The following is a 259,215-nucleotide window of genomic DNA, read 5'->3' as shown; positions in this document are numbered from 1 at the left end:
GTGTGTGTTTTCGTAGATTTTCACGGGTACAGGTATGTAGGTCTAGGTGTGTTCGGGTCTTTTCCCGTGTAAGATTAAGAGTATCTTGGCGATGTTTCAGCGAGGTCCCACTCGCCATCCTCAGGCTGGTGCTTTCGGCTTCATGCCAGTGCAAGCAGTGTGTGATTGGAGCTGCCGTCTCTCTATAAATACTGGTGGTGGGGGCTGGTTGGCTGCGCTGCTGCCTCTTGATTGGTTGATGGAGTTGATGTTGGTATAATGGGCTGTGTGATGGCCTTGTGAGTTTTGTTGTGGAGATATGTATAACATCTTGGTATAATGGGCTGTGTGATGGCCTTGTGAGTTTTGCCCAGGATATCTCCACAACAAAACTCACAAGGCCATCACACAGCCCATTATACCAACATCAACTCCATCAACCAATCAAGAGGCAGCAGCGCAGCCAACCAGCCCAGCACACCACCACCACCACCCAGTATTTATAGAGAGATGGCAGCTCTGATCACACACTGCTTGCACTGGCACGAAGCCGAAAGCACCAGCCTGAGGATGGCGAGTGGGACCTTGCCGAAATGTTGCCAAGATAGTCTTAATCTTACACGGGAAAAGACCCGAACACACCTAGACATATACATACATACATACATACATACATACATACATACATACATACATAGTGTGTGTGTGTGTATACGTACACACACACACACACATATATATGTACATGCATATAATTGTTTATATTTTCTTTTGATCTTTTCTAATGTAAAATGTAAAGACTGAAATGTATGCCAAAGAAAATCCACCACGTTCAATATTTTTAATGTTCATTTTCAATAAATTAATTTTTTTTTCCAAAGCATCACATGTGCCACATGAATCACTGCTAAATTTTTCTCTTATTTTAGGCGGTGAATTTCTAGGGAGCCGTAACATTTCACGGAGCTGATTTCTCTTGGAATACAGAATGAAGCCCATAATATTTTATACCCAGCCAGAAACCTATTTTCTTCTGAACTTAGTGTGCCTAATGTATGAGTATATAAGACTGTGCTAGAAATGTTAAATACAAATTGGGGGTTTTTTGGCACCAGAAGTGGGCTCTGCCAGACCGCATACCAACAAATATTTGTAAAAGTGGGTGAGGTTCAGATAAGTTGACTTAAGGAACGAAAATGGGAGCAGGTGGATTGTCAAAGCGGCCACACACTGAGTGAATATAAACCAGTATATTTTCTTCTTCTAAAAATGAGAAGCCTGCCTGATTCAAATGGTTGCAGGAATTGTGTAGGTCTGGTTTAATGAAGAGAAGGACTAGAGGTGACATCATAGCAGCCTGCCAATATTTGAGGGGGAGAAGAAGAGGGAGTCAAGCTATTCTCCAAAGCACCTGAAGGCAGGAAAAGAAGCAATAAGGATGGAAAGTAATCAAGGAGAGAAGCAACCTAGTACTAAGGAGAAATTTCCTAACAGTGAGAACAATTAATTGGTGGAACAATTCATTGCCTCCAGAAGTTGCAGATGCTCCAACACTTGGAGGTATTTAAGAAGAGATTATCTGAAATGGTATAGGGTCTCCTGCTTGAGCAGGGGGTTGGACTAGAAGACCTCCGAGGTCCCTTCCACCTCTAATTATTCTGTCAAATTATCAGAGAAGGAAGGATTCTAAACCTAGAAAATACCATCCATTTCCAAAATAAAATCTGAAACTCCAGTTAAAAGGCATCCATAATGAAGATGTAATTTTCTCAGAAGGGGAGTCAATTTTAAAGACAAATGAATCTACGATGAGGAGTGCGGGGGGGAGAAATACTACAAATCTTGCCATGAGATGAGGATGGTGGAGCAGTTTAATCTGCCTCAAAGCTTTAACAAGGTGTATAAGGAAGGTTAACAATAAGAAATCAATATAGACCACTAATCGAGGGGGGGGGGTGTTGAAAGTCAAGCAAGTGAGTGACAATCTTCACTCAAAAGCAACGGGGTGTCAATCAATTCTGAGATGGCCAGGTCTCCCCCGTTGGGAATTAGTCAGAGCTAACCTCAGAAAGGTTTATACTAACCACCGATTAAGGAGCAAGCCACAAGCAGAGATTGCACTGCCCACACAAGAAACTAAACCAAGTTAAAGGCCGATTTAATTTGGCACAGCCTATTCTGCACTGGAGAGGATAGGACGTGATACCTTGATACCCAAATGTCCTGTCCATTTCCAAAGTTGTCAGGTAGTTTCCTTGTAACCCGAGTCTATCGATGGATAGATACGGTGTTTTCCCAAAAATACGACCTACCCCGAAAGTAAGTCCTAGCTTGATATTTACACATGCACCCAATACAAGCCCTACCCCCCCCCCCCCACCAAAATAAGCCCTGGTTAAGACCTCAACCACTCCGGCATGCATAGGGTAGGATGAGGCACACAGGTAAAAATTAAGCTAGGGTGGGGATGGGGGGTGGTGGAGCTGCCCTACTAACCAGGCCTCACACACCCCAATACATGCCTTGCCGGCCCACTTCTTCTGTGGCCACTTGCTGCTGCTTGCGCACGTCACCTCCGTTTAGCGGTCAGAGACCTTCAGGAAAGGCCTCTGCAGGCGAAATGAGGCCAGGGGGAGCCACGCGCCTCAATCCGAAGCCTGTTTCTTGGCTGCAGAGGCCTTTCCTGAAGGCCTCTGACAGTGAAATGGAGGCCGGGGGGGGGACGGGGGGGACACAACGTGCACAAGTGGCCGCAGGAGTGATCTGGCAGCAGGCTCCTGCTGGGCAGGGCTGTTGGTGCCCCCGCCACAAGGTGAGTCAGTGGAAGGGACACACAGACCGATAATAAGACCTGGTGACTTTTTTGGTGGCAAAAAATATAAGACTGGGTCTTATTTGCAGGGAAACTAGGCAGATATACATACATATAGATTAGATAGATTAGATAGATAGATAGATAGATAGATAGATAGATAGATAGATAGATAGATAGACAGACAGACAGACAGACAGACAGACAGACAGACAGACATATACGGAGATAGAGATATAGAGACATACGTACATATAGAGATAGATATACATACATAAAGATTAGATAGACAGACATACGAGTATAGATATAATTACTATAAGATAGTAGCGGGGGAATAGGTGGGTTTGTGTTGCAAAATATGACAATGAAGTTTACACAGTAAACAGCAGAGCTAAGATGGGGGCAATGTTAGGATTTTGGAGCTTAACACTAGTTGATCTTATAAAAATAAGAGCTTCAGAAAGACCTGTAAGGATCTAAGTCCAGGAGATCGTTTTGATCTAGTCAGCAGTTGGTCGGGGAGCGTGACCAAAGTTTCTCCTGCGCAAAATTCTACCTGGAGAGCCTGATTGATGACTCTGGGCTATGGAGGTGTCCCATTGGAGAATATGAATTACAATATACCCAGAGGGTGGAGGGAAAACCAGGGTCAAGGGTGACAATGAATGAAGTGTCTCAGAGTTGGCTACACCCAGGCAGTGCTGGCATGTTAACTCCCAATAAATCCTTTTTAAGTTTTGCTCGAGACTCATGATTTAAATGGGAGCCCTGACACCTAGAGATTTTTATCCCTAATTCCACTTTTCTAAAGGATGAGTAAAGCACCTAGCACACACTAGCTCTCTAAAAAGCACTAAATAAGTGTAAGAGTTACAGAAGCGAAAAGCAGAGGCTATGCCAACTTATATAGCCTCAATGTTGCAATGCACTCAAGTGTGAACAGTGTGGGATATTGACATTTCATTTTTTTTAAATGCCAAATGCAATCCTGTTCAGCAACTCACCTGCGTCTGTTTCTAATGTGCACCTCTAGTGGAGAAGCCTATCAGCAATTGCCAAATCATCTTTTAAAATGAAAATGAGGAAAGCAACGTCTAGGGATTTTTTTTTTAATTTCCTTCTTCGCCATGTTACGTTTCTCTCCCCAACAGCCCATGCAGGAAATTCACAAAATTTTGAGATTCCAGGATTTAAGGAATGATCTCGGCCGATCTTTAATTTTGTAGTGAAGAACCGTGAAGGGGAATAAATAGGGAAGAAAACGTTTATATTTGGACCTTCTTGCATGCCCTCTTTAATCCTACACCCTCGGTCAGCGCACTCCAAAAGTCGGCCCACAAAAGTGTGTGTTTTTAACTCGAGGTATTGTCGTGGACGTTACACAGCCTCTCTATGACCCAGTTTTGTTAACTTTCTGGGAGGGGGCTTCGTGGTATCCGAAGCAGAACAACTAGATTGTGTAATAGCTTTATACCACATAATATTAACCTAGTTAACTTTCAAGACTCTTTTTTTCCACAGTGTATTCTAAATGGTCTGTGTGATAATACATACATACATTCATACGTTTGTGTGTGTGTGTACATAGTCAGACAGACAGACAATAGACAGACATAGGGATGATAGACAGATGCTAGACATAGGACAGATAAATATACAGATATAGATAGATCGATAGTTAAATGATAGATGATATCTACCTACCTACCTATGATCCTATATATCATCTAAATCTATATGTCTATCAATCATCTCTCTCTCTCTCTCTCTGTCTGTCTGCCTGCCTGCCTGCCTACCTACCTATCCTTTTGAGAGCAGGTATTAGAATTTCATTTTTTAATATATTCTTTCGGAAGCAGACATCAGAATTTCATTTTTTTAATGTGTGTCAGTATGTCCAGAGAAAAAAGTGACAATAAATAAAGGTTATCTTATTACATTTGCCAAGAGCTGTTTGGGGAAATGTGTCATCTTTCCCACTTTCACATCACAACCACAATTAAAAAAAAAAAAGCAGCCTTTAAAAGCATCGCAGAGAAAATTATAAATTTCCATGGTAATAAGCAAGTACATTATGAGCTACAGATTCTGAACAATCTTTTTTTCCTAACAGATCATCATGGTAAGATTTTGGGGTGCTTCTACACAAAAAGTTCACAATGCTACCGGCCAAAACGTATCACACCACTCATCTTCCCTTGCGCGCAGAAGAAGAAACCTCGCACAAACACAACACCTGCCGAATTGCACACCAGTGTTAATTTCCCTGGCAATCATGGGAATGGTCTTACTGCAACGACAAACAGTGGGGGGGTGGGGGAGAAAGGGAGTTGCAATTGACAGATGTAAACCAATGCAAACCGATATAAGGCTGTTTGACTCAAAAGCAACAACATTTCAATCAATTTCGAGCCGCTCAATTAACCCCGGTGGCAGGAAAAATCGCAAAATGGGGCAAAACTCACTTCAGATGTCTCACTTAATGGAGTAAATTTTAGGCTCAATTTTGAGGACTACCTGTACTAACCCAGACGTTACCTAGTTGGGTCAGGTGACGTCTGCAAGCTAACCACGAAGCACAGAGGGCACTAAGGACCCTACAGTCCCTTTCTCGTTTTTCTCTTCCACTCCACAAACCCCACTCTCTCCCAGCACGGATGATGATGTTGCCTAGTTGGATAATGAAGGAAAGAAGTCATCTTAAGAGAGCACCAAGGACCTCTCATTTCAATCCTGAGCTAGAAATATTCTCCTTTATTGCCATTATCCTCTATTTATCTACCTACCTATGTATCATCTATCCATCACCTATCTATCTCTACTATCTACTATCTAGCACTGGTGATGTTGCCTAGTTGAGTCACGAAATGTCTGCAAAGAAAACAAGCCAGCTCAAAGAGCACCAAGAACCTCCATAGTCCCCCTCCTCCCTCTCCCCACCTCCTCCTCCTCTCCACACACCCCACTCCCTCCGACCACTGATGATGTTGCCTAGTTGGGTCACAAAACGTCTGCAAACAAAACAAGCCTGCTCAAAGAGCACCAAGGACCCCTCAATCCTCCCTCCCCTTCTCCTCTACTCTTCAAACCTCCCTCCTTACTAGCACTGATGATGTTACCTAGTTGGGTCAGGATGTTGATGTTACCTAGTTGGGTTTCTTTCTGCAAAGAAAACCAGCCAGCTCACAGCGCACCAAGGAACCCCTTGGCTAAACCATTTTATTAAGGAACAAAGCCTTAGGGAAAGAGGAAATATAAACAAGCCGCAAGCACAAAACCCACTGCCCCCATACACACACACACACACACAAATGTAAATCTACTTAAAAAGGGTGATTTAACTTGACAGGTCCTATAGAAATATATATATCGGCACATAAACATAAACACATGGGTGCAATTGCAAGTGTTTGCAAAGCCCCCTTCCACCCGGGTCTTCCAAGGTGCAAACCCCAAGCCCCCTTTGGCATCCTGCCTTTCCCTGCACCGCATTCCCACGTAGTCCCAGACACGGGTTTTTGTTTTTTTTGTTTTTAAACAAAATGACTTTCAATGACTTCAAAGCCATTTGGCATCTCAATTCGTCGCTCTGTTGCCCTTTGTCGGGTTCCAACTCGGCTGCCAAAATAAAATAAAATCCCCCCTTTCTTTTCCCGTGTACAGCATTCACACGTGCCAAACAGACCAAAAAAAAGAGGGAAAGCTGGCGGGGTCACGTGCGCCAAAGCGGACCCGGGAAACCGGGCGGGGGGACAGACGGGTCAACCCACTCCACAGCAGGGGCGACCGATCCGGAAAAGGCACCCCACACCGGGAAGAAAGGACCGAGGTCGGAGGGCTCACCTTCCCCGCCGCATCTCCGCAGCAGCAGCAGCGGCGGCAAGTAGCGGCGGGAGCTTCAGCTCCGGTCGGCCGTCAAGCCGAAGAGCCTCGGAACCGAAGCGCCTCATCGAATGGAACGCCGCGACATCAGCCAAGCCTGGCCAATGAGGACGCCGCTTCCCGGCGCTTACGCGGAAAGGGCCCCGCCCCTTAGGCTTCGCGGAAAAAGAAGAAAAAAGCAAGACACAGGAAGCTAGGAAATGAAAGCCCTTCTATAGATCTTCCTCTATGGTTTGGAATTGGACTCCGCCTCGCCTCCTCGCGCCCTTTTCCCCGCCCTCGGTGGGTTTTTTTTAACCCCGAGCTCGTTTTTTTTAGAGCCGTTCTGCCAGAGGGGGCGCTGTTGCTGTTGCAGAATTTCCCTCCTCAGGGCGGAATTTTTTTGCAATGTTTAGATAGATAGATAGATAGATAGATAGATAGATAGATAGATAGATAGATAGATAGATAGATAGATAGATAGATAGATAGATAGATAGATAGATAGATAGATAGATAGATATAAAAATGTACAAAATTTATATGAGGGGTCCTTGGTGCTGTCTAAGCTTGATTTTCTTGCAGACATTTCATGACCCAACTAGGTAACATCATCAGTGCTACAAAGGAGTGAATTTGAGCTTGTTTTCTGATTGGTTGTCACACTCCCATGGGGAGGGGAGCAACTCTGTAGGCTGTCCTGAGTCCCAGGCTTGGTTGAGCCTTGTTGGATGATGATGTAATGAAAGGGCTTTGGGCAATTCCTACAGCTCTACCTGGAGATCTTTGTTATGTAAAATAGGTTGGCCCAGGCCAGAGTAATGGTCCATCAGCAAAGGTGGGGAGGGGGAGCTGAGTTTCTGCTTCTGAATTTCTACTTCTCTTTTTAGGGGAAATATTCTGCCTTTTCAGTATATCCCAAAATATTTCATTTTCCTAGGAGAGGGGTGGGTTTTAACTTCCAACAGTTGCTTCTCTCCTTGATTGGCTTTCATCCATTGCTTCTTGTCCTGCCCTCAGGTGCTTTGGAGAATAGCTTGACTCCCTCTTCTTTGGGGCAGCCCCTGAGATATTCAAACACGGTTATCATGTCACCCTTAGTCCTTCTTTTCATTAAACTGATAGACATACCCAGTTCCTGCAATCGTTCTTCATTTGTTTTCGCCTCCAGTCCCCTAGTCCTCTTGGTTGCTCTTCTCTGCACTCTTTCCAGAGTCTCCACATCTTTTCTGATATTCTGGTGACCAAAACTGGACGCAGTATACCAAGTGTGGTCTTACCAAGCCATTATAAAGCAGATAAATCAGTGTTTTTGAAACTTGGCAAATTTTATGATGTGTGGACTAATTCCCAGAATTCCCCAGCCAGCATTTGATCTTGATTATGGATGCCCCTGCCTGTTCTTTCTGTCTGGGTGGAGTTTTCAAACTCCCCGTTGCAACTGAACAATTAATCCGAATAAAGAGATCCTACTGCTTATTTTAGAAAACGTTTTGATCGATGCATACTATTGAGGTTTACATGGGGTTGATGCTCTATAAATGCTCCAGGATATTGAGAAAATCTATATAGGATTGTTTTTATGTCTTTGATCATGCTCCAATTAATACTAAAGGAAAAAAAGATCTATGGATTAAAATAGTCCTAGTACACACACATGGAGTTAAAACTAGGTCTTATTTCAAAGACAGCAAAACATCAAAACAGAAGAAAACATAACTTAATGCCTTCAGTTTGGTATTTACAGAAATATTACTTTACATATTTGTGGGTCAAACTGAATGCCATAATTAGGGGAATGGAGAAAGAGAGTGAGAGAGTGATATCCATCTCTTTCTGTCTGCTATCTATCTATCTTATCTATCTTTATCTATCTATCTATCTATCTATCTATCTATCTATCTATCTATCCATCTATCTATCCGTCCATCCATCTATCAATCTCTCTGTCCTATCAATCCATCCATCTCTATCTCTTTATCCATGCATCCATCTATATCTATCTATCTGCCTGCCTGCCTGCCTACTTATCTATTTCTTTCCATCCATCCATCTGTATCTATCTATTCATTCATCTATCATCTACCTACCTATCTATCCATTATCTGTCTGTCTGTCTGTCTGTCTCTGTCCTCCTCTAGATCCAGCCATCTCTATCACTATCCATGCATCAATCTATATCTATCTATCTATCTGCCTGCCTGCCTGCCTATCTACTTATCTATTTCTTTCCATCCCTCCGTCCATCCGTCCATCCATCTATCCATCTATCTATCCATAAACTTTGTGAAGAAAATTAATTAAAGGTTATTTAATCCAGAGGTCTACGTCCTAAGTATACTTAACCTCTCAGTATTTTGATGGCTAGACACAACTCTTCTGACTTTGCCCATGTTAACATTTATTCTCTCTTACACTCTTCAGCTGTTCTCATATGGCTTTTCTTTCAGATATATACTCCAAATTTAACAAACTGCCTCCCACATCTTGCAGCGATTGGACAATTCAAGAAAATGAAACTATTCAAAGTTTCCATCCATTGCAAGATATTGGGCTTGTTTGTGGATGAACCTTTATCCTTTCCAGCCCACGTAAACTCTAAAAGAAATTATCATTTCATTTACTTTCTTTTTTTTTTTTTTTTGGCTAGGCTACAAACAGCCTTGTCCTGAAAACATTCCACCTTTTCTGGAGTGAGGCTTGCTTGTCCCAGCATACAATGTCAAGGAACGTTGCCCAAACATGGCTAGGTTTTGCAGGCAAGTCTACTCCTGCATAGCAGGTGTGTGAGCTCTGTTTGGGGAGACTTCAAAAGAAACCTTATGTTCCATTTCTCAAAGGTAAATATTTCATTGGCTGAATTAGGAAAACAAATCTAATACGTGTGTTAAGATTAGATATATAATCTTGCTTTCTTATTTTACACACACACACACACACACACACACACACACACACACACACACACGTAGTCCTCGACGAATGACCACAATTGAGCCCAAGCTTTCTGTTGTTAAGCAAGGCATTGATTAAGTGAGTTTTGTCCCATTTTACGACCTCTCGGCCACAGTTTGTTAAGTGAATCACCTGCGTTGTTAAGTTAGGAACACGGTCGTTAAAGCTAAACTAGCCACCCCGTTGACTTTGCTTGTCAAAAGGCTGCAACAGCAGGGGTGGGATACTACCGGATCTGTCCACCTCTGTAGAACCGGTAGTTCTGAAGAGCATCAGACAGAGAGCATACATAGAACTGGTTCTATGTCTGCTGCTGTTGTGGCCCGCCTGCCCGCCCGGGCTCTTACGTGACCTTTATTTCCTGCTTTTTCAACCGCAGCTGCTTTGCGTGGCATAGCTGTGGTTGAAAAAGCAGCAAAAAGGGCTTTTCCAACCACTGAGCACTTGCACGCAGTGCTGCTCAGCTGTCCGGGCAGCTGAGCAGGTTGCAAATTGCACTCGCACGACTCGTACGACTCACGCATGCATGCGTGATGTAGAGCGACAGAACCAGTAGTTATACCGGTCGGATCCCATCCCTGCGCAAGAGTGGAATCGTATTATTCCCCCAGGACACTGCAGCCATCGTAAATATGAGCCAGTTGTCAAGCATCTGAATTTTGATTACGTGGCCATGGGGAATGGTGCAAAAGTCATAAGTAGGAAAAACATCTCTTTTCAATGCTGTTGTAACTTCAGTCACTAAATGAACTGTTGTAAGTCAAAGACTATATCCTTCTCTCTCCCTCTCTCTCTCTTTCCCTCTCTCTCCCTCTCTCCCCCTATCTATCTATCTAACTGTCTGTCTGTCTGTCTATCTATCACCTATCTATTATCTATCTATTATCTATCTGTCTGTCTGTCTGTCTGTCTATCTATCACCTATCTACTATCTATCTGTTATCTATCTATCTATCTGTCTGTCTGTCTATCTATCTATATGTCTGTCTGTCTGTCTATCTATCTATCTATCTATCTATCTATCTATCTATCTATCTATCTATCTTCCTATCTATCTTCTATCTGTCTGTCTGTCTGTCTATCTATCACCTATCTACTATCTATCTATCTATCTATCTATCTATCTATCTATCTATCTATCTATCTATCTTCCTATCCAACTATCTTCTATCTATCTATCCATCTATCTATATATCATCTATCTATCTATCTATCTATCTATCTATCTATCTATCTATCTATCTATCATCTATCTATCTATCTATCTATCTATCTATCTATCATCTATTGATCGATCGATCTATCAATTATCTATCTATCCATCCATCTATCCATTATCTATCTATCTATCATCTATTGATCGATCAATCTACCAATCATCTATCTATCTATCTATCCATCCATCCATCCATCATCTATCTGTCTATCTATCTATCTATCTATCTATCGTTCTTTCTATCCATCCATCCATCCATCCATCATCTATCTATCTTATATCTTTCTATCCATCTATCTGCATATTATATATCTATCTATCTATCTATCTATCTATCTATCTATCTATCTCACATATATCATGTGGCTCCAGAGCCGCTGGTTGCCAACTCCTGGCATAGTGTCTTAATGTGCGTGAACCTCATTCCTTCAAGCTTTCTTTCTTTCTTTTTTCTGTTAACTCATTAACAAGTAGGAACCTGAGTTTTGAAATCACGTGGAGTTCTTGGTTCTTCCAAACTACAATAGTTCACAGTTCAGATGCCAGGGGGAAAGATATTGTTTCTTCTAACAACACGCTGTTCCTTCCCCATTAAATGTAGCAATTCAAGTACTTCTGTTCTTCCTAAAGTTTGATGTAATTGTGCACTTTGGGCATAGCGATGGGCAAACCTTCCACGTTTCTTTGCAACAATGAGGTTGGAAGAGAGTAGAGGAAGGAATTGCTGTCCTAGGTTATAAAAAAAAAATATACAGTTTAAAGCACCTCTTCTTGAAACCCTGAGATTGTGCATTAAAGATGACCGAGATGAGAGCTGACAGCATATACTGCTGGAGTTCCTGTACTTCAGGGAAGGGGTTGGGGAAGACAGGATAGAAATTATACTTCAGGAGGGAAAATGGAAAGGGAAGAGAAGGGAGGGGAGGGGGAAGTGAAGGGGAGGAAGAAAGGAAAGAAGGGAAGAAAGGAGGAAGGGAAGAGAAGGAAAGGAAAGGAAAGGAAAGGAAAGGAAAGGAAAGGAAAGGAAAGGAAAGGAAAGGAAAGGAAAGGAAAGGAAAGGAGGGAGGGTGGGAGGCACTCTAACCACTTTCCCACCAGGAAGGAGAATGAGAAAGGGAATAAGAGAGGAAGGAAGGAAAGAAGGAAGGAAAGAAAGAAGGAGGAAGGGAAGGAAAGGAAAGGAGGGAAGGAGGCACTCTAACCACATTCCTACCAGGAAGGAGAATGAGAAATGGAATAAGAGAGGGAGGAAGGAAGGAAGGAAAGAAGGAAGGAAGGGAAGAAAGGAAGAAAGGAGAAAGGGAAGGGAAAGGAAAGGAAAGGAAAGGAAAGGAAAGGAAAGGAAAGGAAAGGAAAGGAAAGGAAAGGAAAGGAAAGGAGGAGGGAGGGAGGCACACTAACCACTTTCCCACCAGGAAGGAGAATGCAAAAGGGAATAAGAGATGAAAGAAGGAAGGAAGGAAGGAAGGAAGGAAGGAAAGAAAGAAAGAAAGAAAGAAAGAAGGAAGGAAGGAAGGAAGGAAGGAAGGAAGGAAGGAAAGAAAGAAGGAAAGAAGGAAAGAAGGAAAGAAAGGAGGAAGGAAAGGAAAAGAAAAGAAAGAGGGAGAGAGGAAGGGAGGGAGGAAAGAAGGAAGGAAGGAGAGTGGAGGAAAGGAAAGATAAAAGGAGAAAGGAAGGGCATGCATTATAACACACATTAAAATATTTTTATTAAATAAAGACATTTAATGTATTTAATGTTTCCCCTTAATAAACAAATGGATTTGCTCAGTGTTTCTTGCGGAGGGGGGAGTTATAATGGGCCCCAAAATAGCACCCATGCATGTACACATACCCAGAAACACAGAGGCAAGTGTATTAATCCAAAATTAACAATAAAGATGCATCGTGATCTATATATTAATGTGTAAAAGCAAAACATTGAGGTTGTTGGAGTGTGTTTGTCTTGTGCTGTGCTAAGAAGAGTTGGAAGTCAATGCCCCCTTTTCTTTCTTTTTCTCTTTCCTCTTGTATTTCACAACCTCCTTTCCCCACTCTTCTTCCTTCCCTTAATTTCCTATTTTTTCTTCTCTTCTTTGTATTTTACATAATAAAATAAAACCTTGATAAAAGATGCATTGTGATCACTGCAATAAACATAGGGACACAGCTGAAATGTTCCACTTATCTTCCCCTTAATGGCAGTTTGCTTCTTCCACAACCTCAGATCAATACAGTGTAATATATAATGCACCGCTCTCAAGTAAGCAGGAGCTAATGAAACAAACGAAGCAGATTGGAAATACACAGTATTGTAGGCCGTGACGGAACTAAGAAGGCCACCTATTGTGGTAGCTCCTCCAATTTGGTGTCCTCCATCCATCTGTAACTGCAGCACATCCATCGTCATTTCATGACCCCATAATCCCTTGTGGCGTGGAGTCTGGGCAACTGAATGGAGCTAGCAGAGCGTTGGATGGCCGGATGCCCTTCCTATCGCCAATGAGGAGTTTTGTTCAGCAGATATATTCTCATTGTGCCCAGAGAGAGAAATATCAACAGCAGCACACTGACGAAGACTTTATAAGTGGAGTAATTTCCATGGGGTCGCTGTAGTTTTATCACCATATCCTTTGCCATTCATGAAATGGATTGGAGCTATTTGTTTCAGAGCAAAGTACATACATTGATGGATTTTGCCTTTCAAGTTTTTTTGGCAAATGTCAAGGTTTCGTTGCAACTATAAATGCATCAGGCAGCACAGCTTAACAAATCATCTTTTTGGCAGATTTTTAAACTCATTTTCATCTACACCCAAGTGCCTGAAGGGAAAACATTCTCGTTGTTTCCTTCCAACTTGGAGGTACGACTTTTAATTCTCTCTTTTCACTTAGCTGGTCCCTGTTTCAAGAATCGCGTATAATTCGAAGGCCAGGTAAGATGGTTTAGGTGGTTGGGGAATTCTTTGGTGGTAGGAATCAGGGCTGTCCTGGGATCTTTGCATGATGGCTGCATACCTGAGCAATCTTTTTGTGTCTTCTGCTGCACTCCATGTATCAGGAAGCATAGATCTTAATGTAAATCTTAGCTCACAGCGCGGAATAATACATTGTTTTTACAGTTGATTGAGTTTGCTTGCTAAAGTTGTGGACATCTACACGGTGCTGGGCCAAAAAAGAAAAGGGGAAGGGGGAAGGAAGGAAGGAGTGTGGAGGAAAGAAAGGAAAGGGAGAGGGAGGGAGGGAGGAAAAGTGGGAAGGAAGGGAGGGAAGGAGGGAAGGAAGGAGGGAAGGAAGGGAGTGTGGAAGAAAGGAAAGGGGAGGGATGGAATGGAAGGAAGGAAAAGTGCGAAGGAAGGGGGAGGAGGGGGAGGAAAAGTGGGAAGGAAGGGGAGGAAGGAGTGTGGAGGAAAGAAAGGAAAGGAAAGGGAGAGGGAGGGAGGAAAAATGGGGAGGAAGGGAGGAAAGGAAGGAAGGAAGCAGGAAGGGTGGAAGGAAGGGAGTGTGGAAGGAAGGAAAGGGGAGGGATGGATAGTTAGGGAGGAAAAGTGGGAAGGAAGGAAGGAAGGAAGGAAGGAAGGAAGGAAGGAAGGAAGGAAGGAAGGAAGGAAGGAAGGGGAAGGAGAGGGAGGAAAAGTGGGGAAGGAAGGGAAGGGAGGGGTGTAGAGGAAAGAAAGGAAAGAAAGAAAGGAAAGGGAGAGAGAGGGAGGGAGGAAAAGTGGGAAGGTAGGTAGGAAAGAAGGAAGGAAGCAGGAAGGATAGAAGGAAGGGAGTGTGGAGGAAAGGAAAGGGGGAAGGATGGAAAGGTAGGGAGGAAAAGTGGGAAGGAAGGAAGGGGAAGGAGAGGGAGGGAAAGCAGTACTAATATTTCATGTGATTTTGATTCTATGGCTGTTTATATAGCGCAGGATTGTATTTGCTTTTTTGGCTACTGCTGCACACAGCTGGCTCATATTGAAGTGATCATCCCCATATATCTACATGATGTGGTTTCCATTGGTAACTCTTCTGAATTTTGGTAAGTTCAACAACCTTAGAATATGTCCAAACATATTCCATATAGTTTATTTTTGCTACTCTACTCTACTACCAGTTTATACTATGAATACCTGAGCTCAGGGGTGGGATTCTACCAGTTCGCACCTATTAGCTAGAACAGGTTGTTAACATTCTAAGCAGTTTGGAGAACCAGTTGTTAGAAGAAATTATGGGCCTAATCCTGTAAGGAAGGCAGGAAGGAAACATTCTGGTGTTGCTTACAGAAACTGCCTCTCCTTTAACCCTTATTACATTCTTGGCAGGACTAGACTTTCTGTCTCAGGAACTTCTCTGGTGTTTTTTCCCCTCCTTTGCTGGTACTTTGCTTGTGTGGAGTGACCATTCAAAGTTACAATGACACTGAAAAAAGTGACTTATGACCATTTTTCACACTTACGACTGTTGCAGCATCCCCACAGTCATGAGAGGCCAGGCGAAGAGAAGTGTGCCTCAATGTGAGTGATATTGAGTTGTCCACGCCCAGCCAATAACATGACCACCAAGCCACATCCACCCAGTCACATGACCACCAAGCCACGCCCACCAACTAAGCCACAACCACAGAACTGGTTGTTAAAAAAATTGAATCCCACCCCTGTCTACTACCAGTTTATACTATGAATACCTGAGCTAGCAAACCTGGTACAAGCCTAGCTGAGATCTAGCCAGATCTACATCTTTCACTACACACCTTCCCTATGCTATGTTGCTTCTCTAACTCATTGTAAGAGTTGAGTTAATCTATGATGACAGAAAAAAATCAGCAGCGTTCTGGCAGCACAACTTCGGAGCCACAGATTTTATTAAAAGACGTAAATTGCATCACAACTCCAAATGCCTGTTCATATTTGTAGGTCTAGGACAGAGGTTTCCAAACTTGGCAACTTTAAGACTTGTGGACTTCAACTCCCAGAATTCTCCAGCTGGAGAATTCTGGGAGTTGAAGTCCACAAGTCTTAAAGTTGCCAAGTTTGAGGACCCCTGGTCTAGGACTTTGGGAATAGGCCTATGTTTTCCATAAAGCTTGGTTCTTATTATTTGGAGTAATAGTGAAATACTTTTAATCAACTTTTTAATTTCACCCGAACATTTCTTCAGAGTTTCATGCTGAAATCTGACAGCCCAGAATTTTGGTTTGCATATACAGTATATGAACAAGGGTTGTCCCAAAGGTGCTTTTCCAAAAAAGCAACTGGACTTTTCTGGGTTCTTGTTCTCCTTGAAAACGTTTTGCTTCTCATCCAAGAAATTTCTTTGTGAACTCCACAAGAGGCATCAACCAACCTGGCTCAGAGCTTAAGCGAGCGGAACGAGTGGGTGGAAAACACGCACGCAATGCCAAGCTCTTGGATAGACTGGGAAGTAAAACAACAAAATGAAATGAGCAAAGGCGAAAACAAGACAGTCCTGTAACCTTGGGAAGAAAACTGTGTGGGTGCAGTCACACCTGGAGTTTTGGCTGGACTTGTGTTTTGGGTGCCAGGATTGGGTGGGATTTTTTGCTAGATTTTCTATTTGTTTATTGTTTTATTATTATTTTCTCTTCCTCCTCTTCCTGCTCCTCCTCCTTCTTCCTGTTCTTCTTCTTTGTCTCCTCCTCTTCCTCCGCTTCCTCCTCCTCCTTCTTCTTCCTGTTGTTCTTCTTCATCTCCTCCTTCTCATCCTCATCTTCTTCCTGCTCCTCCTCTTCCTCTTCTTCCTGTTCTTCTTTGTTGCCTCCTCCTCCTCCTCCTCCATCTCCTCCTTCTTCCTGTTGTTCTTCTTTGTCTTATCCTTCTCCTCTCTTCCTGCTCCTCCTCTTCCTCTTCTTCCTGTTCTTCTTCTTTGTCTCCTCCTTCTTTGCCTCCTCCTCCACCTTCTTCCTGTTGTTCTTCTTCATCTTCTCCTTCTCATCCTCACCCTCTTCCTGCTCCTCCTCCTGCTCCTCCTCTTCCTCCTCTTCCTGTTCTTCTTTGTCGCCTCCTCCTCCTCCATCTCCTCCTTCTTCCTGTTGTTCTTCTTCATCTCCTCCTTCTCATTTTCATCCTCTTCCTGTTGTTCCTCTTCATCTTCTCCTTCTCCTCCTCTTCCTACTCCTCCTTCTTCTTCCTGTTCTTCTTTGTCTCCTCCTTCTCCTCCTCTTCCTCCTCCTCCTTCGCCTCCTCCTCCAGCTTCTTCCTGTTTTTCTTCTTCATCTCCTCCTTCTCATCTTCCTCCTCTTCCTTCTCCTCCTCCTCCTGGTCCTCCTCCTCTTCTTCCTGTTCTTCTTCATCCTCTCCTTCTGATCCTCATCCTCTTCCTCCTGCTCCTGCTCTTCTTTTTCCTGTTCTTCTCCCCCCCTCCTCCTCTTCTTCTTTTTTTTCAAGGAGGAGGAGGTGGAGAAGGAGGAAGAGAAGAAGATAGGCAACTGTAAAATCTTTTAAAGAAATAAAATATAATGGGATTTGAGGCTAAGATCAGAAAGATTAAAAACCAAGACACAACGAAAAAGGGAAAAATATGCCAAAGACAATCAAGATGAGCTGAACACTTCCCAAAATAGGTCCAGGGTGGGAAGACCAAATTTTAGGAGACTTCTAAAGACAAGCAGGATCACCCACATTGGAATCTTAGGTGACTGGGGAATTCTGGTCCTTGACAGGTGTGGTGACGGAGAAGCACTTTTCCTTCTCTTTCCTTTCCTGGTTTGAAACGTCGTCAAGCAAAAACAAAGGAAGTCCAGTTGTCTTTTGGAAAAGCTCCTTGGGGGTGTCTCCATTGTCATCTCTCCCACCTTGTGTTCCCTGCTTGGCTAGGTTATGTTCTGACCAACACTCCCTGAGACCATAATTAAGCACACACGTAGTCCAAACAACTCTCTTTTTATTTCAACACTGGGAATTATGTGCATTCCCACCCGGTAATGAGTCCCAGTCTCTCGAGATAAGCACTCACCTTTATCTCCTTTGAATTGTTGCCAACAACTAGAGTGCCAAATTAACTGTAAAAAGCCAAATGGAGTACAAAGTCCACACAGAGCTTCAGGGTTTAATCCGAACAAAGCAAACAACGTTGCTTACTGCAAATGTTCCTGTCCCTTTGCACTTCCTCTATATCTTATGGGAGGGGCAATCACCTCCAAGCCTTACTCCCAAGTCGCCCCTTTTGTCTCAGCTGCTCTTGCATTCTGGCAGCTCTGTGCACATACACACTGGGAACAGGCTCCCCTTGTTCCTCTGCCTCACTGCTGCCAGATTCTGGAGGCTCCGGAGTCAGCACACAACTCCCAGATGGTCCTGGCCCCATCTCTGTATCGGATGCAGGACCCGCATCCGAGTCCTCCCCAGACTCCTGGACTGGCCCATGTTCCTCCCCACTGTCCGATTCTGCTGCCATCTCCACAGGCTGCCGGTGGACTACAACAGGTTGAAACTTAACATGCAGTGACATTCTTAAGCCAGGGATGATATAAGTAATAGGGAAAATATATATAATGTTGTGGAAAATGCAAGGTTGGACAACTTAAACTTTCGTCAAGTAGCCAGTCTTCCCTTGTTTAGTATTTTCCAGTATTTTCAATGTTCGATATTCCCAGATGATTTGAGAGTTAGCATCCAGATATCTTGATCTGTTCAGAGAAGCCTGTCATTCAACAAAATGTGTGTCAAAATTGATCCATGGTTTTACTTACACATTGTCTTCACTCGCAGCTTCACAATAACAAGGAGGGAGGTGGATAGAAGGCAAGGGAGAGAGAATGGCGTTCAAGCATCCATCGGTACCTGTGGGACATTGCTGGCATCCGAAGAACACACCGAGTAGATGTTTTGGCATTTTTAGACAGTTCCCCATAACAAAATGAATATGTGTGATTGGTGGATGTTGTGGCCCATGGGTGGCCTGTAGGAAAAAGGAGAGACTAACTATGCTTGCTTTTGTGCGGGAAATCCCAGAGTTGGTTTCGCTTCTCCTGTAACAATGCGGTTTATTCAATTATACTCAGAGGTGGTATTCAGCCGGTTTGGACTGGTTCTGGCGAACCGGTAGTGGAAATTTTAACCAGTTCAGAGAACTGGCAAATATCACAGCTGGCTGGCCCCACCCACCTACCCCCCCAACCTATCCTATATTTCCTTGGTTTTTTACCTCAGCTGATTCGCGTGGCAGAGCGAATTGCTGTACCTCAGCTGAGCTAAAAAAACAGCTCACCTCACCAGTGCTGACAGAGGTTGGTTTCTGAATTGTTCAGAGTATTGCAGCGTAAATTCAGCACCAGAAAAGTAAACACAGGTGGCTGAGGCTTCATTTAACTTCTTTATAAACATATAAAGTACATTTTACAATACCAGTTGTAAATTTCTCCAACATGGAGCAAACTCAAACAGAAGCAGACATGTTGCAGGTTCAGAGCAGAGCTCTAGTTTTCAGCAAGCAAGCAAGACACACAGCAGAGGAGAGAAGCAGTTTCATTTTCAATAGACAGACTCAGAGCTTAACATAGCTTCAGAGCTTAATATAGAGCCACGCCTAGGCTACTTCTTCAGTTTCAGTTTCCAAACAGTCCTCATTGGCTGACTCAGTTGCTATGCCTATTCATTGGCAGACCTTGTTACCATGCTCTATTCCAGTTCATGATTATACTCTGACATGAATGTTGCGCATGCTTCTCTCATAGAACTGGTGGGAAAAAATTTGGAATCCCACCGCTGGTTATACCCTTGGTAGAAAAAATAATGTCCCTGGAGTTTCTTTCTTTCTTTTTTTTTTGGATTTGCCAGCTGGACAGTTGATGCCATGTTTCCTCTTTATTTTGTGTTCAGTATCACTCCCAGACATTCTGAGCAGTCAGAATAGCTGTCAGCTGGGAGCTTGTCACCCATCAGTCGGAGATCTGCTTGTGGGACGCAGCCAACAGTTGACAGCTTCATCTACATGTGGATTGTTTGGCCCTCAGAAGTATTGCATTGTGGGATACCTTGAGGTGAGTTTATCGTAATTTATCGTAATGTTTATCGTAAAGTTTATCGTAATGCCAAGAAGATACACACATTGTAGGCATCCCGAATTTGTCATCCATTTCCTTCTGTCTGAAATTTGATCCCATATTTTCAAGGCTAAGCAGCAGAAGAAAAACATAGAACATAAAATAATAGGGTTAGAAAGGACCTCCTTGGAGATCTTCTAGTCCAATGGTAGCTAACCGTTTTGGGCTCCTGTGCCAAAAATTGTGCTTGTGCTTGCATGCTTGCGGTCGCGTGCCAGCACTCAGAAGGCAATGCATGCCCCCCCAGGCCCCCTACGCATGCACGTGTAATCCCCACCCACCCACCCCCTTACCTGCCCTGTGCCTCACAGCTGATTTTTGGCTGGTTTGAGGCCTTTTTTGGCCCCCCAAAGGCTTGAGGAAGGCTTCTGCAGGCTTTGCAGGCCAAAAACTAGCCCCGTTTCATCACTTCCGGTATTTTCGGAAAAACAGGAAGTGACAAAACGGGGCTAGTTTTCGGCCTGCAAAGCCTGCAGAAGCCTTCCTCATGCCTTTGGGAGGCCAAAAAAGACCTCAAACCGACCGAAAATCAGCTGTGAGGCACACACATACTCGGTGAGATAAGTTTGCCTGCAGCTCGCGTGCTGGTACAAATGGCTCTGGGCATTTGGCCATAGGTTCGCCATCACAGTTCTAGTCCAACTCTCTGCTCAAGCAGGAGACACTATACTATTCTGAACAAATGGTTGTCTAATCTCTTCTTCAAAACCTCCAGTGATGGAGCACCCACAAATTGTTCCATTGGTTGTCCCAAAAGGTGCTTTTTCAAGAGGCAACTGGACTTTCTGGTTTTTCTTTGAAGACATTTCACTTCTCATCCAAGAAGTTTCTTCAGAGAGCTGAAGAAGCTTCTTGGAAGAGAGGAGAAACATCTGGGAGCAAAAAGTCTCTTCTGAGGCCAGGAAGGTCCCAAAACGGGGTGTAGAAGGGTCCAAAATAAAAAAGCCACACCCACCCAGTCACATGGCCATGCCCACCTATCCACGCCCACAGAACTGGTAGTAAAAATTGTTTGAATCCCACCACTGAATAAAATCCTTACCCCATCATAAGGCCTAATTCTAAGGATTAGTCCATCGTAAGAACGCTAATCTCTAAATCGGAGCTTTATTTATAAATCAGAAATTTTTTAAGAAATATTTCACAAGCCTGAACTTCTTAAACAGTTTTCTACTCCTTTGTCCCTAAGGAATCCATTTGCTGAATTGCCAAAACATTACATTCATCATTCAGGGATACTTTGAGTTTGCCATAAAAGAATTTCTGTTCTTTAAACTCTGCCTGACCTGAAGGCAGAGCTGCTTCTTAGTTCTGTCTTGCATTCAGACATTTATCATCACTGTCAACTTTTCATCCTTCCAGAAAGACAGAGAGAGAAAAATAAGAAGAAGAAAAGAGAGAGATCAGAACACTGTGAGCTTCTACAGCAGAGACAAATTCCTAGTCCAGTGATGGCGAACCTTTTTGTTGTGGTGTATCGAAAGTGTACATGCCAGCACCCACAATGCAATGTGCCCCGCCCCCCTGCGCATGCGTGTGCAACACCCCCACTCTGCACTGTGCATGTGCGTGCCTCCCAGCTGATTTTCAGCCTGTTTGAGGCATTTTTCACCCTTTTGGAGGCTCGAGGAAAGCCTCTGCAGCCTCGGGAGGCCAAAAAACGGGCATTCCGGAAATGCTGGAAGTGCCCATTTTCAGCCTCCAGAGGGCCTCTGGAGCCCAGAGGAGGCCATTTTTGCCCTCCTGAAGACTCGAGGGAAACCTCTGCAGCCTCGGGAGGCTGAAAATGGGCCCGTTTCGGCACTTCTGGTATTTCCGGAAGGCCCATTTTTTGGCTTCCTGAGGCTGGAGAGGCTTCCCTCAAGCCTCCAGGAGGGCAGAAATGGCCTCAAACGGGCCAAAAATCAGCTGGGAGGTGCACACATGCGCAATGCAGTTAAGTTTGGCTGGGGCAGGGGGTTGACTAGATGATCTACCAAGTCCCAATTCTGTTAATCTGTAATTCTTAGTTGCTTCAGTTGGCTATTCCCAAATCATGTCGCCTTTATATTATGGAGTTAATTCTGCTTTCTCTCTCCTTGGTGAGATTTCCTGGAAAGAGGATAGACTTTTCAGGAAAGAGAACAGACAGAATCAGACACAGGAGGCTTAGGATTGTGAGGTGAAATTATCTTTCATCTCCATCAAATCCCGAGAATGAGGCCATTGTTCCCTTCTCACTTCTGAGAGCAATGAAGCAGGGAAGTGTGAAAAGCACAGGGCGTGTACAAATAAACTTTTCTGTCAGCTCATCTTCCTTCTTGGTCTCTGGCGCTTGCAGAGTGGTTTATGCAAGGGGGGGGTTGAAAACCGTTAGTCCAGAGGCGGTATTCAGCAGGTTCTGACCAGTTCTGGAGAACCATTCGCGGAAATTTTGAGTAGTTTGGAGCAATGGTCACCAAGCAGTGGGCCGGGGGAACAATGGTGATCCACGAGAAAATTTTGGTGGTCTGCAGGGAAATGTCACCCCCAAAGCAGCCCCCAAAGCAATTAATCCAGGCTGCATGGGAACACAAGGCTGCACCACCCACATGGCCCGTGGGAACACAAGGCTTGCATTGCGAACAACATGAGGTAGTGAGGGAAGGGGGGAAAGGGCGGAGGGGGGAACTTGCCCCACTCGCCCCATGCCCCTCGCCTGGCCACCGGGCTGCTTCTTTCTGCTTCTTTGTTCTGCTGCTTTTGGCTGCACGCAAGGAAAGCAGCAAAAGTCTTTCTTTCTCTCTGCCAAACTCCACCAGAAATGAGTCTTTGGGACCCTGCAAGGCCTCCTGCTCCAAAAGGCTGCGCCGGCGCGACAAGTCTCACAAAGACTCATTTCTGGTGGAGTTTGGGGGAGAGAAAGAAAGACTTCTGCTGCTTCTGCTGCTTTCCTTGCATGAAGCCAAAAGTCTCTCCCTCTGAGAACAGAACTGGAGACAGTATCCTGCAATCCCAAAAAGAGAACGATCTATTGGTAGGAAAATGGGGTGAGGAATTTTCCTGCAGACCTTTTTTTGGGATTTTCCCAGGGTCTCTGGTCCATGGGATTTAAAATTATGAGTTTGGTGGTCCCTGAGGTCCAAAAGGTTGGTGACCCCCTAGTTTGTAGAACCGGCAAATACCACGTTTGACTAGCCCCGCCCCCATCTATTCTCTGCCTCCCGTTGAGTCCCAGCTGATCAGCTAGATCTTCTTTGGTTGCCCTGCACAGGAGAATGGAGCTGGAAAGCAGGTTAGTTGGGTGGGGAGGAAATGGGAATTTTACAGTAACCTTCCCTCAGAAGCGGGGAGGGAATGGAGATTTTACAGTATCTTTCCCTGCCATGCCCACCAAGCCACGCCCACAGAACTGGTAGTAATTTTGTTTGAATCCCACCGCTGCATTGATCTACTAGGAAATCATCACCACTGAACCCCCCAAATAAGATCAAAGAGAAGATTTGTGTCTGCCCTTTCTTAGGATACGAAGAAATGCTTCACCTGCGATTCCAGGCACCCCTACCACCCACTTTTCCAAACCAACAGCCACTCCATTGAAAATGTGGTCACCCGTTTGGAACGCGATCGGAAGAAATGGTGGCAATCTGAAAACGGTGAGTTGGCTTCGGCCGGTTTTATTACTTTTAGCCAATTTGCTTCTGCTGTTTATTTGTCCAACTTCCATCTGACCATTTCACGAGCAAAGTGGCAAATCCCTGTCTCTGGATGGTATTTGGCCAGAAAGGTTAATACTTGTTGGTAGCAAAATCAGGTTCTAAAATTATCCAAAGAAACCAATTGATGGCTCGGTGCCTAACATCAAGCAGAGGGACAGCCATTTCCTGCAACAGCTGTCACATTTGGAACGATAGGAGATTTCAATTATTTGCAGCATCATTGAATATCTTCTATTTAACAGAATAATAGAGTTGGAAGGGGCCTTGGAGTTCTTCCATTCCAACCCCTCTGTTCAAACAGGAGAATCTATACCATTCCAGAGAAGTGGTTGTCCAGTCTTTTCTTAAAAGCCTCCAGTGATGGAACATCCACAACTTCTGAAGGCAAGCTGCTCCACTGATTAATTATTCTCACTGTTAGGAAGTTTCTCCTTAATTCTAGGTTAGTTCTCTCCTTGTTTAGGTTTCTATCCATTGTTTCTTGTCCTTCCTTCAGGTGCTTTGGATAATAGGTTGATCCACCTCTTCTTTCTGTGAGCCCCTCAGATTCTGGAGCAAATCTGTCATGCCCCCCAGTCCTTCTTCTCTCTAGACTGGCCATACCCAATTCCAACAATCGTTCTTTATATGTTTTAGTCTCCAAGCTCTTAATCATCTTGGTTGCTCTTCTCTGCACTCTTTCCAGAGACTCAACATCTTTTTTAATAATGTGGTGACCAAAACTGGATGCAGTATTTCAGATGAGAAATACCTGGATGCTAAAGATTTAAATATTTTAAGATGCTAAAATGACACTAGCCCATTAATTAAGTTAGAGAAATGCAAGAAGGAAAAAAAAACAGGATCAATAAATTATACATTTGAATGTTTGCAATTTTTATACCACTAATACATCCATTCATTATGATCTAAAATGAATGGAATCAGATAGAATAAGAATTTGTGCTTTGTAAGGCTTGCACATTGTGTGTGTATGTGGGGGGGGCATTCCTTGTAAAATAATTGTGATCATTCTGATAATAATCAAGATAATTATCAAAATTGTTTGAGAGTTGGAAACATAAGCCATCAAATTGAGTTAGTTAACCGTGTCCCCAGAAAATGAACCTCAGAGGTACCACAAAATGTCAATCCTCTGGCCATTTTCTTTTGAAAACAAAACATATCCTTGAAGTGGTTTCTATAGGAGAAACCCTAAATGCAATTGATTCATCAGAAAGACAATAAATATTTTCTTATTTTTTGTTCATTTTCCTATGACCTGCATCTGGCTTATTAATTTGCAGGTGTTGACCATGTCAGTATTCAGCTGGACTTGGAAAACATGTTTCAGTTCAGTCATCTTATTCTGATTTTCAAGGTACCAAAAATACACTATTACATTATTTAATCTCCTGGTAATTATTTAGAGTATTTTATTTATTTATTTTTATTTATTTATTTGATTTGTCAATTGCTTACAAGATAATAGGCATAAGTATAAACATAGTTATGAATACATGAAATGGATACATATAAGAAAAATAAAAAGAAACAATAGGACAGGGACGGTAGGCACGTTGGTGCGCTAATGCACAGACCTCTTAGGAAAGGGGTGAGGTCAATAGTAGACAGTCTAAGGTTAAAGTTTTTGGGGTTTGGGGAAGAAACCACAGAGTCAGGTAGAGTATTCCCAACATTGTTCAGGCAATGCCTGCTTTTATCTTGTTTAGAATCAACACTGTGCATCTCAGAATTACTTAGCTGCTGTTGACTAGGATCCACGATCACCTGGAAGGCAATTTACCTTTTGCAAAAGAAAAAAAAAGATATACGCTTTTTTTTATGCTTAGCAAAAAAAAGGGGGGATTTACCCCTTTCAGCATTTTTTTCATATTTAAGACTTCCTAAATTCAGCCTATTTAGGATTTCAACTTTAGCCTGACTTCCCGATGCCAAGATCTGCAACGGATCTGCATAAACTGTTCATGCTTCAGCTAATGTTTATAGCAGCAATTCAATGAGGCGTATCGTCTCCTCAGCTTTTAAATCTGATTTAAATCTGGTTAAGGCTTGTCTGTAGCCACAGGTAAAACAGGAGAGATTTGCAGTATGTGTTTGAGCAGGAATGCACAGATTGCTTGCATTCTACTGATGGCTTAAGTCATGGAGTCCCCAACACCCAGTCCTGTTCTGACCTAGGCATCCCAAAAGCACGAAGCCAACTCCTTGTCCCGATAAAACCCCTTTTATTTAAGTTAGAGGGAATTCCTCTCCAGCAAAGTCCCGGCCAACAGTCTTTCAAGAGATTTCACAACTACAGACCTTTATCAGGCTTGGAGAGTTGCCAAGCCAATATCTTCCAAACGCTATTGTCTGTAGCAGACAATACTTGGCAAGGAATCAGGAACAGATCTTCACCCTAATTAAATGAACTAATTGTCTCCTGCAAGACACCACTCCTCTTTCGCTCCTGTTTATTCCCTATGCCATTCACCATCCATCTGTGGCTTTACTTCCGAGTCAAACCCTGTTCCTTAGCTGTTCCCTTCTTCTGGCAGCTCTGCGCATGTGTACACTGGGAGCAGGCTCCAGCTCTTCTTCTGCCCCACTGAACTCTGACTCCAAAGGCAGCTGATAATTATCGGACAGCCCTGGCTCCATCTCTGCCTCCAACGCAGAACCCTTGTCAGAACATTCCTCAGAATGCAGGATTCATCCCCAACTTCCTCACTGTCCGAATCTGCCGCCAGCTCTGCTGGCCGCTGGCAGGCCACAACAGGTCGCAGCATGCCAGCAAGCAGACCGCGCAAACAAGCAAAGCCACATCCATGGGATGCAGGTAGGGGAGGGCAAAAAAATGGGCCTCCCAAAAGTTCAGGAAGGCTGGAAATGGGCCTGTTTCTGGCTTCCAGAGAGCCTCTGGAATCTGGAGAGGCCATTTTTGCCTTCCCGGAAGCTCAAGGAAAGCCTCCGGAGCCTGGGGAGGGCCAAAACAGCCCCCACCACCATGGTGCAGGAGGCCGACTAGGCCACACCCACCATGGCCATGCCCAGCCAGCAACCAGGCAGAGAACCCATTGCTAAACTTTTTGAAGGCCATCCCTGGTCTCAGATGCTTAAGTGTTCATAGCATAAAGTCATACCAATCTGAAGGTGTGTATTTCTCTTATAGACTTTTCGTCCCGCCGCCATGTTGGTGGAGCGTTCTGCAGATTACGGTCAAACCTGGAAGGCCTATCGATATTTCGCACAAAACTGTACTGCTTCTTTTCCGGACATTCCTTCAAGGCCACCCAAAGAGGTTGGAGACCTCGTGTGTGACTCCAAATATTCAGATATCGAACCATCAACCGAAGGGGAAGTATGTATCTGATTTCACTTGAATGATTTGGATTCTCGGTACAATTACAAATGTCCATGATTGTGATAATAATCACAAAAACAACCAGAGACAGTGAACAAGAGCTTTATTATTAAGCTTTTGCAAAAGGGAATTCTGCTCATGGCAGAAGACATGGTTCCCAGGAGGGCTGGGGTTTATATACAGGTTGAAATATGCAGTCTCTGCCCCTTTCCTGGGTTCACAATCTATCCAAGCTACATATCTTCCTACGCCACTCCCATAGCAAAACACCTGTTTCCTTGTCTTTGGAAACTATCCTCATTCTCATGGCTTCTTCCTGTTATGTCCATCGAAGCACAATGGATCATTAACAGGTTTCTGTTGGGTCAGAATGACTTAAAATCTCTGACATTAATCTTTAAGCCAAGATTACAAACCCTCACCCCAGCCAAGAACATGACATTTTACTTTCAAAACATAACATGTTACAAAACATAATATGTTTGTTAAATACAGTTATATCACTGTCCAATAATCATTTCATAGGCCATATTTCGGATAAACATGGAATCTCTTCTGTACTTCATTTTCTCAGGAGTAACTCACAATATATAATTTCCACATATACAATGATGTACAATAGTGTTCAAATTGCCTTGAAGTCAGAAAGCTGCCAGAGAGTTTTTATGGTTCATTCTGTAGTTAAAGTAGAGGTAGCCCTCGACTTACAATAGTTTTCTTAGTGACTGTTCAAATTTACAACGGCACTGGAAAAAGAGATTTATGACCGTTTTTTCATAATTATGGCCACTGCACTCATGTGATTAAAATTCAGGTGCTTGGCAACTGACTCCTATTTATGACGGTTGATCCCCTTTTGCAACCTTCTGACAAGCAAAGTCAATGGGGAAGCCAGGTTCACTTAACAGCCGGGTTACTAACTTATCAACTGCAGGAGATTCACTTAATGACCGTGGCAAGAAATGTCATAAGATGGGGGCAAAACTCACTTAACAAACGTCTCACTGAACAAGAGAAATTATTGTCGTATTGGCAAGGAGTGAATGTTTTCCTTCCCTGCACTTATCCTTATAAATATTTTTTTGGGATTTTGACAGGTTATTTTCAAAGTTCTGGATCCCAGATTTGAAATAGAAAATTCTTATGGTCCGTACATCCAAGGTAGGAATAGTTGGGATTTGAACGGTCCTTTACCAATTCTTCTTTGCTTTGATTCTTTTGATAACTCAGGGGTAGAACACAACTGTTAATAAAGTGAGGGGCCCTTGGTGCACTCTGAACTTGCTTGTTCTCTTGCTGACGTTTCATGACCAAACTAGGTAACATCATCAGTGCTAGAAGGGGGTGGGCTTTGTGTAGAGGAGGAGGAAGAGGAGCAGGAGAAGGAGCAGGAGGAGGAAGAGCAGGAGGAGGAAGAGGAGCAGCAGGAGGAGCAGCAGCAGCAGGAGGAGGAGCAGGAGGAGGGTGAAGACAACTATGGGGTCTTTGGTGTGATCTGAGTTTGGTGATTTTCTTGCAGAGGTTTCATGACCAATCTAGGTAACATCATCAGTGCTAGTAAGGAGTGCTGTTTGCTGTCAGTTCATATTGTAGTGGCTTGCCTATCTGTGTGGATGGGGGCAGTCTTAGCGATTCTTTGGTTGGGCTGTTTACTGATGGCTCTTTAGCAGTTTCTTCATTGGGGTACAATGCTTACTCGATTGTTGGTCTGGAATTAACCTTGGAGTTAAATGCCAGAGAATTTCTAGAGTCTTTTTCTCTTGGTCTAGACACATACATATTAACAGCATCTATAGAGGGACATGGTGGCTCAGTGGCTTGTTGATCAGAAAGGTCGGCAGTTCAGCGGTTCGAATCCCTAGTGCTGTGTAAGGGATTGAGCTCCTGTTACTTGTCCCAGCTTCTGCCAACCTAGCAATCCGAAAGCAGTAAAAAATGCAAGTAGAAAAAATAGGGACCACTTTGGTGGGAAGAGACCAGCGTTCCATGCACCTTCGAAGGCGTTTAGTCATGCCGGCCACATGACCATGGAGATGTCTTTGGACAGTGCTGGTTTTTTGGCTTTTTAACAGAGATGAGCCCCGGCCCCCTAGAGCCAGAAACGACTAGCACATATGCGCGAGGGGAACCTTCACCTTTACTATAGACTATGCAAAAGACACAATCAACCAGCCCCCAGAAGACTCCAACAACTCTCCAACAGCCCTCAGATCAGCACAGATTAACTCCAAGGTTACAAGATAACTCTGGGTGGTTTACAGGTTATAAAACAAATTATTAAACAACACAAAGTTAAAATATTATTAAGAACTATACAAAAACTGAACTAAAAGAGTTAAGAGCTCGACAGGTCAGGGATGACGTCTTTTTATCTCATCAGCTACTGTTAGAGACATTGTTATAAAAATATGTGGATATAATATGGATTATATCCATTATGGATATTATTTTGAGCTAAACTACTTTACACATTTCCCCAAATTTTCATCGCAGAGCTGGTTGCTTTTACAAATCTGAGAATCAACTTCACAAAGCTTCACATGCTGGGAGATACTTTACTTGGAGAAAAGAAACAGAGTCTTCTGAGAAAATACTACTATGCGCTTTATGAAATGGTTGTTCATGGGAGTTGCATGTGCAACGGCCACACCAGCCACTGTGGCCCTGGGGAAAATCTGCGAGGGGACGTCTTCCATGAGCCTGGGATGGTGAGTCAAAAGAGTTTGAGCACAAACTTCAGTTGTCTTGAAATGTTGCAGTAATACTATTGGAGAGATCACAGGAAGTGGAGTCAAGAGAGGATTTAGCCTAGAATTGTTACTTTGCCACAAACGATCCAAATCCAACCCCTCTTGAATTCTGTTCTTATCTAGCACCAACGTAGTGATTATTCTTGTGTATAGGCATGAACAATAAATCAGCTTATGGTAAAGGTAAAGGTTCCCCTGCACATACGTGCTAGATGTTCCCGACTTTAGGGGGCGGTGCTCATCTCCGTTACAAAGCCAAAGAGCCAGTGCTGTCCAAAGACGTCTCCGTGGTCATGTGGCCGGCATGACTAAACACCTTCGAAGGCGCATGGAACCTTGTTTCCTTCCCACCAAAAGAGTCCCTATTTTTCTACTTGCATTTTTTACATGCTTTCGAACTGCTAGGTTGGCAGAAGCTGGGACAAGTAACGGGAGCTCACTCCATTACGCGGTGCTAGGGATTCGAACTGCCGATCTTTCTGATTGACAAGCTCAGCGTCTTAGCTGCTGAGCCACCACGTCCCTTTAAATCAGCTTAGCTGGAATTTAAGGTGTGATCCTGATTCTTCCCATCCCACCAATATTCCTAAGTGCAATTCAGAAATAGATATTGGAGTACCAATAAGGTTATCACAATACATTTTAACTGTCATTCTTGTGTCCAAATGTTCTGCAAGATGGATGCTCTGAGATGATGCCTCTTAAGATGGCAACACTAGCGATAGCACTTAGACTTATATACCGCTTCACAGTGCTTTACAGCCCTCTCTAAATGGTTTACAGAGTCAGCCTATTGCCCCCAACAATCTGGCTCATTTTACTGACCTCGGAAGGATGGAAGGCTGAGTCAACCTGAGATAAATAGACAGATAGACAGACAGACAGACAGACAAAGACACACACACGGAGAGAGAACAGAATAGCAGTTAGACTTTTATACCACTTCATAGTGCTTCACAGCCTTTTCTAAGCAGTTTACAGAGTCAGCGTATTGTCCCCAACAATCTGGGTCCTCATTTTACTGACCTTAGATGGATGAAAGGCTGAGTCAACCTTGAACTGATGAGAATTGAACTGCTAAATTGCCGCAGTTGGCAGTCAGCAGAATTAGCCTGCAATACTGCGTTCTAACCACTGTGCCACCACAGCAGAGTTTCATAATGATGGGTAATGGCGTACGCACATGAATGTACCCATTTTATTGTGGACATGCTGTTTGTTCACCCCTTGTCCTAAGTTCATTTTCAGCAGGCCACATCAGAAAATGCAAAGCCATGATGCCAACATGCACTTCCATAATTTTCATTGACGTGTTTCAGGTCCACGGGAACTGCCTTTGTGAACACAACACAGACGGTTTGTCCTGTGAACGATGCAAAGATTTCTACAATGACATCCCTTGGAGGCCGGCTGAAGGATCCCAGGAAAATGCTTGCCGAAGTATTCCAGTGATTGGCTTAATTTTTTTCAGATTTATGGATAATATAACCACCCATCACCCTGCTGAATCTCCATTGGTGTGGCGGTGTCAAGTGCTGGGAAAATCAGGAGTTTCAGGCAGTTCAAATCAGTATAAAGATTTATTGCAAGCTTGAGTCCTCTACAAGAATCTGGCCAACTAACAGGCAAAGGAAATGAGCGGGAGATAAGAATCGAAAGGAATTCAGGGTGGGCTGGAGTTAGATCTCTTGTGGGTGCGCAGGGACTCGTGACTGATGATGTGTTTGACTCTTCAGCCTGGTCATCTCCTACAGGCAGACAGAAATTGTTACTACTATTTAGCGAGGTATCTGGTTCTTATTGATGTGCAAGGGCCCCATTATGTTTGCTTTCTCTTTCAGAATGTGAATGCAACAGTCATTCAGAGAGCTGCCATTTTGATATGGCCGTGTACCTTGCTAACAACCGTACCAGTGGCGGAGTTTGCGAAGACTGTCAGCACAACACAACGGGGCAACATTGTGAACGGTGCAAGCCGTTCTTTTATCAGGATCCCCAGAAGGCCATGGTGGATCCTCATGCGTGTATTCGTAAGTGTGAAGTGCTTGTGAGATGATCCAGAGCAGGGGTGTCAAACTCAAGGCCCAGGGTGCTTAGATATGGTCCACAGGGCTGCCCAGGAAATAGCAAAGGACTGGTAGTGGCCAGCCCTCCCGGGCTCCGTTTTGACTGGCAGAGGGCTGCAGGAGGATCCCCTAGCCCTGCCCAGGCGACCACAGGTGCCCCCTGACATGAATGATGTCAAGCTGGCCATGCCCATCCCGCCCATGTCCATCTGCCCCCCCCCCCCCGAGATCAAACACAACTCTGATACTGTCCTCTATGAAATTGAGTTTGACACCCCTGATCCAGAGGGTTGAATTCAGACAATTCCTAGGACTTGCTATATTTGACGCGACTTGTATTAATTTGGGTGATGTTTCGAAGAGTGAGATTCTACTGGTTCAGCCTGGTTCAGCCGAACTGATAGCTCCGAAGATCATCTGGGAGCGAACCGATTCGCTCCGAAGATCAAATCCTGAACCCACCCACCCATCTCGGCTCCATACTGACCTTTATTTCCTGATTTTAATGCTCAGCTGCATTGCTGCATGTCAGCTGTTGAAGAGACAGGGAGAGTGCAGGAGTGCAGGAGAAGGGCAGTCGGAAAGCCTCCGTGCACGCGCAAAGCATGCATTTGCCGTGCGCATGTGCAAAGCACACCCACCAAGCAGACCCACCAAAGTGGTGGTAAACCAATTTGAATCCCACCACTGGATGTTTCCAAATGTTACATTGCTCCCTTATACCTACCCTGTTTCCCTGAGAATAAGACCCAACTGGAAAATAAGCCCTAGAATGATTTTTCAGGATACTCGTAATATAAGTCTTAACCTAAAAATAAGCCCCAGTTAAGATTGACAGGCAGATGGACACATTTAGTACTGTATTTCCCCAAAAATAAGACCTAACTGGAAAATAAGCCCTAATGCATCTTTTGGAACAAAAATTAATATAAGATCCGGTCTTATTTTCGAGGAAACACGGTAGTATATCAGTTTTTGTCTTGTCTGCCCCTAGCTTGTGACTGCGATCCAGAAGGCACTCTGCGAAATGGGCTGTGCCAGGATCATTCGGATCCTGTCCTTGGAAGCATTGCTGGCCAGTGTCATTGCAAAGCCAACGTTGAAGGCGTCCGTTGCGACAAGTGCAAGCCGCACTACTATGGAATCAATGGAAGCGATCCACTTGGCTGTCAGCGTACGCATTTTTCTTTTATTTTCTTGTGGTTCAGTTCTTGTAGACTTAAGTCAGGGTGGAAAAAAAAACAGAAGCATGAGTTGTATTTCAACATATCAGTTGCCCTCCTTGAAATTCTACAATTTCACTGGTATTGCTACATGGTTTTGACTAACCCATCAGGTAGAGGTGGTATTCAGCCAGTTCAGATTGGTTCTGATCAGTAGCAGAAATTTTGATTAGATCTGTTGTGGTTTATTTATTTTATTTTATTTATTTATTTATTTGATTTGCCAATTGTTTACAAGATAATAAGTATAAGTGTATACATAGTTGTGAATACATGAAATGGGTACATATAAGAAAAATAAAAGAAGAATAAGAGAAACAATAGGACAGGGACGGTAGGCACGTTGGGTGCGCTTATGCACGCCCCTACAGACCTCTTAGGAAAGGGGTGAGGTCAATAGTAGACAGTCTAAGGTTAAAGTTTTTGGGGTTTGGGAAGAAACTACAGAGTCGGGTAGAGTATTCCAGACATTGACCACTCTATTGCTGAAGTCGTATTTCCTGCAATCAAGTTTGGTGCGGTTAACTTTGAGTTTGTATCTATTGTGTGCTCTTGTGTTGTTATGGTTGAAGCTGAAGTATTCATTGAAAGGTAGGACATTGCAATGTATGATTTTATATACCATGCTTAAATCAGACCGAAGACGGCGTAATTCAAGGTTTTCTAGTTCTAGAATTTCAAGTCTGGTGGCATAAGGTATTCTACAATGAGTAGAGGAGTGGAGAACTCTTCTTGTGAAATATTTCTGGACTTTCTCAATTGTGCTAATATCAGATACGTAATGTGGGTTCCAGACTGATGAACTGTATTCGAGTATTGGTCTAGCAAATGTTTTGTATGCTCTACTTAGTAGTGTGATATTACCAGAGAAAAAGCTACGTAGGATTAGGTTAACAACTCTTAATGCCTTTTTGGCTATGTAGTTGCAGTGGGCTCTAGCACTTAGATCATTAGAGGTGAGTATTCCAAGGTCCTTTACAGAGCTTGGGTCATCAACAAGATCTTGACTATTCAGCTTGTATTTTATTTTCTGATTTTTTTTGCCAATATGTAAGACAGAGCATTTATTTGTTGAGATTTGAAGTTGCCATTTGTTTGACCACTCTGATACATAGTCAAGATCTTTTTGTAGGGTAGCAGTATTGTCTGTGGTATTGAACAGCTTTACATCATCAGCAAAGAGAACGCTAATTGCTCTTAATATGATCACAGAGGTCATTTATGTAGAGTATGAAGAGAGTTGCTCCTAGAACACTGCCTTGGGGGACACCACTATTGACAGGTACTGAATTTGATAGGACGCTCCCAATTTTGACCATTTGTTGTCTGTTTGACAGGAATGCTTCTATCCAGTTATTCAGTTGTCCAGAGATACCATAGGATTTTATTTTTAGGAGTAGTTTGTCGTGTACCACTGAATCAAAGGCTTTACAGAAGTCTGGTTGTTTCCGGTTTGTCGGCTTCGCGAGCGGCAGGGATTTGCGAAGCTGCGCGATCCCTGCCGCGCTAGCCGTTTTTGGAGCTCCGACCCAGACGGGTCGGAGCTAGCTGCCACCTGCAGGGGCAGCTGAAGGTAGGGGGATCCGGAGAAGGGTTTGGGGTGTTGCAGACCCCCTCCCGGCCGGCAGAACCCCCTTTTCCCAGGACGGTGCAGCGGCGGTCCGTAATGGCCGCCACAAAGAAGCTGGCAGCCGGGTAAGAATGCGCAGGAGGAAGTGGAGAAAGTGCTTGAGAGGAGAAAGTCTTTCTTGGTTCCTAGGACTCTAAGACATATTTAACAAAATTCCTGAAAAGTATGACTTTCTGAATGATACCTTCGAGAAGAGGAAAAAAGCGGCAGTTTAATGATGCTGAAAGGATAGCTTACCCTCTTTTTTACGGAATAAAAAGTGAACATTAAGAAACCTATTTTTTTAGGTGAAAACTGGCTCTAAGCGGTGAGTGGGAAAAGAGAGGACTTAAAAAAAATATTTGTATGCTAAGACCTTGTTGGAGGAGATGCCTTAAGGATTGAAAGACTAAAATATATTGCAATAAGACTTTAAGAAACAGATTTGGACTTTCCTTTTCTTTAATTGATACTACCCCAGGAGGAGAGAATGGGAACTCTGTCTTGGTTTGGACTGACTGAGAACTTTGGGATTGTCTTATTTTTCCTTTGGAATATTCTGGCTGTTGTAAGAGAAAAGAAAAGAAAAGATTTATAATGGCTTCTTCTATCGAGGAACTGAGAAAAGACTATGAGCAAGCAAAACAAAATGGTAAAGCTGGTTTGAAAGAAGCCTTCCTTTTTTTTAGAAATGGCGCTTATTAATTATCAACAAACATTGCAACAGATGAAGACAGCAGAAGAAGAACAAAGAAAGGAAGCCATCTTTAATAAATCTCAGAACTCGACCAAGAGAGGAAGGAAGAGGAAAAAGAAGAGAAATAAAGGACTTAAGATTTAAAAAAACATTTAAGAAAGGGAAAAACAAGGTGCAAAATCAATATAAGGATGGTAAACAAAAGGGAAGAGGAATGCGACAGAGAAGGGAAGCCAGTAAGGCAGAGGCTAGAAGAAGGGGGGCTAGAAAGGTTTGTTGGGGGAAGAAAGAAAGGGAAAAGGTGGAGAAAAGTTATAAAGTTTTGAAATTAAATGAGAAAAAAGAAATTTTTTTTAGGGATAAAGGATAAGTATTTTCTTCAAAGAGATTTTGCAAGGTACATAAGATGATATTGTAGTATTGTATCAGAAATAGAAATTTTAAATGGCTTGAGAGTTGATAAGAGATTAAAATGTTGGAATGTTAATAATGATTGGTTTGAAAATATAATATGAGGGGAGATTTAGAATATTAAACTTTAATTAAAGAGTTTATTAAGATTATGGTATTGATGTTATTATAAAACTTTCATTATAGTATTTTGTTTTTAATATTTAAATCTATTGCTTAACTATGTATTTAATTGTTTTAGATGTATTATTCAGTTAGAATGTACCAAGCAAAATCGGATTGGGTATTTTAAAGATTAATTTGATTAATTTAGTGGGGAGATAGAAAGGCATCATACTCTGATTAGTGATTTCAGGAGAAATTTCTTTCTTTTTAAAAGGAATGAGACAAAGGTATAATAGAGAATGGACAAAAGATATAAATATAATGACTCAAATTAAGATGATTAATTAAGATAGAATCAAGAAGAGTGAAATATGCGGAGAAGTTAATATAGAAGACTTAGAATGGTAAATAAAATAAGTAATGATATGTAAGATGAGCCTGAATATAATTGAAGTCCATGAAAAGAGAGATACCTGGGTCCAAGTTACTTTCCAAAAAGATCTTTTTTATGTTTTGTATGTTGGTTTTTTTGGGGGAAAATTAATAAAACCTTGTAGAAATATAGAATGAGAATAATGGTAACTAAGTCAGAAAGAAGTAGATGAAATAATAATAATAAAATTGAATAAGAGTAAAGAGAAATAAAGGGAAATTGGATAAGAGGTTTTTGGTATGTTTATATGGAAATGGTTTAAAACAGAATTATAGTTTATCTGACTTGTTAAATTTATAATGGAAAAAGGTTTAAACATGTAATGGATAATAATGACTTGTGTGTTTTGAAAACTAATAAAACTTGTTTTTTTTTTTTAAAAAAAAGGCTTTACAGAAGTCTATGTAGATTGCGTCTATTGCTTTTGCCCTGGTCGAGTTGTGTCGTCCATATGTTTTTGCAGTGTAAGAGTTGCAGATTACAGGATAGTTTTTTTCTGAAACCAAATTGTTTATTGGAGAGTAGGTTATTTGTCTCTAAGTGGAGGATGATGGATTGGTTAATAATTGATTCCATGACTTTACAGGTGACGCAGCATAAGGAGATTGGCCTGTAATTTTCAACTAGGCTTGGGTCTCCCTTTTTGAAGATGGGGATGACTGTGGCTTGTGACCATAGGTTAGGCAAGGAGTTGGTCCTGAAAGATTTTTCAAAGATTATGCTTAGAGGTTTGGCTATGGCAGTGGATAGCTTTTTTAAGAAGTAGGCACATATTCCATCCGGTCCAATAGATAGAGATGGTTTTAGATTGCGTAGTGCTTTTTCAACATTGTCTTCTGTGAAATCGATATGTATTAGATCATTGTTGTTATCTGTGGTACGGCTAGGAAATACTGGGCATGATCCATTGCTGTTTACAAATACTGAGCCGAAGAATGTGTTAAAGATGTTGGCTTTAATGGTGTCGTCGTTGCAGTCTTTACCATCAGGTCCTATCCTATGTTTGTCAGCAGCCTGTGCGGACGGAAGCAAAATTGGACAGTGGGGAAGAACAGGGTCCAGTCCGGGAGTCTGGGGAGGACTCAGATGAGGGTCCTGTGTCCAATACAGAGATGGGGCCAGGACCATCTGGGAGTGGGGTGCTGCCTTCCGAGCTTCCAGAGTCTGGCAGCAGCAAAGCAGAGGAACAAGGGGAGCCTGTTCCCAGTGCGCGTGTGCGCAGAGCTGCCAGAAGGCAAGAGCAGCTAAGACAAAAGGGGCGACTCAGGAGTAAGGCTTGGAGGTGATTGCCCCTCCCCTAAGGTATAAAGGAAGTGCAAAGGTAGAAAAACCTTTGCAGGAAGCAAAGTCATTCGCTCTGTTAGGATTAAACCTTGAAGCTCTGTGTGGACTTTGTACTTTGGTTGGGTTTTTTTTCCAGTTAATTTGGCATTTTAGTTTTTGGCAGCAATTCAAAGGAGATAAAGATGGGTGCTTATCTCGAGACACTATTTGAGACTCATTAAGGGCTGGGAATGAACATAATTCCCAATGGTGAAATAAAACAGACGTTGTTTGGACTAAGCGTGTGCTTAATTACGGTCTCAGGAAGCCTTGGTCAGAACAAGTTCGGAGAACTGGTTAGCTCCTCCCACCCACCCCTGCCTTTCCTCTCCTATATTCCCTTGTTTATTACCTCAGCTGATTCGCGCGGCAGAGAATCGTGAATAGAACCGGTAGGAAACAATTTGGAAATCCACCACTGCCATCAGGGCGTTTGTGCTGCCATCCATTTCTCACCCAAATGATGATCTGGAATTCTGTCTTTTCAGCTTGCAGGTGTGACCCAAAGGGAAGTTTGCCTTTCTCTCTTTGCAACCCAGAATCAGGAAAGTGTGTGTGCCAGGAATTTGTCACTGGACAACGTTGTGAACACTGTCTTGTATGTATTGAGAAGTTTTTCAACTAGAGTATCTTGCTTAGGACTTTCCTTGGTGTGATACAAAATAAACACAGTCACAAAAACAGGTGAAGCCCCTTTTATTCCTTCACTTTGCTTCAAAGCTCCAAATATCCTTAACTGGAGACAAAAAACTCCCCCACGAGCAGTTACGAAAAGGAGGAAATGCCGTTTAAACTAAAAATGCCTATAAATTATAAGAGTAAAAACAACACAAACCACAACGAAGCAATTAAGGGAACCAGGCAAGATAAGGGCTTGAAGACATCCACAGATATCGGAACACACACTGGGAAGGACGCCAAGCTCAGAGAGGAACGACAGACTAGAGATATTTCCACGCTTTGTTTCCAGCACTGGCCCATACGCATGTCCATCCTTTTAACCAGTTGTCACAGCTGCAGCCCATGAAGAGGATCAAGGCCCTTTCCTCCCTGTAGACCACGCCATTCCCGTCTCTCCCTTATTCTCTCCTCCCTGTGTGCCCCAGGATGGAGAGGGGATGGGCCTGGGTCTTCCTCTGACTGCCCAGCCGGCCTCTGCCCTTCCCCAGCCTCCTCCACAACCTCCGGAGCCACACCTCCACTCCCTATCAGCTATTCTTCCTCTCCCTTGGAGTTAGTCTCCAACAGATGCATGACACCTGGTGTTGTTCCCTCTGTTTGCTCTTTCTTTTAATCCAAATATCAGGGTCAGGTAGTCCTCAACTTACAGCAGTTTATTTAGTGACTGTTCAAAGTTACAACGGCACTAAAAAAAAGTACTTATGACTGTTTTTCACACTCATAACCATTGCAGCATCCCCGTGTCATGTGATCAAAATTCAGCCGCTTGGCAACTGCCTTATATTTATAACGGTTGAAGTGTCCTGGGGGTTGTGTGATCCCCTTTTAGGAACTTCTGATAAGTAAAGTCCATGGGGAAGCCCGATTCACTTAACAACTAGATTATTAACTTAACATCTGCAGTGATCCACCTAACTGCATTCCCACTCATGCTAGTAATACTGTTACTAAATTTGCAGATGATACAACAGTAGTGGGACTCATCTCCTGGGGAGGGATGAGTCTGCCTACTGAGATGAGGTGGACCGGTTGCTTTCGTGGTGGAGAGACAATAACTTGGTCCTCGACCCCAATAAGACCAAGGAGCTTATAGTGGATTACAGAAGGAACAGATCAGACATCCAGCCCTTGCTTATCAAGGGAGACTGAGCGGAGCAAGTGGCCAGTTTTAAGTTTCTGGATGTTATCCTAAAATAGGACCTGACCTGGGGTGCCCACATTGCAACACTGCTCAAAAAGGCCCCGCAGAGATTATGCTACCTGAGACTTCTCAGAAAACAACAACTGAATGGAAAACTGCTGGTGACCTTCTACCGCTGCACCATAGGGAATATCTTAACTTACTGCACCTCCGTATGGTTTGCCAATTGCACAGGGGCAGATAGGACAGCACTCCAGAGGGTTAACGTCATTGCCCAGGGGATCATTGGTTGCCTTCTCCCCTCTTTGGAAGAGCTTTATAGCTCCCGCTGCCTTAAGAAAGCTCAAAACATTCTCAAAGATCCATCTCATCCTGGGAACCCTTGTTTTTGAACTATTACCATCTGGCAGCCAGTACAGAATAATAAAACAGACAAACAGGCTGAAAAACAGTTTGTATCCCAGGGCAGTAGCTCTATTGAATTCTACTGAATAGTACACTGAAGATGGCATTTAATTTTATTGTAGGATGTGCAATGTCCATAAAGTAAACTAAACTAAACATCTGCGACAAGAAAGGCCGTAAAATGAGACAGAGCTCACTTAACCATTGTGGCAAGAAAGGTCGTAAAACGGGACAAAACTCACTGAACAAATGTCTCACTTAGCAACAGAAATATTGGACTCGATTGTGGTCATAAGTTGAGGACCACCTGTGTATTTTTAATTGAATTCACACACTGGGGTAATGACTCCATTTCATTTATTTTCCATTGTAGGAAGGATACTGGGGTCTTGGAAGTCATGTTTATGGATGCTCTCTGTGCGATTGTGACATTGGTGGTGCCTACAATCATTCGTAAGTTTCTATTTTAGCTCCTTCACAATATTTAGAGAAAAAAAAAAAACCTAACCATCCCCTAGAAAATAAGAGAGGTACTAAAGATTTGTCTTTAAAAGAAAGCAATTCTTTTATTTCTTGTGTATTGGACCCATAGGTAACCATACCTATGGACATGTGCATTAAATTGAAACATCAGACCACCTGAATCAGGAGTGTCAAATTTAAGGCCAGGGGGCGGAACTGGCCCGCAGGGTGTGTCAGTGTTCCAGAAAACCTCAACTCCAACCAATAACTCCGAGGCAGACATTGTGATGACCCGGGGTGTGGCACAAAGGCAACACAGTCACACAAGCAATAAGTGTCCTTTTATTATCTCCAACTTTGTCCCCAATGTCCAGGTTAAACTCTCCCAGGAACAGCCTTTAACTATAGAAAATTCAGTCCAAAACAAGATACATACGAACTGTAATTAAAAATCCAAACAAACCAAACTGAAGTAATTAGCTTGACAGGGCAGGAGAAGGAATTTCAGACTTGAAAGCACGGCAAAACTCACACAGTTAGGAAGACACCAGGAACACAGAAAAGCCATGATAATATAAGATAAATTCACATTTGCTCCCAACAGCTTGCTGCATGCAGCTTCCCTTTTTAAACACTGTGTTCCCAACTGCAGCTAATGAAGGGAATCAGGGCCCTTTCCTCTCCCGTAAGCCATGCAACTCATGTTGGAGGTGTTCTAGTCCAGTCCCCTGCTCAAGTAGGAGAACCTACACTATCTCAGATAAGTGGCTGTTCAGTCTCTTCTTAAAGACCTCCAGTGATGGAGCGTCCACAATTTCTGGAGGAAAGCTGTTCCACTGGTTAATTGTCCTCACTGTTAGGAAATTTCTCCTTAATTCCAAGGTGCTTCTCTCTAGAATAAGTTGACCCCCTCTTCTTTGTGGCAGCCCCCTCAAATATTGAAATATTGCTATCATGTCACCCCTCATTCTTCTTTTCTCTAGACCAGACAAACCCAATTCCTGCAACCATTTTTCATATGTTTTGGTCTCCAGGCCTTTGATCATTTTAGTTGCTCTTCTCTGAACGTTTTCCAAGGTCTCAGCATCTATTTTGTAGTACGGTGACCAAAATTGGTTGCGGTATTTCAGGTGTGGCCTTACTAGGGTTTTATAAAGTGGCATTAATACTTCATGCGATCTTGATTCTATGCCTCTGTTTATGCCACCCAGGATTGTACTCGCTTTTTTTGCTGCTGCCACACACTGCTGGCTCATATTCAAGTGATCATCCACTAAGACTCCAAGGTCCCTCTCACAGTTCCTGTTTTTGAGCCAGGTCTCACCTAATCTATACTTATACCTTTAATTTTTCCTGCCTAAATGTAAAACTTTTCTTTTCTCCACATTGAAATTCATTTTGTTGGGTAGGGCCCTTTGTTCAAGTTTGCCAAAACCTTTTTGGATCTTGAGCTTAACATTGTCGTAAGAAAAGTCATAAAAAGTGGGCAAAACTCACTTAGCAAATGTCTCACTTAACAACATAAATTTGGGTCCCAATTGTGGCCGTAAGTCAAGGACCACCTGCAATTGGTCAGAAAACTATTTTGAAGTCATAGTTTAGTTTTCTTTACCTTCTTTTCACATTTTACTTTCCACTGTTGTTTCCTCCTAGGTGCGCACCTACCGACGGACAGTGTGACTGCCGAACTAATATAGTAGGCCGACAATGTAGTGACCCAGCTGCAGGCTACTTCTTTTTACCTTTGGATTATTATATATATGAAGCTGAAGATTCAGCGCCACTCCTTGGACCTCTGCCCTTGGTATTTTAATGAACTTTGCAACGGGTTACAAATAGTACAGATTAACGTGTAGGATAGTCCTTTCTGGACCGGCAGGAAGCAGAAGACAAAGATGGAAAACTAAAATTACAGGAAAAAGGAACGAGCGTATTTCATTTATTTGTGGCTGGCCAGGAGCAACGTAGTGGTTTAGAGGTGAAGGTGCTTGTCTCCAGTGATGAGATTCAGCCGGTTCGCACTGGTTCAGGAGAACTGGTTGTTAAATTACCCACCCATCCCCGCTATCAAAGTGGATCCTGGGTGCTGCATTGCACTGCAATGGAGAAACGGGCAATGGAGTGACCAGTGCAAGGGAAGGAGATGGCCACCTTCCCTCTTTCTTCTCCCTGCTCCTCCCGCTTCCCCCATGCCAGCCGCTCCATTTCCTGTTTCTCCATTGCAGCACAGTGGCCAGGATCCACTTTGATAGTGCGGGGAGGTGGTATAATTTAACAACCAGTTTGCCCAGGGTCAGGTTGGCCATCGCAGGAGGCTCATCCTATATGGTGGTGGAGGTGGAGGATAGGGATGGGCCTCCCACGACAGCCTATCTGACCCTGGGTGAACCGGTTGTTAAATTATTTGAATTTCACCACTGGTAGTCTCCCATTTGGAAGGTTGTGAGTTTAATCCTAGGCAGCAGCAGATGTTTCTCTCTTAAAGCGCCAAGAGAAAATATCTGCTGTGAACTCCTCATCGGCATCTGGAAGGGCATCTGGCCACTAAATGCTCAGCTCCATCCAATCGCCTCAATTCCATAAAAATATGTGCAGCTGCCATATTTAGAGTAGCTTTCCCCAATCTGGCCTACTGAAAGATGTTTATCTTCTTTCTCTTTGTGATTCCCCCCCCCCCCCTTCTTTTCATAAGTATAATAACTTCTGAAAATGGAGGTTTAACTTCCTTCCATTTAAATTTGTTGTTCAAAATGGCGGAAAGTTCCATTTCTACAGGGAAATGGGGACACAGTTTAAATTCTGCCGTTTCCATGTTTGCCTAATCATTCACAGTATGATTGCACGGAATGTATTTCTACCACTAACTCTCAGATTCTGATACTGTTATTATTTCAATATATTTATAAGGTTCAACCAACAACCATGCCACGCTGTGATGTCTATTTTCAGCAACAAGGCTACGATTTCACAATTGAAAACGGGAAAATTGTCTTGAAGAAGATGAAAAAAAGGAGCAACAGAAAGCTGACAGCTGGACAAGTAAATCTAATGTTTTTCTTAATTTTTTAAAATTAATATTTACTAGCTTGATACCCGTGCTTCGCTACAAAATTATGTGGGTGGGCTTAGTTTTGGGGGAGGAAAATATGGGGGGGAATTCTGCCTCTGCCTACCAGGATCTATCAGTATTCATCTGGCTAGCATCCTGTCAGTGTGTGAGAGAGATGAGGGCTGTTTGGAAACTGAAGCAGTATTTGCTGTGTGAGCAAGAAGGAGACAGCAAGGAGTCTGGGTGTAGCTTAGCTCAACTGTTGTGTACTAAAGCTGCTTACTGCTGTGAAACTGAAATGGAAACTCCTCTCCTCTGCTTGTGTTTTGCATTTGGAAGAGATTTTGTTTCAGTTGGGGAGGGGGAGTAGAACTCCTCAGCATCAGAGCGTGTTAATAATAATAATATAGGAAACACTAATGCTCTGATGGTCATTTCAAAAAATCCTTTCTTAGTGAGCATCTAGAAGCCAAGAGGAAGATACTGGCCAAATTTCAAGTTTGTAGGCTTTACAGTTCTGGAGATTTTGTGATGATGCATGAGTGGTATTTCGCTTTTATAGAGAGAGATAGAAACTTTTTTTTCTGAAGCAACGAGAGACCAAAAAGCACGGTGCTTATTCTGCCAGTTTATTTGGATGCACTTGGCTACTAGAATAAAGGTGTTGTTTTAAAACCCTCTTTTAGAATCCGGTTCCGTTCAGCAGAAACCCGGCTCTGAATATTGTGATTAAAGAGGTTGTGCCTGGAAAACCCATGACGTGGTCAGGACTGGGTTTTGTCCATGTGCAAAGCAAAGCAGGATTACGTTTTTTGATCAACAACATTCCATTTCTGATGGACTTTAATGTCATTGTCCGTTATGAGCCAGAGGTAATTATTATATGCCTAATTATTTCAGTATCTTAATAGAGACCCAGACTAAACTGAAAACTGTCAGATTTATCTTGGTTGTAGTGTTTATATCCATTTTCAACTCTCAGTATGATGGATCCAAGGATTTTCTCATAGACTACAATCAAAGAATGATCCCTGTCGAAACAAAAGGCCTTCGGATGTGAGGCGTATATACAATTGTGTGATTTTCTATCACCATTGATTAGAGCAGGGGTAACCAACCTTTTGGACCTCAGGGACCACCAAGCTCATAATTTTAAATCCCGCAGACCAGAGACCCTAGGAAAACTCTAACAAAAGTCTGCAGGAAAATTCCTCACCCCATTTTCCTACTGATCGATCAATCTTTATTTGGGATCACAGGATACCGTCTCCACCTCCATTCTCAGGGGGGGAGAGAGAGAGAGACTTTTGGCTTCAGGCAAGGAAAGCAGCAGAAGCAGCAGAAGTCTTTCTTTCTCTCCCCCAAATTCTGCCAGAAATGAGTCTGTCATGTGAGATTTGTCATGCCGGTGTAGCCTCTTGGAGCAGGATGCCTTGCAGGGTTGGACTAGATGACCTCCAACAAGGATCCTGCCAACTTTGTTATGCTGTTAAAAATAATAAAGACAGGATAACAAACAAACAAATAAACAAATAAATAAATCTCAGTTCTGAGAGGGAGCAAAGTAGGTAATGCAAAGTCCCATATTAAATTTCAGCATTGACTGAAGGTTTCTTATCTACTGAGCTCAAGGCTCAACAGTTTCTGCTGTGGAAGGTATCATAAAGCAACAAGATGCAGGTGCAAAATTGCCATCTTGCCTTTTAGACAGACAGACAGACAGACACACACACACACACACACAAACTCCCCTGTATGCTAATGCCATTGGAGTTGTTTGTCCTGCCAAAAATGATTTTCTTTTGGGGAAGCATTAACTAACCAGGAGAACAATTATTTGTAAAGAAAAGATATACCTTTCCAACCTCCATTGAGCAGCTGTTTCATTTCCTGGTCCAATAGCTCTTTTTTTACATCTCTCATAAAGTTAGAAATATTTGCACTTTGTTTGATCTTGGTGTGTGTGTGTTTTTCCCCTCACCCAAACATCCAGGCTTCAGATGATTGGAGAGCAACTATTATTGTTAAGTCTTCTGGCTCTGTAGGAAGTGAACACTGCAAGAACCGAGTTGCTCTGGAAGAACCACGGTTCCTTGATTTGCCATCCACAAGGAGGTCTGGTATTCAGTTTTTTAAAAAGATAAAAAATAGAATAGAATAGGAAAAGAAAACATAAGAATAAAATAGAACAGAACAGAACGGAACGAATAGAATAGAATAAGAAAACATAAGAATAAAATAGAACAGAATGGAATGAATAGAATAGAATAGAATAGAATAGAATAGAATAGAATAGAATAGAATAGAATAGAATAGAATAGAATAGAATAGAATAGAATAGAATAGAATAGAATAGAATAGAATAAAACAGAGTTGAATGGAATGGAACAGAATGGAACGGAATGAATAGAGTAAGGTAGGGTAGGGTAGGGTAGGGTAGGGTAGGGTAGGGTAGGGTAGGGTAGAATAGAATAGAATAGAATAGAATAGAATAGAATAGAATAGAACAGAATAGAATAGAACAGAACAGAACAGAACAGAATAAGAAAACATAAGAATAAGAATAAAGTAGAATGGAATGGTATGGAATGGTATGGAATGAATAGAATAGAATAGAGTAGAGTAAAATAGAGTAGGTTGGAGTGGAGTGGAGAGGCATCACATGGAAATGAATAGAAAACAACAGAAAACACAATACGAATAAAATAGAACAGAATGGAATGGAATGAATGAGTAGAGTGGAGTGGAGTGGAGTGGAATGGAATGGAAAGGAACGGAACGGAACGTAACAGAACAGAACAGAACAGAACAGAACAGAACAGAAAAGAACAGAACAGAACAGAACAGAACAGAATAGAATAGAATAGAATAAGAAAACATAAGAATAAGAATAAAGTAGAACAGAATGGAACAGAATGGAATGAATAGAATAGAGTAGAGTAGAGTGGAGTGGAGTGGGGTGGCATGGAATGGAAATGAATAGAAAAGAAAAGATAAAATAAAATAGAATGGAATGGAATGGAACGGAACGGAATGAGTAGAATAGAATAGAATAGAATAGAATAGAATAGAATAGAATAGAATAGAATAGAATAGAATAGAATAGAATAGAATAGAATAGAATAGAATAGAATAGAATAGAAAAGATAAGAATAAGAATAAAGTAGAACGGAATGGAATGATCCAGAATGAATACAGTAGACTAGAGTAGAGTAGAATAAAGTGGAGTGGAGTGGAGTGGAGTGGAATGGAATGGAATGGAATGAAATAGAATAGAAAAGAAAAGAAAAGAAAAGAAAAGAAAAGAAAAGGAAAAGAAAAGAAAGGAAAGGAAAGGAAAGGAAAGGAAAGGAAAGGAAAGGAATGGAATGGAATGGAATGGAATGGAATAGGACAGGACAGAACAGAACAGAACAGAACAGAACAGAATAGACACGATTTGCCGGTTCTCCGAACTGCGCAGAATCATAACAACTGGTTCTATAGAACCAGTCCAAACCAGTAGAATCCCATCCCTGGAATAACTGTGTTTTTAAATCCCTAAATGATGCATTAATTCTTTTCAACAGAATTCAGTTTCTATCTACTCCGATATGCTTACAACCAAAGAGAGAATATTTTATAGATGTCTATTTTTCCAAGACTTCAGATCCAGAACTGGAGTCTCAATCCTCCATACTGGTTGATTCAGTAAGTAGCAATGATACAGTCATAATGTTTGTTTTCTGTTTGACTTAATGGATTTGGGGGATCGATTGCTTTCTATTATCTATCAATTTATCCCAACAGTTACACAGGTAGTCTTTGAGTTACAACCGCAATGGAGCCCAACACTTCCATTGTTATGTCAGACATTTGTTAAATGAGTTTTGCCCCATTTCATGACCTTTCTTGCCACCGTTGTTAAGTGAATCAATACAGTTGATAAATTAGTAATCCAGTCGTTAAGTGAATCCATCTTCCCCATTGATGTTGCTTATCAGAAGGTCGTAAAAGGGGATCACATGACCCCAGGATGCAGTGACCATCAGAAATAGGAGTCAGTTGCCAAGCATCTAAATTTCAATCACGTGACTGTGGGGATGCTACAAAGGTCATAAGTGTGAAAAATGGTTATAAGTCCCTTTTTCTCCAGTGCCGTTGAAACTTTGAATGGTCACTAAATGAACTGTTATGTTGTGGACTACCTATATTGCAATAATGTATTTGCAATAACGATGCATTTATACGAACTGTCAGGCAATAATTTTATTGTTCTGACCCAAACCTTGTTCCAAGGAAACAGACACGAAACAGAGGTAACAGAAAAACCTTTTAATGATTCTTTACAAATCCCGTTCCTTCACGGTTAAAAGGCTGTTTCGAACTAATTGTCTCTGACAAGAACGAGCCTTGCCAAGGTGGTGCAAGGCTGCCAAGAACACTAGATAAAGTTACTAAGAAATATTTCAAACACAAAGAGTCTCCAAACACTAACGAAGATACTCCGAACGTCCACAAGGCTTGAGTGCAAAAACTTCTTTGCTTCCTACAAAGAACTCTGGTTTCTCAGCTGGCTTTTATTTCTTGAGGGAGGGGGCCATTACCTTGCAGCCTTACTCCCGAGTTGCCTGTGCTGCTGCAGCTGCTCTTTCCTTCGAGCAGCCCTGCGTGCATGCACGTTGGGCATGGGCTCCTCAGGGACCTCTTCATCACTGCTGCCAGCCCCCACAATCTCCAAAGGCAGCACTCCACTCCCTGATGGTCCTGGCCTTCATCACATGCAGGCCCCTCATCTGAGTCCTCGCTCTCCGAGACCTCAGCCGTCCCCACCTGCTGCCGGTGAACCACAACACTATTATCATTTCTTTCAACTGTTAAAAATGATACCAGTCGTAAGGCCAAATGACTGCAGGAGCCCTTCAAGCAGTGTAACTTTGAAACAGGGTCCTAGGTAATTTGGGGGCATCTGTCGTAACTTTGGACATTCATTAAGTGATCTGTTGGATCTCGGGGACTAGCTGTATTCTTCGGTGTTTTGTGACTTCTATTAATGTTGTAGATCGGACTCCTCCCTGCCATCGCTTCTGTGGAAAACCTTTGCGATCAAAATGATTTAGAGGAGTTTCGGCAGTATCATTGCGTGGAAACTGCCTCGGAAATCGGACCACACATCTTACCGGAAACCTGCGCAAAACTTATTGCGAGTTTGTCTGCCCGGATTCACAATGGTGCCGTCCGTAAGTCCTTGTCTTCTACCTGTTGAAATATTGTATCTCCTCTATTGTATTATCCACATATTGTCATGCTGTGATGACCTGGGGCGTGGCACAAAGGCAACAGTCAGATAATCAGTAGGAGTTCCTTTATTAGCTCCAACTTTACCCCCAATGTCCTGATTACCTTCTGGGCTGGAGAATTAAGTCCAAAACGTGGTCAACAAAAACTGTAACTATAAGTCCAATCAAGGCAAAATGAGGTAATTAGTTCGGCAGGGCAGGAGCAAGAATTCCAGACGTGAAGGCACGGCAATAACTCCACACAGTTGGGAAGACACCAGGAACACAGATAACCAAAGTCAACACAAGATAAACTCATGTTTGCTCCCAGCAGCTATCGCACGCAGCCTGCATTTCTTTTAAACTCACATTCCCAGGTGTGGCTAATGAAGGGTATCAGAGCCCTTTCCTCCCCCGTAAGCCACGCAACCCATGTTGCTCTCTTTTCCGTTCCTCTCTGCATGCCCTAGGATGAAGAGGGGGTGGGCCTGGGTCTTCCTCTGAACTCCCTCTCCCTTGTTCTACCTCTTCCCTGCTTTGCCCAGCTGGACTTTGCCCTTCCCCAATTTCCTCCACAGCCAACGGAGCCACCCTCCCACTCCCTGTCAGCTGTCCGGTTTCCTCCTCAGATTCAGACTCTGACAGGGGTATGACACATGCCTTCGTCTGAGTATCTCTTATTTTGGGGGAAATACAGTTATAAAAATGTACATTTCTCCCCAAAGCCTGCAGGTGCCATCCACAAGGTTCCCTGAATTCCCACTGCACAAAACTTGGAGGCCAGTGCCAATGCAAACCCAATGTTGTAGGACGCTGTTGCGATAAATGTGCAGCCGGGAGTCACAGCTTCGGGCCTCAAGGTTGCCTTGGTAAGTAACGATCTATGTCCAGTCCAATACACCAATTGTGACCTCTTTTTACTGAATATACACTTACCCTGAGACGTAAATCTATCGAACAAAATGAAATTCAAGGGTGAGAAATATAAAGTACTATATTTAGGCAAGAATAACCAAATGCAACATGGTACCTGGCTCAATAGTAGTAACTGTGAGGGGTGGTCTTACAGTCCTAGTGGACAATCACTTAAATATGAGTCAGCTGTGTGTGGCAGCTACCAAAAAAGCCAACACAGTCCTAGGCTGCATTAACAGAGGGATAGGATCAAGATCACATGAAGCATTATTACCAAGGCTTTATAATGCCTTGGTAAGGCCACACTTGGAATACTCCATCCAGATTGGATGGAGTATTCCAAGAGTCTTGGAGTCTTAGTGGACAACCAGCTAAATAGGAGCCAGCAGTGTGCAGCAGCAGTCAAAAAAGCTAATGCAATCCTAAATTGTATTAACAGAGGGATACAATAGAGATCAAGTGAGGTACTAATACCACTCTATAAAGCCTTAGTAAGACCACACCTAAGAGTACTGCTTCCAGTTTTGGTCACCACATTATAAAAAAGATGTTGAGACTCTAGAAAGAGTACAGAGAAGAGCAACCAGGATGATTAGGGAACTGGAGGCTAAAACATATGATGAATGGTTGCAGGAACTGGGCCTGGCTAGTCTAGTGAAAAGAAGGACCAGGGGAGACATGATAGTAGTCTTCCAATATTTATACATCTGTAGAGGAAGGGGCTCAGAGAGGTTGAGGACTCCATAGTCCTCCTCCTCCTCCTCCTCCTCCTCGCAAACCCCACTCCCTACTAGCACTGATGATGCTACCTAGTTTGGTAATGAAACGTCTGCAAGAAAACAACCAAGCTCAGAGAGCACTAAGGATTCCAGATTAACCAAATAAGAGGCCATCTAAAACTGTTGTCTTTTCTTTTGTCAATGTAGCATGTGACTGTCATCCTCAAGGATCAGTAGACACCCTGTGTGACCAGGTGACTGGACAGTGTTCCTGTCGACCAGAAGTAGCCGGCCAGCAGTGCCATCAATGCCTAGTTGGATATTTTGGCTTTCCCCATTGTCGTCCTTGTGCTTGCAACGGCTTCGCGGAACTTTGCGATCCGCGGACTGGAGCGTGTTTGAACTGCACAAGCTTCACCACCGGATCTAACTGTGAAAGGTAAAGACAGATGGATAAATAACAGATAATCAGAGTTGGAAGGGACTTTGTAGGTCATCTAGTCCAACCCCCTGCCCAAGCAGGAGACCCTACACCATTTCTGACAGATGGGAATCCAATCTCTTCTTGAAAATCTCAAGTGATGACACTCCCACAACTTCCGAGGGCAACTTCTGTTCCATGGGTTGATTGTTCTGTCAGAAAGTTTCTCCTTATTTCCAGATTGAATCTCTCCTTGTTCAGTTTCCATCCTTTATTCCCTGTCTGGCCTTCAGGTGCCTTGGAGAATAGCTTGACCCCCTCCTCTCTGTGGCAGCCCCTCAAATATTGGAAGACTGCTATCATGTCTCCCCTGGTCCTTCTCTTCACCAGACTAGCTGTGCCCAGTTCATGCAACCGTTCATCGTATGTTTTAGTCTCCAGTTCCCTCATCATCCTGGTTGCTCTTCTCTATATTTCTTCTAGACTAGAGTCTCAACATCTTTTTTATAGTGTGGTGACCAAAACTGGATGCAGTACTCTAGGTGTGGTCTTACTAAGGCTTTATAGAGTGGTATTAGTACCTCCCTTGATCTTGATTATATCCCTCTGTTAATACAACTTAGGATTGCGTTGGCTTTTTTGGCTGCTGCTGCACACGGCTGGCTCCTATTTAGCTGGTTGTCCACGAAGACTCCAAGATCCCTCTCACAGTGTCTGCTATTGAGCCTGGTTTCACCCAATCTATATGTGTCCTTTTGATTTTTCTTACCTAAGTGCAGGAGTTTACTTTTCTCTACAATGAATTTCATTTTGTTAGATATGGCCCTGTGTTCTAGTCTGTCAAGATCCACCTGGATCTTGAGCCCATCTTCTTGGGTGTTAGCTATTCCTGCCATTAGTATCATCTACAAATTCGGTAAGTTTCCCACCCCACTTCCCTCTCCAGGTGTGCATGTTTCTAGGTTCTGTTTTTGTAGTGTTTGTTTAAATTACTTCTCTAAGATGATGTTTTTTTAGCTATTTTATGTGGTATAATGTTTTTTAAAATATTACCTATGTTTGGTGCAGGTGCTTGGATGGGTATTATGGAAATCCCGTGGAAAGAGAACCTTGTCATCCTTGTATGTGCCCAGATTCCCCAACCAGCAAGAGATATTTTGCACATTCCTGTTTCCAAGACCCTCAGACCAAACGGTTAATCTGCAAATGCTTTGCGGGCTATTCAGGTAGGAAACTTTTGCCATCTTTAGATCGCTTTTTGTGGCTAAAGGTTCACAAAAACAGTATTTGATGTCTAGTCTAGGAAGTGATGCCTCAAATGGTCTATGGACATTCTCAATCATCCAGGTCATGGTTGTCCCAAAAGTGCTTTTTTTTTTTTTCCTCAAGAGGCAACTGGACTTTCTGGTTTTTCTTCTGAAGACGTTTTGCTTCTCCTCCAAGAAGATTTTTCAGCTCTGACTGGATGGTGAGGAATGGAAGGATTTATACTCCTTGCAGACAGCTGGTCATTTGCATCCTTTTTAGAGGGTCGTTGAGGCCACTTGGAGGTTTAATCTGTGTCCTCAGGGTCACCTGAGTGGTGCAAATGGGCGTGGAGTCTTTTTGGAACTGCTGAAAGGACTGTGTTGTAGAGTGGAGATAGATGATGTCATATCCCTCTCCCTCTGTTGAGAAGGGGCTGTCCAATTTGGACATAGATGGTCTCTTGGACCCCCTCTTTCAAACCACCAATCCTCTCTGTCCAAAATGTGGACTTTGCCATCTTCAAGAGAGGGGCCTGTGTCTATTAAACGAACCAAGGGAGACATGAGAGCAGTCTTCCAATATTTGAGAGGCTGCCCCAGAGAGGAGGAAGGAATCAAGCTATTTTCTAAAGCACCCGAAGGCCAGACAAGGAATAATGGATGGAAACTGAACAAGGAGAGATTCAACCTGGAAATAAGGAGAAACTTTCTGACAATGCGAACAATCAACCAATGGAACAGAAGTTGCCTTCAGAAGTTGTGGGAGCTTCATCCCTGGAGGCTTTCAAGAAGAGATTGGGCTGCCATTCGTCAGAAATGGTGTAGGGTCTCCCACTTGGGCAGGGGGTTGGACTAGATGACCTATAAGGTCCCTTCCAACTCTGATTATCTGTATCTGTATCTGAAGATGGACTGCTGAATCTAGTCCTGGTGGATTTGTTCTCCTATGTTGTGCCCTGCGTTTGTGAAGTGGTTGTTTTGTTTCCCCACCAATTATACTAGTTAGTAGGTTGCTCCGTGTTTATGGAAATTCTCAGTCATCCAAGTCATGACTGTCCCAAAGCTGCTTTTTCAAAAGGCAACGGAATTTTGTTTATGTTTGCTTGAAGATGTTTCGCTTCTCCTCCAAGAAGAACTGAAGAAGCTTTTTGCATGAGAAGCAAAACATCTTCAAGGAAAAACAAAGTCCAGCTGCCTTTCGAAAAGGCACCTTTCGGGATAGCAAGCTGCCCATTTTCCATCAAAAATCCCACCAAATTCAGTATATGTTCATGCTATTAGGTTTAGAAGCAGTTAAGAATCAAATTCTCCCCGAACCAAGGACTGTTTAAAATGAAGAGTGATCTCAGAGGTTCGCTGGAGTGAAAATGGAAAATAGGTTGCTCTGAAAGCTGAGAGGTATCATAAGTGGAACTGGGAACTGAGAAAGAATTGGGATTTCCAGCCCAGAACGAAGGAGAAATTTCCTGACAATGAGAAAAATGAATAAGTGGAACGGCTTTCCTCCAGAAGTTAAAACTCCAACACTGGAGGTTTTCAAGAAGAGGTTGGACAGCTATTTGTCAGGAATGGTATAGGGCGGTGGTCGCCAACTGGTGAGCCGTGGCCCACTGGTGGTCCGTGAGAAAATTTTGGAGTCCACAGAGAAATGTCACCCCCAGAGCACCCCTTAAAGCAATTAATCCAGGCTGAGCAGGAACACAAGGCTGTGTGGCCCACATGGCTTGCGGGAACCCTCCCCGCCCACTCACTCCTTACCCGGCAAACTTGCCTGCTAAGTTGCTATTTTTCCTTTTTCTTTTTCCCGACCATCAGCTGTTCTACTGTGCCAGGAGATTTAGATTAGCTAGAAATCAGGAAATCGTTGGATCTTTGGCTCTGCTTTTAAGACTGAAGCTTCTATTATTCAGTGCAGACTCAGGTAGCCGATGGCAGAAAGATAGATCTCTGAGTGAATCTGTGATTCTGTGAGCAACTCAATCTGCCTGCCTGCTTTGCCTGATTTTGGGTAAAAGTTGCTCTTTTTTTAAATAAAAAAATTCAATATTTACATAAATATTTATAATATTTACATAAAAGCCATGCCCAGCCAGTCACATGACCACCAAGCCACACCCACAAATTAGGCCATGCCCACAGAACCGGTTGTTAAGAAATTTGAATCCCACCCCTGCCTCTGTGTGTTTGTGTATGTGTGTGTGTGTGTGTGAGTGAGAGAGAGAGGGGAGGGAGGGAGAGAGGAGATTAGATCAGATCTCTCTCTCTCTCCCACCAATGTCAGCAAGCCACCGTCAGTCAAAATTGACGGACCACCAAGCCACACCCACAAATTAGGCCATGCCCACAGAACCGGTTGTTAAGAAATTTGAATCCCACCCCTGCCTCTGTGTGTTTGTGTATGTGTGTGTGTGTGTGTGTGAGTGAGAGAGAGAGAGGGAGGGAGGGAGAGAGGGAGATTAGATCAGATCTCTCTCTCTCTCTCCCACCAATGTCAGCAAGCCACCGTCAGTCAAAATTCATATTAGTGGTCCCTGGGATTTAAAATTATGAGTTTGGTGTCCCTGAGGTCCAAAAGGTTGATGACCCCTAGTATAGGGTGTCCTGCTTGATCCAGAGTGTGGACTAGAAGACCTCCAAGGTCCCTTACAACTCTGTTATTCTGTGTTCTAAAGCAAGAGAAAGCAGGAAACGTAAGTTTTTAATGCAATCTAGATTTTACTGGTAATTAACAGATTGGTTTGGGAAAAAAATTAGCCTCGTAATAACCAACCTATATACCAGCACATTTAATTAATTGTAATTGTGTATGACTTCCACATTCATAGGTGACCGCTGTGATAAATGCTCCAGTGGATTCCATGGAAATCCAAGTGCACCAGCAAATCAATGTCTTCCTTGTTTTTGCAATAACAACACGGATGTGGCAGACCCAGAGTCTTGCAACAAGGACACTGGAGAGTGTTCAAAATGCTTACACAACACTCATGGACCAAACTGCCAGTTCTGTAAACCTGGTTATTTTGGATCAGCACTTCTGAGGAACTGTAGAGGTAAGTAAGTGTGATGGAATGTAGTCTGGATTCCCAGGAGGAAGGGAGGGAGGGAGGGGCTGCATACCGGGGAAGCAAGAGACAGAGAAATGTAACGTGTGGGAGAAAGAGGGTGAAGACAGCTGCTCCCTGACAGTTCCCTGAATACATATATATTTTATGATGCAAGTCATCTGCTTTAGTTTGGCAAGTTTTCGGTCTATAGATGAAGAACAATACAGGAAATTGTTTGAAGAACCTCAGTGTGTCTCTCTTCGCACAAGAACCAACTGGAATAGTGCCAGGGATGAATGTCCATTAATTAAACATGGTAGTAGGAAGTGATTTGCTAAATTGATCATCGGGCGTGTCTTTGGTGCTCTCTAAACTTGGTTGTTTTCCTGTAGGCAGTAGTGGGATTCAGCCAGTTTGCACCGGTTTGCCAGAACTGATACCTAATTTTTTTGTGGAGTTAGGCAAACCGTTTATGATAAATAAATACAGTATATAAATGATAAATAACCGCTTTGCCAGGGTGGGACCTGTGCATAAGGCGGCAGCCCAGGCAGGACCAAAGCGCCGACAGAGCACCAGAGGGTCAGAAAGGGTGCTGAAACAAGTGGGGTTGTTGTTGTTTTTTACTCCCAGAAACTTTTGTTTCCCTGCACATGATGGCGAGAAACACGATGGAGAAACGCAATGGTCACTCCATTTCCCATTTCTCCATTATAGCGCAGTGCCCAGGACCCATTTTGACAACCAGTTCTTCACCCTAATGCCCATTTTACTTAAAATGGGCATTAGGGCAGAGAACCAGTTGGTAAATTATGTATTTGAATCCCACCACTGTCTGTAGGTGTCTCATTACCCAACTAGGTAGCATCATCAGTGCTTGTAAGGAGTGGGGTTTGCTCTCAGTTTATATTCTGGTGGCTTCCTTTGTCAGTTTAGGTGGGAATGGTCTTAGACGTTCTTTAGTTAGGCCGGGTGTCTGCAACCTTGACACTCAAGGAGCCATTTGGACTCGTTTCCCACAGAAAAGAAAATACCGGGAGCCAATAATTTAACAACCGATGTGACTGGGTGGGCGTGGCCAACTCGACATCACTCATTCCCGCCCAGTCACCTTCTGTTCTGGAATATGGAGTGAGTCTCCATCCCCCGCCATCACCCTTACCTTCTCAGGCCAGGCGAGGAATGATGGGGAGGGGAAGGGTGGGGCCAGCCAGTAATGGGATCAGCTGACAGGGAGTCGCAGCAGAGGGCTGAAAGAGCTGCATGCGGCTCCAGAGCCAGAGGTTGCAGATCCCTGGATTAGGCTGTTTGCTGTTAACTTGTTTGCCAGTTTCTTCACTGGGGTATTGTTTGCTTCTTGATTGAAGGTCTGATCTTAAGCTTTGGATCATCTTTCTATCATGATGTCTGATATCTTTTCAGAATGTAACTGCAACCTTTTGGGTGTGAATCCAGCAAAATGCCCACCTGGAAGTGACTTTTGCGCATGTGACCAGACCACTGGTGAATGCCCTTGCTCCCCTCATGTGATAGGCGAGAAGTGTGACCAATGTGCTCCTGGCTTCTGGAACATGGCCCAGAGAAGAGGATGCTGTCCCTGTGGCTGCCATCCCAAACGCTCCATAAACAACATTTGTGATCAGGCAAGATTCTTGACCTTAATGTATTTTTAAAATTAAAAGATATAGTGGAACACCAGGGCTCAAAATTTATTAAACTGAATAATCTTATGATAATATGTAATGGTATGTGGGAATGACCTTGGGAAGCAGGAGGAAGAGCTACAGACTGGGCAGGCAGCGTGTAAATGATTTCTCAGTCCTCAGAAGGAGGGAAGGCATGATGAACATCTCAGAAGGGACCCTCCCTAGTAACTTGGACTGTAAAGGTGAGGGACAAGAGATGTACTTGCAAGATTTTGTTAATGTTATCTTGCAACTGCAGATAGTGACTACAGCCATGAAATTAAAAGATGCTTGCTCCCTGGGAGGAAAGCTATGGCAAACCTAGGCAGCCTATTAAAAAGCAGAGTTATCACCTTGCAAACAAAACCCCTTATAGTAAAAGTGTTAGAAATTCTGTATATAGCCCTATAGAACAGACAGTGCACAGTCCACATGTGCTTTTCTGCTTAACTGCCACAAAAAAGCAGGAAATTTCAGAGAAAAGACATAGAGTATACCACAGATGCAACTACAAACATATAAACACTGTCATCTACTGGTTGAAGAATATATATCTCTACTGAATACTGCTGTAGTTGTGCAAAATATATGAACACTGTATTCCAACACAAAGCTATGGTTTTCCCAGTAGTAATGCATGGCTGTGAGATTTGGGACCATAAGGAAGGCTGAGCGCCGAAGAATTGAGGCTTTCGAATTGTAGTGTTGGAGAAGAGAACTCTTGAGAGTTCCTTGGACTGGAAGGAGATCCAATCAGTCGATCCTAAAGGAAATCAATTCTGATTGTCCTTTGGAAGGACAGATTCTGAAGCTCAAATGGCCACCTAATGAAAAGAGAGAGCTCCTTGGAGGAAACCCAGATGTTGGGGAAAGATGGAAGGCAGACAAGGAGATGTTTAGATAGTATCATCAATGCAATGAACATCAATTTGAGGAAATTCCAAGAGATGATGGAGAACAGGGAGGCCTGTCATGCTGTGATAAATAGGGTGGCTGGAACAACAACAACAACAACTGAACAACAACAACAAACAATCTTACAACAGAGTTGGTACTCTTCCAACAGAGTTGTGCTTCTTGTCTGGACTAGCAACAGCAATAACACTAAGACTTGTATACTTCTTCACAGCGCTTTACGTCCCTCTATAAGCGGTTTACAGAGTCAGCCTCTTGCCCCCAACAATCTGGGTCCTCATTTTACCGACCTCAGAAGGACAGAAGACTGAGTTGACCTTCAGCCGGTCAGGATCGAACTCCTGGCAATCGGCAGAGTAAGCCTGCAATCCTGCATTTTAACAACTGCACCACTAGGAAGGAGAATGAGAAAGGGAAGAAGGAAGGAAGGAAGGAAGGAAGGAAGGAAGGAAGGAAGGAAGGAAGGAAGGAAGGAAGGAAGGAAGGAAGGAAGGAAGGAAGGAAGAGCAATAGCACTTATATACCGCTTCACAGTCGTCTCTAAATGATTTACAGAATCAACCTATTGCCCCCAATAATCTGGTCCTCATTTTACTGACCTTGGAAGGACGGAAGGCTGAGTCAACCTTGAGCCAGTCAGGATTGAACTGCCAAACTGTGCCAGCGGATGTAACCTGCAATACTGCATTCTAACCACTGCACCACCACGGTTCCTACTTTGAAGAGCTGATTTGTAAAATGGAAATAAGCCATGATTTTCCACCATCTGGATCTAGCTGAAATACAATGACTTCACTTGTTCCTCCCCACCCCCCCGCCCAAGTTCTAACTACAAACCCTTTTTGTAGTTTACAGGCCAGTGTCCGTGTAACGCCAGTTACGCCGGAAGACGTTGCGACATCTGTGCTGAAAATCATTATGGCATCGATTGTATCGGTAAGTGGACCAACGTTTGTTAGACTTATATGGTCTAACAAGAGCCCTAGAACTTTGGCGTTACAGCTGGTCCCTGACTTACAACAATTCGGTTAGTGACCGTTCAAAGTTACAAGGGCCCTTAAAAAAAGGGACTTGGGACCATTTTTCACACTTACACAGCATCCGTCGCAGCATCCCCAGTTAGGGCATGTCAAAAATGTTTCAGCTTTCACTTTCCAACCATTAGGGGTGCTCAAAGGTGGTGGCATGCTTTGGGGATTGTGATGACCCAGAGTGTGGTACAAAGGTAACACACTTAGATAAACAATAAGAGTCCCTTTATTATCTCCAACTTTTTCCCCAATGTCCAGGTTACCTTCTGGCTGGAGAAAAACTCTCCCAGGAACAGCCTTTGGCTGCAGAAAATTCAGTCCAAAACAAGGTATACACAAATTGTAACTTAAAATCCAAACAAACCAAACTGAGGTAATTAGTTTGGCAGGGCAGGAGCAGGAATTTCAAACTTGAAAGCACGGCAAAACTCACATAGTTGGGAAGACACCAAGAACACAGATCAGCCACGATGATACAAGATAAAGTCATGTTTGCTCCCAACAGTTTGCTGCATGTAGCTTGCCTTTTTTATACACTGTGTTCCCAGCTGCAGCTAATGAAGGGAATCAGGGCCCTTTCCTCCTCCGTGAGCCTCACAACCCACATTGCTCTCTTCTCCATTCCTCCCTGCGTGCCCTAGGATGAAGAGGGGATGGGCCTGGGTCTTCCTCTGAATTCCCTCTCCCTTGTTCTACATCTCCCCTTGCTCTGCCCAGCCAGGACTTAGCCTTTCCCCAGTTTCCTCCACAGTCAATGGAGCCACACTCCCACTCTCTGTCAGCCGTTCGGCTTCCTCCTCCGAGTCAGATTCCGACAGGGGCATGACAGGGATTGTAAAGATATTTTATATCGAAACTTTTAAACATGTTTGCTTGTTTCACACGATAACAGGATCAAAAGTCCGACGCTTGGCAACTGACTCATATTTATGATGGTTGCAGCACCCCGGGATCTTCTTTTGTGACCTTTGCACATGCAAAGTCAAAGGGGAAGCCGGATTCACTTCACAATCCTGGTACCAATTTAACACCTGCAATGGTTCACTTAATAAACATGGCAAGAAATGTCATAAAATGGGGTCAAAACTCATTTAATAACTGCCTCACTCAGCAACAGAAATTTGGGGCTCAAATTTTGTTCGTAACTCAAGGATGAGTTGTAATTAAGGCATAACAGGTAACAGCTTGTTGCTAAAGCCCTCTTGATCTGTGGGGTGGTAACACCCATCATCCCACAGCCAGATAATTATGCCTAGAAAAGATGGGCATTGTAGTCCAAACACAGCAGGAAAGGAGCAAATAAAAGAGGCCCATGTAGTGTGATGACCTGGACTGTAACACAAACGTAACAAAATCCAAAATGTAAATAAATGTTCTTTAATGCCTCCAACTTGGCCCCACTGTTCAATAATTCTCAATTGGAGATAAAACTTATTCAAAAATAGTCTTCAAAAGAAAGCAATACAGTCCGAACTTAACGAGCAGATAGAGGTGAAATAAAAAACTAAAACAAACTACAATGAAGGAATTTCCACAATGGACCAGGATAAGTAATTACCAACTTCAAGGAGATAACAAGGCATAGTCTATTGGAAGGACGCCAACCAAGATAACTTCAGCCCAAAATAACACACACTTTGCTTCTGGCAACACTGTATTGTAACCATCTCTCTTATATACTAGTCTCCCCAGCTGCAACCAATGAGAGGGGTCATGGCCGCATCCTCTCTCATAAGCCAAGTTGTTTCCTTCTCCGTTCCTCCCTGCATGTCTGAGGATGAAGAGGGGATGGGCCTGGTTCTTCCTCTGACTGCCCAGCCGGCCTCTGCCCTTTCCCAGCCTCCTCCACAACCTCTGGAGCCACACCTCCACTCCCTGTTGGCTATTCCTCCTTTTCCTCAGAATCTGACTCTAACAAGGGCATGACACGTGGGGTACACTCATATAACTAACAACCTTAAATTACAGGTTGACTGTTCAACAGTTCACTTAGGATCCATCTGAAGTTAGAACGGCAGTGGAAAAAGGTGATTTAGGACCATTTTTCACACTTAGGACCATTGTAGCATCCCCACGGTAAATGACTTACATTGGTATGCTTGACAAATGGCTCACATTTACGACGGTCACAATGTTCCAGGGTCATGTGATCGCCTTCGGTGACCCTTCTGGAAAGCAACGCCAAGTGAATCCAGATTCACTTAGCAACTGTGCTACTAACTTAACAACCGTAATGTTTCCACTTCATAACAGTAGCAAGAAAGTTGTAAAATGGGACAGCCCTCACTTGACAATTTTCTCACTTTGCAACATCAATTTTGAGCTCAATTGCGGTCGTAGGTTGTTTTTCTTTTTTTTAAGTTTTTGATTTTTGATTTTTAACCTGAACGTATCATCTTCTGTTAAACAGTGTGTTGTCTGGCTACAAATGTCTATGTGCTATTACAATCCAAATGTACAGTATTGTATACAGCATTGATAATAATTCTCTAATCTTATCATAATAATCATCAGCATTAAGACTCTATTCATGTCTCCCTCTTAACATATCTTTTAATGAAAATATAATATTACTAGCTCGATACCCGTGTTTCGGTACGAAACTATGTGGTTGGGCTTAGTTTTTGGGGAGGAAAATAAGGGGGGAAAATTGTGCCTCCACCTACCAGCATCCATCAGTATTCATCTGGCTAGCATCCAGTCAGTGTGTGAGAGAGTTGAGGGCTGTTTGGAAACTGAAGTATTTGCTATGTGAGCAAGAAGAAGACAGCAAGGAGCCTGGGCATGGCTTAGTTCAACTGTTCTGTACCAAAGCTGCTTGCTGCTGTGAAACTGAAACTGAAACTAAAACTCCTCTCCTCTGCTTGTGTTTTGCATTTGGAACATATTTCTTTTCAGATGGGGAGGGGGAGTAGAACTCCTTAGCATCAGAGTATGTTAATAATAATAATAATAATAATAATAATAATAATAATAATAATAATAATAATAATAATAATAATAATAATAATAATAATAATAAAAGAAATACTAAAGCTCAGGTGGTCATTTCAAAAAATCCTTTCTTAGTGAGCACCTAGGAGCCAAGAGGAACATAGGTGCCAAATGTCAAGTTTGTAGGCTTTACGGTTCTGGAGATTTTGTGATGGTGCGTGAGGGGTATTTCGCTTTTATATATATTCAGGGATCTTCAAACTTGACAGCTTTAAGACTTGTGGACTTCAGCTCCCAGAATTCTTCCTCCAGTCATGTTAGCTCAGGAATTCTAGGAGTTGAAGACCACAGGTCTTAAACTTGCCAAGTTTGAAGACCCTTGATATAGATAATAGGTATAATAATCTTAACAATCGTATTAGTCATCATCATATTGTTCATATCTCTATCTTAACGTATTTTCTTTATTTTACTAATCTCCATTCATTTCTCACTTCTGTTTTTATTCTCCAACCCTCCATCAAATAGCTCCCACGTCATATAATACTGTATTTAGTTTGTTCTTTCTCCTTTATAGCAAGCGTTAATCTGTTCATTTTCTGCACATTCTAATATTTTCCTAATCACATTATCATCTCTAGACTCCCTGCATTGCTTTACATTCTTTTGATGATTTTTCATCCTTTTCCTTTGAACACTATTGTTTCTCTTTTCCTCAGAATGTAAGTGTAATAAGGAGGGAACTCTGATTCCCACGTGTGATCAAGACACCGGAGTGTGTCACTGCCGGACTGGCTTCACCGGAAAGCACTGCGATCAGTGTGCACGCAATCACAACCAAGAATTCCCCTCCTGTCCTCGCTGTCACGTTTGTTTCGATCAGTGGGATAATATCATGAATTCGTTGTCGCGGAGGATTCAAAAATTATTGAAATTTGCCGCCACGCTAGCAGAGAAGAGGAAAACTACGCCGGGCTGTGATTTCAACTTTAAAGGCTATGAAAATAAAATTGCAGACTTAGAAAAGGTCTTGAAAAGCTCGTTCCTGTTTTCCGAGACAATCTTGGATATTAAAAAAGTCCAGGACAATATTAGGTAAGTCTTGTTTTCCTACTTTTGCATCAAGACAATTCCTTGTGTGTCCAATCACACTTCGCCAAAAAAGAGTTCTATTCCTATTCCTATTCCTATTCCTATTCCTATTCCTATTCTATTCTATTCTATTCTATTCTATTCTATTCTATTCTATTCTATTCTATTCTATTCTATTCTACTCTCCATTCAATTCCATTATTCTATTCTATTCTATTCTATTCTATTCTATTCTATTCTATTCTATTCTATTCTAGTCTAGTCTAGTCTAGTCTAGTCTAGTCTAGTCTAGTCTCCATTCAATTCCATTATTCTGTTCTATTCTGTTCTATAGGTAGTCCTCAACTTATGACCACAATTGAGACCCCCAATTTCTGTGGCTAAGAGAGACGTTTGTTAAGTGAGTTTTGCCCCATTTTATAACCTTTCTGGCCATTGTTGTTAAGTGAAACACCGCAGTTGTTAAATTAGAAACACGGTTGTTAAGTGAATTGGGCTTCCTCATTGACTTTGCTTGTCAGAAGGTTGCAAAGGGGATCGTATGAGCCTGGGACACTGCAACTGTCATAAATACGAGGCAGTGGCCAGATTTGGATCATGTGATCACGGGGAGACCACAGCGGTCATAAGTGTAAAAAACAGTCATAAGTCAGTAACTTCGAACGGTCACTAAATGAACTGTTGTAAGTCTAGGACTACCTGTGTTCATTATGTTTGATTTTATTTTTCCAGAAGAACTGGAAGAGCCTTGATGGCGCAGTGGTTAGAGTGCAGTACAGCAGGCTACTTCTGCTGACTGCCGGCTGACTGCCATTTGGCAGTTCAAATCCCACCAGGCTCTAGGTCAGTGGTGGCTAACCTTTTTCAGCTCCCATGCCAATAATTGAGCGAGTGCTCGTTTGCGTGCGCTTGCATGCCAGTACCCAGAAGGCAAAGCGTGCTGCCCCCCCCAGGCCCCCTGCGCCTGTGCCCCCCTTGCATGCCACATGTCTCTGTGTATGCAATCCCTCCTTGTGCGCTGCGCATCTCTGCACATGTGCATGAGACAACCCACGTGTGCTGTGCATCTCTTTGCATGTGCACGCATCTCCCATGCACTTCCCCGCCCCCTGCGCATGCGTGCCAGATACCTGACAATCAGCTGTCAGGCAGTGGCGCACATGCATGCACAGTGGGGCTCTTCTGGGCGACCTCTCACATGCCGGGGAAAATGGGTCTGCGTGCCACTTCCGGCATGCATGCCATAGGTTCACCAACATGGCTCTAGGTTGACTCAGCCTTCCATCCATCCAAGGTCAGTAAAATGAGGACCCAGATTGTTGGGGGTCAAAAGGCTGACTTTGTAAACTGCTTAGAGAAGGCTGTGAAGCCCTATGAAGTGGTATACAAGTCTAAGTGCTGTTGCTATTTCTCCCCTTGTTTGATACTACAATAAATAAATATGCATGTATGTATGTATGTATGTATGTATGTATTAAAAGTTTATATCTTTTAATTTCTAAAAGGGTCCAATGTCAGCGTTCCAGAAAAACCCAACTCCGACAGATAACTCTGAACCAGACATCTTCTCAAAGTTCCCTTTTATTAGAGTGGTAAACTGGCACATCTGGGAAATCCTGAATCTGAAAGTCCCGGGTTTCCTTCCAATAAGTAAAATATTACAAATCCACCCCCTGCACCCACCATTCCATCACATGCCCCAATCACCATCCGTCCCAACTTGAGACATCCCAGGGGTGGGATTCTATCGGTTCGGACTGGTTTATAGAACCGGTTGTTATGATTTTGCACAATTCGGAGAACTGGCAAATCCTGCCCATGGCTGGCCCTGCCCCTCTCCATCTGCCCCTCCCCTCCCCTCCCTACCCAGTCAGTCTTTCATCACACATGCCTGACACCGCTGACTGCATTCTCCCCTGCCCAGTCACTCCTTAAGGTATTTCCAGGGGCGATGCACACAAGTGAGGTTAATCAGTGGATGACATCCCCTGAAAATAAGACCTGGTGCCTTTTTTGGTGGCAAACACACACACACACACACACACACACACACACACACACACACATGCAGGTCTTGGCGTGTTCGGGTCTTTTCCCGTGTAAGATTGAGAGTATCTTGGCGGCATTTCGATGAGGTCCCACTCACCTCAGGCTGGTGCTTTCGGCTTCATGCTTGTGCAAGCAAAGCATGATCGGAGCTGCCGTCTCTCTATAAATACTGGTGGGGAGGTTGGCTGTGTTGTTATTTCTAGATTGGTTGATGAAGTTGGTGTTTGCAGATTGGTTGGCTTTTTCGTAAGAAAATCTACGAAAACACACACATATGTGTGTGTGTGTGTGTGTGTGTGTGTGTGTGTGTGTGTGTGTGTGAATGACAGGGTCTTATTTTTGGGGAAACATGGTAATAGTTGACCTATTGTTCTTTTCCAGGCAAACAGTTTCTCACATGTTTCTGCAACCTGGCACACTGGATCAGATTCCTGATTTTGACATCATAATGGAAAACTTGCAGAAAGATGTTGACAATCTCTCTGAAAGCCTGCAGAAGACAATGGAAGTGCATCACAGGATGAATTACTTGCAATTCCAGGGTAAGCAAGAATTAAGAACATAAAGTTTTTACTGATCGAAAGTACGTCAAACTATCTTTCATAAAAAGCTGAAAAATGGAGTTCATTCATAGATCATTTGGGAGGAGAAAGCTTTTTATAAGAAGTTCTCGACTTATGAACATTCATTTAGTGATTGTTTTGAAGTTACAATAGCAGTTGAAAAAGTGATTTATAGCAATAGCACTTATATACCACTTCATAGTGCTTTACCGCCCTCTCTAAGCGGTTTACAGAGTCAGCCTCTTGCCCCCAACAATCTGGGTCCTCATTTTACTGACCTCGGAAGGACAGAAGGCTGAGTCAACTTTGAGCCAGTCAGGATTGAACTCCTGGCAGTGAGCAGTGATTTAGCCTGCAATACTGCATTCTATCCACTGTGCCACCGGGAAGAAGAATGAGAAAGGGAATAAGAGAGGGAGGGAGGGAGGAATAATCTGGGTCCTCATTTTACCAACCTCAGAAGGGTGGAAGGCTGAGTCAACCTCGAGCCAGTCAGGATTGAACTACTGGATGTGAGCAGAGTCAACCTGCAATCCTGCTTTCTAACCACTGTGCCACCAGGAAGGAAAATGAGAAAGGAAATAAGAGAGGAAGGCAGGCAGACAGGCAGGCAGGCTGGAAGGAACCGGTAAATCCCACCACTGTCTGCCCCCCTCACCTTGCCTCTCCCAGGAGTCCCCACATGGCCCGTTTTGGATGCCAGGTAAGCACAGGGCCCATGCGGAGGCTCGGGAAGAGCGAAAAATGGGCCTCTTGGAGGCTCCAGAAGGCTGGAAACAGGCCCATTTCCAGCCTCCAGAGGGCCTCTGGAGCCCGGGGAAGCCATTTTTGCCCTCCTGGAGGCTCGACGAAAGTCTCCGGAGCCTGAGGAGGGTAAAACCCCCCCCCCATGGTGCAAGAGGCAGGCTAGGCCATGCCCACCATGGCCACACCCACCCAGCAACCGGGCAGAGAACTCATTGCTAAGATTTTTGAAGCCCACCCCTGGATTAGATGCTATGTTGAAATGACTCTCATTCGACCTGCAGATTTTTTCGACAAATTAAAGAATTATCATCAAATCATGTTGGCTGCTGAGAAGAGAACCAATGAAACCAGATCCCTCCTAGTTCACGGGGGAGAACTAAGGAGCAACGCGTCTGCCCTGCTGAATGACCTGGGCGTAAAGGAGAACGTTACACTGAGTCACCTGAAGACGTTCACAATGTCAGAAATTGAAAATATCAATGGAAAAGTAAGACAATTAATTTCTTGCTGAGAGAAAGGCTAAATCAGCTAAATCTCTGGGAAGAGGATATATTAGGAATAGAGCTAATGAGAAATCACATACGGGTGGTTCCTTGACCTACAACAATTCATTTAGTAACTGTTCATAGGTACAACAGCACAGAAAAAAGTGACTTGGGACCAGTTTTCACACTTACGCCCGCTGAAGCATCCCCACAGTCCCGTGATCAAAGTTCGGGCACTTAGCAATTGATTCGTACTTATGACAGTTGCAGTGTCCCATGGTTACATGATCCCCTTTTGCGACCTTCTGACCAGCGGCGTCAATGGGGGAGCTGGATTCACGTAACAATGGTTGTTACTAACTTAACAGGTGCAGTGATTCATTTAACAAGTGTGACAAGAAAGATTGTAAAATGGGGCAAAGCTCATGTAACAAATGTCTCACTTAGCAACAAGAATGTTGGGCTCAATTGGGTTGTAAGTCAAGGACTAACTGTATGTTGTTCTTATAGTAAGCTGACCTGAGACATATTATGTCAGTCCATTTAAAAGGTTTTAACCTGAGATGTTAGCTAGCGTACACTATTTTAAACATTTTCAGAGCTGATGATATGTCACAGAACAGAATAACAGTTGGAAAAATAGAATGGAATAGAGTAGAGTAGAGTAGATAGAGTAGGATAAAATGTAGGGTAGGGTAGAGTAGAATAGGTAGAATAGAATAGAATAGAATAGAATGAATAGAGAATAGAATAGAATAGAATAGAATAGAATAGAATAGAATAGAATGAAGAGTAGACTAGAATTGAATGTAGGGTAGGGTAGGGTAGAGTAAAGTAAGTAGAGTAGAATAGAAGGTAGGGTAGGATAGAATAGAAGGTAGGGTAGAGTAGAGTAGAGTAGAATAAAATGTAGGGTAGGGTAGAATATAATAGAACAGTAATAGGAATAGAGAAGGGAATGAGAAGGGAAGGGAGGGAAGGGAAGGGTAGAGGAGAGGAGAGGAAAGGAGAAGAGAAGAGGAATGGAAGGGAAGAGGAAGGGAAGGGAAGAGAGTAAAGTAGAGTAGAATAGAACAAAATAGAATAGCAGAGTTGGAAGGGACCTTGGAGGACTTCTAGTCCAACCCCCTGCTCTGGCAGGAAACCCTATACAATTTCAGACAAATTGTTGTAATTAAATGTGAGTTAATCATGATCATCTCCCCAGTAGATTTGGGTTGCAGAATGAAAACACATTGAGTTATGTTTCTGCTGATCACTTCACTATGAATGCCTGACTTGTGTTTTCATGCAGGTATGTGGGATGCCAGGAAACATCTCATGTGCCATGGCAGAGTGTGGCGGGGCTTTATGTCGTGACAGGCAGGGCAACAAACATTGTGGCGGTCCAAACTGTGATGGAGCATACCCCGTTTCTACCAATGCCTTTAGAAAGGCTGATCTCACAGGCCAGCTGTTAAGTAACCTAACTAATCAGACGCAAGGATCTCAGAATAAGGTACTGTATGTTAACACTTATGTTTGTTGCAAGCTCCTGAGCTCCAAAAGTTTTTCACAGTTCTTGAAATGCGCAAGAGACAGATTGCAATAATCCCTGTTAATAGATGGAGAGATAATTGCAAAAGATTGTTAGAAGGCTGAGGAAGAAACCACAATAACAGAATATGCTCTTTTGTCCTAAGTAGAGTTTCCTGTTTCCTGTCACAGTAAAATAATTGAGCAGTAAAGCACATGGTGACTGTGCTCTTTGTTTGCTCTGTGGCGCTTTATATAAACAGAATTTCCTACACAAATACTTATGTTTCCTGCTTCCTCTTGCTTTAGAACATAGAATAACAGTGTGGGAAGAGACCTTGGAGGGGTCTCTTCAAACACTGCTCAAGCAAGAAACCCTATACGATTTTAGACAAATGGCTGTCCAATTTCTTCTTAAAAAACCTCCAGTGTTGGAACACCCACAACAAAACCAGAGGTGCTGGCTTTTGTTTGTTTGTTTGTTTGGTAGGAGTGCTCTAGACAAAAAGCATCAACAAATTGAACAATGTGTTAGTAGCTTATTTAATAAATGGCAAATCAGTCCAGCTAAGGTACATAAATCATGTGAAGAAGACATCCAGAACTTCCAAATATGGTCTATCTTAATGCTCTCAGATCTCTGCAGGCTTCTATAATACTTTCCAAATTTTTGTACCTTACCGCTAATTCTTGTATTAAAAACTTCTTATGAAGAGCTATGCAATTCTTACTTCCTTGATTGTGTCCTATTGTAAAGGTGTTGACACTAAGGCTGAGAGATAGACATGTGTTAGTAACTAGTAAGTCAATAATTGAAATTGGATTCGATTTTTAACATGTGCCATCTCTCTTAAAATAGCAGAGTACAGAATAACAGAGTTGGAAGGGACCTCAAAGATCTTCTAGTCCAACTTCCTGTTCAAACAGGAAACTCTATATTTCAGATAAATAGTTGTCTAGCCTCTTCTTAAAATCTCCAGTGTTGGAGCACCCACAACTGGAGGCAAGTAGCAAATAAACTTTCAAAGGACTTTGTGATGACCTGGGGCGTGGCACAAAGGCATTGCTGTCAGATAATCAGTAGTAGTCCCTTTATTAGCTCCAACTTTGCCCTCAATGTCCTGGTTACCTTCTGGGCTGGAGAAAAACTCTCCCAGGAACAGCCTTTGGCTGCAGAGAATCAAGTCTAAGATGTGGTCAACAAAAACTGTAACTATAAGTCCAATCAAGGCAAGATGAAGTAACTAGTCCAACAGGGCAGGAGCAAGAATTCCAGAAGGCACAGCAATAACTCAACACGGTTGGGAAGACATCAGGAACACAGTTAAGCAAAGTCAGCACAAGATAAACTCACATTTGTTCCCAGAAAACGCCGCTCTCAGCTGCCTCTCCTTTAAACTCTCTTCCCAGGTGTGCCTAATGAAGGGAATCGGGGCCCTCTCCTCCCCTGTAAGCCATGTACCCCACGTTGCTCTCTTCTCCATTCTTCCCTGTGTGCCCTAGGATGAAGAGAGGGTGGGCCTGGGTCTTCCTCTGAACTCCCTCTCCCTTGTTCTACCTCTTCCCTGCTCTGCCCAGCCGGACTTTGCCCTTCCCCAGTTTCCTCCACAGCCAACAGAGCCACACTCCCACTCCCTGTCAGCTGTTCATCTTCCTCCTCAGATTCAGACTCTGACAGGGCGGCATGACAGACTTTCACAATTTGTGCAATCTTTCACTGCTGACATCGTTGAAGAAGCTCTCTTGCATTATTGAGCATAACACATGGCTCCTGCACGATTGTTCTCAAGAACAATGATCTAGTTAATAAATTATCCAATTTATACAGGGTTTGTGAATGAGTCTCCAACAGTATAGTTGGCCTGCACCAGAAAACCAACTGTTCTGGATTATAGGGTCTACATGAGCTTCTGTCTCTGTCTCTGGAGAAAGCAGATTTTAAATGCTCTCAGTACTGAAATAGGTCCAGTACAAAGAATCTATTTTTTTTAAATTACAGAAATGACATGGAAACTATGCTACACCCACAAATCAGGAATGTAGGGACTGTGTGGGAAGAGAGCTGTGCTGGTTTTGTTTATTCCCATCCCTCTTTCCCTGATTAGCTCCCTTCCTCCAGTGTGGTATTTTTCCCACAGTAAGGAAGCTAACAACCAACCATTCACCGTGGGCTATTTTTAGAATGGTAAAAATAGACACTAGGTCAGAGGTAGTATTCAGCAAGTTCTGACCAGTTCTGGAGAACCGGTAGTGGAAATTTTAGGTAGTTCGGATAACCAGCCAATACCACCTCTGACTGGCCCCGCCAACCCCATCTATTCTCTGCCTCCCAAGTCCCAGCTGATCGGCTGGGTCTACTTTGGTTGCCCTGCACAGGAGGATGGAGCTGGAAAGCAGGTTAGTGGGGTGGGATGGGAATAGAGATTTTGCAGTCTCCTTCCCCTGCCACGCCCACCAAGCCACACTATGCCCACCAAGCCATGCCCACAGAACCGTTAATAAAATTTTTGAATCCCACCACTGTACTTGTAGTATTATGATTCTGATTTTATATATGTCTAACATGTGGGTATCAAAAACTATTTTCCCCCAGGCAAAAATTATCTGGAGGGGGCAGGTTAAAAAAGTCAAACTTGGTGGATTCACCTGTGCAGTCGTATCCACCATTTTGTAGGAGAAGGAGTGCAGAACCTGAGGGTGGAGTGAAAAGAGGTAGCAGCCTAGAATCCTTACATAGTCACAATTGAACTCCCTTGAATTCCATTGACCCTGATCTAACTCTATGCAGGTGCTAATGCTTAGTTGAGAGGATGCATAGGTTGTTTAGCAATGAATCAATTTAATTAGATCTTCCTGTAGGGAGCTGATCTTTCTCACCTGATAAGTTTAACTTTTTGACATCACTTCCTCTCCTAAAATAATTTATACCTCTGGCCTTTGGATGAGTTCAGTCAATCACTTTAAAAAAACAGATCCTAAAACCTACTTTTGCTTTAATCCAGGCTTAGGGTTAGAACTGAAAAACGGATCTAGAAGTTATGGGGGAAATATTATCATCACTTTGTTTTTTCCACCACCAATAAAACTGATAATAAAAGAAAAATCAGATTGTTATCGAAATGTACCCTCACAGATCGAAACTATAAGGAAAATGACTGAAGACACTAAGGAAAAAACATTGGAGATACATGGAAAACTGGAGAAAAGTAAATATCAAATGGAAAACAAAAGAGAAAACATGAAACAGCTGATCAAGAGACTGAAGAATTTTTTGCTAGGTAAATGTGCTATTCTTTCTCTCCCGTTTTCAGTATACGTCGTGCGAAATAAATTCAGCGTTGCAGGCATGTTAACAAAATTAAAATGATATTATTAATATCAGTTGTGGTCCACTTTCGATTAATAATAAGCCAATTTAGCTCACATTTAAGCAACTGTTCTTCATACCAAGAACTGACCATTCAAAGTAATTCAGGTATGTTACAGCATTATAAAAATGTGGACAAAGGGTTTTGTGCATATACACAAACAGAATGCTAATAAATAATACACTAATGTGTATATACACAAATAAGAATATTAATAAATAATTAGCTTCCCAACAGGCTGGGGAATTCTAGCAATTGGATTCCACACATCTTGAGATCTGAGGTTGAAACATTGATCTAAAACAATGCACAAAAAACAACAATTAGATAATAAAACATTATTATTTTTAATGGGTGGCATGGTGGTTAGCATGCAGTATTGCAGGCAAACTCTGCCGACTGCCAGCAGTTCGATCAACCTTGACTGGCTCAAGGTTGACTCAGCTTTCTGTCCTTCCGAGGTCATTAAAAAGAGGACCTACATTGTTGGGGGCAATAGGCTGACTCTATAAACTGTTAAAGAGGGATGTAAAGAGTATGAAGCAATATATAAGTCTAAGTGCTAGTGCTATTGTTATTTAAGCTGTGGTGGTGCAGTGGTTAGAAGGCAGTATTGCAGGCAGACTGTCCATAGCCTGGAGTTCAATCCTGACCGGCTCAAGGTTGACTTAGCCTTCCATCCTTCCGAGGTCGGTAAAATGAGGACCCCGATAGTTGGTGGCAAGATGCTGGCTCTGTAAACTGCTTAGAGAGGGCTGTAAAGCATTGTGAAGAGCTTTATAAGGCTAAGGGCTATTGCTATCTAAGTCATGATGGCGCAGTGGTTAGCATGCAGTGCTGCAGGCTAATTCTGCCAACTGACAGCAGTTTGATCCTGACCTGCTCAAGGTCGACTCAGCCTTCCATCCTTCCAAGGCCGGTAAAATGAGGACCCAGATTGTTGGGGGCAAGAGGCTGACTCTGTAAACTACTTAGAGAGGGCTGTAAAGCACTGTGAAGCGGTGTATAAGTCTAGGATGCAAAGTTTTGACCCTACATACATCCCTCCTCACTTTTCTAAGAGGAAAGTGCCCCGCCGGAGGATATAGAAAAAGTTGCAAATTATGTTCTGGCCATCAAGATGCACGAGGGACCTCAGGAGCTGCCAGACCTTCTCAACAACCTCAAGAGTCTCATAACACATTGTGAGGACAGCATAAAATATACCCAAAACTTAAAGAAACAAAAGGAAGAACCAGAGAAGCTTTTGAAGAAAGCCAAAGAAGCTGAGTAAGTAATGTGTTTTCTTATTTGTACTGATAGGTGAGACTACAGGTAGTCCTCAACTTACAACAACTCACTTAGTGACCGATCCGAGCTACAACAGACTGAAAAATGTGACTTATGATCATTTTCACACGAATGGCCATTGCAACATCCTCATGGTCATGTGATCAAAATTCTGACTCATGTTTATGACGGTTGCAGTGTCCCGGGGTCATGCCATCGTCTGAGAAGCAAAGTCAATGGGGAAGCTTGATTCACTTAACAATTGTGTTACTCACTTAACAAGTGCAGGGATTAACTTAACAAATGTGGCAAGGAAAGTCGTGGACTGCGGCAAAACTCATGTACCAAATTTCTCACTTGCGCTCAGTTGTGGTCGTAAGTTGAGGACTACCTGTATTTCAACTGTGGGGTCCTTGGTGCTCTCTCAGCTTAGCTGTTTTCTTGAAGATGTTTCATTATCCAGTTAGATAACATCATCAGTGGTAAAGGGAGTGGCCAATGAGAACAAATTGCAGTCCCTTCAAGCACTGTGTTGTGGCCCGCCAGCGGCCAGAGAAGCTGGCAGTGGACTCGGACAGTGAGGAGGTTGGGGGGAAACATGGGCCAGTCCTGGAGTCTGGGGAAGGCTCTGATGAGGGCTCTGCATCAGAGGCAGAGATGGGGCACAGGCCGTCCAACAATTATCAGCTGCCTTTGGAGTCGGAGATCAGTGGGGCAGAAGAGCAGCTGGAGCCTGTTCCCAGTATGTGTATGCGCAGAGCTGCCAGGAGAAGGGAACATTTAAGGAACAAGGGCTGACTCTGAAGTAATGGCCACAGGTGGATGGTAAATGGCCCCTCCCATAAGAAATAAAGAGGAGTGAAAGGGGAGTGGGGTTTGCAGGAAACAATTGGTTCAATTCATTAGGGTGAAGATCTGTTCGTGACTCCTTGCCAAGTATTGTCTGCTACAGTGTGGCATTTGGAAGATATTGGCCTGGCAACTCTCCAAGCCTGATAAAGGTTTGTAGTTGTGAAATCTCTTGAAAGACTGTTGGCTGGGACTTTGCTGGAGAGGAATTCCCTTTAACCTAAATAAAAGGGGTTTTATCAGGATGAGGAGTTGGCTTCATGCTTTTGGGAAGACTAGGTCAGAACATACTGATGATGTTCCCTAGTTGGGTCATGAAATGTCTGCAGAAAAAAAAAAGTTCAGAGAGCACCAAGGGCCCCACTGTTCTCCTCCGCTCCACAAACTCCACTCCCTTCTAGCACTGATGGTGTTACCCAGTTGGGTAATGAAACATCTGCAAGAAAACAACCAAGCTTAGAGAGCACCAAGGACCCCAACAATGTCTTATTTGTATTTGTGATCATCCAATGCAAACCCCTGAAAATGGATATTCTGATTTGGCTAAATGTATCCCATAATAACTTTTGAATCATTCAGTAAGAAAAACAATGTCAACTGAGCAATCCAGTTATGATTAAGTCCTTTGTAACTCTAATGTTCTGTTCCATTCTTGTCCTATTTCCTAAATGACATGCAATAAAGATTCATTGGGTTTGCTCATTGGGTTCTCTTTCTTTCTCTAATTATTATATTCTCCTTCCAATTAATACTTCCTGGCATGCAGATTTCTTGCTTCTTTCAAGGTATGTCTTTCTTTCTTTTTAAACTCAGGGATAAAACAAAAGCTCTCACCACGGCTGATGAAATTATAACCCACCTGAAAGAAGTAGAAGTTACTCAGCAACAAACCCAAGATGCCTTGGCAACTTTCAATGAGAAAGTGGAAAAAACGATAGCAAATATTTCAGAGGTATCCTCGGTCCACTCAAAGATCGTAAATTAAAGCATGTGATATTTATCTATGGAGATTCTCAGTCATCCAGATCATTGTTGTCCCAAAAGTGCTTCTTTCAAGAAGCAACTGGACTTTCTGGGTTTTTTTTAAAGATGTTTCGCTTCTCACCCAAGAAGCTTCTTCAGCTCTGACTGGATGGTGGGGAATGAAAGGATTTATATGCCTTGCAGACAGCTGGTCATTTGAATCCTTTTAGAGGGTCGTTGAGGCCACTTGGAGGTTTATCTGTATATCTCCGGATGACTGAGAATCAGTCTAGACAATTCGGGATGAACACCCTTGGAATGGAGTAGGAACGGATTCCCAGAGGAAAAATTGCAGACTAGGAACCAGGACCACTACTCAGGTGACCCTGAGGACACAGATTAAACCTCCAAGTGGCCTCAATGACCCTCTAAAAGGATGCAAATGACCAGCTGTCTGCAAGGAGTATAAATCCTTCCATTCCCCACCATCCAGTCAGAGGTGAAGAAGCTTCTGGGATGAGAAGCGAAACATCTTCCAAGAAAAACCAGAAAAGTCCAGTTGCCTCTTGAAAAAAGCACCTTTGGGACATTTGAGATTTAATTTTTTAACATTCTCTTGTCTTTTTCAATCATTGTCCTCTAACAATGAGGGCAACCCCTTTAATTAGTTATGTTTCTCGGTGCAGGCTGAGAACCAAATGAAGAAGGCTGCCACTGAGTTGCAGGCTTTTCCAGAAAAACAGTCCAAACTGGCCAACGAAATAGGTTCCCTGAAGACCAAAATGGAGAGGAACAGAATCCAAGCCATAGATGCAAGATCAAAGGCAGAGGAAGCCCAAACTCAAGCGACAGCGAGTAATAAGGTAAAATGCCATTTGAGCATCCTTGTTTATCCCCCTGAAAAAAAAAAGGGGGGGGGGAGTTATGACCATTTTTCACACTTCCAACCACTGTAGAATTCCCTATGGTCACGTGATCAAAATTTGGACGCATTTATACAGACTCTGTTCCTTGTTTATTTTTAGGAGCTTGCTAATCTTGAACACGAATACAGCAACTTGCAAGACAAACTCCTGACCCACGGAGTTACATTAGAAACTTTGGAGAAACTCAACTGGTTGAAAAAAGAGGCAGAAGAACTGGCTAATGAGACCGCGGAGAAAGTGAAAAGAATCACTGGTAATTTACATTACTTGTATGCACGTAGATAGAGACCAGTGGTGGGATTCAAAATTTTTTACTACCTGGCTTGGAGGGCGTGGCAGGGGAAGATTACTGCAAAATTCCCATTCCCTCCCCACCCCACTAACCTGCTTTCCAGCTCCCTTCTCCTGTGCAGGGCAACCAAAGGAGACCCAGCCAATCAGCTGGGACTCAGTGGAAGGTAGAGAGTAGATTGGGGCAGGGCCAGTCAGAGGTGCTATTTGCCAGTTCTCTGAACTCACAATTTCTGCTACCGGTTCTCCAGAACTGGTCAGAACCTGCTGAAGACCACCTCTGATACAGACTGGGTGAAACCAGGCTTAATAGCAGTAACTGGGAGACGGATTTTGGAGTCTTAATGGACAACCAGCTAAATATGACTAGCAGTGTGCGGCAGCAGCCAAAAAAGCCAATGCAATCCCAAGTTGCATTAACAGAAGGATACAATTGAGATCAAGGGAGGTACTAATACCACTCTATAAAGCAGGGGTGGGCAAACTACGGCCCGCGGGCCACATCCGGCCCGTTGGTCTTTTTAATCCGGCCCACCGAAGATTGGTACAGAATTAAGGTTTGATGTGAATGATTGAATGATTGCATTCATTTGATTTTGACTTGTAATGACAGGCATTTCGACACCAGGTGGCACATTAGGCGCAGTGACTTGATTTTGCGGAGATTTTGCAGTTTTTTATATGTATCATATCTTGTGCTGACCCGGCCCGTCTGTCAAATTTTAAAAGTCAATGAGGCCCCCGAGCCAAAAAGTTTGCCCACCCCTGCTATAAAGCCTTAGTAAGACCACACCTAGAGTACTGCATCCAGTTTTGGTCACCACACTATAAAAAAGATGTTGAGACTCTAGAAAGAGTGCAGAGAAGAGCAACCAGGATGATGAGGGGACTGGAGGCTAAAACATAATGAAGAACGATTACAGGAACTGAGCCAGGGTAATCTAGTGAAGAGAAGGACCAGGGGAGACAGGAGAGCAGTCTTCCAATATTTGAGGGGTTGCCACAAAGAGGAAGGGTCAAGCTATTTTCCAAAGCACCTGAAGGCCAGACAAGGAACAATGGGTGAAAACTGATCAAGGAGAGATTCAACCTGGAAATAAGGAGAAATGTTCTGACAGTAAGAGCAGTCCACCCACGGAACAAAAGTTGTCTTCGGGAGTTGTGGGAGCTTCATCACTGGAAGAAGAGACTGGACTGCCCTCTGTCAGAAATGGTGTAGGGTCTCCTGCTTGGGCAGAAGGGGGGGTTGGACTATATGAGCTCCAAGGTCCCTTCCAACTCCGTTAATCTGTTTACCTCTGTTTACATGCCTTGCTTTGGTTATTTTTAGATCTGGAAAAGAAGATACAAGATTTGAACCAGATTAAACAGCAAAAGGCGGATCAGCTGAAGCAGCTGGAGGATCAAGTTATAGCCATTAAAAACGAAATCGCTGAGGAATCCGACAGACACGCTACTTGTAAAAGTTAGGCTCGAAGAACGTGGCACCCTGTGGGGAAATTGCTGAATACCTGTCTGTAAATGGTTTGCAATAATGATGAGCATTAGATAAGCTACATAGTTATTATAATGCAAAGGTGGTACTGTATATACCAGTGGTGGCTAACCTTTTTGGGCTCCTGTGCCAAAAATTGTGCACACACTTGCATGCTCGCGCTCACGTGCCAGCACCCAGAAGGCAATGCGCCCCCTCACGCCCCCCACACATGCGTGCGCAATCCCCACCCACGCCCCACTGCCCCCTTACTTGCACTGCACCTCACAGCTGATTTTCGGCTGCTTTGAGGCCTTTTTTGGCCTCCCACAGGCTTGAGGAAGGCTTTGCAGGCTTCTGCAGGCTTTGCAGGCCAAAAACTAGGCCCGTTTCGTCACTTCCGGTATTTTCGGGAAAACAGGAAGTGCTGAAATGGGCCTAGTTTTCGGCCTGCAAAGCCTTCAGAAGCCTTCCTCAAGCCTCTGGGAGGCCGAAAAAGGCCTCAAACCAGCCAAAAATCAGCTGTGAGGCGCACGTATGCACAGTGAGGTAAGTTTGCCTGCAGTCTAACCTTATGGATTTTGCTTGTCAGAAGGCCGCAAAAGGGGATGACGTAACCCCCCGGGACACTGAAACTGTCATAAATGTGAGTCAATTGCCAAGGCTCTGAATTTTGATCACGTGACCTTGGGGATGCTGCAACGGTCATGTGTGGACAAACAATCATTAGTCACTTTTTTCAGTGCCGTTGTAACTTTGAACAGTCACTAAATGAATCGTTGGGAGTCGAGGACTAGCTGTACTGAGTAGATGGTGTTCTGAGGTAAATCTTACTCCCATTTATTCCGAACCACGTCTCTTTAAATTCAGTGCCTCATTCTAAGTGTGTATAATTAGTCCTCGACCTAACCATTCATTTTGTGGCCATTCAACATTACAATGTGAGAAAAATGACTTATTGTTGTGGTTCGCAGGCAGCCAGTGCAGATGGCAGCAGAGTCGGACAGTGGGGAAGAAAGGGGACCAGTCTGGGAGTCTGGAGTGGACTCGGACGAGGGTCCTGTGTCCGATGCAGGGATGGGGCCAGAACCATCTGGGAGTGGGGTACTGCCTTTGGACCTTTGGACTCTGGCAGCAGTGAGGCAGAGGAACAAGGGGAGCCTGGTCCCGGTGCACATGTGCACATGGCTGCTAGGAGGCAAGAGCAGCTGAGACAAAAGTGGACACTCGGGAGTAAGGCTGGGAGGTGATTGCCCCTCTCATAAGGGATAAAAGTTAGACCTCAATGACAAAAAGTTTTGCAGGAAGCAAAGTAGTTCAATAGATTCCGAGTCCTCCTTGAAGCTCTGTGTACTCTGGTTGGTTTTTTTTCTGGTACTTTGGTTGGTTTCTTTTATAATTAATTGGATACTTCTGTTTTTGGTAGCGTTCCACAGCACTGAAAGGTGTGTGCTTATCTTGGAGAACTGTTTAAGATTAGTCCTGGCTGGGAATGAAAGCAATTCTCAGCATTGCAATGAAATAGGTTTTGCTTTTAAATCAAGTTTGTGATTAATTACGTTTGACAAAGCCTGGGTGAGAACACTTTTGACCGTTTCTCATACTTACGACCATTGCAGCATCCCCATGGCACGTGATTGAAATTTGAATGCTTGGCAACTGATTCGTATTTATGACAGTTGCAGTATCCCGGGGTCATGTGATTCCCTTTTTTGTGACCTTCTGACAGTCCAAATTGGTGGGTAAGCCAGATTCACTTAAATAACAACCATGTTACTCACTGAACAACTGCAGGGATGAAAATTCACTTAACAACGGTCTTGCGCAAGCCAATTTTATGAGTCTATATTTCAAGTTACGTTTTGGTTTGGCTAAGTAGGAAATAATAATAATAAGGAACAGTATTAAATTGGTTTGAAAGAGTCACCTTGCAACTTGCCCCTCTTCAAAAAAATCTCTTTTAAGATTCTTAAAGCAGTTGGGTCAAATCGGGTAGCTACTTTCATTGTACAAAAGAGCTACTTCAAACATACTTCAATAGTAGGCAAAGCACTTCTAAACTATTTTGAATTAAGCTCAAACCTGTGCATGTACAGACCTAAAAGTTTTCTTCTCTGTTAAGATTCCAGGTGTGTATACATAAAACATTGTTTAACATTCCCCCCAAACTTGCCAAAACTAAGCTAATCCTTTTTTGCACCTATTAATTTAAAGCTAAATAAGATTAAAATGGCACGATTGTTGCTTTAATATAATCCAACATCTGAAGCAGCTAGACAGAATTTGTTTTGGTCATAAACCATAGTTACATTTTTAATTGGCTTGGAAGTTACAGCAGCACTACGTATTCCACATATTACAATGATAGCAAATTCTCAGTGTGCGAGTGTACAGATGCTAGCATCCACTAATATAAATTCTGTTGTTGTGGTTGTGTTGATTCTGTTGTTCATTGGATCATTTTAGTCTGGGCTGCTTGTCTGATTTAATGTTTTTAGATTTTTTAAAAATGTTTTTCCCCAGTTTTATACACAGCTCAGAGTCTACTGGAGTTGGTTAGCTAATAAATTTAAAATAAAAATGTTTTATAAGCTTATACTCGTCAACATTATTAGTCATTGTTTTAATGTTTTACAAGTTTATATTATAGTCTTACCGGCTTTAAATGTTTGTAAGCTGAGCACAGTCTCTTCTCAGCAAGATGGGTGGCATATGTCAAATAGACAAACTTCACTTCAGACAAGATAGATAGATAGATAGATAGATAGATAGATAGATAGATAGATAGATAGAGATAGATAGATAGATAGATAGATAGACAGACAGATGATAGATGTTGGATAGATGGATAGATAGATAGATAGATAGATAGATAGATAGATGATAGATAGATAGATAGATAGATAGATAGATAGATAGATAGATAGATAGATAGATAGATAGATAGATGATAGATAGATAGACAGACAGATGATAGATAGATAGATAGATAGATAGATAGATAGATAGATAGATAGACAGACAGATGATAGATGATGGATAGATGGATAGATAGACAGACAGACAGACAGACAGATAGACAGATGATGGATGGATAGATAGATAGATAGATAGATAGATAGATAGATAGATAAGGCAGATTGATGATAGACGGATAAATAGATAGACAGACAGACAGACAGATAGATGGGCAGATAGGCAGATAGGCAGATGATAGACAGATAGATAGATATACATTCATACATACATACATAGATAATAGATGGATGATAGGAAGGAAGGAAGGTAGATAGATGATAGATGGATGATGGATGGATGGATGGATGGATGGATGGATGGATGGATGGATGGATGGGTAGGAAGTAAGGGAGGGAGGAAGATGGGTGGATGGGTAGGTAGGGAAAGAAAGAAAGAAAGAAAGAAAGAAAGAAAGAAAGAAAGAAAGAAAGAAAGAAAGAAAGAAAGAAAGAAAGAAAGAAAGAAAGAAAGAAAGAAAGACACAAATAATGAAAGCTTTTCCCATGTATGATGTTCATACATGTTCAATTTTAACAGCAAACAGAACAGGAATGTGGGTCAGCTCAATATCCAGCAGATCACATCTGCATCCATTTTGGAATCTAGCATCAATTAGATTGGATCTAAACACTCTTTTCCAACCAGATCAAAAGGTGATTTACTTCAATAGACATTTAGAATAGTTTGACACCCACTCAAAGTAATGCAATTTACGCAGCACATCATGTTGCTTGCATGACTCCGTGAAATCAATTGCATTATCTTGAAACATAAAGTACCTGATGGAGATAAATAACAGCAGACTCAGTTATTAGGAGTTGAACAAAACTAAGGAGAGAAGCAACCTAGAAGGAAGGACAAGTTTCCTAACATCAACCAATGGAACACCTTGGCCTTCAGAAGTTGTGGCTGCTCCATCATTGGAGGCTTTTAAGAAGAGAGTGGACAGCATTTGTCTGAAATGGTATGGGATCTCCTGCTCAAGCTGGGGATTGGACTAAATGACCTCCAAGGTCCCTTCCAACTCTGCTAATCTATACTAGCTCGATACCCGTGCTTCGCTACAAAACTATGTGGTTGGGCTTAGTTTTTGGGGAGGAAAATAAGAGGAAAAATTCTGCCTCTGCCTACCAGCATCCATCGGTATTCATCTGGCTAGCATCCTGTCAGTGTGAGAGAGTTGAGGACTGTTTGGAAACTGAAACGGTATTTGCTGTGTGAGCAAGAAGGAGACAGCCAGGAGCCTGGGCATGGGTTAGCTCAACTGCTCTGTACTAAAGCTGCTTGGTGCTGTGAAACTGAAACTGAAACTGAAACTCCTCTCCTCTGCTTGTGTTTTGCATTTGGAAGAGATTTCTTTTCAGGTGGGGAGGGGGAGTAGAACTCCTTAGCATCAGAGTGTGTTAATAATAATTATAATGTAGGAAATACTAATAGCTCTGATGGTCATTTCGAAAAATCCTTTCTTAGTGAGCACCTGGAAGCCAAGAGGAACATACGTGCCAAAGTTCAAGTTTGTAGGCTTTACGGTTCTGGAGATTTTGTGATTATGCATGAGTGGTATTTCGCTTTTATATACTGTATATAGATTCTACAATATGTTCAATTTGCTGGTAAAAATGTCGATGGTGGCTATAGCAGTATTTAAAACACTAGGTGGCAGCAATAACTTTATAAATGCTTCCTTCATATTTGTCTCTTTCTTTCCTGTTCCAATTTTTTAATAAATGAATTACATAAAATATTTTGCAACGTGGGGCTGGTTACTCTTGGTATGAATTGAAGGAATCAGTGAACTTAAACCGTGGAGATGGCTACTTAGCAACTATTAAAATTATATGTGCAATTATACAATTGTGTTACAGAAGGCTGAGCAAAATTTGTAAATAATTACATAAAGTAGGTTTCTATTTGCTAGGAAAACATTGCGGGCCTAAATCAATTATGGGAAAAGACTTTTTTTCATTGATTTGCAGCAGCTCAAAGATAGCTCAGTTTATTTATTTTTTTATTATTTGCAACGCTTCAAAGCATAGCAAAAAAAAACACCACATAAACCTCAGTCAGTTACTGTAAGGTAGGAAGTTAATCTATTTGTCCTGATAGCCCATCATAGCCCATTCTGATCAAGAGTCATCTTCCAGTAAAAACCAAACACCATCTGATGATTAAAAAAAAAAAACTACCAGAAACATAAGAATTATTCCCAATAATAAAATTTTTACTCCCCCATTCCTGAAAAACATTTGGCAGCCTGCATTATCTTCAAACCTTCTCTTTTGATACTGAGGGGGAAAAAACAACTCTTAGCTGCTATAAATTCTTGTTGAGAGCCCTCCATCCCTCGAAGAATAATAGAGGGGTAGCTTATTTATCAAATAATGAAGGCGAGATTAAAAAAAATAATCTAAATGAAATTAAACTAAAATTAAATAGGCATCCTTTCCAATTTTGACAGATAAAAATGAAGCAGTTAGCTAGCCCTGCCAGGAATCTAAAACGTCAAATTCCAGAATTTTAATAAAATTATACAAGTCCTGTTTGTTTGTGCCTCGACCCACAATAATTTACGACATTAAGAAGTTGGAATTTCCCTTCAGAAGGGAAATATGTCTTCTGCCCCGACTTGGCTGATAACAACATCATTACTAACTTTGTCAGTAACGACTTTCCCATTGGCAGTAATCCTTGCGAACAAACAGATTTTATTGTTAGATTATCCCCATCACCGGAAGTAGAGGAGGGGGGAAACTGTTGTAAGGGTTTCCTTCCTTCTACAAGTTGTAAAACTGGAAAAGTTGTCTAGAAGAGTATTTCTATATAGCCAAGCAGCCAAGATTTTTATCCAGTGAGAGCAATCCACCCATGGAACAGAAGTTGCCTTCAGAAGTTGTGGGAGCTTCATCCCTGGAAGCTTTCAAGAAGAGACTGGACTGACCTCTGTCAGAAATGGTGTAGGGTCTCCTGCTTGGGCGGGGGGGTTAGACTAGATGACCTACAACGTCCCTTCCAACTCTGTTGCTCTGTAAATCTGCATGTTTTCTGAATTGTACAGCCACTGCTGTTATTTGCGATGGCTTATTCTGTTTGACTAATAAAAAGTATTTTTATAAAGTAATTTTTATGCAAGCAAATATATATATATGTAGGTCTAGGTGTGTTCGGGTCTTTTCCGTGTAAGATTAAGAGTATCTTGGCGACGTTCGCAGGTCCCACTCGCCATCCTCAGGCTGGTGCTTTCGGCTTGTGCAAGCACTGGCACGGCAAAGCACCAGCCTGAGGATGGCGAGTGGGACCTCGCGAACGTCACCAAGATATTCTTAATCTTACACGGAAAGACTCGAACACACCTAGACCTACATACCTGTACCCATGAAAATTTACGAAAACAAATATGTGTGTGTGTGTGTGTGTGTGTGTGTGTTTGTATATGTATATGTATATGTATATTTCTAACAATTAATATTCCGGTCCTAAGAGATACACTATTATTTAATTGCATTTTTCTTTTGATAGAAAAAAAAAGAATGTGGGAAAACACAGAGGGTATTGTTTGGAAAATTCCGTGCCACAAAAGGTTAACTGGAAAATTCCAAGCTGGAGAAGAAGAATTGTACAGCATGTTTCACTTGGAAGCAGCTGTACATAGATCACTATTTTTTTTTTAAACAAACTAGAGTTGAAAATGTCCAGGTGCTTAAGAGGATAACACAGAGAACTGTTTCTCAAGTTTGACCATTTTAAGATGTATGGATTCAACTCCCAGCAGGCCGGAGAATTCTGGGAGCTAAAATCCACACATCTTATTAAAAGTTAAGTTGCCAAGGTTGAGAAACACTGAGGTAGAGTATGCCTTTATGAAAATCTTGGCAGCATTTTATAAAAGTGTGTATAAAGTAATACAGAACAGAACAGAATAACCGAGTTGGAAGGGACCTTAGAGGTCTTCTAGTCCAACCTCCTGCTGAAGCAGGAAACTCTATACCATTTCAGAGAATGGTATAGATTTTCCTGCAATGGAATTTGTTAGAAATTCTATTTATATAGAGCACCACAGTCAGCAAATAAAGAGCACAGTCACCATGTGCTTTACTGCTCAACTGTTTTAACAGTAACAGGAAACAGGAAACTCTATTTAGAATAACAGAGCATAGAGTATACACTATATACCATAGATCCAAACTTGTAAACACTGCCAACTACTACTGTAGTTGTTGCATAGAACTGAAACAGCAGGACTGGAAAACAAGTCACTTTCCTATTTGCTATTAATCACCTCTTTGCAAATGTTGGAACTTCCTTTGTGAATTGTTATTACCTCATGATCTAGGTGCTAAAGATTGGGTCCTTGGCTTACAATAGTTCATTTAGTGACCATTCAAAGTTACAACAGCACTGAAAAAAGTGACTTATGGACATTTTTCACCCTTATGACTGTTTCAGCATCCCCATGGTCATGTGACTAAAATTCAAATGCTCGGCAACCGACTCATATTTATGACAGTTGCAGCGTTTGGGGGATCACGTGAAACCCGATTCAGTTAACAGTCATATCACTAACTCAACCACTGCCCTGATTCACTCAACCACTGCCCTGATTCACTTAACAAACATGGCAAGGAAGGTCGCAAAATGGAGCAAAAACCTGCTTCACAAAATGTCTCGCTTAGCAACAGAAATGTTGGGTTCCAGTGTGGTTGTAAGTCAAGGAGTCCCTGTTATTAGAACGATTTAAGGAGTCAATGAGTTAAGGATCATCCTTAGCTGGTGAAACTGACTAGGATAGAAACAGTGCTTTATGTTATCCTCATTCTATAACCCACTACCACAGTTTCAGCTCCTGCATCAAAAGTCCTGTTGGGGGAAAGAAATTATCCTCTCCTTCAATTTGAGCAATTTCTTTTTAAAAGAACCAAACAACAATATCTCCTTCTCTTAAGCCAGGATGGGGAGTAGATTTACACGCTGTGTGTATATCGCAATTGGCTTTCAGATAAGCCACGATGAGCCTTAAGTCCTTAAGTAAAGGTTATTGAGTCCTTTTTCTGGATAGGACCACTGGTTCCAGTCAACAAAATTTTTTGTGTGTATGGGTGTGTGTGTGTGTGTGTGTGTGTGTGTGTGTTACTTAAAAGAAAAAGAAAAGGAAGAACCTGAATATCACATGGTATGGGACTCATTTTATAAATGGCTAGAAAATAAAATTAATTAAAAGGGATTCTGCGTAATTATAAAGCAATAAGAGAAACTAGTGTAATAGATATACTGAATATTACCTATATTATATATATGGGAATGTGATTATTATTATATGGTTATATCGTTAAGAAGAATATTAGTAGTAATTGTTAAGCACATGAAATATGTACCTAACTGACACGTGATTGAAATGGAATAGATTTATTGTATGTTAAAAATAAAAAAAAATAAAAAAACTTGTGTGTGTGTGCGTGTGATGTTTTTTTTTAAAGGACTGCATTGTTGTTGTTTTAAATAACACACACACACACACACACATTCTCATGACCTTTCAGGTGCCCTAAAGCTTTGGAAACCTCCCCATTAAAGATTTTCTGAACACCTGGTGTTAGTTATCTCCCTCTCCTTTCACTCAAAGGATCCACAACTATTTTTTCTCTCTCTCTAATTAGAAATCTTTCTCTCCCAGCTAATTCCCAGAAAGCACCTATAATCCCAGCGGGAGGCAACTGCTTTCATCTTGCATTTCGGGCCGACTCACCCAACATTTATTTATTTACTGGTGTTGTGTGTGCCGTTTTTTCTCCTGGCCAGATAGTTTCGCCTGGGCTGCCTAATGATTAAACTTGCTGGGCCCTGTTGTAGGAGCCCAGAGGGTTTAATCATTAGGTCAGAAAAGCTAGAGGAACTCTCTGGAAAAGTTGAGAAGTAGCAGCTGGACCGAGACTTCGTGCCTTTCCCCCCTGTCCAGCCCAGGCCTACATTCCCCAACTGATTGATTGAGGAACAGGACAAGGTTTTACCCTGAGGTAATAAATTGACTTTCTTCCACCATTTCTCCCTTCCCCCAAAGTCCAGGGCAAAGGGATGGAGGGAGGGAGAAACTTTCTGGAATAATGTCCCAAAGGTTCAAAGACCTCTCTCTGCAGCCCACAACCACAAATACAGCATAACAGAGTTGGGTGGGACATTGGAGGTCTTCTAGTCCAGCCTCCTGCTCAAGCAGGAGAATCCATACCATTCTGAACAAATTGCTGTCCAGTTTCTTCTTAGAAACCTCCAAGTGATGGAGCGTCCAAACTTCTGGTAGCAAGCAGTTCCACTGGTTAATTGTCCTCACTGTCAGGAAATTTCTCCTTAGTTCTAAAGTTGCTTCTCTCCTTGATTAGTTTCCATCCATTGCTTATTGTCCTGCCTTTGGGTGCTTTGGAAAATAGGTGGACCCCCTCTTCTCTGAGGCAGCCCCTCAAATATTGATGGGAGTGAATCCTTGGGGTTCAATCCAGAGCCACAAACATTCCCTTCTATTTGGTACTTCAAATTTCAGCGAATGTACAGTTTCCTGCAGTGGCATTAATCTGTTTTTTGTTGTTTTTTTTGCCTTTTATAAAAATGAGCATGAAATACTATTTTATACCTGCACAAGTACGAATATGGTTTTCTACCTGCAAAGGAGGGAAGTACCTGTTGGAAGTTACGATTCCCCTCTCTTCTAGGAAAACAGCCCCCACCCTTTGTCAAGTAGGGCTATTAGAATAGCTAGAGCCAGCTTACTTTTCACAACAAAGGAAGGAGAAAATTACAGGAATGAGATACAGAGAAAAAAACGTACAAACTAGCTAAGATCCTTCCCCATAGAAATCAAATAGATGGCAAGCTATAAAAAACTTGTGAAAAGCAAACCAAAAGGCATGGCAGGAAGGAACCATGATAGCAAACAAGCAACTACAAAGGATCAGGACCATAAAACCAAGATCCCAATCTCAAAGACAGGAATTCAACACACACAAATCAAAGACTTCACTTCCAAATCAAAGGACCTGAAAAAGTATAAGAAAGGGGTTTTCTTACCCACTTATTTGATTAATCCTAGGAACGCTGTGAGATTTCTTTTCTGCCTTCCTATTAATAAACTGAATCTGACTTTCAACGCAGCTGACCAAATCATTTTGCATTTCTCCCAGCAGGGAAACTTGAATCCACAAAAGGAAAGAACTTTGCCTATTCCTTAAAGGGCAAGATTTCTTTTTCCTTTCCTCACACGGAGGAACGGAAACCGAGTAAGATCAAGGCCTGGAAAATAAACCTGTTTCTCATTTGCTATTAATCACCTCCTTGCAGATGTTGGAACTTTCTTTGTGAATTGTTACCCTCATGATCTAGATGCTGAAGACTGGGTACAGGTAGTCCTTAGCTTACAACAATTCAGGTGTCGATGGGCATCAGAAAACGTCAATATGGCAGTCACACTCATAGCAATAGCTCTTGGACTTATATATCGCTTCTCAGTGCTTTACAGCCCTCTCTAAGCATTTTACAGAGTCAGCCTATGGCCCCCAATCATCTTGGTCCTCATTTTACTGACTTCAGAAGGACGGAAGGTTGAGTCAACTTTGAGCCGGTCAGGATCGAACTGCTGGCAGTAGGCAGGGTCGGCCTGCAATACTGCATTCTCACCACTGTGCCATGAGGAAGTAGAATGAGAAAGGGAATAAGGGAGGGAGGGAGGGAAGGAAGGAAGGAATAACTTAGTTTTATTTATTTATTTATTTATTTATTTTTATTTGTCAATTGCTTACAAGATAATAGGTATAAGTAAAAACATAGTTATGAATACATGGATACATATAAGAAAAATAAAAAAGAAAAAAGAAACAATAGGACAGGGACGGTAGGCACGTTGGTGCGCTTATGCACGCCTTACTACTACTTATTACTACTTATTACTACTCCCTAATGCTTTACCACACTCTCTGTATGGTTTACAGTGTCAGCAAATTGGCTCCAACTATCTGGGTCCTCATTTTACCATCCTCGGAAGAATGGAAGGCTGAGTCATAAAACGGAACAAAATTCACTAACAACAGCAATGTTGGGCACAATTGTCAAAGACTTTAAAATTAACCCCAGACAGTCCCTAATGTGGAGAACCCCTCAAGGTTAATTTAGCAGCTCGTTTTGCCATTCAGATTAACCCTTTGGAAATGCTGAAGAATTGTGGCCCGCCATATTTTTTTTCCACAGGCTGTTGGACTGTATGTTACACAGCTTTTTAGCCAAAGAAAAACCAAATTTTGTGCCATTTTTACACTGGCCTTTGCCGACCCTTTCCAAGATATTTCAGGTTCAAGGAAAGGTCATCTTAATTTTGATGAAATCCTTAAGAAAGCTATTGATTAGGGGTTTTTTGCTGGGTTTTGCTATCTCTGAGTGGTTTAAGAGCCTTTGGAGTTTTCTCTCATGACTCACCCCTCACAAATGTGGCCAGGATAATGGAAGATCACCCTTCTCCCCCGCCCCTCCAGACTATTCACAACTCCTGGAGTCAGTGTAACCTAACTAGCTGAGTAAGTTTGTAGGAGTCATCTTACAATACTGTTTCTCAGTCGGGTCTGCTTTAAGTTCTTATTTAACACTGTCTTGCCATATATCTCCTCGCAGAGAATATTTATTTATTTATTTTAATTTTTTTATTTGATTTGTCAATTGCTTACAAGATAATAGGTATAAGTATAAACATGAGTAAGAATACAGGAAATAGGTACGAATAAATGGGGACAATAGGACAGGGACGGTAGGCATGATTGTGCATTTATGCACGTCCCTTATAGACCTCTTAGGAATGGGGTGAGGTTGACAGTGGTTAGTTTGAGGTTAAAGGAGGGGGGGTTAGAGGATGTAACAACAGAGTCAGATGCTCAAAATAAGGGTCAATCCAGGGGTATTTGCAGGGGAAAACTCAAAATAAAGGAGAATATTTGTACCTCAGGGTTGAAAGGAGAGGTCCTTGATGCTTTCTGAGCTTGGCTTAGGTCTGTGGAGATTCTCTATCATTCAGGCCATGGTTGTCCCAAAAGTGCTTTTTTTTTTTTTTTGAAGAGGCAACTGGACTTTCTTTTGAAGATGTTTCACTTCTCCTCCAAGAAGCTTCTTCAGCTGTGACCGGATCAGAGGTGGTATTCAGCAGGTTCCAATTCAATGTAGAGAAAAGTAAAGTCTTACACTTAGGCAAGAAAAACCCAAAGTACACATATAGACTGGGTGAAACCAGGCTCAATAGCAGTGACTGTGAGAGGGATCTTGGAGTCTTAGTGGACAACCAACTAAATAGGAGCCAGCAGTGTGCAGCAACAGCCAAAAAAGCTAATACAATCCTAAATTGTATTAACAGAGGAATTCAATCGAGATCAAGTGAGGTACTAATACCACTCTACAAAGCCTTAGTAAGACCACACCTAAAGTACTGCATCCAGGTTTGGTCACCACACTATAAAAAAGATGTTGAGACTCTAGAAAAAGTATAGAGAAGAGCAACCAGGATGATTAGGGGACTGGAGGCTAAAACATATGAAGAACAGTTGCAGGAACTGGCTAATCTAATGAAAAGAAGGACCAGGGGAGACAGGATAGTCTTCCAATATTTGAGGGGTTGACACAGAGAGGAGGAAGGGGTCAAGCTATTTCCCAAAGCACCTGAAGGCAAGACAAGGAATAAAGGATGGAAACTGAACAAGGAGATATTCAACCTGGAAATAAGGAGAAACTTTCTGACAGAACAATCAACCAATGGAACAGCAGTTGCCCTTGAAAGTTGTGGGAGCTTCATCACTTGAGACTTTCAAGAAGAGATTGGACTGCCATTTGTCAGAAATGGTGTAGGGTCTCACGCTTGGGCGGGGCGTTGGACTAGATGACCTACAAGGTCCCTTCCAACTCTGATTATCTGTTATCTGATTATCTATTATCTGTTATCAGTTCTGGAGAACCGGTAGCAGAAATTTTGAGTAGTTTCGAGAACCAGCAAATCTCACCTCTGACTGGCCCCACCAACTCCATCTTTTCTCCACTTCCCATTGAGTCCCAGCTGATTGGCTGGGTCTCCTTTGGTTGCCTTGCACAGGAGAACGGAGCTGGAAAGCAGGTTAGTGGGGTGGAGAGAGAATGGGGATTTTGCAGTGTCCTTCCCCTGCCACACCCACCAAGCCACACCCACAGAACCAGTAGTAAAAAAAAAAATTTTTTTTGAATCCCACCACTGAACTGGATTGGTGGGGGAATGGAAGGATTTATACTCCTTGCAGACAGCTCGTCATTTGCATTCTTTTTAGAGGGGTGTTGAGGCCACTTAGAGGTTTAATCTGTGTCCTCAGGATCACCTGAGTGGGTGCAAATGGGTGTGGAGCCTTCTTGGAATTGCTGAAAGGTCTGTGTTGTAGACTGGAGATAGATAATATGGAGATGAACTGCTTCAGCTCTGGGTGGATGGTGGAGAAGGGAAGGATTTATACTCCTTGCAGAGAAAGCTGGCCATTTGCATCCTTTTAGAGGGTTGTTGAGGCCATTTGGAGGTTTGTCTGTGCAAATGGGGGTGGAGCCTTCTTGGAACGGCTGAAAGGACTGTAGTAGACTGGAGGTGGATGATCTCGTATCCCTCCCTCTCTGTTGAGGTAGGACTGTTCAATTTGGACATAGATGGCCTCTTGGACCCTCTTTCAAACCAGCCATCTTCTCTGTCCAAAATGTGGACTTTGCCCTCTTCAAAACACAACCACATCACAACCACAGGGAACACAACACAGGAGAACAAACCCATCCGGACTAGAGTCAGCAGTCTATCTGAGTTTAAAAGACAAAGGCCGCTCTTTTGAAGAAAGCCAAGACAGAACTGGTCTTTATTTTATTTCGATGTCTATTCTTTTTTTAGACAGTCAGAAGACATGAATGTGCCTTTAGTATGATCCAAGTACAGGTAATGCTCGGTTTACAACTGTTTGTTAAGTGACCAAAGTTGAAATGGCACTGAAAAAAGTAAGTTACAACTGGTCTTTGCAGTTAGGACTGTCTCCATGGTTATATGATCAAAATGTAAATGATTGGCAATTGGGAATAGAATAGAATGGAATGGAATAGAGTAGAGTAGAGTAGAGTAGAGTAGAGTAGAGTAGAGTAGAGTAGAGTAGAATAGAATAGAATAGAATAGAATAGAATAGAATAGAATAGAATAGAATAGAATAGAATAGAATAGAATAGAAAAAGAAAAAATAAGAATAGGAATAGAGTAGAGTAGAGTAGAACAGTAGAATATGGAATGAATAGAGAATAGAATAGAATAGAATAGAATAGAATAGAATAGAATAGAACAGAACAGAATAGAAAAAAGAAAAAATAAGAATAGGAATAGCATAGCACAGCACAGCACAGCACAGAATGGAATAGAACAGAACAGAATAGAAAAAGAAAAAATAAGAATAGGAATAGCATAGCACAGCACAGCATAGCATGGCATAGCATAGCATAGCATAGCATAGCATAGCATAGCATAGCATAGCATAGAATAGAATAGCATGGTTGGAAGGGACCTTGGAGGTCTTCTAGTCCAACTATCAATCATCTATCTATCTATCTATCTATCTATCTATCTATCTATCTATCTATCTATCTATCTATCCATCTATCCATCATCTATTTATCTATCTATCCATCTGTCATCTATCTATTGATTGGTCGATCTACCAATTATCTATCTATCCATACATCTATCTATCTATCTATCTATCTATCTATCTATCTATCTATCTATCTATCTATCTATCTATCTATCTATCTATCTATCATCTATTGATCGATCGATCTATCAATTATCTATCTATCCATCCATCTATCCATTATCTATCTATCTATCATCTATTGATCGATCAATCTACCAATCATCTATCTATCTATCTATCCATCCATCCATCCATCATCTATCTATCCATCCATCATCGTCTGTCTGTCCGTCCATCATCTATCTATCATCTATCTATCTATCTATCTATCTATCTATCTATCTATCTATCTATCTATCTATCCATCCATCCATCCATCATCTATCTATCATGTATCCATCCATCAGCTATTTATCTATCAGCTATCAATCCATCCATCATCTATCTATCTATCTATCTATCTATCTATCTATCTATCTATCATCTATTGATCGATCGATCTACCAATCATCTATCTATCCATCCATCCATCCATCCATCATCTATCTATCATCTATCTATTGTTTGATCAATCGATCTATTAATCATCTATTTATCTATCTATCCATCCATCATCGTCTGTCTGTCTATCTATCTATCTATCTATCTATCTATCTATCTATCATCTATTGATCGATCAATCTATCAATTATCTATCTATCATCCATCTATCCATTATCTATCTATCTATCTATCTATCTATCTATCTATCTATCTATCTATCTTCTATCTATCTATCTATCTATCTATCTATCTATCTATCTATCTATCTATCATCTATTGATCGATCAATCTATCAATTATCTATCTATCCATCCATCTATCCATTATCTATCTATCTATCTATCTATCTATCTATCTATCTATTTATCTATCTATCATCTATTGATCGATCGATCTACCAATCATCTATCTATCTATCTATCCATCCATCCATCCATCATCTATCTATCATCTATCTATTGTTCGATCAATCGATCTATTAATCATCTATTTATCTATCTATCCATCCATCATCGTCTGTCTGTCCATCCATCATCTATCTATCTATCTATCTATCTATCTATCTATCTATCTATCTATCTATCTATCTATCTATCTATCTATCTATCTATCTATCTATCTATCTATCTATCAAACATCTCTCTCTCTCTCTCTCTCTCTCTCCATCCACACCCCCATCCCTGGACACAGGGCTCTTCAATCTTTGCTTGAAAGCCTCCAGCGATGGGTGCTGTCCTTGGGGAGGGGAGAGGAAAATATTCGTGTGTCCCCCGCGTGATAAAGGACCTGAGTCTCCCCCACCCCCACCGGCGGGTCTCCCACTTCCTCCTCTCCGGATGGCAGGGGCCTGGCTGCTCCATTTCCCCCTGCCCAGCCTTAGCGCTTGCGTGATAAGTAGAGCCTCTCCCCCCACCCAGCCCCCTCGCCCCCCGCCCGGCCGCGAGGAGGGCTCCTTCTCTCTCTCTCTCTCTCTCTCTCTCTCTCTCTCACTCTCCAGAGGCGGCCGGGAGAAGAGGAGCGCAGTCGGAGCTGGCGGGTGGCTCAAAAGGCGCTGCGCGTCCCTCCGGCTCGTAGGAGGAAGAAAAGGCACGCAACGACCCCCCGTCTAAAGGAGCCCTCTACCTAAAGCCAGCCGAGCGGAGCTTCCGAGTGGGAGGGGGCTTTCTTTCTTTTATTCCCTCTCTCTCTCGCTCTTCCCTCTGCCTGTCCCAGCGAAGCCCCAAGAGATGGGAGTTTTCCAGGTGTCTCTCGGCTGTTTCTTAGGTAAGGAAGCACGTTTCACACCCCTCCCCCCACCCCAAAAGTTGATTTCTTTGCTTGATTGTTTTATTTTAGGGGCGAGAGGCGGAGGGGGGGCGATGCACGGTTGAAAAAAATATATGACTTGGCTTGGAAAGAATTTGGGGGTCGTGGAATCTTCTCTTTCTGCCCCTCTGTCTCTTACTTTCTCTCTCTCCCCCCACCCACTCTCTCCTCCCTCCCTTTCTCTCCTTCCCTCCCTCCCTCTTTCTTTCTTTCTTTTCTCTCTCTTCCCTTCCCTCTCTTTCTCTCTCTCCCCACCCTCTCTCTCCTCCCTCCCTTTCTCTCTCCTTCCTTCCCTCCCTCTCTCTTTCTTTCTCTTTTTCTGTCTCTTCCCTTCCTTCTCTTTCTCCCTCTCCCCACCCTCTCTCTCCTCTCTCCCTTTCTCTCCTTCCTTCCCTCCCTCTCCCCCTCTCTCTCTTTCTTTCTGTCTCTCTCTCTCTCCCCTTCCCCTCTTTCTCTCTGTCCCCACTCTCCTCCCTCCCTTTCTCACACTCTCTCTTTCTCTCTCTTTTCCTCTCTCCCCTTCCCTCTTTCTCCCCCACCCTCTCTTTTTCTCTTTTCTCTCTCTCCCTACCCTCTCTTTCTCTCCTCCCTTCCCCTCTCTCTCTCTCTCTTTTCTCCTCTCTCCCCTCCCACTCATTCTCCCCCCCCCCCTCTCATTCTCTCCCCTCCCTTCCCCTCCCTCTTTCTCCTTTTCTTTCTCTCTCTTTTCTCTCCGCCCCCCCTTCCCCCCTTCCTCTCTCTCTCGGTCGCTCAAAACTTTTGGGGAGTCGGAGAAAGGATGGGTGTTTTTAGGATGGGTGGGCGGGAAGCAGGAGCTGCAAAGCGAGAGCGGGGATTTGGGGGGACGGGGGCTTCGAGCCAACGATGCTGCATTGGGTTGAGGCAGAGGTTTCGGCCCTTGTATGGAGATTTGCGCGCTCTTTGGGGGGCGCAGACCCTTCTCGTCCCTTCGCCTCTTCCCAGCCGGGGTCTTTTCTTGAAAACCGCCCATGCTTTTGGGATCGAAGAGGTGCGTTTGCCTGGGATCCATTCCTAGCTTTTCTAGACCCCTCCAGTTGCATTCAGGTTGCGAGGTTTTGGGGGTTTGGGTTGCAAAACCGGATGGTTTTTCCGCCTCTCAACAGACGCCGGATCCGCAAAAATCCCCGTTTCTAAGTTGGATTCATCAAACCCATCCGGCCTAATCCAAGGGGCTTCCTCAAAGGGGTAGTTGTGAAAACTTTGCCAACGTTTCGCAACGCATCGCTCGGCCCTGAATCAGAGCGACCCTGTGTTAAGGACAAAGGTCGTTGGGAGGCAGGGAAAGATCCCGAGGGATCCGGCACCCGACGGGCAGACTTCTTGGGATCTGTTGGGGGAGGTCTCAGATACGAGTTATACACATCTAAACTAAACTGTGTTGTTTCACCGTGTCACATAATACATATAGAATTCTTTATTGGCCAAGTGTGTTTGGACGCACAAGGAATTTGTCTTGGTGCAAATGCTCTCAGTGTACATAAAAGAAGAGATACATTCGTCAAGAGTCGAGAATCATCAGGTACAACACTTAGGGTACAATAGGGTACATAGGGTATAATAGAATATAATAGAAGGATATAGGAATAGAATTTAAATAGAATAGGATGGGACAGGATACAGAATAGAATAGAATAGAATAGAATAGAATAGAATAGAATAGAATAGAATAGAATAGAATTCTTTATTAGCCAAGTGTGGTTGGATACACAAAAAAATTGCCTTGGTGTAAATACTCTCAGTGTACATAAAGGAAAAGATACATTCGTCAAGAGTCAAGAATCATCAGGTACAACACTTAATGATAGTCATAGGGTACAATAAGCAATCAAATCATACTAGGAAACAGTCAATATAAATTGTAAGGATAAAGCGACAAAGTTACAGTCATACAGTCAAGTGGGAGAGGATGGGTGACAAGGAGTGATGAGAAGGTTAATAGTAATAGTAATACAGACTTTGTAAATAGTTAGACACTGTTGAGGGAATTATTTGTTTAGCAGAGGGATGGCGTTTGGGGAAAAAACTATCCTCGTGTCTAGTTCTCGTGTGCAATAATAATATATAACATATAATATATGTGGGTATATGCATAGTTTTGTATTTTATTTGTTTGCTTGTTTGTTTATTCATTCACTCATTCATTCGTTCGTTTATTCATTCATTTATTTTGTCATGTTTTATGTAGTGTATATGGGAGGGGGCGACCCTTTGAGAACTGTAGGCAATGCAATTTCATTTTTAATGGATGCCGATTAGTGTACATTTCAAAGGGACAATAAAGTTATTCTAAGTGTAAGATCCAGCCTCCTCTAGGTCCCTTCCAACTCTTGTTATTCTTTAATGCTGTTATCCTTCCTTCCTTCCTTCCTTCCTTCCTTCCTTCCTTCCTTCCTTCCTTCCTTCCTTATCACTGGAGGTTTTTAAGAAAAGACTGGACAACCATTTGTCTGAAATGGTATAAGGCTTCCTGCTTAAGCAGGGGGCTGGACTAGAAGACCTCCAAGGTCCCTTCCAACTCTTGTTGTTCATTATGAAACGTTGGGCCTGATAGGATTGTCGCCCGAATCGGTGCTCCGAGCCTTCCTTTCTGCGCTTCGTCGAGGCGGGTTGAGAAGGCGCCCGATTCGGAGTTGGGGGTGTGTGTGGGTCTCCCAAGCGCCCCGCTTCGCTTGCCGCCGCCAACGCGTTCAAAAGACCCCCGTCCGCTTTCCCGAAGCGCATTTAAACCTCCTGGTGCTTTCTTTTTTTTCTTCCCTTGCGCGGCTTCTTCTTCCCACGCGGGGCAGGCAATGCGCGTGGGGGTGGGGTGGGGGGCTGCGCGGAATCCCAGGAAGGCGCTGGAGGAAGGCGCGCGGTTTTCCACGGGCTGCCTTGGCCGCCTCTCTCGTGGGGTGGGAACCGGGGTTGGTCTGCCGCCTCCGTCGCCTGCCTGCCTGCGCTGGGCTGGGTCGCCTTCCTCTCTGGCGGTGGGGGAGGGTGGGGGGCGCTTGGAGATCCACCTGGAGACCATCCTGGGGACGGGGGACCCTGAAATTATTGGGGTGACTCCCTCTTAGCAAGGCGCCTCTCTCTCCCAAGCCACTTTTCTCCCTTACCTTCCTCCTTTCTCCTCCGCGTCCCTTCCCTCTCCTCTCCTCTTCCCTCCCTTCCCTTTTGCTCCCCTTCCCTCCCTTTCGCTTCCCTTCCCTTCTTTCTCCTCTCCCCCCTCCTCCCCTCCTCTCTGCTTCCCTTCTCTCTCTTCTCCTCTCCTCCCCTCCCTTCCCTCCTCTCTCCTTTGCTTCCCTTCCTCTCCTCTTCCCTCCCCTCCCCACCCCACCACTTTCCTTTCCTTTCCTCTCCTCTCCTCTTCCCTTCTTTCTCCCCTCTCCTCCTCTTCCCTTCCCTTCCCTCTGCTCCCCTCCTCTCCACTTCCCTTCTCTCTCTTCTCCTCTTCCCTTCCCTCCTTTCTCCTTCCCTTCCCTTCCTCTCCTCTTCCCTCCCTTCCCTTTTGCTTCCCTCCTCTCTCCTCTCCCTCCTCTTTATTTCTCTTCCCTTCCCTCCCTTCCCCTCCTCTCCACTTCCCATCTCTCTCTTCCCTTCTCCTCTTCCCTTCCTTTCTCTCTCCTCTTCCCTTCCCTCCCCTTCTCTCTCCTCTCCTCTCCTCTGCCTTCCCTTCCCTTTTCTCTTTTCTTTTATTATTTTACTATTATTTTTATTTTATTATTTATATCTTCCCTTTATTATTTTTACAAATAACTCAGTGGTGAATTTATCCAACACACAAATTCCCCCTATTTTCTCCACAATAACGACCTTGTGACATGGCTTGAGCTGAGAGAGAGTGACTGATAACAGTTGTCTAGTTGACTTTCATGCCTAAGGTAGAAACTAAAACGCACAGACTTCCCCTGGTGTTCGGCCCAAAGTCACCCAGCCAACCTTCATGCCTAAGGCAGACTAGAACTCACCCACTCATGTCGAATGGCCCAAAGTCACCCAGCTGGCTTTTATGCCTAAAGTGGGACTAGAACTCACAGGTCTCCTGGTGACTGATCCAAAATCACCCAGCTGGCTTTCATAGATAGGGCAGAACTAGAACTCACAGTCTCCAATAAGCCTGGTGCCTTAATTCCTAGACCCAACAGATAGCTCCATAGACTATAGAACAGAGGTCCCCAAACTTGGCAACTTTAGAAGTCCACAAGTCTTGGGGACCCCTGCTATAGAATTTAGAGTAATTTGATTTTAATCCTAGGACACCATCTATACGGAAAATGTTTCCCTGAACAGAAGAACAATACCCTGCTCTCTTTTCTTAGTTTTTCCAAAGCGATGTTTTGGGGCAGTGATGGCGAAATGTTTTGTTGCGGTGTGCCAAAAGCGCATGTGTGTGCCCGAACCCACAATGCCATGCGCCTTTTTGTTGTGGTGTGCCGAAAGCCCATGCACGCATGTGCTGGCACCCGCAATGCAATGTGCCCCCCACGCATGTGCACGCAACACCCCTGCCCCCTTACCTGCACTGTGCATGTGTGCACCTCCCCGCTGATTTTTGGCCCATTTGAGACCGTTTTTTCCCTCCCGGAGGCTTGAGGGAAGTCTCTGCAGCCTCGGGAGGCCGAAAAACAGGCCCGTTTCAGCACCTCTGGTATTTCCGGAAGGCCCGTTTTTCGGCCTCCCGAGGCTGCAGAGGCTTCCCTCAAGCCTCCAGGAGGATGAAAATGGCCTCAAACAGACCAAAAATCAGCTGGGAGGTGCGCACATGCGCAGTGCAGGTAAGTTTGGCTGGGGCTCGCGTGCCTGCACAAATGGCTCTGCCATGTGTGCCATAGGTTCACCATCATGGTTTCGGGGTGTTGAGCAGTATTTAATTCCCCGTAATGAAATAAATGCTTTCTTCATTTGACATTCTTTGTTTTAGGTCTCTGGGCCTTCGTAGCCGGTCAAGGACCAGAATACAGCTATGGGTGTGCGGAAGGCAGTTGCTATCCGGCTACAGGGGATTTGCTGATTGGCCGAGCCAACAAGCTCACCGTCACCTCCACCTGTGGTCTTCACAAACCTCACCCATTCTGCATTGTCAGCCACCTCCAGGTAAGCCAGAATGGAAAGGGGCTGTTGTAGAAGAACGTTTACTGGGAAATGCAGCAGTGGTGGGATTAAAAAAAAAATATCTGCCAGTTCTGTGGGTGTGGCTTGGTGGGCATGGCTTGGTGGGTGTGGTGGGGAAGGATATTGCAAAATTTCCATTCCCTCCCCACCCCACTAACCTGCTTTCCAGCTCCGTTCTCCTGTGCAGGGCAACCAAAGAAGACCCAGCCAATCAGCTGGGATTCAATGGGAGGCAGAGAATAGATGGGGGCGGGGCCAGTCAGAGGTGGGATTTGCTGCTTCTCTGAACTACTCAAAATTTCCGCTACCGGTTCTCCAGAACTGGTCAGAACCTGCCTGAATACCACCTCTGAAACGCAGCTAATCCTCGACTTACAACAATTTGTTTAGGGTCTGTTCGAAGTTACACCGGCCCTGAAAAAAGGGATTTACGACGGTTGCTCACAATGAATGACCATTGTAGCATTTGTTCTGACCCAGGTTGAATAGAATCACGAAGCAAACTCCTGGTCCCCGAAAAACAATGACCTCTTTTTATTTGGTTAATGTGAATTCCTGGCATTCAGACCCAGAAAAGTCCCGGAAATAATCCTTCCCAGGTTTAATGGCAAGAACAGACCCCATCAGTCCTTGGATAGTTGCCAGACCGAGAGCTTCCAGTCGCACTGCTGTAAAAGGAAATACTTGGCAAGGAGTCTCTGTGAGGCACGAACTCAGACAAGCAAATCTTCACACTAATTAAACGAACTAATTATCTCCTACAAACACCCCTCCCCTTTTGCTCCTATTTATTCCCTATAGGAGGGGCCATTGAAGCGTCCACTTGTGCCTTTACTCCCAAGTCAACCCCTGTTCCTTAGTTGTTCCCTTCTCCTGACAGCTCTGTGCATACGCACATCTGGAACAATCTCCAGCTGTTCTTCCCCACTTATCTCTGACTCTGAAGGCATCTGATAAATGTCAGAGGGCCCTGGCCCCATCTCTGCATCATGGTGGGGGGTGGCATTTTTGCCCTCCCCGCGTTCCGGAAGCTTTTCTCAAGCCTCCGGGAGGGCGAAAACGTCCTCCCCAGGGCTCCAGAGGCTCTCTGGAAGCTGGAAACAGGCCCGTTTCCGGCCTTCCCAAACTTCCAGGAGACCCGTTTTTTGCCCTCCCTGAGTGTCCATGCACACACTGATCTGACCTGCAACCATAACGGGCCATGTGGGGACTCCTTGGAGGGGCAGGGTGGGGCTGGGTGGGTGGGAACAGCCAGGAGTGGGATTTGGGGGTTCTCTGAACTCCGCAGAATCTTAGCTAGGGGCCCTCCAAAACCCATGAGAACCCCCAGTGGCCCAGCCCTAAGGTAGCTCCTTCAAACGTACTTCAATAGTAGACGAAGCACTTCTAAACTCAGCTAGCGACAGAAATGTTGGGCCGTAAGCTGAAGTCTGCTTGTATTTTGCTTTTTCCTCCTTTTTCTTTGTTCCTTTTAAGCTGACTAAGTGACACCATCTCCTCTCCAGATAAGCAGAAACATCTGCTGGTGTCTAGAATTTGAGAGGAAACAGACTTCATTCTTCAGACCCAGATATCTTTGTACAGTTTTCTGTGTCTCGCTGTTTCCTATCCTTATTTATTTTGTTTTCTTTTTTTTAAACTTCCTGAATGCGATGAACATAAAATCTCCAAGGATTTCTTCTTCTTCTTCTAATCCTGGCTGTGATACAAGCAAGAGCTCTTCTTCTTTTTAAATGAATTTTTTATTTTTAACATGATCGTTCCATCTTCAGTTGAACAATGTGTTGTCTGGATACAGATATCTTTGTTAAACAACAATCAAAATAACAATACCCTTCGACACACTAATATTGATTCTGCAATATTTAACCTAGTAAGGTTCCGCATATTAATTCTACAATGTTAACACAATAATATTCAACATACCAGTCATAATATTGACTTATCTCTTTTAATGTATCTTCTTTATTTTGTTTCTCTGTTTCTCACTTCCATTTTTATTAGTTAACCCCATGATGGTGAGCCTATGGCACACGTGTCGCATGTGGCACGTGGAGCCATTTGTGCCAGCATGTGAGCTGCAGGCAAACATACCTCACTGCACATACGCAGGCCTCACAGCTGAGTTTTGGCCAGTTTGAGACCTTTTATGGCCTCTCAGAGGCTTGAGGAAGGCTTTTGCAGGCTTTGCAGGCTGAAAACTAGACCCGTTTCATCACTTTCTGTTTTTCTGAAAATACCGGAAGTGATGAAACGGGCCTAGTTTTTGGCCTGCAAAGCCTGCAGAAGCCTTCCTCAAGCATCTGAGAGGCCGAAAAAGGCCTCAAACCATCCGAAAATCAGCTGTGTGGCGCAGTGCAGGTAAGGGGGCAGCGTGGGTGGGTGGGGATTGCGCATGCATGCGTAGGGGGCGTGAGGGGGGCACATTGCCTTCTGGGTACTGGCACGCGAGCATGAGCATGCAAGCACATGTACAATTTTTGGCACAGGAGCCCAAAAAGGTTAGCCACCACTGATTTAACCATTGATAAAATAGATCCCATACCATATAGTATTCAGTTTGCACTTTCCACACATTCTAATATCTTCCTGATCACATTCTCATCTGTAGGTATCTCTTCACTCTCCCAAATTTTGTGCAAATACAATTCTGGCAGCAGTTAGTATATGAATCTATATGTATAAAAGCAAAATACCACTCACACATCATCACAAAATCTCCAGAACCGTAAAGCCTACAAACTTGAAAATTGGTGTGTAGGTTCCTCTTGGCTTCTAGGGGCTCACTAAGAAAGGATTTTTTGAAATGGCCACCATAGCATTAGTATTTCCTATATTATTATTATTAACACGCTCTGATGCTAAGGAGTTCTACTTCCGCTCCCCACCTGAAAAGAAATCTGTTCCAAATGCAAAACACAAGCAGAGGAGAGGAGTTTCAGTTTCAGTTTCACAGCAGCAAGCAACTTTAGTACAGAACAGTTGAGCTAACCCATGCCCAGGCTCTGGCTGTCTCCTTGCTCACATAGCAAATACTGTTTCAGTTTCCAAACAGCCCTCAACTCTCTCACACACTTGACAGGACTAACCAGATGAATACTGATGGATACTAGTAGGCAGAGGCAGATTTTTTTCTCCCTTATTTTCCTCCCCCAAAACTATGCCCAACCACATAGTTTTGTGGCGAAGCACCGGTATCCAGCTATGCATTTTCCTTACTATATTTTTTGGGTAGAATCTCAATCTTGATCTCTGCCTCCTGTGAGTTCTGTCTAATCCCAGATCATCCCTGGGAAAGGAACAGATTTGATTTCAGAGGTTGTTCCTTGCGGGGGGGAGGGAAATAGGAACCCCCTCTCTTCATGCTTCGTTTAAGTTCATTGTTATCATCGCATACACAACAAGGTGAAATCACAGCTTCCAGTTCTTTAGTTGGTGTTCAGTTGCATTCAGGATTCTTCCCCCAAACCTACAATGTTGTATAAGGCGTCTGTGTCATATACAAGACTACCTTGACTTGCAACAATTCATTTAGTGACCGTGACTTTGGACCATTTTTCACACTTATGACCATTGCAGCATTCCCATAGCCAGGGGATCAAAATTCAGACTTGGCAACTGACTCGTGTTTATGACGGTTACAGTGTCCTGGGGTCATGTGATCTCCTTTTGTGACCTTCTGACAAGTCAACAGGGAAGCCAGATTCACTTAACGGCCGGGTTTCTATCTTAGCAACTGCCGCGATCCCCTTCATAAATGCGAAAGGTCGTAAAACGGTGCAAAACTCACATAAGAAATATCTCACTTAGGAAGAGAAATGTTACGGTCATAAGTCGAGGACCACCTGTCTGTGAGGATCCAGGCAGACCTGTCCCAAGGGTGCTTATTCAAGACAAAGGCAACTGGGCTTTCTTGGTTTTTCCTTGAGGAGGTTTCGCTTCTCATCCAAAGAAGCTTCTTCAGTTCTAACTGAACAGTGGGGAACGGCTTGTGGGAATTTGCATTCAGCTAGAACTGAAGAAGCTTCTTTAGATGAGAAGCAAAACCTCCTCAAGGAAAAACAAAGGAAGTTGAGTTTCCTCTTGAAAAAAATCACCTTTGGGACAACCCTGGCCTAGAACAGAGTTCCCCAATGTTTCTGTTCTTGAAGACTGGCAGGGTGAGTGGGTGAGAGGACATACTTCTGCCCGAGCGTCCACCAAGTCTTGCTCAAACAGGAGATCCTATACAGTGGTGGGATTCAAATATTGTTGCCACTGGTTCGGTGGGCGTGGCTTGGTGGGCGCACTTTGCGTGCATGCACACACTTTGTGCCTGCGCAAACGCCTCTGTGCCTGTTGAAAGTGCGCATTTAGCATTTTGCACAGGCACAGAGGCGTTTGTGCAGGCACAGAGGCATTCTAACTCGCCTCCTGCAAGCCTGTACGATTCTGGTTGCTTCAGCAGCTGCCGCGCACAGCGCTATTCTCTGCTGTGCAAAGCAGCTGTGCTTCAAATTTAGTGGATCAAGGCAGGGGTAGGATTCTACCAGTTCGCACCTATTCGCTAGAACTGGTTGTTAACATTCTAAGCAGTTCGGAGAACCGGTTGTTAGAAGAAATTACTGGCCTAATCCTGTAAGGAAGGCAGGAAGGAAACATTCTGGTGTTGCTTACAGAAACTGCCTCTCCGTTAACCCTTATTACATTCTTGGCAGGACTAGACTTCCTGTCTCAGGAACATCTCTGGAGTTTCTCCCCCCTCTTTTACTGGTACTTTGCTTGTGTGGAGTGACCATTCAAAGTTACAATGGCACTGAAAAAAGTGACTCATGACCCTTTTTCACACTTACGACTGTTGCAACATCCCCACAGTCACGAGAGGCCAGGCGAGGAGATGCGTGCTTCAATGTGAGTGATATTGAGTTGGCCACGCCCAGCCAATAATATGACCACCAAGCCACGCCCACATAACCGGTTGTTAAAAAAATTGAATCCCACCCCTGGATAAAGGTGAGTATGGGAGCACAGGCGGGCAGGTGGGCCCAACAGCAGAGTGGCAGAGAGGTCGGTTCCATCTCCTCTGCTCATCGGCGCTACCGGCTCTCCAGAACTGGGCAGAACCGGTCAAATACCAGCACTGATCCTATACCCGTAATGGTGAATCTATGGCACGTGTGCTGGAAGAGCCCATTGCTCTTCCGAGTTCTGGCATGTGCAAGCAGCTGCTATTCACACGTGTGGGAGCGCCAGAAACCAGAAAAGCAGCTCCCCAGCACGCAATGCATGCACGGGAAAGCTGAACTTCCAGTTTCCGACATGCCAGCTGGTCTTCACGCTTGCATGTGTGCCGGAACCCAGAAGCCCAGCTTCCTGGTGTGCACATGCATACCGGGGGACTGGTCTTCCGGTTTCGGGTGCTCCCCCACAGGCACGCATATGCTTCTGTTTCAGCACTCAGTGTCAAAAAGTTTTGCCAACACTGCCCTATACCACTTCAGACAAATGGCTGTCCAATCTCTTCTTAAAATCCTCCAGTGATGGAGCACCACAACTTCTGGTGGCAAGCAGTTCCACGAGTTAATTGTCCTCACTGTTAGGAAATTACTCCTTAATTCCAGGTTGCTTCTCTCCGTGTTTTGTGCAAGTTGGTCTGAATTATGATCCTCTCTGCTCCATTTCAGAAGTAATCCAGTGTTTATCCATTTTAATAGTTCTGGCACAAGTGGCATGTGAGGTTATATAACATCCTGAACTGTAGCTGTTCTCCAATTTTTCAAGGGAGGAGGGGTCCCGTGTCACCCTTTGTTTCACTTCAAAGGTAGAAGTGTTTATCTTAAAAAGGGAGAGAGATTCATAAATGTTTCAGGAGAACCGAAGTCAGCACGGAAAGTCAGAAAGTTTTTAGGTGTTCAGAAGGTTAGAAAAGTAGCAGCCAATCTGACGACATGGCATTAAAGAAGTCTTAATTTCCAAAAATGGAAGTCTTCTCTTGTTGGAAAGCAGTCAGAGAGAATAGTGTCAAAGTCTTGGTGCCAGTAAAGATAATAATACTGGCCTCTCGTTGGCACGGAGCTGTTTTGCAGCATTAGAAGAGGCGATATAGCATGATGGCGAACCTTTTTGTTGTGTGCCGAAAGCGTGCGTGTGCCGGCACCTACAATGCAATGCGCCCCGTCCCCCTGCACATACCGGAAATGATGAAAAATGCCTGTTTTTCGGCCTCCCAAGGCTGCAGAGGTTTCCCTCAATCCCCCAGGAGGGCAAAAACAGCCTCCCCTGGGTTCCAGAGGCCCTACGGAAGCTGAAAATGGGCACTTCCGGTATTTGCAGAAGGCCTATTTTTTGGCCTCCTGAGGCCTTGAGCACCCAGGAGGGCGAAAATGGCCTCCTCTGGGCTCCAGAGGCCCTATGGAACCTGAAAACGGGCACTTCTGGTATTTCCGGTAGGCCCATTTTTCAGCCTCCCGAGGCTGCAAAGTCTTCCCTCAAGCCTTGGGGGCAAAACGGCCTCAAATGGGCCAAAAATCAGCTGGGAGGCATGCACGTGTGCAATGCAGGTAACTTTGGCTGGGGCTCGCGTACCCACACAAATGGCTCTGCATGCCACCTGTGGCAAGCGGGCCATAGGTTTGCCATCACGGCTATATAGTTTTTTTTCCCCCTAGATGTGCTTTTTTTCAAGAGGCAACTAGACTTTCTGGTTTTTCTTTGAAGACTTTTCACTTCTTCTCCAAGAAGCTTCTTCAGCTCTGACTGGAGGGCGGGGAATGGAAGGATTTATATTCCTTGCAGACAGCTGGTCATTTGCATCCTTTTAGAGAGTCCTTGAGCCCACTTGGAGGTTTGTCTGCATCCTCAGGGTCTCCTGAGCAGTGCAAATGTGTGTAGAGCCTTCTTGGAACCGCTGAGATGGAGACAACACAGGCTTGTCCCCAACAGCATGCGCCTATGTTCAACCAATAAAGGGACACAGGGCACAAACATCCTGCAGAAAGCACAGCTCCAGAGGTGGTATTCTGCAGGTTCTGACCAGTTCTGGAGAACCGGTAGCGGAAATAACTCTAACCCTCACCCCACCTCCCGCAAGGTCAAAACACAACCCTGATGTGGCCCTCAATGAAACTGAATTTGACACCCCTGGTCTAGATTCTAAGAAGCAAGTTAGATTGGCTGCCCATCGTTGGGACCCCAGTTATGTTGGGACATGAACCTGGATTTGGAAGGTTCAAGCGAAGTGGGAATTTAACGAAGTTGAATGAATGCCAGCCTTTGGAAACCATCGCATGTTGCAAAATGGGATTTTTTTTTGTCTCGCTTATTTCAGGAGGACAAGAAATGTTTCACGTGCGACTCGCGATATCCGTTCCATGACACCCTGAATCCTGACAGCCACCGGATCGAAAACGTGGTGACTGCATTCTCTCCGAATCGCCTGAAGCTGTGGTGGCAGTCAGAAAATGGTAGGCTGCCCCCAGGGATGGGATTCAAAAATTTTAACAACCAGTTCTGTGGGCGTGGCTTAGGTGGTGGGCATGGCTTGGTGGTCATTTGGCTGGGTGGACATGGCTTGGTGGTCATGTTATTGGCTGGGTGCGGCCAACTCAATATCACTCACATCGAGGCACGCATCTCCTCACCTGGCCTCTCATGACTGTGGGGATGTTGCAACAGTCGTAAGTGTGAAAAAGGGTCACAAGTCACTTTTTTTCAGTGCCATTGTAACTTTGAATGGTCACTCCACACAAGCAAAGTACCAGCAAAGGAAGGGGAAAAACTCCAGAGAAGTTCCTGAGACAGGAAGTCTAGTCCTGCCAAGAATGAAATAAGGGTTAACGGAGAGGCAGTTTCTGTAAGCAACACCAGAATGTTTCCTTCCTGCCTTCCTTACAGGATTAGACCAGTAATTTCTTCTAACAACCGGTTCTCCGAACTGCTTAGAATGTTAACAACTGGTTCTAGCGAATAGGTGCGAACTGGTAGAATCCCACCCTGGCTGCCCCCCAGGCTGGGATTCAAGGTCCTGAAAGGGGCTGGGAAAGCTGCGTATATGGAATTGCAGCTGGTATAGAACGTGTTGTGAAATTGCATTAAGAGCAGCATGCATTTTCACTTTTAAAATGTAGTGTGATCTAATCAGGAGTCGGACAACATCACTGAATTGTGAATATTTTCCTAATAATCTATGTTGGGCATTTTTATAGCAAATTGGTTTTTTCCCCCTAGTAATGATTTTCATCCGTTTGATTTTTGTTCATGAGGTGGGAAACATGGGAGCAGGGATGAGATGAGAGAGGGGAGGGGAGAAAGGCAGAAGTAAAGGAAGGAAAGAAGGAAGAAAGCAGATGAGAGTGAGGAAAGGAGGTAGGGAGAAGGAAGGAAGGAAGGAAGGAAGGAAGGAAGGAAGGAAGGAGATGAGAGTGAGGGAAGGTGGCAGGGAGAAGGAAGAAAGGAGATGAAAGTGGTAGGGAGAAGAAAGGAATGAAGGAACAAAGGAAGAAAGGAAATGAGAATGAGGGAAGGTGGTAGGGAAAAGGAAGGAAAGAAAGAGAAGAAAGAAAGAAAGAAAGAAAGAAAGAAAGAAAGAAAGAAGAAAGAAAGAAAGAAAGAAAGAAAGAAAGAAAGAAAGAAAGAAAGAAAGAAAGAAAGAAAGAAAGAAAGAAAGAGTGGGTTTAGTTTGAAGCCCCCGTTTCCCTCTGGGAAATTCAAGAGATGGAATTCAACTTTTAACAAATGTTCTTGTTTACAGTGAAACTTCCTCTTTTTCCCCCCTTTCGGTCCTGTAGGAGTAGAAAATGTGACTATCCAACTGGACTTAGAGGCGGAATTTCATTTCACTCATCTCATTATGACCTTCAAGGTAAAAAATCCATAAACATTTTCCCCTCCACTTGCAGAGAGACCCAGATCCTGGCCCTTAAATACCAGTTAGAGGTTTAAATAAGCATTTTCACCTCTAAGATAAATGGTATTAAAGGATTCTTTAAAACGATTAATCTTGGAATGCAAGAGGGAAGGCAGACAACAAATTCCAGAGTTTTATGGTGCAATTTAATTGGCTTGTTCTGCGTTTTTAGATAAGAACTCCTTTGAATGTGTCCCCAAACACTCATAAAATCTGAGAAGGATTTAGTGTTTCTTCTTCGTATCTATATTCCTGCAGCTGGTTGTTTTTTTTTGATGGGGAGTCAGTTCTGATCAAGAGGTGAGAATTATGTAAGCACCACATTTGCTTTGAATTATATTCCGAATACCAAACTTCCACAATGCAGTTATTTAAGACCACAAGATAAATGGAATTTTAAAATTCCTTCCTTTTGGCAGTGGAAATAATTTTGAGGAGGCGGAGAAGAAAACATCTGTATACAAAATGTTGTTGTTTTGTTTTTCAACAGATGTCCTGGCAGGATAGATGTACCATAAAGTACTTTATTTTATTTTTTTTGAAAGATTTGGAAAAATTCCATCCTCTTGGGATTTTCACTCAGAAAATACTATACATAATATTAATTGCAGTGGTTGAAGCACAGCTTACAGGAACATTCAGAAATATAACATATATTTTTTTACAGTTCACAATAGGATGTTTTCTAGTCCCACCTTAGGCATGAAAGCCAGGTGGGCCGATTTGGTCCAATCACCAGGTGTCTGTGAGTTCTAGTCCCACCTTAGGCATGAAAGCCGAGTGGGTGAATTTGGTCCAATCACCCAGTTCTAGTCCTACCTTAGGCATGAAAGCCCGGTGGACCACTTTGAGCCAATCATCAGGAGTCTGTGAGTTCTAGTCCCACCTTAGGCTTGGAAGCCAGCTGGGTGACTTGGACCAGTCCATCTCCTCGGGATAAAAATAAAGAATGAAATAAAATAAAAATATGCATGAGGACATGTATTTTTTAAAAAAAATCAGAAAAGAGAGAAAGAAAAGGACATTTAACTTTCCAATATCAAAAAAAAAAAAAAAAAAAGGGAAACAATTCTGTAGCTCCAATTGACCTAAACTCCTTTTGTTGCTGTTTTTTAGACCTTCCGTCCTTCTGCGATGTTGATTGAAAGATCCTCAGACTTTGGCAAAACCTGGCAAGTCTACCGATACTTCGCCTACGACTGTGAGAATTCGTTCCCTGGCGTCTCCACCGGGCCAATGAAGAAAGTCGATGACATTATCTGTGATTCCCGCTATTCAGACATTGAACCTTCCACCGAGGGAGAGGTTGGTCCTTTATATATAACAATGGAAGAACCTTATACACAGTCCTCCACTTATGACCGTAATGGAGCCCAAGACTTCTGTTGTTAAGTGAGACATTTGTTCAGTGAGTTTTTCCCCGTTGTACAACAGGCGTCCCCAACCCCTAGCCCGCGGCACGTTTGGAACTGGGCGGTGAAAGTGGCAGACTTGCACACTTGGGTGTGCAGCTCTTGCCCACGCAGCAGACTCTCATGCGTGTGTGAAACTCCATTCGTGCAAGGGGCACCCTAACCCTAACCTGCCGCTCACACAAATGGAATTTTGCACATGCAGGTGAGGGCCCTCCACTCACGCAAATGGAGCTGTTTGCACAAACGCATGTAGCTGTTGCTCACACAGAACCATTGTTCTGACCAAGGCTTCCTGAGACTGTAATTAAGCACAGGCTTAGTTAAAACAACTTATGTTTTATTTCAGTGCATTCCCAGCCTGTAATTAGTCCCAAACAGTTTCTAGAGATAAGCACCCACCTTTCTCTCCTTTGAATGGCTGCCAACAACTAAAGTGCCAAATTAACTGTAAAAAACCAATCAAAGTACAAAGTCCACACAGAGCTTCAAGGTTTAATCCGAACAGAGCGAACAACTTTGCTTCCTGCAAAGGTTTTGTCACCTTTGCCTGTCCTTTATACCTTAGGGGAGGAGTAATCACCTCCAAGCCTTACTCCCAAGTTGCCCTTTTGTCTTAGGTGCTCTTTCCTTCTGGCAGCTCTGCCCATACGTGCACTGGGAACAGGCTCCCTTGTTCCTCTGCCTCGCTGCTGCCAGGCTCCGGAGGCTTCAGAGTCAGCACATAGCTCCCAGATGGACCTGGCTCCATCTCTTCACCGGATGCAGGACCCCCGTCTGAGTCCTCTCCAGACTCCTGGACTTCTCCCCATTCTTCCCCACTGTCTGATTCCGCTGCCATCTGCACAGGCTGCCGGCGAACCACAACAACCATTTCCACTCTCCACTTACACATACCCTAATCCGCAAAGCCAGGAAGGTTGGGGACCACTGTTTTATGACCTTTCTCGCTAAGTTAATCACTGCAGTGGAGAAGTTAGTAACCTGGTTGTTTAAGTGAATCTGGCTTCCTGTTGACTTTGCTTGTCCAAAAGTCGCAAAAGGGGATCACGTGACCCCAGGACCATCATAAATAGGAACCGGCAGCCAAGGGTCTGAATTTCAATGGATGTTGCAAAGGCCATAACTGTGAAAAACTGTCTCTAAGTCACATTTTTCTGTGCCGTTGTACCTCTGAATGGTCACTTAAACAAACTGTTGTAAGTTGAGGACTATCTGCATTTACAGAATAGAAATCTCTCTCCTATTGATGTGTTCCCATGTCGCTTTCAGGTCATTTTTCGTGTTTTGGATCCGGCTTTTCGAATAGAAGACCCCTACAGTCCTAGGATTCAAAGTATGTTCACCGTTCTTTATCCTCTTCTTTGTTGTACGTCCAATGCATGCTAACTTTGCCCAGTAGGTCAAAATTACTCAACATTCAGAGATGGCCAGCATTAGTCTCTCCAGTTTAAAGGTAAAGGTTCCCCTTGTACATACGTGCTAGTCGTTCCTGACTCTAGGGGGCGGTGCTCATCTCTGTTACAAAGCCGAAGAGCCAGCGCTGTCCAAAGACGTCTCCGTGGTCATTTGGCCGGCATGACTAAACACCTTCGAAGGCGCACGGAATGCTGTTCCCTTCCCACCAAAGGTGGTCCCTATTTTTCTACTTGCATTTTTTACGAGCTTTCGAACTGCTAGGTTGGCAGAAGCTGGGACAAGTGACAGGAGCTCACTCCGTTATGCGGCGCTAGGGATTCGAACTGCTGAACTGCCGGCCTTTCCCATTGACAAGCTCAGCATCTTAGTCCACTGAGCCACCGCATCCCCTCTCTAGTTTAGTTCTCTGAAAATTGCACAATTTGCTTTCTGAAGAGAAGAACATCTGGCTGTAATTAAAAAAAAAACATCTGAAGACATCTGTGGGGCGAACAATATATTCCTTTCATCGATGGTGCCCAGAGCTCAGTAGGCCTGAATTGAACTTCATGTCAACCCTATAGTGGTATCTTCTTGCCAAAAATTTTTCATTAACACCAACCTGCATTCCCGCAGAGATCAAAGAAGCAGAGAAACAAGGGTGCTTAATAAGTTCATGAAAAAGAGCTAAAATCTTTTGGGGTACCCATCATCCAGAAAGATTAATGGGAGCATAATTAAGTTTTCAAAGCCTTGGTAATGGGCAACCCTTCAAAAACCCTGTTTCATCGCAGCCTTTAGCATTCGTGACTATTAGTGATATTTAAAAGCACGTAGGGTGAATTATCTCACTTCTTTCAATTAAATTTATTCATGTAAGTGTTTGGAGATTATTATCCCTCCATCTCAGATCCCTAGGATTAGTGAAATGAGAGAAGAACTGAGACATAGTTCCCGACGTATTATGGAAAAGCTTTGATGAAGCAAGTTTCAGTACGATTGGAGGGGAGTTTGAGTGAGACATGTGTTTATGTCTGTATGAAATCTAGGATGAAAGAAAAACAAACTGTAAATAAAATAAAAGCATTGAATGTAGTAAAACGAATGCAAAGTATGATCCCGGGGCTTAGTTATAAGCTACTTCATTTGTATGTTCGGATTAGTATTTTGCTGATGTTGAAAAACAACAGAACACGTTTCATTTGTATGCACTCTAGATATAAGAACAGGCTTATCTGATTTAAAAAAATGTAACAGTATCTGGTGTTATTTTTAATATACGAAAGCTTTTTTTTAGCTCAGTACTCTCTGTTTATGATCCTGTAATCCCTTAATTGGGGGTAGAGTCAGGGAGACTGGATGGAACTGAGCATTTACTGGCCGGATGCCCTTCCTAACACCTACACGGAGTTCACAGCAGATATTTTTTCTTTGCGCCCTAAGAGAGAAACATCTGCCACTAACTAGGATTGAACTCTCCACCTTCCGAGTGGAAGGCAAACGTCTTCACCACTCAATAAGGGAATCAAAGGGGTTGGATACGTGATATAATGTGAGAGCTTAGTTTGGCTGGAAATCATTCGATTTGAATTATTGTTGTTATTCAGTCACTAAGTTGCATTTGACTCTTTGTGACCCCATGGACCAAAGTGTGCCAGACCTCCCCTGTCCTCTACAGTCTTCCAGAGTTTGCCTAAATTCATGTTCATTGCATCAATGACCCCATCTACCCATCATCCTCTGACATTCTCCTTCTCCTTTGGCCTTCCAACATCTGGGTCTTCTCCAAGGAGTCCTCTCTCTTCTCATTTGGTGGCCAAAGTCTTTGAGCTTCAACTCCGGTATCTGTCCTTCCAAAGAACAGTAAAAGTTGATTTCCTTTAGGGTTGACCGATTGGCTCTCCTTGCAGTGATTCCAATAGTACAGGGATGTGAAAGTCAAGGCCCGCAGGCCAGATCCGGCCCGTGGGGTGCTTAGATCTGGCTCGCAGGGCCACCCTGGAAACTGCAAAGGACTGGTCTGCCAGTGGAAATGGAGGTTGGGAGGACCGCATCTGGCCCTCCCAGGCTCCGTTTTCTGCCACGTTGGCCTCCTGTCACGCTTGGCCAGTGAAAATGGAGCTCGGCAGGAGAGGGCGACAGGAGGCTATGGCAGCTGAAAACCAAGCTCTGTTTTTGTTGCCAGAAGGCAGCAGGAGGGCATCATGGCTGAAAACAGAGCGGGAGCCCGTTTTCGCTGGCAGAAGGTGGTAAGAGGGCATCATGGCTGAAAATGGAGCTTGGGAGCCCATTTTCTCTGGCAGAAGGAGGCAGGAGGGCATATGTCTGAAAATGGAGCTTGGGAGCCCATTTTTGCTGGCAGAAGGTAGCAGGAGGGCATCATGACTGAAAACGGAGCTTGGGAGCCCATTTTCGCTGGCAGAAGGAGGCAGGAGGGCATCATGGCTGAAAACAGAGCTTGGGAGCCTGTTTTCGCTGGCAGAAGGTGGCAGGAGGGCATTGTGGCTGAAAATGGAGCTCGGGAGCCCGTTTTCGCTGGCAGAAGGTGGCAGGAGGGCATTGTGGCTGAAAATGGAGCTCGGGAGCCCGATTTTGCTGGCAGAAGGTGGCAGGAGGGCATTGTGACTGAAAACGGAGCTCGGGAGCCTGTTTTTGCTGGCAGAGCGCACGGGCCACCACCGATGCCCCCGACACAAGTGATGTCAAGCTGGCCATGCCCACCCTGGCCACGCCCACCCTGGGCCCCTAGGCCAAACACAACCCTGATGCGGCCCTCAAGGAAATCAAGTTTGACCCTGCAATAGCAGGATTAATTTAAAAAAAAGGAAGAGAGGAGAGTTTTTATACTCTCCATCCACAAATGTCTGGAACTAATGCAACATTAGAAAGGATTTGGCAATCTTTTGGCAAAGGAATTTACTCTGCGAGCGGGTGGTTGAGGACTTCGGACAACATAATAAAGCTAATAATAGATCTCTCTTGTGTTTTGAAGTGGCTTTGTACTTGTTCTCCATTGTCTGGTAGATTACAGTAGCTGGTGCCCTTCGAGTCAGATTATAATGCTTCAACGAACAGGCAGTCCTCAACATACAACCACAATGGAGCCCTCCAATTTCTGTTGCTTATTTTTATGACCTTTCTTGCCACTGTTGTTAAGTGAATCACTGCAGTTGTTAAGTGTGTAACACCGTTGTTAAGAGAATCTGGCTTCCCCATTGACTTCGTTTGTCAGAAGGTCACAAAAGGGGATCTTGAGACCCTGCAACCATCATAAAGACATGTCAGTTCCCAAGGGTCTGAATTTCGATCCCGTGGCCATAGGGACGCTGCACTGTAATTTCGAACAGTCACTAAATGAACTGTTGTAAGTCAAGGAGTACCTGTACTTTTTCCACTGAGAAAGAGTAGAGGGTATTTATGATCATAGGTAGCCACTCAGATTTTTTTTAAGCTTTTAGTAGCAACAGAGCTTGTGAGATCAGATAAGCCAACAGCTTACAACCTCCTTATGTACAAATAAGAACCTCAGTTCTCTTAAAGAGCTTGACTAGTATTAGCATAACTGTCAATATTTTATAACTCTAAGCTATAAATATTCTCTTTTATCGGTATCAATAGCAATAGCACTTAGACTTATATACTGCTTCACAGTGCTTTACAACCCACTCTAAGCAGTTTACAGAGTCAGCACATTGCCCCCAACAACCTGGGTCCTCATTTTACTGACCTTGGAAGGATGGAAGGATGAGTCAACCTTGAGCTGGTCAGGATCGAACTGCTGGCTGTGGGCAGAATTAGCCTGCAATACTGCATGCTAACCACTGCGCCACCATGAAGGAGAATAAGAAAGGGAATAAGAGAGGAGGAAGGAAGGAAGGAAGGAAGGAAGGAAGGAAGGAAGGAAGGAAGGAAGGAGGGAGGGAGAAGGAAGAGGGAGGGGAGAGGGAGGAAGAAAGGAAGGAACGAACGAACGAAGGGCAATAGCAATAGCACTTATATACTGCTTCACAGGGTTTTACAGCCCTCTCTAAAAAGTTTACAGAGTCAGCCTATTGCCCCCAACAATCTGGGTCCTCATTTTACTGGCCTTGGAAGGAGTCAACATTGAGCTGGTTAGGATCGAACTCATGGCAGTGGGCAGAGTTAGCCTGCAATACGGCATTCTAACCACTACGGCACCACGGTTTTTCTGGAGAGAAAATTCGTAAAAAATATAGCAAGGAAAGTCACAAAATGGGGCACTTAACATAAATTTAGGAGTCAATTGTGGTCATACATTGAGGACTAATATAATGTCATGTTATTACCTGAATTGTTCTTAGAAAGATGAATGTACACAGGTATCCTTTTCTTCTTTTCTTTTTCTTTTTTAGATATGTTAAAGATTACAAATTTAAGGATCAACTTTGCCAAGCTGCACACGCTGGGAGATAACCTTCTGGATTCAAGAATGGAGATCAAAGAAAAGTATTATTATGCCATTTATGACATGGTGGTGCGTGGAAACTGCTTCTGTTATGGACACGCCAGTGAATGCGCACCAGTGCATGGCTATGACAAAGAGGTGGAAGGAATGGTAAACGTCTACATTGCTTTCCTAATGTTATTTCGTTATAATTCTGCCCCTGACGACAGAAAACAACTTTCATCTAAAATGAAATCGGAAGTGTCCTTGGTGCTCTCTGAGCTTGGCTGTCTCATTTTCTGACAGGTCCATGGCCACTGCATGTGTCGGCACAACACCAAAGGTTTAAACTGCGAGCAATGCTTGGATTTTTACCACGACCTGCCTTGGCGTCCCGCAGAAGGACGGAACAGCAACGCCTGCAAAAGTAAGTTGCAACTACATTAATCACTGCTTGTAAAGTCTACGGCGTTGACGTTTGATCTTGGCTGAGAATCTGTCCTTTTATGAATAGTCCAAGGTCTACAAATGAATTCAGCTAAGCACTCTGCTTTTGGAGAGCAGAAAATACAAAGTAGAATTGCCAAACCTTTGGGAAGAATTAGAAATAAAATTTTACTGGAAGGCTGGATTTTTCCCATAATATTTAAGAACAGGATCCTACCATATTTTTTCCACCTGCCCCGGAGCACCCCTACAAGGTGCTTTTAAAAGCAAGCATCTTATCCATAAAGAGATTAGGGACTCGTTTGTAGCTTCATGTGGCAATAAATGAGCATACATTTAATTTTGCCGCTATTAAGATTGTTGGACAAGCAGGCACAAAAACAGCCAGGGAAATAATTGAAGCCTGGGAAACAGGCCCCTCATGTCAGTCAACAGGTGTTCTGATTTACTATCAACTTACAAAGAACTTAGGAGGCAAGGGCTAGGTAGCACAAAGAAACAACAGCCAACAACATGAACAGCTGGCCATCAACACCCCCTATTAAAAGCTACACACAACCATCTAAATACCACACACAGAACAACCCAAATCACATAGAGAGAAGTTCCCTGAGAATGGGCTCCAGCACGAGTCCGAAACCTCGCAAGACGAAATATCTGGTCCTGTTGAGAGGCCCAGAATGGATCCTGCAACGTTATCCTGGAACATGTATATTCGCCTTCATTCATGAGATTAGGGACTGTCAATCAACTGTCGTGCTAGGCTATTGCTTTTTACTTGTTTATTTATGCTATACATATAAAAGCGAAATACCCCTCACGCATTATCACAAAATCTCCAGAACCATAAAGCCTACAAACTTGAAATTTGGCACGTATGTTCCTCTTGGCTTCTAGGTGCTCACTAAGAAAGGATTTTTCAAAATGACCATCAGACTTTAGTATTTCCTATATTATTATTATTATTATTATTATTATTATTATTATTAACACACTCTGATGTTAAGGAGTTCTACTCCCCATCTGAAAAGAAATCTCTTCCAAATGCAAAACACAAGCAGAGGAAAGGAGTTTCAGTTTCAGTTTCACAGCACCAAGCAGCTTTAGTACAGAACAGTTGAGCTAAGCCACACTCAGGTTCCTTGCTGTCTCCTTCTTGCTCACACAGCAAATACTGTTTCAGTTTTCATGTTTCAGTTTCCAAACAGCCCTCAACTCTCTCACACATTGACAGAACGCTAGCCAGATGAATACTGATGGATGCTGGTAGGCAGAGGCACAATTTTCCCCCCTTATTTTCCTCTCCAAAAACTAAGCCTGACCACATAGTTTCGTAGCAAAGCACGAGTATCGAGTTAGTTTAAAATAGTTTAAAATTGAATAGAATAGAATAGAATAGAATAGAATAGAATAGAATAGAATAGAATAGAATAACAGAGTTGGAGGGGACCTTGGAGGTCTTCTAGTCCACCCCCCTGCTTAGGCAGGAAACCCTACACCACTTCAGACAAAGGGTTATCCAATTTTTTTATGTATTTCCTGCCCATCTTGGGACTCGCTTATAATTTTTTTTTCTCCTTGTTCTCTTAAGAGTGCAATTGCAACGAGCATTCCGAGCAGTGCCATTTTGATATGGCCGTTTACGTAGCCACGGGAAACACCAGCGGCGGGGTGTGTGACGATTGCCAACACAACACGGTGGGACACAATTGTGAGCAGTGCAAGGCCTTTTACTTTCAACATCCGGAGAGGGATATCCGCGATCCCCATATTTGTGAACGTAAGTCCTTCGTCTTTTTTTCCCCTCAGGAAATATAGGTACTCCCGGACGGACAACCGATTTGTTTACTGACCATTCAAAATTACAACAGAACTAAAAAAAACCTTGTTTTTCACACAACGGTTGCAGCATTCCCAAGGTCACATGATCGAAATTCGGGCACTTAACAATTGACTCACATATATGATGGTGGCTGCATTCTCCGTATGCACTGTTCCCCACCCAAATTCTGTCAGAGATTACAATCAGCAATGCATCCAGCGATTGATTTGGTTTTGCAGGTACGGTAATCCTTGACTTACAACCATTCATTTAGTGACGGTTCCAACAGCACTGAACAAAGAGACTTATGGCCGATTTTCACGCTTACAACCGTGGCACTGTCCCCGTGGTCACATGATCAATTTTAAAAAACATTTTAAAAACATTTTATTAAACAAAACAATTAAAAACATTGGACATGGTGGTCTGACGTGATTTTGGGTTAATATTGCGCATATATATATATATATATATATATATATATATATATATATATATTTTCTTAAGTTTTCGCATGGTACTTACATGTATGGCATTCGGCTTTGTTTGGGTATTTTCCCACGTCATTGTAATTGTTCTTTTAGTTCTTTTAAAGTTGTAGCACGTTTCAGCAGAATCTCATCTGCCATCATCAGGCTTCTGTATAGTGTTCATCTGATGAACACTATACAGAAGCCTGATGATGGCAGATGAGATTCTGCTGAAACGTTGCTACAACTTTAAAAGAACTTTAAAAGAACAATTACAATGACGTGGGAAAATACCCAAACAAAGCCGAATGCCATACATATATACATACATACATACATACATACATACATACATACATATTCCTATAAACAATTATTCAACTCTCTACATATATACATTTATTCATTCATATAATACATTTCTAACATCATTTGTCTTCTTTTCATCTCATCCAATCATTTATTCTTTCAACAACTCCTTTCCCAACTTAAGACCTTCCTCTCTGCTCCCACCAATGGTAGAATTTATCCCAAATTGCATAATATGCCGGTTCATCTTTGTTTTTCATTTCTAGAGTTAACTTGTCCATTTCAGCACATAGCAAGATTTTGTTTATTACTTCTTCTTCACTTGGTATAACTCTCTCTTTCCAGTTCTGGGCAAATGCTATCCTTGCTGCTGTAATAATGTGCATAATCAAACAGAGCTTATCTTTCTTATATTTTTTTGACATAATTCCTAATAGAAAGCATCGTGGTAGGTGATCTATTTTAAAGTCCAACATTTCCTCCAGCCACTTCCCTGTCCTAAGCCAATACTCCTGTGCTTTTTTGCAGCACCACCACATGTGGTAATATGTTCCCTGTTCTGTTGAACATTTCCAGCAATTTGAGGACTGACTTTTGTACATTTTGGCCAGTCTAGCTGGTAGAAGATGCCATCGATAGAACATTTTGAGCAGATTTTTTTTTTCATGCAGTGGCCATGGTGGATCTTTTTATTTCTATCCCATATTTTGCCATTGATCTAAATTAATGCTGTAATATGTCAAAAAAATATAAGAAAGACGTGATCAAAATTTGCAAGGCTCAGCCATGGGCTTGTATTTATGATGGTTGCATTAGTCCCCTGGTCATGGGGTCGCCTGTCGTGACCTTCCCAGATGGATTTCCGCCAGCTAAGTTGATAGGGGACGCCAGATTCGCTTAACAATGCTGTGGTTCACTTAACGGCAACACAACTCACTTAACAACTGCAGTGATTCACTTAACAGCTGTGGCAAAAATAGGTCGTAAAATGGGGCAAAACTCATTTTAATGGCTGCTTGGCTAAATGGAATGGAAATGTTGAGCTCAGTGGTGGCCATACATTGATAAAATATGGAAATCTTATCAATCGTTCTGAGATAATGGGATTTATGCATCCAAAGAACTGGAGAAAACTTAATTATAATACAGGGTGGATAACCTTTTTGGGCTCCTGTGCCAAAAAGTGTGTATGCGCATGTATGCATGCGTGCCAGCACCCAGAAGGCAATGCATGCACCACCCCATGCCCCCTGCACATAAAGGCATGATCCCCCCCCCGCTGCCCCCTTACCTGCACTGCACCTTCCAGCTGATTTTTGTCAAACTTCCATTGTAGGCTGAAAACCAGGCCCAAAGTTTAGTCACTTCCGGTATTTCCGGAAATACAGGAAGTGACTAAACGGGCCTGGTTTTCGGCCTACAAAGGCTGCAGAGGCTTCCCTCAAGCCTCTGGGAGGCCGAAAATCATTCTGGGAGGCATGCGCATGCGCAGTGAGGTAAGTTTGCCTGGGGCTCGCATGCCAGCACAAATGGCTCTGCGTGCCACCTGTGGCACGCCTTCCATAGGTTCGCCATCACGGTTATAATAGATGATTGCAATACCCATTTCCTGCTTTTTTTTCCTGCTAATGTCCATTCCTTAATACTGGACTCCGTTGTGGTCGTAAGTCGAGGACTACCACCTGTATGGGTTCATATACAGCGGCATGAGTGCATTACAAAATGTGTTTCTTCATTTAGCCTGCAACTGTGACCCGGTTGGCTCCGAGAATGGCGGAATCTGCGATCAATACACCGACTACTCAGCTGGCCTCATCGCGGGACAATGTCGCTGCAAATTTTTTGTTGAAGGGGAACGTTGTGACACCTGCAAAGAAGGCTATTATGGATTAAGCATAGAGCAGCCTCTTGGCTGTCAGTGTAAGTGTAACTTGGCTGGGTTGAGGTTGAGCAAACGTTTGAAAAATGAAATTTGGTAGAGCACTACAAAGTAATATATACAATAACTCTAAGTGCTATTGCTATTCCCCCTCTCCTCCCTTCCTTCCTCTCTTATTCCCTTTTTCATTCTCCTTCCTGGTGGCACAGTGGTTAAACTGCAGTACTGCAGGCAGACTCTGCCGACTGCCAGCAGATCGATCCTGACCGGCTCCAGGTTGACTCAGCCTTCCATCCTTCCGACGTCACTCAAATGAGGACTCAAATTGTTGAGGGGGGCAGATGATCACTCTGTAAACCGCTTAAAGAGGGCTGTAAAGCATTATGAAGTACTATATATTAAGTACTATATATTATTATATATATATATATATAATAAGTCTAAGTGCTATTGCTATTCTCCCTCTCCTTCCTTCCTTCCTTCCTTCCTTCCTTCCTTCCTTCCTTCCTTCCTTCCTTCCTCCTCCACACCCACCCTCCTTCCTTCCTTCCTTCCTTCCTTCCTTCCTTCCTTCCTTCCTTCCTTCCTTCCTTCCTTCTTTCCTTCCTTCCTTCCTCTCTTATTCCCTTTCTCATTCTCCTTCCTGGTGGCACAGTGGTTAAAGTGCAGTACTGCAGGCAGACTCTGCCGACTGCCAGCAGTTCGATCCTGACCGGCTCCAGGTTGACTCAGCCTTCCATCCTTCCGAGGTGGGTAAAATGAGGACCCAGATTGTTGGGGGGCAATAGGCTGACTCTGTAAACCATTTAAAGGGGGCTATAAAGCAACGTGAAGTAGCATATAAGTCTAAGGGCTATTGCTACTGTCTTATTCTACTGCACCAAAGGAAATAGTTAATGCCTTTTTTGTTCATTTCCCCCCCTTCTTTTCTACACTTTTCCCCTCCCCTCCCCTATTTTTCCTACTATTTGCTCTTGTAATTTTCTATTTTATGTCATAAACTTTTAAAAAAACAACACAAATAAGCCAAAGTGAGAAACCGAAACCGCGGAAGGGAAGAGTGAAAAGTCATTTGTCATTATGCTTCCAGGAGAAAAAGAAAAAAAAGAGTGATGGTGTTGAGATAAATATTCATTGCAAGTCTTGTAACACGCCATAGTAATCAAAAGACGCTAACCCTGGTTTATTTACTTGCTCTTCCTAATATAGCTTGTGCTTGCAATCCATTGGGCACCCATCCGGGAGGGAATCCGTGCGACTCCGAGACAGGAAACTGTTACTGTAAACGTCTGGTTACAGGAAAGCATTGCGATCATTGTCTGGTACGTTCTCCCGTTTATAATTAATATATGGATCCCTCCCCCCCAAAAGAAAGACAGACAGAGAGACAGGATTTTTTTTAGGTTAACTTGGTTTCAAAGGTTCAAGTACATGTTGTTCTCGACTTACAACCATTCACTGAGTTGACCGTTGGAAATTACAATGGGGCACCGAAAACAAGGGAGTTATCGTTGGTCTTTTGTCCTGGTTGTGATGCCTGTTTGTGACTGAGTGGATGATCTTCTGACTAGCACGGATGATGTTACGTAGTTGAGTAATGAAATGTTTGTATGAAAACAAGCAAGCTCAGAGAGCCCCGAGAACCCCTTGTTACAACCCTTGAGCTACCAATATTCCCCTTTATTGCCTCTATCTAACTATCTATCTATCTATCTATCTATCTATCTATCTATCTATCTATCCATCTATCTATCTATCTATCTATCTATCTATCTTCCTATCTATCTATCTATCTATCATCTATCTGCCTACCTATCTGCCTACCTATCTATCTCTATCTATCTGTCTATCTCTACCTACCTACCTACCTACCTATCCATCCATATATCATCTATCCATCACCTATCTATACTATCTGCTACAATCTACTATCTAGCACTGATGATGTTACCTAGTTGGGTAATGAAAAGTTAGCACCCATATCAATCCTGAGCTATAAATATTATCCATCCATCCATCCATCCATCCATCCATCCATCCATCCATCCATCCATCTCTATCTATCTATCTATCTATCTATCTGTCTGTCTGTCTATCTATCTATCCATCCATCCATCCATCCATCCATCCATCTGTCTTTGTCTGACGGTCTATCTATCTATCTATCTATCTATCTATCTATCTATCTATCTATCTATCTATCTATCTATCTATCTATCTATCTATCTATCTATCTATCTATCTATCTATCTATCTATCATTTATCCATCTCCTTTCTATATCTACTATCTACTACTATCTACTATCTAGCACTACTGATGTTACCTAATTGGGTAATGAAACGTCTGCAAGAAAACAAGCAAGCTTAGAGAGCACCAAGGATCCCTGAGCTACCAATATTCCCCTTTATTGGAGGTTTTTCTACCTGTAATGTCCAAAATCTTTCCTTGCAGCCTGAAAACTGGGGGCTGAGCAACGATATGGATGGGTGTCGGCCCTGTGATTGTGACCAAGGAGGCTCACTCAATAATAAGTAAGTTCGGTTCCTATTGCCATAATTATAAACTTTCTTAGTGCATTTTTTATGGGGCTATGTTTCAGGAGCAAATCACCTTCCAGAGTTTTCTAGAATAGTCTATTCCTGGTGTGCTAAATATTGGAAACTTATAAAGACCGGAGGGGGGTATCTTAAATTAATCCACACATTCCTGTATTTCTCCTAAACTTTGTTAATTATCTCTGCTTTGCTAAGTTCTTTCCTTGAGTTATTCCTTGCCTTTTATTATTTAAATTTATTATTAATAGCTCAATACCCATGCTTCGCTACAAAACTATGTGATCAGGCTGTTTTTGTGGGAGGAAAATAAGGTGGGGGGGCATTCTGCCTCTGCCTACCAGCATCCATTGGTATTTGTCTGGCTAGCGTCCTGTCAGTGTGTGAGAGAGTTGAGGGCTGTTTGGAAACTGAAACAGTATTTGCTGTGTGAGCAAGGAGACAGCAAGGAGCCTGGGCGTGGCTTAGCTCAACTGTTCTGTACTAAAGCTGCTTGCTGCTATGAAACTGACACTCCTCTCCTCTGCTTGTGTTTTGCATTTGGTACAGATTTCTTTTCAGGTGGGGGAGTAGAACTCCTTAGCATCAGAGCATGTTAATATTAATAATATAGGAAATACTAATGCTCTGATGGTCATTTCGAAAAACCCTTTCTTAGTGAGACCCTAGAAGCCAAGAGGAACATACGTGCCAAATGTTAAGTTTGTAGGCTTTATGGTTCTGGAGTTTTGTGATGATGCATGAGGGGTATTTCGCTTTTACATATATAGATTTAGAATCATAAATCAGTGAAGCAGCTTGCCTCTGGAAATTGTGAATGCTCCAACACTGGAAGTTTTAAAGAAGAGATTGGACTGCCCTTTGTCTGAAATGGGTATAGGGTTTCCTGCATGAGCAGGGAGGGCTGGACTAGAAGACCTCCAAGGTCCCTTCCAACTCTGTTATTCCATTTTGTTCTAAATTTATCAGGTTTCCTTTCTTGTGGATCTCAACTCCATCCAACCTTGACTTTCCTGGCCTTTCCTCATGATCCAGTTGCTCTTCCTTCCTAAATACATTTGAATTTCAATTTCTGTCTCCTTTGCCAGGTCACCGTTATTAGCTTTTTGCTTGAGTAGACTAGAAATTTATCTCGCTGGATTTTGCTTCAAAGGATTGCCAACTGGGGGAAACCAGAAAGTAGCAGCAATCTTCCCTTTTTACTATTTAGGTACATCCTGTTCTAGTTCTTTTCTTGACAGGCTCAGCTCCTTGTTTGTAGTTAGTAAAGGGCAGGGGTGGGATTCAAAATTTTTAACAACTGGTTCTGTGGGTGTGGCTTATGTGGCGGGCGTGTCTTGGTGGTCATGTGACTGGGTGGACATGGCTTGGTGGTCATGTTATTGGTTGGGTGTGGCCAACCCAATACCACTCACATCGAGGCACGCATCTCCTCGCCTGGCCTCTCATGACTGTGGGGATGCTGCAACAGTCGTAAGTGTGAAAAAAGGTCATGAGTCACTTTTTTCAGTGCCATTGTAACTTTGAATGGTCACTCCACACAAGCAAAGTACCAGCAAAGGAGGGGAAAAAAACTCCAGAGACTTCCAGAGACAGGAATTCTAGTCCTGCCAAGAATGTAATAAGGGTTAACGGAGAGGCAGTTTCTGTAAGCAACACCAGAATGTTTCCTTCCTGCCTTCCTTACAGGATTAGGCCAATATTTTTTTCTAACAACCGGTTCTCCGAACTGCTTAGAATGTTAACAACTGGTTCTAGCGAATAGGTGCAAAATGGTAGAATCCCACCCCTGGTAAAGGGGGTTCTGGGCTTATGACCCCAATTGAGCTGAAAATTTCTGTTGCTGAGCGAGACGCTTGTTAAGTGAATTTTACCCCCATTTTTTTTACCCCCCGTTGTTAAGTGAATCACTGCAGTTATTAAAATAGCAACACAGTTGTTCAATGAATCTGGTTTGCCCATTGACTTGCTTGTCAGAAGGTGGCAAAAGGGGATCGTGTGGTCCCCATCGGCATTGACAAACTCACCATGAGTCAATTGCAAAATGCTCCAACAATGGAGGTGGTCTTCAGCAGGTTCTGACCAGTTCTGGAGAACTGGTAGTGGAAATTTTGAGTAGTTCAGAGAACCGGCCAATCCCACCTCTGACTGGCCCTGCCCCCCTCTATTCTCTGCCTCCTGAGTCCCAGCTGATTGGCTGGGTCTCCTTTGGTTGCCCTGCACAGGAGAACGGAGCTGGAAAGCAGGTTAGTGGGGTGGGGAGGGAATGGGAATTTTGCAGTATCTTTCCCCTGCCACACCTACCAAGACACGCCCATAGAACCAGTAGTTAAATATTTTGAATCCCAACACTGGTATACGGTTTTCTGTCTGAGCAGGGGGTTGGACTAGAAGACCTCCAAGGTCCCTTCCAATTCTGTTCTCCTCTCCTCTCCTCTTCTCTTCTATTCATCCCATTCTACTCTATTCTACTCTATATTCCATTCTGCTCTGTTCTATTCTAATTCTAATTCTATTCTCCATTCAATTCCATTATTCTATTCTATTCTATTCTATTCTATTCTATTCTATTCTATTCTATTCTATTCTATTCTATTCTATTCTAATTCTAATTCTAATTCTAATTCTAATTCTAATTCTAATTCTATTCTCCATTCAATTCCTTTCCATTATTCTATTCTATTCCATTCTGTTCTGTTCTGCTCTGCTCTGCTCTACTCTATTCTATAAAAGTTATACGCTGCCCAATTCCTAGCAATTCTGGGCAGTCAGTATAACTATTCAGCAATCCAATTTGCTTCCGCTAAAATTCATCGCTTCCTTTTTAGACTTTACTGTCCCAGCTCTCTGAGGAAATTAAGACGGGGCCCACTTGGCCCAACTCTTATTTTTATTCTGATCCATTTTTGTTTCTCACACAGGCAGTAGCTATTCCCAACAGTCCTATTAAAATGACTTGCAGTGGGGCCACAAAGCTGCCTAACCTTTGGACATCCTGATGTCTTGATTGCAAAACCATCTGTAAATGGGTGTCGTTCGTTAAAAGAACTTGACCTAACGAGCATCCCATTTCCTCTCCCAAGAAAATGACCTCATTCGTCTGGACGTTTTTAGATCAAAACCTTCTGCAGTCCAGATCCCTGTTTTTACAGCCATAGTTTCTGGTGAGGCAACCATATTGTCTGAAGGGATGAATGTCCTCAGCAAAAAATTCCTTCCCAGATAAACCGTAGGGCCATCCCACAGCATCTTGAGCACACAGCTGCACCAAAAATCTAAGTTGTGGTTAGGAAGGAAGAAAAACAACCAGGGAACCATAACCAAAGATGGAGTTGTGGTGCCAAGTAAAGGAAGCATCTGAAGCTTGACAAAATCTATCTGGGGTTGCAATAATTCCACCAGATAGGAGAGTGTTTCTCCCTGCTTCTGTGTGTGTGTGTGTGTGTGTGTGTGTGTGTGTGTGTGTGTGTGTGTGTATGTACAGTATGTATGTATATATGTATGGTGTTCAACTTTGTTCGGGTATTTTCCCACATCATTATAGTTGTGCTTTTAAAGTTGTAGTGATGTTTTGGCAGAATCTCATCTGCCATCATCAGGCTTCTGTATTGGGTTCGTCTCTGTGTCAGACTTTCACAGCTGTTTCTGTTTAAAATTTGGGGCTAGCCTCCTGCTTTGTTAGAATGGATTTTTCTTCATCCTGATTGGTTGGGAGTCTTGAATTGTGTTTATTGGTCTTGGAGTTTGCTGTGTTCTGTTTGATTGGTGTTTCTAATATCTTATGTCTGTTTTGTAGAATTTTTTTGTCTTGGTTGGCTGGCAACATTGTGTTTCATGTATTGGGGGCTTTTAGCATGGCTTGGCTTTGGGTGAATGGCCGGCTATTGTTTATTAGAAAGCTAGGTTTCATCTGGGTGGCTGGCTGGGCTGTGTTTGGGCTGGAGGTATCGGTGGAGGGGGGTCTGTTTGTGCCCAGGTGTTTGCTTGGCTTGTGGTGTGGAGATTTTTTTGTTTGTGAGTGCAGGCTTAATAATAATAATAATAATTATTATTATTCCAGAGTTTTGAATTGGATGGTTTGCACATCACTTACTTGATCCGAACCTAAGCATTTGTGTTGGGGTGTCTGTCTATGAAGCAATAACCAAATCCACAATTCATGATGGTTGTGTGGCGATGTTGATTGACAGATCAGTGAAACGTGTTCTAAATTTTCCTTTAATCATGCAGAAATATCTATGTTTGAGTTATAGATAATTGTGGTTGTCTACTCTTAGACATCTTGATTTTTTTTTTTATAGACAATGAAAAGAGGCGTATAAGATGTTTGATAGAAACTCATTTTGGTTGATAGATCAGTGAAACTTGTTGCAAACTTTTCTTTAATTATGCAGAAATATCTCTGAGTTATAGATGCTTGTAGTTGTCTACTCTTAGGTATCTTGAATTTCCTTCCTTCCTTCTTTTCCTTCCTTCCTTCCTTCCTTCTTTTCTTTCTTTCTTGTATACAATGGAAAGAGGCCTATAAAATGTCCTGAAGATTTTGGTTGATTGATAATCAGTGAAACTTCTTGTAAACTTTTTTTTAATTATACAGAAATATCAATGATTGGGTTAAAGGTATTTATGGTGGTCTACTCTTAGACATCTTGATTTTATCTATTATCTATTATCTATCTTTCTATCTCTATCTCTCTATCTATCTCTCTATCTATCCTCATTATCTATCTATCTGTCATCATTATCTATCATCTACCTACCTATCTATCTCTCTATCTCTATCTATCATCACCATCATTATCTATCTGTCATCATTATCTATCAATCTATTTATCTATCAATCTATCTATCTATCGCTCTATCTATCTACCTATCTATCTATCTATCTATCTATCCATTCATCCATCCATCCATCCATCCATCCATCCATCCACCCACCCATCTATCAATCTATCGGTATACAATGGAAAGAAGCATATAAAATGTCCCTAAGACGTCCAATAGAAACTCATTTTATTTTTCAGCTGCTCAAGTGAATCTGGCCAATGCCAGTGCAGGCCACATCTGATTGGACGCCAGTGCCAGGAAGTGGAACCTGGATATTATTTCATATCTTTGGATCATTATGTCTATGAAGCAGAAGACGCCAAATTTGGCCCAGTGAGTACCAACTTTAGCTAGCAATCAAAACACATCAGAATCCTTGCTCTGAATCCTTTTAATCTGCTCCTCAAATCTCATACACACACATTTATGGGTACATTTATATGTGGTCTTCATCATTCGGGGACTATTTGATTTCACTTATTTCTTTATTTCTGATTAGAATGTGGGTTTACAATTTGATATTTTGATCCATTTTATAGCAGTTGGAGGTACAATACTTAATTTCAAATCTGATCGGAAATAGTTTGTCATTTTCTTTCCCCCATTTGTATGACCCATAGTCCCTAATTTGGGGTAGAGTTGGGGTGATTTGGTAGAGCTGAGAATTAACTGGCCGGATGCCCTCCCTGACACCTACACGGAGTTCACAGCAGGCACTTTATTTTCTCTGTTCAGCCTGGGAGAGAAACATCTGCTGCTACCTGGGATTGAACTCTCAACTCTCAATACATAGTTTGTCTAGAGTGTAGGAAAACATACCAAGACCGTTTATCAACTAAGAGAAACAATCAATACATGTATGTGAATGGAATCTATTTCCTAATCATCTTTTGCAAGCATCTATCAGTAAGAAATTGAATGTGACATGTGGAATTAAAAGTACCAACACACTGCTGGAGAAAACTGCTGGAATATTCTCCTTGTAGTATTTTTTTTTTAATCTACATTTTCCGCATAACATATGTGCATTATCTTAAAATAGAAGACTATAATTTGCTTCCATTCTTTTTAACAAAAAATATTAAGTCTCAGCAAAGGATAAAATATAAAAAAAGCAAAAGAAAGGTTAAAGAAAAAGCAAAGTCAGGAATGTAGAAAGAATAAAAAAGAGGGGGGAAAAGAATAAGTTCCAACTTTCTTTGGTATAGATGCTGATATAAAATACATGAACCTCTTATTCTAAAATGAACAATAATACACAATATTTATTTTATATTATATTTTAGTTTATACTTTATGTTATTATTTATTTGTTTGTTTTTATTATTTGTTTTGTTCCATTTTATTATTTTATTTTATTCTAACCTCACCTTTTCTATAACCACAATGGTCCTAACTGTCAAATCCCAAAATTAAATGCTCAATTCCTCCCCCACCACCCCAATTTCTAGCACAATGTCCAACAGTGGTTTCCAAGTAGACACGCATTTAGACAAAATCTCTTCTTTAATCAGAATATTCAGCTTCCCAACGTCAGCCCATTCCATTCGCTTCCTCGTCCATTCTTCCATTGAAGGTGGCATGCCCCTGGTGGAGACTGAGGGAGAGGAGGAACAGCCAACAGGGAGTGGAAGTGTGGCTCCGGAGGTTGTGGAGGAGGCTGGGGAAGGGCAGTGGCCAGCTGGGCAATCAGAGGAGGACCCAGGCCCATCCCCCCTCCATCCTAGGGCATGCAGGGAGGAGAGGATAAAGGAGAGATATGGTCTACTGGGGAGGAGAGGGCCTTGATCCTCTTCATGGGCTGCAGCTGTGACAACTGGATAAGAGGACGGACATGCATACAGGTGAGTGCTAGAAACAAAGCATGGAAATATCTCTAGTTTATGGTTCCTCTCTGAATTTGGCGTCCTTCCCAGTGTGTGTTCTGATATCTGTGGACATCTTCAAGCCCTTATCTTGCCTGGTTTGTGTTGTTTTTTACTCTTTATAATTTAAACGACATTTCCTCCTTCTTGTAACTGCTTGTGTGGGAGTTTTTTGTCTCCAGTCAAGGATATTTGGAGCTTGGAAGCAAAATGAAGGAATAAAAGGGGCTTCACCTGTTTTTTGTGACTGTGTTTATTTTGTATCCCACCCTGGGTCATCGCAGAAGGAATGTTCCATTCCCTCTCTTGGGAGTACCCAAGTCTAGCTACTAATCATTTGCTTCTCTTTTGTAGGGCGTGAGTTTAGTTGAACGGCTCTATTCTCAAGATCGCGTGCCTTCCTGGACAGGAATAGGATTTGTGAGAGTGCCTGAAGGAGCATATTTGGAATTCTACATTGACAATATTCCGTTTTCTATGGAATATGATGTCCTGATTCGATATGAGCCGCAGGTAAAATGGCTGCTTAGGGAATCACACTGTCTCCGAAGGAGGAATGCTGATGTTTTAGAAGATGTTTTAAACCTGCTGCGTTAAACATATATGCACTTGGTGGTCCGAATGTTTATTTATTAACTTGTTTACTTTTTGTTTGTTTGTTTATTATCGTACCTTTGTTATTTTCAAGGTGGGGAACATATCCAACACACCTTCCTCCTCCTATTTTCCCCGCAGTAACAACCCTGTGAGGTTTGTTGAACAGAGAGAGAGAGAGAGAGAGAGAGAGAGAGAGAGAGAGAGAGAGAGACTGGCCCAAGGTCACTCACTGGCTTTCATGGCTAAGGCGGGACTAGAACTCACCGTCTCTGGTGATTGGCTCAAGGTCACCCAGCTGGCTTTCATGGATAAGGCGGGACTAGAACTCACTATCTAGTGATTGGCTCAAGGTCACCCAGCTGGCTTTCATGGCTAAGTCGGGACTAGAACTCCCTGTCTCCTGGTGATTGGCTCAAAGTCACCCAACTGGCTTTCATGGCTAAGGCGGGACTAGAACTCCCTGTCTCCTGATGATTGGCTCAAGGTCACTCAGCTGGTTTTCATGACTAAGGCGGGACCTAGAACTCACCGTCTCCTGGTGATTGGCTCAAGGTCTCCCAACAGGCTTTCTTGTCTGGTGCTTTCACCACAAGACCAAACTGGGTATATGTGGCTTTTGTACCAATGGCAATTTGATGGTGTGTCTGACGATTCTCACAGTGTCCCCCTGCCTTCAATTGAATTCAACGGTTGCATAGAAATTATGTATTGCTCATCAAGTCCTAATTCCTCCATTAGACAACCCTGATGGATATCCACAGGGTGTATTTTGGAGTTTTAAAATTAACGTGGATCATTTTTCCTAGTTGCCAGATCACTGGGAGAAAGCTACCATCAGCGTAAATCGCCCGGGCCAAATTCCTTCTAGTAGTAGATGTGGCAATACTGTTCCTGACGATGACAATCAAGAGGTATCCTTATCTCCTGGTTCCAGGTGAGTCTCAAAAGAGAAACGCAGGTAGCCCTCAACTTAAAGCCACAACTGAGATCAGAATTTATGTTGCGAAGCAAGGCGGTTGTTTAGTGAGTCCAATTTTACCACCTTTTTTTTGGGCCTCGGTGGTTGAGTGAATCACAGCAGTTGTTAAATGAATCGAGAAGTTCTTTGGCGCATCCTGCTCCTCTCCGTTGACTTCGCTTGTTGGAAGACAGCTGGAAAGCTTGCAAAGGATGATTATATATGATTGCGCAATCTTTAGAAAAGCAAATTTTGGTGTTGTGATGGTTGTGTGAGGACCAGTTGTAAGTCTCTTTTTTTTCAATGCCGTTGTAAGTTAGCAATAGCAATAGCGCTTAGACCAGTGATGGCGAACCTTTTGTTGTGGTGTGCCGAAGTGCGCGCGTGCCAGTACCCACAATGCAATGCGCTCTGCCCCCCCTGCACATGCGTGTGCAAAACCCACCCTTACCTGCACTATGCATGCACATGCATCCCAGCTGATTTTCGGCCCATTTGAGGCCTTTTTCACCCTTCCGGAGGCTCTAAGGAAGCCTCGGGAGGCCGGAAAACGGGCCCGTTTAGGCACTTCTGGTATTTCCGGAAGGCCCATTTTTCAGCCTCCCGAGGGTGCAGAGGCTTCCCTTGAGCCTCTGGGAGGCCAAAAATGGCCTCAAGTGGGACGAAAATCAGCTGGGAGGTGCGCACATGCACACTGCAGATAAGTTTGGCTGGGGCTTGCATGCCCACACAAATGGCTTTGCGTGTCATCTGTGGCATGCGTGCCATAGGTTCGCCATCACGGACTTAGATTTATATACTGCCCCACAGCAGTTTTACAGCTCTCTCTAAGCCATTTACAGAGTCAGAATATTGCCCCCAACGATCTGTGTCCTCATTTTACTGACTTCGGAAATTTTGAAAGCTGAGTCAACCTTTTCTTTTTTCTTTTTTCGGTCGAGTTTTTTATTTTATATTGCTTATACATATCACTGTGTGAACAGTGTGATACTTGGGTATCATACATTTTAGTACAAATAAACATAATATTATTACTCATAGTTATGCCATTTCTTTTTCATTGTTTCATATTGTTTAAACCTATCTAATACTACTGCCATTCAATTTCTAAACCTCCCTCTTATTATTACATATATCTTGTTATATTAAAATATGTATATTTTTGTTCCCCTCTTATTTCTATTTCTATTCTAACTTTTATTCATGTCACCGTAGTGTTCAAAGACGTTTCTTTTCACCTCCAAGCCTTACTCCTGAGTCGTCCCTTTTGTCTTAGCTGCTCTTGCCTTCTGGCAGCTCTGCGCACACGCGCACTGGGAACAGGCTCCCCTTGTTCCTCTGCCTCACTGCTGTCAGACTCTGGAGGCTCCGGAGTCAGCACCCCACTCCCAGATGGTCCTGGCCCCATCTCTGCATTGGACACAGGACCCTCGTCTGAGTCCTCCCCAGACTCCTGGACTGGTCCCCGTTCTTCCCCACTGTCCGATTCTGCTGACGTCTGCACAGGCTGCCAGTGAACCAGAACACAGATAGCAATAGCAATAGCACTTAGACTTTTATACCACTTTACACTGCTTTACAGCCCTCTCTAAGCGATTTACAAAGTCAGCCTATGCCCCCCAACAATCCGGGTCCCCATTTTACCAGCCTTGGATGGCCGAGTCAACCTTGAGCCGGATCGAACTGCTGGCAATGAGCAGAGTCAGTCTGCTATAATGCATTCTAACCGCTGCACCACCACAAACTGTCCCTAAATAAATGATTGTAGGTTGAGAACTACCTGTAAAAAACAAAAGAACAATAAAACAGAAAAGGCTAACCAGCAGTCTCAAGAAAACCCAGTGCTTTTTAATGTATGACTTGGAATCTGCCACATTGGTTTTTCTTCATGGATGTCCTTTTGTTAACACAGGTATGCAGCCCTTCCACACCCCGTATGCTTTGAAAAGGGTCTGAATTACACAGTTCGGTTGGAGCTGCCGCACTACTCCTCCAACTCAGAGGTGGAAAATCCATACACCCTCATCGATTCAGTAAGTGGATGCTAATATCAGCCCTTTGGTTGTAACACAGCCACAGGAGAAGGAGGAGGAGGAGGAGGAGGAGGAGGAGGAGGAGGAGGAGGAGGAGGAGGAGGAGGAGGAGGAGGAGGAGGAGGAGGACTGTAGGATCCTTGGTGCTCTTTGAGCTTAATGGTTTTCTTGGAGACATTTCATTATCCAACTAGGTAACATCATCACTGCTACAAAGAAGCGGGGTGCTCAAACGAGAGCAAATTTCACACCCTTCTAGCATCGATGGTGTTACCTAGTTGGATAATGAAATGTCTGCAAGAAAACCATGAAGCTCAAAGAGCACTAAGGACCCCAGAGTCATCTTCCTCCTCCTCCTCTTCATTCTCCTCCTCCTCCTCCTCCTCCTCCTCCTCCTCCTCCTCCACACAAAAACTCAGAAAGCACCAAGGATTCCATAGAATAAGCTGTCTCACATTTTAATTTCAAAGCTGCTGACGGAACACAAGTTTCCCCCCTTTTTTATTATTATTTTTCTTCTGGAATCCCTGGTTGAAATTTCTCGGAAAGTTGCCCGTATCGGGGAGAACCTGGCAATGGCTTCTGGGCCACCTGAGACGAGGTGGAAGAAACAGGCATAGCCCAACCGCCTAGGGAGCATTTCTTGCGGCCCCTCTGGGCTGTATCTTTGGAAGATAACAATATTTGGATTGTCTGTTGTAAAATATAGTCACTGTCAGCGTTCCAACTAACAAACTCCAAACCAATAAACTCCAAGACAGGCATTTTCTCAAAGTTGCTTTTTAATTAGAGTTGTCATATTGGCACATCTGGGAGAACCGTGAATCTGAGAGTCCCAGGTTTCCCCTTCCCAATAGAAATATAAAGATCTATCTCCTGCACCCTTCAGTCCATGACATGGCCCAATCAACCATCGTCCCAACTGTCCAGTGGTGCGTTTCGAATATTTTTAACCACCAGTTTGGTGGGCATGCTTTGTGCACAGGCGCACACTTTGCATGCTCCAAACACACACTTTTCGCAGGCACGGAGGCTTTCTGCCTCACCTCTTGCAAGCCTGCACTTTCCCTGTCACTTCTGCAGCTGCCGTGCGGCAATCTGCTTGCCATGCAAAGCAGCTACACTTCACAAGCAAGACATAAAGGTTAGTATGGGAGCCCAGGCAGGCGGGCCCAACAGCAGAGCATTGGAGAGAACTGGTTCGGTCTCCGCTGCTCATCGGCACTACCGGCTCGGCAGAACCGGGCCAAACCGGTAGAATACCACCACTGCTCCAGGCACGCCTCTCCAGGTGCAGGTCAACTTGTCCTTGACTTTTAAGAAAAAATGTTGTTGAGTCTAATCTTCCACCTCACTATGAAATTCCCCCCTCCCAAATTCCCAGGCACTGAATGTGGCAGCTTCGAAGCTTCCAAGTAAAATATGGCTTCCAAGGCTGACAGTAACATGGCTTGGTTAATGTCATTTCGCAGCTGGTTCTCATGCCGTATTGCAAGTCCCTGGACCTCTTCACGGTCGGAGGGAGAGGTGATGATGTGACAACCAACAGTGCCTGGGAAACCTTTCAGAGATATCGCTGCCTGGAGAACAGCCGGAGCGTGGTCAAAACCCCCATGACGGATGTTTGCAGGAACATAATTTTTAGCATCTCAGCCCTGCTGCACGAAACCGCATTGGGTAAGTAATTGAGAACAGAGGTTTCTCAACTTTATGTTATTTATTTGTTTGTCAAACATGTACAAGATAACAACAATAAGTATGAACATAAACAAGAACAAAAAGAGTAAATACAGATAAATGGGGACAGTAAGACAGGTAGGCAGGTTAGTGCGCTTATCCGCGCCCCCTTTAAGGACCTCTTAGGAATGGGGTGACGTCCACGGTAGACAGTTTGGGGTTGAAGCTGTGAGGTTGATTGGTTGTTGAGGCTGTAACCACGGAGTCTGGTAGGGCGTTCCAGGCGTTGACCACTCTGTGGCTGAAGTCGTATTTTCTGCAATTGAGTTTGGAGCATTTACCTTGAGTTTGTATCGGGTGTTTGTCTCTGTGTTATTGTGGTTGAAGCTGAAGAAGTCATTGACAGACAAGATGTCACAGCAGACAATTTTGTGTACTATGCTTCGATCAGATCTCAGGTGGCACAGTTCCAGATTGTCCAGGCCCAAAATTTCGAGCCTGGAGGCCTAGGGAATTCTATTGTGAGTGGAGGAGTATATAACTTTTCTCGAGAAATACCTGTGAACCTGCTCAATTGTGTTAATGTCTGATATACAGTGCACATTCCAATTTTTGGCCATTTTAAAGCCTTGTGGACTTCAACTCTCAGAATTCCAGTGGTGGGATTCAGTCAATTCGCACCACTTTGGGAGAACCGGTTGTTAACTTTCTGAACAGTTTGGTGAATTGGTTGTTGGAAGAACTCATTAGGGCAGAGAACTGGTTGTTAAATTATTTGAACCCCACCACTGCAGAATTCCCCCATGCTGGCTGGGGAATTCTGGGAGATGAAACCCATAAGTCTTCAAGTTACCAAGTTTGATGATTAGAGGACTGTAGGCTAAAACACACGATGAACGGTTGCAGGAACTGAGCCTGGCTACTCTAGTGAAGAGAAAAACCAGGGGAGATAGGAAAGCAGTTTTCCAATATTTGAGGGGCTTCTACAGAGAGGAGGAAGGGGGGTCAAGCTATTTTCCAAAGGCCAGACAAGGAACAATGGATGGAAACTAATTGAGGAGAGATTCAACCTGGAAATAAGGCGACATTTTCTGACAGTGAGAACAATCAACCAATGGAACAGAAGTCGCCTTTGGAAGTTGTGGGAGCTTCATCCCTGGAAGCTTTTGAGAAGAGACTGGACTGCCATCTTTCAGAAATGGTGTAGGGTCTCCTGCTTGGGCAGGAGGGGGTTTGTGTTGTGGTTCGCCAACAGCCTGTGCAGATGGCAGTGGAATTGAACATTGGGGAAGAAAGGGGATCAGTCCAGGAGTCTGGAGAGGACTTGGACGAGGGTCCTGTGTCTGATGCAGAGATGGGGCCAGAACCATCTGGGAGTGGGGTGCTGTCTCTGGAGCTTTTGGAGTCTGGCACAGAGCTGCTAGAAGGCAAGAGCAGCTGAAACAAAAGGGGAGACTCGGGAGTAAGGCTGGGAGGTGATTGCCCCTCCCATAAGGTATAAAGGACAGGCAAAGATGATGAAACCTTTGCAGGAAGCAAAGTCATTCAATCGGTTCAGATTCATCCTTGAAGCTCTTTGTACTTCGGCTGTTGTTTTCTTCTAGTTCATTTGACACTTCTGTTATTGGCAGCACTTCATAGGAAAGAAAGGTGAGTGCTTATCTCCAGGGACTGTTTGAGATTCATTACCAGCTGGGAATGAAAATAATTCCCAGTGTTGCAATAAAACAAGACTTCTTTTTAAAATAAGCGTGTGCGTAATTACGGTCTCGGAAGCCTTGGTCAGAACAGGCTGGACTAGATGACCTACAAGGTACCTTTCAATTCTGTTAATCCGAGATCTGAAGTATGGAGCTAAAGCCACTTAATGAATCTCTTTGCATCCCTGATACATACATATATCAGTCATTTTAGCAAGCTATTTGCCATTTCCTTGGCTTTTCTGCCTTTTAACGTTTCTGTGTGTGATGTAATTGTTTTGGTTTTGCTTGGAACTTAGAAGGCTTGTACAAACGGAATGTATGAGGGAAGGAAAGAATGAATGAATGACTTGTTCCAAATATCCGTCTTTCTCCTTTTTTTTTCTGTTTAGCTTGCCAGTGTGACCCACAAGGTTCACTGAGCTCGGTATGTGATCCCAACGGAGGCCATTGTCAATGTCGCCCAAATGTTGTTGGTCGAAGATGCGATAAATGTGCCCCTGGCACTTTTGGCTTTGGACCCACTGGATGCAAAGGTAGGTTCTGTCTTCCTTCCGAAGACCCTGTTACTGCTCTGAAATAATACTTGGTAAGAATTTTTTAAAATAATAAATATTCTTTTTGTTCCTCTCTTCTACCTCATCTGTAAAAATCCTCATGAACTGAGCTAAAAAAAAAAAAAGACAATTTGTGGGGTCATTGGTGCTCTCTGAGCTTGGTGGTTTTCTTACAGAGGTTTCATTACCAAACTGGCACTGATGATGTTACTTAGTTGGGTCATGAAACGTCTGCAAGAACACCACCAAGCTCAGAGAGGATCAAGACCCCATATTATTCCTCCTTCCCCTCCTCCTCCTTCTCCCCCTCCTCCTCCTCCTCTTCCTATCTTCCTCCTCCTCTTCCTCTTCCTCTTTCTGTCCACAAACCTCCCTCCTTTGTAGCACTGATCATGTTACCTAGTTAGGTAATGAAATGTCTACGAGAAAACCACCAAGCTCAGAGAGCACCTCCTCCTCTTCCTTCTCCTCTTCTTCTTCCTCCTCCTCTCCACAAACCTAGCACTGATCATGTTACCTAGTTGGGCAATGAAATGTCTACAAGAAAACCAGCAAGCTCAGAGAGCACCAAGGACCCCACAGTCCTCTTCCTCCTCTCTTCTCTCCCTCCCACTTCCTCCTCCACTCCGCAACCCCCCCCTTGTAGCACTGCTGATGTTACCTAGTTGGATAACAAAACACCAACAAGAAAACCATGAAATTCAGAGCATCAGGGACCCCATAATTCAACCCCGAACCCTGAAATATTCTCTTCTATTGATGAGACTCATTTTTCTAACTCTGGTCATTAACTAGCTGGAGATTTAAAAATCCACAACTGCATTGATTTTGGGTGGTGTTCAGGGGTGGGATTCTACCGGTTTGGACCGGTTTGGGCAAACCGGATATTACATTTGCATCTGGTTCGCTGAATCGATATTTGAACTGACCAGCTGGCTCCTCCCACCCCTTCCCGCCCCTCCTAAGATTCTCCACGCAGCCCATTTTTGATGCAAGTAAGTGCAGGGTCTCTGCGGAGGCTCTGGAAGGGGGAAAAATGGGCCTTCCAGAAGTACCGAAAGTTGCAAAACGGGCCTGTTTCCGGCTTCCGGAGGGCCTCCAGAGCCCAGGGGAGGCCATTTTCTCCTTCCCAGAGGCCTGAGGGAAGCCTCTGAACCCTGGGGAAGGCAAAAACATTCCCTTCCGGACGTTTCGGTAGGCCACGCCCACCATGGCCACGCCCACCCGGCAACTGGGCAGCAAACCGGTTGCTGGGATTTTTGAATCCCACCCCTGGTGGCGTTGACTTTCCATTTCATCCATATATCTGTATGTTGTTGTTTTTAAGCTTGCGAGTGTCACGCCCAAGCTTCTGTAAATGCCTTCTGCCATCCGGAGACCGGGCAGTGCCACTGTTTCCATGGAATTTATGGCCGTTCATGTGACCGATGTTTACCTGGCTACTGGGGCTTCCCGAGTTGTCAGCCATGCCAATGCAACGGTCATGCAGATGAGTGCGATCCGTACAGTGGACAGTGCTTGAATTGTCGTGATCACACCTCGGGCCCCAATTGTGAGAGGTATGGCTTCATTTGGGCACAAAGAGAACTTGGGTTTTTCGGAAGTGGTGTGCGTGGAGGTTGTTGTTTTTTTTTTAATTTGTTTTTAATTTTAATTATGAGAATACAATGCATCCAACTTATCCTTGTTATACATATATACATTTAACTTCATCATTTATAATCTCCTTATTTAATATATTAAATACTAATTAATCTAATCATAACTACTAATATTTTAACCTTGTTTTCTACTATGTAACCATTTATAAAATTTATTCCATGTTTTATAATATTTAGACTCTCCTTTGTCTTTTATTTCTAAAGTTGACCTGATTCTGCACAAGCCATAATTTTTCTTATGATTTCTGTTTCTAGAGGTATGATTTCATTTTTCCAATATTGTGCATGTAATATTCTAGCCGCCGTCAATATATGTAGTACTGTTAGATACATTATTTCCTTCTTAATTTTTTCTGATATCATACCAAAAAGAAGAAAATCCGGTTTTCTATAGTGTGTTTTTCTAAGCTCCGTTGGAGAATATGATTTATGACACACCCTGGGAGGAGGAGGGGGAAACAGGGTCATAGGTGAGCAGTAAATTATGTGAGGCAGAGCTGACTGCACTTGGGAACATGCTGACATGTTGCTCCTAATAAATAATTGGATTTCTTTTGAAACTTGGCTCGAGGCTCATAAATTAATTAGGGCGTCCCTCGGAACCCTGACAGGCAATCTTTTAAGACTTATGGACTTCGACTCCCAGAATTCCCCTGGTAGCTTATTTAGGAAGGGATTAAAAACAGAGCTTTTAAAAAAGCTTCCTTCGGGAACACCTCCAGCTCCTCCTTTTATTGGGACGCCCTAACCACCAAGATTTGGGAGATTGTACTGGGGTAAAATTTGAATAAACAAATAAACAACAACAATTTGTTAAAGGCCGAGTGTAAATAGCGTTAGGCTGTCTTCTTTATATCATACAGGTATAGTCCTCAATGTACGACCACAATTGACCCCCAAATTTCTGTTGTTAAGTGAGACATTTGTTAAGTGAATGGCTGCCGTTGATAAGTTAGTAATCTGGTTGTTAAGTGAATCTGGATTCCCGCTTGATTTTGCTTGTCGGAAGGTCGCAAAAGGGGATCATGTGACCTCAGGACCCAGCGACCGTTGTAAATATGAACCAGTGGTCAAGCAACCGAAGGTAAATCACGTGACCATGGGGATGCTGCAACCATCATAAGTGTGAAAAATGGTCATGTCCCTTTTGTTCAGTGCCGTTGTAACTGTGAGTGGTTCCTAAATGAACCGTTGTAAATCGAGGACTACATAGAGAAAAATACTGAAGTGGTTAATAAGCATATTTTTGGTCGATCGATATACTGTGACATATGCCTTGTGAAAAACCTTGTGCTATAACGTTTAGGTGCCTTGCTGGTTTTTATGGAGATCCAGTCTTGGGATCAGGTGATCACTGCCGTCCTTGTCCCTGCCCAGATGGACCGGAAAGTGGGCGTCAGTTTGCCAATGGATGTTATCAAGACCGGATTACGTTACAAGTGGTGTGCGTTTGTGAGAGAGGATACAAAGGTAATTTTTTTTCTTGTTGGTTAATGTGTGCTCACCGAACCAGTTGTTACACTGGTTGAAACCCACCACTGCACCTTAGCCATAAAGGCCAGTTTTGTGACTTTGGTCCAATCACTAGGAGACTGGGATTTCTAGTCCCACCTTAACCATAAAAGCTGGTTTTGGTGACTTTGGTCCAATCACCAGGAGACTGGGAGTTCTAGTTCCACCTTAGCCATAAAAGCCAGTTTGGTGACTTTGGTCCATTCACCAGGAGACTTAGCGAGTCTGGGACTGGGAGTTCTAGTCCCACCTTAGCGATAAAAGCCAGCTAGGCATCTTTGAGCCAGTCACTCTCTCTCAACCCAGCCCACTTCACAGGGTGGTTGTTGTGGTGTGGAAAATAGGAGGAAGAAGGTATACCGTATACGTCTGTCACCTTTTGTAGAAATAAATGAAGGCGGGATATAAATAAAAACTTGCTGAAGATTTTCCTTTTTCTTTGATTGCTGGTTGAACAGGAAGCAGATGTGATGAATGTGCCTCTGGCTTTTTTGGAAACCCTGAAGAGATTGGTGGGAGTTGCCATCCCTGCCAGTGTAACAACAACATTGATTCCTCTGATCCCGAGGCTTGTGACAAAAGGACAGGCTTGTGCCTCAAGTGTTTGTTTCACACCCGAGGCGAACACTGCCAAGAGTGTAAACCCGGCTACTACGGATGGGCCCTTCAACAGGATTGTAGAAGTGAGTAGTCTGCCTTTGATTTTTTTTTCCAATACGTTTTTTATTTTTATTATAAACACACATATTTTATGAACTTTGCATTAACTGGGTCAATTCTTTTTTAGGCAACAATAATAGTACAAGTAGGTCTATGTAGTTCTAATCTTCCAACTTCCACAGCCTTTGCCTCTGCCTTTGATTTTTGTGGGCACCTTTTGGCCTTAGTTATTTGCAAAAGATACCAGTTTTTGAATGGCATGATCTACCCATTATTGTCTACAATCTCCAGACACCCCATTTATTTTATTTTTATTTTTATTTTTTGCACAAAGGCATATCTTACAAATCAAGAAATTCAGAGCAAAAAAAAAAGTTTTGTTTTTCAGCTTCATTCCCTTTAAAAATCCAAATTCTGCCAAATGTTGGAAATGTAATCAAACACAGGGTACATATTATCACATGTGGTGGATGTGTGTGAAAGCAAAGAAATATGGGATAAAAATACATACCTGGTTAGAAAAAATGTTAAAGCTGCATATACATACCAGCTCGATACCCATGCTTCACTATGAAACTATGTGGTTGGGCTTAGGTTTTGGGGAGGAAAATAAGGGGGGGGGAGTCTGCCTCTGCTTACCAGCATCCATTAGTATTCATCTGATCATCATCCTGTCAGTGTGTGAGGGAGTCGAGGGCTGTTTGGAAACTGAAACATGGAAACTGAAGCAGTATTTGCTGTGCGAGCAAGGAGGAGACAGCAGGGAGCCCTGGCGTGGCTTAGCTCAACTGTTTTGTATTAAAGCTGCTTGGTGCTGTGAAACTGAAACTGAAACTCCTCTCCTCTGCTTGTGTTTTGCATTTGGAAGTGATTTCTTTTCAGGTGGGGAGGGGGAGTAGAACTCTTTAGCATCGGAGTGTGTTAATAATATATGAAATCCTAATGGCTCTGATGGTCATTTTGAAAAATCCTTTCTTAGTGAGCACCTAAGAAGCCAAGAGGAACATATGTGCCAAAAGTCAAGTTTGTAGGCTTTATGATTCTGGAGATTTTGTGATGATGTGTGAGGGGTATTTTGCTTTTATATATATAGATAAGCCAGAAATATTTCTGTTAGGTACAATACCAGAAAAAATATAATAAGGGGAATTTGTATTTAATATTGCATGTTTCGACAGCAGCAAGAATTGTATTTGCATAGTATTGAAAAAAGGAGGGAACACTGAGAGAGGAAAATGTAATGAAAAAAATATTAGATTGCGCAGAAACGGAGAGTCTCACATTAAAGACAAAAGAAAGTACTTTCAAATGTGGGATTTGTTTTATAAATGGTTGGATAATAGAGATATAAATTAAGAGCTGGAAAAACATTATTATGTAAGCAATTGACCCAGACACAAAGCACTTATGTATGTTAAATGAAAATGTACAAATAAACTATTAAAAAGAAAAATCCAAATTCTGCTAATGGAATTTGGGAGGGATGAGAGGATAAAGTCATTTCCTCATCTGGAAACCAGAAACCGTTTTTAATCTACTGGGAATCTACCTCCTAGGGTGCAATTTAGTGGAGCAAATACTGGAAATTCCTCAGTGGGGAAGATAAAACTCTTAAAAGGTCAAGAGATGAGACTGCTGTAGCATGAATGGGCTTTTATGGATTGCAAGCTGCTCTCGGATTTTTAACCCCAACATCCAATTAGACTGGGGTTATCTTGAGAACACCAAAACTTTTTGTGCAGCCTGAAAAGAAGCTTGTGGGAAGTGGGAAGTCTTTTTTTTTTTTAAATTAAAATTAATTGTTCTCCTTTTTTTACACATATAAAATTTTGTTGACTTTTTATTAATTACATTGCTTAGTGTTTAATAAACATCGTGTTGTCTGGGTATTTAATTTGCTTAACAATACGGATTATATTCTTAATCGCCACTCCCTTTTTTTCCAACCACTGGTAAAATAGATCCCATGTTTGATAGTATTCTGTCTTCTTTCTGCTTAATTTTCAGTGCCAATCTATCCATTTCTGTACTGTCTAGTTTCTTAATTATCTGATCATCTCATGGTGTTTCTTCATTTTTCCAATGTTGTGCAAAGATAATCCTCGCTGCTGTTACATCATGTAATATTAAATACATATTTTTCTTATCTAATTGTTCTCCTTTTTGAAGGGAAGATATCCAACCTTCAGGCACCAGAGGGGAAATGTGTTATGTAGAAGAAAAATAGATTTTTTCAAAACAAAAATATTCAGTAGGAAGAGGATGTGAGAATATGAAAACCACCAATACCTTTAATGTGGCATCAATTTTCATAATTCTTATAGAAGGATAACCTATCTGAATTTATACAGTGTATATACCAATCACACATTTATAGACTAGCAGTTAAGAATGGATATAAACAAAAAAAAAAAAAGCTAGGCTGGCTGTTGAAATCTGCCTAATTTAGTTTCCTCCAATTCTTTTCAAGTAAAAATCTTATTAACTCAAAACGATTAATAGGATTTCCTCATTTTATCAACTACTAGCTCGGTACCTGTGCTTCGCCACGAAACTATATGATCGGGTTTAGTTTTTGGGGAGGAAAATAAGTAGAAAAAAATTATGCCTCCGTTTACCAGCATCCATCGGTATTCATCTGGCTAGCATCCTGTCAGTGTGTGAGAGAATGGAGGGCTGTTTGGAAACTGAAACAGTATTTGCTGTGTGAGCAAGAAGGAAACAGCAAGGAGCCCTGGCGTGGCTTAGCTCAACTGTTCTATACTAAAGCTGCTTGGTGCTGTGAAACTGAAACTCCTCTACTTGTGTTTTGCATTTGGAAGAGATTTCTTTTCAGGTGGGGAGGGGGAGTAGAACTCCTTAGCATCAGAGCATGTTAATAATAATAATATATGAAATACTAAAGCTCTGATGGTCATTTTGAAAAATCCTTTCTTAGTGAGCCCCCAGAAGCCAAGAGGAACATATGGGCCAAATTTCAAGTTTGTAGGCTTTACGGTTCTGGAGATTTTGTGATGATGCGTGAGGGGTATTTCGCTTTTATATGTATAGATAGGTAGTGCTCAAATTGCCATTGCTAAGGAAGGCAGTCATTCAGGGAGGTTTGCCCCATTTTAGGACCTCTTAGCTACAGTTGTTAAGTGGATTACTGCAGCTCTGAAGTGAATCCCTCAGTCATTAAGCAAATCTGGTTACCTTCACTGACTTTGCCTGTTGGAAGTGCAACTGTCATAAACATATGCCAGTTGCCAAGCGTCCGAAATTTGATCACATGATCATGGGGAAAGTTGCAACGGTCGTAAGTGTGAAAACCGGCCATAATTGACTTTTTTTCACTGCCTTCGAATAGTCACTAAACCAATGGCTGTAAGGCGAGGAGTACCTGTAATTCAAAATGGCCTGTTTGACGAGCTGGGAGGGGGAAAAAAAATCACATTTAAATAATATTTCCTCACTAAAATCCACTTAACAATGCAAAAGTTACAGTTTCCAGTTGGTGACAGTGAAACGGTCTGAAGTTAGTCTTAAGTTGGGCTGTTGGCTTCAGGAATTGTTCTGGAGCTCTTCTCTCCTTTCTTGGTTTAACGTCTTCTTCTTCCAACAAACACACCGTAAGACAGCGGTGTCAAACTCAAGGCCCGGAGGCTGGATCTGACCCATGAGGCCGCTTGGAAATAGCGAACGACCAGCGTGCGGTGCCTCTGCCATCAAAAATGGAGCTCTGGAGGGCCACATTGTGGCCCTCCCAAGCTCTGTTTTCGCTGGCAGAGGGTTGCAGAAGGCCTTCGCAGCTGAAAATGGAGCTCGGGAGCAGAGAGCAGAGAGCTCGGGCCGCCACAGGCGCCCCCAACACGAGTGTCATCCAGCTGGCCACACACCCCCTGAGGTCAATCACAACCCAGATGCGGCCCTCTAATGAAATCGAGTTTAACACCCCTGTTAACTAACATACGTTAGTTTTTTTGCTACTCCTTCCTTCCAGAATGTGTCTGCAATTACCTGGGAACGATGCGTCACCGTTGCAACAGCTCTGAAGACTGCGATTGCGAGAAAGAAACGGGCCAGTGTCAGTGTCTCCCCAATGTGGTTGGACAGAATTGTGACCATTGCGCCCCGAACACATGGAAACTGAGTAGCGGGACCGGATGTGAAACCTGCGCCTGTAATCTGGAACATTCCTTTGGCCCGTCTTGCAATGAGGTGAGGAAGCTTTATCGGAGCTAAGGGTGGCAGATGCACACTAGCTCAGGCTCTTTCAGATTACTTAAGATCTAAACTCACGCTCCAGGAAACGATGGAGGAATTCTTCCCTCCAGAAGAGAGGCCTGTGGGGGATGTGGTTAAGGAATTGGGCTAAAAACCAGGAGACTGAGAATTTTAGTCCTGCCTTAGGCATGAAAGCCAGTTGGGTGACTTTGGGCCAGTCAGCAGGAGACAGTGAGTTCTAGTCCTGCTTTAGGCAAGAAAGTCAGCTGGATAACTTTCAGCAAATCACCAGGAGACTCTGAGTTCTAGTCCTGCCTTAGGCAAGAAAGCCGGCTGGGTGACTTTGGCCCAATCATCAGAAGATGGTGAGTTCTAGTCCCACCTTAGGCATGAAAGCTAGCTCAATCTGGAACTAACTGTAAGTTTTCTGACAGTAAATACTGTTAATAAGTGGAACAGTTGCACATACAGATACAGATTAACAGAGTTGGAAGGGACCTTCTGGGTCATCGAGTCCAACCCCTGTCTCTTGGTTATGTGTGGTTCATCACTGGGGGTTTTAAATAATAGACTAGCCCAGTCCATGGACCGGGCACTCTGTCTGCAGAAACCAGGCCACACAAATAAGGGAACCCCCCTCCACAGGATGCAGGAAGCATGTGAAACCACAATGCCTCTGGGCCGTGGAAAAATCTCCCTCCATGTTATCAGTCCCTGGAGCCAAAATGTTTGAGGGCCTCTGGACTAGACCACCATTTGGCTAGGATGGTATAAGGATTGAGCAGCGGGTTGGACTAGAACAGTGATGGTGAACCTTTTTGTTGCGATGTGCTGAAAGCATGTATGTGTGCGATAGCCACTACCCACAATGCAATCCACCCCACCCCCCTGCGCATGCATGCGCAACCCCCACTTACCTGCACTGCGCATGCGCCTCCCAGCTGATTTTAGACCTGTTTTCGCCCTCCCGGGGGCTCGAGGGAAGCCCATTTCAGCACTTCCGGTATTTCTGGAAGGTCCGTTTTTCGGCCTCCAAAGGCTGCAGAGGCTTCCTTCGAGTCCCCAGGAGGGTGAAAAAGGCCTCAAACGGGCCGAAAAACAGCTGTGAGGTACACACATGTGCAGTGCAGGTAACTTTGGCTGGGGCTCGCGTGCCCGCACAAATGGCTCTGCATGCCACCTGTGGCACGCATGCCATAGGTTCACCATCACAGGACTAGAAGATCTTTGGGCTCCCTTCCAGCCCTATGGTTCAATTTTCTATATACTCCTTGCACAGTGTCTGCCATGATTTAGAAGAAATGCAATTAAGAGGAGAAGACAGGCTGGGTGAATTGCAGATAGATAGATAGATAGATAGATAGATAGATAGATAGATAGATAGATAGATAGATAGATATAGAGATAGAGATAGAGATAGAGATAGAGATAGAGATAGAGATAGAGATAGAGATAGAGATAGAGATAGAGATATATGTTTTGAAAAGGTGAAGTTCCTAATTATGGATCCATATTATGACCAGCCTGATTTTAGTACTGATCCATCAGTGGTCTAAAGTTGTTTCACTCCCCTTCCCCTTTTAAAATAATAGTTTACCGGGCAGTGCCAATGTATGCCAGGATTCGGGGGACGTACCTGTACCGAATGTCAGGAATATTTCTGGGGTGACCCTACCATCGGCTGCCAAGGTGAGTATGTTATTATTCCTGGTTCACCCTTCCTTCCTTTTTGGGGGGGGTATATTCAAATATTCCAATGCAGGTAGTCCTCAACGGACAATCACAATTGATCCCGAACCTTTCTGTCACTAAGCGAGATGGTTGTTCAGTGAGTTTTGCCCATCGTACACCCTGTCTTGCCATAGCTATTAATGAATCGGTTCAGTGGTTACATTAGTGCCATGCAGGGGTGGGATTCAAAAATCCCAGCAACCGGTTCGCTGCCCAGTTGCTGGGTGGATGTGGCTATGGTGGGCGTGGCCTACCAGAACTTTTGAGAGGGCCATTTTTAGCCTTCCCAAGGTTCCGGAGGCTTCCCTTGGGCCTCTGGGAGGGGAAAAATGGCCTCCCCCGGGCTCTGGAGTCCCTCCGGAAGCTGGAAACAGGCCTGTTTCCAGACTTCTGGAAGGCCCACTTTTTTCCCCTCTCAGAGAAAAAATGGGCCACATGGAGACTCCTGGGAGGGGTGGAGCAGGGTGTGGGGGGGCCAGTAGGTTGGCTCAAAAAGCAGTTCGGTGAACCAGATGCAAATTTAACATCCAGTTCGCCCAAACTAGTCTGAACTGATAGAATCCCACCTCTGAACACCACTCAAAATCAATTGTTCAGTGAATCTAGCTCCCCTATTGGCTTTGTTTGTGAAACTTCGACAGGTCATTAAATGAGCTGAGGACAACCAGTAACCAGCATTTGTACGATTCTTATTCTGGGACAATCCGAGATAGCCAAAGATGGTTTGTTTTGTGATGATGCTTGGGGAAGGAACGAAGTATCATTTCGCATTGGTTTCATTTTATTTGGATGCAAGAAATTAGGTGCAAGACTGGAAAAGATAAGAGTACCCTCCTTAATCTCTGAATGTTGCAATATAGTTTATTCATCCAGCACCTGCTAACAAAACTTGGTCTCTTATGTTGCAATTATGTTTCTGCAAAAGATCTCAGGCAGGCTTATCTGGTGTTCTGTTTTAGTGCAGCTAAATTTAACACTGTTGGATTTAAATAGTAGTTTGTGAATAACATAGTTGCATATAAAAAATAAAATGAGATTTTGCAGAAAGGGCAGTCTTGATTTAGATTTGCATGGTTTTTATAATTGTTTGATTAAAACTGAAACAAATGTGAACTTCTGCAGAAGAAGGAAACGGAATGCATTAAAAGTATAGAAATAAGTGAAGATGCCCAAAAGCTACAGACTGTAAAAATTCAATTATACATGTAATCATAAGTAAGAAGGAAGGAAGATAGAGAGAGAAAGGAAGGAAGGAAGGAAGGAAGGAAGGATCAATTAAATCAGTTAGTTATATGTTTTTTTATCAGTAGTTTTATCATACTTAGATATAATTGAATTTTATAGTCTGCACCGTTTGGACATTTTCAATTAATTCTACACTTTTAATACATTCTGCTTCCTTCCTCTTCATGAGGAGTTCACATTTGTTATGGTTTTAATTAAACAATTTAAAAAAACAATGTTTTAGTGACTCTCAGCTCTAATCCAGTCACACCTTCTTGAGAAATGGGTTGATTTGATTTACTTAATTTACTTAAATTTAATTTGATTAATATTTTCCAAGTATTATCCACACTTGCTCTTTTAAGTTCTTGGCTTTGTATATTACACAGTTTTTCAAGGCCTCAAATATTGCTGGAATTCTGTCTTTAAATGCACATCTCAATGTATTGTCCTTCTTTGAACGATTCTCAATGTTTTTCATGACAGGAATGTCTTTTCTTTCTCATTTTTTAAAGCTGTGGCCTATTTTCACACATGAAGTTAACAGTGGTTTAGATCAGGGCTCTCCATACTTGGCAATTTTAAGACTTGGTGGACTTCAACTGCAGAATTCTCCAGCCAGCCATGCAGGATGAGGAATTCTGGGAGTTAAAGTCCATAAACCTTAAAGTTGTCAAATGTGGAGACTCCTGGTTTATACTGATTGCTAAATTCTTCCCTGTTACTTGAGAGGTTTCAGATTTTTTTGTTTAAAAGCAATGACTTTTTCATTATATTTGAACGGAGAGGTGGGTGTGGGATATGGGATCACACAATGTGATGGGCTGGAGGGAATAACCTTGAGGGACAGGAGAAAAAAGCTATCCTCAACACAACCATCAGATAAAGGAAACCATCAGATAAAGGAGTCTGGGACAGAACTGTAATTTGATAACATGCCTCAGAAAAAGCTCTTTCAAGTTCACCCAGAGATAAAGGAAAGAGGAAGAGCAAATTCAGACTTATAAGACTGCATTACTATATTTTTATAATATACTAGCTCAATACTTGTGCTTCGCTACGAAACTATGTGATTGGGCTTAGTTTTTGGGAAGGAAAATAAGGGGAAAAAATTCTGCCTCTGCCTACCAGCATCCATCAGTATTCATCTGGCTAGTGTCCGGTCAGTCTGTATGAGAGGGCTGCTTGGAAACTGAAAGAGTATTTGCTGTGTGAACAAAAAGAAGAGAGCAAGGAGTCTGGGTGTGGCTTAGCTCAACTGTTCTGTACTAAAGCTGCTTGGTGCTGTGAAACTGAAACTGAAAGTGAAACTCCTCTGCTTTTGTTTTGCATTTGGGAGAGATTTCTTTTCAGGTGGGGAGGGGGAGTAGAACTCCTTAGCATCAGAGCGTATTAATAATAATAATAATATAGGAAATACTCTAAATGCTCTGATGGTCATTTCAAAAAAATCCTTTCTTAGTGAGCACCTAGAAGCCAAGAGGAACATACATGTCAAATTCCAAGTTTGTAGGCTTTACGGTTCTGGAGATTTTGTGATGATGCATGAGTGGTATTTCACTTTTATATATATAGATTTATACAGTATTATAATATATAGAATGATAAAAATATAGGGATGACAGAAAAGCAATGTTCCAATATCTAAGGGGCTACTACAGAGGAGAGGGAGTCAACTTATTTTCCAAAGCATCAGAAGGCAAAATAAGAAGCAACAGATGGGAACTAATCAAGGAGAGAAGCAACCTGGAATTAAGGGGAAATTTCTTGACAGTGAGAACAATTAATTTGTGGAACTGCTTGCCTTCAGAGGTTGTGGGTGCTCCATCACTGAAGGTTTTTAAGAAAAGACATTTGTCTGAAATGGTATAATTCTCCTGCTTGAGCAGGGGGCTGGACTAGAAGACCTCCAAGGTCCCTTCCAACTCTGTTATTCTGTATTTTGCCACAAAATGTCAGCATTTCAGTGGAATTTGCTTTAATTGACACCAAACGTCAGTATTTAAGTGAAATGTGTGTGTGTGTGTGTTTGTGTATGTGTTTAAACAAAGGAAATGAGTGGCCTCTAGAAGGCAAACCCTTTCAACATCAACATTTTTTTAAAAAAAAGAAATGTTTTAAAAGTGGGGGTGAAAATTGAGACCTGTACTTGACTATTTACTATTTTAGAATTTATATAAATTGGCCTGTTCTTAAATTCTCCTGAGGGAGGGGAGATAACAGATTAGATTTCCCTTCCTGTGAGAAACTAAATCTTTTGTTTGTTTAGGTGCTACTGTTATCTTCTGTTTGTGGAAGGAAGTGCCATATCTTTCTTTCAAACCTGGGTGAGATAATAGGGTAAATACCAACTTTTGTCTTTATGACCAAATAAGAGGTAATTTATTTATCATTCATTCATTCATTCATTCATTCATTCATTCGTTCAGCTTGCCTTCTTTGACCTCTAACATTCAACATCTACATCAATTTACACATATCTCTTTTCTTTCCACTCACTCTTAATGTATAATGTATGTGTGTGTGTGTGTGTGTTTGTGTGTGTGTGTGCTTGTGTATGTGTGCGGAAAGAGGAAGGGAGGAAGAAAGAGAGATTATAATCTATTTATAGACAAGAACAGAATTCTTTATTGGCCAAGTGCGATTAGACATACAAGGGATTTGTCTCCTGTGCAGAAGCTCTCATAAGTGTGTACCTGCAAACAACAAAGTGATGTCATATAGACCATAAATCCTAAGACACAAACAATAAGTGATAAATCATAAGATACCAATAGGAGAAGGTAATAGGAAAGATGAGAAAAATGAGGAGATAGGAAAGATGACAAGGTCTCAGTGTACATGCAGAAAACAAAATGATAAGTCATAGATCAGAAATCATAAGATAGAATCAGAAATCATAAGATACAAACAAGTGATAAATCATAAGATACCAATAGGAGAAGGTAGTAGGAAACATAGATGAGAAACATGAGAAGATCTATCTATCTACTATCTATCTACCTATTGTTTAACTATCATCTATCTCTCTATCTTTCTATCTATAATATATCATCTGTATTGTCTGTCTGTCTGTCTATCTATCTATCTATCTATCTATCTATCTATCTATCTGTCTGTCTGTCTGTCTGTCTGTCTGTCTGTCATCTATCTATCTAATCTAACTATCTAATACACTGTCTATATTATTTATATCTATCTATATCTATCATCTATATCTGTCATCTATATCTATCTACCTATTGTCTGTCTACAGTATCTATTGTGTATCTATCAGCTATCCAGCTATCTTTCCATCTATCGTCTATCTATCTCTATCTATCATCTATCTACCTATCATCTATCTACCTATAATATATTGTCTATTGTCTATATCTATCTATTTATCTATCTAATCTATCTCTAACTAATCTATCTAATATTTGTCTATATTATTTATATCTATCTACTATCATCTATATCTGTCATCTATATCTATCTACCTATTGTCTATCTACTGTATCTCTTGTATATCTATCAGCTATCCATCTATCTATCGTCTATATATCTATGTCTATCTATCTACCTATCGTCTGTCTATCTATTCATCTATCTTTCTATGTCATCAATCAGAGAACAATCTCTATGGATTTTAAATATAGAATTGTAGAGTTGGAAGGAACTAATTATTAGGCCATTAAATCCAACCCTCTGATCTATGCAGATATCTATTTTGAAGCAATCCCTGGCATAGTCCAGCCTTTACTTGAACCAATTTGATGAAGGAGAGCTACCCTACCTTTGGATAATTAACTTCAAAGTCAACCAACTTGACCTGACTTTGTCCTTACCTTCAAAATCTGCCTTCCTGTAACTTAAAGCTTTTTATTTCCCAGTCCTGCATTCTGGAAAGGTAATTTACAGTGCATCGATCTTGTTCTGCCAGATGTCCTCTTAGGTATTTGAAGAATGTTATCACATCCCCTTTTTGGTCTTCTCAAGGTTAAATGTTCCAGTTTGCTCAATCCTTCTTTATGGGATGTAGTTTTGAATTCTCTGTCCTCTACTTTCTTCTTTGAACATGTTCCAGTTTTTTTCCTGAACCCTCCTTAAATGCCCGGACTTGTCAAACCTCTGTTTTATATATAGGATGATATCTGATGGTTGGTTGCTGGTCCATAGGGGTGTTTATTCACTCATGCTAAGATAAGTTTACATTCTCCCTGTGTGTTTTTGTTCTGTTCTAATATTGGTGGAGGGTTAAATATGTTTGGAATGTGAAAAATATAGACCTGGACAATTTCATCAAAAAGCTACACCTGGTTGTCTATCCTTCAAATGGGCATCATTGGTGGTCCTGGCCAATCATAAAACAGATCTGGATGCTCCCACTTTTTGAATCAAGAAGTCCACAGAGTAGTTTGTTAGAATAAAAGTTGGAAGTGATCTCAAATGTCACCCTAGGTAAGATTGGGTGCACTCCCACAACCCATAACTTGATATGCTAAATATAAAATATGCTAGAAAGGACCAGTTTGGCCCAGGGTCCAAGGTAGAAACTGGGGAGGGGATTCCAGTCCTGCCATAGCCCTGAAAGACAGCAGGGTGACTTTGGGTCAATCTCCAGAAGATGAGATACTCGCCTTAGTCATGAAAGATGGTTGGGTAATTTTGAGTCACTCACCAGGAGATTGTGAATTCTAGTCCCACTTTAACCATAAAAGCTGGCTGGGTGACTTTGGGGCAACCAATCACCAGGAGACAGAGAGTTCTAGTCCCACCCTAGCCATGAAAGCTGGCTGAGTGACTTTGGCCCAATCACCAGAAGATGTGGCGTTCTAGTCCCACCTTAGCCATTAAAGGCAGCTGGGTGACCTTGGACCAGTTGCTCTCACTCTCTCTCTCAACCCAACCTATCTCACAGGGTTGTTGTTGTGGGGAAAATAGGAGAAGGAAAGTATGTTGGATACGTCTTGCCCCCCCTTGAGCTACTTATAAAAACAATAAAAGCGAGATGCAAATAAACAAACAAATAAATAAAACGGCCAGAAGGCCTAACCTGATGGACTTGGGGATCTTCAAGAGATAAATAACAGATAACAGATAATCAGAGTTGGAAGGGACCTTGTAGGTCATCTAGGCCAGGGGTCCCCAACCACCGGTCCGCGGACCGATACCGGTCCGCGGAACAACTCCTACCGGGCCACTGGCTTGTTGGGCGCCATCTTTTTTTCATGAAAAGTGCTTCCGTGAGCTTTTCCGGTAGAAAGCTCACCGGAAGCACGCTTTCAAAAAAGATGGCGGCGCTAGCGCTCCGGTGAGCTTTTCCGGTAGAAAGCTCACCGGAAGCACTTTTTCATCAAAAAGATGGCGGCGCCCAGCTGATGCCGGTACCGGGCCACGGCCAAAAGGTTGGGGATCACTGATCTAGGCCAACCCACTTCAGTTAATGGCCCCAGTGTTTGTTAGACCCAGCTTGGGAATTTGATTGATTGGTGAGTCATTTCTCCAAAACTAACCCTTTTAAGGGTTAAGTGGGATCTCCTCCTCCTCCCCACCTCCTTGTTCACCTCCCACCACCACCCCAAACCAAATGTTCAAAGCAAAATGAATTGCCAGAGGGGAGATACATTCCATAGCCAAGCATTCACAGTGGGGATGCTGGAGGGACTTTTTGAAGAAAATAAAGCACTTATGTGTCAGGCCTTTATTTCTAAGAACAAAAAGGCCACTTTGTTAAAATTGCACCCACAACTGCTTTTTTTCTTCTTCTTCCCCTCTGTTTTGCATTCTTTTCCCCCTCCCCTCACAATTGATCAAATCCTCCACAAGAGAACTGGTTTTGTTGGAGGTAATTTGCTCCTTTAAATGGCCTTTTACAAACCAGGCTAAAGAATGTGAATCTGTTTAAATAAATGGGTTTTTTTTTTCTCTCTCTCTCTCTCTTACCCTGGTCATGTCACTGTTTCTTATGAGAACTTTGACTATTTTGGAGAAAAGAGGCTTCTAACAATCCAGGGCTTCCAAGCCAGAAACTTGAAAATAAAAATTCAGAAGGACTCCATGAAGGGTTTATGAACCCCCTCATATGATAAATTTATAGGGGAGCATTTCTAATTGCTTTAGTTGCCAGATGTCAAAGAACATCTGCATGTTGACCTCTATGCTTAGGAACTCAATTCGGAGAACATCACACAACAGCTGGTATTTCTCACACAGAATTTTGTTTACACAAAGTTTTTAAGTGGTTTCATATTTTTTTTCATGATCTGGCTGTTTGCGGGTAGACTAAACAAAAAAAAATCCTGCTGATTGCAAATTTTCTTACTAGGTCATGCATGATGAATGTGATCTAGAACCATTTTTATGGACAGAAATTTTGTTGTTGATCTGAGTGGATCTGTACTCACAATTGAGACTTAGATTAAAAATTGTGTAAGAAAGAAAAATCTTGAGGAAACCAAGTTAAGCCATGATGGCGCCATGGTTAGAATTCAGGCTAACTCTACCGACTGCCAGCAGTTCGATTGTCATAGGCTCAAGGTTGACTCAGCCTTACCATCCTTCCGAGGTCGGTAAAATGAGAACCCACAGTGCTTCACAAAAGCACTGTGAAGCAGTATATAAGTCTAAGTGCTATTGCTATCTCTGTCATGGTGATACAGTGCTTAGAATTCAGTATTGCAGACCAACTCTGCCCACAGTCTGGAGTTTGATTCTGACTGGCTGAAGTTTGACTCAGCCTTCTGTCCTTCCAAGGTCGATAAAATGAAGACCCAGATTGTTGGGGGCAACATGCTGACTCTCTAAACAGCTTAGAGAGGGCTGTAAAGCACTATGAATAGTATATAAGTCTAAGTGCTATTGCTATTGCTATTAACATTACGATAAGTTCTAATTTTCCATGTACAAAATATTGGGGAGAGAAAAACTCCTTGATATCAATGTTTAAGTCCAACATAAAAGAGGTTTGAAAGTCTTAACTTGAGGATTGAAGACTTGAAAGTCCATCAAATGAGGGCACCACACCTTGTATCTAAAGTATTTTTGTCATATTTTCCAGACGGAGGGGTGGGAATGAAGGTAAACACAGCTGGAAGGGACTTTAGAGGTCTTCTAGTTCAAACCCTGCTTAGAGAGGAGACGGTATCATTTCAGACAAATGGTTGTCCAGTCTCTTCTGGAAAACCTCCAGTAATGGATAAGTAAAAGGTAAAGGTTCCTCTCAGACATACGTGCTAGTCATCTCTAGCTCTAGGGAGCGGTGCTCATCTCCGTTACAAAGCCAAAGAGCCAGTGCTGCCCAAAGACGTCTCCGTGGTCATGTGGCCGGCATGACTAAATGCCGAAGGTGCATGGAACGCTGTTCCTTTCCCATCAAAGTGGTCCCCATTGTTCTACTTGCATTTTTCTTACATGCTTTCGAACTGCTAGGTTGGCAGAAGCTGGGACAAGGAACGGGAGCTCACTCTGTTACGCAGCCCTAGGGATTCGAACCGCCAAATTCCCTACCTTTCTGATTGACAAGCTCAGCGTCTTAGCCACTGAGCCACTGCGTCCCTTTCCAGTAATGCATACCTGAATGTATAAATGGGAATTTCCATCAGTGGGAATAGATGCTGACTTGAGATGCTCTGAGTACATTCCTGATAGCTTCTTTGTCTACTGTGTCTTCACAACCCATTCGTTTAGTGAACGGTCGCTAATAAATGATTGTAAGTTGAAGACGACCTGTACTATTTTGAAGGGATATCCAGGTGACCTAGATATTCAAGTTTAAGAAAATTGCACTTCTTATACCGTGTTTCCACAAAAATAAGACCCTGTCTTATATTTTTTTAGCCTCCAGAAAAGGCACCAGGTCTTATTTTTGGAGGATGTCATCCACTGACTTGCATGTGTCGCCCCCGGCCTCCTTTTCGCTGTCAGAGGCCTTCAGGAACTTCTTCTGTGGACGGCAAGGCTTTCCTGAAGGCTTCTGCAGCCGATAACGGAGCTCTGGATCGATCCAAAGCTTTGTTATCAGCTACAGCGGCCTTCAGGAAAGCCCTGCCAGCCTTGCCAGCTACAGAAGAAATGTGCTGGCAAGGCAGGTGTCAGGGTGTGTGAGGCCTGGCTACAACTGTCCAAAGGTAAGTAATAGGGCAGCTCCACCTCCCCACATCCCCACCCTAGCTTAATTTTTACTCGTGCATTCTGGAGTGGGCGGGATCTTAATTAGGGCTTATTTGGGGGGTTGGGCTTATATTGGGCCCATGTGTAAAAAATCAAGCTAGGACTTACTTTCAGGGTAGGTTGTATTTTCAGGGGGAAATTTTGGGTTGATAACAGTGGTTTCCACACTCCGGGTTTACAGTGCTAAAAAAGTGTATTTCTCTCTCGTTCAGCTTGTGAGTGCGATTCACGAGGCATCCAAACTCTCCAATGTAACCGGTCAACTGGCCAGTGCATCTGTAAGGAAGGCGTTGAAGGTCCTCGTTGCAATAAATGCACCCGAGGCTACTCCGGAAACTTTCCAGACTGTGCTCCTTGCCATCAATGCTTTGCCCTCTGGGACATCATCGTCACTGAGTTGACCAACAAGACCCAGAGGTTCCTGGAAAGAGCCAAACTTCTGAAGATCACGGGGGTGAGTGGTCCCTACCAAGAGACCCTGAACTCGGTGGAGGAGAAGCTGAATGAGATCAAAAACATCATTGCTCAAAATCCTGCAACCGAGCCTCTTAAAAACATTGGGGACCTCTTCGAAGAAGCAGAGTAAGTAGAGCCTACGGCATCCAGAACACGTTGCCTGCTGTTAGCTCGATCACAGAGAAGGAAGCGCCTTGGGGTTGAATGGTTTTAAGGAGAACTTGGGGAGAAAGAAGGAAGAAAAGGTGGAAATGTGGAGGAAAAGAATGTTTATCGTGCATTTGAATTGGAATGATAAGGCTACCTGAGAGATAGCAAAGAGATGTTCTTACTGATTCCGTATAATTCCTTGTGGGTCTAATCACACTTGGCCAAATAAAGTATTCTGTTCTGTTTCTATTCTATTCCATTCCATTCGTTCCATTTTATTCTATTCTCCATTCCATTCCTTCTATTCTATTCTATTCTATTTCTATTTCTATTTCTATTTCTATTTCTATTCTATTTCCATTCCATTCTATTCTACTCTACTCTACCCTACCCTACCCTTCTCTACTCTGGTTCTGTTCTATTCTGTTACTATTCTACTCTACTTACTCTTTTCTAGTTCAGTTCAGTTTTATTCTGTTTCTATTCTATTCTACTCTACACTACTCTACTCTTTTCTGGTTCTGTTCTATTCTATTTCTATTCTATTCTATTAGTTTTTGGTCTGGTCTGGTCTGTTTCTATTCTGTTCTACTCTACTCTACCTACTCTATACTTATTCCTATTCCTGATTCTGTTCTGTTCTATAATTGTATTCTAGTTAATAGAACTAGTTGAAAAGAGGAACAAGGAGAAGAACAAGAACAGAACAAAGAATGGAATAAAATAGAAATTAGAATAGAATAGAAAATGGAATGGAATAGAATTAGAATAGAATAGAATTAGAGTAGAGTAGAATAGAATAGAATAGAATAGAATAGAATAGAATAGAATAAGGAATAATTCTATTCTATTCTATTCTATTCTACTCTACTCTACTCTACTCTAATTCTATTCTATTCTCATTCTATTCTATTCCATTCCATTCCATTTTCTATTCTATTCTAATTTCTATTTTATTCCATTCTTTGTTCTGTTCTTGTTCTTCTCCTTGTTCCTCTTTTCAACTGGGTGAGCAGAATGGCCAGACTGATGAATCTGTCAATGTAGGAGAGGAGCAGGCGAGCTGGGAAGTGGAGTTGGTGTCAAATCTGCTCAACTCCACTTGAAGTAAATTTGCTTCCCAGCCGTTTCTCTAATTTTTCTGTGATTGCGTCTTTTTGCAGACATTCTGGAGACTTTAAAAGACTCTATTGTGCAGCATTTTCCCTCACAGAATATGCTCGTCTTGCAGCCTATGAAAAATATTCTTAACACAGACGGTTTATTATATGGGGCATGAAACAAATTAGGAATGGGCCCATGTGCCAATGTAACATACGTAATTGGCAATATTCAAGAACATTACGGCAGCTGTCTGGAATGCAGATGGTTAAATCTCATACGGTAGAAGTGTGCTATTTTTCCAAGCTTTTTTCCGCTTTGTATTAACAAAAAAATAATAATAACCCTGAAATAAACCCCATCTATGAGGAAAGAGGGACGTGGTGGCTCACTGGCTAAGACGCTGAGCTTGTTGATCCGAAAGGTCGGCAGTTCAGCAGTTCGAATCCCTAGTGCCGCATAACAGAGTGAGTTCCCGTTACTTGTCACAGCTTCCGCCAACCTGTCATGCCCCTGGTGGAGACTGACTCTAAGGGAAAGGAGGAACAGCCGACAGGGAGTGGAAGTGTGGCTCCGGAGGTTGTGGAGGAGACTGGGGAAGAGCAGAAGCCGGCTGAGCAGTCAGAGGAGGGCCCAGGCCATCCCCTATCCATCCTAGGGCATGCAGGGAGGAGAAGATAAGGGAGAGATGTGGTCTCCTCCGGAGGAGAGGGCCTTGATCCTCTTTATGGGCTGCAGGTGTGACAACTGAATAAGAGTATGGATCTGCGTACTGGCAAACGCTGGAAACAAATCGTGTAAATATCTCTAATTTATAGTTCCTCTCTGAATTTGGCATCCTTCTCAGTGTGTGTTATCTGTGGACATCCTCCAGCCTTTATCTTGCCTGGTTTGTGTTGCTTTTTTCCTTCTTCGTGTAACTGTGTGGGAGTTTTTTTGTCTTCCATCAAAGATATTCGGAGATTGGAAGCAAAGTGAAGGAATAAAAGGGGCTTCACCTGTTTTCTGTGACTGTGTTTGTTTTGTATCCCACCCTGGGTCATCACATAACTTAGCAGTTTGAAAGCACATTAAAAATACAAGTAGAAAAATACGGACCACTTTGGTGGGAAGGTAACAGCGTTCCATGCGCCTTCGGCGTTTAGTCATGCCAGCCACATGACCACGGAGACGTCTTTGGACAGCACTGGCTCTTTGGCTTTGCAACCGAGATGAGCACCGTCCCCTAGAGCCAGAAATGACTAGTATGGATGTGCAAGGAAAACCTTTACCTTTATAAACTAGCCATTTCTATAAGAACAGATCTAACTAGTCAGTAAAACCTGAAATCAGAGTTTCATTTTTTTTCCACCTCAAGTTTCATTTTTCCCCCCACCTGAAGCACAAAGTCCAGAAGCGGTTTCCAAGTGGAAAGCAAAGTAATTGTGTGTGTGTATGTGGTTTTTTTCCCCCTTGGATCAGAGCAGACCATTTAGCCATCTCTTCTAACTCCCATCAGCTTTTTGCAATAATGGATGTTTTCTTGGGTTCGCAGGAAGCTGAAAGCAGATGTGGCCCAAAAGATAATTGAAGTAGAGGAAAAGATCTCTACTGTGGCAAACGAAAGCAGCATCGTGGAGGCTGAACTGACAGCTTTGGAGGCGGATGCCAAGAGCTTACACAATGCTGTGAAAGAACTTGCTGAACAGCTGGAGTTCATAAAAATCTCAGATGTTCGAGGTTTGTATGTTAGACCTCAAGGAATTTGGGCGGGGGTAAAATCTGGCTTTTTATAAGGAAGGAAACTGTGGGATGGAACCTCAAGCAGATATATTTCATGAACATTTAATAGAATCGAACCCAAACTAAAAGCTTTAGGGAGGTTATGGCTTGAAATGTGGTGAGCCTATTTTAAATAATGAAAAATCACGTGGATTCAGTGGTGGGATTTAACCAGTTCGCATCACTTTGGCCGAACCGGTTTTTAAATTGCTAGCTGGTCCTGTCCCTCCTTGCCCCGCCCCTTCCAGAAGTCCCCACGCACCCCATTTTGGCTCCCTGGTAAGTGCAGGGAGGCCCACTAGGCCCCAAATGGGGTGCAGGTGGGTGCGGCGTGGCTCCCCCCACAGCCCATTTTTGCTCCTCAGGCCTGCAAGGAGGCCTACTAGGCCCAAAACAGGGCATGGGGGGATGGCGCCCCCCGTGGCCTGTTTTTGCCCCCAGGGGGGTCAGGAAGCTGAGTGCTGCCTGTCACACCACCTGGCCACGCCCGCCATGCCACATCCATCCAGCTGGTCATTAGGACAGAGAACCGGTTGTTAAATTATTTGAATCCCACCACTGTGTGGATTTCAGTGGGGCAAGCTTATTTGGGCCTCATTGGCCATTGGCCTTTGGTCTTTTTTGTAATCACGACATAAGCCCAAGATTGATAACCAGGCTTGTCAGCTGCTCCATCTTTTCTATCCTGCTCTATGGAGTGGAGAGTTGGTCTCTGACAGAAAGCTCCTTGAAGAGACCAGAAGCATTTGAAATATGGATTTACAGGCGGCTGTTACATATAAGCTAAGTTGACAAAATCAGAAATGAGGAGGTGATAAGCCACCTGGGAAAGCCAAGGGAAATCTCTTCTGACCTAGGCTTCCCCAACAGCACGAAGCCGACTCCTCATCCCGATAAAGCCCCTTTTATTTAGTTTAAAGTGAATTCCTCTCCAGCAAAGTCCCGGCAAACATTCTTCAATGAGATTTCACTACAGACCTTTATCAGGCTTGGAGAGTTGCCAGGCCAATAGCTTCCAAATGTAGCAGACAATACTTGGCAAGAAGTCAGGAACAGATCTTCACCCTAATGAATTGAACTAATTGTCTCCTGCAAACACTACTCCCCTTTTGCTCTTCTTCATTCCCTATGGGAGGGGCCATTCACCATCCACCTGTGCCCTTACTCCCGAGTCGACCCTTGTTCCTTAACTGTTCCTTTCTCCTGGAAGCTCTGTGCATGTGCACACTGGGAACAGGCTCCAGCTGTTCTTCCTCACTGATCTCCGACTCTGAAGGCAGTTGATAACTGTCAGACGGCCCTGGCCCCATCTCTGTGTCCGACGCAGAGCCCTCGTCAGAGCCTTCCCCAGACTCCAGGACTGGCCCATGTTCCTCCCCAACCTCCTCCCTGTCCGAATCTGTCACCAGCTCTGCTGGCAAGCCACAACACAAGAAAATAAAAAGCAAAAGTTAGAATATTTCGGACATGTGATGCGACACCCAGAAAAATATGGCCTACTTCACTTAATCCTCCAGGGAAAGATTAAAGGTAAATGAGGTCCAGGCAGAAGAAGAACCTTATGGCTTTAAAATCTAAGGGACTCATTTGGACAAAACTCAGCAGCTCTTTTTAATGCGGCTGTCGATAAAAATAGGGGCGATGGAGAAGCCATTGCTTCCTTAATAACCACATCACTTGCTTAAAATTGCAGCCATTCACTTTACAACATGGGCAAGAAAGGTTGTAAACCAAGGTAAAACTCACTTTAATAACTGACTCACTTAGCAACAGGAATTTGGGGGGTCTGTTGTGGTCATAAGTCGAGGATTACCTGTATTCACCCTGTAAGGCCAGACCCAACGTGGGACGCTGAACCGGTTTCACCTCTGATTGGTTTCAGGCGCCTTGGACAGTATCACCAAATATTTCCAGATGTCGCTGGAGGCGGAAAAGAGAGCCAACACCTCGGTTTTGCTCCCCGGCAGCCTCGTTGAACAGTCAGCCGAAATGCGCCTGGAAGTGGAGAGCTTGATCAACAAGACGGCAGCCACCTTCCAGGCGACGCAGGAAGAGCAGTCCCGTCTCTTGGATGAACTGGCGGGCAAGTTGCAAAGCCTGGATTTGGCTGAAGTGTCAGAGAAGGTAAGGCATCCCCGCAAAGGCCGTAGCTGAGCTTGGATGAGGGCGAAGGATTTGAGACGGGGTGGAAATGAGTAGGGATCATTGCCAGGAACAACAAAAGCAACTGTGATGACCCGTGATGTGACACAAAAATAACAAAGTCACCAAAGTAGAATAAATTCCCTTTAATGCCTCCAACTTGGCCCCCAATGTCCAATTATCCCAAAAGTGCTTTCTTTTTTTTCCCAAGAAGCAACTGGACTTGGGTTTTTTTCTTTGAAGTCGTTTTGCTTCTCCTCCAAGAAGCTTCTTCAGTTCTGACAGGAATGGTGGGGAATGGAAGGATTTATATTCCTTGCAGACAGCTGGTCATTTGCCTTCTATTAGAGCAGTGATGGCAATGCACACGCGACCCCCTCCGCCCCTCTGCGCATGCACGCGTGACTCTCCCCATGCACGCTCCACCCTCTGCGCATACACACCCATCTCCACTACACATGTCTCCCCCCACGCATGCAATCAGCTGGCTGGTGGGGGTGCGCGTGCGCATGTGCAGTGGGTCTGTTCTGGGCGACGGCTCGATGCCGACAGAAATGGCTCTGCGTGACACTTCCTGCACACGTGCCATAGGTTCGCCATCATGGTACTAGAGAGTCGTTGAGGCCACTTGTAGGCTTGTCTCTGAGCAGTGCAAGTGGGTGTGGAGCCTTCTTGGAACTGCTGAAAGGACAGTGTTGTAGACTGGAGATAAATCATATTATATTCCTCCCCCTCTGTTGAGAAGGGGCAGTTCAGTTTGGACATAGATGGCCTCTTGGACCCCTCTTATAAACCAGCCATCCTCTCTGTCCAAAAGGTGGACTTTGCTGTCTTCAAAAGAGGGGCCTGTGTCTATTAAATGCAGATAGACTGCTGAATCTAGTCCTGATGGGTTTGTTTTCAAACTTCACAAATGCATGGCACAACATAGGAAAAGCAAGGTACGGCGGCACTGAAAAAAGTGACTTACAACCATTTTTCACACTGATGACTGTTGCAGCAGCCCCACGATCAAAATTCAGATGCTTGGCAACTGTCTCCTATTTACAACGGTGGCTGTGTTCCCACCGTCACGGGATTGAATTTTGCGACCTTCTGAATAGAATAGAATAGAATAGAATAGAATAGAATAGAATAGAATAGAATAGAATAGAATAGAATAGAATAGAATAGAATAGAATAGAATAGAATAATGGAATGGAATGGAATAGAATAGAATAGAATAGAATAGAATAGAATAGAATAGAATAGAATAGAATAGGCGACATCTCACGAGAAGCTGAACACGCGAGAAGGCGAGAATGAGATCTACCGCCTAGCCAAAAGCAGACACAGGAAGACCCTGGACATTGACCAGTTTCATGGGATCAACGACGAAAGGGGAAATTTGATCATCAACCCCAGAGACGCTGCCGAGAGGTGGCGGCAATACTTAAAAGATCTCCACCGAGGTTCCCACACCCACGAACCGCGAGGTGACCCGTCGAGCCCAGTCTCAGGCATTCACGCCAGCGGGTCACCGGCGCCATCAAGGCCATGAAAAATGGTAAGGCAACAGGACCAGGCGACATCCCTGCCGACTTCTGGAAAAAGGCACTACCGGGCTCGGCATTGTGGCTGTGCGAGCTGTTCAACAACATCGTCTCCCGGGAATAGTGCCACCGCGACTGGTACCGCAGCACCACTGTTCCGATCTGGAAGGAAAAGGGCAGCCCAGCGGACTGCTCCAACTACGAACCGGTCAGGTTACTGTCACACACTATGAAGATCTTGAACGCGTCCTCGATAAAGCGCATTCGGGACATCGTCGACATCAGCGTCAACCAGGCGGATTCATCAAGAACTGCGGCACCACCGATGCCATCTTCGGTGTGCGGATGCTGATGGAGGCTCACAGAGAGAAAGAAAATCGCTCCACACCGCCTTCTTGGACTTGGAAAAGGCCTTGAGGCGAGTCCCGCACGATCTCATCTGAGTACGCACTGCGAGAATCACGGCGTGCCGAGCTACTCGTACAATGGGTCCAACTCCTATACAGATGTCACAAAAGCCGTGTAAAGCGGCAGCTGGGATATCAGAGGAGTTCAATATCACCGTCGGCGTACACCAGGGCTCTGCTCTCTCACCACTGCTGTTCATTCTGGTGATGGACACAATTACACCACGACCTGCACGCCCGCCCATGGAGCGCTGCTCTCGCCCGATGATGTGTTCCTGGCCAACCTGCGCAAGGCTGAACTGAGCACCTAGTCCAACAGTGGCACGACCGCCTCGAGCAGTTCGGGCTCCGGTTGAACCTAAAGAAGTCCGAATACCTGACCACTGACAACGAAGCGACAGGCTCCATCCACGTGAACGGGCAGGAGCTACCGCGTGCCTCCACCTTCAAGTACCTGGGAACTACTCTTGGGAAGAAGGCCTACTACAAACTGAGGTGGCAGCCAGGATCAACGCAGCGTGGGGCAAATGGAAGTCCGTCACGGGCGTCCTCTGTGACAAGAAGATGCCCGATGCGCCTGAAGGCGAAAATCTATAACTCTGTGGTGCGCCCGTGGCCATATACGGCGCAGAGTGCTGGCCGGCGACCAAAGAAGTCGAAAGCAGGCGATGGAGATGCGAATGCTCCGATGGTGGTGAAGCCTCACCCTACTCGATCGCGTCAGGAATGAAGAAGTGCGCAGCGGTTCAGCGTCGTGCCCATCCCCACGGTCATGAGGCAGTCCCGGCTACGATGGTTCGGCCATGTGAGTCGCGCCAAGGAAGAATCCATCATCAAATCTGCGATGAAGGTGATTGTCGGAGGGGCGACGCGTGGTAGACCTAAGCAACGCTGGATGGACACGATCAAGGCCGATCTAGAGATCGCGAAGGCAGACCCGACATCGTGGCAGACAGAGAGGCGTGGAAGCAGTACTCAGGACATTAGCGGACCTCGCCAGAGTGCGGACAACGCTGAAGAAAAAGAAGAAGAAGAATAGAATAGAATAGAATAGAATAGAATAGAATAGAATAGCAAAGCATAGCATAGAATAGCATAGAATAGAATAGAATAGAATAGAATAGAATAGAATAGAATAGAATAGAATAAGAGTAGAGATAATAGAATAGAATAGAATAGAATAGAATAGAATAGAATAGAATAGGACAGGACAGGACAGGACAGGACAGATTAGATTTTTGTTTATTGGCCAAGTGTGATAGGACACACAAGGAATTTGTCTTGGTGCAAATGCTCTTGGTGTACATAAAAAGAAAAGATACATTCATCAAGAGTCAAGAATCATAAGGTACAACACATAATGATAGTCATAGGGTACAATAAGCAATCAAATCATACTAGAAAACACTCAATATAAATCATAAGGATACAAGCAAGAAAGTTACAGTCCTACAGTCACAAGTGGGAAGGGATGGGTGATAAGGAATGATGAGAAGATTAATAATGCAGACTTTGTAAATAGTTGAACAGTGTTGAGGGAATTATTTGTTTAGCAGAGTGATGGCGTTCGGGGGGAAAACTGTCCTTGTGTCTAGTTGTTCTGGTGTGCAGGGCTCTATAAGTGTCTTTTTGAGGGTAGGAATTGAAACAGTTTATGTCCAGGATGTGAGGAGTCTGTAGATATTTTCACAGCCCTCTCTTGGACTCGTGCAGTATACAGGTCCTCCATGGAAGGGAGGTTAGTGGTAATTGTTTTTTTCTGCAGTCCTAATTATCCTCTGAAGTCTGTGTCTGTCCTGTTGGGTTGCAGAACCAAACCAGACAGTTATAGAGGTGCAGATGATAGACTCCATAATTCCTCTGTAGAACTGGATCAGCAGTTCCTTGGGCAGTTTGAGCTTCCTGAGTTGGCGCAGGAAGAACATTCTTTGCCGTGCTTTTTTGATGACATATTTGATGTTAGGTGTCCATTTTAGGTCTTGTGATACAATAGAACCTAGAAATTTGAAGGCCTCTACTGTTGATACTGTGTTGTCTAGTATTGTAAGAGGTGGTAGTATGGGAGGGTTTCTCCTAAAGTCTATCGCCATTTCTATGGTTTTGAGTGTGTTCAGTTCCAGATTGTTCCGGTCACACCACGAGGCAAGTTGTACAAGCTCCCGTCTGTATGCGGATTCGTCATTTTCTCAAATGAGACCAATCACCGTTGTGTCATTGTGAGAAGCAAAGTCAAAGGGGAAACCAGATTCACTTTAGTAATTTCACCTGCCTCACCTGCAGAGATTCGCTTTAACAACCGTGGCAAGAGGAGGTCACCAAAGCAGGGCAAAACTCCCTTAAGGAATGTCTCACTTAGCAACAGAAATCTTGGGCTCGGCTGTGGTCGTACCTGTATCGATCTGAGAGCTTTCAGAATCTCTCCTAATTTTAACAGCAAGAATTATTTTGAAAGATAAAACAGATTTAAAAAAAGCAAAGGCAGGAACTGAACCAGCAAATGTACATAAAATCCTAGGATTATACAGAGAAACCTGATCAGACAACGATTATCTCCTCCTGATGCCAAAATACATTCCAGAGATGCAGCATTTCAGCAGGGAAGACCTTATCCCCAATTACCACCCACCTTGTGGCAGAAAATAGGAAAATTAGTAGAAGGCCCACCCAGGATTCTTTATTTATATCTGCATTTTTTTTCAGTCTTTATCAGTGAGCATCTCCAGGAGGGAGAACTTAGATGGAGCTTCCAACCACCCAAGAGAAAAACAAAGGAAAAAAAGGAGGAGGAGAAGCAGAAAGGGAGCCACAGAGTAACAAAAAAAAATGAGTGTAAATGCAAAAATTGTGAGGTTTTGAAAAATGGGTGGGTTAAAAATGCCACGGAAAATGGAAACAAAGAGGCTTTTAGCTAGCAAGGGAAATAAATTACACTGTAGGTGCCTGTAAAGATTAGAACCTTACTGTAGATTTTTGCCTCTTAAATACTTGCTGAAGATTCATAATTTCTACCCTTAAAGCTTCATCTTGCTTTAATGGAAGGAGAAGATGGTAATTCTCTCTAAAAGCCATTTGACTGACTCCTCTAATTTGGAGAAAGAGAGAGGAATTTTTTGTATTTAACAAAGAGGGGATATTGAGACTAGTAACTTCCTACTAAAAGAAACAGGATGTGATTTGCAACTCCTTGCTTAAGACAATATTTTGTCTAGTTTCAATGGTGTATTTGTGTATTACCTCTGTCCAGACACTGCTTCATGGTGCTCATTGTCTCGCTTAATTTTGTTGAAAAGTCGGGAATCAAAATGGAATGCTTGTTTTCTCTCTATTTTCTCCTCGTTCAGATATAATGTGAAAAGGACTGGGAGTGAAACACAGCTAGTTGCTCGATTTATGACCACAACTGAGGTACCTGCGGCAAGAAAAGTCGTGAATTGGGGCAAACCTCACCGAACAATTGCCTCACTTAAGGACAGAAATGTTGGGCTCGATTGTGGTCATAAGTCAAGGACTACCTGTAGTGTAATCCAGGGCCGGTGGTGGTCTTACATCAACAACTACTAAGGTATTTAGACAGCTAGGCTCCATCCATAGTTCAGAATTGTATTTTTTGCACAAATATTGGAAGAATAAGGATAGTCCTACAGAGGAGAAGATCGTTAAAAAGATATTAGATTGTGCAAAGATTAGGATAGATTGACCCTAAAAATAAGGGACAAGGAAGAATCAGAATAATTCTTAAGATGGGATGTGTTTTATCAGTGACTAGATAACAGAAGTAGAAATTAGACCATAAAAAGATCGCTACTGATACTAGGTACAAGTAAATAATGAAAGATCATGATTATACTGTATATAAGCAAACAATATACTATCATTGCTATTATTCGCAGTAGTATTATTGTTATGAATATTGGACTATATAAGTTAAATAACTCAGACAATGCAATGTTCACTAAGCATTTATGTTGATTGAAATAAAATTAATTAAAGAAGGAAGGAAGGAAAGAAGGAAGGAAAGAAAGAGAGAGAGAAAGAAAGAAAGAAAGAAAGAAAGAAAGAAAGAAGAAAGAAAGAAAGAAAGAAAGAAAGAAAGAAAGAAAGAAAGGAAGGAAGGAAGGAAGGAAGGAAGGAAGGAAGGAAGGAAGGAAGGAAGGAAGGATTTGCCTGATTGCATTTCTGTCTTTTTGAAGTTTTTTTTTAAACAATCTGAAGGACAGAAGGTAGAAGAATTTAACTTTGGTCTGGATATGGTTTGGTTTATTTGCTTTTGCTACCAGTTATTAGTATTGGTGTTCTTAATATTGGACTGTACGTTAAATAACTCAGACAATGCAATGTTCGCTAGACACTTACATTGATTGAAATTAAATTAAATTAAAAAAAATAATTGCCTGATTGCATTTCTGTCCTTTTGAATTTTTTTATAAACAATCAGAAGGATAGAAGGTAGAAGAATTTAATTGTGGTCTGGATCTGGTTTTGTTCATTTGCTTTTGCTGCCCAATATTATTATTATTATTATTATTATTATTATTATTATTATTATTATTATTATTATTATTAGCTTCAGGGGTTAAAAAAGGATGTTCAATTTTGTTTTCTTTCTAAAGCAAACAGTTTTGTGGGGGGAAAGTATTAATTCCATCAAAAGTCAACAAATGACTCACTAGGATTCTTTTTGTTGTTGTTGTTTCAAGAGCTTTTATGGTTTTCTTTCAAAAGTTCACAAACATGGAACAGATGGCCTACGTTGCACAGTCTCATTTTCCAGATCCTGGGGAGGCCAAATTATTTATTTAAACCTTTTTCTCTGAGGCTGTGTTGTGTTTCCACTTCCGGGCTGTCTTGATGGATTGTGAGCTGGTCCAACAGAGTTGTGTGAAGCAGTGGTCGCCAACCAGTGGGCCGGGGACCACTGGTCGTTCGTGAGAAAATTTCGGTGGTCCGCAGAGAAACGTCACCCCCAAAGCAATTAATCCAGGCTGCGCTTTTGGAACACAAGGCTGCGCCGTTCACATGGCCCCCAGGAACACAAGGCTTGTGTCACTTTTATTGCGAAAAACACGAGGTAGTGAGGGGAGGGGGGAAAGAGCAGAGGAGGGAACTTGCCCCACACGCCTGGCCTGGCCACCAGGCTGCTTCTTTCCGCTTCTTCCTTCTTCTGCTTTTGGCTGCACGCAAGGAAAGCAGCAAAAGTCTTTCTTTCTCTCCCCCAAACTCCACCAGAAATGAGTCTTTGGGACCCTGCAAGGCCTCCTGCTCCAAGAGGCTGCGCCAGCAAAGACTCATTTCTGACAGAGTTTGAGGGAGAGAAAGAAAGACTTTTGATGCTTCTGCTGCTTTCCTTGCATGAAGCCAAAAGTCTTTCTCTCTCTCTCTCTCTCTCTCTCTCCCCTTGAGAATGGAGCTGGAGACAGTGTCCTGTGATCCCAAATAAAGAATGATCGATCGGTAGGAAAACAGGGTGGGGAATTTTCCTGCAGACTTTTTTGGGGATTTTTCCAGAGTTTCTGGTTTGTGAGATTTAAAATTATGGGACTGGTGGTCCCTGAGGTCCAAAAGGTTGGAAAGCCCTTGTGCGAAGGACATACAGCTGGCTGACCTACCACAATTATTTGTTCCACTGATCAACTCTAGAGCTGCAGAGATAATAAAGGATGGACATTCTGTGGGGGGGGGGGTTTGGGGGGGGGTAAAGAATTTATCAATTTCCTTCCCTTTATGGGTTAGGGTTAGAGTTAGGGTTGGGGTCAGGCAGGGAAGATATAAAAGTTTCAAAAGTTGCTCCGGCCACTTGCCCTGAGGTGTTGATACAGGGGGATCCACAACTTAACAACCAGAATGGAGCCCAAAATTTCTGTCGCAAAGCGAGATGCTCGTTAAGTGAGTCGGTTCTGTCGCTGAGGGAGACGGTTCGTTCCATTGTACGGCCTTTCCTGCCGCAGTTGTTAAGTGAATCATTGCAGCTGTAAAGCCGTGGCCCGGTTGTTAAGCAAATCCAGCTTTCCCTTTGACCTTGCTTGTTCGAAGGTCGCAAAATTCAAGTTATATCACTTAACTAGCTCGATACCGGTGCTTCGCTATGAAACTATGTGGTCGGGCTTAGTTTTTGGGGAGGAAAATAAGGGGTGGAAAATTCTGCCTCTGCCTACCAGCATCCATTGGTATTCATCTGGCTAGCATACTGTCAGTCTGTGAGAGAGTTGATGGCTGTTTGGAAACTGAAAGAGTATTTGCTGTGTGAGCAAGAAGGGAGACAGCAAGGAGCCTGGGCGTGGCTTAGCTCAACTGTTCTGTACTAAAGGTGCTTGGAGCTCTGAAACTGAAACTGAAACTCCTCTCCTTTGCTTGTATTTTGCATTTGAAACAGATTTCTTTTCAGGTGGGGAGTGAGAGAATTGAGGGCTGTTTGGAAACTGAAACAGTATTTGCTGTGTGAGCAAGGAGACAGCAAGGAGCCTTGGCATAGCTTAGCTGAACTGCAGTTGGAACAGATTTATTTTCAGGTGGGGAGGGGGAGTGGAACTCCTTAGCATCAGACCATGTTAATAATAATAATATACAAAATGCTAATGCTATGATAGTCATTTTGAAAAATCCTTTCTTAGTGAGCACCTAGAAGCCAAGAGGAACATATGGGCCAAATTTCAAGTTTGTAGGCTTTATGGTTGTGGAGATATTGTGATGATGCGTGAGTGGCATTTCGCTTTTATATAGAGAGATAAATTAAAAAATGTGATATAAAGAAGGTCTCAAAATTTGATCCCGACTCTCGGGGACGCTGCAACCATCATAAAGACATGTCAGTTGCATGTTAAATTTTGATCACGTGACCACGGAGGTGCTGCAACCGTCATTGAATGTGGAAAAAAAATGGTCGTCGGTCCATTTTTTTCAGGGCCGTTGCAACTTCAAACAGTCATGAAACGAACTGCTATAAGTTGAGGAGTATTTGTAGTGCTTTAAGGACTCTTCGACGTTTGGAAAGTGATAACCTTTGGTTTTTACTTCCTTTCCACTGCAGATGTGTGGGTCTCCCCCGGGATCTTCTTGTGCAGATTCCCCCTGTGGTGGGTTGAGCTGCCAAACTGAAGATGGGATCAAGAAATGCGGCGGTCCCGGGTGCGAAGGTCTGGTGACAGTGGCCCACACCGCCTGGCAGAAAGCCATCGATTTTGACCGAGACATCTTGAGCGCTCTGGCAGAGGTGGAACAGCTCTCCAAAATGGTAATTATTTAAGATACAAGAGAATAACAGAGTTGGGAGGAACCTTGTAGGTCATCTAGTCCAACCCCCACCCTCCGCCCAAGCAGGAGACCCTACACTGTGTCAGGATTCCGGCATTTAACCCCAATGCAATGCTGAGTCTCGAGCCAAACTTCAAAAATATTTATTGGGAGTTAACATGTTCGGCACTGCCTGGTGTAGCCAACTTTGAGGCACATCATTCATTGTCACCCTTTACCCTGGTTTTCCCCCACCCCCTGGGTGTATCATAATTCATATTCTCCAATGGGACACATCCATAGCCAAGAGTCATTAATCATGCTCTCCAGTTTGAATTTTGCGTGGCAGAAACTTCTGTCACCTAGTTACTATCTTTGAAAACATTTATGGAATGCACTTTCGGTTTGCAAGCTGCTGCACTGCTCCCCTCTCCCTTTCTGTTGGCAACTCTAAAAGACTATAGAAATATTTTATGAGTTGACACACCATTTCTGAAAGAGGGCAGTCCAGTCTCTTCTTGAGAGCCTCCAGTGATGAAGCCCCTACAACTTCCGAAGGCAACATCTGTTCCAGGGGTTGATGGCTCTCACTGTCAGGTTCAATCTCTCCTTGATCAGTTCCCATCCATTATTACTTGTCTGGCCTTTGGGTACCTTGGAAAATAGCTTGACCCCCTCCTCCTCTCTGTGGCAGCTCCTCAAATATTGGAAAGCTGCTCTCCTGTCTCCCCTGGTCCTTCTCTTTGCTAGACTAGCCAGGCCCAGTTCCTGCAACCGTTCATCATAGGTTTTAGTCTCCAATCCCCTAATCCTCCTGATTGCTCTTCTCTGCACTCTTTCTAGAGCAAGGGACTTCAAACTTGGGAAGTTTAAGACTTGTGGACTTCCAACTCCCAGAATTCCTGAGCTAACATGACTGGAGGAGGAATTCTGGGAGTTGAAGTCCATAAGACTTAAAGCAGTCAAGTTTGAAGACTCCTGTTTGAGAGTCTCAACATCATTTGGTGGAGAATTGTCAGAGAATTCTTTAAAAAAAATCTTGCTCTCAGAGCTTTAGAATCCATTAAGTGTCGGTATTTAGTTTCAACGAGAAATGGAATTAACTAGCTGTTGTAAACACAGAGGCCTGCTTCCCTCGTTTAGGTTTCAGAAGCAAAACAAAGAGCCGACGAAGCCAAGCAGAATGCGCAAGACGTTTTGTTGAAGACCAACGCCACCAAGGAGCAGGTAGACAGGAGCAACAAGGACCTCAGAAATCTGATTCATCAGATCAGAGATTTTTTAATGAGTAAGTATTATCTTCAGGTGGCTTAAGGAGACTAGTATGCAGTGGTGGGATTCAAATTTTTTTTATTACCGGTTCTGTGGGCGTGGCTTGGTGAGCGTGGCAGGGGAAGGATACTGTAAAATCCCCATTCTCTCCCCACTCCTGGGGGAAGGTTAGCTGAGCTGAGCACGGAGCTGAAATAAACCATGCCCAGATTCCTTCCAGTCTCAGCCCCCGATTCAGCTCCCATTGGCTGACCTTGTTAACCATGTCTCTGCCAGTTCATGAATGTTCTGACAGTTTCTGTTTCTAGCTCAGGAGGTTCTTTCAGCAATTTGACATTTCAGTAGGACAAGTTAAGGAGGTTCCGTCTTCCGTCGGGTCACTCAGTGGTTTCTCTTCACCGTCCTAACAGAAGACGGGGCTGACCTGGATAGCATCGAAGCCGTAGCTAATGAAGTTCTCAACCTGGAGATGCCCAGCACACCTGAGCAGCTGCAAACCCTGGCAGATAACATCCGTGAGCGTGTCGAAAGTCTGTCAGATGTGGAGAATGTCCTTCAGCAGAGCGCAGGAGATATCGCAAGGGCGAAGGCCTTGTTGGACGAAGCTAAGAAAGCCAGGTATGGGGAAAAAATCCCTTCTTTTTTTGTAGTAGACTTTCAGAAATCTAAGATTGTCCTTCTAAGGGGGTAATTAAACTTGGAAGAGGCAGGTCTCCTTGGAGGAGACAGATGGATCGATTTTGAGACCTTCTCCAAGGAGGAAGACCCATCTATTAACCCAATAAGTCTGACTGAAATTCTTAAAGATACCTAACTATTTGGAGTGCAGGTTGTCCTCGACTTACAACCACAATTGGGCCCAAAATTTCTGTTGCTAAGCGAGACATTTGTTAAGTGAGTTTTGCTCCCATTTTACAACTCTTGTGTCAGAACATTTGGAGAGTACCTTTATGAGACAACCCAGGAGACAAGAGATTTAGACATTAACAGTGGTTTAATATACAACAAGTATATGCAGACAATATACACGTGGTATAGGCAAGGCATTCGATAAAGTAGAACACAACCTACTTCTTAGTAAGCGAGAAAAAAGTGGAATAGATAGCACCACCACTAGATGGATAGGCAACTGGCTGGCAAACCGTACTCAACGAGTAGTCCTTAATGGGTCTAAGTCTACATGGAGGGAAGTAAGCAGTGGGGTGCCACAAGGTTCCGTCTTAGGCCCAGTACTCTTCAATATCTTCATTAACGACTTAGATGAGGGAATAGAAGGAGAACTTTCCAAATTTGCAGATGATACTAAGCTGGCAGGAATAGCTAACACCCAAGAAGATAGGCTCAAGATCCAGATGGATCTTGACAGACTAGAACACTGGGTGATATCTAATAAAATGAAATTCAATATAGAGAAAACTAAAGTCCTACACTTAGGCAAGAAAAACCAAAAGTACACATATAGACTGGGTGAAACCAGGCTCAATAGCAGTAACTGTGAGAGGGATCTTGGAGTCTTAGTGGACAACCAGCTAAATATGAGCCAGCAGTGTGTAGCAGCAGCCAAAAAAGCTAATGCAACCCTAAGTTGTATTAACAGAGGGACACAGTCAAGATCAAGGGAAGTACTAATACCACTCTATAAAGCCTTCGTAAGACCACACCTAGAGTACTGCATCCAATTTTGGTCACCACATTATAAAAAAGATGTTGAGACTCTAGAAAAAGTACAGAGAAGAGCAACCAGGATGATTAGGGGACTGGAGGCTAAAACATACAACGAACGGTTGCAGGAACTGGGCTTGGCTAATCTAGTAAAGAGAAGGACCAGGGGAGACAGGATAGTCTTCCAATATTTGAGGGGCTGCTACAGGGAGGACGGGGTCAAGCTATTTTCTAAAGCTCCTGTAGGCCAGACAAGGAATAATGGATGGAAATTGAACAAGGAGAGATTCAACCTGGAAATAAGGAGAAACTTTCTGACAGTGAGAACAATCAACCGATGGAACAGAAGTTGCCCTCGGAAGTTGTGGGAGCACCATCAGTTGAGACTTTCAAGAAGAGATTGGACTGCCATCTGTCAGAAATGGTGTAGGGTCTCCCACTGGGCGGGGGGTTGGACTAGATGACCTACAAGGTCCCTTCCAACTCTGATTATCAGTATCTGTATCTGGTAGGCAAAATGCCTTTACAAGTAAGCTTTCTTCTTCTTAACACAAGGAGAACTTCTGCACTGAATACTGGTCGCAAGGAAAGAGAACCATGCCCTCTAATGGCTGCCTTTTATATAGGCACCTCTTAAGGGGACCTTTACTCTCCAGCCTTAAAGGGAAATACCATACTCTGCTGAATCACTCTTGTTACATCAGGCAGACTTACATCAGATTTGCAGCATCTAGCAGCTACTCACTGCTGGTCAGTTCTTAAATCTTAATACCTTAACATCTTGCCACAATGGTTAAGTGAATCACTGCAGTTACAAAGTTAGTAACACCGTTGTTGAGTGAAAGTGGCTTCCCCATTGACTTTGCTTGTCAGAAGGTCGCAAAATGGGATCGCATGACCCCTGGGACACTGCAACCGTCATGAATGTGAGTCATAAATCACTTTTTTTCAGTGCCGTTGTAACTTCGAACAGTCACTGAACAAACTGAACTACCTATATGTTTGACCCAAAGGTGCTTTTTTTTTCAGGAGGCAATTGGACTTTCTTGTTTTTTCTTTTCAAGACGTTTTGCTTCTCATCCCTTTAGAGGGTTGTCGAGGCCACTTTGAGGTTTATCTGTGTCCTCAGGGTCATCTGAGTAGTGCTCCTGATTCCTGTAGTCTGAAATTTTATTGCTATCTATAGACTTTTAGCTATAGAATTTGGGATGAACACCCTTGGAATGGGGTGGGAGCAGGAATGGATTTCCAGAGGAAAAATTGCAAGCTGCAAGAACCATTTGCACTAGTCAGATGACCCTGAGGACACAGACAAACCTCCAAGTGACCTCAACGACCCTCTAAAAAGAATGCAAATGACCAGCTGTCTACAAAGAATATAAATCCTCCCATTGCCCACCATCCTGTCAGAGTTGAAGAAGCTTCTTGAATGAGAAGTGAAACGTCTTAAAAAGAAAAAAGCAAGAAAGTCCAGTTGCCTCTTGAAAAAGCACTTTTTGGGACATTAACCAGTTCTAAGCAGGGATTAACCATTAGTTGAGAAGATTTCAGTGTATAGGCTTTTAGTAACAAAACAAAAAGCACCTTTGGGACAACCATGACCTGGATGACGGAGAATCTCTACAGACTATCTGTATGTTTATATTTTTTTTGTCCTTACTGCTGCTGTTAAAGGGTAGTAGGCAAACCCTTGAAAGAGTAACTGGGAATGTGGATTGGGATGGTTTACTCTTTATCTATTCCGGAGCCAATATTCTCCGAGGCTTGAGGATTCCAGGGGAATGTTCTTGCAGCATTGAAGCTGATTGTGAAACTATTGCTAGAAAATAAAAACAAAGGGCAGATTGAAGCAGAGAGACGTGTTCTCTGAAGTAGGAAGCAATCCTGTGTTTTGAAAGACTCTAACGTTGGTGATGTCCCTTGGTCAGTAAAAGCGCAACGGATGTGAAAGTCACGGCGGATATGGTCCGACAGGCTCTAGAAGAAGCTGGAAGAGCCCAGACCACAGCTGAAGATGCCATCAAACTAGCAGAGAAAGATATCGAAGGAACACAAGGCTTGCTTGCCTCTGTAAGTTGAGATTTTTCCTACCGTTTTCCCAAAAATAAGACCCTGTCTTATATTTTTTGCCACCAAAAAAGGCACCAGGTCTTATTTTCGGGGGTGTCATCCACTGACTGACCTCACTTGCACCTGTCGCCCCGGACTCCTTTTGCTGTCAGGAACTGCTTCTTCTGCCACCAGCAAGGCTTTCCTGAAGGCCTCTGCAGCCAATAACAGAGCTCAGGATCGATCCGGAGTTTTGTTATCAGTTACAGAGGCCTTCAGGAAAGCCTTGCCAGCTTTGCCAGTTGCAGAAGAAATGGGCTGGTGAGGCAGGCGTTGAGTTGTGTGAGGCCTGGCTACAACTGTCCAAAGGTAAGTAGTAGGGCAGCTCCACCCCTCCCATTCTCACCCTAGCTTAATTTTTACCTGTGCACTCTGGAGCAGGCGGCATCTTAATTAGGACTTATTTTGCGGGGAAAGGCTTATATTAGGCACATATGTAAAAAAAAACAAGCTAGGACTTACTTTCAGGGTAGGTCCTATTTTTGGGGAAGCAGAGTAAATTATTCGGAAACAGAGAGCTAAGGTCATTGGTATTACCGAGTTGCCAGGGAGGGAAAAATGCAGTTCATGTATTTCCTTTTGCTCACTTCTAACTTGTGCACAAACCCTACATGTGCTATGAGATCTAAATAAGACAGGTGATTTCTGCAGGTAGAACAGTTTTGGGAACTCTCATTATAGCAAAAATAAATGTCACCGTGGATTTCAAATATTGGCGGTTAACATTTCCCCTTTGCAAAATGGTTTGTGGTGCACACTGATCATTATGATGAGCTAATCCCAACATATGCTTCATCAAGGAAAATCCCGGTTCAGATTAAAGTGGGGAAACTGGAGGGCGGGGGGAATCACAAAAGAGGTAGGTGGTTGATGATTCTGACTTTGGATGATAGGAATGAGGAATAACAGAGTTGGAAGGGACCTTGGAGGTCTTCTAGTCCAACCCCCTGCTCTGGCAAGAAACACTATACCATTTCAGACAAATAGCTGTCCAGTCTTTTCTTAAAACCTCCAGTGATGAAGCACCTGGAGGCAAAATAATCCACTGGTTAATTGTCCTCACTGCTAGGAAATTTCTCCTTAATTCTAGTTGCTTCTCTCCTTGGTTAGTTTCAATCCATTGCTTCTTGTCCTGTCTTCAGGTGCTTTGGAGAATAACTTGACTCCCTCTTCTTGGTGGCAGCCCCTCAAATATTGGGAGACAGATATCTCACCCCTTGTCCTTCTTTCCATTAAACTAGACATGCCCTATTCCTGCAGTCGTTTTTGATGTGTTTTAGCCCTTCATTTATTCATTCATTTATTCTAATGTTATTGGATAAAAATACCTTTACCTTGTTCCATGTTTCACAAAATTAATCTTGGTGGCAGCCCCTGAGATATTGGCGCAAATCTAGTCAAAATCTGGAATAGATTAACCCCCAAACTGTGAAGTTGGACTAGAATCAAACTTCCCTTGCTACGATCTTAATGTTTGAGTACCCTTCAGCTCAGTGGTGGTATGGCTACTGGCCGAACCAGTAGTCAAAGAAAGAGCATCCAACGATCAGCTGAGAGGAGGAAAAAAGGATCGGCTGAGAGGGGAAAGAAGAGAAAAGCGCAGGATCGGCCCTCTCCACCTGCCCCTGCGCTTTTCTCTTCTTTATCCTCTCAGCTGATTGGCGCTGCAGGACTCAGCTGGTGTGTGGAAAGCTATACGCGCATGCGCACACAATCACCAAACCGCTAGTGGAACAAGTAGGATCCCACTGCTGCTTCAGCTCCTCAACTTTTAAAATATAGTGTGTGAGCCTTTAGCCCCTGGTGTGTTGACTTGCTGTCTCAGTGGCACATAAGCCAAAGAAGAAAAAGAGTATCGCAATATAGGCAGAAGTTATATTCTGGAAAACCGGCTGCGGTTTTCTTGAAAACATAACATTTTGAGAAGAAATTCATGTTGTTGTTTTTTTTCCCCCTCTCCCTTCATCCCTTCGGGGCTAGATTGCATCGGAGGCCGGCTCGGTGGAAGACCGTTTGGGGAACGCGACCCTGCGCATTGCAGAACTAGAGAAGGACGTGGAAACGCTTAGACAGAAGGCTGCTACCAACACAGAGGATATCAAAGCCGCTGAAGAAAATATCGCCATGGTTGATCAAACGACTGCCGACGTTCAAAAAGTAAGCATTGATATCTCACGGGGGGGGGGGAGGGCATTGACAGGGAACCTGGGGTGCTCTTAATGTCAGCCTTGGAAGCAGGGGTGGGATTCAAAAATCCCAGCAACCGGTTCGCTGTCCAGTTGCTGGGTGGGCGTGGCCATGGTGGGCGTGGCCTACCGGAACTTCCGGGAAGGCCGTTTTTCACTTTCCCAAGGGTCCAGAGGCATCCCTCGAGCCTCTGGGAGGGCAAAAACGGCCTCCCCCGGGCTCTGAAGGCCCTCTGGTAGCTGGAAACAGGCCCATTCCTGGATTTCTCAGGCTTCCTTCTGTGCCACGCCTCGGGTCATCACAAGCCCCTTGGGGTGGGTTTCGCAATAACGAGGGCACAATGCCTCTTCTGTCGTTTTGATGAGGGGAGCACAATCCTACGGACGCCCATGATGGCAAAGTGGACAAGTTCATAAGAAGGAAACTGGCATGCTCTTCTTAAAATCGATAGCTGAAGGTGGCCAGAATTATCCTGTAGTAAGATGGGCGGCTAATACATTAAAATGTCTGTTGTTAACTATTAATAGTCCTTAAACGACCTGTCATACGTCAAAGACTACCTGTATTTAAAGGCAATGATGTTAAGCAAAAAGCTGGAATATCTCAGTCGTTTGGGGTATTATAATCGCTTTCTTACATCTCTCTTTCTCTGTCTCTTTTTCTCTTTCTCTTTTTTCTTTCTCTTTCTCTCACCCTTTTTCTTTTTTCTTTCTCTCTCTTTTTTCCCTCTCTCTCGTTATAGATACTAGATGACAGTGTGAATGAGAAATACAAAACAGTAGAAAACCTAATTGCCAAGAAAACAGGGGAGTCTGCAAATGCCAGGAAGAAAGCAGAAGCGCTGCAAAACGAAGCAAAAATTTTGCTAGAGGAAGCGAACAGAAAACTTCAGCTTCTCAAAGGTATGCATTGGATGGGAAGGTGTTGCCATTTTCTTGTTTTCTTGTTGTTGTTTTTTAAAGAAGACTGTTTTCAATTATAGGAGAGTCCTTTCCCCCCCCCCCCCCGCCCTCTGGCGTTTTAAGTGATGAAAAACATCCATTATCAAAGGGACCTGGGGAGGGGTGTTTCCCTCTCTCCTTAATGAAGCCAAAGCACTGAGAGAAAGATTTGATTTGCTCACTTGAAAGAGCCGTGGTGGCACAGTGGTTAGAAAGCAGTATTGGAGTTCGATCTTGATGGGGCTCAAGGTTGACTCCGCCTTTCATCCTTCCAAGGTCAGTAAAATGAGGACCCAGATTGTTGGGGGCAATAGGCTGACTCTGTAAACCGCTTAGAGAAGGCTATAAAACCCTGTGAAGTGGTATATAACTCTAAGCGCTATTGCTATCTCTGCCGTGATGGCTCAGTGGTTAGAATGCAGCATTGCAGGCTGACTTTGCCCACAGCCTGGAGTTCGATCTTGATGGGGCTCAAGGTTGACTCAGTTTTCAAATTGTTGACAATATGCGGAGTCTGTAAACCGCCTAGAGAGGGCTGTGAAACACTATGAACCAATATGATAAATCGAAGTGCTATTGCTATCTAAGACGTAGTGGTGCAGTGGTTAGAGTGCAGTATTCCAGGCTAATTCTGCCAGGATCCTGACCGGCTCAAGGTTGACTCAGCCTTGTCCTTCCGAGGTCCATCAAACAATTGTTTGATTGTTGGGGACAATATACTAAATCTATAAACCGCTTAGAAAGGGCTGTAAAGTACTATGAAGCGGTATATAAGTCTAAATGCTATTGCTATCTAAGCTGTGGTGGCGCAATGGTTAGACTGCAGTATTGCAGGCTGAATCTCCCCACAGCCAATTCGATCCCGACCGGCTGAAGGTTGACTCAGCCTTCTGTCCTTCCGAGATGGGTCAAACAAGGACTCCGATTGTTGGGAGCAACAGGCTGGCTCTCTAAACTGCGTAGAGAGGGCTGTAAAGCAATATATCAGCCTGCTACTGCTATTGCTATGAATTTCTCAAATTATCCCACGTGTGTCGTGGCTAAAATGCTCCGTGCTCTCTTTCTTCTTGCAGAACTGGAAGACACATACGAAAAAAATCAAAAAATCCTGGAAGACAAAGCTCAGCAAGTCGTCGAACTGGAAGAAACCGTCAGAGGCCTCTTGCAAGCCATTAGTCAAAAAGTTGCAATTTATAGCACCTGCTAGAAGTCGGAAAAAGAAACGAAAGAACACAAAACAAAATATATTTCTTTTGAAAATTGGTCTAACAGAGCCTGTCGTAATCTGACCAGATACCAGCATTTTTTTTCTCGTTTTGTAAAATAAAACTACTACTTTGTAACCAAGGATATGCCTCTTTTAACCCTAGTTAGCCTCACTCCAATGTTACTTTTATTATCCAAAAGCACAATGAACCCTTTTCACATTCTGCTAATAAAATCCGAGCATCAAAACGGGGTTTTTAACCACTTAATTTTGACTCGAGGATGCCCAATCTTTCGATTAAAAAAATAATCCAGCGCATAAAACAAACCGTCTTGTTCCAAAACTTTTTGGAGATGTTTTTAAGTTTGTGGAGTACTTGACTGCGCTTCAAATTTCTTGACTAATTGGGTTAAAGACTGGGAGTTTTTCCAGTAACCGCACAACCTGCCGGGAAAGATTTTTAAAAGCTACAACTGATTAAATTAGCAAGAGGGATTTTGATCTCCAGCCTAGTGCCAGCCAGTGCTAGAAAAACAGTGGCAGTTCAGGATTTGTGACGAAAATGAGTAGGAAGAAGCAGCAAGTTTTGGGAGAGACTATCACCAGGGGAATGTGTCAAGGTAAATTTTAGATCAGTCAAGATAAAACTTTAGATCAGAGGTGTTCAACCTTGATTGATTTTAAACCCTTGATTTTTTTTAAAAAAAGTCATTATTCTTAAATATATTGGTTTCGAACTGTGATGGCGATCCTATAGCACGCGTGCCACAAGTGGCACACAGCCATTTGTGCAGGCACGCGAGCCCCAACCAAACTTACCTGCATTGCGCATGTGTGCGCCTCCCAGCTGATTTTTGGCCTGTTTGAGGCTGTTTTTGCCCTCCCGGAGGCTTGAGGGAAGCTTCTGCAGCCTCGGGAGGCCAAAAAACGGGTCTTCCGGAAATACCAGAAGTGCTGAAACAGGCCCGTTTTTCGGCCTCCCGAGGCTGCAGAGGCTTCCCTCGAGCCCCCGGGAGGGAGAGAAAGGTCTCAAATGGGCCAAAAAACAGCTGGGAGGTGCACACATGCACAGTGCAGGTAAGGGCGCAGGGGTGTTGCGTGCACATGCGTGTGGGGGCAGGGCACATTGCATTGTGGGTGCCAGCACATGCGTGCATGGGCTTTCGGCACACCACAACAAAAAGGTTCGCCATCACTGGTTTAGAACATAGAATAGTAAGAGTTGGAGGAGATCTTGGAGGCCTTCTAGTCCAACCCCCTGCTCGAGCTGGACGAGATAGAAGACCTCCAAAGACTCTTCCAACTCTATGTTCTAAACCAATGTATTTAAGAATAATGACTATACTTTGAGATAATTGGTTGTCCAGTCTCTTTTTAAAAGCCTCCAGTGATGGAGCACCTACAGCTTCTGAGGGCAAGCCATTCCACTGATTAATTGTCCTCACTGTTAGGAAGTTTCTCCTAAATTCCAGGTTGCTTCTCTGCTTGATTAGATTCCATCCAACGTTTCTTGTCTTGCCTTCTGGTGCTTTGGAAAATAGTTTGCGTTCCCTCATCTCTGATATCTTCAAATATTGGAAGACTGCTATCGTATCTGCCCCAGTTGTTCTTTTCATTAGGTTCGTGATGGCAAACCTATGACACATGTGCCACAGGTGGCACGCAGAGCCATTTGTGCTGGCACGCGAGCTGCAGGCAAACTTACCTCACTGCGCATGTGCGTGCCTCACAGTTGATTTTCAGCCGGTTTGAGGCCTTTTTCAGCTTCCCAGAGGCTTGAGGAAGACTTCTGCAGGCTTTGCAGGCCGAAAACTAGCCCTGTTTCGTCACTGTTTTTCTGAAAATATCAGAAGTGATGAAAGAGGGCTAGTTTTTGGCCTACAAAGCCTGCAGAAGCCTTCCTCAAGCCTCTGGGAGGCCGAAAAAGGCCTCAAACCAGCCGAAAATCAGCTGTGAGGCGCAGTGCAGGTGAGGGGGCAGTGGGGGTGGGGATTGCGCGCACATGCATAGGGTGTGGGGGGGCGCACATTGCCATCTGGGTGCTGGCACACGAGCATGAGCGTGCAAGCGCATGCATAATTTTTGGCACAGGAGCCCAAAAAGGTTAGCCACCACTGGACTAGACATAGCCAAGTCCTATAACCATTCTTCATATGTTTTGATCTCCAGTTTAATCTCCAAAGAATGTTTATGCTTTACATTCAAAAAACGTATATTGTCCATAGGGTACTTTTATCTTTATTGTTTTTGAATACTGAAAAGATTCATTTTTTTCCTATGTCCAAGATGAACTCCAAGTTTTGAACAGTTCCTGTTTTATACAAGAAGCAAACAAATATAACTAATTCTTGTCCCTTTCTATTTCAAAGTTAAATCTTCGTTAAAAACAAGGCAGTTATGAGTAACAAAAGATCTCTACCCATCTTACTATATAGTACTTTATCTTCAGGAAGGGGGTGGAAGCTATCAGAGACCACACCATTGCCCAGAGAATAATAAAACACAAAAACCATTTTGTATTACGACGCCAACATAATTTAAGTTTTTCCCTCTGTATTTTAAACTCTCAAGATACAGTTTTACAAATTTGGAAACCAAGAAACTTCACCAAAGAAAAAATAATAATTATCAAGCACAGAGGTGTATCATTTTGCGAATCTTTTTCTCTTTTGCAAAGTGTCACTAAAACAAATGAGTTTTCTGCTCTTAAAAATGCTTGCAAGTGATTACTGATATAGCACAGGTCCATTGCTATTTTAAATGTCCCTTTATATTGTGATCCAGGATAAAATGAATCAAGTTTCAAATATTCTTAAACACATATATGTTATCTATAAAATCCGATTTAAGTCTATTGTTCGCTTTCACTTCACTTGTTAACTGCATTGTGCGAAGGTGGCTATGGCTTATTTTAAATCATCAGGATAAGCCCATTTCCTCAACAATGACAAAGCAACAACATGGAGTTAATATTAGACACTATATTTGAACAAAAATACATGATGGGGCCTTTAAAGATCGCTCCAAACAAATTAGCTGATACGGCTGCTGTTTTTCTTCTGTGAAACTTAAGAATGAACAATCAATAATGCAAATATAGTATTGGTAATATAATATACAGGTGTTGGTTAATTAAATCCAAACCCCTATTTGTTTAAATAATTTTTTTTTTTTTTGGAACAAAAGTTCACTTAATTAAGGCCCGGGAGTATTGCAAAAACCAGATTTTTCCATCAAGTCTTTGGTCGGTTTCACAGGGGGAAAAAATACGATGTTCCTTCACTTTAAAAGTTGATCGCTTTGCCAAAGGAAGCTGCTAGGTTTGCTTCTCTAAAAGCTTCAGATACGGTCTGTGGAGGGGACACAGGAAAAAAAAATGGAGATATGAATGGAAGAGAAGATAAGAAAGGAAAATCAATGCAATGATGTAGACCAGGAGTCTCCAACCTTGGCAACTTTAAGACTTGTGGACTTCAACTCCCAGAATTCCTCAGCCAGCTTTGCTGAGTCTTAAAGTCTTAAAGTTGCCAAGGTTGGAGATCCCCTGATGTAGAGCTTTCATCAATTATAAATGATGAAGAACTTTAATAGAGAGCCACTTGTGGTCTAAGAGCCCTGGTGGCGCAGTGGTCAGAATGCAGTACTGCAGGCTAATTCTGCCGACTGCCAGCAGTTCGATCCTGACCAGTTCAAGGTTTGACTCAGCCTTCCATCCTTCTGAGGTGGGTAAAATGAGGACCCAGATTGTTGGGGGCAACAGGCTGACTCTGTAAACTGCTTAGAGGGTTTTGAAGCACTGGGAAGCGGTATATAAGTCTAAGAGCTAGTGGTTAAGGCACAAGGCTAGAAAACAGGAAACGGTGAGTTCTACTCCTCCCTTAGGCATGAAAGCCATCCAATTGACATTGGGCCAATCACCAGGAGGTAGTGAATTCTAGTCCCATCTTGGGGCATGAAAGCCAATTGAGTGACTTTGGGCCAATCACCAGGAGCTGGTGAGTTCTAGTCCTGCCTTAGGTATGAAAGTCAGCTGGTTGACTGGACCAACCACCAGGAGACAGTGAGTTCTAGTCCCTCCTTAGGCATGAAAACCATCCAGTTGACTTTGGGCCAATCACCAGGAGCTGGTGAGTTCTAATCCTGCCTCGGGCATGAAAGCCAGCTGGCTGACTTTGGGCCAATCACTAACCAACGATGAGTTCTAGTTTCACCTTAGCCATGAAAGCCAACTGGGTTACTTTGAGCCAGTCACTCTCTCTCTCTCTCTCCCCCCACCAGTCCAGTTTACCTCACAGGGCTGTTGTTGTGGGGCAAATAGGAGGAGGGAGATGTGCTAGAGCCATTCACCACCTTGAGTTATTTGTAGTCATAATACAGGCGGGATCAAATAAATAAATTCCCATAATGTTCAACATGGATGACCAAGTCATGAGGACTTACCGGATGGGCATGGCAAACTCTGGCTATGTCCTCGCATGATGCGCCATATTCCATTGCCAGAGCGGCTTCGTTAACCATTTCACCAGCACCCTAGAGAAGGAATAATGACAGTGATGGATGAGAATGGCTCCCCAAAATATAAAGGTTTCCCTGTCCAGTCGTGTCCCACTCTAGGGGGCAGTACTCATCGCTGTTTCTTGGCCAAGGGAGCCAACGTTGTCCAAAGACAATTTCTGTGGTGATACGGCCAGTATGTCTATACACCAATGATGAACCTTTTTGTGGTGGTGTACCGAAAGCGTGCACGCACTGGCACCCACAATGCAATGCGCCCCACCTCCCCTGCGCATACACGCGCAACACCCCACTCCGCCCTTTACCTGCACTGTCCATGTGCACACCTCCCAGCTGATTTTCGTTTGAGGCCGTTTTCACCCATCCGGAGGCTCGAGGGAAGCCTCTGCAGCCTTCGGAGGCCGAAAAATGGGCCCGTTTCAGCACTCCCGGTATTTCCAGAAGGCCCGTTTTTTGGCTTCCCAAGGCTGCAGAAGCTTCCTTCGAGCCTTCGAGAGGGCGAAAACAGCCTCAAACAGACCGAAAATCAGCTGGGAGGCGCGTGCATGAGCAGTGCAGGTAAGTTGGGCTGGGACTCATGTGCCCGCACAAATGGCTCTGCGTGCCACCTGTGGCATGCGTGCCATATGTTCACCATCACGGCTATACACCAAAGGCATGTGGAACGCTCTAATCTTCCCATTGAAGTGGTATCTATCTACTCGTATTCGCATGCTTTTGAATTGCTAGGTGGGCAGGAGCTAGAGCAAGGAATGGGAGCTCACTCCATTGTGTGGCGCTTGGGTCTCGAACCTCAACTGTCAACTTTCCAGCTCCATATCTTTAACCGATGAGCCATCGCTCTCCCTCCCCAGTGGTAACTCTAAAAGAACCCACAACGGTTGTATGTATTCGTGGTTTTTAAAAACAGCAGCATCAAAAAAAAATCACATGCACAACAACTGCACAACTGCTTATATACGGGAAAAAACTTTATAAGAGTAGCCTTAGATGCAGTCAATTACCTTTCTACAAGACATCAGCTATTGCTTATATGTCAGTACCTGTTTCCTAGTCTATAAAGCACTAGCTCGATATCCATGCTTTGCTATGAAACTATGTGGTCGGGCTTAGTTTTGGGGGAGGAAAATAAGGCGGGGGGGTAAATTTCTGCCTATCAGCATCCATCAATATTCATCTGGCTAGAGTCCTGTCAATGTGTGATAGTTGAGGGCTGTTTGGAAACTGAAGCAGTATTTGCAAGGAGACAGCAAGGAGCCTGGGAGTGGCTTAGTTCAGCTGTTGTGTACTAAAGCTGCTTGGTGCTGTGAAACTGAAACTCCTCTCCTCTGCTTGTGTTTTGCATTGGGAAGAGATTTCTTTTCAGGTGTGGGGGGGAGTAGAACTCCTTAGCATCAGAGAGTGTTAATAATAATAATATACAAAATACTAAAGCTCTGATGACCATTTGGAAAAACCCTTTCTTTGTGAGCACCTAGAAGCCAAGAGGAACATATGTGCCAAATTTCAAGTTTGTAGGCTTTACGATTCTGAGATTTCGTGATGATGCGTGCATGGTATTTTGCTTTTATATATATAGATTAGAAGTAAAAGTTACTCAACGTTGTGTAACATTACAACAGGGGCAGATCCTTTGGCATACTCACGGCGCCTAAAATATGTGCTCCCAGCATCCGGTCTGTTGTTTTGTGACTTAAGATCTTCACCAGCCCGTCAGTGTCAGCGTTGGTCTTGGCTCTGCTGTTGGCCGCAAAAGGGAATTTACCGATCTTGTATTCTGTTCCCTGAAAACAAGCCAACGTCATAAATTCACGGAAGTTTTCCTTCGCTCTTAGACAAAAACGGAGACAAAATCTGATTTTACCCTCAAAGAGATGATGAAAACACAACAAAACCTTACACCCTTAGAACCGCCACACAGAACTGGTAGGAAAAAAATTGGGAACCCACCAATTGGCCTGGAGCCAATTTAAATCAGATCACGAGATCGGAACAGTTACCTTATGGCACTAATTTCTAGAAGATAAAAGCCTAGCCAAGTTTACCTCCGTCCAAACTTTTTAATTTCAGAAGACAGCGAAGGCCAAGGTCCCCACTGCTGGTGTAATACGGGACAGTTCAGTTTTCACTTTAAGCTTGAGTTTCATAGAACAGGAGTTCTCAAATTTGGCAACTTTAAGAGGTGTGGACTTCAATTCCCAGAATTCCCCATCCAGCATGGCTGGATGGGGAATTCTGGGAGTTGGAAGTCCACCAGTCTTAAAATTACCCAAATATGGAGAACCCTGGTCTAAACCACTGTTAACTTCATGTGTGAAAATAGGCCACAGCTTTAAAAAATGAGAAAGAAAAGACATTCCTGTCATGAAAAACATTCCTGTCATGAAAAACATCAAAGAAGGACAATACATTGAGATGTGCATTTAAAGACAGAATTCCAGCAATATTTGAGGCCTTGAAAAACTGTGTAATACACAAAGCCAAGAACTTAAAAGACCAAGTGCGGATAATACTTGGAAAATATTAATCAAATTAAATTTAAGTAAATTAAGTACCGTATTTGCCGGCGTATAAGACGACTTTTTGCCCTGAAAACATGCCTCCAAGTGGGGGCGTCTTATACGCCGGGAGGACTCACTCCCACTTCGAGCTTGAATTGCAGCCGGGAGGGAGGCTGGGGGGAGCGGTGTGTGTGTGTGTGTGTGTGGTGGCGGGTGTCACTCGCCACGCGCTGAGCAACCTTTCCCCCTCTTCCTTCCTTAGCGGTGTGGGAGGAGAGGATTCAAGATCCTCACGTGCGGCGTACTTTTCTTTTCTTTTTTTTCTTTTTGTACGCAGGTTTTGCATGCGGGCGGCTGTAGGTTAAGGATGGGGAGCCCCGGGTGGGTTATCAGGTTTTACGGTGCTTCCAACATGTGCGAACGGTGGGAGAGCGGAGAAGAGAGCGAGCGAGCGCCCGCTGTGTGAAATCCCGCCGTCCAAAGCAACACTGGGGGAGGCAGGGTATAAATTTACCAGGTTAATGTAGCAATGGTGATTAATGCCCAGAACATTGTTTGCGGGTATTGGGGTGTGTGTGTGGTGGTGGTGAGGGAGAGGTTGTCCTTTGAATGCGGAAAAGTAGGTGTGACCTTGTGTAGGAAAATAAAGAGATCCTTTTTAGCGTGTTTGGCTTCTTTGCCTCCCTCGTTCGTTTTGACGTGGAGATAATGGCCTTCGGGCGGAGGGGAAGAAAACGGTAGCTGGATCATTTCAAATTTCACATACTCTCCTGCCTCACTTCAATATGTCTGAGCGACCCAGATACTGGAAGACTTTTTGAATGAAAGTGTTACCTCCATTTTTTTTAAAGAGGGCTACTTGGGAAAAAAAGATTCTAAGGAATTCCTTTGTTTCTTGATTAAAGAGAAGGCATTGAATATAATGTTCCTTGGCAGCCTTTTCAGTGTCCGGTTTTTGGTGTGTGTGTGTGTGTGTGTGTGTGTGTGTGAGAGAGAGAGAGAGAGAGAGAGAGAGAGAGATCAGCTGTATTGAGAAGAGAACTTTTCCTGTGTTCTCATTTTATTTACAACATATTTTACGCTTTAATGGTAAGCAATGAAAAATATTTTTAAAACTCATTTCTAAACTCCATAGCTATTTGCATATTCTTGGTTCAAAATTGGATTAGCTCATTTCAAAATTGTCCAAAGCAGAAAAGTGCGTCAAAAAAAAAAAAAAAGTGCAAAAGTGGAAGGTGTGTGGAAGAGGGGGTAGTCTTATACGGCGAGTATATAACAAACTCTATATTTTGAGTGGAAATGTTGGGGGTCGTCTTATACGCCCAGTCGTCTTATACGCCGGCAAATACGGTAAATCAAATCAACCCATATCTCAAGAAGGTTTGTCTGGATTAGAGCTGCGAGTCACAAAAACATTATCTTTTTAAATTGTTTAATTAAAACCGTAACAAATGTGAACTCCTGATGAAGAAGAAGGAAACAGAATGTATTAAAAGTGTAGAATTGAAAATGCCCAAACGGTGCAGACTGTAAAATTCAATTATATCTAAGCATGATAAAACTTATAATTTTTTTTATAAAAAATAGAACTCTGCAAAATCTTATTATTTTTATATGCAACTATGTTACTCATAAATTATTTTTAAAAAATTAAATAAATTATTTAAAAAATTATATAAAATTGTATAAAATAAATCATATAAAAATAAATTATATAAAGTTAAATTATAAAAATTATATAAAATAAATTAAATTAAAATAAATTATATAAACTATAAAAATTATATAAAATTATATAAAAATAAATTATATAAAATAAATTATATAAATTATATAAAATAAATATAAAATAAATCATAAAATAAATTATTTTAAAAATACAACTCTGCAAAATCTCATTTTAATATTTATATGCAACTATATTATTCATAAATTCTGGGAGTTGGAGGTCCACAAGTCTTAAAAAGTTGCCAAGTTTGAGGACCCCATCATAGTATCATAGTGCTAGAAGGGACCTTAGAGATCTTCTAGTCCATCCTCCTGCCCATTATACCAGGGGTCCCCAACCACCGGCCGCGGACCGGTACTGGTCCGTGAGCACTCTGTACCGGCCGCAAAGAAATTTTTTTAAAAAATGGCGGCTTTCTTCGCCTTCGGTGAATGCTGCTGGGATCAGGATCAAGGACACAAATGAAAGAAGGGGGAGGGAGGAAGCAACCAAAGCCTGTCCTGCTCTCTGGCTCAGTGGCTTCGGCTTCCTCCCGCCTCATTCCTCTCTCAGTCGCTCTCTCGCTCCTCCACCAGCCCAGGAAGAAACTGCTTCAAAGAGCCGGGGGTGGGGGTGGCTTAGCCTGTCGCCGCAGCTCCTCGAGCGCCCGTTCACCCCCACCCGCCGCCCGCAGGCTTCAATCCAGTGCTCGCCTGCTGCCTGCCTGCCTTTGTTTCTGGTTGATTCGAGCAGCTTCGGCTGAGAATAATAACTATTCGCCTCTTTTTATCAGCCAAGCTGCTCCCGAAACAACCAGAAACGCAGGCAGGCAGGCAGGCAGGCAGGCAGAACGGAGCACTGGATTGAACCGTGCGCGGGCGGGCGGGTGGGGGTGAACGGGCGCTGAGGAGGAGGTGCGCGACAGGAAAAGCCACACACCCCCGGCTTCTTTTGAAGCAGTTTCTTCCTGGGCTGGATGTTAGAGGTCCATCGTAGCTCTGAATGATCCCTAAACAAGGACTACAGGAGCTTCCTAGGAAAACACACTGACTAAATGCTCCTCATTCAATTCCTGTTTTCACCAAACAGAGATAAGAGAAACATCTGCATGAAATTTTGTAGCTACACAGCTGGGCAAGACCTAGAACTAGAGAGACTGCAGTCAGGTGTCTTTAATGCTAGTTGTAGGGTAAACATAAAGTTTGGGGATGGAAAATAGAATCCCCCCGGTCCTTGAAAAAGTGTTTCTGCTTGAAACTGGTCCCTGGTACAAAAAGGTTGGGGACCACTGCATTATACCACCCCAGGCAAATGGTCGCCCAACCTTTTCTTGGAAATCTCCTCACATCGCCGTTTCTTCTTCTCTTTTTAAATGCCCAACCCAGAAAGAAACATTACGAGACGCACCTCTTCTTTGAGCTGCTCTTCTGACTTGCCAACCCAGGCCACTTCAGGGTGTGTGTAAATGACTGACGGCACACAGTTGTAGTCGATGTGAATGGCGCCTCCAGCTATTCCCTCGACGCACAGAATCCCTTCGTCCTCGGCTTTGTGAGCCAGCATGGGGCCAGCCACCACGTCCCCAATTGCATAAATGCTGCCAAATTTTTAAAAAAAATAGAATGAGAGAGGTTGGTCTAGGGGTTAAGACACAATGTTAGAAAGCAGGAAGTAGTGAGTTCTAGTTCCAGCTTAATCACGAAAGTCGGCTGGGTAACTTTGGACCAATCACAAGAAGACTTTGAGTTCTAGTCTCGCCTTAGCCATGAAAGCTTGCTGGGTGACTTTGGGCCAATCACCAGGAGACTGTGAATTGTAGTCCCGCCTTAGCCGTAAAAGTCAGCTGGGAGACTTTGGGCCAATCCCAAGGAGACGTTGTTACTTCTTCCTTGAGGCCTGCAGAACAGGCACCCCCGAAGCCTTTGTTCATTGCAGGCCATGAACATTATGAAGTTAAGAAAATTTTGGATTCTAGGATTTTCAGGGGGAAGTTACAATATTTAATTTGTTGGAAAGGCTATCCAATTTCACAAGCAACTTGGGTTAATAGGTGGAAAGTAAATGCTGATAGATTGGCGGGGAGATTCCCTGAAAAATATCCACACAAGCCAAAACCGAATTCTGTGGGTGGCAGAGGAGGTTAAAAATGTGCATTGTATGATTGTGTTTAACCTAATTTCAATCTTTGTGTTTTATGTCATTGCAAGGGTTTCTTTTCCAATGAGGGCGGGCAGCCTGTCAAGCCAGAAATTGTCATAAGTGTAGCCATTTTAGTTTGTGTTAGTATATATTATTTTTCTTCTTTTCCCTGTGGTAGTCATGGGGGAGGGGGGAGTTTTGGGCTTGACACATTCTTAAGGTGGGAGGAGTGGAGATAAAGAGAGTGTTATGGCTAGGTGATCTTCTTTCCCGTGGGAAATGAGCTGTCTGGGTTTGGGGCCCTGGAGGTGGAGATTTATGACATTAAGCAATGTTGTAATACTTCTGTTGGAGAATGTGACTTATGGGGGTTGTTTCTAACTTCTAATATTGTGGGGTAATTCTGGGTTGGATCAGATCCGGAATTACCATGGACTTTGCCAATTTGATGCTTTCCTAAATAAAAGAAATCTTTTTGAAGATGGACTTTGTTATTTTTCTTTTAACATGGATTTCATTACTTGGAAACCTGACAGTTCCCCACAATGTTAGAAGTTAGAAACAACCCCCATAAGTCACATTCTCCAATAGAAATATTACAATGTTGCTTGATGTCATAAATCTCCACCTCGAGGGCCCCAAACCTGTACAGCTCATTTCCCACGGGAAAGATCACCTAGCCATAACACTCTCTTTATCGCCACTCCTCCCACCTTAGGAATGTGTCAAGCCTGCAACTTTTTCCCCCCATGACTACCATAGGGAAAATAAGAAAAAGAATATATACTAAGGCAAACTAAAATGGCTACACTTATGACAATTTCAGGCTTTGGGCAAATCATAAGGAGACTGTGAGTTCTAGTCCCGCCTTAGGCATGAAAGCTGGCTGGGAGACTTTGGGCCAATCATAAGGAGACTTTGAGTTCTAGTCCCGCCTTAGCCATAAAAGTCGGCTAGGTGACTTTGGACCAATCCCAAGGAGAGGTTGAGTTCTAGTCCTGCCTTAGTCATGAAAGTCACCTGGGTGACTCTCGGCCAATCACAAGGAGACTTTGAGTTCTAGTCCTGCCTTATTAGGCATGAAAGCCAGCTGGGTGACTTTGGGCCTGTCACTCATTCTCTGTCCAACCCCCACCTCACAGGGTTGTTGTGGGGAAAATAGGAGAAGGAAGGTGGAAGGAAGGAGCAAGGTATTAGCTACCTTGAGTTATTTGTAAAAACAGTAAAGGCAGAATCCAAATAAATAAATAAAATATTAGTATACCTGTAAAGAGCAGGGTTACCTTTTGGCCCCAAATAGAATTCAAATAGAATGAATAAATAACAAAAAAAAAATACCAGTGCTTTTAGACAAAGATTACTTAAATTTGAAGTATATTGTCTTCTCATGTAGAATTTAGACCCCAAATATTTATAATGATGATTTTTGATGATTAAAAGTAGGGGAAACTTATTAAATTACATAGGCAAACTTTGGCTAAGTGGAAATAAAGAAAAAATATGACTACTATATAATTGCAATGTAGATTAGGGGGATATACCATGTGGATCCTAAATATAATAGTTTCATTTTATTTTTTACTCTTATATTGGTTGAGAGAAAGCTAAAGATGATAATGATGTATAATGTAAAATAAAATAGGTGGTAAGCTGAAAATGGAAATAATAGGGGATAAAGAACTGAAAATATATGCGTGGATGAAATGAAATTGGTACTGAACTGATGAATTGAAATATGAAATGGAAATTTATCTAAAGATTAGTGAAATGGATGATTGTTGGAGGTGATGTTTAACAAAATAGATGTAAATGTTGTAATCTGGAAGCACGTTGCTCACGTGTAGAGATGTGTAAAAAAAAAAAAAAACTTTTATTAAAAAAATAGAATTTAGATCCCCATCATTTTTTTTAATCCAAAGGATGTGAAATCAAAACGACTGTTTTATTTAACTATATACGTTCCTGATTTGAACAACACTTATCAGACTGAACTAAATCTGGTAAAAAGGAGAGTTAAATCATGCTTAATAGAGCAACTGTTCTTCATCTGGTTCGATATAAACCACAATTCTAAGCATTTCAACTTACTTCGGAACTTTGGTTTGGAACCTGTTGTTGACTGGGATCCTTCCACGGTTATCTAGCTCAACTCCCACCTGTTCCAGGCCAAGGTTATTGGTGAAGGGACGCCGACCAACACAGACCAGAAGGACATCGCAAGGGATCATCTCGGCTTTGCCACCAGTGGCGGCTTCAATTCTAAGGAAAAGGGTTAAAAAAAAAAGTCAGTACAGGTAGTCCTTGACTTACGATTACAACTGAGCCCCAACATTTCTGTTGCTAAGTGAGGCGTTTGTTTTGCCCCATCTTGGACACTGTTGTTAGGTTTTTAAGAAGAGATTGGACAACCATTTGGCTGAAATGTTTATTTTCTGCCTAAGCAGGGGGTTGGACTAGAAGACCTCCAAGGTCCCTTCCTTCTCTTCTGTTCTATTCATTTCTATTCTATTCTATTCTTTTCTTATTCTATTCTAATATCTATTCTATTCTTCTATTCTTCCTTATTCTTTCTTTCTTTATTCTATTTTATTCATTTCTATTCTTCTATTTATTCTATTCTATTCCTATTCCATTCCATTCTATTCCAATTCCTATTCTATTCTTCTATTCTTTCCTTATTCTATTCTATTCTAATTCCTATTCTATTCTTCTCCTCTTTCCTTTTCTTTCTTTATTCTATTCTAATTCCTATTCTATTATTCTACTCTTTCCTTATTCTTTCTTTATTCTATTCAATTCCAATTCCTATTCTATTCTATCACATGACCCTGGAACACTGCAACTGTCATAAATGTGAATCAGTTGCCTAAGTGACTGAATTTTGATCATATGACCATGCTGCAACATGCTGCAACAACAGTCGTAAGTGTGAAAAATTGTAACTTCCGTTGTAACTTCAAACAGTTACTAAATGAATGGTGATAAGTCAAAGATTCTCTGTAATAGGGTGAGGGTGAGACCATATGTAATGAGGTGGGGGAGGAGAGCACATATAGTGTAATCAGCTAGTAAAATTAAATCTTGATGACTCTCATTCCTTCTGTTGATTTTACAACCAGCCCAAAATGCAGAGAGCCTGGGGGACGTCCAAGAGAGTCAAAAGACAAGAGTAGGAAGAGAGAGAAAAATCTAGGGATTAGTAAAAAAAATTCCTTGACTGTCACCAGAAACCTTCAATTGTGGTTAAAAAATCAAAGTCAAGTGGGAAAAACTTTTGGAAATGACAAGAAGGGAAGGGCTGCCTGAAAAACTGGAGGCAGGGAGCTGCAAGGTGTCAAAGTTGGAATAGAAAATTTATTTTCGGTCGGTCTTTATCATCAAAAAAGCACAACAAAGAGTGTTGTTCCTGCGCCAACTCAGAAAGCTCAAACTGCCCAAAGAGCTGCTGATCCAGTTCTACAGAGGAATTATGGAGTCTATCATCTGCACCTCTATAACTGTCTGGTTTGGTTCTGCAACCCAACAGGACAGACACAGACTTCAGAGAGTAATTAGGACTGCAGAAAAAACAATTAACTACCAACCTGCCTTCAATCGAGGACCTGTATACTGCACCCGAGTTAAAAAGAGGGCTGTGAAAATATTTACAGACCCCTCACATCCCCAACATAAACTGTTTCAACTCCTACCCTCAAAATGACACTAAAGAGCACTGCACACCATAACTAGACACAAGAAGAGTTTTTTCCACAAATGCCATCACTCTGCTAAACAAATAATTCCCTCAACACTGTCCAGCTATTTACTAATATTACTATTAATCTTCTTACCACTCCTTATCACCCATCCCCTCCCACTTGTGACTGTACGACTATAACTTTGTTGCTTGTATCCTTACGATCTATATGGACTGTTTCCTAGTGTGATTTGATTGCTTATTGTACCCTATGACTATCATTAAGTGCTGTACCTGATGATTCTTGACTCTTGACGAATGTATCTTTTCTTTTATGTACACAGAGTATTTGCACCAAAGACAAATTCCTTGTGTGTCCAACCACACTTGGCCAATAAAGAATTCTATTCTTTCTATTCCAAGTAAAAGATCAGATACCATATACAAGAGCAACAGATCAAAGGCTAACCAAACAAGCTGAGCAGGCTGTATGTTGTCATAGACATACTATAAATCAAATTATTAATTTAGCAACTACAGCTTTTCATTTCACAACTGCGGCAAAGGTAGTAAGATCGGGCAAAGTCACTTAACCAAGGTTTCACTTAGCAACAGAAATTTCCAGCAGCCGTATGAGGACCACCTGTCTATCATATCGAACAAATTTATATTTCCCAACTCTGTCAGAAAATATACCATGTTTTCCAGTCTTTAATACTAGAGGGAGGAAGGTTTTACGGGAGAAGACGCCTTAAAATCCAGTTATTTGCCTACTGAATTACTTACGCGACATCAATCTTTCCATCAGGTTTCTTGGTGGCGCCAGTGACTTTTGTGTTGAGTTTAAATTTAAGTCCTTGTTTCTGGAGAATGCGCTGGAAGTTCTTGGATATCTCCATATCGATGCCCAGTCCACCAACATGGCCCAGGAATTCCACAGCTGTCACATCGGCACCCAGACGTTGCCAAACTGAACCCTGGGATCAACAGGTTTCCAAAAACAGTGAACGGACTTCACGCCAATCAAGCTAATATATCCACCATCAAATTAAACATTCTTCCAATTTGAAATCCACACCCTTTTTACGTTGTGTGACACATGAGGGAAGGGGATTAATTCATTAATTTTCTTTTCTTTTTCCCCTTACCTAATGATACAATGCCAAAAATAATTTCCAAAAATGTATGCCAACCAAGACCTCTTGTAGAGCATGCAATGCAAAACAGGAGTTTTGGGCCAATCACCAGGCAACCAAGAGTTCTAGTCCTGCCTTAGGCATGAAAGATGGCTGGGTGACTTTGGACCAATCACCAGGAGATGGTGAATTCTAGTCCCGCCTTAGGCATGAAAGACAGTTGGGTGTCTTTGGGCCAATCACCAGGAGACAGTGAGTTTTAGTCCTGCCTTAGGCATGAAAGACGGTTGGGTGTCTTTGGGCCAATCACCAGGAGATGGTGAGGTGTAATCCCACCTTAGGCATGAAAGCCAGCTGGATGATTCTGACTCAATCACCAGGAGATGGTGAGTTCTAGTCCCGCCTTAGACATGAAAGATGGCTGGATGATTCTGACTCAATCACCAGGAGATGGTGAGTCCTACCCCAACCTTAGGCATGAAAGACAGCCGGGTGACTTTGGGCCAAACACCAGGAGATGGTGAATTCTAGCCTCACCATAGGCATGAAAGAGGGCTGGGTGACTTTGGGCCATTCCCTGTCAGCCCAACCGTTTCACAGAGTGATTGTCATGGGGAAAAGATGCATATGTTTACCTTTTTTGTGTTGTTTATCAAAATAATAAAGGTGAGATATAAATACATAAGCTCCAGAGGCCTCTAGAAGCATGAATTCAAACACTATGTACTCACTCCTTACCATTAACTTCACACCAAACACGACCTATATTTACATTATTGTACTATTACCGCAATGATTCAAGGCTAATTCCCTACTTGATTCCTCCCCTCCCTGCCTGGCTGGGCATTTTCCAAAATGGAGGAAGGAGATCTGCTTGAGTTGTTCAGGACCTGAATTTGGAGCATATTCAAATTTCGCAAGGCAGTGATATATTCTGGTACGGGCTTTGTAGATAATAACTTTGAATTTAGCCCCAAAGTCGGCTGGTAAACCGTGCTCCAATTTTAAAACCGGTGTTATCCTTTGATAGTGGATCCATCCCACCAGCTTATCTAACCATTGCATTCCATTAAAGACACTGAAAAACACATTTTTTCAAGCCTGTTTCTCACCAGTTCTACTCCAATGACTCCTGCACCAATGACTACCATTTTTTCAGGGACCTGTTTCAAAGACAGCGCACCAGTGGATGATACGATGGTGTCTTCATCAATCTAAATAAATTGAGGAGAGAAAAACAATCCTCTTTACATGGACAGAGCTTTACCCAAGAAATTTAAATATAAATTTACAGAAGCATCCAACCTTGGCAACTTTTAAGACTTGTGAACTTCAAATCCCAGAATTCCTGTCAGCCATGCTGGCCGGGGAATTCTGGGAGTTGAAGTCCACAGGGCTTAAAGTTGCCACGGTTGGACAACTCTGAAATGTTACCCATAACTTCCATATAGTAATACCTTATTTCCCTGAAAATAAGACCGGGTCTTACATTAATTTTTGCTCCAAAAGACGCATTAGGTCTTACTTTCCGGTTAGGTCTTATTTTGGGGGGGAAATAGGTACTAACTGGGTCCTTCTGGTTGACCATCTTAACTGGGGCTTATTTTGGGTTATATGGCTTATTTTATGAGCATCCTGAAAAATCCTACTAGGGCTTATTTTCCAGTTAAGTCTTATTTTCAGGGAAACACAGTAGTTTAAAGAAAATATTATCACATCAATAATACTCCGGGTGAATATTACGGTAGCTAAACTTCAAAGCCAAGCCATACCGTAATTCCTTGGAAAGGTGTTACTTCTGAACCTGTAGCTATAAGGATGTTCTTCGTATTGATAACCTGAGTGCTGCCATCATCTTTTGTTACAGTGACCTGGTTTTTGCCAGTTATTTTTCCAAAGCCAGGCACATGTGTTACCTTAAAGGAGGAAAGAAAAATCATTTTTTTAAAAAAACCAAAGAAACAATTATCTTTTGCCAACATATTGTCATTTAAATAATAACAACCAATTGCAAAAGGAAGCTATGCTTGGAACAGTTTAGGTCCTGCAATTATATTATTATTGTTGTTGTTATTGCTGTTATTATTGTTGCTTTTCTTGTTGTTCTTGTTATTAAACATCTGCTCATTTCAGGGAAGGACTCAAGAGGTGGATAAAAAGGCCAATGTCAACTCATAAAACATTTCCTATGCCCGTTTTATAGTTGCCAATAGAAAGGGGGAGAAGGAGTTTGAAATAGCAATGCAGCAGTTCGGAATATTTAAAAAGTACTTTTAATAGATCTGTCTTAATTTTTCTAAGCTGTTCTGTTACTAAATGGAGTTCTAGGGAACTCCTTTTTTCCCCTTTATTATTTATCCTTCCCAGCAGATTAAAGAGGTGTAAAATGCCTTAATAGCTAGGGATAATGCATACAAAAGCCCATGTGTGTTTTTATCAAAAGGGTACCTTATTTTGTTTAAACAAGTGGGCGATTCCTCCTGTTAAAGCTTTCACCGCACCGCTCTTCTGTTCCATCATTTTCTCTAAATTCAACCTGAGACCTGTAACTGTTGAAATACAAATTATAAATGGGAAGGAGTCGGTTAGTCTTGGGCATCCCACAATCTTAAAGGGAGTTCACCCAACAATTGAACATTGCAATACAAACGTAGCTGGGAGGGAGGGAGGGAGGGAGGGAGGACAAGAAAGGAAAGACAAGGAAGGAAGGAAAAAAGGGAAGAGAGGGATGGAAGGGAAGACAAGGGAGGGAGGGAGGACAAGGAAGGAAGGAAGGGAAGAGGAAGGAAGGAAGGAAGAAAAGAGAGAAGGAGGGAGAGAATGAAGGGAGAGAGGGAGGAAAGAAGGACAAGGAAGGAAAAAGAAATGAAGTAAAGAAGGGAGGGAGGGAAGGGGGGAAGAAAAAGAAGGAGGGAGAGAAGGAAAGAAGTGAGATAGGGAAGGAAGATAGAAATAAAAAAAATATAGATATGTAGGTAGGTAGGTAGGTAGGTAGGTAGGTAGGTAGGTAGATAGATAGATAGATAGATAGATAGATAGATAGATAGATAGATAGATAGATAGATAGATAGATAGAGCTAGAAAGAAGGAAAGTCACCTCACAGGGTTGTTGTTGGGGGGGAAGAGGAGGAGGAAGGAGCATTGTGTGCGTTTGTCACCTTGGATTATTTGTAAAAATAATAAAGGTGGGATACAAACAAGTAAATGGAATAAATTTAGCAGGAATTATATAGTTCTCTGGCATACTCACTTTCGATCCCCCTGCTAGCGAAGTCTTTCCCATGAGCCAAATGGTACAAGTGTGAATTGTTTAACAAGGCCTGTAATATAAAGCAGATTTCGATCAAACACACAAACTATCCAGAAAATGCCTCATTAAAAAAACAAGTGCATTTAAAATAACTAGTCCTATACAGCCAGGTAAAGTGCTTAAAACTCTGATTATGTGTGTTGTTCATAGCTTCAAGGCAGCACTTCCATATTTAATACTAGCTCGATACCCATGCTTCGCTACGAAAATATGTGATTGGGCTTAGTTTTGGGGGAGGAAAATAAGGGGGAAAAAATTCTGCCTCTGCCTACCAGCATCCATTGGTATTCATCTGGCTAGCGTCCTGTCAGTGTGTGAGAGTTGAGGGCTGTTTGGAAACTGAAACAGTATTTCATGTGTGAGCAAGGAGACAGCAAGGAGCCTAGGCGTGGCTTAGCTCAACTGTTCTGTACTAAAGCTGGTTGCTGCTCTGAAACTGAAACTGAAACTCCTCTCCTCTGCTTGTGTTTTGCATTTGGAAGAGATTTCTTTTTAGGTGGGGAGGGAGAGTAGAATTCCTTAGCATCAGAGCGTGTTAATAATAATATAGGAAATATTCTAAATGCTCTGAGGGTCATTTGGAAAAATCCTGTCTTAGTGAGCACCTAGAAGCCAAGAGGCACATACATGGCAAATTTCAAGTTTGTAGGCTTTATGGTTCTGGAGATTTCTTGATGATGCGTGAGTGGTATTTCGCTTTTATATATATAATATTTGAGGTGTCTTGTCTTATCTTATGTAGTCATTCAGTCCACTCAATACTGTCTCTGTACTAAGCTTCTTCACACACATACACCCCATATATTTGGGACTGTAACAAACAGCAAGACGGCTAGCAAATACAACCACAGTGCAACTCATAAACTACAGGTAGGCCTGGATTTACAACAGTCCATTTACTGACTGTTTGAAGTTACCATGGCACTGAAAAAAAAGAGACTTAAAAAAAAGTTTTTCACACTTAACAACCATTGCAGCATCCCCGTGATCAAAATTCAGAGGCTTTGGCAACTGGTTCATATTTATGACAGTCGCAGGGACACACGTGATTCTCCTTTTGCAACCTTCTGACAAGCGAAATCAATGGGGAAGCTGGATTCACTTAACAACCAAGTATGGCAAGAAGACCCGTAAAATGGGACAAACCACACTTCAGAAAATTTCTCATTTAACAGCGTAATTTTTGGGGCTCCATTGTGGTCGTTAAGTGAAGGGCTACCTCTGAGCACTTCACAGCTTCTAAAAGTACCATTTTAACCATCGTTCTTCAAGGAGCAAAATTTTTGATAATTTGTCTCCGATAGGATGGGAAAGACCAGGAGTTAGCAACCCACGGCTCTGGAGCCACATGTGGCTCTTTCATCACTTTGTGTCACTCGTTGGTCCCACACTTTTGAGAGGGGCTTCCCGTTAGGGAGAGGAAAAGCACGACATGCCAGGAGGAGACTCTATGGCAAGGGGTGGGTTTTCTGGTCACTGTTGTGGTCTGCCAGCAGCCTGCGGAGACGGCAGCAGTCAGACAGTGGGGAGGAACATGGGCCAGTCTGGGAGTCTGGGGAGGACTCAGACGAGGGATCTGCATCCGACACAGATATGGGGCCAGGACCATCTGGGAGTTATGTGCTGACTCCGGAGCCTCCAGAATCTGACATCAGTGAGGCAGAGGAACAACAGGAGCCTGTTCCCAGTACGCACATGCACAGAGCTGCCAGAAGGCAAGAGCAGGTAAGACAAAAGGGCGACTCGGGAGTAAGGCTTGGAGGTGATTGGCCCCTCCCATAAGACATAAAGGAGGAGCAAAGGGTCATGAGCCTTTGCAGGAAGCAACTATGCTCATTCTGGTCGGTTTGAAATCTGAAGCTCCGTGTTGATTCTGTGCTCCATTTGGCCTTGTATAGCTAATTGGCAATTTAGTCGTTGGCAGCATTTCAAGAAAGATAAAGGTGCGTGCTTATCAGGAAGGACTTTGGCAGACTTCGGGTGGAATTGTTTGAGACTCATTATGGGCTGTGATTGACTATAATTCACAGCCGTCGAAATAAAAAAAAGGGTTTGGAACTAACATGTGTTTGTTAGTGTCTCAATAAGCCTTGGTCAGAACAGTCACCTCCACAATTGATAGGGCTTTTGGTTAGGACAGGTAAGAAAAAGGACACCGTGCTAGGAAAAGACTCTATGGAGGGGGACCGGACTTCCGGTCGGCAGAGAAAAAAGGATGCTCTGCTAGGAGACTCGATGGTGGGGGAACCAGACTTCTGGTCGGCAGAGAAAAAAGGATGCCCTGCTAGAAGGAGACTCTATGGTGGAGGAACCAGACTTCTGGTCGGCTCCAGAATTGAATTGGGGGGGCCTCCAGTTAGGATCTTTGTGGCTCTTTTTGAGTGTTTAAGGTTGCCGACCCTGGGAAAGACAAATCCCAAACCTACCTTAGAAGGTATGCATCCAACATTCAAACAGGTCCCACCCAGGGTTTCGTTTTTCTCCACACAGGCAGTCTAGGGTTTTAAAAGCAAGAGACTGTTTAGTTTTGCTGCCGAAAATACACTCCTGGGACTTCAGGAGGGGTTAGAAGCATTTTTGCACATAGAAAAACATTCCCTTGCAGCACTGATGAGGTTACCAAGTTTGGTAATGAGACGTCTGAGAGGGAAAAAAAAAATCAGATTTAGAGCATCAAGGATTCCTTAGGAAAAAAAACTTAAGTCCTGCAGTTTTTCCAAAGTAACCACAGGGAATTAAAACTGGATAAAATGGCCAAGGGGGGTTATAAAAAGAAAATAATCTGCCCCGCTTCTATCTCTCGTGTTTCTGAACAAGACTGCTTTCAAACATAATAATTTGAACAGAATTTTTCATACAGAAACCCGGCATCTGGATTCATCTTCTGAGGACAATCCTGTTACAATTGGTCCAGAAACCAACCCCGTGGTAAGATGGGCAGCCAATAAATTTGATTAATCAAATAAGTAAAATTTCCTTTCGGGATGCAATACAACAACACAAAAACTGCATCTGAGTGGCAGAGTTAGACAAGCATTACTGAGGAACTAATTTTCAAAGAGAAAGAGTTTAGTCTAGCTAAGCATTATGGCCCACCAGCGGGCAGCAGAGCTGGCAGCAGACTTGGACAGTGAGGAGGTTGGGGAGGAACATGAGCCCGTCCTGGGGTCTGGGGAAGGCTCTGAGGGCTCTGTGTCAGAGGCAGAGATGTGGCCAGAGCCATCTGACAGTTATCAGCTGACTTCGGAGTCGGGCAGCAGTGAGGCAGAAGAACAGCTGGAGCCTGTTCCTAGTGTGCGCATGCACAGAGCTGCCAGGAGAAGGGAACAATTAAGGAACAAGGGTTGACTCGGAAGTAAAGGCACAGTTGGACAGTGAATGCCACCCACCCCCCATAGGGAACAAAGAGGACCAAAAGGGGAGTGGTGTTTGCAGGAGACAATTAGCTCAATTCATTAGGATGAAGATTTGTTCCTGACTCCTTGCCAAGTAATTGCTACTACAGCATGGCATTTGGAAGATATTGACCCGGCAACTCTCCAAGCCTGATAAAGGTCCGTAGTTGTGAAATCTCATGAAAGACTGTTTGCCGGGACTTTGCTGGAGAGGAATTCACTTTAACCTAAATAAAAGAGGTTTTATCTGGATGAGGAGTCTGCTTCATGATCTTGGGAAGCCTAGGTCAGAACACTAAGTTTGATTGTGGTTTGATTTATCTAGGCCATTTTCTTGGGGAGAGAATGGGCTTGCCCTGCATTTTCTTCTGGCCTGCTTTATCCAATTTCTCATTCTAGTCTACAGCCTTCAAATTCCCTGGTGGTCTCCTGTCCTAATGTTCAAAGTAAAGGCAACCCTAGGAAACCATAATCATATTTCATTCTGACACTAGAAGTCAAATCCAACTAAGGGTGAATGAACATTATTCAATTCTCAGAGTTTCTATTTCAAACGTCTTATAATCTGGGTATCACTGAAGGTCCGTCATATTTAACCACCTCCTACCTGCACGCAAGATGACTAAACTTCCAGTCTTTCACGTGTTGGTAAGAACTTTGGCAAACTTTTCCAAACTACCGTGTTCCCCCCAAAATAAGACCCTGTTTTATTTTTTTTATTATTTTTTTGCCACCAGAAAAGGCACCAGGTCTTATTTTCGGGGGATGTCATCCACTGACTAACCTCACTTGCGTGCGTCACCCCCAGCCTCTTTTTCACTGTCAGAGGCCTTCAGGAACTTCTTCTGCGGTCGTCAAGGCTTTCCTGGAGGCCTCTGCAGTCGATAACAGGGCTCTGGATCGATCCAGAGGTTTGTTCTCAGCTCCAGAGGCCTTCAGGAAAGCCTTGCCAGCTGCAGAAGAAATGGGCCGGCCAGGCAGGTGTCAGGGTGTGCAAGGCCTGGCTACAACTGTTCAAGGTAAGTAGTAGGGCAGCTCCCCCCACCCCCCCATCTCCACCCTAGTTTAATTTTTGTCCCTGCACTCTGGAGTGGGCGGGATCTTAATTAGGGTTTATTTTGTGGGTAGGGCTTATATTGGGCACGCGTGTAAAAACCAAGCTAGGGCTTACTTTCAGGGTGGATCGTAGTTTCGGGGAAACAGGGTATTGAGACATTACCTGGGGATCTTACCATGCTTGCTCACCTTAAAGCCAAGTTGGGCAGCTTTGATGGCAGCAACATAGCCTCCTGGACCAGAGCCGATGACCGTCACATCAGCGTCAACTGGCAAAAAGACACACATAATTTTAGAACAACAAAAGCAGAGAATTTTTTTAAATTAAATATTTAAAGATGGCCAGAAAAAAGAACTCTACCTAAAGGAAGATAAACTCCATCCTGGAAGGAACTATGGATTCAATTAACAAAGAATTCCAATTTTTCCATATAATTCAAAGCTATGTAATATTTACCTTGATCAGCATAAGTTCTCACAGGTCCTGCTGAAATGCTTTGTAAGCCATGCTGGATTCGGCTAAAATGGCCCCTCTAATTTGAGGAAAGAAAAGAAGAATAAGTTTATATGTATGTACATACACACACACACACACACACACATATATATACACATACACACTGCTCAAAAAAATAAAGGGAACACTTAAACAACACAATGTAACTCCAAGACAATCACACTTCTGTGAAATCAAACTGTCCACTTAGGTAGCAACACTGATTGACAATCAATTTCACCTGCTGTTGTGCAAATGGAATAGACAACAGGTGGAAAGCATAGGCAGTTAGCAAGACATCCCCAATAAAAGAGTGGTTCTGCAGGTGGTGACCACAGATCACTTCTCAGTTCCTATGCTTTCTGACTGATTGTTTGGTCACTTTTGAATGCTGGCGGTGCTGTCACTCTAGTGGTAGCATGAGACCGAGTCTACAACCCACACAAGTGGCTCAGGTAGTGCAGCTCATCCAGGATGGCACATCAATGCGAGCTGTGGCAAGAAGGTTTGCTGTGTCTGTCAGCGTAGTGTCCAGAGCATGGAGGCGCTACCAGAAGAGAGGCCAGTACATCAGGAGACGTGGAGGAGGCCGTAGGAGGGCAACAACCCAGCATCAGAACCGCTATCTCCACCTTTGTGCAAGGAGGGACAGGGGGAGCACTGCCAGAGCCCTGCACAATGACCTCCAGCGGGCCACAAATGTGCATGTGGCTGCTCAAACAGTCAGAAACAGACTCCATGAGGGTGGTATGAGGGCCCAAAGTCCACAGGTGGGGGTTGTGCTTACAGCCCAACACCGTGCAGGACGTTTGGCATTTGCCAGAGAAAACCAAGATTGGCAAATTCGCCACTGGCACCCTGTGCTCTTTACAGATGAAAGCAGGTTCACACTGAGCACATGTGACAGACGTGACAGGGTCTGGAGACACCGTGGAGAACGTTCTGCTGCCTGCAACATCCTCCAGCATGACCGGTTTGGCAGTGGGTCAGTAATGGTGTGGGGTGGCATTTCTTTAGGGGGCCGCACAGCCCTCCATGTGCTTGCCAGAGGTAGCCTGACTGCCATTAGGTACCGAGATGAGATCCTCAGACCCTTTGTGAGACCATATGCTGGTGCGGTTGGCCCTGGGTTCCTCCTAATGTAAGACAATGCTAGACCTCATGTGGCTGGAGTGTGTCAGCAGTTCCTTCAAGACGAAGGCATTGATGCTATGGACTGGCCCGCCCGTTCCCCAGACCTGAATCCAATTGAGCACATCTGGGACATCATGTCTTGCTCCATCCACCAACGCCACGTTGCACCACAGACTGGCCAGGAGTTGGGGGATGCTTTAGTCCAGGTGTGGGAGATCCCTCAGGAGACCATCCGCCACCTCATCAGGAGCATGCCCAGGCGTTGTAGGGAGGTCATACAGGCACATGGAGGCCACACACACTACTAAGCCTTATTTTGACTTGTTTTAAGGACATTACATCAAAGTTGGATCAGCCTGTAGTGTTTTCTTCCACTTTAATTTTGAGTGTAACTCCAAATCCAGACCTCCAGGGGTTGCTAAATTTGATTTTCATTGATAATTTTTTTGTGATTTTGTTGTCAGCACATTCAACTATGTTATGAACAAAGTATTTAATAAGAATATTTCATTCATTCAGATCTAGGATGTCTTATTTTGGTACTTACATGTATGGTATTCAGCTTTGTTCGGGTATTTTCCCACATCATTATAGTTGTGCTTTTAAAGTTGTAGTGATGTTTTGGCAGAATCTCATCTGCCATCATCAGGCTTCTGTATTGGGTTCGTCTCTGTGTCAGACTTTCACAGCTGTTTCTGTTTAAAATTTGGGGCTAGCCTACTGCTGTGCCAGAATGGTTTTTTCTTCATCCTGATTGGTTGGGAGTCTTGGTCTGTGTTTATTGGTCTTGGAGTTTGCTGTGTTCTGCTTGACTGGTGTTTCTAATATATTCTGTCTGTTTTGTAGCTTTTTTTGTCTTGATTGGCTGGCAACATTGTGTTCCTGTATTGGAGGCTTTTAGTGCAGCTTGGCTCCAAGTAAATGGACGGCTATCATTTATTAGGAAGCTAGGTTTCATCTGGGTGCCTGGTTGGGGTATGTTTGAGCAGGGGGGAGTCTGTTTGTGCCTAGGTGTTTGCCTGGTTTGTGGTGTGGAGATTTTTTTGTTTGAGAGTGCATGCTTCCAAATAATTGACAGTCTGGTAGAATCATCTCTTCTATTCATGCTTTCAGGTCTTTTTTCAATCTCTATGGCTTCTCTGATAATTCTGTGGCTGGGGTTTTCTACAGTGGCTAGGGTTTTGGTGCCACTGAAGTTGATGCTATGGCCTGTGGCTTTCATGTGTTGGACTAGTGAGGAAGTGTGTTCCAGCTTTTTTACTGCATTTTTGTGTTCATCCAGGTGGGTACTTATTCTTCTATTGGTCTGTCCAATGTATGTGGCAGGGCATGATGCACAGGGGACTTCATATATGCCTTGGTTTTCCAGGTCAATTTTATCTTTGGGGTTTCTAAGGATGGCTGCTGTTTTTCTGTCTGTTTTGAAGGCAGTCTTGATGTGATGCCTGTGTAGTATCTTACTGATTTTGTCTGTAGTACCTCTTATGTAGGGCAGGACAGCTGTTCCATAGGTCTGTTCATCTTCTAGGTCTCCATTAGGTCTCAGTGTGTTTTTGTGGATCAAGCCGGTGATTTTGCTTTTGTGGAAGCCGTTGGCTGTCAGTACTTTAGTCAGGGTGCATAGTTCAGTCTTTATGTGTGTCTTGTTTGCCAGGCGTTTGGTTCTGGTGATTAGTGTTTTGGCCATGGAGTTTATCTGTGCTGGGTGGTGGTGGGATTGGGCATTGAGGTAGCAGTTGGTGTGTGTTTTCTTCTGGTATATAGTGTGTCCTAGTGTGCCATCTGTTTTTTTGTAGATTAGTACATCTAGGAATGGTAGTTGTTTGTTTGTTTCCGTTTCCATGGTGAACTTGATTTTGGGGTGTGTGCTGTTTAGGTGTGTTAGGAAATTGTTTAGGTTTTCTTTTCCATGGGGCCAAATCACAAATGTGTCATCGATGTATCTTAACCATAGTTTGGGTTTGTGGGTGGCATTAGCCAGGGCTCTGGATTCAAATTCTTCCATGAACAGGTTTGCAATGACGGGTGACAGTGGTGATCCCATAGGGGCTCCTTCAATTTGCTTGTATCTTTGTCCTTTGTATATGAAATATGTGTTGGTTAAGCAGTGTTCTACTAGTTCCATGAGGTGTTTAGCTGGTTGGAGATATCCTGGATCCACAACAAAACTCACAAGGCCATTATACCAACATCAACTCCATCAACCAATCAAGAGGCAGCAGCGCAGTCAACCAGCCCAGCACACTAGCCCCCCCCCACCAGTATTTATAGAGAGATGGCAACTCCGATCACACACTGCTTGCACTGGCACGAAGCCGAAAGCACCAGCCTGAGGATGGTGAGTGGGACCTCGCTGAAACGTCGCCAAGATACTCTTAATCTTACACGGGAAAAGACCCGAACACACCTAGACCTATGTATGTATGTATGTATGTATGTATGTATGTATGTATATGTTTTCTTAAGTTTTCGCGGGTATTTATATGTAAGGTATTCAGCTTTGTTTGGGTATTTTCCCACGTCATTATAGTTGTGCTTTTAAAGTTGTAGCGAGATTCTGCCGAAACGTTGCTACAACTTTAAAAGCACAACTATAATGACGTGGGAAAATACCCAAACAAAGCTGAATATGTATGTATGTATGTATATATATATATATGTTTGTTTTCTTAAGTTTTCGCGGTACTTACATGTATGGCCTTCAGCTTTGTTCGGGTATTTTCCCACGTCATAGTAGTGGTGCTTTTAAAGTTGTAGCAGCGTTTCAGCAGAATCTCATCTGCCATCATCAGGCTTCTGTATGGTGTCCGTCTGTGGACACAATACAGAAGCCTGATGATGGCAGATGAGATTCTGCTGAAACGTGCTGCTACAACTTTAAAAGCACCACTACTATGACGTGGGAAAATACCCAACAAAGCTGAAGGCCATATATATGTTTATATGTACATATGTGTGTGTAGATAGATAGATAGATAGATAGATAGATAGATAGATAGATAGATAGATAGAATATAGCAAGGCCCAAAAGATTTTCACTTGTTATACTCTACATTTTTTTATCCTTATCTTTCAGCTGTGGTTTATACATCTACCTTTATTCTTTGCAATTCTTAAATAGGGAAAAAATCTTCAATGTTTGTCTCCCTTGGCATCTAAATTCCCTCAGAAAGAATGACATATCCATACGATGAATTGTGCAAAAACTTGATTCCTGTTTTCTGTATCTTAAGTAATATTTCTGTTTATTACACTCTGCTAAGAGAAAAAATTGGAAATAAAAGCTGAAGTGATTAGCCATTCTTAAGCCTGCTTCTGACTGCAAAGTCTATTATTTGCCAATAAATTTATAAGTCAAAACTTCCTTGACGTTCAGTCCTTGCAATACAACTCAAGGCCACATTCAAATCTGTTTATACAGCAGAAAAATATTATCAAAAAGCTATTATTTCCCACTATCTCAAACATCAGAGAGGCAAATAAAAGATTCCTACAGAAGTCCAGCTTAGTTTAATCACATTATGAAACAATATACTGCACTGAAAAACACTGAATAGCCTTCATTTTTTAAAAAAAAAATTGCAGAACAATCCAATTCTCATAGTTGTGGGGCCTTCATCACTGGAGGTTTTTTTTTAGAAGAGATTGGACAGCCACCTGTCTGAAATACAGGGGGTTGAACTAGAAGACCTCCAAAGGTCCCTTCCGACTCTGTTGTTTTGCTTTTGGCGTAGGAAAAGCAGCTTGGATAGTGTGTCAATTGTTTTGCATAAATTATCTGAATATAATTGAGCTCTACCACAGCTCTATGAACTCTTTCAGCTCCCTTCTGATGGATTAACAGCTTGCTTCCAGAAGTTGTGATCGCTCCCTCCCAGGAGGATTTTAAGAAAAGATAGGACAGCCATTTGTTGGGAATGGTATAAGTCAGGGGTCTTCAAACTTGACAGCTTGAAGACTTATGGACTTCAACTCCCAGAATTCCTCCTCCAGTCATGTTAGCTCAGGAATTCTGGGAGTTGAAGTTCACAAGTCTTAACCTTGCCAAGATTGAAGACCCTTCCTGCTAGAGAAGTGGGTTGGCCAACCTTTTGGACCTCAGGGATCACCAAACTCATAATTTTAAATCCCGGGGACCACTAATATGACTTTTGACTGACAGTGGCTTGCTGGTGTTGGTAAGAAAGAGAGAGAGAGAGAGAGAGGAGGGAGGGAGGGAGGGAGGGGGAGAGAAAGAGAGAGGGGGAGAGAAAGAGAGGGAGGGAGGGAGAAAGAGAGGGGGAAAGAGAGGGAGGGAGGGAGAGAGAGGTGGAAAGGGAGAGAGAGGGGGAGAGAAAGGGAGGGAGGGATGGGGGAAGGGAAAGAGAGAAAGGGAGGGAGGGAGGGAGAGAGGGGGGAAGGAAGAGGGGGGGACTTCTAATCTCCCTCTCGTACACACACACAAACCACAGAGGCAGGGGTGGGATTCAAATTTCTTAACAACTGGTTCTGTGGGTGTGGCCTAATTTGTGGGTGTGGCTTGGTGGTCATGTGACTAGCTGGGCATGGCTTGTATGTAAATATTATAAATATTTATGTAAATATTGAATTATTTATTTTAAAAAAGAGCAACTTTTACCCAAAAGAAGGCAAAGAAGGCAGGCAGATTGAGTTGCTCACAGAATCACAGATTCAACTCAGAGATCTATCTTTCTGCCATCGGCTACCTGTCTGTCACATAAAGTTTCCTTGCAAGCAAACTCATAAAATTTGCTAGCATGCAAACTCAACAAAATTAACTCACAACACACCATGTATGTAAATATTGAATTTTTTATAATAAAAAAGAGCAACTTTTACCCAAAATCAGGCAAAGCAGGCAGGCAGATTGAGTTGCTCCCAGAATCACAGATTCATTCAGAGATCTATCTTTCTGCCATCGGCTACCTGAGTCTGCAACTGAATAATACAACCTTCAGTCCTAAGGGAGGTTCGGCTGTGCTTAAAAGCACAGCCGAAGATCTAAAGACTAGCTAGAAAGCAAGAAATCCAACCATTTCCTGCTTTCTAGCTAAATCTCCTGGCACAGAAGAACAGCTGATGGTCAGAAAAAGGAAAAATAGCAACAGTAGGCATGTTTGCCAGGTAAGGAGTGAGTGGGAAGAGTTCCCACGGGCCTTGTGTTCCTGTGCAGCCTGAATTACTTGCTTTGGGGGGTGCTCTGGGGGTGACATTTCTCTGTGGACCACCAAAATTTTGTCCAGTTGGCGACCACTGGACTAGAAGACCTCCAAGGTCCCTTCCAGCTCTATTCTAATTGATTGATTGCAGAAGTTGTGGGTGCTCCATCCCTGGAGGCTTTGAAGAAAAGACCGGAGGGCCACTTATCTGCCACAGGGCCTCCTGCTTGAGGGGCGGGGTGGACTAGAAGACCTCTAAGGTCCCTCCCAGCTGTTTCCTCTGCCATGCTGGTTGGGGAGTTCTGGGAGCTAAAATCCCAGAACTTTTAAGTCTCCAAGACCGGACAGTCCTTGTATCCACCTTGCACCCCCGTGTCGCCCCCCCACTTTCTGCAAAGAGGCGCCCGCGGGCCACCCAGTCCTGCCTCTTATTTGCACACGTGTCAAATCCACGTCTGAACCCTCAACCCGAGCCGCCCCCCACCCCCGGTCTGGATGAGTCCGCTCTGCAGGGCTCCAAGGGAGCCCACCCGCCCGGGTTCAGCGGGCTTTGCAGAGCCAGCCAGCCCCACACGCGTCCCACGGCCCCGAGGGGACGTGGGTGGGGCGGGAGCGCAGGCCGCGAGCCCCGCGGCTTCTCCATCTTCCCCACCACCACCACCCTGGCCGGGCCCCCGTTGGCGCTACCTGGGCGAGGGCGCAGCAGACGCGGCTCCAGCTTTGCATGGCGGTGGCGGTGGCGGTGGCAGCAACACCCCCCACCCGGCAGCGGCGCACCAAGGACGCCCCGGAGGACTCGCGCAGGCGCGGTAGTGGGAGAGGGCGGGGCCAGGGGGGCGGGGGCGGGCTCAGACCGGAAGGAGGAAGTATGAGAGGGTGGGGCTTCCTTTTTCTCCTCCAACCTCCTCCTTCTTCCTCCCTTCTTTCCTTCCTTCCTCCTCCCCCCTTCTTCCCTTTTATCTCTTTTCTTCTCTTTGTCCCCTTCCTCCCTTCTTTCTCCTTGTCCTCCATCCTTCCCCTTCTTCCCTTCTTTTCTTCTTTCCTCCTCCTCCTCCTTCTTTCCTGTTATCTCTTTTCTTCCCTTTGTCCTCCTTCCCCTTCTTCCTTCCCCTTCTTTCCTTCCCTTTCTTTCCTTCCTCCTCCCCCTTCTTCCCTTTTATCTCTTTTCTTATCTTTGTCCTCTTCCTTCCTCCATTCTTTCTCCTTGTCCTCCATCCTTCCCCTTCTCTCCTTCTTTTCTTCTTTTCCTCCTCCCTCCTTCTTTTCTGTTATCTCTTTCTTTTCTTCCCTTTGTCCTCTTTCCCCTTCCCTTCCTTCCTCCTCTCTCCTTTCCTTTTCTCTCTTTATTTTCTTCTCTTTGTCCCCTTTCCTTCCTTTCTTCCTCCCTCCCACCTTGTTCCTTCCTTTCCTTCCTTCTGTCCTTCCTTCCACCTCCTCCTTGCCCTTCTTCCTTCCTTTCCTTCGTTCCTTCTGTCCTTCCTTTCCCCTCCTTCCTTCCACCTTCTCTATCTTCCTTCCTTCTTTCCTTCCTTCCCCTCATCTTCCTTCCTTCCTTTTCTTCCTTCTTCCCTCCTTCTTTCAGTTCCTCCCTCCCTCCCTTCCTCCTTGTCCTCCCTTCCTTTCACCTCTTTTTCCTCTTCCTCCTCCTAGCAAATTTTCTATTTTTTTAACCACCCCAAACAGATTTCTTTTCACAAATGAAGGCAAATATACATGTCCCAAGATAATGTTGCAGGATCCAATCTTGACTGTTTCCTAGTATGATTTGATTGCTTAGTGTACCCTATGACGATCATTAAGTGTTGTACCTGATGATTCTTGACTCTTGACGAATGTATCTTTTCTTTTTATGTACACTGAGAGCATTTGCACCAAGACAAATTCCTTTGTGTCCAATCACACTTGGCCAATAAAGAATTCTATTCTATTACTATTTCCGAATTATAGATCACTTCATCAGATGAGTGGAGTAGCTAAACGGCTGAAAGATTTAAATGGAGATGAGGATGAAAAGAAGGAAGGAAGAATAGTTATGGAGCTGCAAAATAAACATAGAACAGATTACAAATACATTATCAATTAACAATTACAATAAAATCCATTGTGTTTATTAAGACCTTCGGAGATAATATGAAACCTTTTGATGTACATGAGTTTAGCAGTCTTTTGCTTGATTGTTCCAGAATACTTTGAAATCTGTTTCAAAGTGTCAAATGCTCTATGATTTTGTCCTCCTTTTGAATCCTTTGTATCCCTTAATTATTTTGTACAATAAAGCCAGATCTATATTTTTATACCTTAACTACATGTTAACACTTAATAGTGTAAGATGCCATCTTCCACAAGAGGGCACTGCTTGCTTGTTTCCAATCCTATTTTCTTTCTCCTATTTTAAGAACTGGTGAAATTATGATGCCTTTCATTTTTACAGCCAAAATAGCCACATAATGGAGGGTCTCAAGCCACTTAGGGAAATCCTGGATGACCCTTCTGGTAAACAAGCATAGGGTTCTTCTCCATAGCTTAATTTAAGTGTTTTCCTTCAGACTCTCAACAAGTTTAAAACCAGTTCGGCATAGATTTTGCTGTACCTGTTGCCAAATTCCAACGGTGCTTCAGACTTCTGGCCAGATGAAGAGAAGTCCTGATTTTCCCCATAGGGAAAATCCTTCAAGATAGTCCAGACAAGAAACCAGAACCATGATTATTGATGATAAACCATGATTTAGTAAAGGTAAAGGTTCCCCTTGCACATAAGTGCTAGTCGTTTCTGGCTCTAGGGGGTGGTGCTCATCTCCTTTACAAAGTCGAAGAAGAGCCAGCGCTGTCCGAAGACGTCTCCGTGGTCATGTGGCTGGCAGGATTAAATGCAGAAGGCGCACAGAACGCTGTTACCTTCCCACCAAATGGGTCCCTATTTTTCTACATGCATTTTTTATGTGCTTTCGAACTGCTAGGTTGGCAGAAGCTGGACCAAGTAACGGGAGCTCACTCTGTTAACAGAGCACTAGGGATTCGAGCCACCGAACTGCCGATTTTTCTGATCGACAAGCTCAGCGTCTTAAGCCACCGTACCACTGTGTCTTTACTGTAAAGTTACCAGAACAAAATCACACAAGCCCAAAAGCACATTACTTTCCAGAAAACAAAGGAGGCTCCTTCCTTCCTCAAACACTTCCCACACCCCAACCCTAACAACCATGTCCCTAATTTAACAACTGCAATGATTCACTTAATAACCGGGGCAAGAAACATCGTAAAATGGGGTGAAAAGCCACTTCAGAAAAGTCTGACTTAGTGACAGAATTTGGTGTCTCAATTAACTAATTTGAGATGTCAGGTTTCCAAGTGATGAAATCCATTTTAAAAAGAAAAAATACTGCCTGTAATCCACGTTTTCTTTTCAGAAGAAGGAAAACTTCCCAAGTTATATTTAACATATTTTAAAGGAATGTTCAATTTTTAACTCAAGCTGCTTTCCTACCATTCAGACAGAGTCTGAATCATACCCGATCATTTCCATTTTTATGATCCTGTTATGATGGCGGAATCTTGGGCTATACACCATTTTCAACTATTTTTTTATGAGTTGATCCTGGGTGAATCTGTTTTACAGCCTGCCCTGCCAAGGAGGGACAGAGGCTGATCCAATTCCACACTTATCATCCATTCCACCACAGATATGAACCCTTGAGCGATATGGTATCTCAAAGATAAAAAGCAAAAAGTCTGAACTTTGCCTGAGATGCACACGAAGTGCCACCTAAATGCTACAAGAATAAGAATTTGTAGTGCTTTCCCTTATTCTCTGGTATCGGAAAGTACCAGAAGAAGAAATTCTCATTCAGGTAGTCCTTGACTTACAACAGTTCATTTAGTGACCATTCAAAGGGCACTGAAAAAAGTGACTTATGACCGTTTTGCACACAACCGTTGCAGCATTCCCATGGTCATGTGATCAAAATTCAGCTGCTTAGAAATTGACTCATATTTATGACGGTCCCAGGCAGGGGTGGGATTCTACCGGTTTGGATCGGTTCTATAGAAGCGGTTGTTATGATTCTATTCAGTTTGGAGAACCAGCAAATTGTGCCCATGGCTGACCCTGCCCCTTTCTGCCCACCCGGTCAGTATTTATCGTGCATGTGCGACATCGTGCGCATGCGTGACATCACTGACTGCATTCTCCCTTGCCCAGTCACTCCTTAAGGTTTTTTTCTTCTGACGATCAGCTGTTCCAATGATCAGCTGTGCCAGGACCCCCCTCGCTGTCTTACTGCTTCACCTAGGAGGCTTCCCTGAGGCCCAGAAGACAAAAAAAGCGGGGGAGGTGTTTGCTGCAAAAAGAAGAAGAAGCCATACCCACCCAGTCACATGGCCACGCCCACCTAGCCATGCCCACAGAACCAGTAGTTAAAATTTTGGAACCCCACGTCTGGTCCTGGGGTCATGGGAACCTCTCTTGCAACCTTCTTCTGACAAGCAAAGTCAATGGGGAAGCCACATTCACTTAACAGATGTGTGACTCATTGAACAACTGCAATGATTCACTTAACGTCTGTGGCAAGAAACATTATAAAAGGGGGGCAAAAATCACTTTAACAAATGTCTGACTTAGCAACAGAAATTTTGTGCTTGATTCTGGTCATAAGATGAGGACTGGACTAGACTAGACTAGAACAGAGCAGAACAGCACAGCACAGCACAGCACAGAACAGAACAGAATATATGGCCTGGACTGGACTGGCCTGGACTGGCCTGGAATGGAATGGACCGGACCGGACCAAACCGGAATGGACTGGACTGGACTGGATTGGACTGGAATAGAACGGACTGGAATGGAATGGAATGGAATGGAATGGAATGGACCGGAATGGAATGGAATGGAATGGACTGGAACGGAACAGAATGGAACGGAACGGAACAGAACAGAATGGAATAGAATGGAATGGAATGGAATGGAATGGACCGGAACAGAACGGAACGGAACGGAACAGAACAGAACGGAATAGAATGGAATGGAATGGAATGGACTGGAATGGAATGGAATGGAATGGACTAGACTAGACTAGACTAGAATAGGGAATAGGGAATAGGGAATAGGGAATAGGAATGGAATAGGAATGGAATGGAATGGAATGGAATAGAATATAGACTAGACTAGAACAGAACAGAACAGAACAGAACAGAACAGAATAACAGAGTTGGAAGGGACCTTGGAGGTCTTCTAGTCCAACCCCTTGCTTAGGTAGGAAACTCTACACCATTTCACAAACATGGCTTTCCAGTCTGTTCAAAAACTTCCAGTGTTGGAGCATTCACAAATTCTAGAGGCAAGCTGCTCTACTGTTTCACTGTAGTTCTAACTGTCAGGAAATTCCTCCTTAGTTCTAGGTTGCTTCTCTCCTTGATTAATTTCCACAATTCCAAAGGCCTGGTGGCTTTACTAGAGTAGCTTACTATGTAATCATCAGAATATGTAATACTAGCTGGATACCTGTGCTTCGCTACAAAACTATGTGGTGGGGCTTAGTTTTGGGGGAGGAAAATAGGGGGGGGGAATATTCTGCCTCTGCCTACCAGCATCCATCTGAATTCATCTGGCTAGCATCCTGTCAGTATGTGAGAGAGTTGAGGGCTGTTTGGAAACTGAAACAGTATTTGCTGTGTGAGCAAGAAGGAGACAGCAAGGAGCCTGGACGTAGGTTAGCTCAACTGTTCTGTACTAAAGCTGCCTGGTGCTGTGAAACTGAAACTGAAACTCCTCTCCTCTGCTTGTGTTTGGCCTTTGGAACAGATTTCTTTTCAGGTGGGGAGGAGGAGTAGCATCAGAGTGTGTTAATAATAAATGTAATATAGGAAATACTAATGCTCTGATGGTCATTTGGAAAAATCCTTTCTTAATGAGCACCTTGAAGCCAAGAGGAAGATACGTGCCAAATTTCAAGTTTGTAGGCTTTACAGTTCTGGGGATTTTGTGATGATGTGTGAATGGTATTTTGCTTTTATATATAAATATAAATTTTATACTGTATATGTATATATGTGTGTGTGTGTGTGTATGTAATGTATATGTATATGAATATATGTATGTATATAAAATACACACACACATACATACACACATTAATAATAAAGGGCTATTTTGATTTAACCATAAATTTAGCAGGGGAGAGAAGCCTTTAAAAGCCCTTTGCCCTTTGCTATTTTTAGCAGCTATTTTTAGCAAGCATATAAGTAAATGCAACTAAGCTAGCATTGATTGGGTGTTTCATCTTGTTTGACTCTCACTGAAACTACAACTAAATTGGCTTTGTCTTTTCAATTACCTTCTCTCCAGATTTCAGATTGATTTCTTCCTGCTGACATCCACATTCCTTTCTCATTTGACACAATGAAGCCGAAGAGGTCCCAGTGGCACCGAGGCTGGGCGGCACCGAGGCTGGGCAGTGGTAACCAATCCACAAATTTTAGCAGACAATTAGCGTTAATCATTATTTCTCCACTGGCGAGATCAATAAGCCCAGAAGACCAAGCAATGCCTTCACTTCATCCTCCATCCGTCAACTTAGCTCTCAGTTTCTGCCAATGGAGGTTTTTAAGAAGAGACAGAACAGCAATTTGTCCAGAATGGCATAGTCTCCTGCTCAACAGGTGTTCTGACCCAAACCCTTTTCCAATAAAACAAACACGAACCAAATGGAACAGAAACCTTTTAATGAGTCTTATGAATCCCCAGTTAAAAGGTTGCTGCAAACTAATTAACTTTGATAAGCACAAACCTTGCCAAAACTGTATGAGACTGCCAAGAATCACAGATAAGAAATATTTCACAACACAAGAGTCCTCAAATACCAACTTAAAATACTGTAATGTCCCCAAGACTGAGTTTCAAAACATCTTTGCTTCTCGCAAAGAACGTTTGCTTCACAGCTGGCTTTCATCTTCTTGAAGGAGGGGGCCATTACCTTGCAGCCTTACTCCCGAGTCGCCCGTGCTGTTGCAGCTGCTCTTTCCTGAGAGCAATCCTGCGCACATACGCACTTGGCACAGGCTCCTTGGGAACCTCCTCATCACTGCTGCCAGCCCACACAACCTCTGAAGGCAGCAGTCCACTCCCTAATGGTCCTGGCCCCTCATCTGAGTCCTCGCTCTCCTCAGCCCTCCACACACCTGTTGCCAGCTAACCACAACAAGCAGGGGGGTTGGACTAGAAGACCTCCAAGGTCCCTTCCAACTTGGTTATTCTATGTTCCAATTTATGAAATATAAGTTGGTAACCTAACAAAATGAAATTCGATGTAGAAAAATGTAAGGTTTTACCCTTAGGTGAGAAAAACCAAATGTACAGGCACAGACTAGGTCAGAGGTCTCCAAACTTGGCAACTTTAAGACTCCCAGAATTCTCCAGCCAGCATATTCAGGGAGTTGAAGTCCACAAGTCTTAAAGTTGCCAAGTTTGGGGACCCCTGGACTAGCTGAAACTCGGCTCAACAGCAGTAACTGCAAGAGGGATCTTGGAGTCCTAGTGGGCGATAGATATGATAAATATGGACCCCCAAAATGTCAATGCAATCCTAGGCTGGACTAACAGAGGGATAGAATCAAGATCTCGTGAAGTGTTAATACCACTTTAGAAGGCTTTGTTAAGGCCACACGTGGAATACTGCATCCAGTTTTGGTCGCCACGATGTAAAAAAAGATGCTGAGACTCTGGAAAGAGTGCAGAGAAGAGCAACCAAAAGGATAAAGGGACTAGAGGCTAAAACTTATGAAGAACGGCTGCAAGAATTGGTAATGTCTAGTGTAATGAAAAGAAGAACCGGGCTGATATGATAAGCAGAGTCCCAATATTTGAGGGGCTTCGAGCACAAAGCACACAGCCCTTATAAGCAGCATTCCTGAATAACGGGGAAGGAGCATCCTATAACCTTTTCAGCTGAGTTCTGCAAATGGGTAGCCCAAGGCCTGGATTTTTGGCGTAGGAAAAGAAGCTGGGATGCAGCATCATCCTTTTGAAGAAATTATGTCAATATCATTTAACTCTACCCCAGCAGATCGGAATGCAAGATTGCCACATAAAGTCTTGCAAAGCGCACAAGACTTCGCTATTGTCATTTCCAGTTATTTGAAGGTCCCCGTTGCCATTATCAGCTGGAGTTCCCCAAAAATTACGAGATTGGGTTATTTGAGAACGCGGGTTGTTGAAAAAATAAACCTTCCTAAACACGGCGTGGCAGCGGCCTGGCAGAGCTGTGGAAGTAGACGTCACGCCGCTACTAAACGTAGGGAAGATTAGCGTAAGTTGTCCTATGTGTAGAATCTGTCCATTTTACCACTAATCAATTGAGCAAGAAGGAATAGATAATTTCGAGTACAAGTCCCCACCAAGTAACAGCAAACATTAAGGAGTAGAAAAAAATTTCCACTGTACTCTACATTAGCACGCAAAGAAGCATTTAGCATTTTAACTGAAAATAATCTCAGATTTTTCAAGCTATTTCGGTGTCCGGACTCTTTAAAAGAAATCACAAACTCTTTTCTTCTCCTTTTTGGCAATTTTAACACTATTGTAATACTGGTATGTCTTCGACTTACGGCCACAATGGAGTCCAAAATTTCTGTAGCTAAGTGAGATCTTTGTGAAGTGAGCTTTGCTCCTTTTTACGACCTACTTTTTTGGCCTCTGTTGTTAAGTGAATCACTGCAGTTGGTAAATTTATAACCCGGTTGTTAAGTGAATCTGGCTTCCCCATATGAACCAATGGCCAAGCTTCTGAATTTCAATCACGTGATCGTGGGGGTGTTTGCAATGGTCGTAAGTGTGAAAAACGGTCGTAAGTCATTTTTTTCAGCACCGTTATAACTTTGTTTTTTTTAATAATCTTTATTAGTCTTTTATAACTTTATAAAACAAACAAACAAAAAGTACAAATATCTTAACTTCAACAGTTTGTGGCATTCATCTTATACTACTATTTTGTGGATTATTTATAAATATATACAATTTATGTGAATGTAAACCTTGGGTTATATGTTGCTTATCATTAATTTTTTCATCACCCATTTTTCTATCTTTGCTCAATCCAGTCATACCATTTTTCCCAAGTCTTATAATACTCGGTCTCCTCTTTCTCTTGTAACATCAGAGTTAATTTATCCATCTCAGCACAAATCATTAGTTTTTGATTGATCATTTCATCTGGTGGTATACATGTATGTTTCCAGCACTGGACATAAGCAATTCTGGCTGCAGTTAGAATATGTAATACTATATATTTTATATTTCTTCCGTATTTCTTTTTGAATATCCCCAATAAAAATAATTCCGGTTCTAGTTCTGTTGGTTCATTAATAATCTCTTGCAACCATTGTTAATTTTTAAACAATATTTTTGGGTCTCCAGGCAGGACCACCACATGTGGTAGAATGTACCTTTATTCTTTTTGCACTTCCAACATGCCGGATTCATGTTGGGATACATTTTTGCACTCAAGCCTTGTGGACGCTCAGACTCTCTTAGTTTGTGTTTGGAGACTCTTTGTGTTTGAAATATTTCTTGGCAACTTTACCTCATGTTCTTGGCAGCCTTGCACAACCTTGGCAAGGCTCGTTCTTATCAGAGACAATTAGTTTGAAACAGCCTTTTAACCGGGAAGGAACAGGATTTGTAAAGAAACATTAAAAGTTTGTGCTGTTGGAGACTTCCGGTTGCAAGGCTTTGGTGGTGGCAGGAATCTGTGACTCTGCGGGTCCCTGCTGCGCTCGCTGCTGAAGTACCCCCGATCTGATTGGATTTGGGGGTTGTCGTTACCCTGGAGGGGTAACGGAAGATAGAGGAGATCCGGATAGGGGTCTGGGGACATCGCAACCCCTTTCCCCAGCCGGCTAGACTCCTTTTTCCAGAGGCGGTGGAGCGGCGGTCAGTAATGGCCGCCACAAAGAAATCTACAACCGGACAAGATTTGTGCAGGAGGAAGAATTAGAAAGTGAAAGTTTTTCTGGCTGAACTGGGACATTAAGACTCATTTAAATACCCTGGAAATCTGACTTTTTCAACGATATATTGTTTCCAAAGGAGGCTGTCGAGCGGCGAACGAAAGATCTAAAAGGGAAAGTTCACTCTCCTTCCTTACGGGGATAGCAAATGGACACTGAAAAACCTGCTTTTCTACAGAAGGTAAAAACCAAAAGCTCTTTGTTATAAGTGGGAAGGGAGAGGACTAAAAAAAAATTTTTTTTTATTAAGACTTTGTTGGAGGAGACGCCTTGAAGATTATAAGCACAGAAATTCATTGTAACAAGGCTTTAAAATACATTTTGAGACTTGTAATTGACACTGCCCCAGGAGGAGAAAGTGCAAAGGGAAGAAGATGAAATATTTCGTGTCTGTTTGGATTGCTTGATGACTTTGGGACGTTTGGAAATTATTCTAAGATTAAAAACATTTGGGTTGTTTTAAAAAAGAAAGAAAAATGGCATTATCCGTGGATGAATTAAAAATGGAATTTGAAAAATTAAAGGAAGAAGGACAAGAAGGCAAGGGCTCTCTGGAAGCTACCCTCCACTTTTTAGAAATGGCGATTTCTACCTACCAGCAAATACAACAAGATGTTTGGGAGGAAGAGGAAGAAGAAGAAGAAGAAGCCATCTTCTATGGACAAAAAGTTTTAATTAAGAAAGAAAATAAGAGGGGAAGGAAAATGGAGAATTTAAAACTTAAGAAAACAACCAAGAAAGAGAAAAATAAGGTGAAAAATCGATATAATGTCAGAAAGCAACAGAAAAGAGGAATACAACAGAGAGGGGAAGTTAAAAAGGCGAAGGTTAGGAGATGGGAGGGTAAAACGGCTAGATCGGAGAAGAAAGGAAGGGGGAAAGGGGAAAAAAGCCACAAAGGCTTGAAACGAGATGCAAAAAAGCAGATTTTTTTCAGAGACAAAGGGTAAAGTATAATTATTTTTTAAAAAAAAGATTCTGCAAAAGTACACAAGATAGCATTGTAGTATTTGTATTTGAAATAGTAAATTGGAATATTATAAGATTTAAAAATATTTAAACATTAAAATGCTTAATAATGATAGACTTTAACATTTAACAAAATATAAGGGAATGTGTAAAACGTTTAAGTTTTGGCTATAGAGTTTATTTTGCTATTGCCTAAATGTTATTATTAATCTATTACTTTATTTTCCCATTTATAATAATGTATTAAGCAGAATTTGAATGGAAATTATATACTTAATTATATTATAAACTTATTATTTTCTTATATTAAAATGTAACATGTAGAATGTACTACGCAGAATCAGAATGGAAATTATGCATTATTTAAATTGTCAAATTTAGGGGAAAGATAGAAAGGCGCCATACTTCAATTAGTGATTACAGGGGAAATTTTTTGTTAAAGAGAAGAGATAAATAGATAATTGAAAAAGAACGGACAAAAGATACAAGTATAATGATCTAAATTAAGATTAAATAAACAAAATATAATTAAGAGAATGAAAAGAGGGAGAAGTTTATATAGAAAATATAGAATGGTAAATAAGATAAGTAATGGTATATAAGGTGAGCATGAATTTGATTTAGGTCTGTTAAAAAAAGATGTAACCCGGGGATAGGCCACTTTCCAAAAGGATGTTTTATGTTTTGTGTTTTGGGCATTTATGTTTGACTGAGAATGAATAAAGCCTAGGAGGAATATCACTAAAGAGAGAAACAACGAGAAATTTGGAAAAGATATGTATGTGCTTAAATGATAATTGGGAACTATGTTGTATAAAACAATGTTCATTTGTTTTCTCAAAACTTATATGTAGCTTTTAGAAAGGAGGTTTTATGTTTTTATGTTTTATGTTTTGTTGGTCTTTGAAAATTAAATAATGAAATTGTAAATAAGGCAGATGGATACAATGAAAATATATAATTCAAGTTAAAAGAAATATAATTGAATAGAAGGAAAGGGAGGAATAAAGAGAAGTTGGGAAAAGATATGAAGTTGAACAGATAGGATAAATATATATATTAAATTGTGCTTGTATGGAAATATGATAATTTGGAATTATTTGGTTTTTAAATAAGATGCCTTATTTGTTTTTTCCAGAAAATATTTTTTATGTTTCTATATTCTATGTTTTGTTTGTTTGTGTATTGGTTTCAAAAATTAATAAAACTTGACTTAACGATGGCAGTGATCCGCTTAACAATGGTGGCAGGTCATAAAATGGTCGTAAAATGGAGCAAAACTCGCTTGACAAGGGACTCGCTTAGCAACAGAAATACTGGGTTCAACCGTGGTCATACGCTGAGGACTGCCTTCTGGCCCAGAAGTGGTTTAACTCTGATTTACCTCACGGAAGCCGTGCTGTGCTTGACTTATTTTGGAGCGTGTTTTCCTCATGAAGGGTTGCATCACGCTCCCAGAGGAATGGCGAGAATCCCAAAGGACATTGCCTGGTTGTATAAAGTTCAATGCCGAATCTGAAGACGGGGTTTATAATACATGATAATAAAACAACAACCAGTTTTATATATACTCTGGAGTCCACCCAAAAAGTATCACATATATTAATCCGTTTCAACTCAAGTTTTGAATGGGAATTTTCCTAGCCTCATTCCTAGCTTTGTCTTTCGTTTGTAACTCTCATGCGTTTCCCCGTCTCTTCCTCCAACCTTTCGCATTTCAACCTCTGTCCTCTCTCTTTCTTTCTCTCCCTCTCCCTCTCCCTTCCTCCCTCTCTCTCTTTTTCTCTCCCTCTCTCTCTCTCCGCTTTCTCTCCCTCTTTCTCTCCCTCTTTCTCTCCCCTCTCCTTCTCCCCCTCTCTCTATTTCTCTCCCTCTCTCCCCATCTCTCTTTCTCTCCTCTCTTTCTCTCCTCTCTCTCTTTCTCTCCCTCCCTCTCTCTCTCCCTCCCTCTCTCCTCCCTCTCTTTCTCTCCCTCCCTCTCTCCCTCCCTCCTTCTCTCCCCCTCTTTCTCTCCCTCTCTCCCCTCTCTCTTTCTCTCCTCTCTCTCTCTCTTTCTCTCCCTTTCTCTCTCCCTCCCTCTCTCCCCTTCTCTTTCTCTCCCTCTCTCCCCCTCTCTCTTTCTCTCCCCTCTCTCTCTCCCCCTCCCTCTCTCCCTCCCTCCCTCTATCCCCCTCTCTCTTTCTCTCCCTCTCCCCCTCTCCCCTCTCTCTTCTCTCTCCCCCTCTCTCTCTTTCTCTCCCTTTCTCTCCCTCCCTCCCTCTCTCCCCCTCTCTCTTTCTCCCTCTCTTTCAAGAAAAATTAAGGACAATGAGTTAAAACAACTGTACCATGTGTAATGATAGACAGGACCAAGTGCCCTCCAGCTGTAATATCTTATTTGAATAAAGGGTTGTTCAGGACTGCCTTCTGGCCCAGAAGTGGTTTAACTCTGATTTACCTCACGGAAGCCGTGCTGTGCTTGACTTATTTTGGAGCGTGTTTTCCTCATGAGGGGTTGCATAACGCTCCCAGAGGAATGGCGAGAATCCCAAAGGACATTGCCTGGTTGTATAAAGTTCAATGCCGAATCTGAAGACGGGGTTTATAATACATGATAATAAAACAACAACCAGTTTTATATACACTCTGAAGTCCACCCAAAAAGTATCATATATATTAATCTGTTTCAACTCAAGTTTTGAATGGGAATTTTCCTAGCCTCATTCCTAGCTTTGTCTTTCGTTTGTAACTCTCATGCGTTTCCCCGTCTCTTCCTCCAACCTTTCTCATTTCAACCTCTGTCCTCTCTCTTTCTTTCTCTCCCTCTCCCTCTCCCTTCCTCCCTCTCTCTCTTTCTCCCTCCCTCTCTCTATTTTTCTCTTCCCCCCCCCCCCTCTCTCCGCTTTCTCTCCCTCTTTCTCTCCCCCTCTCCTTCTCCCCTCTCTATTTCTCTTCCTCTCTCCCCATCTCTTTCTCCCCATCTCTTTCTCTCCCTCCTGCTCTCTCTTCCTCCCTCTCTCCTCCCTCTCTTTCTCTCCTCTCTCTCTTTCTCTCCCTCCCTCTCTCCCTCCCTCCCTCTCTCCCCTCTCTCTTTCTCTCCCTCTCTCCTCCTCTCTCTTTCTCTCCTCTCTCTCTCTCTTTCTCTCCCTTTCTCTCCCTCCCTCCCTCTCTCTCTCCCCCTCTCTCTTTCTCGCTCTCTTTCAAGAAAAATTAAGGACAAAGAGTTAAAACAACTGTACCATGTGTAATGATGGACAGGACCAAGTGCCCTCCAGCTGTAATATCTTATTTGAATAAAGGGTTGTTCATTTATTCGTTTTACTATTATTATTTCTTAACCCTTTTGAAATAAAGCACCATCTTAAATAGCATTAACTCTCCAGAAAGAAGCAGTTGTGGTATTTGCAGCATCCCCATAATCAGATGCTTGGCAACTGACTCACATTTATGACAGTTGTAGTTCATGTGAAGATTCATTTGATCTCCTTTTGCAATCTTCTGACAAGCAAAGCCAATGGGGAAGCCAGATTCACTTAACGACTGGGTTACTAACTTCTCAACTACGGTGATTCCCTTAAAAACATTGGCAAGAAAACTTGTAAAATGGGGCAAAATTTACTTAACAACTATCTCGCTTAGCAACAGAAATGTTGGGCTAAACTGTGGTCATCACTTGAGGACTACCTGTACTCTAAAAAAAAAAGGCTGGTGTTGCAGCAGTTTGCATGTTATGTGTGCATGCAACTATCCCTATTGTCATGAATTATTGGGCAATCCTCATGTTTGGAAGAACTAAGGAGAAATTTCCTGAAAGTAAGAACAACCAACCAGTGGAACAGCTGGAATGGAATAGAATAGAACAGAACAGAAAAGGAAAAAGATAAGTATAAGAATAGAAATAGAATAGAAATACAAATGCAAATGGAATGGAATAGAATGGAATAGAATAGGAAAAGAAAAATAATAATTATAAGAATAGAAATGGAAATGGAAATGAAAGGAATAGAAAGAGTGGAGTGGAGTGGAGTGGAGTGGAGTGGAGTAGAGTAGAGTAGAGTAGAGTAGAGTAGAGTAGAACAAAAAAAGAAAAAATAAGAATAGAAATAGAAATATGAATGGAATGGAATGGAATAGAATAGGAAAAGAAAAATAATAATTATAAGAGTAGAAATGGAAATGGAAATGAAAGGAATAGAAAGGGTGGAGTAGAGTGGAGTGGAGTAGAACAGAACAAAAAAGAAAGAAAAAATAATAGAAATAGAAATATGAATGGAATGGAATAGAATAGGAAAAGAAAAATAATAATTATAAGAATAGAAATGGAAATGGAAATGAAAGGAATAGAAAGAGTGGAGTGGAGTGGAGTGGAGTGGAGTGGAGTGGAGTGGAGTAGAGTAGAGTAGAGTAGAACAGAACAAAAAAAATTAAAAAATAAGAATAGAAATAGAAATATGAATGGTATGGAATAGAATAGGAAAAGAAAAATAATAATTATAAGAATAGAAATAGAAATGGAAATGGAAATGGAAATGAAAGGAATAGAATAGAGTGGAGTGGAGTGGAGCAGAGTAGAGTAGAACAAAATAGAAAAAAAATAAGAATAAGAATATGAATAGAAAAAATGGAAATGAAAGGAATAGAATAGAACAGAACAGAAAAAGAAAAAATAAGAATAAGAATAGAAATAGAAATACGAATGAATGGAATAGAATGGAATAGAATAGGAAAATAAAAATTATAAGAATAGAAATAGAAATGGAAATGAAAGGAGTAGAGTAGAGTAGAGTAGAACAGAACAGAACGAAAAAGAAAAAGAAAAAGAAAAGAAAAAGAAAAAGAAAAAGAAAAAGAAAAAGAAAAAATAAGAATAGAAGTAGAATATAAATAGGAATAGGAATGGAATAGAATAAGAAAAGAAAAAAATAAGTATAAGAATAGAATAGAACAGAATAGAACAGAATATAACTTTATTGGCACTTTAAATGTATACTAATCTTGTGGGTCCTCCCTCATGGGAGATTTTTAAGAGGAGATTGGACAGCCATTTGTCTGAAATGGCATAGGGTCTCCTCCTTGAGCAGGGGGTTGGGCTAGAAGACCTCCAAGGTCCCTCCCAACTCTGCTATTTTGTTAAATTATATTAAATTGGCTGGTGGGTATCATCGATGACTCTGGTCAATTGCCAGAGACAGCTTCTCATTCTCTCCTGGATTAAGCAGAGATGGGTTCTTTCAAGCGCTATTCTTGTACCATAGGTGTAGTTTCAGCATATGTTTGCCACACCTGTAGACTCAAGGCAATAACCCTTATCCTTTCTACCATGCCTCAAGAACAGAAAGTTGCTCAAGATATGTTGTTAATATTATTACGTTCCAGTAAAAGAATCTTCCCAGTTAATTATTTACCTTGCCATATTGGCTCCTTAAAGGAAGGAAGAAAGAAAAAAAGCCATTGAGATGTAGACTGGAGTCCGAATAAAGGCAGGTTTTTAAAAAATACAATGTGCAAATTTAGGCAAAGGCCACCTTATATAACCTATACAATGAGAACTGTCAAGCTTTTGTGGCTACGATGTGGGCAGCTCTGGTTCCAGTCACAATCTAGGATCGATTTCCTTTTCCACAGCTGTGGACCATTCATATTTTTTGTTATCTTCTCATCTGCAAGGATGCATGCCTGTGCATAAGTCTGCATGGCTGCACACACACAATGATCGTAACCATGACTTTTTTCATGGTTTGTCTCCTTAAGAAGAATACTACATTCAAAGGTGCTTTTTGCAGGAGGCAACTGGACTTTCTTGTTCTTTCTTTTCTTTTGAAGACGTTTCGCTTCTCATCCAAGAAGCTTCTTCAGCTCTGACTGGAGGGTGTAGAACAGAAAGATTTCTATTCCTTGCAGACAGCTGGTCATTTGCATCCTTTTAGAGAGTTGTTGAGGCCTCTAGGAGGTTTATCTGTGTCTTCAGGGTCATCTGAGTAGTGTCAATGGTTCCTGTAGTCTACAATTTTTCCCTCTGGAAATCCATTCCTACTCCCCCACCATTCCAAGGGAGTTCATCCCAAATTGGATAGCTAAAAAGTCTGTAGAGATTCTCAGTCCTCCAGGACCCAAAGGTGCTTAAAAAAAAAAAAAAGGCAACTGGACTTTCTGGTTTTTCTTTTGAAGACGTTTTGCTTCTCCTCCAAGAAGCTTTTTCAGCTCTGACTGGATGGTGAGGAACGGAAGGATTGATACTCCTTGCAGACAGCTGGTCATTTGCATCCTTTCCGAGGGTCATTGAGGCCACTTGGAGGTTTATCTGTGTCCTCAGAGTCACCTGAGTAGTGTACATGGTTCCTGCAGTCTGCAATTTTCCCAGCTGTCTGCAAGGAATATAAACACTTTCAGTAATGAAGCAGTTTAATTGGACCTTCAGATATGCACCTGGTCTTTTGCGCCTTAACTTGCCCTCCTTCCATATGGGCATCCCTCTTCTATGATCCAACAAGGCTACAACCAGAGGAAGATTTTAGCTTTAGTAGCTAAAGAAGAAATCTCTTGCCCCCTCCCCCTGGCAAATACCCTTCTGGGCAGTGGTGGGATTCAAAAATTTTTTTTACCAGTTCTGTGGGTGTGGCTTGATAGGCGTGGCTTGGTGGGCATGGCAGGGGAAAGTTCCTGCAAAATCCCCATTCCCTCCACACCCCACTAACCTGCTTTCCAGCTCCGTTCTCCTATGTAGGGCAACCAAAGAAGACCCAGCCAATCAGTTGGGATACAGGAGGCGGAGAAGAGATGGGGGTGGGGCCAGTCAGAGGTGGTAGTTGCTGGCTCTCCGAACTACTCAAAATTTCCGCTACCAGTTCTCCAGAACTGCTCAGAACCTGCTGAAGATCACCTCTGCCTCTGGGTGTTTGAAAAAGTGACTTTCTCACAATCTTGCAAAGAGACAACTGGAAAGGTCTTAGCAATCACTCTGCGATAACTGTGTTATTAATTTACTAAAAGTGGGTTTTAAAAGACTTCTAATAAGGGAGGCGATAGCAGTTACACGCAGGCATACCCAGCCAACCGAATGCCGGTGTGGGTTTATCTCAAGAAATATTACGCGCCGTATCAAAATCAGTCAATATTTCTGAGTTCATTAGCTTTCGCCGAGATCATAAAAAAGATCAGGCCAATATTCCCGGCTTTGTGCTATGCAATCCCTGATAATGGCTTGTCGTTGGCTGGATTTCAAGGAACCCGGAAATTAATCATGGATAAAGGAAGGAGGTGGGGTGTGCTTTTGTGGTTTTGTGTACAGCCCCTCCAGGAGTGTCACGGAAAGGGCCACAAAATAACCCACCCAAACTTGAGGTAACATAAAGGCTGGACTCCCAAAATTTTAGCAATCAGTTCTCTGCCCGGTTCTTGGGTGGGTGTGGCCATGGTGGGTGTGGCCTAGTCAGCCTCCTGCACCATGGTGGGGGAGGGAGGGCGTTTTCACCTTCCCTGGGCTCCGGAGGCTTTCCTCAAGCTTACGGGAGGGCAAAAATGGCCTCCGCGGGCTCCGGAGAAATGGGTCCATTTCTGTCCTCCAGAGGGCCTCTGGAGCCCGGGGACTCAGGAGGCAGAGAATGGACTCATGGGTGGGATTTGCCAGTTCACTGAACCAGTCATAAAATTAGATACCAGTTTGCCCAAACTGGGGCCAAACCAGTAGCTGCCCACCCCTGGGTAACATCCATAACTATGCCAGTGGTGGGATTCAAATTTTTTTACGACCGGTTCTGTGGATGTGGTTTGTTGGGCATGGCAGGGGAAGGTTACTATAAATTCTCCATTCCCTCCACACCCCACTAACCTGCTTTTCAGCTCCGTTCTCCTGGGCAGAGCAACCAAAGAAGAGCCAGCCGATCAGCTGGGCCTCAGGAGGCGGAGAAGAGATGGGGGCGGGGCCAGTCAGAGGTGGGATTTGCTGGTTCTCCGAACTACTCAAAATTTCTGCTACTGGTTCTCCAGAACCGGTCAGAACTGGCTGAAGACCACCAACTATGCACTGGAAAGTCATGAGATGGCTTTAGCTATGGGGGAAGCTATTCTGATTTTCTTGTTTTTAAATCCAGAGCAAATTATAAATGGCACACAGGGAGTCCTCGTCTTACAACAGTTCCTTTAGTGACCAAGCTTGCAACAGCACCGAAAAAAAGGGACTGAGGACTGTGTTTCACACTTATGACCATTGCAGCCTCCCCACCATCACATGATCCAAACTCAGGCTCTCAGCAAACTGGCTCCTACTTATGACGGCCACAGCGTCCTGGGGGGAAGTTAGGTGATCCCATTTTGTGACCTTCTGACCTGCCCAGCTTCACTTAACAACTGTGGGAGTAACTTAAAAACAACTGCAGTAATTCACTTTAATAACTGCATCAAGGAAGGGGTGCTAAAATGGGGCAAAAGACTTGTCTAGCTTAGCAACTGAAATCTTGGGCCCCCATCGCAGTCGTATGTCGAGGACTACCTGAACTGGGCCGCTTGTAGTACTGGAAATTTCCACTCTCTCGTGGAGGCAGAGAGGGAGTCATTTGTCTCAGGAGCAAAAACCCTTTGGAGTTTCTGCATGCCACCTTTCTCTAAGAAGTTCAGCCAAGTCTACAGGTCACTCCAGGGACAGGATTTGAATAGGTATCCTCTCTGAAGGCGGGCAGGTAGCAATTATTAACAGCTGGCATCCACCTTATTCTCAGCAAGTGACACTCCTTGTGGGGAAGAAAAGGAGGAAGGAAGAAGCCACAGCCTTATACGTTTTTGAAGTTGGGAGAAGATGGGACTTGAAAGATCTCATCAACTTTTTTTCCTCAAAGTACCCCCAACCTTCTTAGCCATTCAGGAAGGATGATCTGGAACAACAGGACAAGAAGCCACGGATGGAAAATCTTCAAGGAGAGAAGCAACCTAGAACTGAGGAGAAATTTCCTGACAATTAGAAAAATTAATCGGTGGAACAATTTGCCTCCAGAAGTTGTGGATGCCCCAACACTGGAGGGTTTTAAGAAGAGATTGGACAGCCATTTGTCTGGAATGGTATAAGTTTCCTCCCTAAGCAGGGGGTTGGACTAGAAGACCTCCAAGGTCCCTTCCAACTCTTATTATTGTATTACTTGCTGTTTACATGTACACTGAGAGCCTATGCACTGGAGACAGATTCCTTGTGTGTCCGATCACACTTGGTCTAAAAAGTTATTCTCTTCTCTTCCCTTCCCTTCCCTTCCCTTCCCTTCTCTTCTCTTCCCTTCCCTTCCTTTCCTTCCCTCTTCTCTTCTCTTCTCTTCCCTTCTCTCTTCTCTTCTCTTCCCTTTTCTCTTCTCTGCCCTTCCCTTCCTTTCCCTTCTCTCTTCTCTTCTCTTCTCTTCTCTTCTCTTCTCTTCTCTTCTCTTCTCTTCTCTTCCCTTCTCTCTTCCCTTCCCTTCCCTTCTCTTCTCTTCCCTTCCCTTCTCTTCCCTTCCCTTCTCTTCTCTTCCCTTCCCTTCCTTTCCCTTCTCTCTTCTCTTCTCTTCTCTTCTCTTCTCTCCTCTCCCCTTCCTTTCCCTCTTTTCTTTTCTTTTCTTTTCTTCTCTTCTCTTCTCTTCTCTTCCCTTCCCTTCTCTTCTCTTCTCTTCTCTTCCCTTCCCTCTTCCCTTCCCTTCCTTTCCCTCTTCTCTTCTCTTCTCTTCTCTTCTCTTCTCTTCTCTTCTCTTCCTCTCTTCCCTTCCCTTCTCTTCTCTTCCCTTCCCTTCCCTTCCCTTTTCTTTCCTTCCCTTCTCTTCTCTTCTCTTCCCTTCCCTTCCTTTCCCTTCTCTCTTCTCTTTTCTTCTCTTCTCTCCTCTCCTCTCCTCTCCTCTCCCCTTCCTTTCCTTCTCTTCTCTTCTCTTCTCTTCTCTTCTCTTCTCTTCTCTTCTCTTCTCTTCTCTCTCTCTTCTCTTCTCTTCTCTCCTCCCTCCCTTCCCTTCCAGTGTTTCTGTTGTATTCTACTCTACTCTACCCTACGCTACTCTATTTTCTATTCCATCCCATTCCATTTTTTCCATTCTGTTATGTTATGTTCCATTCCAAAATATCTAGAATTGAAATTCTACCCACCCAGCATGCTGTTTGTTGTCCAGAGAAATCTATGAGGATCATCCCCAAGTACTTCTGCTTTTGTCTATTCCCTTGGCACAAAATGATGTCCCTTGAGCACATGCAACCGGTCAAATCAAAATGAGAAACAAGCTGTACCTGAGTTTCTTACTAGGAAACCCGATCTTCTTCTCAGCTGTCTGTCACTCTGACTCCAATAAAATCTGATCAATGATCAGGAAGGAGGACATGTTGCTCACCTAACCAAAAGAGTCTGGAAGGTTGGGTTGAAGGGCAACAAGGTTTCCTGCTTAATAATTTCACAAGTTGGCAGAATTAATATTGTTACCGGGAGATTATAACACACTCATTACACCATTGTTGATGGTAATCTAATTTAAAAAAAAAAGACTTAAAGGATGATCTGGCTCAAAGAGCATTAGGAGGAAATTCACACAAAGCTCAGGAAAAACCGAGATTTACTTTGGGATGTTTTTTATTAACTCTGCAGACAATGTAGACTTATCGCCTACTAGATAGAACATACATCAACAAAGCTGACACCAGCCAGAGCATAGAACAATTCAAAGGAGCAGTGCGAGATTGGGAGATATGGAGAGACCTGGCCCAGAGAATGATGAATCTCAAGTGGAGAAGCTCCCACAACTTCTCTTCCACGGGTTGGTTGCTCTCATTGTCAGAAAATTTCTCCTTATTTCCAGGTTAAATCTCTCCTTGTTCAGTTTCCACCACTATGCCGCCGCCGCCCCATGCATGAGCACCAGATAACGGACAATCAGCTGTCGGGCCCACAGCACGCACACATGTGCGATAGACCTTTTCTGGGCGAGTGCTTGCATGCCAGCAGTAATGGCTCTGTGTGCAACTTCTGACACACATGCTATAGGTTTGCCACCACAGGTATAGCGTCTCCTCAGAGGTGGTATTCAGCAGGTTCTGACCAGATCTAGAGAATCGGTAGCGGAAATTTTGAGTAGTTCAGAGAACCGGCAAATAATGCCTCTGACTGGCCCCTCCCCCATCTATTCTCTGCCTCCCATTGAGTCCCAGCTGATTGGCTGGATCTTCTTTGGTTGCCCTGCACAGGAGAACGGAACTGGAAAGCAGGTTAGTGGGGTGGGGAGGGAATGGGGATTTTGCAGGAACCTTCTCCTGCCACGCCCACCAAGCCACGCCCACAGGACCGGTAGTAAAAAATTTGAATCCCACCACTGGGTCTCCTGCTTGAGGTTCAGGAGATGAACTACAAGACTTCCAAGACCCATTCCAACTCTATTATAGCACGTCCTTGACTTACAACAGTTCATTTAATGACCGCTGAAAATTACGATGGCACTGAAACAAGAGACTTAAGGACTGTTTCTCACACCGACGAGCGTTGCAGCCTCCCCGTGGTCACGTCATCGAAAGTCAGCCGCTCGTCAACTGTCTCGCGTTTATGACAGTTGCAGCATCCTACTTTGCTCCCAATGTCCAGTTACCTTCAGCTGCAGAAAAAACTCTCCCAAGAACAGTCTTTAAATGAAAGAAATTCAGTCCAAAAACAAAGTACATATAAACCGTAAATAAAAATCCACACAAACCACGCTGGAGCAATTAACTGGACAGGGCAGGATAAGGAATTGCAGACTTGAAAGACCAGCAAAACACACACAGTTGGGAAGATGCCAGGAAACCAGATATGCCTCGACAAAACAAGATAATACACAATTTGTTTCCAACAAGTTGCTGTGTGCAACCTCCCTTTTTAAACACTGTGTTCCCAGCTGCAGCTAATGAAGGGAATCAGGGCCCTTTCCTCCCCCGTAAGCCACACAACTCACGTTGCTCCCTTCTACATTCCTCCCTGCATTCCCTAGGATGAAGAGGGAGTGGGCCTGGATCTTCCTCTGAATTCCCTCTCCCTTGCTCTACCTCTCCCCTGTTCTGCCCGACCAGCCTGAGCCCTTCTCCAGTTTCTTCAACAGCCAATGGAGCCACACTCCCACTCCCTGTCAGCTGCTCAGCTTCCTCCTTGGAATCAGATTCCGACAGAGGCACAACAGTTCATACTTATACTTGTTATCCTGTACATGTTTGACAAACAAACAAACAAATAAATAAAACAGTCCAGCTCAGAGAGCATCAAGGGGCCCTTTAGATAGCAAATCACCCACTAAAATGTTCACCTGTCACTTCGTTCGTGACTACGTTGTGGGCATAACAGTGATGAAAGGATAGCAAAAGCCGATGAATGCCATTTCTCCTAATCATTCTAACCATTGTTTATTCTCTCCGCGAGACATCTCTACACTCAGCAAAATGGAATCCTATTTGCCAGACATAGACTGGAAAGGATTAAGAACGTTCTCCGTCCTCACTTCTCAGCCACAAAATCTACGTCCTTGTTCAAGGTTACGCGGCATTCTGAACTACATTGAATTAAAATATTTGTCGGATTTGATCTAACACAAGTGGTTCTCAGCCTGTGGCCCATGGACACCCCACCCCCCCGGATTTAACTCCCTGAGTTAATTTGCCCAATCTTGAAAAACGTTGAGCAGGATGAAGGCTGCTTGGAAGCTGGATGAGAGGCCACCAGGTAATCCTGTGGTGCTGGGCTTCATCTTGGGGGGGAAAGGCAGTACAAGAAGGAGGAGAAGGAGAAGGAGAGGAGAAGGAGGAGGAGGAGGAAGATGAGGAGGAGGAGGAGGAGGAATGAGAGAGAGGAGAAGGGGAAGGGGAGAAAGAGGAAGATGAGGAGGAGGGAGGAGGAGGAGGAAAGAGAGGAGGAAGAGAAGGAGAAGAAGAGGCAGAGGAAGAAGAGGAAGATGAAGAGGAGGAAGGAGGAGGAGAAGAAGGAGAAGAGGAAGAGAAGGAAGGAGGAGGAGGGGAAGAGGAAGGAGAAGGAGAGGAGGAGGAGGAGGAAGGAGGAGGAGGAGGAAAGAGAGGAGGAGGAGGAGAGGAAGACGAAGAGGAGGAAGGAGGAGAAGAAGGAGAAGAAGAAGATGATGATGATGATTTCATCCATTCAGTCATGTCCAAGTTTTGGCAGTTCTATGGACCACATCTCTCCACAACTTCCACTGCTTCTCTGAGTTGTTCTATGCTCTGGCTGGGGTCACCTTTGATGGTGTCCACACAGACACGTTATTTCCGAGAAAACTTCAAAAATGTCTCTGTGGCATCTCAGAAATCTTTCCCCTCTCTATCTTGAGCCACCCAACTTCTTTCTCTTGGCCAACTAGGCATTGTTCTTCTTCTCCTCCTCCTCCTCTCTTGATCTCCTTCTCTGGGTTGGTGTGCCCCAACGTATCCACCTCTGCCTTCCTGCTCTTCCTCACCACGGAGTCTTGAGACAAGGAACCTGTGCAAACCCATCTTTGCAATTCGCCTAACGGCATTAAGCAATCCTGAAGGGAACTTCAAGGAACCATCCTTATCGTCCTTATTGATCACAGAGGCTCAATGGTCAAGGCCATCATGAAATCTTCATGCCCTGTAAAAGTTAATGGAAGTTAACTATTAAAGCTGTACATATTGTGTTTCCCCGCAGCTATATAAAGGGAGGTGGTTTAAATGGACAGAGTCATATCTTGCACTGCTTCTGCCTTTCTCCGCTGGGGGACAAAAACTCTAACTAGATGCATCAGGCTTACTGAGAACTCTTCCAGGGTAAGAAAGAGATCTGTTTACAGAGAACTGTATAACTTTTAAGAACCTATAATGAGAGAGAGATATAGGAACTACGCCTGCAACAATACTATTGTTATTACCTCTATTAAGAATTCTCTTTCTACCAGGAACTCAAGGACGTCTACCCAATCTTTTCCCAGCTCATTTTTTTTCCTGCACAACCACAAACTTAGGAGTTATATTCTTCATATTTATTTGTATGTATGTATATGTGTGTGTGTGTGTGTGTGTATAATCTTTTGTAAGTATTATGGAACATCATAGAGTAGAGTAGAGTAGAGTAGAGTAGAGTAGAGTAGAGTAGAGTAGAGTAGAGTAGAATGCAGAATAGAATAGAGCAGAGCAGAGCAGAGCAGAGCAGAGCAGAACAGAACAGAACAGAACAGAACAGAACAGAACAGAACAGAATAGAATAGAATAGAATAGAATAGAATAGAATAGAATAGAATTCTTTATTGGCCAAGTGTGATTGGACAGACAAGGAATTTGTTTTTGGTGCATAGGCTCTCAGTGTACATAAAGGAAAAAAAATAAATACATTCATCAAGAATCATAAGATACAACACTTAGTGATACACACTTTGTTGTAGGTTACTAATAAGCAATCAAATACTAGGAAACAAATAAAACAATAAAAATTGTAAAGATACAAGCAACACGGCTATAGTCATAAGTGGAAAGAGATAGGTACTAGGAAGGATGAGAGGAATAATAGTAATATAGTCTTAGTAAATAAGTTGACAGTGTTGAGGGAATTAGTTGTTTAGCAGAGTGATGGCGTTTGGAGGAAAATCTGTCCTTGTGTGTAGTTGTTCTGAGGTACAGGGCTCTATATAATGTCATTTTGAGGGTAGGAGTTGAAACTGTTTGTGTCCAGGATGTAGATATTTTCACAGCCCTCTTTTTGACTCGTGCAGTATGCAGGTCCTCTATGGAAGGCAGGTTGGTAGCAATTGGTTTTTCTGCAGTTTATGGGACCCATGTTGTTGATTGCTGTAGGTACGTTCTGCGTGGCAGTTAAACTTTTTAAAGAATCAGGAGTCCAAGCAAAATGGATATTCTGAATGATCTAAGAAGGGACGATCTAGAAGGATTTCTGCTCTGTGGAACCCTTGGATTTGGAGCTTCTCGTAGACATTGTCACCTGGTCTTTCAACCTGTGTTAGGCTGAAGCTGAGCTGGAACCAGTGGTGGGATTCAAAAAAATTTACTACCGGTTCTGTGGGCATGGCTTGGTGGGCATGGCTTGGTGCATGTGGCAGGGGAAAGTTACTGCAAAATGCCCATTCCTTCCCCACTCCTGGGGGAAGGTTACTGCAAAATCCTGTTCTCTCTAGCAGGTTCTGACCAGTTCTAGAGAACCAGTAGCGGAAATTTTGAGTAGTTTGAAGAGCCGGCACATACCACCCCTGACTGGCCCTGTCCCATCTATTATCTGCCTATCATTGAGTCCCAGATGATTGGCTGGGTCTTCTTTTGTTGCTCTGAACAGGAGAACAAAGCTGGAAAACAGGTTAGTGAGGTGGGGAGCAGAGGTAGTATTTGGCAGGTTCTGACCAGTTCTGGAGAACCGGTAGCAGAAATTTTGAGTAGTTCGGAGAACCGGCAAATACCACCTCTGACTGGTCCCGCCCCCATCTCTTCTCTGCCTCCCATTGAGTCCCAGCTGATTGGTTGGTTTTTCTTTGGTTGCCCTGCACAGGAGAACGGAGCTGGAAAGCAGATTAGTGGGGTGGGGAGGGAATGGGGATTTTGCAGTATCCTTCCCCTGCCATGCCCACCAAGCCACACTTACCAAGCCACACCACGCCCACCAAGCCACGCTCACAGAACCAGTAGTAAAAAAATTTGAATCCCACCACTGGGTCTCCTGCTTGAGGTTCAGGAGATGAACTACAAGACTTCCAAGACCCATTCCAACTCTATTACAGGACGTCCTTGACTTACAACAGTTCATTTAGTGACTGTTCAAAGTTATGACAGCACTGAAACAAGCGACTTAAGGACAGTTTCTCACACTGACGACCGTCGCAGCCTCCCTGTGGTCGTGTCATCGAAAGTCAGCCGCTTGTCAACTGTCTCGCATTTATGATAGTTGCAGCGTCCCAGGATCCCATGTGACCTCCGGACAAACAAAGCCAGATTCCTTTCATAACGAACTTTAACCACTGCAAGGATTCACTTAAGAACCGGCGGCAGAGAAAAGGCGCAAAAATGGGGCAAAATTCACATAGCCATTGTTTCACTTAGCAACCAGAATGTGGGGCTCAGTTGTAGTCATAAGTCAAGGGCAACGTGTGTTCTGTTACTCTATTCAATGCTGTGCTTAGGATGGCTCTGCGCCTAATGAAATGTCCACCTGGATTGTAGTTGATAAGGGTTGGAAGTCATAAATGTCTCAAGTTTTTATGGAACCACTTCAGAGGTGGGATTCAAATAATTTAACACCCAGTTATCTGCCCTAATGATTTCTTCCAACAACCAGTTCACCAAACTGCTCAGGAAGTTAACAACCGGTTCTCACAAACCGGTACGAACCAGCTGAATCCCACCACTGCACCCCACTAACCTGCTTTCCAGCTCTGTTCTCCTGTTCAGGGCAACAAAAGAAGACCCAGCCAATCAGCTGGGACTCAATGGGAGGCAGAGAAGAAATGGGGGCAGGGCAGTCAGAGGTGGTGTTTGTTGGTTCTCCGAACTACTCAAAATTTCTGCTACCGGTTCTCCAGAACTGTTCAGAACCTGCTGAAGACCACCTCTGGTAGTGGTTGACTTACAACCATTTGTTAGTGAAGTTACAACAGCACTTTAAAATTGGTCTATGACTGTTAGTTTTTTTTCCCCTAACAAAATGGTAGCATCCCATTACTGAAGACACATGGTCCATCTGTGTTGGTTCCTTGAGAAATGTAAAGTCGTAGGACTGGAAGGAATCTTGGAGGTCTTCAAAACCAAGCATTGGGGGACCCTTCCTTTAAAAAGAACATATTTTTACATGACTATCAAAGCAGCTTCGGTTGAGATTTTCAAACTGAGGAACGAGAATAATGCAAGATAGTCCTCGAATTACAACAGTTCATTTAGTGACCGGTCAAAGTTACAACGGCACCGAAAGATGTAACTTATGACTGTTTCTCACACTTATGACCGTTGCAGCATCCCCGTGGTCAGGTGATCAAAATTCAGATACCTAGCAACCGCTTCATATTTATGACCTTTGCTGTGTCTCAAGGTCCCCTTTTGCGACCTTCTGACAAGCAAAGTCAACAGTTTAGTTTAGTTTACTTTATTGTCATTGCGCCTGGTACAACGAAATCAAACACCATCTTCAGTGCACATCATGACCATGAAAATAAAACACAAACACACATCCTTCACCCTCCACATATTGAACCAAAACCCCCTGACACCTCACCCATACTGCACTATACAGCAGAATTCAAGACCTACTGCCCTGGGATAGAAGCTGTTTTTCAGCCTGTTTGTCTTCATTTTTATTATCCTGTACCAGCTGCCAGAGGGTAATAGTTCAAAAAAAGGGGTTCCCAGGATGAGATGGATCTTTGAGACTGTTTTGAACTTTCTTGAGGCCACGGGAGTTATAAAGCTCTTCTAAAGAGGGGAGAAGGCAACCAATGATCCTTTGGGCAATGACGTTAACCCTCTGGAGTGCTTTCCTATCTGCCCCTGTGCAATTGGCAAACCACACACAGGTGCAGTAAGTTAAGATACTCTCTATGGTGCAGCAGTAGAAGGTCACCAGCAGTTTTCCATTCAGTTGTTGTTTTCTGAGAAGCCTCAGGTAGTATAATCTCTGCTGGGCCCTTTTGACCAGGGCTGCAATGTGAGCACCCCACATCAGGTCCTCTTTTATGGTAACTTAACAACCATGTTACTGACTTAACAACTGCAGTGATTCACTTAACAATGGTGGCAAGAAAGGCTGTAAAATGGTGCAAAACTCACTTAACAAACATCTCTCTTAGCCACAGAAATTGGGGGTCTCAATTGTGGTCATAAATTGAGGACTACCTGTATTGGGATGGGGAAAATCTGGATGGCTGTAAATTAGCAGCAGAGTAAACCTATTTTGTTGCTGAAAGTCTATGGAGATTCCCAGTCATCCAGGTGATAATGTCCCAAAGGTGATTTTTCAGGAGGCAACTGGACTTTCTTGTTTTTTCTTTGAAGACATTTCACTCCTCATCCCAGAAGCTTCTTCAGCTCTGACTGGATGGTGTGGAACGGAAGGATTTATATCCCATGCAGACAGCTGGTCATTTGCATCCTTTTAAAGGGTCATTGAGGCCACTTGGAAGTTTAATCTGTGTCCTCAGAGTCACCTGAGTGGCACAAATGATTCCTGTAGTCTTCAAATTTTTCTGGAAATCCATTCATAATCCCACACCATTTGAGGGATGTTCTTCCCTAATTGCATCGCTAAAAAGTCTTTTTTTCTTTGCTGCTAATGTTAAGGCTTCGGCAGTCCAGATACAACAATCCTACTTGAATCAAAAGACCTATTTTGTCCAGCGTAGCAGAACGAGCTGCTTTCTCAGGTTTTGAGATGCGCTGTTCACTAGAGAACATGAAAAGGAAACGAATCCCTGGCAATTGTTACTATAAACTTCCGTATCAATCCCAAACCCACATACCTGGTCTTGGGTTCCACAATTTTCTCAAGTGTAAAGAACAATGAGACCCTTCATAAGTTTGGCTCCGCTCCAATCCTTCGTGGATGAAAGAACGGGCTCAAATTAAGTGGACCTCCCTGGTTTTTTTTTCTCACCATTATAACTGCAGGCACACAAAAAGGGCCTTGATGGTTCTAATCTTGGAAACCATTGATCTGGAGAGAGCCAGAGAGCTGTCTTATATTTTAACTCTTCTGTCAAAACTGTGGTGGTTGTTGGTGATGGGAATTGAGAGATTTTTCCTTGCCAAAAGGTGTGAAAATGGAGGAGGAGGAGGAGGAGGAGGAAGAGGAGGAGGGAGGGAGGGATGGATGTCACCAAACAGGAATAAAACCTTCTAGTTTCAATATTATATTCCTATTCTGTTTGATCTTCAAAGGTGGTAATACTTAATTAGGGCTTCACTCAACTGTGGGCTTCAGGATACTAAGTTATGTTTTAAAGCACACCCTGTTATTTATTTTCAAGGCTTCGAGTTATTAAAAAGATGAAGGACTCAAACAGCTACCAGAAGGATCCGTTTGCCAGAGAAATGGTGGGACCTGTGAGTAATCAGTACGTGGTCACCCGACCAGTTTATTCAGACCTATCATTCGATGAAGAGTACCAGAAGGTCCACAGGTACCATAAAACCTTGATGGATCACCTCAGGTTATGCTTTAGGTAAGAGGCTTGCTTTTGTAACGTCCTGTGATAAACAATTAGAGGTTGATCATTGTCAGCTTTGCAGACCAGGTCAGTGCGATTATACGGTGGAAACATGGGTGAAGATTTTCCTTGGCTTCATTCATCCTTTGCCATAAGCCATGGTTTCCATTTGGGCTTGCTGACCAATATAGAATTGGCTGAATTGGCACAAAAGACACAGAAATAATCTACAGACCAGTGGTGGTGTTCTACCGGTTCAGCCTGGTTCTGGCGAGCCGGTAGCAGTGATGAGCAGTGGAGACCAAACCTCTCCACCGCTCTGCTGTTGGGCCCACCTGCCCACCTGGGCTCCCATACTCACTTTTATCCACTGAATTTGAAGCGCAGCTGCTTTGCGCGGCACAGAAGAGTGCTGCGCGGCAGCTGCTGAAGCGACCGGGATCATGCAGGCTTGCAGGAGGTGAGTTAGAATGCACCTGCGCAAAGTGCGTGTTTGGTGCGCACGGACACGCAAAGTGTGTGCATGCATGTAAAGCGTGCCCACCAAGCCACGCCCACCGAACCGGTGGCAAAAATATTTGAATCCCACCACTGTTACAGACAACAATGTCTAGATTCACACCACACATCACAGTCCAACGAAGCAACCTTCCCGTTTAGAGCGGAGCATGAATCCAAGTGGGTGGCTGCAGTGGTGGGATTCAAATTGTTTTACCACTGGTTCGGCGGGCGTGGCTTAATGGGCGTGCTTTGCCTAATGCTGGTGCGCAGCTTTCCCCACACCAGCTGAGGCCTGCAGTGCCAATCAGTTGAGAGGGTAAAGAAGAGAAAAGCTCAGGGGCGGGTTGGAGGGCCAATCCTGCGCTTTTCTCTTCTTTATCCTCTCAGCTGATTGTTGGAGGCTCAGCTGATCATTTGGAGGGGTTTTTAAAAAACTACTGGTTCAGCTGAACCGGTCCAAAACGGTAGCATACCACCCCTGGGTGGCTGCTGAATACAATATGGCAGCTTAAAATGGGGCTGATTAATTTGTAGCCCATATAGTGTACAAAACCAGGCAGTGTGTGAATAGTTGATGGTTCTGTACCTTGGGTAAAATTCAGGCCAGTGGATTAACTGACTGATCAAGAGATCAGTTAATCGCGGATGATCATTTTACTGCAATAAAACACCAACGAGTTATGTGTAGGTGCTGACAAGAAAGGAAGAATCCCAAAGGCCTTCTTCTGTTCTGTTGATTTTCATCTAAAGGAGCAAAAATATAACTTCTCACCTAGAATCCTGTTATTTTATTTCTCAAGGAAAGAGGATCTTCCCTTAACCTTGACAAAATACAGAATAACAGAGTTGGAAGGGGCCTTGGAAGTCTTCTAGTCCAACCCCCCTGCTTCTTGTGGTTAGCCGGTAGCAGGTGCAGAGGGCTGAGGAGAGCGAGGATTCAGATGAGGGGCCAGGACCATTAGGGAGTGGACTGCTGCCTTCAGAGATTGTGGGGGCTGGCAGCAGCGATGAGGAGCTTCCCGAGGAACCTGTGCCAAGTGCGTGTGTGCGCAGGAATGCTCGCAGGAAAGAGCAGCTGCTGCAGCATGAGCGACTCGGGAGTAAGGCTGCAAGGTAATGGCCCCTCCTTCAAGAGGATAAAAGCCAGCTGTGAAATGAAAGTTCTTTGCAGGAAGCAAAGATATTTTGAAAGTCAGCCTCATGGACATTACAGTATCTTAAGTTGGCATTTGAAGGCTCTTGTGTTGTGAAATATTTCTTATCTGTTATTCTTGGCAGACTAGCAGAGTTTTGGTGAGGCTCGTGCTTATCAAAGTTAATTAGTTTGCAGCAGCCTTTTAACCGGGGATTCATAAGACTCATTAAAAGGTTTATGTTCCCTTTGGTTCATGTTTGTTTTATTGGAAAAGGGTTTGCTCGGGCAGGAAGCGCAATACCATTTCAGACCAATGGTTGTCCAATCTCTTCTTAAAAGCCTCCAGCGATGGAGCGCCCACAACTTCTGGAAGCAAACCGTTCCCCTCACCGTTAGGAAATCTCTCCTTAGTTCCATCTGTTGCTTCTTGTCCTGCCTTCAGGTGCTTTGGAGAATAGATTGACCCCCTCTTCTCTGTGACAGCCCCTCAAATATTGGAAGGTTGCTTTCATGTCACTCGAAATCCTTTCCTTCTCTTCTCTTCTCTTCTCTTCTCTTCTCTTCTCTTCTCTTCTCTTCTCTTCTCTTCCCTTCCCTTCCCTTCCCTTCCCTCTTCTCTTCTCTTCTCTTCTCTTCCCTTCTCTTCCCTTCCCTCTTCCCTTCCCTTCCCTTCTCTTCTCTTCTCTTCTCTTCCCTTCCCTCGTCTCTTCTGTTCCCTTCTCTCTTCTCTTCTCTTCTCTTCTCTTCTCCTCTCCTCTTCTCTTCTCTTTTCTTCCCTTCCCTCGTCTCTTCTGTTCCCTTCCCTCTTCCCTTCTCTTCTCTTCTCTTCTCTTCTCTTCTCTCTTCTGTGCTCTTCTCTTCTCTTTCCTTCCCTTCCCTTCCCTCTTCTCTTCCCTTCTCTTCTCTTCTCTTCCCTTCCCTTCTTTTCTCTTCCCTTCTCTTCCCTTCCCTCTTCTCTTCTCTTCCCTTCTCTTCTCTTCCCTTCCCTTCCCTTCTCTTCTCTTCTCTTCCCTTCTCTTCCCTTCCCTCTTCTCTTCTCTTCTCTTCTCTTCTCTTCTCTTCTCTTCTCTTTCTCTTCTCTTCTCTTCTCTTCCTTCCTTCCCTTCCCTTCCCTTCCCTTCCCTTCCCTTCCCTTCCTTCTTCTCTTCTCTTCTCTTCTCTTCTCTTCCCTTCCCTTCCCTTCCCTTCTCTTCTCTTCTCTTCTCTTCTCTCTCTCTTCTCTCTCTCTTCTCTTCTCTTCTCTCTTCTTCTTTAGACATGCCTACTCCCTGCAACCATTCATCATACAGTTTGGCTTCCAGTTTTCTAATCTAATCACATGCCCCATATTAGTAGTAGAATATCTGAGGGATTGTAGGATTTTCTCTTTGATATACATTGTTTCCATGAAAAATGTCCATGTCAGAGCGTTGGAAGCATGACTACTATTGTGAGACAACCCAGGAGCAAAACACAGCACTCAGAGACTTAGACATTTAACAGTGGTTTATATACAACAGTTATACACAGGCATATACGTGGCAGGCAAAATACCTTATAAGCAATCTTCTTCTTCTTAATTTACACAGAGAACTCTGCAATGAATACTGGACACAAGGGGAGAGAACATGCCCTCTAATGGCTGCCTTTATATAAACACCTCTTAAAGGGGTAGAATCCATCCCCAGACTTAAAGGGAAATACCCATGCTATGATGATTCATTCCTATTGCATCATCCTATATTGCATCAACTTCACTGCTGGTCGGCTCTTAAATCCCAAGACCTTAACAGTCCATATTTGAATGGTTGCCTGATGCCCCGTTGTCTTTTCAGGTGCACTCCACAAAGGGTCAAAAGTGCCGCTCTTCACTTGTTTCCCGTGGCTTCCTGGTTACCTGCATATCAGATCAAGAATTGGCTTCTTAGCGACATCGTTTCGGGAATTAGCACAGGGCTGGTCGCCATCCTACAAGGTAGCTGCTTTGCATTCTGGTTAATCACAGAATTATTTATTTATTTTCTGCCTGAGATGCTGTCCTCACCACTTCAACCTACGGCCGTGATGGACCTCAGCATTTATCTTGCTAAGTAAGAGCTTTTAAGCGAGTTTTATGCCCCATTCTGCAACCTTTCTCGTCATAGTTGTTAAGTGAATCCCTGCAGTTTTGAAGTTAGCAACACGGTTGTTAAGTGAATCTGGCTTCCCTCATTGACTTGGCTTTTATCAGAAGGTTTCCAAAGGGGATCATGTGACCCAAGGATGTTACAACTGTCATAAGTACATGCCACTTGCCAAGCGTCCACATTTTGATTACATGATCCTAGGGATGGCAGCAACGGTCGTGTGAAAAACATCCGTGCCACTTTTTTTTCAGTGCCGTTGTAACTTCGAACGGCCGCTAAGCAAACGATCTTAAGTCAAGGATTCCCTGTACTTTTTCGCTCATATTATTATTATTATTTCTTTTTTCCTGAAGGCTTAGCATTTGCTTTATTGGCAAATGTCCCTCCAAGTTATGGACTCTATGCAGCCTTCTTCCCTGTGGTTGTATATTTCTTCTTTGGCACTTCCAGACATATATCCGTCGGTAAGTTGAACTAAATTCCCATTGAACTTGGGGGCAAAGGTTTTAATTAGCCTCATGGTATAATATGCTCCACCGAACCGATGCTCAAATTACATTGTTTATGATCGAGGGCAGCTGAGAAGGACCATAAAACATGGGCTTAGGGGCCAGCATAAACTTCTGTGTCATAATCACATACAAGGGAGGCAGCATAAATATGTGGCATAGGGTGGTTTTTATGACCATGGAGGATTATCGAATGTGAAAAGGACCTAACGTTCTATTAAATATAGATGTGCCTGCACGGAACAATAAAATGTCTTGACCAAATTGTCCTCTTAGCTTTCATTCAGGGAACGAACTATTCCACATGCACGGAATACAAAACCTATTGCGACGTTCGAGTTGTATTGCAAAGTTGGAGGTTGAGTGATTGGTGCATCCAAGGGGAGGTATATACAGATTACAGGCAGAGTAATCAAGCCATTAAGGTCATTATTTTTCCCCCCTCTGTTTAATTGTGTCCAATTTTTAGAAAGTGCCTGAAAAGTCGCTGCAGTTTTTTGGACAAGTTTTTTCAGAAGTGGTTTGCCATTCCGACCTTCCTGGGGTTGACAGAGAGTGACTGGATGAAGGTCACTCAGTTGGCTTCATTCCTGAGGCCAGACTAGAACTCACAGTCTCACAGTTCCCAGCCCGATGCCTTCATCACTACACCAAACTGCCTCTAGGATCATGATTACTGTATGGATAAATACAGCTAGCCTTAGAAGGATGTGGCAATTCTGAAGCTGTCTTCACACGTACCATTAAGCCATGATTGGTTTCGATCAGGAATAAGCCAGCATGAAGCCACAGTTGCCCTTGCAGTCAAAATATGTGTTATTTAGTCCCGTTTTCCTTTTTAAAGCTGCTCTTGGCTTTCACTTCATGGTTAGTTAGACGCAGGGGTGGGCTTCAAAAATTGTAGCCATGGGTTCTCTGCCTGGTTGCTGGGTGAGCCTGGCCATGGTGGCCGTGGCCTAGTCGGCCTCATGCACCACAGCTGGAGGGGCATGTTTTTGCCATCCTGGGCTCCGGAGGTTTTCCTTGAGCCTCCAGGAGGGAGAAAACGGCCTCCCGGGGCTCCGGAGGCTCTCTGGAAGCAGGAAATAGGCCCGTTTCCGGCCTTCCCGAACTTCTGGGAGGCCCGTTTTTCATCCTCCCCAGGCTCCGGAGGATGAAAATGGCCTCCCTCAGGCTTCAGAGGCCCGTTTTTCTCCCTCCTCAAGCCTCCATGTTCACCCTGCTCTTATCTGCATCCAAAACGGGCTGCGTGGGAAGGGCGGGGCAGGGTGGGTGGGGCCAGCCAGGAGTGGGATTTGGGGGTTTTCCAAACTGGGTAGAATCTTAGCTAGAGGATCTCCCAAACCCCTGCAAACCCCCAGCAGCCCACCCCTGATTACAGGTAGTCCTCCAGTTATGACCAGTTGCTTAGTAACCATTCAAAGTTTTTTTTAATAATGTTTTTATTAAGTTTCTGTTATTACAATATAAAACATCATAGTTTCAACAGCATTCTTGACATCTATACAGGTTCTTATCTTAAATATCTTAACATATTGTATTTACATTTATTTAGTATTCATTAATAATTTTAACTATGATTATTGTTCTTATATTCTTATATATTTTACATATTTACATTTTACTTTCTTAAGGATTCTTACAGATTTTTTTTAGATTTCTTGTCTTATTTCTTAGTTCTGTTTGCTACCCAGTCATACCATTTATTCCAAATTAGTAAATATTCAGATTCTTCTCTTTCTTCTCAATTTCAACGTTAACGTATTCATTTCAGCACTTTCCATTACTTTTTGTAATACTAGTTCTTCATTAGGAATATTTGGAGTTTTCCAAACCATTCAAAGTTTTAGTTGACTAAAAAAAAAGAGGGCGGACCAATGACCTGGATTTGAAGTTCTAACAGTTGAGCTACCTCCATGGTCAAGGGAGCAAATATAGGGTACTTGGACACATTTATGGGTGTTTGCAGTACCCCGTGATCATGTGATCACATTTTATGATGGTTTCGCAGAAACTTGGCACTTAGTTTTGGGTTTTGGCAAAACGGCCCCATAACGAACTATTGCTTCGCTTAACCATGATGGCTTAATGACTGTGGCACAATTGTTAAGAGAACGAAAGGTCGGGAAGATGGAAGGACAGAGGAGAATGTTCAGACTCTAGAAAGAGTGCAGAGAAGAACAACAAAGATGATTAGGTTGCTGGAATTGGGTATGTCTAGTCTGATGAACAGGGTGGGATTCAAATTTTTTAACAACCGGTTCTGTAGGCGTGGCCTAGTTGGTGGGCGGGGCTTGGTGGTCATGTTATTCGCTGGGCGTGGTCAACTCAATATCACTCAAATTGAGGCATGTTTCTCCTTGCCTGGCCTCTCATGACTGTGGGGATGCTGCAACAGTCATAAGTGTGAAAAGGGGTCATAACTCACTTTTTTCAGTGCCATTGTAACTCTGAATGGTCACTCCACACAAGCAAAGTACCAGCAAAGGAGGGGGGGGGAACTCCAGAGAAGTTCCTGAGACAGGAAGTCTAGTCCTGCCAAGAATATAATAAGGGTTAACGGAGAGGCAGTTTCTGTAAGCAACACCAGAATGTTTCCTTCCTGCCTTCCTTACAGGATTAGTCCAGTAATTTCTTCTAACAACCGGTTCTCCGAGCTGCTTAGAATGTTAACAACCGGTTCTAGAAATATAGGTGCAAACTGGTAGAATCCCACCCCTGCTGATGAAAAGAAGGACTAGGGGTGACATGATAGCAGTCTTCCAATATCTGAGGGGCTGCCCCAAAGAAGAGGGAGTCAAGCTATTCTCCAAAGCACCTGAAAGCAGGACAAGAAGCAACAGATGGAAACTAATCAAGGAGAGAAGCAACCTAGAACTAAGGAGAAATTTCCTGACAGTTAGAACAATTAAATCAGTGGAACAACTTGCCTCCAGAGGCTGTGAATGCTCAAACACTGGTAGTTTTTAAGAAGAGATTGGATAACTATGTGTCTGAAATGGGTATAGGGTTTCCTACCTAAGCAGGGGGTTGGACTAGAAGACGTCCAAGGTCCCTTCCAACTCTGCTATTCTATTCTTGTCAGAAGAATAGAACCAGACCAAGATGGTTAGTTGCAGGTGCGATGAATGCCCTGTTGGGAGATCTCCTGAAGGACAGATCACCAGGGAGAAAATCTACGAGCGTCAACAATGACTCTCCATCGTCCATCATCCTATTCAGGATTGCGATGGCTTCATTAGTGATAGAATCCTTCGCTAGGTTGGGTGGTATAAAAGCACTGGTGGGATTCAATTTTTTTTGCTGCTGGTTCTGTGGGCGTGGCTTGGTGGGCGTGGCTGGGGAAGGATACTGCAAAATCCCATTCCCTCCCCACCCCACTAACCTGCTTTCCAGCTCCGTTCTCCTGTGCAGGGCAACCAAAGAAGACCCAGCCCATCAGCTGGGGCTCAATGGGAGGTGGAGAATAGATAGGGGCGGGGCCAGTCAGAGGTGGTATTTGTCGGTTCTCTGAACTACTCAAAATTTCTGCTACCGGTTCTCCAGAACTGGTCAGAACCGGCTGAAGACCACCTCTGTGTAAAAGTCCTAGGAACTGTTTGATAGATGGATCAATCAGTCAATCATGTCACACAGGACCTTTCCCCATCCTGAGTCTGATGGTAGGAGGAGCCGTTATAAACATGGTCCCCAATGAGCCTGGGAACACCGAGGAAGCAATGAACAATTCATCGCTAAACCAAGAAAAAGTCATGGTGGCAGTATCCGTCACTGTTCTGGCTGGCATCTTCCAGGTAAGGATTTCCTGTACGAATGCAGCATTCTCTCTTTTGTTTTTTACAATTCAAAACTATCCCAAAGCTGGTACCAATTTCCAAAGATTGCCCTATCCTTCTACTCTCTAGCTCAGATTAGTGTCTTCTGTTAGGTAGCATCATTGAGATCTTCCTGTCCAGCGGTGGGATTCAAAAATTTTTACTACCAGTTCTGGGGGTGTGGCTTGGTGGGTGTGACTTGGTGGGCATGGCAGGGGAAGGTTATTGCAAAATTCCCATTCCCTCCCCACCCCACTAGCCTGCTTTCCAGCTCCATTCTCCTGTGCAGGGCAACCAAAGAAGACCCAGCCGATCAGCTGGGACTCAATGGGAGGCAGAGAATAGATGGGGGCGGGCCAGTCAGAGGTGGGATTTTGAACTACTCAAAATTTCCACTACCAGTTCTCCGAACTACTCAAAATTTCTACTACCAGTTCTCCAAAATACTCAAAATTTCCACTACCGGTTCTCCGAACTACTCAAAATTTCTACTACCAGTTCTCCAAAATACTCAAAATTTCTACTACCAGTTCTCCAGACTACTCAAAATTTCCACTACCGGTTCTCTGAACTACTCAAAATTTCCGCTACTGGTTCTCCAAACTACTCAAAATTTCTACTACCAGTTCTCCAAAATACTCAAAATTTCTACTACCAGTTCTCCAGACTACTCAAAATTTCCACTACCGGTTCTCCGGACTACTCAAAATTTCCACTACTGGTTCTCCAAACTACTCAAAATTTCCGCTACTGGTTCTGCGAACTCCTCAAAATTTCCACTACAGGTTCTCTGAACTACTCAAAATTTCTGCTACCGGTTCTCCAGAACTGGTCAGAACCTGCTGGATGCCACCTCTGTTCCTGTCTTGTCCTTAATGGAAGTAGTAACTACAATGCAGAGAAAGAGTAGTACACCCCTTAGTTTCTAAGGGCAGGTTCAGAAGCATGACAAAAATCTCCAAATCCTCAGAATTATTTCACGAGAGGCATAGTTGCAAGTCGAGGGTGATCTGTGTCCAAAATTCACAAATTCCTTTCTTCTGTTGGATCAAAAGAAATTGATTTTAAAAGGATATAGAAAAGAAGCTGATTTAAAAAAAACAGGCAGGAGAGAAGATAAAAATATTCGCTATTATTTGCTATTTAAGTATTATTTTCATTACTAAAATAGCAACCCTATATTAAGTCATATCTTACAAATGTAAGAGTTATAGGAGAAGAAATGGCAGAAACTGCAGGTGTAGTCAAAAGAGGTATCAACCTAGAATCCCTACGTAGCCACCAACGGATCAAATCCAGCCTGCCTTGAATTCCATTAACCAGTATTGTCTGTAGAGATTCTCCATCATCCAAGTCAAGGTGCTTTTTCAGGAGGCAACTGGACTTTCTGATTTTTTAAAATACATTTTGCTTCTCATCCAAGAAGCTTCTTCAGCTCTGACAGGATGGTGGGGAATGGAAGGATTTGTATTCCTTGCAGACAGCTGGAAAAATTGCAGACTACAGGAACCATTCACATTATCAGGCGACCCTGAGGACACAGATAAACCTCCAAGTGGCCTCAACGACCCTCTAAAAGGATGCAAATGACCAGCTGTCTGCAAGGAGTATAAATCCTTCCATTCCCCACCATCCAGTCAGAGGTGAAGAAGCTTCTGGGATGAGAAGTGAAACGTCTTAAAAAGAAAAAAGCAAGAAAGTCCAGTTGCCTCTTGAAAAAGCACTTTTTGGGACATGAACCAGTTCTAAGAAGGGATTAACTGTTAGTTGAGAAGATTTCAGTGTATAGACTTTTAGTAATAAATCAGCTTAATTAAATCTTTACGTATGGACTTGTCTTTTGCACTTGATATAAAATGATGATTTCTATTTAATATATATATATCCATTATTTAATTTTATACTTATATCTTTTTATATTTATACTTATACCTATTATCCTGTAAGCAATTGACAAATCAAAATAAATAAATAAAATAAATAAATACATTTCCAGTTTTTTCTGAGCGATCATCAAGATCCCCGTTTCTTTTTCCACCCCTAATGTCCTTATTCTTCCATTCCAGTTAATCTTAGGTGTCTTACGCATTGGCTTCATCGTCATCTATTTATCTCAGCCATTAATCAGCGGATTTACAACAGCAGCTGCGATACACGTTTTTGTGTCTCAGCTAAAGTTCATTTTCCAACTACCGGTTGAGCCATTTAACAAACCCCTGGGACTCATCTGGGTGAGTGTTGCAAAACCCCGAACCCTTATTTCTCAGGAAACATCTCAGACGTGTTATTATGCATTGTTGTCGTTTTGTAAAGGACAGGTACTGGTCAGTGGTGGGATTCGAATTTTTTTACCACCGGTTCTGTGGGCGTGGCTGGGTGAGCATGGCAGGGGAAGGGTACTGTAAAATCTCCAGTCAGAGCTGGTATTTGCTGGTTCTCCAAACTACTCAAAATTTCCGCTACCGGTTCTTCAAAACTGTTCAGAACCTGCTGAATACCACCTCTGGTAGTGGTTGACTTACAACCATTTGTTAGTGAAGTTACAACAGCACTTAAAAATTGATCTATGACTGGTTTTTTTCCCCTCACAACAATGGCAGCATCCCTGTTTGGGCACTTGGCAACTGGTTCATATTTATGACGATCGCAGTGTCACATAATCCCTTTTTGCAACCTTCTGAGAAGCAAAGTCAATGGAAAAGCCAGGTTCACTTAACAACCAGGTTTCTAACTGAACAACTGCAGTGATTCACTTAACAGCTGTGGCAAAAAATGGTTGTCATGTGGGGCTATACTCACTTAACGACTGTCTTGCTTAGCCACGGGCATTTGGGGCTCAATTGTGGTCATAAGTTGAGGACTATCTGCAACTATCAGAAAAGCTCTGGGCTATTCAAGTGCTTTTTCTGGTGTAAAAACTATTGTATTGATCCAAGCCGTTTTTTGACCAATTGAACTGAATCAGCTTCAACCATAACAATAAAAGAGCAAACAATAGATACAAACTCAAGGTTAATCGCACCAAACTTGATTGCAGGAAATACGACTTCAGCAACAGAGTGATCAATGTCTGGAATACTCTACCTGACTCTGTGGTTTCTTCCCCAAACCCCAAAAACTTTCACCTTAGACTGTCTACTCTTGACCTCACCTCTTTCCTAAGAGGTCTGTAGGGGGTGTGCATGAGCGCACCAATGTGCCTAGTATCCCTGTCCTATTGTTTCATTTATTTTTCTTATATGTATCCATGTATTCATAACTGTGTTTTTACTTATACCTATTATCTTGTAAGCAATTGACAAACCAAATAAAATAAATAAAAATAAATAAAAAACTAACCAACCAACCAAGAATAAACTATGCAGTCACAAACAATTCGCCCGTCTCTTGTTTGGTGAAATCAACAAACCATGATCAATGCCCATGATAAAGCATGATTTTGCATGGATTCTCTTTTCAAGAATCCTTGGTCCTAATAACAACCAACTCCCTTTTCTGTTTAATGTGACTCGCGAAGCTGAAAATGCAATTTGTCATGTTCTTTCTTCATCATTTGCAACTATATCGTGTTAAGTCCACTCTTCCTTTTTAATTTTTTTAAATTTTTATAACAAAAACAACAAATAAACCCATCTTTCAGTTCAACAGTGTGTCGGTTGGGTACATACATCTTGTGCACATAATAATATCATACATTTCTTATCTTAGCCATTTCATATTTGTAATCATTCTAATCAACGTTTTATATCATTTTGATCAATTATTGTTTTATCATTAACCTTATACAGTCTGTTCTTCCTTTTTTAACAGACCCTTAAAAGTATATTTGAGCAAATCACCGATACCAATATTGCGGATTTAGTCACCGCACTCATTATCTTAGTCGTCGTGAGTGTGGTGAAAGAACTAAACGACCGTTATAAAGCCAAACTCCCGGTACCGATTCCTATTGAAGTCATTGTGGTAAGAATGCCTCCGTTTCTTTTGTAAGCCCAAGTAGAGCATTAAAAAAAAAAAAAAAAATTTAGATGTTTTGGGTTCTGTTTACATCTAATATTTATTCAAACAGTGGCATCCTCAGTTGGGGACAGGTAAAAGAGAAAAAGGATCAAGATGGCAGCCACAATCATGTGACTGAAGTTTTTTGCTTAATAGGAAGCACATAAGAAAAATGTCAAAACATTCTTATGCTGGTTTCCAAGTTACCATATGAAACGGGGGAGTGGGGGAAGACCCTGAAGGAGCATACAGAAAATGAGGTCAGAAGCACATTCCAAGCTTATCTCACAAAGATTACAACTGAGGCAACCGGGTATTCTGGGTGCAAAAATCCTCTATTGGAGAATGTGATTGATGACATCTAGCTGTTCTAACCCAAACCTGGTTCCAAGACAGCAAACACAAGACAAAGATAACAGCACAACCTTTTACTGTTTCATGTACAAATTCTGTTTCTGCACAGATAAAAGGCTGTTTCAAACTAATTAACTCCCACAAGAAAGAGCCTTGCAAAAACTTGCCAAGAACAACAGATAAAGTTCCTAAACAATAAATCAAAGAGTCTCCAAACACCAACTCAGATATTCCTGATGTCCACCAGTCTCGAGTATCAAACTTCTTTGCCTTCTGCAAAGAACTGCAGTTTCTCAGCTGGCTTTTATTTTCTCAGGGAGGGGCCATTACCTTACAGCCTTACTCCCGAGTTGCCCGTGCTGCTAGCTGCTCTTTCCTTCGAGCAGCCCTGCGCGCACTGGGCACAGGCTCCTCAGGGACCTCTTCATCGCTGCTGCCAGCCTCCACAATCTCCAAAGGCAGCACTCCACTCCCTGGTGGTCCTGGCCCCATCCCTGCATCACATGCAGGCCCCTCATCTGAGTCTTCACTCTCTGAGACCTCAGCCGTCCACACCAGTTGCCGGTGAACCACAACACAGCCCATGAATGTGTTCCATTGGACAATCTGAATTATGATACACCCAGAGGGGTGGGGGAGGGAAACAGGGCCCTAGGTGATCATAAGTTACATGTCTGAGACTCGGCTTCATACAGATCATGCCAGTATGTCGCTCCTAATAAAATATTTGAAGTTTTTTGAAGTTTGGCCCGAGGCTCATGATTTAATTAGGGCGATCGCTGGAACCTGACAAAAAGAATGAGGTTTCGTCATGTCCACCATCTTGATTTCTATGATCTGACTGCCTGTGAAAGAAAAAAAAACCCAGAATATTGTCACTTTTCACATCTGGAACCAAGCAATAAGAGTATAAATAAAAGATGAGGTCCTTGGTGGTCTATGAACTTGGTTCTCTTGTTAAAGACGTTTCATTACCCAACTAGGTAACGTCAACAGTGAAAGGAGTTGGGTTTGCCCTCTGTTTTGTATACAAGTGGTTTGCCCCATCAGTGTTGGTGGGAGTGTTCTTGGTGGTTCCTTAATTAGACCATTGTTTGATGTTCGCTTGCTTATCTGAGTTGGTAACTTCTTCATTGCAGTATTGTTTACTTCTTGTTTGATGGTCTAGTATTAGAATTGCTGTTCATCTCTGTTGATTTGGGTGTTGATTGCTGAAGTTTTGGTCTTTTGGTTTCTTTTTTTGGCTTTTTGACTGTCTCTTCTGAACGGTGTGGAGATGTTGTTTATCTCTACGTGCCTGTTGATGGCTCATTTGTCTGAATGCCGACTTCCAGGAATTGCCTAGCATTTTTGGACTTGGCTTAGTCTGTGTTCATAGTTTCTCATTTGAAACTACGGTTAGGTTTGTCCACATGTTGAGAAATGAAGGAGTTTTTGTCATATCTCTTGATTGCTAGTTGGTACGCTCATGGCTGCGCTCTGCTAATGTTCTGTCTGTTTGTCCTCCACAGCGGATCTTACAGTCCTTACACTGTATGTTGTAGATCAGGGGTTGCCGACCTTTTGGACCTCGGGGACCACCAAACTCATAATTTTACATCTCGTGGACCAGAGAACCTGGGAAAATCCCCCCAAAAAAAGTCTGCAGGAAAATTCCCCACCCGGTTTTCCTACTGATCGATTGTTCTTTATTTGGGATTGCAGGATAACATCTCCAGCTCTGTTCTCAAAGGGAGAGAGAGAGAGAGACTTTTGGCTTAATGCAAGGAAAGCAGCAGAAACAGCAGAAGTCTTTCTTTCTCTCCCTCAAACTCTGTCAGAAATGTGTCTTTGCTGGCGCAGCCTCTTGGAGCAGGATGCCTTGCAGGGTCCCAAAGACTAATTTCTGGCGGAGTTTGGGGGAGAGAAAGAAAGACTTTTGTGGCTTTCCTTGCGTGCAGCCAAAAGCAGAAGGAGAAAGAAGTGGAAAGAAGCAGCCCAGTGGCCAGGCCAGGTGCGTTGGGGCGCATGGGGCAAGTTCCCCCCCCGCACATTCCCCCCTCCCCTCACTACCTTGTGTTGTTCACAATGCAAGCGACTCAAACCTTGTATTCCCACAGGCCATGTGGGCGGAGCAGCCTTGTGTTCCTGCACAGCCTGGATTAATTGCTTTGGGGGTAACATTGCGGACCACCAAAATTTTCTCACAGACCACCAGTGGTCCATGGCCCACTCATTGGCGACCACTGTTGTAGATGGCTCCTGCTTTTTCTTCTTCAGCTGCTGGGTCTTTGGGTTTATTTAGGATGTTTTGAAGGACTTAGTTGGATTTTGTACCACTATGATACAGTGTGGTTGTAAGAGTCTGTTGGTGGTTTCTGATATGTTTCTGGGATGTTTTTGGTGCATAAATAAATACTGTTTAATGATAAGCCTCAATATCTAACTTCAGAGCACACAGGAAGCTCAAAATCTTTATGAGCACCTCCAGAAATAGTCTCAAGATTGGACCGTTGATCAGGAATTCAACAGGATGCCAATCCTTTTCCCATTTCCATAAAAATATCCGCTTCAACTAAAACCATCCTGGCGTGGTTTGCTCGTGTTTATGAGTTTTTACTAAAAGGTCCTCAAATATTAATAGCTACAAATTGACGTTCCTAGGTAATTTTACCCCACTGTAAGAAAGCAGGTTGCATTCCACCAACCCCTTAGCAAAAGTTCTTTGAATGCAAGAAAAAGAAAAGAAATATTGGGGTGTTCCTTTGATGAGAGAGCAGCTGTTTTGGATCAATTTCAGTTGACACCTAATAAATGTCTCCATAATCTAGCACCATGATGGTGAACCTATGGCACACATGCCACAGGTGGCACGCAGAACGATTTGTATGGGCACACGAGCCCCAGCCAAACTTATCTGCACTGTGCATGCACGCACCTCCCAGCTGATTTTCGGCCCGTTTGAGGCTGTTTTCGGCCTCCCGGAGGCTTGAGGGAAGCCTCTGCAGCCTCAGTAGGCTAAAAAACAGGCCTTCCTAAAATACCGGAAGTGCCTGTTTTCAGCCTCCCGGGGGGGCTCTGGAGCCCAGGGGAAGCCGCTTTCGCTCTCCCAAAGGCTCGAGGGATGCCTCTGCAGTCTTTGGAGGCCGAAAAATGGGAATTGCCAAAAGGGGTCCATTTTCAGCCTCCAGAGGCTCCAGAGGCTTCCTTCAAGCCTCCAAGAGGGCGAAAATGGTCTCCCCGGCTCCGGAGTCTAAAAATGGGCACTTCCTGTATTTCCGGAAGTGCCCATTTTTCTGTCTCCTGAGGCAGCAGAGGCTTCCCTCAAGCCTCCGGGAGGGCAAAAATGACCTCAAACAGGCCAAAAATCAGCTGGGAGGCACGCGCATGCGCAGTGCAGGTAAGGGGGGGTATTGCGCATGAATGCACAGGGGGGTGGGGTGCATTGCATTGTGGGTGCCAACGTGCGCACACTTTTGGCACACCACAACACAAAGGTTCGCCATCACTGATCTAGCAGGTGATTTCACCTTACTTGGTTGTCGTATGAACTACAACCTAAGTTTGCTGTTTTCTTCTGACATCTTAAGGCTTTTCCTTGTATGTTACGAGGGCAACCGCCATCTCATTCCTACATTGTTTAGCTGCTCTAGCATCCTTTGGGCTAAATATTGAGCTTAAATCCTGTACTTGAATCCTGTATCTTAAGTATACCTCAAGATGAAGCTTTTGATCAAGAGCCACTAGAGAGCAGCAAATAGTATTGTACGTATTTGCTGCCATCTAGTGGTCATTCAGATCCTTGCGTAATAGATGCTATAAAGATAAATGGGTAAAGGTTTCTCCCCTGTTCAGTTGTGTCAGACTCTAGGGGGCGATGTTCATCTCCGTTTGTTGCCTGAGGGAGCCAGCATAGTTTGAAGACATTTTTTGTGGTCATGTGGCCAAAATGACTATGCCTAGGTGCAATGACCACTGTTACCTTCCCTCCAAAGTGGTACCTATTTATCTACTCACATTTGCATGCTTATGCACTGCTAGATGAGCAAGAGCTGGAGCAAGGAATGGGAGCTCACCCCGTCACCCAGTGCTAGGGTCTCAAATTGCCATTCTTCTGGTTGACAAGTCCAGCTTCTTAACCGCTAGGCCAGTAGTAGATGCTTTAACCCTGACCTTAATCGACCCAAGTTGCATTTTCTCAATAGTGAAAATTTAGTTTGTTCCTCAACTGGGAGAACTCTCGATTTCCCACGGACACGAAAAAGAAATGACCCCGTGAGCCCTTAGTGTTAAAAACATCTCCACCAATTCGAACCTACAAATCTGGGTTCAGGTTTCAGAGGTTTTTCAGGCGTAAAGACAATGAAAACTGTAATGGTTTTTCTCCATCATTCATGTTGAAAGGACAGGTTAAAATTAAATAGGCAACCAATCTTTCTGTAAGAGCTTGCACCCTATACAATAAGGTGAAGGTTAATATTGAAACAGCCCCTTGAAAACTTGCAAAGCTTTTTTTAAAATAGTTTTGTTGTGTTTCTTTCCAGACAGTCATAGCAGCTGGACTATCTTACGGCTTTAATTTCAAAGAAATATTTGGGGTAGATACCGTTGGAACATTAGATATTGGGTAAGTAGACACTATCTGCATGTATTAATGGAAACAGATAGCTTTGGGGTTGTTTTTCCCTTCCTGCTCAAATTTAGCCACAATTATAATTTGGAAGAGCTTCCACAGTCCAATTTAAATGTAAATGGAATCCACCATATGGGCCGTAAGCTTAAGCATACAAGGTAGTCCTTGACTTGCAACCATCCATTACCCAACTAGTCAACATCATCAGTGCTAGAAGGGAGTACGGTTTGCACTGATGATGTAACCTCGTTGGGTAATGAAATGTCTGCAGGAAAACCACCAAGCCCAGAGAGCACCAAGGACCCCACACCCTTGAACCGCTCCATCAAAGGACCTTTGCAGAGTGATTCTCTCCCCCACCCCCTCTACCACCGCTGATACAGTCTGGCTTGGTCGTTCAACGACAAGACCCTTGTGAAGCGGGCACAGCAGTGCCTGTATTTTCTGCATCGCATGATAAAAGTACATCTCCCTTCCTCCCCCTGTCCTTACCACTTTCTATAGAGGGATAATCGGGAGCATCCTGTCATATTGCATTACTATGATCACTAGATGGCAGCAAATACATACAAATCTATTTGCTGCTCCCTAGTGCTCTTCATTTGGAAGCATTACTGCTTCAGACAGGAAGGTGGTGCAGAAAGTGGTGAGGACAGCAGAAACGATTATTGGAAGTGCACTTCCTTCTATCCAGAACATGGCCTATAAACAATGTTTGAGCAGGGTCTGCAGGATTGTCTGGGACCCTACACATCCTCTTCATGACCTGTTCTCGTTGTTACCTTCTGGGAGGGGGCTTTGTGGTATCCAAAGTAGAAAATATCCAGATTTAGCCACAGTTTTATTTCATACAGTATCAGCCTTATGAACCTCTCAAATTTCTTCTTTCTGCTATGTATTCAAGATGGACAATGTTTAATATTTATATGCATTTTTATTTAAGGGTATAGCTCAGTGGTGATATTTAATTTTTTTTTACTACCAGTTCTGTGGGCGTGGCTTGGTGGATGGGGTGTGGCTTGGTGGGTGCGGTGTGGCTTGGTGGGTGTGGCTTGGTGGGCATGGCTGGAGAAGGATACTGTAAAATCTCCATTTCCACCCCACTCCTGGAGGAAGGTTACTGTAAAATCCCCATTCCCTCCCTACCCCACTAACCTGCTTTCCAGCTCCGTTCTCCTGTGTAGGGCAACCAAAGAAGACCCAGCCAATCAGTTGGGACTTGGGAGGCAGAGAAGAGATGGAGGCGGGGCCTGTCAGAGGTGGTATTTGCTGGTTCTCCAAATTATTCAAAATTTCCGCTGCCGGTTCTCCAGAACCTGTTAGAACTGGCTGAATACCACCTCTGGTGTAGCTATATACATGTGTAGGTATATAGCGTGTCTATATGTGTGTTATGTATGTGTACACTTTTGAGAGCAGGCAACTGAATTTCATCTTTAATGTGTGCCAGGTGGCCCACAGGAAAAAAAATAATGACAATAATGGTAATCTTATCTTAGCCATGGTGGCGCAATGGTTAGAGTGCAGTACTGCAGGCTACTTCTCCTGACTGCCAGCTAACTACTATTTGGCAGTTCGAATCCCACCGGGCTCAAGGTTGACTCAGCCTTCCATCCTTCTGAGGTGGGTAAAATGAGGGCCCAGATTGTTTGGGGCAAAAGGTTGACTCTGTAAACTGCTTAGAGAGGGCTGTAAAGCCCCATGAAGTGGTATGTAAGTCTAAGTGCTATGGCTTTGGCTATCTTAATCCAAATTTCTTAGTTTAGTTTAGTTTATTTATTTTTGTCAATTGCTTACAAGATAATAGGTATAAGTTAAAACATAGTTATGAATACATGGATACATATAAAAAAAATAAATGAAACAATAGGAGAGGGATGGTAGGCACGATGGTGCGCTTATGCACGCCCCTTACAGACCTCTTAGGAAAGGTCAATAGTAGACAGTCTAAGGTTAAAGTTTTTGGATTGCACCACAGAGTTACCAACCTGATTTTTTTTTTTAACCATGTCCTGCAGAGCTTCCTGGATCCATAAATGCAGGGGACAAAGCATCAGCTAACTGGGTTCAGAAATGTCTTTCTCTAACTTAGCCATCTGTATGGAGTCAAGCAGTGTTAGCAAAACGACACATGGTCTCCATTTTAAAGTCCTCCTCTGTCTTCACT

At 43.2% G+C, this 259,215-nt stretch overlaps 5 protein-coding genes across 11 annotated transcripts in view; 3 read left to right on the top strand and 2 right to left on the bottom strand.

Annotated features, from left to right (window-relative positions):
* ERGIC2 (ERGIC and golgi 2) overlaps positions 1-6,751 on the bottom strand; it is a 36,498-nt gene extending 29,747 nt beyond the window's left edge. For 4 of the 6 annotated variants that reach the window (XM_087967807.1, XM_087967808.1, XM_087967802.1 and 1 more), the window contains exon 1: positions 6,638-6,751. The gene's annotated coding sequence lies outside the window, so the exon portion shown is untranslated. Of the gene's footprint in view, positions 1-3,798; positions 4,022-6,637 lie in introns of those variants that run through there. The other 2 variants (XM_087967803.1, XM_087967805.1) reach the window with 1 other exon arrangement.
* A 12,838-nt stretch (positions 6,752-19,589) lies between these two features.
* On the top strand, positions 19,590-77,210 carry LAMB4 (laminin subunit beta 4). The gene is made up of 33 exons (XM_087969101.1): positions 19,590-19,781; positions 23,326-23,458; positions 24,808-24,881; positions 26,676-26,864; positions 27,965-28,028; positions 29,361-29,575; positions 30,937-31,057; positions 31,459-31,647; positions 32,678-32,857; positions 37,973-38,082; positions 40,085-40,164; positions 41,827-41,977; positions 43,081-43,212; positions 43,909-44,094; positions 45,216-45,337; positions 46,792-46,912; positions 48,264-48,441; positions 49,206-49,349; positions 50,322-50,553; positions 51,604-51,761; positions 54,608-54,832; positions 56,249-56,469; positions 58,275-58,362; positions 62,111-62,486; positions 64,914-65,074; positions 66,124-66,329; positions 67,622-67,825; positions 70,976-71,120; positions 72,272-72,479; positions 74,142-74,280; positions 74,978-75,154; positions 75,317-75,470; positions 76,839-77,210. Exons 1-33 carry the CDS (start codon positions 19,590-19,592, stop codon positions 76,976-76,978), a joined length of 5,415 nt encoding a protein of 1,804 aa, XP_087825227.1. The 3' UTR covers positions 76,979-77,210.
* An 8,656-nt stretch (positions 77,211-85,866) lies between these two features.
* LAMB1 (laminin subunit beta 1) lies at positions 85,867-179,884 on the top strand. 2 transcript variants are annotated; one of them, XM_087967785.1, is made up of 34 exons: positions 85,867-86,008; positions 93,228-93,493; positions 98,457-98,629; positions 105,954-106,089; positions 107,413-107,486; positions 108,648-108,836; positions 110,216-110,279; positions 114,715-114,917; positions 115,053-115,173; positions 116,785-116,973; positions 119,535-119,714; positions 120,883-120,995; positions 122,127-122,206; positions 127,252-127,387; positions 129,274-129,432; positions 130,323-130,450; positions 132,387-132,507; positions 133,980-134,184; positions 136,277-136,420; positions 137,769-138,000; positions 139,409-139,572; positions 140,073-140,297; positions 144,257-144,474; positions 146,073-146,169; positions 155,802-156,171; positions 158,831-159,015; positions 160,940-161,181; positions 170,163-170,366; positions 171,509-171,653; positions 172,048-172,255; positions 175,228-175,369; positions 177,389-177,565; positions 178,338-178,497; positions 179,610-179,884. In XM_087967785.1, the coding sequence occupies exons 2-34, from the start codon at positions 93,457-93,459 to the stop codon at positions 179,741-179,743; spliced, it is 5,355 nt and encodes a 1,784-aa protein (XP_087823911.1). In that variant the 5' UTR covers positions 85,867-86,008; positions 93,228-93,456; the 3' UTR covers positions 179,744-179,884. The 2 variants fall into 2 exon arrangements, with proteins under 2 accessions (XP_087823911.1, XP_087823913.1); XM_087967787.1 differs by lacking the exon at positions 93,228-93,493 and having other exon boundaries at positions 85,872-86,008.
* Positions 179,885-182,255: 2,371 nt separating this feature from the next.
* Positions 182,256-210,757, bottom strand: DLD (dihydrolipoamide dehydrogenase). The gene is made up of 14 exons (XM_026677172.2): positions 210,656-210,757; positions 203,637-203,712; positions 203,369-203,448; positions 201,155-201,223; positions 198,669-198,738; positions 197,867-197,967; positions 197,191-197,334; positions 196,531-196,632; positions 195,069-195,259; positions 192,695-192,865; positions 189,875-190,064; positions 185,905-186,042; positions 184,184-184,273; positions 182,256-183,093 (listed from the first exon to the last, which is right to left on the bottom strand). The coding sequence occupies exons 1-14, from the start codon at positions 210,692-210,694 to the stop codon at positions 183,028-183,030; spliced, it is 1,527 nt and encodes a 508-aa protein (XP_026532957.2). The 5' UTR covers positions 210,695-210,757; the 3' UTR covers positions 182,256-183,027.
* Positions 210,758-239,902: 29,145 nt separating this feature from the next.
* Positions 239,903-259,215, top strand: part of SLC26A3 (solute carrier family 26 member 3) — a 43,367-nt gene continuing 24,054 nt past the window's right edge. Inside the window, exons 1-7 of the mRNA XM_087967797.1 lie at positions 239,903-240,033; positions 243,469-243,608; positions 244,113-244,223; positions 247,905-248,062; positions 250,150-250,314; positions 251,894-252,046; positions 256,960-257,042. Of these exons, the coding sequence (XP_087823923.1) occupies positions 239,903-240,033; positions 243,469-243,608; positions 244,113-244,223; positions 247,905-248,062; positions 250,150-250,314; positions 251,894-252,046; positions 256,960-257,042 (941 nt within the window). The remainder of the gene's footprint in view (positions 240,034-243,468; positions 243,609-244,112; positions 244,224-247,904; positions 248,063-250,149; positions 250,315-251,893; positions 252,047-256,959; positions 257,043-259,215) is intronic.

The sequence above is a fragment of the Notechis scutatus genome, chromosome 6, assembly GCF_049901735.1.
Source record: "Notechis scutatus isolate UNSWTSFEM ecotype Mainland chromosome 6, rNotScu1.2, whole genome shotgun sequence".
Taxonomy (NCBI): domain Eukaryota; kingdom Metazoa; phylum Chordata; class Lepidosauria; order Squamata; family Elapidae; genus Notechis; species Notechis scutatus.
The sequence above is the reverse complement of the archived record's forward strand: the minus strand, read 5'-3'. Positions and strand labels throughout refer to the sequence as shown.

Coding starts and splice junctions, on each gene's coding strand:
- LAMB4 (XM_087969101.1), top strand. CDS start 19,590: ATGCCATGTTTCCTCTTTATTTTGTGTTCAGTATCACTCCCAGACATT. Junction 51,762..54,607: donor ATGCTTTGCGGGCTATTCAG/GTAGGAAACTTT, acceptor CCACATTCATAG/GTGACCGCTGTGATAAATGC. Junction 65,075..66,123: donor GAATTACTTGCAATTCCAGG/GTAAGCAAGAAT, acceptor TTCGACCTGCAG/ATTTTTTCGACAAATTAAAG.
- LAMB1 (XM_087967785.1), top strand. CDS start 93,457: ATGGGAGTTTTCCAGGTGTCTCTCGGCTGTTTCTTAG. Junction 106,090..107,412: donor GTGGTGGCAGTCAGAAAATG/GTAGGCTGCCCC, acceptor TCGGTCCTGTAG/GAGTAGAAAATGTGACTATC. Junction 108,837..110,215: donor AACCTTCCACCGAGGGAGAG/GTTGGTCCTTTA, acceptor TGTCGCTTTCAG/GTCATTTTTCGTGTTTTGGA.
- DLD (XM_026677172.2), bottom strand. CDS start 210,694: ATGCAAAGCTGGAGCCGCGTCTGCTGCGCCCTCGCCCAG. Junction 184,274..185,904: donor GAGCACATATTTTAGGCGCC/GTGAGTATGCCA, acceptor TTCCTTCTCTAG/GGTGCTGGTGAAATGGTTAA. Junction 183,094..184,183: donor GAGTTTGCCATGCCCATCCG/GTAAGTCCTCAT, acceptor TCCCCTCCACAG/ACCGTATCTGAAGCTTTTAG.